Source organism: Amblyomma mixtum, chromosome 1 (genome assembly GCF_055824585.1).
Source record: "Amblyomma mixtum isolate Tamu chromosome 1, ASM5582458v1, whole genome shotgun sequence".
Taxonomy (NCBI): domain Eukaryota; kingdom Metazoa; phylum Arthropoda; class Arachnida; order Ixodida; family Ixodidae; genus Amblyomma; species Amblyomma mixtum.
In genome coordinates this window covers 95399207-95687564 of record NC_143012.1, presented here as the reverse complement: position 1 = coordinate 95687564, position 288358 = coordinate 95399207, and the positions used below count along the sequence as shown (strand labels likewise).

Here is a 288358-nt window from a genome sequence, read left to right as displayed (position 1 = left end):
GCCAAAGAAGTCCTCCTTCAAATCTACAATGAGGTCTGGAACAGCGGCTGCCTGCCGAGCTCCTGGACCTCCTCCCTCATTTCTATGATTCCAAAGTCTGGCAAACCTCCCTCTCTCTCTAATCTCCACCCAATCTCCCTGACATCGTGTGTTGGTAAGACCCTTGAGCGAATGGCCCTGACTCGCCTCTATAATTTTCTCGAAGCGAGGGAGTTCTCCCCCATTCGCACATCGGCTTCCGACGTCGCGTCGGTGCACAGGACATGTTTGGCAGCAGTGCGTGCGGATTTCACAACGTTCATTCAAGTTCTTTTTCGTACAGGTGCGGAGCGCATACTTTTTTCGGCACGATCCGTTGGATTCTGCGTGGGTACAAGCTGCGCTGGGAAAGAAGGTGTTTGACAAGCTAAGGCATCGATTGCGGCGAACATCGCTGCGCTGTTATCCTCTGGGATAAGCTGGTGAACATCGACGTTGCCGCGTGCGCCGTGTCCTACCAAAGCCACAGACTACGCCTACATATACGGGCCGCTTTCGCGTGCTCTCCTCAGTTTGGCAGCAGTGCGTGCGGATTTCACAACGCTCATTCAAGTTCTTTCTCGTACAGGTGAGGACCGTTTTCCTCATTTTTATTACTTTGCTGTTGTTGCGCGCACTGCTGCCAAAAAACAGTCCTTGTGTTTTCAATCAGTTATCTGTCATGTCAAACACGAAGGAGCTTAGTAAGACGCTTGAGGATTTCAAGCGGGAAATTCGTGCCGAACTTCGCTCCTTCAAACAGAGTGTAGAATATTGTAGTAAATCTTGTGACAGTGTCAACGCACTCTCCGCGGAAATAAAGGCTCTACGTGATGAACTGGCCGCAACGCGCAACTGCAACCAAGAACTCGCTGCAGAAAATCAGAAACTGCACATGCGAATCACAGAATTGGAACAGTACTCACGGGCCAATAACCTTGAAATGAAGGGTGTGCCTGATAGTGGAGATGTTTTTGACACTGTGCAGAAGATTTGTGAAAAGGTAGGGGAGCCGGTAGCTCAGGACGATGTTGACATTTGCCACAGAGTGCCATCCAGCAAGCCTGATGTAAAGAACATTGTCGTACTCTTTGTGCGCCCTGACAAGCGAAACGCTGTTTTCGCTAAAGCCAGGAAGGCACGTATTTCCACTAACGACATTGGTTTCAAAACAGATGCTTCGGTATTTGTCAATGAACATCTGACTAGGCAGGTCAAACAGCTTTTGGGAGCCGCAGTAGCACAGAAACGAAAGGTCGGATGGAAATTTGTTTGGACACAGGGTGGAAAATTTTGTGCTAGGAGGACAGATTCATCAGATATGGTAAGAATCACCTGCCAAGAAGACTTGAACAAAATGCAATAGTAGGACTTGCAATGCTTTTGCAAACTAACTTTCGAACTGACAGCGATATGGCTGCCACACCGGAGTGTAAATATTATGAACCTGACAATTTCAACACAGCATTTAAAGCGCCGTCTCATTACTTCAGGGCATTTCACCTAAATGCTCGTAGCATTAAAAATAAAATGCACGATTTGCGCATGTTCTTCGATGACTTACGGGATAAATTTGATGCTATATTATTCACAGAATCCTGGCTTTCTGTAACTGATAGTCCACCGACAATACCAGATTATATTTATCACGGCATCGTGCGGCCCGCAAACCGAGGCGGCGGAATTGCTATGTTCTTCAAAGCCTCAATTACCTGTGAAGTTGTAAACGAATTAAAATGCATAACACCCAGTGTTGAGTGCCTTGTGGTACGGCTGAAAAATATTCTTATAGCAGCTGTCTATAGGCCACCATTAGGATACAAGTCCCAATTTTTTTAATTCATCGAAACCTTACTGTCAAGCCTTCATTCAATGCAAGGAGCCTTCTTAGTTATGGGTGATATGAACATCAATATGCTCGGCGAAGATTCATCTTCTGAGCACCTAGAAATTATACTTCGAACTTTCGCTTGTTCAAATATAATTTCCTTGCCCACCCGTGTTACCGATACCAGTGCCACACTTCTAGATATCTGCATTGCCAATGTACTTTGTGACCAGTGCTTATCAGGTGTGCTTTCCCTTGATATCAGTGACCACCTCCCGGTTTTACATGTTTGCCGACGGCGATTGCCAAACAGAAAGTCACTTTCAGCTCTTCTTATCGTGACATAAGCTCTGCTTCGCTCGAGAAATTTTACGCCGCGATGGAAAATATTCACTGGGATAGTATCTACGCCGAATGCGATCCTACTCAAGCGTATTCTCTTTTCCTCAGCAAATTTAAGACCTGCTATGAGAAACACATTCCCTTGGTGCACAATTCTAACCGAAAAAAAAATACGCAAGCCTTGGATTACGACCACTTTGCACAAGAGAATAAAAGTAAAAAACAAAATGTACCACACTTTCATCCAATCACGTGATACTATTCTACTAAAGCAATTCAAGGCATTTCGCCATAAATTAAACGCCGATTTAAGGAAGGCAAAAATGTGCTACTATCAATGTCTATTTGCTGAAATATACAACACCCCAAGAAAGCTATGGCAAGAAATTAATAATTTATCCGGTAACCTTAAAGCTAAGTGTCCTCTTAATATTGCAGCTTTTGCTGATGGAAAGGCTGATATAGAGGCGTTAGATGCAATGAATGAGTTCTTTTCTAACGTTGGCGAATACATTCCTCCAAACAGAGACTGTGCTAATTCGTTTTCTGTACTTCGCCCAAGGCTTGGAAATTCAGTTATATTCTCCCCAGTTACTTCCGAAGAAGTCATCAGCCTCATTGCCAGAATTCGAAAGAATGTCGCCACTGGACTAGATGGTCTCAGCAGTGTCCCTATTAAATATGTAGCACCGATTATAGCCATCCCACTCGCATTTATAATCAATCAAATGATTGCAACTGGTATCTTTCCTTCTGACCTTAAACAAGCGCGTATAACCCCGGTCCACAAAGGTGGAAGTATTAGTGATATATCCAACTATCGCCCGATATCCGTTTTGCCCATATTCTCCAAGGTTTTAGAGCGCAGCTCTTTGGCGTCCGTTCCTGGGTTTCGCGTCGGCGTCGGCGTCGGCGTCGGCCTCGTAACCAGCTCCGCCCCCAATGTCATGCTTTTCAATTGGTCGAAATGCTCGTGACGTCACAGTGCGCGAATTTCAAATGGGGCCAACTGTACTTTGGCTAGTAACCATGCAACCAATCAAAGGGATCGTATAGTGATGCTGCAACTAAGTTGGAATGAGTTTAGTTAATTGCTTAATTAATCAATTAGCCTAATTAATATAGAGGAGAATGAAGAGGTCAGAAGAAAAGAAAAGAAAAGAAAGACGCGCGCCGCAGCGACAACAGCGTCAGCGGAAGGAGACGCTGCTGAAAAAAAAAAAAACAGATAAGTACGAAGCCGCGTTCCCACCACCACCACGCACTTCCCCACTCAGTAAGACGTTGCTCGTTTCATATACGTTGTGTCGAACATCCTAGACAGTTCCAACAATTGACAGGTTAATGACAGAACACGATGGATAGAAATGCAATAATGTAAATATGAAATAGCCTAATTAACCTTTCTAGTTAGACCGCATAAATCTATAAAACCGAGAACGAAATTGGTCGAGTTGGGGAATCGAACCAGGGTCTCCGGAGTGCGATACGAGCACGCTAGCCACTCCGTAATGCCAGCTGAATGGCTTGGAATGAACAAAGGCGCGTCTAGCTAATACGGCGTCTTCGTTCACTCCCATCTTCCCCCTTCCCCTTACGGCGAGGTGCAGGTGTCCACCCAGATATGCGAGAGAGATACATTTCCTTTCCTTAAAAAATAAATTTACCGTCCAGCAAGGCGTACAGCCGAATTGGCGATGGCGTTCTGTGGACTCCCTGGCAGCGTTGCAAGACGCTGTCGCGTTCCACTCTTACAGGCGAAGCTTAACATGTTAACCACACATCAGTAACACACGCAGACAGCCAATGGACGCGTCATTCGCTGACAGCACTTGATTCATCATTCACAACCACATTCTTAACGTACGCTCCCTTGCCGCACATGCCAAGGACGTACACCACGATCAAATTCTGCGCCATTCCTCTGTACTTTGCTTTGCTGAAACCTGGATGGATCCCGAAGAGCCTCTCGAAATCATAGATGTCCTATACTGCTGTGGTGCTCGCAGAGACCACAACAGAGCGGCGGGAGTCGCTATCTACTTGCGCACAGGTCTCTCTGCAATACCAGTCGAAATGTTTGGCACGTCACATGAACTTGGCGAACTGTGCGCCGCAAAGTTGCCCAACGGCTTGCTGGTAGTAGCTGCCTACTTCGCCCCTACCGCACTCACGAAAGACGTCGTGCACTTCCTGCAACTCGCATTAACCGTCCATCGATCCACACCGATGTTAGTAGTGGGGGACTTTAATGTTGACATAAAGACAAACAGCAATTTCCTAACACTTATGCGGGAGAACATCCCGTTCCTCTCGCTCGTAACGCGTCCCACGGCTGTGACAACCTCGCGAGTCACTTGTATAGATCTCGTCTTTGAGAATCAAGCATTGGTGTACCAAGTCGAACATATATCAGTCTATTTCTCCGACCACAAAGCTTCATTCATGACTGTCAAGAACTGTTAGTGGAATCTTTGTTAAAGGAATACGTGTGAAAAATAAAAAAAAACTCTGTGATAGCGCATACATGTGTTGCTCGATTTCTTTGGCTCAATCTATCGAAAAGGTGAAACAGCTTTTTGCTGCGCTCAAATTTCGCATTAGGAAGTAACGTAATCGTCGGTAATTTTTTTGAGAACGTTATTAATGCCCAACTTACAAATTTTCTTACTAAATACCGTGTTATCAGCGATTCGCAGTACGGCTTCCAGAAAGGAAAATCAGTATAAATGGCTTTACTACAAATCAAGGCTGAAATACTTAAAACATGGATAACAAACAATTAACTGTAGGCTTATTCATTGACCTGAGGAAAGCATTTGACTGTGTAAACCATAATATATTACTCTCAAAGTTGCAAGATTATGGCATACGTGGCGTTCTCCTTGACCTTATCAAAAGTTATCTTTCAGACAGAAAACAGTGTAAAAGTTGGTGACCTGACGTCTCGATTGCAACTGTAAAGCATGGTGTACCTCAGGGGTCGATCCTGGGGCCTTTCTTGTTTGTATATTAATAACATGTGCAATTTGCCTCTTTCACCGAAAGTGGGCATGTACGCTGATGACACAAATATTTTTTTCTCCGCAAAAACCGTAACCCAATTGAACACTGTCATAAATAGTTATTTGGTCAAACTTGAAGAGTGGTTATATAAAAACAGATTAACCTTGAACGTTAAAAAGACTAAGTGTATTATTTTTAAGCCACATAAAGCCTGTGACACTGAGCTAGTCCTAAATTTTCAAGATACAACTTTGCAGCGCGTGACATCAGAAAAATTTTTAGGTGTATGGTTCGAAGAAACCATGTCGTGGAACACGCATGTTAGCAAACTGGTGATAGAACTAAGCAAAACAGTTGGCTGTCTCTATAAGCTGAGAGAACTACTTCCACTGAGGCTCAAAAAAGCAATATATTTTGCTAACTTCTACTCTCGTCTTTCATATTGCATCTTAGTTTCGGGAGTTACAACCATCCATAATTACAATAAACTGGAGCGACTACAAAAAAAGGTGCTACGAATTCTTGAGGACTTTTATGGAAACCCTAGCAAGCTATCTACTGATCCCTTGTTTATTAAACATAATATGCTTAAAGCAGCTAAGTTATATGACTACAAACTGTCTCTGTATATGCATAAGCATAACCTTCCAAACGATGCACAACGTCCCATGCATGCTTACAGCTTACGTAGGGAACTAAACCTAGTGCCGCGTACACGAACGAATTATGGCCGGTCCACACTTGACTTCCGCATACCATCACTTTATAATAAACTTAAAACCCACATTGATTTTACTGCCCCACTTAGCTCATTTAGATACGAATTAAAAAATTTTCTGATGAGGCAATGAATATTAGTGCAATCCAAATAAATGACACTGACCAATAAAACTGACACCACTACTCGACCGGCGGAAAACTGATTGGTTATTGATCGATTAACTTTTGTTTGCATCATAATGTGCTAGCATGTATTGGTTTGTTTCTTTTTAAACGTATTGAAATCAAATATATTATATCGAAATATTATTGTATACCTCTTCAGGAAGCGTAAACACTGCATTTGCTGTTTGTAAGTTTCATGGTCATATTCATCTTGATATCTGTTGTGTGTGTGTACTTCTTTAGGAAGTGTAAGCACTGCATTTTCATGTTCATGTTCATTTTTATAGTGCTGTGAGGTCCACTGCGTGATGCTGCCTGTAGGCCCCCAGGGCCCAGTCAAGCTGTCTGTGACAGCTTTTTGCCTGGGGGACCCCCAACTTGTAGGCTGGAAATAAAGTGGATTTGGATTGAATTTGGTTTCTGATTCTCCAGCACACCTTTCTGTCACCCACTCAAATTCACGCACTTGTGACCGTCGATATTCGCAAGGCCTTCGACAGTGTTTGCCGCGACCACATCCTTTCCCAACTCTACTCCCTAGACTGTGGCCCCCGCATGTACTCTTATATCCGCTCATTCCTTTCTAAACGTGTGGCTCGCTTTCGAGTAGACACTCATCTGTACGACCCCCACCACCTCACCCATGGCACTCCTCAAGGTGCTGTTCTCTCTCCTACCCTTTTCAATCTTACTAAGGCCCCTCTCGCCTCCCAGCTAGCTGAAATGCCTAACCTGCATCATATATTTTGCGCCGATGACATCACTCTGTGGTGTTCGTCGGGCTCTCCCGGTCATGTACAGGACACCCTGCAACGTGGCCTAGATCTCATTCACTCGTTTCTCACCACCGCTGGCCTCTCACCTGCTCCTGAAAAATCCGAGCTTCATCTTCTCAACCATTCCTCGTACCAGCGCTCACACAACCACTTCGTGTCTCTCCACACTTTCTGGCTCTCCCATTCCTGTCTCCACGCAGTGTCTTGACTTCCCTTTGCATGCGACCAAGAACATGCAAGCTCTCCACCACGCTGTCACCACCTGCCACTCGGTAACTCACCTCCTGCGGCGCGTGGTCACTCGTCGCTCAGGTCTCCACGAGGCTCATGCGTGCCGAGTTGCCCAAGCGCTGGCCCTCAGCAAGGTCTTGTACTTTGCACCCTGCATTTCCTTCAATCAGACTCAACTTAACACTCTTGAGACTGCCCATGTGGGCCTCTACAAGGCAGCTCTCAACCTCCCTATCACTACCTCTGCCGCTAAGATCTTTGCCACAGGTCTCTTTCATCCTCTCTGTTCTCTTCTCTCTCTCCATCGTGACTCGCAGCTTGCCCGGTTTTCTCTTACCCGTCAGAGTCAGTGGTTACTGACTTAAGCGGGTATCTCGCCCATTCCCATCGCCCCTTTTACCTCCCCTATTCCAACCCCGGCTCCCAATCTTCGTATCCTCCCCCTCCCGACCAACCTGTCCTCTGTCCTGCACGCCGGCCATCGTCATGCGGCCGCGCAGCACCATTCCCCTCTCTTTGATACCCAGGGTGTAGCCTACACGGATGCCTCCTTCGTGGCTCCTCGAGGTTCCTGCGGCTACGCCCTATACCATCCCCACCTCCCCACTCCTGATACCCACAACAACGGGCCGTATCTACTCCCTCCGGATGCATTGTCCCTCGAGGTCCTCGCCATTGCGCATGCCATCCAGTCATTTTCTCTCCTTCCCTCTCTTCAAGAGTACACAGTCTATTCAGACTCACAAGCCGCTATACACCACATACAGAAGCGCTCCCTAACCCCTTCTCTCCAACTAGCGGTCTCCGCATTGCAGCCTTCCATCGTTTTCCTCCGCTGGGTCCCTGGGCATTCAGGGATTGACGGCAATGAGCTAGCCCATCAGCTCGCCCGCGACACACTTTTCCGGGCAGCGTTGATCCTTTCGCCCAAGCCCTCGGAGGACGGTGGATGACTCACCCTTCGCCGCACTATAAAAGAGATCTACCTCGAGCTCCGTCTAGACAAACGCCTTTACCTTCCCCCTCATTCATCACTCACGGTGCCGGAGGCTCGCCTTCTTCAGCACATCCAAATGAATGCAGTTATCACCCCGTCTCGCCTCTTTCTCTATCGCTATCGATCGGACCCTTCCTGTCCCAACTGCCCCTGTATCTATGCGGACGTGGCCCGTTGCCTCTTCTATTGCCTGGCTGCTCAGCAGTCGGGTTCCTACCCGTCACCTTCTTTATCCCTCACCACTTGGCTCGACTGGCTTGGCGCTTAAGGGGAGGAAGAACAGCGTCTTCTGGTCGCCCAGGCTGTCGACATGCTCGGCCTGTAAATTATGGCCGAATAAAGGTCTTGTATGACTACTACTGTTCCTGATCGGAGCTCGGACCGCGATTGCTAATAGCTGTCCTTAGGCTGTTTTTCCTGTAAATGCTGTTAAAGTTTTGGCTCGGCTCCGGGCGATAGGCGTCGAACATGCTTCAGCTTCAGTGCCTTTCAGGACGTGCTTTCTCCGGAACGCCTGGAGCTTAGAGGAGTCAGTCTTTGTACAGAGACTGATGACATCTTGAATGTAGCCGGAGGAGGATTCACCCTGCAACTGGGCTTTCACTTGCAGGCGCTATTTGGCGCGCCATCATAAGATATAAAACGCGCGCTTAAAAGCCGACTGGCCACATCTGACAGGTAAATCAACAGGTTGTTTAGCTTCGTGGCCTCACCCCACCGGCTATGGCTGCTTACCTGCTCGTAAGAGGCAAGCCAATCCTCTACGTCTGGGTCATCAAACCGGCTAAAGTTCCTGAGTCCCGCTTTCGGAGAGCGCGAGGGCAAACGATGGCGGTAGGGGAAGGGGCACGTCGGTGCTTGCGTCGGTGGACGTAGTTGACGCAGAGGTTCTGTGTAAACACTATATCGCGCAGGTATTAACAAAAGCTATAAAAAGTTCTTGTATCTTTATGAAGACCCGGTAGCCCAAAGCAGACAGCACGGAGAAAGCTCTTGAGGGACATGCTGTCGGAGTAACGACTGGCAGAGTTGGTGCGGACAGATGGGACCACCGAGGCTTGAGAAATATTTTTCAGTTATCGCTCCCCGCCCGAAATTTTTCTAACCCACGGCAGGTGGTGAATGTCGCCCTGAAGTTTTCGATTTTTTTCAGACCGGACACCCGGGGCGGGGATATAAACCTTCGAACTGCCGCCACTTGTGTGACAAGGCTGGAGTTAGGGCGACCCCGAGCGCGATCCTCCGAGCCGCAACCTCCTCTGCACGGGCAAGACCACGGGGGAAGGTTGCCGCATGCGGCGCTTGAAGTGTCCCTTTTTGTTAAAAGGAGCGTGATGTCATCCAGAGTGAAAACTCGAGGCAAAGATGAGGCGGGGGCAGCAAAGCAGGTCGCAGAATTGTTCATCGCGCCTCATTCTTCCCCTGGCCGCCACGTAACATTTTGTGAAGCTTGCGCGGTACTACCGAACTGTCGTGCTCCTCATCATGGTTCTGCGGAGCCCTGCGTCTCCATCTTTTGGACGGCGGCGGGTTCCAGGTACACGTCGTCCAGCTGTGGCCCAGCCTGCCAGACCCGAATCGACCTGGCCATTGCTCCCGCGCCCCGACCACCCGACACGACGAACTGGAACCGATGCCATGACCGACCAAACCTACCGACCCCGCCAACCCGAAACGCTGCTAACATGTGAATACGCTGTGTCTCTGTCCATGACGTTAGGGACCTCCAAGGACCCAGGCCGTCGGCTCATAGCAACCAGCGGCTCGGGAGCTACGTAGACCAGAGCTCACTCTCTCATCTCTTTCATCGTGGCGGCTAGCACCTCACCAATTCCTTCTTGCAGTCCGACCCTCCCATCGGGACGATCGCCTGGTGGCCATGGGTTGTGTGAACAAGAAGACCAAGCTGGCAATGCGAAGGATGAAGCACTCGCTCTAGGCCAGCGGCCATTAAACCGTCTCTCGTACATTATAATGATCCGCACCTTGCCTAAAACACCCATCAACATAACACAAGACGGTAAACCCATGCCGGAGGTAAACACCATATGGATACTTCTGTTGCACTTGCAAAACGACGTACGCAACAGTTTTCCTACAATAAAAATTAGGTTCTGTTCAACTACTGTTGAACCTAGTTAGTATGCGAAAGCTATGACGTACCGGGACTTATACATGGCAAGGCGTCTGTACATTGTAGTGTGTTCCGGAAAGTGGATACGCAGCTCGCCCACCCGGCCACCTTGGCAGGCTACAGCTAATGGTTGATGGTTGTGAATAACTTTTATTTGAAGGCCTAACAAAACAAAAGTATGCAGCAGCACAGTGGGCGGCCTTCAGGCTGCCGGTTGTGGCGTCCAGGCCGTGCTTAGTCGCGACGTCCTCTGCCCAGGTCACCAGCCGAAGTTGGAGATTCGGCTCGCTGCTGGACAAAGCAGCCTCCCACGGCAACCCACGGTTTAGGTGCCAAGTGTGCTGTGCAGGAAAATAGGATATGATCGTAGCCGGCTCTTGGGCTCTCACATAAGCGGAAGGGCGGCGAGTATGCTCCGGGGTGGAGGAGGGCAAGACGTGGGGGGGTGAGAAAGGTGGGGGCCTGAAGGTGGCGCCACAAGCTTTGGTTGTACTGGGAAAGGGATCTGTGCGGAGGGGGCAAAGTGAGACGGGAGAGGCGGTATTTTAAAGTAATATTGTTACGGGGATGTTACGGCGGTAAGTCTATATTGGCGGCTGCTCTGAGATGGCCTGCACTCAGCTCAGACTCCGAGGGCCCAGCTACCCACTGCCAACGTCGTCGTAGTCCAGCGCACCGCCACTTCTTCGTTCACGATTCGTTCACGTATTTGGTAACCAGTTCACCGGTAACACTATCCCCCTCGGCTGAAGGCAACGTCCCGGTGCGTGTTAGGCGTGCGATGTCGAGGGTGGGTGATAGGGCTCGAGGCGAGCCACATTAACGACTTCGGATGTCAGTGGAGCGGATGTCGACTTTGGGTGCAGCGGCGTGATTTCTTACGTTACGTCGGTCACTGCCCGTAATACACGATAAGGACCTGTGTAGCGCGGCAGAAGTTTTTCACATAACCCCACACGACGGGATGGGAGCCACAGCAAGACGAGAGATCCGGCAGGGTAGCGCACATCACGGCGCAGGCCATCGTAGCGGTGTTTTTGAGCCTCTTGGGAGGCGGAGAGCTTGTGACGAGCAACCTGGCGGGCGGCGTCTGCTCGGGCGATAGCGTCACGCGCATATGTAGTGACAGAGCCGGCTGTGGGCAGCAGAGTGTCGAAGGGCAGTAAGGGGTCTCGTCCAAAGAGAAGATAGAAGGGCGAGTAACCAGCGGTATCATGGCGCGAAGAGTTGTAGGCGAAGGTGACAAAAGGCAAGCTGATGTCCCAGTCCCGGTGGTCTTCGGATACGTACATGGCGAGCATGTCTGTCGGCGTGCGGTTGAGACGCTCCGTAAGGCCGTTCGTCTGAGGATGATAAGCAGTGGTGAACTTGTGACGAACGGAGCACGAACGAACGATTTCGTCAACAACTCGGGAGAGGAAGCAGCGGCCACGGTCGGTAAGGAGTTGACGGGGATCGCAATGGTGTAATATGACGTCGTGCAGAAGTAAATCAGCGACGTCAGTGGCGCAGCTGGTTGGAATGGCGCACCGCGTGGCATAATCGGTGGCGACGGCAATCAAATTGTTCCCTGAGGAGGACTCCGAGAAGGGCCCAAGTAAATCTAGCCCAACACGGGAAAACGGGTCGGTCGGGATGGGAATCGGCTGCAGGTGTCCAGACGGCAGGACAGCGGGCTTCTTTCGGCGCTGACAGAGGTCGCAAGCGACCACGTTGCGTTGGACGGAGCGGTACAGACCTGGTCAGAAGAAACGCCGGCGCACGCGGTCATACGTACTGGAGACACCAAGATGACCAGCCGTAGGTGCGTCATGCAGTTGTTAGAGGATAGTGGAGCGTAGGTGTCGGGTAACAACTAGCAAGCGTTCAACGCCATCAGGTCGCATGTTGCGGCGGTACAGCGTGTTTTTGTCCAGCAAAAACCGGGCCAGAGAAGTGTCGCGCCGGTCGGTGCTGAGGCGGTCGATGAGAGAGGTGAGTGTGGGATCCAAGCGCTGTTCGTCGGCAATGTGGGAGAGGTCGGAGATGGAGAGGACACAGGCATCCGACTCACAGTCTGTAGAAGAAGGATGATCGACGGGATAGCGTGACAGGCAGTCTGCATCTTGATGGAGGTGACCGGACTTGTGAACCACGGAAAAGGTGTATTCTTGCAAACGCAATGCCCACCGGCCAAGACGGCCAGTAGTGTCCTTGAGAGAGGAGAGCCAACACAGGGCGTGGTGGTCGGTTATAACAGTGAATGGTCGGCCGAACAAGTATGGCACAATGGCACTCGCGTTCTGTGATGGAGCAATTCTTTTCGACGGAAGAAAGACGGCTGGCGTACGCAATCACGCAGTGCTGGCCGCGTTGTCACTGAGCAAGGATGGCGCCAATTGCGTGACCACTTTCATCGGTGCAAAGTTCAGTCGGCAGACGGGTTGAAATGGGCCAATACAGGAGGGTTGGTGAGGACAACGATAAGGTTGGAGAATGCAGTAGCCTGCTCTGGTTCCCAGGAAAAAGGAACGCCTTTCTGCAACAGATTGGTGAGAGGGCGAGCGACGGCTGCGAAGTTCGGGACGAACCGGCGAAAGTAGGAACAGCGACCGATGAAGCTGCGGACATCGCTGGGCGAGCGGGGATAGGGAAAAGCACTGACGGTACGAACTTTATCAGGGTCAGGTTGTATGCCACTCGCATTCACCAAATGGCCGAGGACTTTAAGTTCGCGGCGGCCGAAAGTACATTTTTTTCAGTGGAGTTGAAGACCTGCGCGGCGGAAAAGTGCCAAGATGGACGAAGCAGGTGGGTTTCAAAAGAAGGCGAGAAAACAATTACATCATCTAAGTAACAAAGACAGGTCGTCCACCTGAAGCCCCGGAGTAACGAGTCCATCATCCGTTCAAATGTGTCAGGGGCGTTACAAAGGCCGAAGGGCATGACCTTAAATTGGTAAAGGCCATCAGGGGTGACGAAAGCCGTTTTCTCGCGGTCTCTTGCGTCAACAGAGAATTGTCAATACCCGCTACGAAGGTCGATAGAAGAAAAGTAGCGGGCGCCATGTAAATAGTCCAGGGCATCATTTATGCGCGGAAGGGGATACACGTCTTCGTGACCTTGTTGAGATGAAGATAGTCGACGCAAAACCGCCAACATTCGTCTTTCTTTTTCACGAGCACGACAGGAGATTCCCAAGGGCTGTTGGAAGGCTCGATGATATTGTTGGCCAACCTCTTGTCGACCTCCCGCTGGATCACCTGGCGCTCTGCTAGCGACACACGATGAGGCCTCCGGTGTATAGGTCTTGCATCGCCGGTGTCAATGCGGTGAGTCACTACCGATGTTTGACCCAGAGGAGCAGAAGCGAAGTCAAAAATGTCGGTGTAGGACACCAAAAGGTTGTGAAGATTCTGGGCATGCTCGAGGCTCAGGTCAGAAGCAATCGTCGCAGAAATGGATTGCGGAACGTTGGCCGGGATGTCGGGCGCTTTAGAGACAGTAGATGGCGGTCCAGGTGAGAGAGCAGTGACGGTACAGTCGGTGAGAGAAGACAAAGTAGCAAGCGATATGCCTGCAGGAAGAACTTGTGGTGACAAGCTGAAGTTGAGGACAGGAAGGTAGGTGCTATTCTTGGTGACGCTCACGATGAGGTGCGGAAGAACAACATTGCGGGAGAGAACGACATCGGCAAGTGGGCAGGCAAGATAATCCCCATCAGGAACCGCAGGAAATGGTGACATAGGCAGATAAACGGCAGAGTCGGAGGGCAGGCGAGCGTACTCGCTGTAGCGAAGGCGGGGCGTGGAGCTTGAGGGTGTGTCGGCTGAGCTGAGAGGCAGGTCCAACGTAGAAGGCCGCTGGAGCAGTCGATAAGGGCAGAGTGAGCGGTTTGAAAGTCAAGACCAAGGATCACATTGTGAGGGCAGTGTTCAAGGACGGTGAACAAAACTGGGATGTGATGATCGGCAACAGTGACGCGGGCAGTGCACAGGCCAGTGACGGCAGCAGTGCTGCCATCGGGAACGCGAACGGTGGGCGAAGCGGCAGGGGTCTGAACTTTTTTTGAGGCGACGGCAAAAGGATGAGCTAAGAACCGAGGCTTGGGCACCAATGTCAATGAGGGCAGAAACAGTGACACCGTCTACAAAAACATCGAGCAGATTACAGGGCGAAGGCTGGGTCAGTAGAGGATTTCAGGTCGGGGTACCAATCTAGCATCACCTCCGGGAGCTGCATTGGCTAGTTTCCCGCGAGGCGGCCCGCAGAGGACGGTGAGTAACTGCGGTGCGGAAGAGGTGAGCGAGAACGGTGGGCTGTCGGGGAGGGAGAGCGGCTGGTTCTACGAGGAGGCGGTGGGTACTCGGCGCTGGGTGGGTCATTCCGAGGCGTGAAGCGACGGGGTCCATAGTCATAACGGCGGTCAACGTAGGGCAAAGGTCGGGGAGGTGCGGACCAACGGCTGCTGCAGTGGCGAGAGATGTGACCTGCGCGCGAGCACGTAAAGCAGATCGGCCGTTCGTCAGGGGTTCGCCACTCATTCGGATTGCGATATCTTGGGTAACTTGGGACGAAGGTGTTGCGGGCCGTAGCGGTAGCGACCACGGGAGAGATGGGGCTCGCACTCCGAGGTTCGACGGGACGATGGCTGGAGGGCATCCCCAAGTTGGCGACCTCCTGGCTGACGACAACTTGAAGAAGGGATATTGTGGCCAGGGTGTTGTCCGACAAGGGCGCGTTGGTCGTAACAGGATCCAGGGCCTCCAGTTCACGGCGCACGATGCGAGTCATGTTGTCGGGGTTTGAAGGCTGCCTCAATGCCGGCAGATCCTCGCACGTGGAACTGGCAGCTGTGTTAGGCAGGCGGTCAAAGCGGTGTGCAATGCGCCGGTGCTTGGCCTGCTCGAAGCGTCGACACACCTGCAGAAGGGAGTCAACCGTAGAGCAGTCCCGGCATCGAAGAAGGGGGAAGGCATCGCCGGCAATGCCTTTAAGAATGTGGCCTACCTTATCGTCTTCGGTCATGTTGGGATCGACCTTTCGGCACAGTGCCAAGACGTCTTGAATGCATGTAATATATGATTCAGCGGCCGTATGGGCGCGATCTGCAAGTTCTTTTTTGACAGCAAGCTGACGGCCAGCTGGTTTCCCAAACAGGTCGCGGAGCTTCTGCTTGCAGACATCCCACATGGCAATCTCTTCTTCGTGGGTTTCGAACCAGACGCGCGCGGTGCCGGCACGATAAAATATCACATCGGCCAGCATCAGCGTGGCGTCCCACCTGTTGTGCTATAAAGCGAGCGCCAGTCCTCGACGTCCACGCCATCTGTACCGCAGAATGTGCCCGGGTCGCGAGGGTGGGCTACGACGACAGTTGGCGTGGCAGGTGCGGACGTAGGGGCCGGGTCGGTAGTCATCTCGACGGTTCGGCCCGTCGTCTCGTCGGCTCGTCGGGTCGTCGGCATGTCGGCTCGAACCCGCGACCTCCACCAAAAAGTGTTACGGGGATGTTACGGCGGTAAGTCTATATTGGCGGCTGCTCTGAGACGGCCAGCACTCAGCTCAGACTCCGAGGGCCCAGCTACCCACTGTCAACGTCGTCGTCATCCAGCGCACCGCCACTTCGTTCACAATTCTTTCACGTATTTAGTAACCAGTTAAACGGCAACAATATCATCGTATGTGAGGAACGTGTGGCGCGTATCCATTCCTTGCGGGGGCGGGCTTGCTCGGTCGGTCGAATCGCGAGCGATATAATTAGCCGCCTCGTAGCCAGGATGGGCCGCGTGAGCGGCACCCAGATGATTTGGATGGCGCGAGAGGTAATGATGTCTGAGCGTATGATGCCGATAGCCGAGGTTGCCACCCGTCCAACCACGTAGTTGTAGGCCGCAGGCAGGGAGTCACTGAAAATGTATTCCGTATTCCGCGGAGGTTGGCGCGATGGCAAGGGCAATAGCTGCCTCCTCGGCGTCTACAGAGATCGAAGTTTAGACTGAGGCAGTAAGAGTGGGTTGGAGAGAGATGACAGTGACTGCAAGGGTGTAGGCTGGGTAGCGGATATACGAGGCGGCATCCACATAACCCAAGGCAGGTTTCCGTCCGTATTCAAGTCAGAGCGCGGAGGCTAGCGCTGCTCTGCGGGAGGTGTGGTGTTCAGGATACATATTCTTAGGGAGGGGATGAACGGTTAGGAGGGAGGAGACGTGGGACCGGATGGGCAGTGAGGTAGGGAGGGGGATAAGAGGGGAGACTTTAAGGGTAGAAAGAAGTGAGTGATCCGGGCGGGTGCGGGAGAAACGGAGGAGCTGCGCCGTACGATGGGCATCCGCCAGCTCCGTAAAGAAGTTCTGGACGCCCATGGACAATAGCCTAACCGTCGAGTTAGATGTGGGGAGATAGGGCCGACTTGTATTCCTAGCGAATGAGGCTGTTGACTTTGTCCTCCTCGGTGCGAGAAAGGAAGAGATAAGGAAGTAAATAGATGAAGCGGCTTATAACAAATGCCTGGACCAAGCAGCAGAGGTCGTGTTCGCGCATGCCATAGTGGCGGTTGGAAATGCGGCTTATGAGGGGGATGGTCGGGTGTGCAGCGTTTGTGAGTCGAGTGATGAAGATGATGTGCTTGGCATTAGACTAAAGAAATAGTCCTAGAATGCGGAGGGTAGAGACAAGAGCAATGGGTATGGCGTCCAGGTACAGCGAGAGAAGAAGGCGACATGGGGGCCACTCCCCGAGACACAAGGACCAAAAGCTCCGATTTGGATGGGGAGCACCTCAACCCGATTACCCGAGCGTGAGCAATCACCTCACCCACGCCCGTCTAGAGAGTGGCGCCCATACCGCCAAGGTTGCCGGTGGTCACCCAGAGGGGGATGTAATCGGCGTAGAAAGTATGTGTTAGAGCTGGAATAGTACCCAGAGCACGTGCCAGCGGGAAGTGGGCTATGTCGAAAAGAAGCGGGGACAAGACATAACCTTGGGGGTACCTTTGTTGCCAATAGAGAAAGGAGAAACAGTAGGCCGCATAAGATTTGGGCTGTCCAATGGGCGAGAAAAGCGGTGATGCAAGCATGGACATGGCGTCCGACATGGAGGGAGGAGAGAGCGTCGAAAATGGCAGTGTGATGTACACTGTAGAACGCTTTGGTAAGGTGCAGCGCCAGGACAGCTGGAGTGCGCTTGTGGTGGGAGGGCTGTAGGACATCCTCGGAAAGCTGGAGCATGACATCCTGGGTGGACAGCTGGGGACGAAAGCCGTAGATGGAGTCCGGATTGGTGTAGTGGTCATCCAGATAAGTCTGCACGTGGGCCAGGATGACGTGCTCAAACAGCTTGCCGAGACAGGAAGTGCGAGAGAAGGGGCGGAGGTCTTCTCGGGAAATAGGTTTGACGGGTTTGGGGATGAAAGAGACACGTGCATGGGCCCTCGAAGAGGGAAGAGTGCCAGACTCCCAATCTGTATTGACAAGGTTTGTTAGGGCTTCGAGGGAGATGGGTATCTAGATTTCGGAGCGCGTAGTTAGAGAGGCGGTCAGCCCCCCGGGCAGAGGTGGTGCGGAGCTTGAGTAGAGCCGCACGAACCTCGCCCAGGGAGATGTCCGCATCAAGGCCGGGTTTGGCGGAGCCAGAGTAGGTGGGATGAGGAGCAGGGGGGGTTGGTACACAGATAGCGGTTGAAAAGGGCACCAGAAAGTGACCATCGGAGAGGGGGGAGGAGTGAAGAATGTAGGAGATGTCTTTCCGCTGGGAGGTTTTGGTGTGCGTGGGGTCTAGCAGCATGCTGAGACGCGACCACGTGTCGCGGAGGCCCAGGTTGTCGGCCATGCGATCGCAGCTCTGGCCCAACTGTTGCCGAAGAAGAGAGCAGCAGTGCTCTCCATGTCCGACACCAGCTGAGCCAAACGGAGGCGCAGGCGACGATTGCGCTTCTGGGCCTGCCAGCGGCGGTAGACAACGTGATACGCTCCCCAAGGTGCAGCAGACCGCTGTGTGCCGTAGTGGAGTGTGGCGCTGCAGGGAGTGTAGATGTGGCAGTGCGGATGTCCGCCATTACGGTCTCAGTCCAGGCTGAGAGATCGATGATAGGAGCAGAAGAGGAAGTAGAGACGCGAGTAGAGCTCGCCCCCAGTCAAGTATCTGGGTAAGAGGAGCAGAGGCACGACCAAAAGAGGGGAGAAATAAAGTGGTGCAGAGGATGTAGTGATCCCTACCGAGGGAGACCCCTGTATTAATTCATGTGGGATAGCCAACATTTTTGCCGAGGGCAAAAATCCCCCGATCCTGGTGGGGCAAGCAAAGCCATTGAGCACAGAAAAGCATTCGCTCTGGACGAAAGTCAACAGTGAGTGACCCTTGCGGGTGTTCTGGGTGTAGCCCCAGCTGCTAAGGGGTGCATTGAAGTCTCCAAGAATGACCAGGGCGTTGCGGCCAGAGCAAGCGAGCGCTTTGAGGATGACGAGAAGGAGAGGAGTTTAGGGGCCTTTGGGAGGGCTGTAAATATTGAGAACGAAGAAGCGTGCTTTGGCCGTCGTGGGAAGGACTTCAAGAAGGAGATGGGCACATTCCGAAACGTCCAGCTAGTGCAGCACGGCAGTAATGTCGCGGTGCACCAGCGTTGTAACGCTTCGTTGGGCCTCGGAAGGAAGACGGAAGGAGGCGTAGTCGCGCAGCTTCACAGGGGTTAGGTGTTCCTGGAGTGCTACGACGCAGCGGAGAGTGTCAGGAGGGATGTTCAGGAGGTGGAGTTGCAGGGTACTCTGTTTGCCGCGGACCTACCGACAGTTCCACTGGCAGAGATGAAGATGCGGGGGGTGCCTGGCCATGATGGATGGTGAGGTCCTCAGAGGGAGGTAGAATAAGCGCACGGATTGGTGGGGCGGCTAATGAGAGGTGCGCGAGGGTGACCTCAGACGCGCTCTGGCGGGTCTCTAGCGTCGCAACCCTGGTGTCTGAGGCGGCGACGTGAGATTAAATGGCGGCCACGCGGGTGTCGATACTGGCGACGCACTTCTCATGTTGCGCGAAGTAGGCCATGATGCACTGCTCAAACGCTTCCAAGAAGGAGGCTGTTTGGCGAATGACGCCACGCTTGGGCGCTAGGGCGTCTGAGGAGGGGTCCGACGTTTGTGCGTGGTGCAGTGGGTGGGAAGGAGACACGCGATGACACAGCCGAGGGTGCCGTGTTCAGGAGCTCCTCAGCTGTTACCGGCGGAGGCGGCGTTTGGAGAGTGGCGGGACCTGGTGTAGAAGTAGGAGGAACAGGAGCGTTGCAGGACAGACGCGCTAGCGTGGCCTGCACCTGACGCGACAGCTCCCGAATTTCAAGCTGCTGGGTAGCGATAGCGGCCTCGAGGGCCGTGACTTTGGGGTCCGGCATGTGGGACTGAGATTTTCAGCTTACCAGTGATCTTCTGCTGGTGGCGGGTTAGGTGGATGCCTCGGACTTGGGTAGAGGCGGGAAGGAGACGGTGCAGTGGCGGCTGGCAGATCGGGCACCACGGGAGGCAGAGCGTTGGAGGGGTGGGTAGGCCTGGAAGTCTTGATGATGGGCCCGGTGGGAGGCATTGTTGGTCTTGGAGGTAGCTGGAGAATCCGTTGGTGGCAGTGTGGAGGTCAACCCCTGTCCCGGTCTGAAGACGATTTTGAAGTCCTCCGCCGGCAGGCGAGGAAGGGCAGCGTGGCAACGCAGAGTGGCATTACTGGAGGTGGTGTTAGACGGTGGAGGAGAGGTCATGGATGCGTTGGAGGCAGGCGGTGGCGAGATGCTGGGCTAATGTGCAGCGGCTCCACGGTGTGCCCTCACGGCACGCACCCAGTGTGAGTCGGCTGCAAATTCGGCAGGTGTGATTGACACGCCTCCAACTTGGTAGGCCATATTGTGCGTATAGAACGGCAGCGGCGCAGGCGGCGAAGCCGGGCCGCGATGGCCGCGGGTGTGGCGAGGAGCGCAGCAATGCGTCGCGCACTACGCTTAGCGCATCCGCGGCGTGGAGCAGCAGCAAATTGGACTCAAATGCTCGAAAGCGGACGGAATCGGACTCGGAAGGTGTCAAACGGACCCTCTCATCATCAGGAATGCGTTGGTAAAGTTTCGCAAAGAAAGGGTGAAGAAGTCCGGTGAAATGGAGCCATAGAGAACAGAGCCCATGTAAGGTACGTCCGTTCAGCTCCGCGTCAGAGCAACCTCGATCCAATGGTTGATCGCGAGAGTTTGCTCGCCCAGTGAACGCTGCGGCCTATTGCTGCAGTTCCGAGTGTCTGCCACCCCGCTGTCAGCGGTAACGCATGTAGCCCACATCTCTCTCTCACTACTCCACGTACCTCAATGCGCGATTCAGGCGTCCACTGATCCACGGAGCCAGCTTTGCGCACTTCCTTTCAATAAAACTATAAAGAATGTTTATTACATTCGAATCGGAGTGAAAGCACGGATTTCTGCTGCGTAAAAGACGACGGTGAGCAGGTAATGCCGCGGGACGGACCAGATGGAAGTTGACGAAGATGACGTTCTCCAATGCACTGCGCGAGAATGTGGTGCAGCTTGACACGAGGCCTGTTGGCTGCGGCGATAGCCTAGTAGAAGAAACACAAAGACATCGTTCCTAAAGATGGCGTTTTTATGTTCTCCGTTGGAATTGACAAATCGGTCCCTTGCCGAGGTACTGTTGCGGCGTCTTCCGCCAGTAATTCTTCTTTTCATACAGTTCTGCCATGTCACCCTGCTAGTAAGCTACTTTTCAATTCTGTTTTTCCGCTTGTTGACCTTGCTGGCCCTCCCTATTATGCGCAGGACTTTTAAGAGGCCTTACGCTGTTCTTAAGTTCTTGAAGTACAAGAACATATACTCGAAAACATTGAAAGGAAAATATTTACCCTCGAATATTTCTGGATTTTAGAAAGGCTTCCGACTGTGTCCAACACGACGTGCTTTTAAGGAAGTTGCCATTGCATGGATTTCGTGGCAATGCATGCTCTTTAATAAAAGCTACTTAACATCTAGAGCCCAGTTCACATGTATAAATGGCGCAAAATCCGACAGCAGGCTTGTAAAACAGGGCGTACCTAAAGGGTCATTACTTGGTCCGACATTATATTTACTATATATTAACGAGATTGTAAACATAATAAATAACACTAAGTTAATTTTATATGCAGATGACACGAATGTGTTCTTCTCGGGCGCTGACGTTGTGGACGTGTTTCATCAGGCCAATGAATGGTTAACTGGACTGAACTTATGGCTTCATTCGAACAGACTTCAATTAAACACAAGTAAAACTAAATACATACTGTTTAGACCGAGGGGAACCCATCCGCCCACGAACTTGCATTTAAAATTTCACAACATTACTATCGAACAATCGACTACAGTTAGATTTTTGGGGGTAATATTCCAGGAGAACCTTTCATGGACGCCTCACGTTGACGCACTGCGTAGGGACCTTGGGCGAGACGTGGGAATTTTAAACAAGATAAGATACCATGTTCCGTCTGCTGTAAAAAAGCAAATCTACTATGCGCGTTTACATTCACGTTTCTGTTACTGTTTCCTAGTATGGGCTACAACGACTAAGACAAATTTGGATTGTCTTTTCTCTTTGCAAAAGCGAGCAGTGAGAGCAATAGGCAATTTAGACCTTTCGGAGGACACTGCACCTCATTCTAAAGGTAATAAAATAATGCCCATTCACAAATTCCATAAACACAAACTGGCCCTGGAAATTTCGCGTCTTCACCAAACAGATATAACATTTCAAACGAAATATCATGCGCGACCTGGTCCATATTATCTACGACAAAACTCAATACCAAGGCCCCGTTCGCGTACAACATACAGCGATCAAAAACTAAGTAATTTGATTCCGGATTTCCTCAGTGCGCATCCTGAAATAGCTGAGATACTGTTTACTGCCACCAAGGTGCAACGACTGAGAAGAACACTTAGAGACTTTTTCTTAAATGAAAACTAAAGACCATGCTGTGCTGATAACTTCGTTCGCCTTCACTCCGGATCTTTACCTTCACTGTGATTATCGAAGACGTGCGCACATAGATCACTGTTTTTCATAACACTGCACAACTGATCCAACTTATTGTTTTTATGTACCTGTATTTTTTTGTTTTTTTCATGCCCTTTCATATCATGCAGTACTGATGTTTCTTTTGCTTTGTAATGATTGTGCTTATGTTATGTTGTTTCCGCCGCAGCCAAGGGGGGAGTGGCCCCGTCAGGCATGTCTATTGCCTTTTGTCGCGTCCCCCAAGGCATTTCTGTAACGGAATGTCTTGAATAAAGAAAGATGGAAAGAAAGAAAGAAAGGAAAAGAAAGGAAGGAAAGAAAGAAATAGAGAAGGAAAGAAATAAAGAAAGATGGAAAGAAAGAAAGAAGGAAAGAAAGAAAGAAAGAAAGAAAGGAAGAAAGAAAGAAAGAAAGAAAGAAAGAAAGAAAGAGAGAAAGAGAGAAAGAAAGAAAGAAAGAAAGAAAGAGAGAAAGAAAGAAAGAAAGAAAGAAAGAAAGAAAGAAAGAAAGAAAGAAAGAAAGAAAGAAAGAAAGAAAGAAAGAAAGAAAGAAAGAAAGAAAGAAAGAAAGAAAGAAAGAAAGAAAGAAAGAAAGAAAGAAAGAAAGAAAGAAAGAAAGAAAGAAAGAAGAAAGGAAGAAAGGAAGAAAGAAAGAAAGAAAGAAAGAAAGAAAGAAAGAAAGAAAGAAAGAAAGAAAGAAAGAAAGAAAGAAAGAAAGAAAGAAAGAAAGAAAGAAAGAAAGAAAGAAAGAAAGGAAGAAAGAAAGAAAGTGTAGTCAGTTCCGTCGGACAGCTCCAGATATCACACTTGTAGATGGTAACTTGCAAGAAAGCCTTACTGCCTAACTAAGCATGCGAAATCCGGAGAGTTACCAGAGAAAAACCGACGTTGTCTGCTCATTGACCCAGAGCATCAGACCGTTAAGCTAAACCTTCTTTGGCTCCCAGAACATCTATCAGATGTCTGCATTAAGTGACGAACTCCCAGCTTGCGAAAAAGTTACATCCATCACTGTGGACCACTGTAGAGTGTCGGAAATGGACGCGATGCGTAGTTTGAATACAGACAGCGCACTAACTTTTGCTCATGGCGTCACTGTCAACGACGTACCACATCTCTTGACAGTTTGCGGTCTACAGAGCCTTGTTTTAATTCCAGGCAGATTTCCTTTGCGTCTCCGTTGCCACATGGTTGGGCAAATACGCCGCCACTGTCGTACTCTCCGGTGTAATTAAGCAAACAAGGCAAGGGGAATGAGGGGCTCGTTATAAATATGAGAGAAGCCAACAGCCACAGAAACCAAGGGGCACAGGGGATTTTTTAATTAATTTCTTTATTTTGTGGTCTTGATCAATTTATAATATTACTGAATATGTTATCGCCTAAAGCTAATTGATTAGAAAAGCAGAAGAAAAAACAACCACATGCCGCCGGTGGAATCCGAACCCACGCCCTCCGAATTACGCGTCCGGTGCTCTACCGCTGAGCTACGGCGACGGCTGTCAAATCTTCTGCTTTTCGGGGGTATTTATGTTTACAAATAACCTAACCTTGGGAGTGTTCACCAGCGCCACTCACGTTCTTAAGCGGCGGACGTAGCACATGCTGAGTTACCGCTGATGTGACGTAGAACGCCATCGAACGGCGAGGGTGGAAGCTGTGTGAGAACCCTCTTATGCTCCCTACGGTGTCAAGGCTGCCAGAACCGAGGCCCTCGCTAAGCAATTAAGCAAACAAGGCAAGGGGAATGAGGGGCTCGTTATAAATATGAGAGAAGCCAACAGTCACAGAAACCAAGGGGCACAGGGGATTTTTTGATTAATTTCTTTATTTTGTGTTAGTTACTGCGACATTGCAACTAGCGTGAAAAGCACAAGGACAGCGACAAAAGAAACCGAGGTCGGTTCCTTTGGTCGCTGTCCTTGTGCTTTCCATGCTAGTTGCAATGTCGCAGTCACTAACGAATTCACACCAACTAGCCCAACTGTCTTCCATGATCATACTCCTTTATTTTGTGGTGTTGATCAATTATAATATTACTGAATATGTTATCGCTTAAAGCTAATTGATTAGAAAAACAGAAGAAAAAACAACCACATGCCGCCGGTGGGATCCGAACCCACGACCTCCGAATTACGCGTCCGCTGCGCTACCGCCGAGCTACGGCGACGGCTGTCAAATCTTCTCCTTTTCGGGGGTTTTTATGTTTACAAATAACCTAACCTTGGGAGTGTTCACCAGCGCCACCCACGTTCTTAAGCGGCGGACGTAGCACGTCCTGAGTTACCGCTGATGTGACCTAGAATGCCATCGAACGGCGAGGGGCGAAGCTGTGTGAGAACCCTCTTATGGTTCCTCTTATGCTTGTCGCCGATTTGGCCATACTTCACAGGCCATATTTGTGTCGTAACCCGATAAACTCCGCAATGGTACCCGTGCATTGGACGACACTCTCCAGGAGCATTTGATGGAAGCGACAGAAGTTTTGGATTCTGCTGCTTGAATCTCAGCCGTTACACGTGCTTAATCACCGTCACTTTTTCTAATTCCTTCTTTCCTCGTGCAGCCGCAGACTGAAACGGCCTTCCGAACAACGTTGCCATCATCACTTGCGCAAGTCTTTTCACTGATAACGTAGAAACTTTCCTGTCATTGTGAATTTGTCCTTTTACTCTTGCCACCCCTTATGTAACACCCCTTTTAAGGGGCCTTTAAGGTAATAAAATGAAATGAAATGAAAACGTATCGCTTGGTGTCTGATGGAGGTCCTGATATGCTGCATGAGCCTTCCACGCCTCCTTCGGCGGTGCAACTCTCTAGAGATGTAGATCGAAAGTGCCTGGCTGAGTACTCACCGGAAATGCACTCCGTTAGTGATGAAGCTCTTAGTGCGCGTTCCTGCACTGTACATGAGTCGCGGAAAGAAAAGGCTGTTGGTGTGGCTGCGGCGCCAAGCACCTGCGCTGATGGGATTCCTGATGCCTCTGTTGGGTGTGGCATCACACACTCTAGGGTAATTGCCAGTCTGTCAGCTCACTCCCTGACTGCAAGTGTGGGGCGGGTGTGCCAAGTTAAACTGTGTCCTCGAATCGTGGCGTGTCACCGAGTTCTGCCTCCTCCCAGGAGGACGCCGCCCCTGCATGGAAGCACATGTCCCACCGTCGAAAGTCAAAGACCAAGAAATATCGGCGCTCCAGATCGAGGAGAAAGGGTGCCAGCTCTAGGGAGGTCTCACTTTCCGGATTGGCGCCAGACATCGCGGATGTTTACCTTATGTGCACCTTTGTCACCATGGTGAACATCCAGCAGTTGATCGTAGGCACGCTCAGCATCTGTGGGCTCCGGTCTAGGCAGAAACAGGCACAGTTGCTCAGATTATTTACGTGCACTCGGCTAGACATTGTTGCTCTTCAAGAGACTAAGAAAGTGAAATGGATGCAGAGGTGGCCCTGCGGCATTTTTTAACAAAGTACAATGTACGTGTGTCGCACTCCGAACGCCTTTCGACAGGCTGCTTTCTGTTCTTCAAAAAAGTCTCTCTTTTGTTGCGAAAGCAACACTACGCTAGTCGCCGGGCCATTTCGCGGAGCTCTGGAAAGGCGAGGTGCGCATGCACGAGGAGCGAGTGACGTCACACGGCGCACAGCTGGCGCGCCGGAGCCGCCGCCGCCGCCGCGCGCTCTCCATCGCTTCGCCAACAGTCTCCCCCTCTCTCTCTCTGTCTCTCTCTCTCTCTGATGCGCATTAGTGATGGTGGTGAAAAACATTTATAATGCAATAAATATTTACAGAGAGGTGATTGGGGTAGGCCCTATTGGCCCTTTCCCCTAACAATACTAGGTGGAGCCCCTATTCCGGGGCCCCATTGGCAAGCAACGCCGCCCGCGTCCGGTGAACCAAGGCCTTTTGGGTCTTTAGGCCCTGACAGCCGAGCAGGGCCGCCTCCCAGTCCTCTCTGGTGGGGTTGGGGTTGGGGGGGATAGATGGGTTTGACTGACACGCCCAAACCATGTGGAAGGTGTCAGCCACCTCCCCACAGAACTGGCACGCGTCATCAAAGGATGTATTGAAATGTTTAAGCACCGCCGGGCACAGTACAGTGTTAGTAAGAATTTTGATGAGGAGGCGCTCGTCAGCGCGATCCAGACCCTTACAAGGGGCCGGGTAGCGCCGGTGCTCCTCCTTGTAGTAATCGGTGATTTGTTTGAATGTAATGGCCAGATTGTCTGATTGGGAGTACCCTTGCAAGGACAGGGAGATAGCCCGGGGAGAGAGTGCGCGGGCGGCCTGATCGGCCTGTTCGTTTCCCTGGAGTCCCTGGTGACCGTGGGCCCAAATCAGGTTGCGTGGAGTTGGATCTTTGAGCATCGCCATTTGCGTGGTTTGTCGCGTATACAAAATTGGCAGTGGCTTAGATCCGCTATGCCAGGATATACGTTCCCTGAGATGAGGGCGAGGTGTCCACATTTCGGTGGACACGTGAACCAGAGGGAAGGCCCATAACTGCCCTATTGAAACTGTGGACACCTCAACCATGCTTTAAACTAAGTGACGGTAGTAACATTGTGCCAGAATCGCGACGCTAAAGCAATAGGCCGCCGGCGTTCGTCATTGGCGTTGTCGTTAACCACGTTTTACACTCCGATCATTTTAATTAAAGAAAGTGCGCATTGGCTTGGGTCAGTACATGCAGTGATGAGAGAGAGATGTAAGCTTCAGGCATTGACAAGATTGTGCCAGAAACGCGGCGCTAAAGATATAGGCCATCGCCGTTCATTGTGTTATTGGTGTTGGCGTTGTCAACGTATCTTTTAAGGAAACTCCGATCTTTTTAAGGAAAGGAAGGCGAGCGTGCGCGGCGAGGCACGCCAGCTGTGCGTATTGACGTTACTTGCTGACGGCGAGACTGTGGGCAATGTAGCTCACGGAACAATATATGGCTTCACGCAACGATGTATGGCTACGGGTCGATGTTGCTTTCGTCATTCTCCAGGTTTAACCAGAGCTAAACTACAGCCAATTTTTTCTGACTTTATGTACCAGGTTGACACAGAAGGACAGGTGATATGTAGTGACTTTCGGCTGCATGGTGAATCGTGAAGGTACGTCAACGTGTATACTTCAAAAAATCGGGCGGAAAGAGCAGTTTTCTTTGAGGGTATGGCAACTCTTCTATACGGTGACCGGCATGTTGTACTCATGGGTGATTTTAATTGCCTCTGCGCACCAAGTGACCCTAACAACACTGCAACTTTATAGGCTACCACAGAAAATCGGCTACCACAGAAAGTCGTGCAAAAGCACTCGAAACGGCGAGACTGTGGACAATGTAGCTCCCACAACAATATACAGCGTCATGCAACAATATATGGCTACGGGCACATGTTTCTTTCGCAATCATCCAGAATTAACCAGAGCTAAACCACAGCCAATTTTTTCTGACTCGATGTACCAGGTTGAGACAGCAGGACAAGTGATATGTTGTGACTTTCGGCTGCATGGTGAATCGTGGAGGTTCGTCAACGTGTATGCTTCAAATAATCGCGTGCAGCGCGCAGCTTTCTTTGAGGGTATGGCAACTCTTCTATACGGTGACCGGCATGTTGTACTCATGGGTGATTTTACTTGCGTCTGCTCCCTAAGTGACCATAAGAGCGCTGCAATTGTATCGGATATCACAGAAAACGCAGGATTGGTTGATTTCGGATTGTCATCCGCCTTCACATTTATTACAGGAGCCCCGCATTCACGCCTAGATCGGATTTACGTTTCTGCAGATCTCCTTAAAAGGTGTATTTCATTTGAAGTCACGACTGATTCTTTCTCTAATCATACCGCCGTCACTGCGCGGATTAGAGAATGTGCCCGCCCTAAATTTAAGCCACAGTGGTCCCTGTGGAAGTTCAGCTCTTCGTTGTTAAATGAGGACTTCAAGCGGCGAGTGAGGACCGCTTTGGAGCATTGGAATCTTGCTTGACCATGAGAGACCCATTATTTCCAGCTTGGGAGGTGGTTAAGCAGGAGGTTCCTGGAATAGCTATTGAGATCGGCTTCATGAGGTCCTACTTTAAGCATGTTAACGAGAAACGGCCTCTCCAACGCCTTCATAATTTGCGCGAACTTGAATGCGAGGCTCAAGGGTTGTACACAGCAGAAATTGCAACAGTAAAGTGCCACCTTTAAAGATTCGATGCAGAACGCTTTCGAGCGGCCCGTGTACGATTCCGCAGTAATCGTGCTTTGCACTGTTTAGCCAACTAAGCAGGCCTTGCTTGATGAGTGTATCAGATGTGGCTATCAAGCAAGCGGCCTGATAACATGTCAACGCCCCTTCTTCCTTTCCCTTTCCCTCGCTGCAGCCGCAGCTATAAATCTATGCGCAATAAAGGACCAGGCGTCTTTTCTGGCCTAGCTACTGATGTGTCGCGTCTCTGCATGAAGCGATCAATACATGGTGTTAAAAGTGGCCCGGTGTGCCCAGCTGGATTATTCAAGCAGCCGAAGCAATGGACATCGTGAAACCGCCGGGACCACTTCAGTTGACTGGGAATGTCAGAAGAAACTGGCTAATATTCAAGCAGAAGCTGCAACTGTTCCTGACAGCGACGTCGACCACCACCCCAAAGTCAGCAGCAGTCAAAGCAGCGATCCTTCTAAGCGCTGCCGGCGACGAGGCACTGGACATCTACAACAACTTCAGCTATGCGAAAGATGAGTCCAAAGATGATTATGACACGCTGCTCAAGAAATTTAACAGTTACTTCGACGGAAAAGAAAACGAAGTCTACGAGAGGCATGTATTTCGTATGTGGGTACAAGGTGAGTCCGAGCCATTTGAGCCCTTTGCACGAGACCTCAGAACGCAAGCTAAGCTCTGCAATTTTGGTGGCCTTGAAGAATCCATGGTACGAGACCAGATTGTTTTCGGCACTAATAGTACCCCGCTCAGAGACAAAATGCTACGAGATAAGAGTCTCACATTGCAGAAAGCAGAAGAGATGTGTAAGGCAGCGGAGACTGCCGCGCAGCAAAATGCTACCTGGTCCAAAGGCGACGTCCACGTTGACTACGCCATAAGAAACCAGCCTGGTAAAGAAAGGCGGATTCGATGCAAGCAGTGCAACCAGGCGCACGCGCCGCGACAGTATCCAGCTTACGGGAAGCGCTGCTACACTTGCAAAAGAATTAATCATTTCTCGTTGTGCTGCAGAAGTCGCCAAGTCAACCAAGTACAGGAAGAGGTGGAAAGCGATGAAAACTTCCAAGTTTTGGACGTCAGCATATGTGGTGTCAACAGGCAAGCAGGGCTAGATTGGACAATGCAAGGCCAGATTGCCGGATGCGTCATCAGTTTCAAAGTTGACACGGGCTCCCAGGCAAACCTTCTTCCCCTCAGCATCTTTCGACGCATCTGCAGTACAACGCCCCTGCGCAAGAGTACAGCGGTTCTTACTGCCTACAATGGCAGCGTTATCAAGCACCTGGGTGTCGCCACAGCATCACTGCTCCTGAACAAAGCGAAGCACGAGACGAATTTTTTTATCGTGAAAAAAGGCCGACAAGCAATCCTTGGCTTTAACACATGCCTGCAATTTGGCCTCATTCCATCAGTTGTCGATGCGGTTAACATGCAGGATGGGCATGAAACACCAGAGCAAACGGCCCCGCACCTTTTCAGTGGAACCGGCTGCGTGAAACGACACTACAAGATGGTCCTGCGGCCCGGTGCGGTTCCAGTGGTACAACCAGCTAGAAGGGTACCCTTCTCCCTAAGGGAACCACTAAGTGAAGAGCTCAACCGCATGGAGAAGGCGTCCATCATCAAAAGGGTAGACGAGCCCACCGAATGGGTGAGTCCCTTGGTCATAGTTCGCAAAAAGAATGGAAGCCTCCGGGTGTGCATGGACCCAAGAGAAATTAACAAGCACATCATGCGTGAGCACTACCCTATGCCCGGACGTGAAGACATTGAGTGCGAATTGTCAGGGGCGCGACTGTTTTCCCGCCTTGACACGAACTCCGGCTTCCACCAAATACCGTTAGATGAGGCCACGTCGCGAATATGCACGTTTGCGACTCCGTTCGGCCGCTACAGATTCCTTCGGCTCCCTTTCGGTATTTCGTCTGCTAGTGAGGTCTTCCAGAAGACGCTCGCAGAGATCTTTGACGGCCTGCCAGGGGTTCATGTATATGTTGACGACGTGCTAATCTGTGGCAACAGCAAACAGCAGCATGATGAGCGCTTGCGAGCAGCACTGAGAAGGGCAGAGGAAGCTGGTCTTACGTTCAACCGTGAGAAGTGTGCCTTCGGTGTGAAGGAAATAACATTTCTTGGCGACGTCATCAGTGAACATGGCATACTGCCGAGTTCTGATCTAATTTCAAGCATTCAAGCTATGCCACACCCGAATGACAAAAATTCAGTACGCAGAATGCTTGGAGTCGTTAACTATTTCCGCAAGTACGTGCCTCGACTGAGCGATAAAGCGTCCCTACTTCGCAGCTTGGTGAAGGAGAACGTCGTTTTTGACTGGAGTTCGGCTCATGAGCGTGAGTGGAAAGAGGTCTGCGAAGCATTAACAACGCCTCCTGTGCTGGCCTTCTTCGACGCGAAGAAAGAAACCAAAATTTCGGCTGACGCATCTGGGCTAGGGTTAGGCGCAGCATTGTTGCAGAAGCATGGCAGTGAGCGGCGCCCAGTCATGTACGCTTCGCGAGCGCTCACCGATAGCGAAACACGGTACTCGCAAATCGAGAAAGAAACCCTGGGCATTGTTTTCGCATGCGAAAAGTTTCACCAGCTGGTATATGGCCGCAAGATTGTCATTGAAACGGATCACAGACCTTTGCTGGCAATCGCGAAAAAGGCAATCGGAGATATGCCACCAAGGCTGCAGCGTTTCTTTATTCGTCTTCTTCGTTATGACTACGAACTGCAGTTTGTTCCTGGCAAGGACCTGCTGTTGGCGGACATGCTGTCCCGTGCTCCTGCCGTCCGTGCCGTCCTGGAGTCAACCGAAGACGTCGACGTTCATGCTGTACAGGTCCTCTCAAGCATAGTAAGCACACCAACAAAACTGCGCCTGCAAAGTGAGACATTAGCGGATCCATACTTGAGCAAAGTCTTGGAGCAGGTGGCACAAGGAACTAAGATTGAAGGAGAGTTAAAGCCATTTGCAGCAGAACTATCGGAAATTGATGGAATACTGCTGAAAGGATGCAAAATTGTCGTACTGAAGACAATGAGAGTGGAGATGCTGCAGAAGTTGCACGCGGGACATCTTGGGCTGAATAAAAGTAAAGCCAGAGCTCGGGGCCTGATCTTCTGGCCAGGAATGGGCAGTGCCATTGAAACGCTCATTCGCAAATGCAGCGCATGCCAAAAGTACGCCTACAAGCAAGCTTCTGAGCCTTTTATTTTGTGGCCAACACCCAAGGTGCCATGGCACCGGGTGGGAATCGACCTTTTTCATTTCGCTGGTGACATGTACGTAGTGGTGTTTGATGCGCATTCAAACTTTCCAGACGTTGAGAAACTCGCCGTCACCACTGCGCGCGAAGTCGTTACAAAGGTTGCGTCTATTTTTGCGCGGTACGGAATTCCTGCCGAAGTGTGTACCGACAACGGACCTCAGTTTGCTTCCCAAGAGTTCGCGGAGTTTGCACGGCGCTATGACTTTGTCCATATTACTTCGAGCCCTGAATTTCCGCGGTCGAATGGTTTGGCCGAGAAAGGAGTACAAATAGTGAAGCGCATTATGAAGAAAACTGCAGAGTCTCGTGACGACTTCTGGATGGGTCTTTTATCATATCGCGCGTCCCCATTAGAGGACGGACAATCACCGGGAGAATTGTTGCAGGGTCGTCGGCTGCGCACTACTCTGCCTGAATGCAGCGTCGAACAGGAGCGCCCGGTAGTCAAGCACCGCCAGTCGTCCAAGGGCAAACTACTGCCTCCACTGCAGCAAGGAGACACGGTGCGGGTTCGTGACGACCGCCAATGGTCGCGCAAAGCGATGGTTCTCCAGAAGGTGGCTCCACGATCCCACATCGTGAGAATGGACAACGACCGTCTTCTAAGACGTAATAGGCAACATCTGCTGCGAACCCAAGAGCACTACAACGTCATCGATGACAGCGACGACGACGCGGACATCCGCTCCGAGGCTAGAAGAACTTCAAGTCCTGGTACCGCCGATGGCCAGGGTGAGCCACGTGATGGACTTGCCACAAGCACTCGGCTCACAGCATCAGGTGCAGCTGGTGGATCAAGCATGGACTTGCCACGTGATGGACTTGCCACAAGCACGCAGCTCACAGCATCAGGTGCAGCTGCTGGATCAACCATGCCAGCCATTCCACGCAGGACAACCCGGCCACGCATGGAACCTAAACGGCTGACTTATGATCACACGTTTCGGCAAATTTCTTAGAGCATTGTCAAACTGATCTTTTCACAGAGGAAAGAAGATGTATCAGATGTGGCTATCAAGCAAGCGGCCTGATAACATGTCAACGCCCCTTCTTCCTTTCCCTTTCCCTCGCTGCAGCCGCAGCTATAAATCTATGCGCAATAAAGGACCAGGCGTCTTTTCTGGCCTAGCTACTGATGTGTCGCATCTCTGCATGAAGCGATCGATACAATGAGCATGGGCACGTGAGTGACAGGCGCGTCTCTGTGGCTCTACTGTGGGCGCTCCTGGTCACAAGTACATTGAATAGGTTGGGGCAACCGAAAAGGAAATAAAAATAATAGGCCCCTGCCCAGATGGAATAGTAACCGAGTTTTCGAAACACTACACCTCCGTTTTGGCAACCGCTTCAAGCACTGCTCACGATGTACATGTAGCGCGCTGGGTGTCTATGGTTTCCCCACTTTCTGAGGATGAGTGCGAGGTAATAAGTGGCCCTATAACCTTGGGGAAATTCAAGATGCAATTGATAGATTACCGCTTCCGCAAACCCTACGGCCTCATGGCCTTTGAGGGAACTCTTATAAGACCTCTAAATCTCTGTTATCCCTTGTCCTACTACAAAATCTTTGAGCAGAGTATTGATGCCTTCCTTTCAGTGCCTATAAGCGCAGTGCACATTACTGCAAAGACCACGTGCTTAATCTTCAGCGCTATGCTGAGACTTTTGTGCCCCATGGTCTCTCGATTTTTGATAGGGCGACCGCATGCAGTCTGTTCCTAGCCAATAAAATGTTTATGTACTACAAAATTTTTCATTGCACAAGACTTTACATCCAACGTTTCAACAAAGTTTTCGCAGCTTTTGAGTGGCGTTCGTTTTTTTAATCGACGAGGCGTGACAACCTTTTCCGGTCTTTTGCGGCCTCGGCTTAGTCCACCTGCATGTCTGACAGGTGGTCGCACGTTTCATGTTTTTCCGGGGCCCTACACACCAAGTAATGCGAGCATTCCTGCAAGTAAATTTAGTTCATGCTTTAAGAGCATCGGTGTGTCTTCTAAAGCTTCAGATGTTGGGATTAATGCATGGCGTGTATTTTTCTGTTCGTTTCCTACTTGTTGGTTTTTCCCCCGAGTTCATTTTTTTGGTGTCGAGGAAACGGTTGTACAACGACTTAATCTGTATGCTCTTTCCTCCGCCACTATATCGCTCTGTGTATTTTGATTCACCGGGGCTTGACGTATTCAAGAGAGTACGTAAAATGCCCCTGTCGACATGTACAAAAACATTTTTCTTTAAGCTACACACTGAGACATTACCAGTTAAAACATGCCTATAGACTAAGAGTATTTTCGTGTCTATGGTGAACTGTCTGTCGCCATTGTGACGCACCTGAAACGATTGAGCGTTGTTTCATTCATTGTACAAATGCAATACCCTTCTGGGACGTCATGCAACAGCCATTGAATAAAAGACTTAATTTATTGCCGCGTTTTGTAAAATTTCTCATTGCACTACATTTTTGTTAATGAGTCCTTAGATATGTTATTTTTAATTGGATTACACAGCCTGTCGAAAACACGCATGATGTAACGACATTGTCAATCGGTTGTTTCTGCCAAAGACCATTTCTGTAGAATTACTGTACACCTAGAAGAATTGTACGCCCAGACCGAGTATGAACCGGAGTGACACTCACTCTTATACCCTTGTCACACGGGTGCTGTTAACCGCCGTTAAGGTAACCGCGGCTTTCACTAACGAGAGTTACAGATGTTCACACGGCAAGCCAAATCACGGTTACGCCCCTAGCCACGGTTATCGTGAACTGATCATGGCGACCTCGGCGGCCTCTGTTCCGAAAAGCGTACGAGCTGGTGTGAGCATACACCTCTTACCTTGGTGTATTTTAACAGTGGTGTGCATCTACAGTGTGCGCGATGACGATCCAAATTTCCGGATTTTGCAAGTTGTATGCGTGATCTTTCGTTTCCTCTACAGCGTTCACAGCATTCCGCTCAGTTGCCAATGAACCTGCGTAGGGCAAACGAGCAGGTGCCTTAACAAGAGGCTTAGAGAACACGAAAGCTCATACATACAACTTGCAAAATCCGGGAATTTGGCACCTCATTGCTCGTGCTGTAAATGCACAACACTGCTAGAAAAAAAGCCAAGGTAATAGGTCGGGCAAGAAACAGACGGGAACGACAACTTATCGAAGCTTTGCAATGCACGTTCCTCCAAATAAGCAATGCGTGAGCTCGCCTTCGGTGATGTTAGGGAGAACTGAGTTAACCTACTTGAACAATAGTAATCTTCGGCTGTTGTAAGCAAGCGCTTTGTCCTGTGTGTTCGTCCCTTTTCCGTATTTTGATAGCGCTCATCGATACCTTCAAGAAATCTGAGCGCAACTCATCAGCTGTTTCAGCTTTTCAATACATTGAGCCAAAGAATTCGAGCAAGACATGTATGTACAATTACAGACAACTTGTTATTTTTCACACATATTCCTTCTTCAAGAAACACTCCAGTAACAGTTCTTGATTGTCATGAAGGGGAAGCTTTGTGGACGGACAAATAGATAGCTATGCGGTCGACTTGCCGCACCAATGCCTGGTTCTTAAAGACGAGGTGTGCGCAAGTATTTCGCGAGGTTGTCACACCTGTGGGAGCCGTTATGAGCGAGAGGAACGGTATGTTCTCCCGCATAAGTGTTGAGAAATTCCCGCTTCTTTTATATCTACATTAAAGTCACCACCCGCCCTGCCACCCTGGCAGGTGGCAGCGTTTCTGGCCCAAAGTTGTCAATGCCAAAGCATGCAGCACGCATCTGTCACTACTGCCACGTAGCTTAAAGCACGATTGAGGTGTCCACTGTTCCAAGAGGGCAGTTATGCCCTTTCCCTCTGGTTAAGTGTCCACCGAGATGTGTGAGACCGATACTGCGTATCTCCTTTCCCCAAAGTCCAATTTACAAATTTTACCCTCTACTTTCCAAGCCCCGCTCCTCTGGTTTCGCAGTAGGGAGATAGATACTGCGCATTTATTTTCTTCAAAAAAATACCAAAGTGGCATTATTAGAACTGGTACCATATGTGCGCAGGGTCGCGCAGAATGTGAAAAAGGTGGCAAAGCGGCATGGCGTGGCGGTCGTGCGCGCGAATTGCGAGCGACAAAAAGCATGGCAAGCAGTACGTGAAGTGCTGCACAGGTGTGGTATACGAGATACCACTGGCCTGCGGAAAAGCCTATGTGGGCCAAATCGGGTGGTGCTTTGATGACCGCGCTGCTTAGCATGCACGATCATGAAAAAATCTAGGAGGAGCACATCTTTCGCAGCACTGTGCTCAATGCTTCGCGTGTAATCGTGCGGCGGAACATAGGCCGGGGGAAAAAATATGCAAGGAATGCAAGTGTGGACCACGACTTCAGCAGATAAAGATTCTGGGCTGCAGTGGAGATATGAAGGCACCGGAGGTTTCGGAAGCGTTCCAATTCACGTCTAAAATCCTTGTACTTAGATCTGAAGCTCCGGCTTCCATCTGGTCTACCATGACTTGAAGAAACTTTGCTGTGTCGCCTGTGGCTTGGTGTAGCTTTCACCAACCATTAATCTTGATCGGTATGGCTGATAGCCCTGCCTGTGCCATCTGCGGGCATGGCGAGACTATATCCCACATTATTTGTGACTTCCGTGCCTACAGCGTCGAAAGGCAGTCTCTCAGCCGTGCGCTGGAGCGTCTAGATCCACACCCACAGACGGAAATTAAGATTCTCGGCCACTGGCAGCGGCGATCGTCGGTTCAAAGGTTCAAAGGCACTGGCAAAGGCGAAGGTTCAAAGGCACTGCTCCACTTCTTGCGGACTTCTGGCCTGCGTGATGGACTTTGACTTCACGAATGCTAACTTTCAGGTGACTTCAGTTTTCTGTAATTCTCCCTTCTCTTTCAATTTTTTATGCGAAGCATATTACTAGAGGTACACTACAGCCCTTCGCCGTGGTTACGCGCCGTGCACACCACGTGGTACAGTGACGTCACACCACGTGACATACCACGTGACACATGACGTCACGACAGAGGAAGACCGGGGTCCACCTCGCGCCATCGCTCTGGTTGCACGCCGTGCAGACCACGTGGTACAGTGACGTCACACCACGTGACATACCCCGTGACACATGACGTCACGACAGAGGAAGACGGGGTTCCACCTCGCGCCGTCGCTGTGGTTTCACGCCATGCACACCACGTGGTACAGTGACGTCACACCACGTGACACATGACGTCACGACAGAGGAAGACGGGGGTCCACCTCGCGCCGTCGCTGTGGTTGCACGCCGTGGAGACCACGTGGTACAGTGACGTCACACCACGCGACATACCACGTGACACATGACGTCACGACAGATCGCCAACACGCGCTGGGAGAGGGAGAACGATGCCATCGCACAGACGCCGGAATGTCCTCGAGCGGCATTCCCGCGCATTTCGAACGCGCGTTCACACTCGGTGTAGGTGAAACGCTCGCTCCACCAGGCAGGCAGACGCGGCTTCCGTGGCAATCCAGGCGCTCACCCAACGCGCGTCTCGGGGTTAGTCGGCGTTCCGCTGTAGCCATGCCGTTGTCTTCCCCCACGACGAAGGCTTCTAGTGGTTGTATTAAAATGACCAAGTATTCAACCAAGGAAAGCCATGTATTACCAAGCCTAGCCACCAATATGATTCGCATCTGACTAGGCTTAACCTTTGCTAAGCCTCAGCCATTTTTTATCCCCTCATCCCCTTCCCCCCGTGTAGGGTAGCCAACCGTTTATTCTTCCGGCTAACCTCCCTGCCTTTCCTCTTATTCTTCTTCCTCCTCCAGCCTCCACATAAAAAAGAGGGGAATAGATTGTGTAAGCGATACGTCTGTCCACCTTTTCAAGACTGAGATATTGCCGCGTCTACAACAATAGCGGCTCGGCGGCGGTGGTGGTGGTGAAAACATTTATTCAGAATGGACAGGAGGTGTTTAGATCAGCCCGTAAGGGACCGATCCTTACAAACAGTAGGTGGACGTCCCTAGTTTGAGACCCCAGTGCCGGTAGCCGCCGCCCGGGCGCGCACGACTAAGGCTTGTTGGGCCTGTAAGTCGTGGCAGCCGAGCAGGGTCGCCTCCCAGTCCTCCCGGGTTGGGTTGGGGATAGGGGGAATGGCTGGGTTGGAGGGGCAGGCCCACACCATGTGATAGGTGTCCGAAGACACCACACTACAGTGCGGGCAGTTGCCGCTAAAGGAGGGGTGAAAATGTTTTAGTACTGCCGGGTGAAAATGTTTTAGTACTGCCGCAGCGGCGGGCGTAGCGGTCTACTATCGTCGCCGCTGTTTGCAGGCTGGTTTCAATGTCCCCTGTGCTGCCCTGCGTGGCCCACAGAGTGATGTCATCGGCGTACAGGGCGTGCTGCACGCCGGCGACACCACTCAGCTGGGCCGGCAGGTGCATCATGGCCAGACTGAAGAGCAGCGGGGAAAGTACCGCACCTTGAGGGGATCCCCGCGTGCCGAGTAGGTAAGGACCATAATCTCTATCTTGAATTCGAATGTAGGATTGACGATCCATTAAAAATTGGCTTATGTATCGGAATGTGTTGAGGCCACAGTCGGTGTGACTTAGGTTAGTGAGTATGATCTCATGTGTTACCGCGTCAAATGCCCCTTTAAGATCCAAGGCGAGTACTACCCGGTCATTATCGGGGCATTCGAGGGGGTCAAGGACTTCCCGACTGAGTTGCAGGAGGACATCCTGTGCGGATCTGTATGGGCGGAATCCGAACATGGTGCTCGCAAAGACATGTTTGTGTTCAAGATATGTAGATAACCGATCCCGCACCATTGTCTCCATTAGTTTGCCCACACATGAGGTGAGAGAGATGGCGCGGAGGTTATCTGTGTCAACTGGTTTGCCAACTTTAGGAATAAAAGTGACCAAAGCCGTTTTCCATTCGATTAGCAGGGGGGTGTCCCCGCGCCAAATCGCATTGACGTATTCCAGGAGGTACTGGTATGCCAAGTCGGGCAGGTTCGTCAAAAGCTTGACGGTGACCTTATCCCGTCCTGGCGCAGTGCCCCGTTTCATTTTGGCGAGAGCCGCCCGCAGATCATGGAGCTGGAAAGGTTGATCCAGCTCCGTGTTCTCTCTGCCTGCATAAGAGTACGCAGATCCACGGAGGTCTTTGGCTGTACACAGATACTGGTCCCGAAGTTTCTGTGCCAGTTGAGTCGTGTTGCCAGGAACAGCGTGCATGGCTCTCTGCAAATGTTTTTGTGTTTCGGTTTGTGATTGGGTTGGGTCGATTAGGGCTCGAAAGAGACGCCACGTGTTTCGGCTGGACATTTGTCGCGCGGCCGTGTTGCATCTATCTACCCAGTTGGAGTCGGCGAGTTGGGCCGCATACTCTGCCGCTTTCTGGGTAAGCTCGGCAATTCGAGCTTTAAGCTTTCTATTGTGTTTCTGGCATCGCCAACGGCGGACGAGGCTGCGACGGGCTTCCCAGAGGTGTAGAAGGTGGTTATCCACGTCCGTGACCGCCTCTCAGAGCTGGATGTGTGTTTCATGCGAGGAAAGGTGTGCCAGCAGCTGTTGGGACCATGCTGTGTAGCCTTGCGCGGAAATGGGTGTATTATCAAGTGTGTTAAAATTTTGCCTGAATTTCGTCCAATCTGGGATACGGGCTTGTGTTCTGGGACGCTTGAGGGGGCGTGTGCGTGGTGTAGTGTTAATGATGCAGTGGTCGCTACCGAGGGTCTCCTCGGTGTTGAGCCAGTCTGCGTGTCGTATGTTGCGAGTGAAGGTTAAGTCCGGGCGCGTATCCCGTGTCACGGAGTTTCCTAGCCGTGTTGGGTGGACGGGGTCCGTGTGGAGGGTGAGGCCCAACGTGGACGCAAGCTCCGCCAGCCTACGTCCGCGCGACTCCTCCTTGCGATACCCCCACAGCTGTCTGGGAGCGTTAAAATCGCCCACAATCAGCAGGGGATCGCGGCCCGCTACTCTTAGCGCGCGGCTAAAGATGTCCGCAAAAGTCACTCGCTTGAGTTTGGGAGAGCAGTACACGTTGAGTATATGCAACGGTGGGTCCCTGCGGCGGAGTGGTAGGATAGTCACCATTACATAGGAATACTCGAGCTTGAGGTCGAGATCCACTAAGTTGACTGTGTAGGCTTTGTGAACGAGAAGACATGACGCGGGATCCTGTTGGAACGTCGTGCAATTTGAAAGTGTGGCGCCCAGGCCTGGCTCCTGGAGGGCAACCACGGCTGGTAGGTACTCGAAGGTTTCAAGGTAGAGGCGGAAATTAGCCCGCTTAATGCGGTTTTTAAAGCCTCTACAGTTACATTGTTTTATGGAAGTTGATATAGCCGAATTGGAGATGGCGGAACTCCTTTGATTAAGGTGTCTCGCCATGATTTAAAGTTCTTGGGGGGGAGGAGGAGGGATTGGCTGCCCCAGAGCCAGCTACTTGCGCCATCAAGGGGGTGATGATGGTAGGAGCGGGGCAGCTGTCCTCATTGTCCGAATCAATAATCAGACGGTTGAATTTTGAAGGACGGGATACGTCCCTAATGGGCCCCGTCCGACGGAGGAGGCGGGGGTTGTCCAAGATGTGTTTTGATACTACCGCGGGGACGGCAGATTTGACCTTGGTCAAGATTTTGTCCATGGCGGTCTCGATCATAGATCGTAATTTAGAGGTTAAGCGCTCCTCCATCGCGGAGATGGCTGTCACGAGGGCAGGCGAGATCTCCGCGTCGTTCTCTATTGCGTCCGAGTTCTGCGGGCTCGGAGCGGCGGACGCCAATTTTGATTCTAAATTTTGAATTTTGTTGAGCAAAAGCTCATTCTGTGCCCGGAGCACGTCGATCTGTTTTTTGTATTCCGCGTCGAGTGCGGAGACGGTAACTGGGGAGGAGGGGGAATGGGAGGAGGAGGAGGCGATCTCAGCTCAGCTGCTCACCTGTTGTTTGCCGTGTTGAGACGCTGATGCCCGGGCGCCGGCAGCGCCATTTGTCTTGAGCGCCGGGAAGTGGCCAGCGTCCCTGCCGCTGGGCGGTGGCGGTGGGGCGTGGTCTTGTTCCCGTGTGGTGACTTCACCGAGGATGATGATGATGACGTTTTATTGTCAATGCCGTCAGCTCCACGCGGCGTTCCGCCACCGGCACCTGAATCGGGATGACTTGCCTGCCGGCCAGGTCGCTGTTTTCCAGGTAGCTCTGGGCGCCTAGCCTTGCGGCCGGGCACCTTGAGCTGCCTGAATTTCCCCGTGCAGTCCCGGGAGTTGGTGGCGTGGGCTTGCCCACAGACTGCACAGGATGGTGTGCACTCATGCGGTGTCTTCACCCCGTCGACGGTCGACACCGCACAGCCACAGAGGCCACACTTTTGATTCGGGCAGGGGCATGTGTCCGCTCGGTGTCCCACGGTACCGCACCGCACGCAGGCCGGGATCGTTTTCTTATATACACGCACAAGGGTGACTTCTGAGTTGTAATGAACGTATCGCGGCACCACTTTGCCCACGAAGGTGTGCGCCGCGACGTCTGATTTTCCAAGCTTGCGGATATCGGCAAGCTCTCCAGCACGCCACTGGATCTTGTTTTGCAGGGACTCACTGGTCTCGTGCTTGGCCACGGTGATGACGCCGCGGCACACGTCACCAGTGAGCTTCAACTGGCCGTACATAGAGAGCTGGCCTTTCGGTGTTGTTAGTTCGAAGTCCCGCAATAGCTTGTCTGCGACGTGCGGCTCTCGGGTGCCTGCCACGATCAGGTTTTGCTCCCATGTGGGGAGCAGGCTGAGCGATGCTGCGGCCTTGGCTCCCAGGTAGGCCGCGAACGCTGCTCCCAGCTCACCATGTTGAAAGACATCCTTCAGAGCGACGGTCACCCGGGGCTTCAGGATGATAACGATGTCTTCGGGATGAAGCCGCGGAAGCGGCTTTGGTTTCCAAGCAGGTCCCTGGGGCCCACCGTGAAGCGCTGCAGCGCGCGCAGCAGCGTTGTGCCGTGTTGAGCGGCCTGGTGACGTGGCGTCCGCTTTCTTGGAAGCGCTCCGCTTGCGGGAGCGGCGTTCCACTAGCTTGAATAACTTCAAGTTCTCGATGGGCGCAGAGGCCGGGCTATCAGGCACTGGATTTGCTGGAACCTCGGACCAGGCCATGGCGTCCGGGTCGTAGCCACGTTGCAGGTTTGGCGAAGCCATCTTGCCGCGGGTGGGCGACTCACTCACGGCCGAGCGCCGCCGTAGGCGTTAGGCCTAGCGCCGCCGCCACGATACCCAAGTGAAGATCGGCCCTAAAAGGCCTAAATTTTGCCCCACCTGTGTGCGAGAGGTATGCACAGGTAGCTGTCGGCTTCGGGAAGCCAGACGCGGCTGTGTTGACGGGGTTGCGGTCGAAGATACGTGGCTCCAGCCGAAACTTGGCGGAGCCGATGCACTGACGTCCTCTCGCTCCGCGCGCTCACAGCGCCCCCCCCCCTCGGCGGTGCAGATCGTGCGCCACGCTGTTCGCTTGTGAAGGAGACGAGATTGGAAGTTCTGCCCTGCACGTTTCGGTGTGCTGTCGCATGTTCTCGGTTTTGGCATTCTTCTGCCGTGTAGACGCGGCGCTTCCTGTACCAACTGCTACGTGACACTGGTGGAGGTTGCGGGCTCGACGTCCCATGTCCAGGACCCCACCAGACAGCCGCTCATCGAGACCCGACCACATCCCGCTTGTCTACACGCCCGTTCACCCCAGCAGCCCCCGCCTCCTGGGACTGGTCCCAGAGTTTGGTCTCCTCCACAAGTAGTAGTAGTAGTAGAAAACTTTTATTGAGATCTTTTAAGAGATTCGCGGATTCGAAGCCTCCGTCGTCTTTCGTGGCGCCGGCGACTTGAGGCTTCTCTTCAGCAAGGTTGGGCCCCTAGTCCAGGGCTCCACTGAGTCGCGCTGCATCAGTAGCGTGCCGCACTAAGGCCCTTTGGGCCGCGAGCTCGCTGCTGGTGAGCCGGCTCTCCCATTGCTCCACACTCGGGAATTCGTGTTGGTGGAATGCTTTATTTCGTTCGCACTCCCATGTGATGTGGTATAGTGTGGGTGTGTCGCCGCACCAGGGGCAGTTTGCTCTGTATTGTGTTGGTGACATCTTGTTATAGATGTACAAGTTGGGGAAGGAGTTTGTTTGTAGCCTACGCCAGCCGACTGCTTCCTCCCTCGTGAGGGGGCTTTGTGTGGTGGTGGGTACTTGAATCTAGTCCCCCTGTATAGTTGTAATGTCTCTGTGTATCCCCCCTCGCATGCTAGTAGCTGAAGCTCCAGAACATCTGACATGCCTGCTCGGTATGTAAGCCCTCGAGCTAGGCTGTCTGCTCTTTCGTTCCCCGCTACGCCTGCGTGGCCTGGGACCCAGATTATGTGTTAAAAGAGGCACGCACTCATCGACCTGTTGAGCATACCACCATGGCGCAGGCTATAACAACCCCGCGTGCCAGCCAGCTTTCATGGCGTCACTTTCGACGTTGAAGACTGGCTTGACCAGTTGGATCGCGTCGCCGATTTCAACCAGTGGAGCCCTGCGCAGAAGCTGCGTAACGTGTATATCGCCCTCGAAGACCGATCCAGGACTTGGTTCGAGAACTGGGAGGCTGATATCCAAATCTGGGATAACTTCCGCCAGCAGGTCCGGGACACCTTTGCTAGCACGGACCGCCGGGATCGTGCGCGGCGTCTCCTGGATGCCCGCGCACAAAAGCTTAATGAGAGCATTGCCATGTTCGCCGAGGACGTGACCCGTCTTTGTCGGCGCGCTGACCCCGATATGGCAGAATCCACAAAGCTCCGCTAACTGATGCAAGGTGCGAAGGACCAACTCTTCGCTGGTTTGGTCCGAAATCCTCCGCAGACTGTAGCCGACTTCATCAAAGAGGCGGCCGCTATTGAGCGGGCCTTGCCGCCAAAATGACTCCTTGCGCGGTGAGCCAAGCGCCAGTGCGGCTTCTTTGGGAGTGTCCAGCGACAATTCGTCGTGTCATGAGGTCATACGCGCGGTGGTCCATGAAGAGCTCCAGCAATCGACCCTTGCCTCGTCTAAGCTGACGGCTGCGGCTTTTACCGAAGTTGTGCGCGGCGAGATTCGCCAAGCATTTCGACCGCCTCCCCAAGTCATGCCGGAGCCACGCCCCATCAGCTAGCCGCGGCTCTCCGTTCCGAGTTGCCACCTGTGCAACGCTTGCCATACCACCCATTGCCGCCAACCGCTCCGCCACCGTCATTATACCAGCGGCCCCAGCCAGGACCTGCCATGCATCCACCGGCTCGGTAGGCGGCTGTTTGGCGTACTGCTGACCAGCAGCCGCTCTACTACCATTTCGGGAAAGCCGGCCACCTGTATCGCCGTTGCCCCTGCCGTGAAATCGGCCTCCGGAGTTTCCCACGTGGCGCTCCCTGTCCCCGTTTTGGTGAGCGACCCCACGAAATAGAGGAATACCTTACTGCCCATGACACTACCTCTACCCGCCGACCCCGATCTCAGTCTCTCGCACGCATCACACTGCCCAGCCGCCAGGCTTTCGCAGATGGACTGCGGGGCCCGTCTCCAAGCCCGCGACGAGGAAACTGAAAGCAGCGACCTCAGGGTGGAAGATTGCTGACAGCAGATTAACGAAGACCCCCGAATGCCGCCGGAGGTGGTGGTGGTGAAAAACATTTATGGGCAATTAGATTTTTTACAGAAAGGTGATTGGGGTAGGACCCTATTGGCCCTTTCCCCTCACAGTACTAGGTGGAGCCCCTATTCCGGGGCCCCATTGGCAAGCAACGCCGCCCGCGTCCGTTGAACCAAGGCCTTTTGGCTCTTTAGATCTTGACAGCCGAGCAGGGCCGCCTCCCAGTCCTCTCTGGTGGGGTTGGGGTTGGGGGGGATAGATGGGTTGGATTGACAAGCCCAAACCATGTGGAAGGTGTCAGACACCTCCCCACAGAACTGGCACGTGCCATCAAAGGATGTATTGAAATGTTTAAGCACCGCCGGGCACAGTACAGTGTTAGTGAGAATTTTGATGAGGAGGCGCTCGTCAGCGCGATCCAGACCCTTACAAGGGGCCGGGTAGCGCCGGTGCTCCTCCTTGTAGTAATCGGTGATTTGTTTGAATGTAATGGCCAGATTGTCTGATTGGGAGTGCCCTTCCAAGGACAGGGAGATAGCCCGGGGAGAGAGTGCGCGGGCGGCCTGATCGGCCTGTTCGTTTCCCTGGAGTCCCTGGTGACCGGGGGCCCAAATCAGGTTGCGTGGAGTTGGATCTTCAGATCGACATGCCGCCGGAGCGCGATCTCGAGATCCCGATGACGCCGCAGCCAGATTCTGAGATACGGAGTTTCCCTGACGCCGATGCAGTTGTTAGCGCCGACCTCCGTATTCACGTTGACGGGCACCCAGTGACTGCTTTAGTCTGTACAGGCGCGGACTTTTCGATAATAAGCAAGCACCTCGCGGATCGCCTCAGCAAGATAAAGACAGCACGGGATGGACCTCAAATTCGTACTGCTGGCGGTCACATCATGACGCCTGTCGGAAGGTGCATTGCTCGAGTCACCATTGCAACTCTGTTTTTGTTGGCACTTTTATTGTTCTGCCGCACTGTTGCAAAGACCTGATCCTTGGAATGGACTTCTTGCGCGAGCATGGTGCCATCATAAACCTTCCTGGTCGTCTGGTAACATTTTCGTCCCCTAGAACGATTTCAGCCGCCACCGAACCACGCAGAGCGGCCCTACGCGTAATTGATGCCGATGTGACCGTGCCTCCGCAATCCTGTGCCCTCGTTACCGTCATTTGTTACGACCAGTGCCGTGGTGACGGCGTAACAGAACAGAACACTGCGCGTTTGCTCTCTCATGGGGTCTGCATCGCGAGAGATATCGTCACGCTACGAAACGGCCTGGCAGATGTCCTTCTAACGAATATCGGGATTGAACGGCAACACATCGCCAAGGGCACCGTGGTCGTATACTTCGAGGGCATTGCCGAAAATCGCGCCTGTCTTGTCCTCGAGAGCGAAACGTCCACTTGTCGCACACCTCAGTGGATCCTCGACGTGAACCCAGGCTTATCCCTAACCGATAGGGAATGCCTAGTCGGCCTTCTGCATCAGTTCCAAGACTGTTTCTCGTCTACGTCGGCAGTCAAACAGACGCCTCTCGCTAAGCACCGCATCATAACGGACAACAGTACCCGACCAATTCGACAAATCCCATACCGTGCATCTTTGCGGGAGTGTGAAGACATAGCTGAACAAGTCCAAGAGATCCTGCAGGATGGTGTTATTCAGCCATCGAGGAACCTGTGGGCTTCGCCTGTGGTTTTGGTTAAGAAGAAGGATGGTATTCTGCGCTTTTGCGTTGACTACCGGAAGCTTAACCAGGTTACAAAGAAAAATGTCTACCCTTTACCCTTTACCTTTTACACTTTCTACGCAGGATGTAATGCTTCAGCTCAAACATCAGATTATTGAGGCAAAAACGCGGGACACCAGAATAATTCTTGGACTCGACCTGGAAAAGGCCTTTGAAAATGTCAGACATGATGCGATCTTGGAGAACCTTCATGAACTCGGGGTGGGAGCCCGCACCTTCAACTATATCCGCGACTTTCTCTCAGGTAGAAAGGCGCATTTTCAAGTAGGAGGTCTCCACTCGCGTGACTTCCCCCTCGGCAACAAGGGCACCCCGCAGGGATCGGTCCTGTCACCCTTTCTCTTCAACGTTGCAATGTTGAAACTTCCACACCAATTAGCGCAGATCCCGCAACTCCACCACAGCCTCTATGCTGACGATATCACCTTGTGGACCGCCGAGGGCAGTGATGCCGAAATCGAAGAGAGACTCCAGCGTGCCATCGATATCGTGGGGAGCTATGTAGACCCCAGGGGGCTGCGGTGCTCTCCAGCCAAATCTGAATTTCTCATATACCGCAAAATCAGATCCCTTGCGCAACCCCCACCGGCCATCGAACTCAGTATTCGTGGAGTCCCCATTCCTCGAGTACCCAAAATTAAAATCTTGGGCCTAATTCTACAAGAACACGGCTTCAATGGTGACGTAATTCAGAAGCTTCAGGGAACCTCGCAGCAAATTATGCGACTCATTCGCCGCATTAGTAACCGCCACTCGGGCTTGAAGGAAAGCAATACTCTCCGTTTAGTACAAGCCTTTGTGATCAGCCCCATCGCTTACGTATGCCCTTACCTACATATCAAGTCAGCTGAAAAAGAGAAAGTGGAAGCCATAATCAGAAAATGCGTCAAACAGGCAGTTGGACTACCCATGCACACAGCGACTGAGAAAGTCTTAGGTCTCGGTCTTCATAACACCCTAAGTGAGATTATTGAAGCGGTAACCGTCTCGCAGTACGAACGACTAACGGCCACCCCAACTGGCAGACACATTCTGTCCACACTCGGCATAACATACGAACGACAAGGCGGACCAACAACTGACCTTCCCAAACATATACGCCAGCTTCTGGTCATTCCTCCACTACCTCGGAACATGCACCCCGATTTCCACGCTGAACGTCGTGCAGAGAGAGCCAAATCATTAGGCAAACGGTTCCTTAATGATACCTCTGTGGTATATGTTGATGCAGCAGATTCTTCGGCTGACAAGATGGTAGCTGTGGTCACCACGGAATGTGGTACACTCATAACGGGGGGCACTATACGCACTCAGCACACACATGTTGGAGAAGAAACAGCCATTGCTCTAGCCATTGCGGGATCCTCGGCAGAAACCATTGTCAGCGACTCAAAATTGGCAATACGTAACTACACGTTTGGAAGAATCTCTCCACAAGCAGCACGGATTCTGCTAAATTATCAGCCCACGCGGCGCATTCGCCTAATCTGGACGCCTGCTCATGCCTCCCTTGCTGGTAATGAGGCGGCTCATAACCTAGCTCGAGAACTATCCCGCCGAGCTGGGTCGTGCAGTACACCCCCCCTATACTCCGGCAAGGACAGGTTGTTTTCTTACAGAGAAATCCTGCAGCACTACAGGCTTGCAAGACTCAGATTTCCCCCAGCAGATAAAACGCTTTCCAAGCAACAGGCGAAAGCCTGGCGTAAACTTCAAACTAAAACCTATCCAAATCCCCAATTGTGTAGCTTCTATTCGGATGGACTGTACTCAGACAAATGCAAAAATTGTGATGCCAAAGCCGATCTAAATCATATGATCTGGAACTGCCCGCAGTCCCTACCCGCGAGTCGCTTCATTACCGACTCTGATCATTGGGAGGCTCTATTGCTCAGCCCTGACCCGGGGACACAGATCAAGCTCCTCCAGCTGGCTGAAGACGCCGCCGCTGCTCAAGGGATAGCGGCCGCCGTTTAAGCGGGGGGCGACTTCGGGTCGCTCCTCTATATCCGCTGGAAATAAAGTTCCACCACCACCACCACCCTTTACCATGCATTGACTACTCTTTTGACCGGCTGCGGCACGCGCGCTACTTTTCTTCTCTGTACTTAAAAAGTGGTTACTGGCAGATCGAAGTTGACGAGAGGGATCGCGAGAAGACAGCATTCGTGACGCCGGAGGGCCTTTATGAGTTCAAGGTATTTCCTTTCGGTTTGTGTTCGGCTCCGGCAACATTTCAGAGAGTGATGGATGCTGTTTGGTCAGGCCTGAAATGGCAGACGTGCTTGGTATATCTGGATGACGTTGCTATATTTTCGCCAACGTTCGAAGAACACCTCCAGCGCCGCTTGACCGTGCTACAGGCTATAAGATCTGCTGGCCTGATGTTGAAGCCCGAGAAATGCCACTTTCGCTCTGAGGAGCTCCTTTTCCTGGGCCATGTCGTCGGCCATCGTGGAGTCCGGCCGCATTCTGCTGAAACAGCTGCCGTCGCCAACTTTCCCACTCCTTCGGACCAGAAAACGGTCCGGCGTTTTTTTGGGCCTTTCCGCGTATTAGCGGCGGTTCATTGCCAACTTTTCCCGACTTGCAGCACCCTTGATGCATCTTACAAGAGAGGACGTCCCATTCGCGTGGACAGAGCAGCAGCAGGCATTTGATGAATTACGGCGACACTTGCAAACCACGCCAGTTCTTGGTCATTTCGATTCTCGTGCGGAGACTCTGGTCTACACAGGTGCCAGCAACGTGGGCCTCGGTGCTGTACTCGTCCAGCGGCAGGACGGCGCTGAGCGCGTGATAGCATACATCTGCCGCACTATGTCTCGTGCTGAAACTAATTATTCCACGACCGAAGAAGAATGCCTTGCCGTGGTATGGGCTGCAACGAAATTTCGACCTTACCTGTTCGCCCGGCGTTTTCAAGTCGTGACCGACCACCACTCTCTCTGCTGGTTGACGAACTTACGGGATCCCTCTGGCCGCCTTGCGCGTTGGAGCTTACGTCTTCAGGAGTTCGACATGTCCATCGTGTATAAGTCAGGGCGCCAGAATAACTATGCCCACTGCTTGTCCAAATATCCAGTCGGGGCTGCACGTGACGACGACGAACCGGACTTTCCTCTCATGGCAGCCGTAGACGCAGCGACTATTTCCAGTCAGCACCGTGAAGACCCGGCGCTGAAACCTCTCATCGACTTCCTGGAAGCACGTACCACGGAGGTTCCCCAGCCCTTCGCAAGAACCCAGTCCTCCTTTTGTCTGCGCAACAACGTGCTGTTCAAAGCCAACATTTCTCCAACCGGAAGCGACCACCTCCTTGTCGTTCCAGCGAATCTCCGTGAAGAACTTTTGCGGGCGTGTCATGACGAGCCCACCGCCGGTCACCTCGGCTACGCCCGCACTCTGTCTCGGATCAAAAAGAGCTATTACTAGCCTAAGCTTGCGTCGATTGTGCGACACTATGTGCGCACGTGCCGCAGTTGTCAACGGCGAAAAACACCCCCTGTAAAGCCAGCTGGTCTTTACAACATCCCGTTCAAGTGCCCAGAGTCCCGTTTGAGCAAGTTGGCATGGTCCTTCTCGGCCCTTTTCCAAGTTCATCTTCGGGGAACCGGTGGATTATCGTCGCCACTGATTACATTATACGCTACGCTGAAACCAAGGCCCTCCCGCGCGGCAAAGCAGCCAAGGTTGCGAAATTTTTCGAGGAACACATCGTCCTCAGGCATGGTGCTCCAGCACTACTTATCACGGATAGAGGCACCGCTTTTACTGCCAAACTCTTAGAATGCCTCATGCGGCTGAGTGGCACTACTCACAGGAAAACAACCGCCTACCATCCACAGACGAATGGCCTGACCGAGCGCCTCAACAAAACTATGTTGACGTTGAGCATCGATCTTGGGACGATATCCTGCCATATATTACTTTCGCGTATAACACGGCTCAACAAGAAACCACGCGGAGGACGCCCTTCTGTCTGTTCTACGGCTGCGAAGTGTTCACAACGTTGGAAGCAATGTTGCCTCATGATGGCCGCGACCCCGACGTTGGGGCCGAGGATTTCTCACTTCGCGCAGAAGCTCGACAACTTGCGAGAGTGTGCATCCTGAACCAACAAGACCGTGACACTCCACGTTACAACCGCCGCCACAGATTGATGACGTTCGCCCTGGTCGACAAAGTGTGGGTATGGTCCCCCATTCCACGCCGCGGTCTTTCCGAAAAACTCAAGCAGTATGTCGGCCCCTACAGAGTTCTCCGTCATCTAAGCGAAGTAACCTATGAAGTTCTCCCGGATGGGGCTTCCCGGACTACTCGCCGTCAGCAGAGACCAGAGATTGTTCATGTAGTGCGGATGAAGCCCTATTTTTCGCGAGACATTCAGTGACTAAGTGCTGTGTGTTACTCTGTTTTTTTTTGTTTCTTTCTCCCTATTTTCTTGTTAAAGCATCGGGCCGATGCTCTTTCCGAGAGGGAGGGTAATGCCGCGTCTACAACAATAGCCGCTCGGCGGCTGTTCGGCACGCAGCTCGTGCGCCAACGTATCGGTGTTCTGTCGCATCTTCTCGGTGTTGGCGTTCCTCTGCCATCTAGACGCGGCGCTACTTGTACCAACTGCTACGTGACAATATCATACCTTGAACGGTTTTGTTGATGTCTTGTTGTTCCTGTTTTTTTTTTAACTTGCCTTAAATTTTCAATATATTTTTTAGCTTTGAAGTAAATAAACGCAGATGAATTTATTGCATGTCGTGCGTCAGTATTTCTTGTGTATGTCTCGCTGTAGCGCTATTGCCACTTCAGACACAAATAGAATAACGGTGTCATAGTAGTCATCGAGGGCAGATACAAGAGCTATTGCGCCCTCCTCTCAATAGGCGTCATGATCGCGGAGTACGTACTGTGGATAACAGTTAATTGTTTCTCCTCCAATGAATAAGGCATCGGGCAGTGACAATCACTGTATTAGTCGCATTACCTTTCAAAGTTCCAGGCAATACTGCAGTATTTTGTTTACTAACAGCTTACGATTAACGGAAGGTCCCAGATATAGAAGAGCCATTGCGAGCCGCCACCCGACTACCGTGCGATTTCTTGCAATTTGGAAAATGATTCACAACGAGTTAATGAAAACGGTGCAGCGCACGTTTTTGTTTCTCCAGTAAAGGGAACTAACGCAAGCAGTTCAGTAATTAAAACAACGTTTCAAGTGACCGTATATTTGCCCATTGCTCTATAACTTTTCTCGCGCCGTTCCATCCACTCTTGGTATTCGAAGGAATACTATGGAATAAGTACTATCCGCTAATCTCGTGACTGCTCCTGCTATTGTCCCTTAATGCTGGTCTTCGCAGCACCACCGTGCAAAATATCATCGTCATCAGAATGACTACGATCACTGCAGGGAAAAGACCTGTCCCAGGCCTCTCCAATTAGCGCTGTCCATTCTCAGTTGCGGCCATCGTATCCCCGCAAACTTCTTGATCTCATGCGCCCACCTAACTTTCGCAAAATATGGGCGTGCACAAAACCGTTAGTTTATTCCGTCAACTATACGGCTCCGGAAGGGCATCGCTCACATTCCGTGTACTGAGTGGCGGCCACCAGAAAAGTGACCACCGGCACGCTTCCACAGCCAACAAATACGGGTAGTATACCGCGTGATGGACTTCTGCCGAGGACTATGAACGATTCTGCCACGCTTATTTTGTAGCGAGAAGCCACCGCGGTGGCTCAGTGTTTATGGTGCTCGGCTGCTGACCCGAACAACGTGGGTTCGATCCCGGCCGCGGCGGTCGAATTTCGATTGAGGCGAAATTCTAGAGGCCCGTGTACTGTACGATGCCAGTGCCCGTTAAAGAACTCCAGGTGATTGAAATTTCCGGAGCCCTTCACTGCGGCGTCTCTCATAGTCTAAGTCGCTTTGGCACGTTAAACCCCTTAAACCAACCATATTTTGTAGCGAGAGCTACACTATGCCATCCGCTTCGCGAGGTCACCGTGGCTGCGCGCTGAGCCGTGGCACCACGCTCCGCCAGCTGTGTGCATGCGTGGAGTGACGTCAGAGCACGCAGCAGGTGTGCGCGCCTCGCCGCGTTGGAAGAGGTCAGTTCCGAGGGTGATATATCTTCTCCCGAGGGTGATATACGGCGGCATGGAATTAGATTCCATGCCGCCGTCCAGGCGCCGACGCGCAGGTGGTCCGAGCGCGAAGCTGCGTCTCTAGCGGCGTTCGGCATCGGTGTCTGCTGCGTCGCGAGGCTTATAGTCTCTCAGCGCTGCGCTGAGAGGAAAATATATGGATTGCCTCTTGATGTGGTAGTCTAAACTGGGAAAGGTTGGTGTCGGCAGGTTGCTGGCGAGTAGTGGAGGCTAGTAACACTAGCTTCAGACGGATGGGATTACGTAATCCGGTCGTAAAAGATAAAGTTTGCGGAGCGCATTGTGAAGCGCTTCCGCTCACACGGCTTCCGAACGCTGTGTCGTGTGTCTTACTGTCAATCGGAACCTAAGCGTAGCCAGGGGTATATACACCTCTCGCTGCTCTAGCAGGTTTGACCAGAGCTAAACCAGAGCCATATTTTTATCCTCGTTTTCGCTTGTCTATGAACACCCAGTGATTCCCCACAATGTGAAGCGCTGCAGAGCCCAGAAAGTTTTTCTTTTCATTTTTATCGGAAAAAGCGGCATGAGTTAGTGAGTGCATACGGCGCTTAATGAAAAACAGTCTCCAGGAGCAGGGGAAATAATTCATAAACAGCATATAGCATACGTGTTGCAAATGGACTCATTTACTAAATTTACTTTCAGCGACAAAACAAGAAATGCATTTTCGGCTGTGCGCAGAGTCACATCCAAACACATTTTATCTCGTAACACACAAAAAAGTAGAAAAATAATTAAATTCTCATTGACATACTTTTGGGAGGGACAAGCTGTTAAAACGGACACATAATGCATGGCAACGCTTCAGTGGTTACGACACCACTCATACCGTCATCACAAAGCAAAAACTTCCACGATAGGACGTCGATATCTTTTACGAATGTACTCACACAGGCTAATTCTACACAGGCAAGCAATACTTCTCTTCGTCCAGCTCATGAAGCTGGTAACACGGAGCAATGGGATCCTACTACCATAGGTTTCATATTCCAATAGGCGGCAGAGAAACTGTTCTCGACAGTCATATTCGCGTTTGTAGTTCTTTAAATTAAATGCACCAATGAACAGGAGCACCATTACGCATTTCGGTGGCAGAAGGGACGCTATGTATGAACCTACTTTGGAATGAATAAAGTACAGTGAATGTACTTTGGAAATTAATGGAACTAAGAGAAAATATAATGCAACCAATACTTACGAAGATTTTAATGCCTCCTCGAAGTGCTCTGACTTTACTCAGCTGCTGCTTACGCCTTCCAGTGATCTCGAAAGATGGCTCGGGATCTGCTCAGCTGCACTTCCTGCGGGACAATACAGTCGTTTTTCTTCCGATGAATTCAGCCCTCCCGGCGAGCAATAATTCACCTTCAGATAATGCTATGACGATATCAAAGAATGAATCAAAAAGGCTTCGCTCAGCTTCTCGGCTGCTCCTGTATTCCTACAGTGGTAAATGAAGACATAAAATACAGGCCTGGCGCATGCTCGCGACCTGAACATCGTTCAGGTTTTGGACACCTGCACGAAATCATCTTCCCGTGGCTAGTAAAGAGAAAAAACATAGGTGGAGCTACAGGTCAGGATTCCTGACTGTTCGAGAAGAAAGGTAATGAAAAAGGCATGATCGTAAATTGTAAATCTCCGTTTTCAAAACTTCCGGCCGCTGAAATTCAACTATAAACATTGTAATTGAAAAGACAGCCATGAGCCACAGATGGATCGGAATGGTGGACAAACCAATCTCTGCTCGTTTCCTGGCTGTAAGAACAATGCTTTTTTCAGCAGAATCACAAAACCGCCAAGACAGGAACTTGTCCATGATTGTCAGTGCAGAAGCCTGCACTGAAAAAATTAAAAGTTAAACACACTCGAGGTAGATAATGTTCTCCCGTAGAATTCTGAGCTCCCCACTAACCATGAATCTAATCAAGCTGCACTTCTGTTAAAGCTCGTTATTGGTGCCTCCGCAAGTGTCTGGTTCTGAGTCTGGTGCACGTCTTGGGCTGCATGGAACTGAAGGGTGCACCCTTCCGCCACCACTCTCTGCGCCTCGCTTAAGTGGACCGGCAGCTTTTATTGAAGCAAACGAATAATGTGGTTCGTGAGGCACTAAATCTGGAATTCTTGTTGTCCACGGTAGAGAGTCGGAAAAAACCATACGACCTAATCGCCAAAGAAATGAAGATGCGGAATTTTAAAAATAAAATTTCTCCACAAGTGACTTCGAACCCAGGGCTGCCGCGAATAGATCAGCTTCACAGGCTACTTCTCCAAAGCTCTGATCCACCACCGAAACATTACGTCACCATCATCATCAGCAGCAGCTTTACTACGTCCAATGCAGAGCAAAGGCCTCTTCTATGCGTTTCCAATTAATACAGTCCTTTCCCAGCTGCGGTCCCCGAATCCAATCAAATTTCTCCATCTCATCCGACCACCTAACTTTCTGCCGGCCCCTGCTACGCTTGCCTTCCCTTGGAATCCACTCCGTTACCCTTAAAGACATGCGGTTGTCTTTCCTTCGCATTACAAGCCCTTTCCCAGCCAACTTCTTCCTCTTGATTTCGACTAAGATATCATTAGCTCAAGTTAGCTCTCTCACCCATCCTGCCCGCGTCCGGTCTCTTCGCGTTACACCTATCATTTCTCTTTCCATAGCGCGTTGCGTTGTCCTTAACTTAAGCTGTACCATTTTCGATCGCTTCTACGTTTCTGCCCCGTAGGTGAGTACCGATAATACAACAGAGAGAGAGAAAAACTTTATTGAGTCAAGTGTGTTGACGGTCCCACTCTTCGTCGAAACGTTCATTTGGCGTTTTGTCATGACGTCGGCACCCCCAATTACCGTAGCGCGCTGCGATGTCGGTTCCAGAAACAACCTGCCAGTCAAAAAAGCTACTACTGGGGCTAGTTGGAAATACATACTTGAAGGAATTGGTGAGCGCTATAAAAGCACGGAAAAGGGACGAACACCAAGGACACAGTGCTCTCAACTTGAGGGATATTCTTAAACTACCATTCATGATCTCAGAGAACCTTACATACGCGCTCTACCCTAATCTTATTCATAGTTATTTCCGTCTCGTGATCCGGATCAGCGACTACTACCTGCCCTAAGTAGACATATTCCCTTACCACTTCAGCACCTCGCTTACGATGATGAACTCCGGTTCCTTTGCGAGCCTGTTGAACATTAGTCTGTTGAACCTGCCGCTTTGCTCTGCCTGTCCAACTCATTGATCATGTTTTGCAGCACATCTGCAGAGTGACTTGCACACGCGGAGAAATTCTAGAGGCCCGTGTACTGTGCGATGCCAGTGCACGGTTAAAGAACCCCAGGTGGTCGAAACTTCCGGAGCCCTCCACTACGGCGTCTCGCATAGCCTTAGTCGCTTTGGGACGTTACACCCCATAAACCAACCAACCAACGCGCTCTAAAACGTCAGTCTCTCGAGCTGTATGGGTACCGTCGTCTTCAACCACTACCATTCAGGTGGAGCGAACAGATCAGCTTCGCCGGCCACTGCATTAGAGCAGTTCACTATTGGTGGTGATCAGAAAACGTGACATAAGCACTGGCAGCCACACAAAAATCAACGTCGGATCTAGAAGCAGTAACCCCCCCCCCCCCCCCCTCAAAAATGAAAGGGTCAATGTAAAATAGAAACGAAAACATCATTGGAGGCGATGCAAGCTTCGTTTGAAGGCAATTGATTTCATTTGTGTGTTGCTTCGGGTAAAAAAAGTTTATCTAACACCTCATGAAAAGCTTGGCGAAGGAGTTACTTCTGGTATTCTGGTCGGTGCGCGAACGCAATATGCTGAAAAAAATACTAGGTTGTCTTCGTGAGCCATCGGTGAGTGGATCCTGCACGCTTCACCTAAGGCGTCCTCCCAGTCGGAGTCCACGCATCCACGCTAAAAGAAAGCGGCAGGGGAAACAAATACCTGCCTGGCTTTGGTTAAAAATGTCCACTAAGAATGATGGTCGATTAGTTTAGCTACGCTAAATTCGAATCCAGCAGTTCGGTTTTCATTTCGGTTCCGATGTTCAGATATATTGTTCACCGATGGCAGTTGTACGGATAGCGATAAATGGTTGATGTCCTTAAAGGTGCAGTTGGTCTCTATCCATTACATTCCTAGATAACTGGGAGTCATCATAGCTTTCCAGGAGGAGTGGTGCGAAAATCAAGCAATACGCCACTGCTATGCTAGGGCAGTCGGTGCTATCAGAGTTCTTTGGAGTGCGCTGCCATTCAGGTTGCCCTTACCGAACAGCTTCCGGCGAATAATTGAGCTGCCGCCGTCTATGGTGGTACATTGCTAGGTACACATATCCGTGTCAGGCACCGCGTACATTCCAATGCGCAGTTCTTTCTCGTGGAATTCTTAAATGCACTTTACTTCTGTCAAGAAAGTTTCAAAAAAAGTCAAACGCCACTCACTAGGCCCCCGCACAGTCAGCATTTCATGAAGTGTAAAATAAAGGGGACGCTCTCAGCAGCCTCCCAAGTTCATTTTCTAAATCAGATTTCTTCTTTCAGTAGCCGAACAGCTCTCAAGCCTCCGGTGTCTTTGACGTTTCTTGTAACATTGGAGTCGATACGCATTTCATCTTATAGGTGCTCAGTAAACATACGCTATAAAAAGTTGTTACATCTTTATGAGGGCCAGGAGGCCCGTAGCAGATACCCTGCTTTATCACGTCTCCTGTTTTAGTGTTAGCGCAATGAACCAGGTACAGTGGCCAAGTCAGCTGCCCTTAGGAAGCACTACACACCAGGGACCTTATTAAACCGCTCCCCTAATTAGGTGGCTACTAGGGGCCCGACCACCTCTGTTCACCCATGTAGTACACCGCTAATCATCGTTTACCCACCTACCCACCATCATACTTCAGAAGAATGTTGGTTTGTGAGCCCTCGGCAAGCTGCAAAAGCACTCAGTAGAATAGCGAAGTCAAAGTAATCATCAAGCGCAGAAGCGAGAGCTATCGCAGCTTCCTCGCAATATGCCTCATGACCACGGTGTAGATATTCTGGATCATAGATCATCATTTCTCTTTCTCTGAATGAGGCATTGGGCTCAATAAATCACTTTATTAGTCATATTGCCGCTCGAATCTCCACAAATTGTTCGATTATTTGGTTTCCTGTGAGGTCAGGATCAGCGGAAGGTCCCAGGCATAGAAGAGTGCTTGCGGCCCTCGGCCCGGCTGCTATGCGATTTCTCCCCCATCGAAGGGTCATTCGGAACGAGTAATTAAATATGGTGCAGTTTTGTTTTATTACTCCAGCCAAAGGAAGTGACGCAAGCAGTTCTCTACCTGCTCTATAATTTCTTGCAACGTTTCATACACTTCGCATTGGAAGTAATGCCATGCAACCAGAAGCACCCTCTGATCTCGTGAGAGCTCCCGCCACTGTCATTTAATGGGAGCCTTCGCAGGACGCATGCGCAAAATGGGTGTGTTTACAAAAAGGGTTAATTTATTCCGTCAACTATACGGCGTCTTAAAGGCATTGCTCATATTCAGAGCAGTGAGCGGCGCCCGCTTGCCAGGCCACCATCGGCCCCCTTTTCACAGCCAACAGGTGCCGCCACTCTACCGCGCGGTGGACTTCTACCGAGCGTAATGAACTACTGCCCACAGTTTACAATAAATATTATGGACGATGACTTTTGACACCGAATTATGCTCTTCACAGTAAGAATCTGTGTCCAGTGCAGAATGTTAAACCTAAATTTTCATCTGAAAAAACAGCATGAATAATTGGAGGTGAAACAGCCCCTTATGAATAAGAGTCCCCATCAGCAAAAACAAAAAGACTGAGCAAGAGCAGTCAAAGACTGACCAGGAAAAAATTGTTGGGTCTTCGGATCAGTCACGGCCAACTACTTTTCATCTCAACTCATACAATAAACAATAAAATATACAAACTATCATTGCCATACTTTCGGTATCACTGGCTCGTAAAATAAGAACGTATAGAGCACGCGTCATATAGAACAAGATATCGTCATATATAACCAAAATTCATACGATAGGTTTTCAATTTGCTATATAAATTCACGCATGCAGGGTAATGCTTTAATGCATGACAATATTTTTTTTTCAGGTCACAAAAGAGATGAGCTGGTAACACAGGACGACAGGCTCCTGTTACCAGTACGTTTCTTATTACGGCAGGCAGCAGAGGAACTGCCGGCAAGATTCTTGTTCGACTGCAGCTCTCTAAACATAGCAGAGCAATGAACAAGTCCAAGATTTAGCATTTTGGGTAGCATATGTGGCGGTCTTTCAAGAATACAAATAATTAATAACTGAACCTTATTCTGTAATTTATAAACTGAAGAAAAGAATAATATATCCACTATTTACGAATGTTTCGATGTCTCTTCGAAACACTGTGCCTTTGAGGCAGCTGCTGCTTACAGCTTCCAGTATTCTCAAAGAATGCATCTAGCTCTCTTCGGGTGCAGTGCCTGTGGTACAGCAGTATAAATTTAATCCTCCCGGCAAGCAATAATATATTTACCTTCATAGAAGGCTAAGGAAAAGCTAAAGGGTGAATGGGGCAGACTTCGCTTACTTTCTGGGCAGCTGTTGAAATATTATTCTATTGGTAAATGTGACATAAAATACTGGCCTGGCGTAAGTCGCCGCCTGCTCCTCTGTTAGGTTTGTGTCACCTGCAAAATATCATCTTTTCTTGGCTAGTAATGAGAAAGACACAGGGAGAGCCCTGGTTCATGATTACTGATCGTACGAGTAGAAACGTATAGAAAAAATATATAATTGTAAGTGAGACAATGCCATCTTAAAACATTTAGGCGCTGAAATTCAGTCATATAATCAAATTGAAGAGGCAGGTGTGATCTGTGCTTGCAAAAGAATGATGAATTAGTCCATCTCCTCTGATCCTGACCGCGAGAACAAAGTTTTTTGACCAGAATATAAAGGCCAGGAAGGCCGATTTGTACACAGGATCACGCATTGGAAGGAATTGATAGTGTTTTCCTGATGCTGGCTTCCTCTCCAACAACCACCATTTTCGACATCTACCAGGGCGCGGTAATACTTCTGATCATTTGTTACAAATTTGCACAAACGCTCTGCCATCTGGACACATCGGTGAACACCTCAACTGAGCCCTGAAGCAGACATCTGAAGGAGTACATGTCATCGGTTCGAACCCTTGTCGCAAGCTAGCCTCTAATTTTACTGAAACATGCAAACTATGTGAAAAGAGAAATGCTATGTGGACAGAAATGTCTCCACAGCACCACCGCGAACGCTATACGGCGAACGGTTGCTCAAATTTTTGATGCGGATGCAGTCGTCAATGCTGCCACCACATTCAGGTCAGCCATTGATTCTCTCCCGGGGATGTCATCTTCATCATCTTGGATTAGTGGGTGGGTGGCGGCCTTGGTACGACGAGACATTATGTCTTTCTCACGTGACTATCTATGACGACACATTATGTCGTTGTCACGTGACTTGCTGTGATGTCACTACACCGTTTTCGCGTGACTTGTTTCGACTTCGCGCTCACATGATATCATTAATCACAGTGCTAGTCTTCGCGCTACCTCAAGAAATCTATTAGTATTTTAATTAGCATTATAACTGTGCAGCATCATAAACTCTATCACTTGACTCGTGTACCTGCGACGTCACATGCTGCCTTTTTTGCATACATGACCATGAATGTCAACCATCTAAAGCTCTCGCATTAATAACCCATTTTAAGTTAAGCCCTACCGCCTTTAAAAATTGTCCTTCTATTGCTTGAAGAAAATATTGAGAAAATAAAACACTTGCCAATCTATCGTCCTAATCACAATCAATGGTATGAACGGCGTGATTTGAGCAGAACGTTGCAAATATACAGCATGTGACTGCTACTTTAAAGTTTTTTCACTTACTTTTTCACTGAAAGAAGAGACAAAATTTGCTAGAAGTCATATTGCATTCAATTTTATTTTTTATTTTTTTGTAGCCAGACGTCATTTCAAAGGAAAGCAAGAAGAGATAAAGAAGTTACCAGTTCCGGAGAGAAACTATACGGCCCCAGTGCCGCCGCTATTAAAAAGTGTACGGCTCAGTCACATGGACCATACTTCCCAAGTCTTGGCACATCCAAACAAGCTTTCTGCTGAAACAGCTTTCGAACAGGTAAACCTCCCTACGCTGGTCATTTTGCTCTGCTGTGTCATTTATCGGCCTTACAATCTATGTACTTGCGCGACGTGCCGAAGACGCGGTCATGGACCGAAGTTGCATCACGTTGGTAATTCGACAACGACCATGATGACGTATTCTGTACCAGCTTACGTCACTGCGAGCAGCATAGCGCAGTCTTAAGACCAAAGCAGTGAAAACATAAAATTCAGGGGGGCACTTCGTTCACCTAAAGTGCGGAGAGGCGAAAGCCTTAAACGCGGTGTTGCTGCTTGTGTCACTGATGTGTGGTTACGATGTTAAGCTTCGCCTCTGAGTGGAACACGACAGCGTCTTGCAACGCTGCCAGACAGCCCACAGAACGCCATCGCCCGTTCGGCTCTACGTAGTAGTAGTAAAAGACTTTTAATCAACCATAATTTACAGGCCGAGCATTTCGACCGCCTGGGCGACCAGAAGCCGCTGTTCTTCTTCCCCTTCAGCGCCAAGCCAGTCGAGCCAGGTGGTGATGGATAGAGAGGGTGGGGGGAAGGAACCCGACTGCTGAGCAGCCGGGCAATAGAATAGGCAATGGGCCAGGTCCGCATAGATACAGGGGCAGTTGGGACAGGAAGGGTCCGATCGATAGCGATAGAGGAAGAGGCGGGACGGGGTGATAACTGCATTCATCTGAATGTGCCGAAGAAGGCGAGACTCCGGCACCGTGAGTGATGGATGAGGGGGAGGGTAAAGGCGTTTGTCGAGGCGGAGCTCAAGGTAGACCTCTTTTATGGTGCGGCGAAGGGTGAGTCTCCCACCGTCCTCCGAGGGCTTGGGCCAGGGGATCAACGGTGCCCGGAAAAGTGTGTCGCGGGCGAGCTGATGGGCCAGCTCATTGCCGTCAATCCCTGAATGCCCAGGGACCCAGCGGAGGAAAACGATGGAAGGCTGCAGTGCGGAGACCGCTCGTTCGACCTCCTGTTGGAGAGAAGGGGTCAGGGTGCGTTTCTGTATGTGGTGTATAGCGGCTTGTGAGTCCGAATAGACTGTGTACTCTTGGAGAGGGGTGGGTGTTCACCTTGCAATGAACGCACCAGGGCTGGGCACACACATGAGCGGAAGGGTCAGCGGGTAGAGGAGCAGCACAGCGACGGCACTTGGCCGGAACGCTGTGCTGGGGGCACTGGTGGGCGCGATGGCCTAGAGTGAGACAACGGGTGCAGGTGGGAGGCTTAGGTTTATGAGGACGGCACCGGAAGGCAACGCGTTTGAAATAAACAAAGTGGGGGATGACGGTGCCAGCGAACGTTATGAGCACTGATTGAGTGGATCCCATCATGCGAGCAGCGAGAATATCTGTTTTGAAAGATTCCAGGTCATGCATGAGGTCATCAGGAGTGAAGTGGCCCCCGACGTTATGGATGACGCCGAGGCATGAGATGGGAGGATGGGGGGTGTAAGTTTTGATGGTGACAGGCTTACCATGAATCTGAAGATGCGTGACAGAGAGTAGGAGGTGGGCGGTGAGAGGAGAATGAGTCTTTAGAAACACAAGGCTTTGGGCTGGCTTGGCCTGAAGGGTGATGTCGGCACTGGTCTTCGAGGAAAGTTGAGCAGCGGAGGCGACTGCGGCGAGTACGTCGTAGAGAGGTAGCTTGGGGGTGAGGGTTCCAGGGGGAAGCTGGATGGCAACTGTGATGAGCTCGGCGCGGGGTCGGGCTGCGGTGGCAGGCTTACGGTTTGCACCGATGGTGGTCCAGCCGATTTCCTGGGAAGGAGTGTCGTCTGCCGGGGACGTCGTAAGGTCCATGTCTGAGTCCTCAGCCGGAGTCTCAGTGTGCGACGCGGGTGTCGGGCTTGAGGTCTTGGTGTCAGTGGGACCTTTGGCTGGAGTAGGTGCAGCGGCTCCAGCGGCGGCGACGAACGCAGCCGGCTGCGACGCGTCTATGGCCCCGAAGCCCTTGGCGTCCCTTGTAGCGTGGAGTTGGCTAGGTGTGGACGCTGCGCCGCCGACGAACGCTGCCGGCTGCGCCGCGGCCGTCGATCCGGTGCTCCCAGCGTCGCTCAAGGCGTGCAGTGCGGCAGGAATGTGATCGGTTGCGTGGGCGGCGTTGAACGTACCCGTTTGAGAGACGGCTGTCGACGTGGTTGGAACAGGACCCGCGGTGGCGGCATCGGTGGGTCTGGGCTGCAGGGGCTTGGTCAGACGCTGCATTGCGGCGGTGGAGGCGCGGCGCGTTAGGTTTAGCGAGGCGCCGCGCCGCTTCACAGTTTTGGAGACGCTTGGAGGGCCAGTTCGGCAGCGGGCCGTGATGCCGATGGTTTTCACGTGCTCCGGGAGCCTTCCTGAAGCGATGGAGTGTAAATCCAGGGGCGGGCGAGGCCCTGGACCAGGCCAGGGGCAGGTTAAAGCAGAGCGCGGTAGGCAGCCAGCTAACCAGGGCGGCGCCACCTAGCGGAAATCTGCTCTACGTCTTGCTTGTCGGTAAATTGGTTTCTGAGAAAAGGAAATGTATCGGTCTCGCATATCTCGGTGGACACCTGAACCTCGCCCTAAGGGAAGGATGGAAGATGGGAGTGAACGAAGACACCATATTCACTAGACGCGCCTTTGTTCATTACAAACCATCGAGCTGGCATGGCGGAGGCAATAAAGACAAAAAAAAAAGCTGGCATGGTGGAGTGGCTACCGTGCTCGTCTCGCACTCCGGACACCCGGGTTCGATTCCCGAATTCGACCAAATTTCTTCCCGGTTTTATCTATGTATGTAGTCTAACTAAAAGTTTAATTAGGCTAATTGTTTAATTAATAAATTAACTTAACTCAGTCCCACTTATTTGAAGCATCACTATAGGACCCCTTTAATTGGTTGCATGGTTACTAGCCAAAGTACAATTGGCCGCATTTGAAATTCGCGCACTGTGACGTCACGACCATTTCGACCAATTCAAAAGCGTGACAGTTCTGTCGATAACTCCTGCTTACAACGATGAGGCATTAAAGGCTTCCGCCTTAAAAATTGGTTCCAAATATTTCTTGGAAGACCGACAATCCCTGGGTCCAGTCAGTCACCCACTACACAGATCTTCAGACTAGGCAGTGTGCTGCTCTGCTGTTAAGCAACCCGGTGTCAAACACCAGGCAGCGCTATTTCGTTTGCTTGTAGATACAGAAGAGGGACACGGGATTGGCTGGAAGCGCCAACACGTCATGTCGGGCGCTTTGTCAAGTTTGTCAAAAAAACTTGGGAATGTAGCGGTCTGTTTTTACAAGTTTTTTACATGATAAAAATATTTTATATGCAGTAGAAGTTGGAACACAGCCCTCGTTGTCACGACAACTGTGGATCACCACCGCGGGTGCCGCGGGCGCCTGCTTGAAAATGGCGCCGCTCTGCCTCGAGTTGAAGCGCGCCGCTCGGTTGCTTCCTTCCTTGTACTTGGTCTTTTTAATTCGCAAGCTCGCAGTCATAAACGGTAAGTGGAGTTCCATTCTATACTCGCTCCTTTTCTTTCGCGAGGAGGAAACGGGGCATTGCAAAGGTAATCAGTGAGATGTGCACGACTGAACGGGCCGTTTCCAACCCGCCGCGGTGGCTCAGTGGTTACGGCGCTCGGCTGCTGTCCCGAAAGACGCGGGTTCGATCCCGGCCGCGGCGGTCGAATTTCGATGAAGGCGAAATTCTAGAGACACGTGCGCTGCGCGATGCCAGTGTACTTTAAAGAACCCCAGGTGGTCGAAATTTCCGGAGCCCTTCACTACGGCGGCCCTCATAGCCTGAGTTGCTTCCGGACGTTAAACCCCAACAAACCAAACCAAACCGTGCCGTTTCGCAGGTTGCTGCCACCACGAGAGGCCACAAGGAGATAGATTCGAGAACCCAACCCAGCCTGCAGGCAGCATGGTTGCTCAGTGCGCCGAGAGAAGTTTTCAGCTGAGAGCAACAGGCCCGATTCTAAGATTAGGTAAAGCGCGCAATACAGCAGCATGGTAATAAGGTGAGTTAATTTATTTTATACACTTTGTGTCATGCATATATATATGCATCGTAAGCTGGTTTTGGATCCACGCTCGCTTCGGCAGTGCGATCACTATGGGGCACGGCATAACCTTCATGATTGTGCTAAGCAAAATTTAGCGCAGTGTAACAAAATGCTGTAGCAGGTCTGAACATAGCTAGAACAAATTATGTATGAAGGGAGGATATGCTAGACATGTATGGCAGTAAACGTGTATATATATTGTGTGGCATCTTCCTTGCGGTGCTGTGTGTGGCGTTGTAGGAAGTTGCGGCTTAGTCAGCCATGTTATTGTATTTTCGTCAACTTCCTTGACAACTGTTTTCTTGTGCAAATAAAAACTCAACTTCGGCTTGGCGTACGACTTCTTCACGCGACACTACTGTTGTATAGTGAAGCCACCCAACCAGGCTATACAGCCATCATGTTGCAGCGGTCAGAAAATGACTGAAAATCGAAGAGGTCTCAAGTGCCCATTTTTTGTCTCGATCGCATGCGGGGTATGGGTGCGCAAGACCGACGACTACCACTGTCCACACCGGTTCGTAAACATAAGCCCTGAAGTTCAGTTTCATAACACAGATGAGCATAGCTGCAAAAACACAAATTTGGAAGCTGCATACTACGTTCGCACATTCTATGCTGCCAATGCTTTCTTTGGCACAAAAATGAGTGGCAAAATTCTGTGAGGATTTACAATATGCATTTCTGGACAAGGGGAAGTCAGGCATAGAGCTGAAATTTCTGTGGGAGATTCCTCTGAAGCATTTTTGTGACACAATTCAAGTGGGTTTCAATTTGGGGATGTTGAGCTGCAGTGTTTAATTGCATTCCAGAGGATAATTTTTTTCCAGTGATCGCTAGTTACCATTGTCTGGCACTTCTAATGAACAGGCTGTTCCAGAAAATTTCTTAACCTTATCATTCCACGCATCCTTAGGTAACGTTGACTGCATTCTTCCCATGCCTTGCCTCTTACTTAGTCACTCTAATAAAGTACTGGCGAACTAGGATATCATCTGCGAGGTATTTTGATTGCCTAGAAGAGCTTGTGATAAGCAAATGGCATGAAAAAGCGAAAAATATATAAATAGAAAGAACACATAACTAGCACTGACACACAGCTTTAGAACTTTATTGCAGAAGAGAGGTGTCTATACACAGGAATCGTATGATATATAACACCAAACTAAAAATGGTGACTAAAACAGAGCCCAAATCTGGCTAATGGACAGTGCCTAGTCTCACCTCATACAGTGAAAGAGAAACACAGACATGAAAACTGATGTTGGAGGCAGCTTCCATATCTTGTCTAAGAAGAGGACTTTCTATCTGTCAGTGATAAAGATAGCCGGCTAATGCACATGGGCTCCTACTTAAGGAAATACGTCTAAAATATATGTGTGGTCACATGAAAATTGCAAATGATAGACTACAGCGCAAGTACAAATAGCCATTCTAGCTGTCTTGGATCCCTATCTAAGAGCTATCTGTCTCATCTTGCTTGTTCCTTCTGTTTCAGCCTTTAGCTTTTCCAACCTTCTTAGCCCTGCAAGAAGACACATCAAGCTAGCACTCGGATATGGTGCTGATATCGGATAGCTAGGTTACTTCAGCACACGTGTATTCTCGGATACTTGCTGCGATCTATCTCTGAATGTTTCCTTTTAAGCATGAAATGCTTTTAGCCCCCGTTGTCGGCAGTGTGGTGACGTCACGCCGAGACCGAGAGCCATCATCCGGGCACTGAAATCCACTCATCCGGGCACTGAAATCGAGTCATCCGGGCACTGAATTCCAGTCATCCGGGCTCTGAAACGAGAACATCCGGGCACCGTACGAGACTTAACGAGATTTAACGAGACTCTCTAAGCCCTCCTACGCGACCGGCATGCAAGCAACGGTTGGTCTCCAAACGAGTCACAAAAAATAACTGCTTCCAGTGCCTTCTCAATGTTTATCAAGATATCAGTCGCGCTGTGCGTTTGATAATGCACGGAATTATAATTTCCGATTTCTAATAACGCCTGCAAAAAGCACATAAATGCCACGTACACTTCGTTGTCGTACGTGATCTCTTAGGGGCTTCGCGCATCGAAGCAAAGCTGCGCAGGTGCACAGGGGCCCGGGGGAGAAGCGCTGCGTTCAAAGGGCAAGGCATCGCGCCGAACGGGTGGTGGCGTTCCTCCCTTGCTTTACGGTGCGGTTCGGGTGTCCACCGAGATGGCAGAGAATTACTGCGCCATTTCCTTTCCTCAAAAAACCAAATGGCAAGGCATCGCGCTGAACGGGTGGTGGCGTTCCTCCCTTCCTGTACGGTGCGGTTCGGGTGTCCACCGAGATGACATTAGGCCCGTAAACATTTCATGCTTACTCTACTCTCGGTTACGGGAGAGGCACAGATTTTTATTTCTCGCTGTGCTGCCCACAGTCAAGTTTAAAATTGTACTATTAGCATCCAAGTTCCAGCGCTATAGGTAAGTGCGGCATAAAGATGCTGTATATTTTTCCTAGGTTAACCAGTGTGAAAAAAACAGAGATGAAGAAGAGGAAATAAGCAAGGTGAGACAAGCATTGACTTCAAGATGAATTTTGCAAGCAACACAATCATTTATATAGACAGCTGCAACATCATCATACAAAGCCAGGAGAACATGGCAAAATGAAGTAACAAAATAGAGGGGAACAAGCAGACCACAAAGAATGAAAGGTACCATCAGTACATGAACAAAAGTGAGAACAGCCAAACAATGAATTGCCAGACTTACAGGTATATTTTTATAAAAAGCTGAGAACTTTGCTTGTGAAATCTATGGACTGTGCACTAAAGCAGCTTTGTCTAGCTTCCTTTACCAGGCAGGTCTTAGTGATTTCTTTAATAATTTAGTTGTGTCTTTCCTGATAAGTTTCGTCTATTCAAGGTCGGGTTAAAACACATGACTGGCAGCGATGCAGCAGGTACAGCTGCAACGGAAAAAGATTAGCACAAGTGACTCATGACCGGAGCGGAAAAATTGCGAGACGCGGCGCTGTTGTAGCCGTACGCGCAGATAGCGAGAGTGCCTATCACATTCCACTTTCCATATTGGGGGTGGCCGATAGAAAGCAGCTCATCCGAAAGCCACACATTAATTTTGACAGCGCATCCCCACTTTTGACAGTGCATCCCCAGCACATTTTTAAAGGAAAACGGTGATAAAGATAACAATGATCGCCACGCCAGCGCAAAAAAATAAATAAAACGAGATTATGTGCTAAGCCACCTTAAACATGGTTTGGCTGATAAGAGATCTACAGGCGTTCGTTTAAGATGTTACTTTTCAGATGGGCGAATGTCTAAGTGGGCTGCTTTCTGCCGGCCACCCCCGCTTTAGGAAATGGAATGTTCCTGACACTCTCGCTATCGTTGCACTCGGCAACAATAACGCCGCGTGTCGCGATTTTTTCTCTCCGGTCATGATTCACTTGTGCCATTCTTTTTCCTTTGCAGCTGTACCTTCTCAATCATTCTGTTATGAGGTTATGTACTTACGCACTGTGTGATCTTGTTCATTTCTGAGACGCATCACGATAATGCATCGTTTTACTCTTTATCATGCACCATGTGACCCTTCAAGGGGTGCTGCTGTAGCATTTTGTTAACCAGGTAGGGAGAAAGACAGAGCTGCCATGGATGCACTGTGCATGATAATTTCAGAAAAGTCTGTGAGGATAACCAAGGAAATTGGGGAGGAGAGGTTGCTGTCACATTTGATCTACCATAGTTTGCCTCTGGGTTTTGCCTCCAGTTCCCTCATCACATTTGAGAAAGCCATCAGGAACAGCAAATATATGGAAAAACACTTGACGCATACAACAAAAATAATCCTTATGGGAGATTTTAACCTTGCTAGCATAGCTTGGGACTCCCCTGATAATGAAATTGCTGGTACCGCTCATGCAGATACGCTGCTTGACCTAAGTTTTAATTTCGGCCTTAGACAGCTCATTCGGGAGCCAACACGTGTTACTGCAAAAAGCAGGAGTGTACTGGACTTGGTGTTTGTGAGTGATAATATCCCAGAGGGCAGTGTTTCCTGGGAAGTTGTCGACGGCATATCAGACCACAGAGCGACTAAATGTTCATTACTGTTGGGCGCGCCAACGCCCACCGAAAAACAGAGTGTACGAATTTTAGACTGGGAAAACGCCGACGATGTCAGCGTTCTCGATTAGCTGGACGAATCTTATTCCACATTTAGTTGTAACGCCAATGATTTTACAGTTTCAGTAGATAGATTATGGTCAACCTTTGAAAGAATCATCAAGCACTGCTTATCAAAATATATCCCCACAAAGATCAAGCCAGTACACAAGAAAAATCCATGGATAACAAGAAAAATAATACATTTAAAACGGAAAACTGCAAGACTTAAGAAACTGAGAAATAAAATGTCGCTACCTGGCTACATTGTTAAAATGCGCGAACTCTCCCATGCGCTAAAGTCAGCTGCAAAAAAGGCCAAAGACGAATACATGAATGTTACCTTAAGCAAATTTATCAAAGAATTTCCTTCTAAGTTCTGGCGATACCTTAATTCTAAGCCCCAGTCAAACCAGTAATCCACCCCCGACTGAAGCTATCGCTAAGGCTACAGCATTCAATGATTACTTTATCTCGGTATTTACACACGACAACGGAAAAAAACCGCACCTGAAATCTTTTCTGTGCAACTCACCAAAACTGGACGATTTAATCTTAACGGAATCGGGCATTTTTTCCCTCATACTTGAATTAGATCTTAAAAAATCTAGTGGCCCTGACAACATACCAAATGCGTTTTTCAGGCGTTACGCGGAATGGATGTCAATGTTCTTGCTCCTAATTTTTGCAAAATCATTTCTAACAGGCGAAGTTCCGGAGAAATGGAAAATTGCTAAAGTTATTCCTATACATAAATCAGGTGACCCCAACAATGCACAAATTACCGACCAATCTTCCTTACTTGTACGGCCTGCAAAATCCTCGAGCATCTAATTCTCAAGCACATTGTATCATTTGTTGAAGAAAATAACTTAATTGTTCCTAACCAGCATGGATTTAGAAAAGGTTTGTCTACGATCACTCAACTGATTGAGACAGTCCACGACCTAGCACTAACAATGGATAAAAATGGCCAGGCCGATATCATATTTTTAACCTGTCCAAAGCCTTCGATCGAGTTTCCCATCCTAAGCTCCTCCAGAAACTTATCCATTACCTCGGGGACAACATGATCATCAAATGGTTGAAAAGTTATCTTACAAGTAGACGGCAATATGTACAGGCGCGGACAAAAGTAAACGGAGCACGCAACTGTCTTCGAATATTTTTCACGCGTCACTTAATTGAAATTTCCAGCAGTGGTACGCGCATGCTGGTAGCGGAGGTTGGTGCGCTTTCTCGTAGACAAACAATGCTTCTTTATTACCAATGCAGAAAGCGTGATTGCACTTTGAACGCAATAGCGTGCTCCGTTTACTTATGGCCGCGCCTGTACATTACAAAGAACATTCTTCGAACTGCGGCGATGTGTTGTCTGGCGTCCCACAGGGTGCCGTTCTAGCACCAATCCTATTCCTTCTTTTGATCAATGATCTGCACGATAGCACTGACGTAACAATAAGAATGTTTGCAGACGACTGCATCATCTACAAAGAAATAACCTGCCGTGACGACCAGACAAATTTAAACAGTGCGCTTGATAATATAACACAATGGTGTCAAACATGGCAGATGGGAATTAACCTAGAAAAACGGTTTGTATGACAGTGACGAATAAGAAAGTACCCATGAACTTCCCATATTATCTACAAGGACAGATGCTAAGGAACGTGCAAGAGTATAAATACCTAGGTATCATAATTTCATCAGACTTAAAATGGAACAAACAGGTAACATATATCGCTAATAAAGCAATGGCAGCTCTCTACTCGCTCAAGCGCTCGCTTAGATCTGCATCAGTCGATACTAAGCGCCTAGCATACACGTCACTTGCCCGCTCTATACTGGAGTATGGAATATGTTGGTTCCCGTTCCGCAAAGAGAACATAATAAAACTGGAGCGTGTTCAAAGGAAAGCGGTTAGATTCATTTTTAACAAGTATCGCCGTCATGACTAACCTACAGAACTATTAAGGCAAGCCAACCTTCCTACCATACAAAGTCGAGCCAGACTACTGCGCCTCAAGTTTCTTTTCCTTCTTTTTAATGCCTGCATGAAAATCGATACAAGTAAGTACTTACTGGAATCAAATACACGTAGCACCAGAACAAACCATGCTAAGCATTTAACTGAACACAGATTCCAAAACGACATATTCCGATACTCATTTTTCCCACAAGCGATCCGTGAGTGGAACAGCTTGGCTAGCGATGCTGTCAACTGCGCATCACTCGAAACTTTCATCGCTTACATATCAAGCAATGCTGTATAGTAGACGCATGCGCGCTATGTTGCTTCTTGATTTCGTTGTCTGTTTGTTTATTTGATATTTGTCAAAAGATGATGCGTCTTATCATTTGCTTCTTTAATATGTACTCACTTTTTAGCTTTTTGTTTCTGTTTTCGTGTGCTAAATATTCTAACCTATCATTTACTCCTCTGATTGCAATTTTTAGCGTTTGTATAAACCAAGATAGAATGCATATCTACTGCCTCATCAATTCAAATTGCTTATGACCGTGCCTACTTCAAGTTTGTTGCTTTCAATGTGTAATGCGTCCCTTTCCTGCAACGGCCTCAAATGTGAGGCTAGCAGTATGTTCAAATAAAATAAATAAATAAATAAATATAAACAATTGCGCAGTGAAACATTTCCAACAGTTTGATTGGCATGTGTCGCATCAAGCAAATGATTGATCATGATATAGGTGACGCGAGCCTGAGGTCACCTTAGAAAGATGCACAAGAGTATAGTGCATCATGAGTAGGATACAGGGATGATTAATACTGCAGAAGCAGTTCCGGACAATGCCAATATGAACAGGGCACAATATAGCACCCACAAAGAAACCACTTGAAGCCTAGATGGGAAAGCACTGCAACAACAGTACAAGCAACGCCTGAACCACTTTCAGTGAGTGGCACTGAAAACTGTGGACAACAGGAGGCAGCACCGAACTGCACTGATTTGACTACATTGCTAATGTCTGTACTCGGCTGAAAGCAACCCAGCTGCGGATTTCGTGCAGTTGCTCCTGCATGAAGTGTACACTGTTGTATTCAACTGAAAAACTCGGAAACTTGCCCCTTAGATGTGTGTACTTTAAGACAGGTCCTTAGAGGGAATGCTGTAGCCATTATGTTGAGCCACTTTGAGTTTTGAAGCAAGGAACCTACATCTGGGAAGCTAGGCATATATGAACTGTTGTGAGGGTGTTGGATGCTATGTGTCACACTGATACATTGCGAAATCTTCCTTGCTAAGTTAAGCTGCTGTCTGCAAGATGACGTGCCTGTTGTAACATAAAGAGGGTTTCAAATTGGGCTAGTTGGTAGTTAACATGGTCGCGCATAATTGCGCTTTTGAAAAAGACTTGGGACTACAAAGGGCAACCCACCAGAGTTGTGCACCAGAGATTGTGTTGTCCCTGTTTTTTCCCAAGTTTTTTTCAAGAGCTCAATTGTATGTGGCCATGTTGCAGCATACTTATGTGAGAAATGCGTTAGGGTATATCGACGCCTTTTTTTAGGTGTAGCACTGCCTCTTAGTCTTACTGTTTGAACTCCTGCAGTGGTTATATTCTGGGCTTATAGTGGCAGTGCCACTTCCATCAGCTTTACAGTAGAAGTGCCCAATGATCAGCCCATCTTGTTCCTTAAGCTTGTGGTTGTTTCCAACCGTAATGAGCATGTTTTTGTCTCTGGTGGTAGCATCCATAAAGACATTCTGCCCTCTGACCTTTCTCTTGCAAAGCTATTAAAATGTGGCATAGCTTACTCTGGATTTAACTCGGCTGTGACTCAAAATCTATTCTGCATGTGATTGAAGAAGCCTTTGACCTTCAGACCAAGATGCCTCTGGTGTCTGGTTTTCCACCTGCATTATGCAAGGCTGTCGCTGACTCACAGGTAAAGAAATTGCGGCGCTACATGTGCGACCACTATATACAGCGACAGGGTGGAAACGAAACTTTCAGAGTTACGCCTTGTGAACATAAATTTTCTCACAGCATAGAGAAAGTTTCATTGTTGATGGACGTCAACCTTGTCCTAGCAGAGTCCTAAAATTTCAAAAGTAAATGGGTGCTGAAATGGGTACAAAAGACTTTATGTGCACTGGTGCGGTGATCTACACGCTTCAGCTGTGCCCGACACAACCTGGCACAAACAGCGCATTATGCATGCATAACTGGCGCTGGTTTTTTGCGGTCTTCAGAATAGCCGCGAGTGCCTTCGCAACACCACAAAAACCTGGGAAAACGTCTTTCCGTTCCTCTAGTAAGGATGCCAGAATTGCTGTAGCTTCGATGACTAAATTCCGTTGCTGTTGTGCGCGTTACTAAAGAAATTTTATATTATGAATATCGGATATAGTAAACTATTTTATGATTTTTAAGTGTTTTTACTTGTTCGCTATAAGGAGTTTTCAGAGTATTGAGTTGCTCACTGGGAACAGGAGTGCTCCTGTAGCTCGCTGAGGGAGATCGCCATGCTCCCTTACTAAAGAGCTCTCTTTAGCGACGCGTCCTTTAACTTTCCATGGTGACACCTCACGTGACTCATTTCATATAAAGAAACATTATCTTAAAGGGATTTAATTTGTCAATGTGACAGGAGTATTATTCTGTGTTTTAATTTTTGAGTACAGTAGTAATTTGGGCCTGTTGGTAGTTCATGATGAGGAAATTAGAGCGCAAAAAAAACAAATTGATCAGACAGCGAGCAATTCCACATGATTCTGCATGTATATTAAAGTCTTTCCCACCATATTAAAGAAAAAAGATTAAAGCGAAAATTGGTTTCATACTCATGGAATATGGTTTCTGTATTAATGTTTCGGTAGCGTTTAATGCGTAATCCGTTTAGCGTTTAATCCGTAGCGTTTAATGCTTCGTGTTACACAGTGCTGTAGAAGCTTCAGGCGCAAAGAAAAATGCTTAGTTCAACAATGTGTAGGTAAATGTTATGCCTGGTCTGGCCTCTTCTTGAAGGGTGCCTTTTTGAAAAGTGTAGAAATTTTTGTGGGCAGTACAATGAGTATTGTAGTGTATGATAGCCATGTGTGCATGTAGAGTATCTTTTATGGAATTTCCCAAAAGTTTCTCTGACTGAAGTTGTCTGTTACTCTTGTGAAAGCCTGCGTAATGCCATCAGATATCTCTGCTCTTATGGACCCCATTTTTCTTTACGAAAAACGTAGGCATGGTTCAAATGGGCCCGCCTCCTCGAAGAGTGACCTATAAATCTGTCCCTGGGCACAGTTCATAATTCAAATGCCCAAATGCTATCAAGACTGGCATAAATTCAGACTGTGTGCTACAAGAAGGTAGTGTGATTTGAGTCTCAAAGTGAGGTGCTGAAAGGAAATCAGGGGTTGTGGCCCAAATGGGTTTAGGTGCTTGGAGAGCCAGAATAATCCTTTGAACACAATGGTTCGACAGAAAAGAGTTTAGAACTGGTAAAGGGTGCAATGTATCAACTGGCCAAGTGCAAAAAGGGGCATGGTTGTATCATTCCGAGTGTCAAATGCTATTCTCGCCTGATAGCAGTGTCCTTGAAAATCCAAATAAATGTTGCACTAAGTATGTACCTATAGAGCCTTTCCGAAACAGGATTTTGGCAAACTGTTAGCCAGTGTGCATTGCATACGAGAGTCACTAAGTGATCAAGACAGTTTCTGTAGGCATGGGTCAAAAGACCAAGCATAGTGCATTACTGTCGGCTAATAATGTACCATTACCAGTGAACTGTTCAAATTGTGCTATGAATTTTTTTTTCCTAAGGGCTTTTGTCAAATATTTGAGTCTTGACCCTTGAGATGTTTATTTCATTCATTCATCCAAAGTTTGCTGGATTCACCACAGCACATTCATCTTTCCCAGTCACCACGTATTTTGGAACAGCATCTGCAAGAATAAAGGGCAAGGCTATTTTGAAAGAAAATAAGGATGGAGCTGACTAACCAATATTTATTTCACTACAGCAGCATTTGGACAAGGCCAGAACACTGACAAGTTATCAGGCTCAGTGAAGTCAAGCAGATGTTTAGCATATATTCCAAGCGATACTAAAATATGTTCATCAACACACATTCAGAGCAGTTTCCCTATGCATGTAATGTATTGTTAGTAAAGGACCATTTTGTACTTTGATAATACTACCATTTAAAAACTAAGCATACCAGGCAATGCTTGGCCCTGTGTTGCAGCTAATCCTCTTGTAGGTCAGCATGATGGCAATCTTCTTTTGGTGCACTAAGTGACCCCATTGCTTGAAGGCAGGATGGAGACCTCGCAGCCTCTTGTGGCGAGCACTCTGCTAGGGTGTTAGTGCAGCTATCGGTTATCCAAATATCGGTTAACCAGATATCGGTTAACCAGATATCGGTTAGCCAAACTCAACGTTATATTTGTACTGCACCTGCTAGTACAGAACTCATCTCTGTAAGCCAAGTTCAGACCTCGCCACAAAGAGTCATCATGACGTGAAGGAATATCAACAATTTTTGCACTCGACTGATGCCACTTGCGAAAAGCTGGTTTTACCTGCGCAGTCTGCCAATGCGGAAGCAACAATGGTATGGTTATTCTTTTTTCCTTCTTTGCATCTTGAATTGTAAGAAGTATGCAGACTTGGCTCAAAGCAAATAAGTAGCACCAAAATTTCTGAGCAAAACTGGCTTGTAGCAAAATTATTCACACACATGCTTGTATGCATAAAAATGCAGGAAGGTAAATTCATTCCCTTTTTGTTTTCTTAAATTCATTCCCTTTTCATTTAAAAACGGTGCTGTTCCCAAGTGACATCACTCCAGAGCAAAATTGATGAGATTCCTTCAAGTCATGATGACTCTTTGTGGCGGGGTCTTAACTTGGCTTACATTGATGAATTCTGTGCTAGCAGGTGCAGCCCGAATAAAACATTGAGTTTGGCTAACAGATATCAACAAAAGGAGGGGGAGGGGGGGGCTCAAGGTCTTGCAATATAGCAGGTAAATAAAGTAACGCAACCAGGCTTACTAAAAAAACTCTTTGGGTAACAATGCATGCAAGGGGAGTGTCGCAGTGATGAAAAACAAAAACGGCCTAGTGGGTCAGTCTAATGTGCCAGAAGTGATCAATGAGGTGCGTGATTTATCTACAGTCGATTTTGGGTAGCATAATCTGTCAATTACAATAACTGAGTGCATCAGATGGCCCGTTTTCAATGGATTCTTTTGAAACGTTATTGGTATAGGTGAGGAGGCGTTACTGATTTGTTAGCTGTTACCACACAATTGCTAGCTGGACTTGTTGGATCATTTTGTAATGCCATATTGTAAGCACTCGTGGTGGCGAGGGCTTTAGTGCAGATATAAATATTACGCGAATTCATGGCCAGTCATAGAATTAGCGTACGTGCACCCCCTCATCTCAGTGTTCTTTATTACTGCAGCTGTTTTACACAAGTTAATACAGGCATCCCATATATTGCCTGAAATCTGTCAGATAGGATGCTATGACAATAATCAACCTCAATAATGCCGCGCACGGCAGCAGTGGACTCGTTTAAATGCCGAGTGCACAAACCTGCAATGCTCTCTTCTGTTATGCTTTTCTGCTTTTGGTTTATTTTTCTTCCCATTCTGGGCGATACCCCGCCACGAAGACGCTGCCACGCTGCGTTGTGAAGGGCACACCTATCATCAATGTGCAGCACAAAACAACACATTTGGCAGTAGCGCGCTTCTGCATAGTGCTGAGGAGGGACGAGGTCCGATTTTTTTTCTTTAGCATTCTTTAGCACTAGCTGCCGCTCCCAATCGCATCTCGTTTTTCTGCGCCTGCCGTCCACTGTGCGGCCGAACGTATCCAGCTACGCCTATGACAGCGCCCCTTTTCCTTGCTGTGCGTGGCTAATAGACACACTCCAAGGCGCACTGGACACAGCAAACAGAACGTGCGTATTGAATGGAACTCCACTTACCGTTTGTGTCTGCAGAGCTTGCGAAGTAAAAAGACCGAGGTGTACATGGATGAAAGCATTCCTTTCTCCATTGATGGGAGCAACCGAGCAGCGCCATTTGCAAGCAGACGACAGCGGTGGCGTCCCACTGTTGTCATGACAACGAGGGCTGTGTTCCAACATTTACTGCTTAAAATATATTTTTATCATGTAAGAAACGTAACTTGTAAAAACAATCCGCAACATTCCCAAGTTTTCTTGACAAACGCAATAAAGCGCCGGACATGACGTGTTGGTGCTCCCAGCCAGTCCCGTGTTTCTCTTCTGTATCTACAAGCAAATAGAATAGCGCAGCCGGGCGGCAAACAACATTCCCACCGCCTACCTTGGCCCACGTGCACATCCCACTTTCAACATCTCATACCACACTCATCACTCTTCACACACCCAGCGACCTTGAAACTTCCGAAGAATGACACCTATGTAAAGTATCGGCACGGAGCGTAAGCACTCACTAGAATAGCGGTGTCAAAGTAGTCATCGAGGGCAGATACAAGAGCTAGTGCACCTTCCTCACATGAGGTGATTTGATCACGGAGTACGTATTTTAGATGACAGATCATCTCTTCTCCTCCCACTCCTCCCATTATTGAGGCATTGTGCAGTGTCAATCATTGTATTAGTCGTATAGCCATTAAAAGTTCCAGAAAGTACTGGAGTATTTGTCTCCTGACAGATTAGGATTAGCGGAAGGTTCCAGGCATAGAACAGCCCTTGCGAGCCTCCACCCGGCTGCCATGTGATGTCTCCTCCATTACCAAGTGATTCACAACGAGTTATTGAAAACTGTGCAGAAGGCTTTTATTCCTCCAATAAAGGGAATTAACGCAAGCAGTTCGGTAATTAAAACACCGTTTCAAGTGACCGTATATTTCACTACCTGCTTTATAATTTTTCTAGCGCCGTTCCATCCACTCATGGTATTCGAAGACCGTGGACCGAGAACCACCCGCTGATCTCGTGAGTGCTCCTGTCATTGTCCCTTAATGCTGTTCTTCGCAGCACGACGGCGCAAAATATGGGCGTGCACAAACCCGTTAGTTTATTCCGTCAACTATACGGCTCCCGAAAGACATCGCTCACATTCCGAGCACTGAGTGGCGGCCACCTGAAAGGTGACCACCGACACCCTTGGACAGCCAACAAGTAGCGGTACTCTACCGAGTGATGAACTTCTACCGAGGATTATGAACTACTGCCACTCTTATTTTCTAGCGAGAGCTACACTACGCCATCCGCTTCGCGAGGTCAGCGTGGCTGCGCACTGAGCCGTGGCGCCACGCTCCGCCAGCTGTGTGCATGCGTGGAGTGACGTCAGAGCACGCAGCTGGTGTGCACCCGTGCGCCTTGCCGCGTTGATAAAGGTCAGCTCCGAGGGTGATATGTCTTCTCCCTGTAATACAATGGGTTCCATGCCGCCGTCGAGGCGCCGACGCGCCGGTAGTCCGAGGGCGAAGCTGCGTCTATAGCTTTTTTTTTAGCTTTTTTTAGGCTTAGCCTCTTAGCGCAGCGCAGCGAGGAAAAAATATGGACTTGCCTTTTGCTGTGGTAGTCCAAACCGGGAAAGGTTGCTATCGGCAGGTTCCTGACGAGAAGCGGAGGCTGATAATACTAGCTTCAGACCGCTTGGATGAGGTAATCCTGTCGTAAAAGATAAAGTTTGCGGAGCGCATGTGAAACGCGTCCGCTCACACGGCCTCCGAACGCTGCATCCTGTGTCTTATTTTCAAGCGAAAACTAAGCGTAGCCAGAGGTATATACCTCTCACTATTCTTCTAGGTTTAACCAACGCTAAACCAAAGCCAAATTTATTCGCGTTTTCGCTCCTCTATAAGAACCGAGTGATCCTCAATTTCCATAAGAAATTTTTATCAACGTTAACTTTTGTACTATATTCACCATAGTATGAAACGCTGCACAGCGCAGAAAGTTTTACATTAATTTTTATCAGGATAAACGGCATGAATTAGCGAGTGGATATAGCGCTTTATGAAAAACAGTCCCCAGAAGCAAGGGAAATAATTCATAAACAAGAAGTAGCATACGTGTTGCTAATGGACGAATTTACTAAATTTACTTTCAGCGACAAAACAAGAAATGCATTTTGAGCTTTCTGCATAGTTACGACAAAAGACATTTCAGCTCGTCTCCCACAAAAAGATAACAAAATATTTAAATTCTTATTGACATAGTTTTCGGAGGCAGGGGCTGTTAAAAGGAACACCTAATCCACGGCAACGCTTCAATGGTTACGATACCAATTATATAATCATTATTGAAGAAAAAACTTCGACGATAGGTTGTCGATTTTTTTTTTACAAATGTGCGCATACCGGCTAATTCCATAGTAGGATCCGATACCTCCCTTACTCCAGGTCATACAACAGATGAAGCTGGTAACACAGGGCAATAGGGTCCTGCTACCAACAGGTTTCTTATTGAAATAGGTGGCAGAGCGACTGTTCGCAAAAGCCACATTCGCGTGTGCAGTTCTTTAAATTTAATGCAGCATTGAACAGGAGCAACATTACGCATTTCGTTATTAAAACTGACACTATAATCAGAATACAAATATTAACTGAACGTACTTCTGAACGTACTTCTGAAATTAAAGATAATGCAGCCAGTACTTACGAAGATGTTAGTGCCTCCTCGAAGTGCTGTGGCTTCACTCACCTGCTGCTTACGCCTTCCAGTATTCTAAGAAAATGGCTCAGGATCTGCTCAGGTGCACTTCGTGTGGAACAATAGAGGCGTTTTTCTTCCCGTCAATTCAGCCCTCCCGGCGAGCAATAACTTACCTGAGTGAATAAGCAGGGTTTCGCTAAGCTTCTCGGCAGTTACTGTATTATTCCAACAGTGGCTAGGCATAATAAAATAATAATAATAATAATAATAAAGATGGCTATTTTCATAAGGCATACGGTGTGATCAAAGCGGGTATAACGTTTTTCCACAAACAAGCGGAGACAACCTATTTTATTAATTGTTGCACATTTGATGCGCGCAAAGGTCGAGAGCTGCCTGCGACACTGAGAACAGTCTGAGAACGGAAAAAACAATGCCTTAGATAAACAACAATAAAAATTCTTGATCCCCGTTCTCAACCCGCGAAGCTAATTTGACCAGCTTTTTCTGAAGAATGAAGATTAAGGGCCATTAAGCACTGCTGTAACTTGAAGAAGAGAATTAGTTGGGCGAAAACGAAGGCACGCTAACATGGGCTCCGCGTTTACATAAATACCACAGTAGCGCATCGTATCTGCTCGGTGCGGGGCTAGCTGGTGATGCATTTTCTTTTCTTGACATTTCCTAGTGTATCTCGCGGAGGGGACACGCCATGCTTGCATTCACGCATGTAAGCATACGGCACACGGTGAGGGGGCGGGGGGGGGGGGGGGGGAGGTGGTGGAGCTGCTGACATCTTGACCGCAACCTGCTTTGTTATCCGTCTGAGGGGGTGTTGTGTAGGCACTGAGGGAGGAGGAGGGGGTCCCCTAAATCCAGGGTGCACGGTTTGGGGACGGGGGGAGGGGTGGGGGGGAGCGCACATCTAGGCGCCCTGCCGACACCGTTTGCTACACACTAGGGGTGTGCGAATATTCGAAATTTTCGAATATAATTCGAATAACCTATTTTTAGTATTCGTATTCGATTCGAAAACCAAGTATTCGTGTTGTGTCGAATATTCGATCCGACGCGAATATTCCTTTTTGGCCGAATATTCGTTTGTGAGCACAGGAGTTCATTTCAGTCCGCAAGTCCTATCGACATAGACATAGCAACATGGCGGCGCCCAGAGCCTTGACGTTAGGCCATGTCGTAGCTGTAGCTGACTGTGCTGGTGAGCTCCTTTGTGGCTATACCTGCTGTTGTGTTTCTACCCCCCCCCCCCTTTAACTCCCTTTGTGTTATTTATTCACAAAGGAAAATTGGGTCACTGACCAAGTCAAGAAATGAAAAATGACGGTTCTCTTTGTGTGTTCCCGTCACACCTGTGTCCACTTCGGACCACGTGGGCCCGATCAAGCCGCTACCGTGAACAATCGCCAAGGTCGACAACCTCGCGACGACCATGGGAAGTGAGAAGCTTGGAATGCCCCTCCGAGCCTCAGCGGATTAGTGTGGCAGGGATGTCAAAGGCCATTGTCAGCCAAAACCCCAGCGAAATTCCTTGAACGGAGTGCAGCGGCGACGAAGGCAGGCGAGGCCCAGGAGCTATTGTCCGAGCAACCACCGTGAATGCGGAGGCGACCTGGCGGCGCCGTCACGCTGGCGGATAATTGAAGAATTCTGTGTCCCCGACTCGCGTTCTGGGCAATCGGCGGGGAGGCAAGTTCATTCCCCTGCTGAAAGACTTCAGGAGATTCCTTTCCCCGCGGGGCTGGATGAGTCAGCAATCTTCCCCTCTCTTCGACCCAGCTGCGACAGAGTGGACAAGCTCGCACCTGCCCAGCCGTGGGCGGTAACAAGGAGGTCCCCTTCGGTCCATCCGATTGGACAGTGCTCGTCGACCATTTTTCCCCAGCCAGGGATCTGGGGAAACCGGACGATATTTAACTCGGCCGTGAGTGTGGCCGAGAGAAGCCTGCTAGCTCCAGTCGACTACGGTTGACGAAGACGTTCCTCTTCCACTGAGAGCCATTCTCAGCCCCGCTCTATGTAAATAATGTAATTATGTGAATACAGTTTTTTCCTTCACTTCCCCTACTCCCCGTCTCCGGCCCACGTTTCCTTCCTCCTTCGGCACTGCGGCGGTGCTCCTGGACCCGATGCCTGGTGGGACACGCTTCTAGCATCGACAAATATATCAACTGGTTGGCAGCGGCGGGATCTTCCACGCTTGGTCCTGGCTTCAGCAGTGGTGAGCGCTTGACTTTCTTTAAGAATCTGCCAGGCTTGATAACTCTGGAAATTTATCACTACCTGTAGATTGTTTTTCTGCACGTGCTCGCTTAAGCATTTCACGTAGCAGCTTATTTTATGAAAGTCCTCGTTCGGAAGTTGCCATGGATTTGAGCAGGCTAAAGAAGCCAGAGTTGATGTTGCTGTGTGAAAACTGGGTATTGAGGCCAGGAAGAGTCACAGAAAGCCGCAGCTGATTGAGGCTATTAAGGAATGTGGTGCTAAGGAGGGAGACAAAATTTTGGAGACCTGGGAGGTCATTCAGGAGGGAATCAGGAACGCTAAGGAGGAGGCCGACAGGGTTGAAAAGGAACGTAAGGAGAAGTTCGTCAGGATTGAAAAAGAACGCCTTTACCGCAGGGAAGCCGCTAAAAAGGAGGCTGACAGGATAGAAAAAGAACGCCTTTACCGCAAGGAAGCCGCTAAGGAAGAGGCTGACAGGATAGAAAAAGAATATCTTCGTCTCAAGGAAGCCGATGAAAGGCAACTTGCTTTAATGCGTTTGGAGTTGCAAAATTTACTGGCGAAGCGCGCCGAGAGGAATTCGACATTAAATCAGGAGGTTTCGGCGCGAAGTGAAATTAAAATCGTGAATGAAAACTGCGTGTCTTTGCCCATTGCCCGCGTCGCGATCGAGAGCCCGCTCGTGGTGCGTCTGACCGAGGCAGCCATCTCCCAAAACCTGCCTAAGCAGCATCACTCGATTTCCTCAAATCGCTCGGATATGCTGCCCAAAGAAAAGGGCCTTTGTTTTAGAGATAACGCTGCGCAGGTCCTTACCACTTCGAAGGCTCGTGAATTCGCAGCGCCAGCAGAGCACGTAGTTGAAGAGGGCAAACCTGACAGCGACTGTGGAGCTCCAAGCCAGAGCGCGGCGTTAGCTGAAAAGCGCGATGCCGCACAGATTTTCCTTGCAACCCAGATAGGCGTAGGCGCAGCGCAAAAAGGCAGTCCTCCAGAAAGCAGTCGCGCGCTGAAAGTGGCAACTGCAAGTTCTATTGTAAGCGAGGAATGCGCCTCAGCGCTGCCTCGAAACAATGATCAGTTCAACGATCAGGGAACGACAGCCGCTCGCGACCAAACACCCGAAAATGAGTTATGCTCCACTGAAACCAGCGTGTCTTTGCCCATTGCCAGCGTCGCGATCGAGAGCCCGCTCGAGGTGCGTCTGACCGGTGCAGCCGTCTCCCAGAACCTGCCTAAGCAGCATCCCTCGATGTTCTCTAATCGCTTGGATATGCTGCCCCAAGAAAAAGGCCTTTGTTTTGGAGATAACGCTGCGAAGGTCCTTACCATTTCGAAGGCTCGTGAGGTCGCGGCGCCAGCAGAGCACGTGGTTGAAGAGGGCAAACCTGAACCTGTAAGCCCGAAGCCTGTAAATTCTCACGGTGATGAGCTAGAGCAGGCTTTATTGCAAACTGGCGATGAGGCGAACGCCGGCGACTTTACCCGTGACGGCTCCGCGCTACCTAATGACGAGTCAGCCCAGGACTTACTCACTTCTAGCACAGGGGTTAAGAACACCGATAGTAGTGCAAGCTATAGTGAGTCTTCCGAATCGGGCGCCAGTGATGAGCTGGGGCTAGGTGAGGAACTGATTACGAATCTAGTGTTGCCCCACTCAGATGGCTTTCTCGAACTCCTTCGTGTGGACAGGGAAACGTTCACCGCTGAGCAAGAGAAAGACCAATCTCTACGCAACTTGAGTCACCAAAGTGACATAGGTGTGTCACGGAAAAACATACCTTTCCAGCTCCGTTCTGGCCTGCTGTACCGCCAGTATAAGGATAGGAAAGGTATCCTACACGACCAACTTACTGCCCGCGTCGCGATCGAGAGCCCGCTCGAGCTGCGTCTGACCAAGGCAGCCGTCTCCCAAGACCTGCCTATGCAGCATCCCTCGATTTTCCCAAATCGCTTGGATAGGCTGCCCAAAGAAAAGGGCCTTAGTCTTGGAGATAACGCTGCGCAGGTCCTCACCAGTTCGAAGGCTCCAGAATTCGCAGCGCCAGCAGAGCACGAAGTTAACGAGGGCAAACATGACCCAGTAAGCGTGATAAACTCTCACGGTAGTGAGCCAGAGCAGGCTGGATCACAAACTGACAATGAGGCGAACGCCGACGACTTAACCTGTGACGGTTCCGCGATGGCTAGTGACGCGCCCCGCAAACCAACAGCGAGGGTTTCCACGGAGCGGAAGCGTATAGAGGTGGCCAAACGGGAAGAGGTAATAAAAGGGAAAGTGCGGCTCTTGTTGTCTGCTCGACTGAAATCCAAACCGCGTAGCCGCCCCAATTTGGCACCTCGGTCCTCAAGAGTTCGCACCCGCCCCGTGGGAACACAAGCCAAGAGAACGCAACGCGCGAACCCAATCCGAGAGAGACGGATACGCTGGCACGGCATTCGCACTCGTTCGTTCCCTTCTCGCATTCTGCTTTCTGAGCGTCAGCTAAACTTCAGAACCGCGAGACTTGGACGAAGAACAGTGCAGGGTCCCAAGCTGAAGTTCCTAGCTTTGTGTCATTTTGCACCTGCTAGAGTAGCTATCGGACCGCGGCCGCGCAGGGGGCGGCTGAAGAATGGGAAGCAGTAAATTCCTCTGATCGCAACGCTGTTTGCAGACGGATTCGAGGAATAATCCCGTCTTGAGTTGAATGCTTGTTTCTTTTTGTTCATTTAACTCTCCTGTACAGAAATGCAAGCTGAACTTCCTAGCATTATGCAATGTCTCATCTGCTAAAGCAGCTGTCGGACCGCGGCCGCGCAAGGGGCAGATATGACGCATAATCTCATATTGAGTTTAATGCTTGTTTTTTGTCTTTTGTTCATATCACTCTCCTATGCGAAATGAGAGCGAAAATTTGGAGATTGGCATTGCCGGACTCAGTTTACATGCGTTGCAGTAAAGTGCGAGGTAATGGAAACGCTGATGGCCTCAGCCGAAGCTTTCCCGTGTAATGCCCTTTCCTGACTCCCCAGACGTTATTCCGCTATGCAAATTTGTATTTTTTTTTTTTTTTTGCTTTAGCGGGAATCATTTTTGTCTGTTTTGTATGTGTGTTCAGCAGCTCCACCTTCCCTTTGTGCTCTCACGGGCGGTGGCTTTCTGTGACATAAACCGTGCTACGGCACCCCCCCAAAATTTTAGAAAATTTTCCTCCCTTTTGGCTAAACAAGCTCTGTGTATTCTGGTTTGGTCAAACATGTCAACTTTCGGAGGAGGACGTAAATTTCACGCTACAGCTCATTTTCTCTAAAGAGATTTTGTTGACCGAAAACAGCTTGGCAGTTCTTGAAGTCAGTTTGGCGCTTTCTGCTTGTTGGGCTTTGGACTTTGCTGGTTGAGCTCGTTACAGCTGTCAACGAAGCAAGAAGAACCTTTGGGCCCAGCTGTGACCAAAGGCCGAACGGACACAACTCCAGGTCTCTGCGCGCAGCAGCGTTGGCTGCAACCACTACGAGACCTCTTCGGGCGGCGGACGTGCTGTTGTGTTTCTACCCCCCCCCCCCCCCCTTTAACTCCCTTTGTGTTATTTATTCACAAAGGAAAATTGGGTCACTGACCAAGTCAAGAAATGAAAAATGACGGTTCTCTTTGTGTGTTCCCGTCACACCTGTGTCCACTTCGGACCACGTGGGCCCGATCAAGCCGCTACCGTGAACAATCGCCAAGGTCGACAACCTCGCGACGACCATGGGAAGTGAGAAGCTTGGAATGCCCCTCCGAGCCTCAGCGGATTAGTGTGGCAGGGATGTCAAAGGCCATTGTCAGCCAAAACCCCAGCGAAATTCCTTGAACGGAGTGCAGCGGCGACGAAGGCAGGCGAGGCCCAGGAGCTATTGTCCGAGCAACCACCGTGAATGCGGAGGCGACCTGGCGGCGCCGTCACGCTGGCGGATAATTGAAGAATTCTGTGTCCCCGACTCGCGTTCTGGGCAATCGGCGGGGAGGCAAGTTCATTCCCCTGCTGAAAGACTTCAGGAGATTCCTTTCCCCGCGGGGCTGGATGAGTCAGCAATCTTCCCCTCTCTTCGACCCAGCTGCGACAGAGTGGACAAGCTCGCACCTGCCCAGCCGTGGGCGGTAACAAGGAGGTCCCCTTCGGTCCATCCGATTGGACAGTGCTCGTCGACCATTTTTCCCCAGCCAGGGATCTGGGGAAACCGGACGATATTTAACTCGGCCGTGAGTGTGGCCGAGAGAAGCCTGCTAGCTCCAGTCGACTACGGTTGACGAAGACGTTCCTCTTCCACTGAGAGCCATTCTCAGCCCCGCTCTATGTAAATAATGTAATTATGTGAATACAGTTTTTTCCTTCACTTCCCCTACTCCCCGTCTCCGGCCCACGTTTCCTTCCTCCTTCGGCACTGCGGCGGTGCTCCTGGACCCGATGCCTGGTGGGACACGCTTCTAGCATCGACAAATATATCACTGCCAATGCGCGTCCGACTCTAATTCGTGCCATGGCGAACCAAGGCTGTGGAAAGCCATGCGCGAAGCTGCTGCATCCCAGCAACGCGCTTTTGTGCTTATGGCATGCTAGCCTTAATCAATGCTGTGTACTAGTCATTTTCTGTGATATTTCCACTCCTCTAAGAATAATGTTCTAGACTTTGATACTTTTTGTGCAGCCACACACACCTTTTGTGTACTTTTACTCATTGATAGTTGAACTGTGATGTTCTTGGGTGCTGAAATAAATGTTTTGTAGTGGTTAAATGCGTCTGCCCTTCATTATTCGATATTCGATTCGATATTCGGAGCTGAGTATTCGTATTCGATTCGTATTCGAAAAATTTGATATTCGCACACCCCTACTACACACCTCAACAGCCGACTTGTACTTCTCGACCTGCCCACTGCATGAGAGATTGGGCATTTTCCTGTTGCATCTTCCCTGTTTAAATGACTGCGATACGCCACAATGTTTATATGGTGCGCTGCTCTCGCATTTAGCTACCTGCGGCTTATCAGCCACCCTTGTGCGATGCTCTTTTCTTTCGGTTTATTTAATGATTCTATCAACTAACTGTTACAATTAAAGGCCTACTTGACCGAAATTTTGCAAACTGTAAAAAGGTTGTTTTTTCATAGTACACCCCCGTATTATGCTACCCACAAAACATTACGTTCCGGTTTCAAGCAGTTAAGGTGCCCACGGCACGCAAAAATCAGTTTTCAATACCGAAACTGGAAAAACGGGTGCCATTGCCGCCCGCCGGAAGTGACGCACGTTTGAGACTGAAGTCCGGACAGGTTCGGAGCGTCTGCTCGTTGCGGCTCGTGCAAAGCGCTGGAACCGGTAGCGCGTGCGGCACTTTGCGCAGTAAATACTGGTTATATATGAAAACACACATTTTAAATCGTATAAAACACCCCAGAAAAGGTTTTAAGCGTGTTTTACTTGCTGTAGTTAAGTAAAAAACTCTTCGCTCAACCTCAGCGAAGATGATCGCGCCGCAATTCGAGTGAGCGTTGTTTGCCTGGCAGTATTCGATTACAGCTTGTGCAAAGTTCGGACATCTCGAAGGAAGGACGCATATTCAAATGGAGGCCAAGTAGGAGAAATTCTTGTATTATCAAGTCGGTTTTTTGAGCGCGCACGCGCGTGCCAACAGCACATGTGCGCTCTGCTGTGCGTGCAATATGGTTATTGTCTTGATAAAAAAACAATGACCTGCCGCCTCCTTTTAATTTTCTTTTTCCTTCTTATTTTTCTCTCCCGTCGAAATGTATTTCTGCCTGTGCATAGGAATTTGGAACAGGTGCTGTGAACGCGAGGTGAATTAATAAAAACAGCTGGATGTCTAAAAAATTCGCTGTGGCTTAGCTTGGTTAAGCCCGGTAATTGCGAAAGCAATATCCGTACCTACGCCATGGTACAGCTGGTAGTGTAGCTGGTGGTGGTGCTTGTGGTTAGACTTGTGGTGATGCATTGGTTATACAATTCAATCCCAACCAACCCAATTCAATCCCATCCAATCCATTCCAATCCAATGCAATCCAATTCATTCTATTCCATTCCAATCCACTCCTATCCAATCCAATGTAATCTAATCTAATCCATTCCAATCCAGTCCAGTCCAGTCCAATCCAATCTGATCTAACCCAATCTAATGAAATCAAGGTCAATGAAGGTCAATGGTGGTCACCGCCGCGGCACGGCACAGGCGTGAAAGTGCAAGTAGTATTGCTTTCGCAATAAAAGGGAGCTCTAGCGAATTAAGCGCTGTGTTAAGCGAAAGAATATGCCAGAAGCAAAATTTTTGTGCAAAATAATTGTATATTTTTCTCTTCGAGGACCATGGCATTAATGCGGTGCCGATGGTGGGCTAGCTGGTTCACCTTTGCGCGCCTCTGTCGGGCAAGCCCCCGCGCATTGCAAAATACATGCCGGTTCAAATGAACAAAGACTTATGCACTGCGTTCATTAGTGTATTTACCTGGAATCACTTCAAGCCCGTGTACTGCAGGGACAAAAAAGTTTTTCTAATCTTTTCAAACCACACAGCTGGGCAGAACGATGTGGTTGCCGGACCCCAGTCGACCATATACACCCACCACGCAAACTGCTGGTAGGCAGTGTATCTGTATCGACTCAGTAATAATGCAGAACATATAATCAAAATTACATGTTGTCTAGCTTTAAAAAATGGCTGAGGCTTAACTTGGTTAAGCCTGGAGAATGCGAAGCATCATCGTGTCGCGTAATTTGGAGGCGCACAACCACAGCGACGGCGCGAGGTGGGCCCCCGTTTCTCCACTGTCGTGACGTCATCGTGTCACGTGGTGTGACGTCATGTATCACGTGATTTGGAGGCGCACAACCACAGCGACGGCGCGAGGTGGGCCCCCGTTTTTCCACTGTCATGACGTCATCGTGTCACGTGGTGTGACGTCATGTATCACGTGATTTGGAGGCGCACAACCACAGCGACGGCGCGAGGTGAGCCCCCGTTTCTCCACTGCCGTGACGTCATCGTGTCACGTGGTGTGGCATCATCGTGTCACGTGATTCGGAGGCGCACAACCACAGCGACGGCGCGAGGTGGGCCCTCGTTTCTCCACTGTCGTGACGTCATCGTGTCACGTGGTGTGACGTCATGTATCACGTGATTTGGAGGCGCATAACCACGGTGAAGGGCTGAAGTGGTAGCTAAAGTAGTATGCTTCGCATAAAATATTATCTTTCAATAAAATGCGTTCAAGCCTCCTAGGTCTTGGAGACGCGCCTCGAATGGTAATGGCTTCCTGTTATCGACCTCAAGTATGAGCGGCGTGGGGCAGTAAAAAATTTGATGTTTTCCGTAACGCTCGTGTGGCCTTCCAGGATTCTCAGCCCGGCCTGCGAATCTTCGAGGCAGCAGATACACTTGCAGCACGAAGGCATCATTGCGTATTGGGCAAAGCTGTTGTACCTGCAATAAACGCGTGCATGTTGATTCCTTTTCAGACGAAGCAGACCTCTCTTCAGACCTCTGCCTGGTGTAAACAACGTGCCGTCAAAAGGGCGTTGCTCGATGAACAAAGCCGTCCACTTCAGCTTCTGAACCGGCTAAGCTAGCTTGTGACGAGAGGTCCCTCGTCCTCTTTGTTCTCCTGACTAGAGACGCCTCGAAGCCTTTCTTCTCCCCATTATAACCCTCTCGGTTCATGGCATGCTTTGCCGATCGGGCCAGAAACACGTGCTCTTGTGCATGATGTAGACCAGGAGAGGTCTATTGACAAAGCCCAACCCACAAAAGGGATAAGCTAGAGGCAGAAGCGTCAGTCACCCACCATTACCTGCTTTGAAGAAGAGAGGGGAATTCACGCTGAAACCTGAGCTCCAGACAGTTGACACAAGCTTTCGAGATCGGGGGTGAAGGGCAGTGGCCGAGAAGTGTACATGGTGCTTTCCGGATTCTTCGTATTCCTTTCCTCGGCCACGCACTTCGTCGACATGATGCCAGCAGTTTATTTTTCTCGGAGACCATCGAGCTTCGGGGTGAAAGCAGCCAGAAACGCGGCAAAAGAAGGGCTTACATGGGGCTCTCACTCACTTCAGAACGCCTGAAACTGGTGAGCCCGACATGCCGGTGTCTCAAGGGTGCGTCATTTCCGGTCAGGTCTGTTAGTTGTCCAGCGCATCGCTAGGGGACTGCGTCGTCTGCTACAGAGGTTTTTGAACGCTTCTAATTAAAATTCTAGACGTTTCACAGCCCTAATATTAAAAATAAACGTTGTTCATAACATGCACACTATATCGAGCGCAAAATTAGCCGAAGTAAACTTTCGGTCAAGTAGGCCTTTAAGACGTCATCCATTCATAAACTGGGAAGCGATAAGTGCGTCAGTTACACATCGGTGGTTTTGCTACGAAAAGAATTATGCTGCCAAATGCTGAGTAATCTCTTCGGAGTTGCTGTTCGAAGGTCGAGGAAATGCTTCCTGTTTTTTCTATGCTTCTTTGATCGTCTTTTAAACCCCATATTGTATTCGTTCAGTTTACCTTGTGATCTAGCCGCCTGGTAAAATCAATGGATAGCTGGGGCGTGACGTTTCATTTCTCGAGCACGTCATTCTTTCAGTTACAAGTTAACCCTCGTCCTGTGTCCCTCTCGTGTCCTTGTTTCACTCGCAATAAGCCGACCTCCAAAATAATGCTTGGCTTAACACCGTTGATAGAAGGGGGTGCCAGCAGAAATTGTGGACCGGAACTGTAGACTCAAAGGAGCGAATGTCGGAAATGTAGGCTGTCGGCCTCAGAGGTGACAAGCGGAAGCCCTTCAGCTACCATATGCCTTCCTGTAACACAGCGATGGACTCTGTTCGGGTGGCCTTGATGCCAAAGGTAGCATCACACAGTTGCTGCTGGCCACGATCGTTAACAACAAAAGGTAATTACAATAAGCTCATAATACTGCAAAAAAAGAAATTACGTTGTTATGAAAATTATTATGGACGTTACCAGCTCCTACGCATTTTACGTTTGTTCTTAAAATATAAAATGCTGAGGGCCAACCAGCTATACTACTATAAACTACTTCAGTTCGTACAACTCCGGAAGCTGCACATTTGCGACAGGGAAGAAAATTCTACTTATCCTTTTCAACACAATAAAAGACGCATGACAAAAACCAGAACCAATTATGGTAAACAAACAGTTCCTTACCAAATGGCTCCGATTCTTAATAAACTTGAAGGTACCTTGAATTTCACATCCAGTATTAGCACATTCAAAAAGCACATTAAAGATGTCGAAATAATACTTTACTACGAGCACGAGTACTTTTGACATGCATACACAGGATATATCCGTCTCTTGTACCATGGTTTTTTGTTTTATTTCAGTTATAAGTGTCGTCTAATGTATTGTATACTGAGCAAAATCTCTGTGTAATATCCTTCCACATTATTATACATATTTATATCATTCCGTATTTTGTGTTAATGTTGTGATTATATTGGTATAATTCATACATATGTTTTAATTATGGGCCTTACCTTCTTGTTATGCGCAAACTACATTGCACTTCCGTCGACTGCAGAGGGACAGAGGCCTCGTCAGGCGCCACAGCCTTTAGCCTCTGCCCCTGCAGCAGATGCTGTAACTGCTCTGCTCAAATAAATCTTTCCCATTCAATTCAATATCCCTTGTGTCACTTGCCACTTAGCAGGACGTTCGACATCCACCGCTATGACTCGGAGCGGCGCTGTTGAACACTATTAAGATGAGGCTCAACCTAACAGAAACACCTACGAAGGCAGAAGGCGAGAAATCCACCGACGAATCTTAAATGGCAGATCACCGTACGCGACATGCGGATGTCGTGGGTCCAGATTACACTGGCGGCATGTGGCAGACATTTCTTCTACTTCATTCTAAATTGTCGTATCCAAACCAATTCGTCCGTTTATTATCCACCGACAAATTGGCAGATCACTGTACGCGACATGTGCCGCCGCGGTGGCTCACTGGTTACGGCGCTAGGCTGCTGACCCGAAAGACGCGGGTTCGATCCCAGCCGCGGCAGTCGAATTTCTATGGAGGCAAGATTCTAGAGACCCGTGTAGTGTGCGATGTCATTGCCCGTTAAAGAACTCCAGGTGGCCGAAATCTCCGGAGCCCTTCACTACGGCGTCCCTCATAGCCTGAATCACTTTGGGACGTTAAACCCCAATAAACCATAAACTGTACGCGACATGCTGATGTCGTGGGTTCGGAATCCGCTGCCGGCATGAGGAAAAGATTTTTTCATCCTAAATTATCTCATATCTAAACTAATCGGCCCGTTTATTTCCACTATCACCGAAAGCAGCAAAAAAAGTAACATTCCCCCATGCCAGCCGCGGTCTTAACACTTCGCTCCTTTCTAAGCTTCCATGGGTTATTAAGAAATTACACTTACCGAGCGGCAGTGAGAAACCCTGCGAAGAATCCTGTTGTGCCGGCGTGGGAGTGACCACTGTTCGACGAAAAATTGCTCGTAGACATCTCCCGCATTGCCCCGCCGCGGTGGCTCAGTGGTTACGGCGCTCGGCTGCTGACCCGAAAGACGCGGGTTCGATCCCGGTCGCGGCGGTTGAATTTCTTTGGAGGAGAAATTCTAGAGGCCCGTGTACTGTGCGATGTCAGTGCACGTTAAAGAACCCCAGGTGGTCGAAATTTCCGGAGCCCTCCACTACGGCGTCCCTCATAGCCTGAGTCACTTTGGGACGTTAAACTCCAATTAACCAAACCAAACCAATCTCCCGCATTGTGCGAGATTGCACCGTCACAATCGCGAAACAAAAACAAAACTGCCCTTCTGTTTTATTAAGCGAACGCTGGTACACATCGGCTTGTTTGGAAACATTGGTTTCAGAAAAGGAGGTCTCCAAGCGCGTCACAGCGGTGTCAGCGCTGTTTCAACAGGGCGGCCCTGAGCGTTGATGTAGAACGAGCGACTTCCGCGAAGAGAGTGGGCTTTCTCGTTCAGCCGGGCGTCCACGGCACCCGCGGCTTGTCCCGGAGGCAACACTGCGACGGACAGTGCGAAACGTAGTTCTATATTGAAACTCGGAACGCTGATGTATCTGAAATACCGCATTTCAGAACAAACTATAAGCTACAATCAACGGCTCATAATCTACCATATGTACTCAAAAAATATAAACAAACATCTGATCTTAGTTCTAAGAAGCCCAGGACTCATTTTGTGCATATATAAACGAAAACTGCTAATCCATATGTAACATTGTAAATTGCACTTTTCTATTTTGTCTTATGTGTTGTTTTTATGTCTCGTGCTGCTGTGCTGATTGTCTTAATTATTTGTCTATGTATGATAGTGTAATATGTAATGTCAAAGTGTTGTTTCTATCCCTTTTTTTACTGTAAGGATTGTAATGGGTATCTCTTATGTTGTTTGGTGTACCTATCATGCGTTAAAGTATCAACTTGCTTTTTTTTTCTCACGTTCACTACTGCAATGTAATAGTCCCCTGGGCCTTTGTCAAGCTGTGTGTGCACAGCTTTTAGCCCAAGGTGACCAGTCAAATTTTTCTGGTGAATAAATTGCTTTGATTGATTGATTGATTGATTGATTGATTGATTGATTGATTGATTGATTGATTGATTGATTGATTGATTGATTGATTGATTGATTGATTGATTGACTGACTGACTGACTGACTGACTGATTGATTGATTGATTGATTGATTGATTGATTGATTGATTGATTGATTGATTGATTGATTGATTGATTGATTGATTGATTGATTGATTGGGCCCATGAGAGCGATCAAGAGCCAAACATTCACCACGTGGGCCTGTCTGTGGCCACATCATGTGCTAATTTGTGAAACTGATGCTGGAGGTAGAGATGCAGGCGGCATTGCCATGGATTCCAGCTGCCGCAATGCCCTTTTTGGCTCGCTCGAATTGTAGACGTCAGCTCTTTAGATATGAAGAACAGGGTTGGAACGAAGCGAAAACCTGCTGGTCATCATCTCTTTCACGAATTTTTTTTTTTTTTGCACAAATAGTTTACACAGGGCTCAAGTAAAAAACTGCCTAGTTTCCAACGGAAAACTCCAAATGTAAAATTGTCTTCAGGAAATTTAAAAAAGGTCTACACAAAGTGTCGCAACGGTTCCAAATAGTAACAGCGAAAGGCCTACATTTGACCTGAGTACTCGAGGCATTAGGGGATTAATATGGCTTTCTTGGTACTTGGTACCAATAGTTATCTACCTGACTGCAGCTGCAGTGTTCCGTCCTCGTTTTCCACGAGCATGGTATTGTTTTGTTTTTTTTGCACGGACTCCTTATAATAGTAAAAGTCCCTCGCCGAGTACAGATACTTGACTTCCTCAAGAACGTCTTCACCAATGAGACCGTCCGGAGCAGCGCCAAGGAGCCGGATTTCTTACTCTACTAACAGGCCGCGCTCTCTTAATGTCGCGATCGTTTTCAAGCCAAAGTAGCGCAATACAACTTTGGTCCTTTTCGTACCTGAGAGCTTCGGCAGCCATTTCCTTGCACATCACCATCATCAGCCTGAATACACCCTCTGCAGGGCAAAGTTCTCTCCCATGTCTCTCTAATTAACCCTGTCCTTCGCCAGTTGCGGCCACTGTATCCCCGCAAGCTTCTTAATCTCGTCCGCCCGCCTAACTTTCTGCCTCCCCCTGCTACGCTTGCCTTCTGTTGGAATCCACTCCGTTACCCTTAAGGACCAGCGGTTATCTTGCCTTCGCATTACATGCCCTGTCCAAGCCCATTTCTTCCTCTTGATTTCAACTAGGATGTCATTAACCCGCGTTTCTTCTCTCACCCACTCCGCCCGCTTCCGATCTCTTAATGTCACACCTATCAGTTTCCTTTCCATAGCTCACTGCGTTGTCCTTAACTTAAGCTGAACCGTCTTTGTTAGCCTCCACGTTTCCGCCCTGTAGGTGAGTACCGGTAAGACAAAGCTGTTGTATACTTTTCTTTTGAGGGATATTAGTAAACTGCCATTCATGTCTTCGAAAACATAGCGCAACTAGCCCAAACCAAGCTACTGCCATTCATGGTCTGAGAGAACCTGCCATATGCGCTCCACTCCATTCTTATTATTCTAGTTATTTCCCCGCCATGATCCCAATCAGCGGTCACTACCTGCCCTAAGTAGAGACATTCTCTAACTACTTCCAGCACCTCGCTACCAATTGTCAATTTATGTTCTCTTGCTAGGCTGTTGAACATTACTTTGGTTTTCTGCATGTTAATTTTTAGCCCCACCGTTCTGCTCTGCCTGTCTAACTCATTGATCATGCTTTGCAGTTCATGTCCTGAGTGGCTTAGTAAGGCAATGTAATCAGCGAATCGCAAATTACTCAGCTATTCTCCATTAACTCTTATCCCCAACTCCTCCTATTTCAGGCCCCGAAATACCTCCTTTAAGCAGGCGGTGAATAGCATTGGCGATATCATGTATGTCTCCTTGTCTGACAGCTTTCCTTACTGGAATTTTAATGCTGACTTTATGGAAGACTATAGCAGCTGTGCAATTGTTATAAATACCTTCCAATATTTTCACATAACACTCTTCCACACCCTGATTCTGCAATGCCTGCATGACAGCTGTGGTTTCCACTGAGTCAAATGCTTTCTCGTAATCAATGAAGGCTATATATAGGGGTTGGTTATATTCTGCGCATTTCTCTATCGCCTGATTGATAGTATGAATATGGTCTATTGTCGAGTATCCTTTACGAAAGCCTGCCTGATCATTTGGTTGATTGAAGTCTAAGGTTGTCCTGACTCTATTAGCGATTACCTTAGTGAATACCTTGTAGGCAACGAACAGTAAGCTGATCGGTCTGTTATTCTTCAAGTCTTTAGCGTCTCCTTTCTTGTGAATTAAGATAATGTTATCGTTCTTCCAAGCTCCTGGTACTCTCAAGGTCAGAAGACATTGCGTATACAGGGTGGCTAGTTTTTGTAGCACAATCTCTCCTCCACCTTCAACAAATCTGCTGTTGCCTGATCCTCACCAGCTACTTTCCCCCTTTGCATTGCTCCTAATTATTTCTTTACTTCCTCTTTTGTTACTCGCGGGATGTCCCATTGCTGGGAGCTACTTCCTTAAGGATTTAACTGCGCGAAAGGGTTACGACACCAGGGAGACACATTCACGACACCTAGAAGCGCAGACTGGGCTTCTAAGTATTGTGAATGTGTCTCCCTGGTGTCCTAACCTTTTCGCGCAGTTAAATCCTTAATTCACCCCGCCGCGGTGGCTCAGTGGTTACGGCGCTCGGCTGCTGACCCGAAAGACGCGGGTTCGATCCCGGCTGCGGCGGCTGAATTTCTTGAAGGCGAAATTCTAGAGGCATGTGTGCTGTGCGATGTTAGTGCACGTAAAAGAACCCCAGGTGGTCGAAATTTCCGGAGCCCTTCACTACGGCGTCTCTCATAGCCTCAGTCGCTTTGGGACGTTAAACCCCAATAAACCAAACCAAATCTTTAATTCAGAAATGAACCAACTAGCCCAGCAAATCCTTTTGCTACTGTCTCTCTCATTGATGTTCTGATTGCATTGGGTACTGTATAGATGTGTGTAGAACTGTACGGCTATTTTAACGATCTTGTCCATATTGCTAATGACAATGCCCTCTTTATCTCTTAACGCATACATCCGGTTTTTACCTACGCCTAGTTTCCACTTCACCGCTTTTAGGCTACCTCTGTTCTTTAGAGCAGGCTCTATTCTCTCCATATTACACTTGCTTATGTCAACTACCTTGTGCTTATTTATTAACTTTGATAGTTCTGCTAGTTTTATTCTGTCTCTGGAGTTAGACGCCCACTTCATTTGCCGTTTCTTAATCAGATCTTTTGTCTCCTGAAATAGCTTGCCTGTATCCTGTCGAACCATCCTACCACCTTCTACGGCGCACTTCACAACGATAACTGTGAGATTATCGTTCATTGTTTCAACATTACGGTCGTCTTCCTCAGTTAAAGCGGAATATCTGTTCTGCAGCGAAATCCTGAATTCCTCTACTTTCCCTCTTACCGCTAAGTCGTTAAGGGACAACCACTTCAATAGTTTCCATTGTTCTCTCTTCAAACCTAAGCTAATACAAGACCTCATCATTCTGTGGTCGCTACAACTGACCTTTTTGGAGGCATCCACATCTTCTACAATGCCAGGATGGGCGCACAGTATGAAGTCTATTTCATGTTTAGACTCACCATTGGGCTCTTCCACGCCCACTACCTGTTTTCTCGTTCGCGGAAGAAGGTATTCATGATCCGTAAATTACTTCTAACTGCGGACTCTACTCATAACTCTCCCCTCCTATTCCTAGACCCTATGCCACAGCCACCTACCACCTGGTCTCCAGCCTGTTTCTTGCCTACCTTCGCATTGAAGTCGCCCATCAGTAAAGTGTACTGTGATTTTACTCTGTTCATTGCCGACTCTAGTCTTCATACAAGCTTTCATAGATCTGGTCATCATGACTTGATGTAGGCACGTAGGCCTGCCCCACCTTCAGCTTGTATTCCTCATTAAGACTAATTACGATAGCTGCCACCCTCTAGTTAATACTATAAAACTCCTCTATGTTTCCAGCTATATCCTTATTGATGAGTTCTACCCCCTACCACACCTAGTTCTCGTCTGTCCGCTAATCTACGATATAGCACAGTACGTGCCCATCCTTTAATACTGTATACGCCTCATCTGTCCTCCTAACCTCACTAAGCCCTATGACATCCCATTCAATACCTGCTGATTCCTAGAGTAGCACTGTTAAGCTATCCTCACTGGATAAGGTGCTAGCATTAAACGTAGCCAGGCTCAGTTTCTAATGGCGGTCTGTCCTGCCCAGAGGTTCTTGGCACCCTCCGCTGCGTAGCAGGCCTGACCGCCGCCTTGGTCAGTTGCTCTGCAGCGGCTGTGGACTGAGGGCCGAGGGTTAATTGGTTTGTTCATAGAAGGTTGCGGCCAAGTACTACACCAGGGCAGCCAAATCCTCCTCTGGTGAGGGAGTGCGTTGTCGGTTCTGGACACCGAGATCAGGCCGTACCCCAGGCCTGGTGATGCAATTCCATCGACACACGGAGTTCTTTTTTGTTTGTTTTTTAACCCGGTGGAGAATTGCACGGCAGCGGGATTCGAACTTCGGTCCTCTTGCGCGCGAGGCGGATGCTCTACGTCTACGCCATCGCAGCCATCGCTGTTATATTCGCGCAAAGAAATTTGAAGGAGCTGGCTCAATGCGTGTGCATGAACCCGGCTTTGTGATCTGATGGGCTTAAACTGTAACTTCAGAACTGATCAGGAGTCTTCGACTTCGGTGCCACCCATAGCCCATGCGAAGCTTCGGAACATTAAATCCCGCAATTCTGTGCATACCCTTGGAAAACTAACGGCGGGCGTTTCTAATTTGCCCGCCGCGGTGGCTCAGTGGTTACGGCGCTCGGCTGCTGGCCCGAAACACGTGGGTTCGATCCCGGCCACGGCGGCCGAATTTTGATGGAGGCGAAATTCTAGAGGTCTGCGTACTGTGCGATGTCAATGCACGCTAAAGAACCCCAGGTGGTCAGAATTTCCGGAGCCCTTCACTACGGCGTCCCTCATAGCCTGAGTTGCTTTGGGACGTTAAACCCCAATAAACCAAACAAAACCGACTTTGTAAATTAATTTCCCGTCTTGTGTCTTTATATGTAATATTTACGGAGAAAAAACTGTTTGAACGGAGATAGTGGGTAGCGCTAAAAGGACTAAGTCACTAGGTGCATTTTCTGTTTAATATGTCGGCACCATAGTGATTTCGTATAAATGGCCGAAACAAGAATTCCAGCCTCACCTTCACGCCACTTGCAGATACAGACGTCATCCTTGCAGTACACTTCGAATATGTCTTTTTCCGGATGCCGTTCAGCGCACAAAGGGCCACAATCGGACTCCACACAATCTGCAAGAATCAACGAAAATATGAAAAAATGAGACATAATTTCACTGAATTAAGCAATAACCTTTGCAGAAAACGAGAGGAAATAAAATATCTCTGGCTTTCTTGACCCCAGAAAAAAGAAGGTGCTCTCTCGTGCACTTATGTATACTCTGGACTAAGGGCCGCACTATTTTTTCGCGATTTTTGCGGGGTGCGCCCCTGACACGAAAGCGGCAGTTTTTGTTGCGAAAGCAACACTACTCTAGTCGCCGAGCCATTTCACGGAGCCGAGGAACGGCCATACTGCGCATGCGTGAGGAGCAGTGACGTCACACGGCGCACAGCTGGTGCGCCGCCCCGTCGCTGTGCGGGTGACTCAGAGGTGACGCTGCCGGGCTCGCCTGTTGCGCATGCGCAGTAGAGGCGCATAGCTAGCGTGCCGGGACCGCCGCCGCAGACGCGCGCTCTCCATCGCCTGCCTCTCTCTCTCCTCGTTGCTTTCGCGATCCTCCAGGTTTAACCAGTGCTAAACCGCTGACAGTTTTTTCCATTTTCAGCTTTGCATCTATATTTTCCGGGAAAACTATTTTAGTGCGGCATATAATCTGACGCTATGCCCGCCACCAAGCTGCAAGTACCTCTAGGTTTTAGAGCGCAGCTCTTTAGCGCCCGTTTCTGCGTTTCGCGGCGTCGCCGTCGCCATTGTCCGTTGTAACATGCTGCCCGCCTTTTTCGCTGAAATGCGTGTCACATTTATCAATTTTAGCAGTCAAGCTCTTGTTTACATGTGAAAGAGCAGCTGCAAAAGTTTGGTGCAGTATCCCTTTAACCTGCGAAAGCAATGGAGCGGAAGCTTAGAGAGGAGCGGATAAAGGCGCGACCTCCTCCCCTCCTTAGCAACCGGCGCGCCAGTGGGGGGCGCAGCTGTGCATAGCAACCGTGACGTCACAGAGCAGCAGTAGAACGAGCGCACGCGCGTCGGCGGTGGCAGCTGCCCCGTCGCTCCTTCGCCAGATGTCTCGTTGCAGTCGAGTGAGTGAGACGCACGGCTCCGAAGCGGCCCAGTGATTCCGCGTCAAGTGGTTCGGGGAAGCGGCAGTGGGTTGACCACGAGGATTTCGCCAAGCACGCTTTAGAATTTCCCGAGTGTCTTCGGTATTTTTTTTTTTTTTTGACGAAAGGAAATGCGCAGTATCTGCCTCCCACAGCCGCGAAACCAATAGAGCGGGGGCTTGGAAAGCAAAAGGCAAAATTTATAAATCTGGTTTTTGAGGAAAGGAAATGTGCAGTATCTGTCTCACACATCTCGGTGGACACCTGAACCAGAGGGAAGGCGCATAATTGCCCTCTTGGGACAGTGCACATCTCACTCGTGCTTTAGAATAGGATAGGAAAACTTTTCCAACAGAATGTCCAACAGAAAGAGGGTAGCCAGAGGGTTACCCGCCTAGACGACGGCCGAAAGGTCTTGACTCTCGGCGGCGGCTTCGGCCAGTCGGACGAGTTGTAACTGAGTCGCCGGGTCGGAGCTCAGTAGTAAGGTCTCCCATTGATCTTTTGTGTTTTTACCTCGTCCTTCCCGGGGGGCATGAGGACATTCCCATAGTATGTGGTCCAAGGTGGCCCTAAGTTCGCAGTTTGCCCATTTGTCTGAAAATTGCCCTGGGTACAATAAGACTCCAGAGGGCTGGGTTTGGAAAGGTGTATGTTTGTAACCGGCGCCAGTTGATGGCTTGGTATCTGGACAAGGATCTATCCGCTGTAGGAAGTCTAGCTCGTTGCAAACGATAGTGCTGTGTAATTTCTATATAGGTCACCATGCGATCCCTGTCTGTAAAGACCACCTCGCTCGGGTCCGCCCGGAAAGAAAAGCCTCGGGCGAACTCGTGGGCCGTATCATTACCAGGCAGGGATGCGTGTGCTGGTGTCTATGCTAGTGTAATTTTCCGGTCTATTATATGACGGCTTAGTAAGCTATGTGGCGGTAGTGACAGATGTGCGCTGCATGCTTTGGCGTTGACAACGTTGTGCCAGAAACGCTGCCACCTGCCACTGTGGCAGGGTGGGTGGGGACTTTAATGTAGATATAAAGACAAGCGGGAATTTCTTACCACTTATGCAAAAGAACATCCCGTTCCTCTCACTCGTAACGGCTCCCACAGCTGTGACAACCTTGCGAAATACTTGCGCTGACCTCGACTTTGAGAACCAGGCATTGGTGCAGCAAGTCGAACTCATTGCTCGGCTTACGTAACCTCGAGCCATACTGTGCGCCAACTCGTTTCCCCTGTTCCCCGAGTGTGCCAGCATCCATATTAGTTCCACCTCCCTTTGGTTCCAGTCCGATGTCTTAGGATTCGTTCTGTCCCCGTGGGGGACATTGTTAATAGCTGCCATGGAGCAGCTAATTATGGTGACTAGCAGAGTGGTTTGTTGGGCGAGTTGGTTTGCCATATTGAAATATACCTGCGCTTAAAAGACACGGACTGAAAGATAGAGACACACACACATAGCGCTGGACTTACAACTGAATCTTTATTCGGGAAACACTGCTCTTTATGCACACCAGCAGCTGATAAAAATGGAAGATGGTAACACCCGGATGATAAAAAATCGACAAACTGTCTCGTCACATGTCCAGTCCTACCTTCCCTTTTGCACGTGCATGCGTGAGTAGCACGTCCCTTTCACTACTATCAAAGGAAAGGGCATTTTTGCAAAAGGGAAGGTAGGACTGGACATGTGACGAGACAGTTTGTCGATTTTTTATCATCCGGGTGTTACCATCTTCCATTTTTATCAGCTGCTGGTGTGCATAAAGAGCAGTGTTTCCCGAATAAAGATTCAGTTGTAAGTCCAGCGCTATGTGTGTGTGTCTCTATCTTTCAGTCCGTGTCTTTTAAGCGCAGGTATATTTCAATATGGTGACTACTTTGGTGCTGACCATTGCCATGGCGATAACCGCCTCCTGCGTTTGGGGATGAGCACGTCAGCAAAGCTGTTTTGCATACCTACCGTGACTAGACGCCTCTCGGCCCGCCGGAGCATTGCGTCAGCATAAGATCTCGTGGAAAAATGTCTAAACTTCTTTCGAGCTGCTGCGCCCCGCCGCGGTGGCTCAGAGTGGTAGCGGCGCTCGGCTGCTGACCCGAAAGACGCGGGTTCGATCCCGGCGGCGGCGGCCGAATTTCGATGGAGGCGAAATTCTAGAGGCCCGTGTGGTGTGCGTTTTCAGTGCACGTTAAAGGACCCCAGGTGGTCTAAATTTCCGGAGCCTTTCACTATGGCGTCCCTCATGCCTGAGTCGCTTTGGGACGTTAAAGCGCCATAAACCTAAACCTTTCGAGCTGCGAAAGCATTATTTTAGATAACTTTAGTTAGATTATGTTACTCTTTTTTTTAAGTTTCACATGTCGCCTGCGTGTGGTCAATAGCAGCTTGGACATTCCAGTTCAGTCATATTATAGTCTTCAGTGTAGTGCTCATATCTTCCGCACTTTGCACACGTAAGTTTTCCACGGCACGTTTGGGATCCATGTCAAATTTTTTAGCATTTGGAACACCTTGGGAGTTGGGGACGTGAGTTAACTTTACAATAGATTAACTCTGCGTTTACTGAATCTGGTAGTCGTATCCGGTTAAATGTGAGGACAATGTGGGCATTTTCACCTGTCCGCCGTTCCGCCTTATGGTTATGCTGCGAAGAGCGATGACACCTTGACTACGAAAGCTTTCCAGAAGGTCTGACTCGGTTTTATGCGAAGCATATTACTAGAGCTACACTACAGCCCGTCGAGCGCGGCGGTGGAGCTACCATTGACCTTTAGCGTGACACCACGTGACACCACGTGACAACATGACGTCACAGCAGAGGAGAGATGGGCTGCCGGCTCGCGCGGTCGGCCGCGGCGGTGGAGGCTCCACATCAGAGGCGCTGCAGCTGACCACGTGACGCTACAGCAGCGGTATAAAGCTGAGCTTGCCTCGCTCTCCGGGCACTTACGAGGCGGCCAGGTGTTGGGATGCCGCCTAGAAGCAGGGCTGATTTGAACGAGAAGCGAAAGCTTCAGCGTGCCACAGAGACCGATGAAGAGCGGGATGAACGTCTGGCTAAGCGGCGTGCTCAATATGCGGCTCGGCGACAACGTTCTACAGCAACTGAAGAACAAAGCGAGGAACTTTACCAAGCCTAGCCATCAGTACGCTTCGCATCTGACTAGGCTTAACCTTAGCTAAGCCTCAGCCATTTTTTTCTTATTACGTTGCTTTGGGAGATCAGGCCTTGGATGCTGCTCAAACTGCGCTGTGGGGTTATCGAGATATTTAGGTCGGCAAAGTGTTGCTGTTAATGGAGTGCTTCCCACTGATCTGTCCATGACACTTCTACTAGAATGTCTGCGGAAGTGAGATTTTTTGCCCTTTATTACTTGCCAATTAATTTTTCAAGACTCCTTGTGACTTGAAACAGGGACATTGCAGCAACAGTGCAGTTATCGTTAAGAAAATTGATTACTTGGAAATGGAAAAAATGTCACTCACAGGTAGAATATTGAGGTGATTTGCTTTGGTGCGGGCCCTTTTCAGAGACCGATAAAATATTTTTGTGAAGATTTTTCATACGTTATGTATGACGGTTGACGCTTCTAGCATGCCACCTGTGCTTCGTCGTCTTTGCACAGGGAGGTCCCGGAGCCGCCCACCGGAGGTCCCGGAGCCGCCCACCGGAGGTCCCGGAGCCGCTCTCCGGCCTGTCGGCCGGAGCCACTACCGCCGCCGTTCATTGTTTCTACTCTTCACCTTAATACCTATAGCCACGGTGCGAATGACAGCTTCGATATGAAGGCTAACGGTCAATGGTGACGTCAAGCGCCGTCACCTTGAGACTCAAAGTGTTACCTCTCTTTTTTCACTCATTAAAATTTTCTTCGAAACCAATCGCCTTCCTGTCTTCCGGCTTTGTTGCTTGCCTGCCTGTCGCTATATCCCGGTAAAAATGCACTTGAAAACAGATAGTGCACCTCTCTAAAATAACAAAATTAATCAGGTATTCAAAATGCGTGGTATTGGCATTAACCTTGCGCCACACAAAACAGGCAAGAAATGAACCCACTAATTAATGGCTTACGTTTGTGCCAGCTGCAGTAACAGATGTTACCCCTGCAGGAAGACGTCAGGTTCTTCTTATCACCGTAGTCCTCGCGACAGAGGCCCGCGCACGCTTCTTCTTCGCAGTCTGCGCACAGACAAGGGACCACCGATCAGCAACGCCTGCTTGCGGTTTTTGTCTCCGGCGTATTCATCTTTTAGCTAAAATGGAGTGTAAAGTTGACATTGGAACAAAAGAACAGAACTACTGCATTTGAAGCTATATGTGCAAGCAGTACGAAAGGAAAATCTTGAGAGAGAAAATAAGGAATGCTTTGACTTTGACTCAGCGCTGGCGGAGCAAGTTACCTTTAAAAATCCGGCCCTAGAAGCACTTGTAACTGGCCCAATATTGCAAATGGATGGTTTTACTCTGGCCCTTTGTAGGGCCGGCATTTGCCGATACGTTTGCAATATTGAGCCGATTAGCGGTGCTGCTTGGGCGGGCGTGCCATTTTGCTCCTGCTTGTTGTATGCTTTAGAAGACGCGATGGCTGTACACAACACGACGGTCGCTAGGCGGCATGTTCTTGGCTTTGAAGCCAGAAGTGTCATTCCAAAAGCTGTTACTGATCGCGTGTACAAAAGCTGATTGCGTGTACATCGATCATTTGATATCAGAAAGTTGTGCTCTTTCAACGAGATGGCAACGGAAGGAGTGCTGATACAATTCGCACCCAGCTTCATGATCTCAGATGCCTCGATAATCTCTCGAGTAAGCTTATCCTTGTGTTTAGTAACTACTTGGCTGTTTTTGAATACTGGGTAACATGAACACTCACGACAGTGAATACGTATGTGGCGGGCCGCGTTCTTAATGTTGTTTCCATGTTCCCTAACTGTCTAAATGAAAGACTTAGGGAGCATGGAAACAACGTTAAGAACGCGGCCCGCCACATACGTATTCACTGTCGTGAGTGTTCATGTTACCCAGTATTCAAAAACAGCCAAGTAGTTACTAAACACAAGGATAAGCTTACTAGAGAGATTATCGAGGCATCTCAAATCATGAAGCTGGGTGCGAATTGTATCAGCACTCCTTCCGTTGCCATCTCGTTGAAAGAGCACAACTTTCTGATATCAAATGATCGATGTACACGCGATACAGCTGCATGCGCATAGTGACTGGGTTTGATACTTTCCCCTCTTCTCTGTTTCTTTGTTTTTTCTAAGGTGCAAAAATGCATTTATATGCTGTTAGCATCCCGAATAAACATTTGTTGTCAGTTCAGCGCTGTGTTCGTCCCTTTCTTCCCTTTGGCCCCGTGCCGTTGCGCTGCTTCACTATATATGTCAGACCAACTCGCCCACTACTTCATGCTGTTACTATGGTCAAAGTTTGAGACTGATCACGTAACAAGAGCGACAGGATGTACAACCTAGCTCAAAAATGTCCAGTCACATAAGCATGCAGCCCGAGGCCTTTTCAGCTGCAGAAGTGAACAACTTGTGGCATCACAGAAGCTCTGAATATGTCAGAGGTTAGGAGAACCGTAGTCCTCACATTTCAAGACCTTTTGGTCATCAGGGGTCGCGTGAGTATCCTACCATATTGCTGAAAAGCGAAGGACCTTGACCACGGCCGTTCCTCCTTTCAGAACCTGGCGGGGACGGCCCACGTGGTTTCGTAAAATACCTTCAGCGCTCTGGAAGCCGTAGTTTGCGCCGTCCAGTCTGGAGCCGAATTCTCGCGACGTGTACAGTTCGGCCGATCCGCGACCTCGGTATACGACAGACCAGGCACCACCTAATCACTGACCAGTTTAAAGGACCAATCTGTTCCTGGTTAGAAATCAACAACTCTGCCGCTTACACCTAGCTATCCGGCGTTGTCGTCTCTTGGTGTCATTCTCACGACAAGCATGAAAGAGGGAATGCAGACTTCTTTGAGAGTATACCGGCTTGTGTGCCTGCCTACACTTGGTAAACAAAAAGGGACAAAAATACACGGACAAGAAGGTAACACAACAAGCGCTTGTCGTGTTGTTGTGTTGTGCGCTTGTTGTGCGCTTGTTGTGTTACCTTCTTGTCCGTGTCTTTTTGTGCGCAGTAGCCCCTTTTATTTACTATGATTGACCGACTAGCCCAACGTACGCTCTTGCCTACACTTATTCGCTCGTTACTACACACGCCTATGCAAATGGTGATGCAGGAAATCTGGTCAACACTAGTTCGGAAAACAAGAGCTTGCGTACAGGCAAAAAGGACGTTTTAAGGCGAAAGCCTTTAATGGCTCATACTGTCGTCGGTTAGCAGAGGGTGTCACACTTTTGGCAGCGTTTAACTCTTGTTAGCTCTTGAACTAAAAAAGGTAGGAGAAAACGAATGGTTGCTTCATATAGAGGTGGAAAAAATGAACTTAGAAGCCATGTTTGATGACAGTACGTTAATTAGTTAATTAGTTATAGGCAGAAATGTCAAAATTGAGTCGAAATAGCGCGGACGTCGATATTTCCACGGGAACAGTGTGACGTCATATCCGCAGGAAGTCGTCACGGCATAGTGAAAATTGCCGCAGAATTATCGGAAAAACGTCGTATTTGTGTCAAATTATATGGAAAAATGTGTAATCAAGCGTAATTAACACTTAAGGTACCCGAGAGATGTAGAATTTGGGGATCGATATAGCCACGGGAACGGTGTGGAGTCACATCCACCGGAAGTCGTCACGGCATAGTGAAAATTGCCACAGAGTGGTCGGAAAAACGTCGTATTTGTGTCGTATTTGCGTCAAATCAGATGTAAAAATGTGTAATTAAGCGCAATTAACACTTACGGTAACCAAAAGATGTATAATTTGGGTATTGATATAGCCACGGGAACGGTGTGACGTCATATCCACCGGAAGTCGTCCCAGCATAGTGAAAATTGCCACAGAATGGTCGGAAAAACGTCGTATTTGTGTCAAATTTGATGTAAAAATGTGTAATTAAGCGTAAATAACACTTAAGGCACCCAAAAGATGTATAACTTGGGCATCGATATAGCCACGGGAAACATGTGACGTCACATCCACATGAAGTCGTCACGGCATAGTGTCCTCGGCTTCCGCCTCTCAACACTTTAGTTGCCAAAGTATCCTCGCAGTTTTGCCTCGGCGATAAGCGATGACTTGGAGAGAGAGAGCTTACAATTGTGCCGGTAGCACTTGCACTTGTTGTCCTCGCACTGTCCCACCACAGCGAGGCCCCTCTGGGGTCCGTAACTTATTATGCAGGTTTGGTTGCAGGATGCTTCTTCGCAAGGACCTGGACTACTGGAATAAGGAAGGGAAAGAAGAAAAACAAAAGGAAGAAAACTTTGCCCCTTGGTCCGGCGTTATTCGTTGCAGATCCTAACTGTGCACATAAACTGACTTTCATGAGAGCTAGTATATCATAAGCCACACTCGCTGCATTTACTCTGAACCGGTTTCGAGATTATCTCAACGCTTATACCGAATAGCATTCCTATGGTGACGCTTACACGCAGCCAGTCAGAATAATGCAGTAGAAAGCGAACGTCTTCGACCGCACGTCGATATCTAAGTTCAGCAACCGTATATGCACTCTAAACAGAAAGGAATAAAAGGGAGTGAAGTTGTCCTCTAGCGCACACCGTTTTAAAGTGGGTGCGCCCTAGACGACAGCTCACACCCTTTTTACTCCCATATGGGTGTATTTATGTTTAGAGTGTATACGGAAAGCGGCGCTATCTGCCGATGCATGTCATCATCATCATCATCAGCCTGACTACGCCCACTGCAGGGCAAAGGCCTCTCCCATGTCTCTCCAGTTAACTCTGTCCTTCGCCAGCCGCGGCCCCCGTATTCCCGCAAACTTCTTAATCTCATCCGTCCACTTAACTTTCTGCCGCCACCTGCTACGCTTGCCTTCTCTTGGAATCCACTCCGTTACCCTTAAGGACCAGCGGTTATCTTGCCTTCGCATTACATGCCCTGCCCAAGCCCACTTCTTCCTCTTGATTTCGACTAGGATGTCATTAACCCGCGTTTGTTCCATCACCCACTCCGCCCGCTTCCGATCTCTTAACGTTACACCTATCATTTTTCTTTCCATATATCTCGCTGCGTTGTCCTTAACGTCACGTTTCTGCCCCATAGGTTAGTACCGTTAAGATACAGCTGTTGTACGCTGCATGTACGGGACACAATTTCATGCAGCTCACCGTTTAAACGCACCAGTATACTATACTGCTGGCGTCCATTCCGCGAGTTCAACCGAAGCTGTATTGTTTCAAATTTTATTTAATTAGCTGCCGCCTAAACCGTGTCGTGGTAGGCTCTAAAGCGGAAGCTAACTGCCAACGCCAGAATAATTTACGTCTAAGTCAAAATACACACAGGTGCAATGCGAAATTCCCAAATGCCTCTGACTTTCAACATGACAAAGAACCGGAATGTTTAGAAGCTTCTCTTGTGCAGAACACAGAAAACTACACAGAATGATTACTGCATTCGAATCGGAGCGAAAGCACGGATTTGTGCTGCGCAGAAGATGACGGCGAGCAGGCAGTGCCGCGGGACGGAGCAGATGGAAGTTGATGAAGACGACGCTCGCCAATTCACAGCGCGAGAGTGAGGTGCAGTTTAGCATGAGGCGTGTTGGCTAATGGTCTTGCTGAGCGGCCCTTAAAGGCGATCTATTCGGGCAGCCACGGGTTCGACTCCCAGTCATGGATATTGATTCGATTTTTCCCCCCTTTTACATGGTTTGACTTCTACTTCAGCTGAAGGTCAAAACTAGGCACCCGGCGATCGAAGCACGAGGTCCCCTAGTGAAACTTTCATTTCAGTACGATGGGAATTGTTACATCAGTTGCGAAGCTGCTCCTGGCTGTAAATGGCAATGCGCAGGCCGTGGGCAAAAAAAATGTGTTCAGAAGAATGCTGCGCAGCATCTTAAATCTGAGGCAGTGGCGCAGTGGCGTACGGCAAACTGGTCAAGTCTATCTTATAACAATAGAAGCTGCATCGTTTCATTCAAGATGCGCGTTGCTTACGTTTTGGCACATTGGACTGTAGTAAAGCAAAGGAGAGCGAGGGTTGACACTGACACGAAGCGAAGCATGGTCACGTTGTCACGGACTGTACTCCTTCAGTGGAAAAAGTGGCGCTGCAAAAAAGGAAGGTGATAAAGCGCCACAGCCGGCACTGGTTTTTCAAGATGCAAAACGCGGGTTCGCCTCCCAGCCAAGGATATCGATTCAATTTATTCACGGTTTGACCTCTAACTCAGCTGAAGGTCAAATTTACACGGTGCGCGATTGAAGACCAAGGTCCCACTCCCATAGTGAAGCATTCGCTTCAACAATTATTATTACGGTGACAAGCAAATAAATTATGTAAGAAGGATGTGAAGTGTGCACGTCTTGACACTGTGTGGCCCAAGTGTCGCCCAACAGCGCCGTCGTATAATATTAAGAAAAGGTCCGTCGGTGTTTACAAGCACGCAGCGGTGGTGGCAAGAAAGGAAGCAGGGGTGAGGTTAATTTAGCAGTTTACTGCTAAGTTAGGCCTCTTCGGCCACTGCGTCTCTCAAGCTGCGTCTCGAAAAAGGATCAGCATTATATTCCGTGGGCTACGGTAACACAGCGTACGCCTCCTAATTAGTTTCCACGGCAACGTACTAAAAGAACGTCGCCATGAAACATAACTGCCGAGAGAAAAACGTTCTTCGCCTGAAAGAGTCCCTCAAATCGCTGACCGTCTCACCTCTTCTTTTTTTTTTTTTGAGCGGAAGCTCTACTCCCGTGCAAAACCTCAAGGTCATGTGGCTCCGAAGGATGACCTTCAAGCGGCGGAGCGGGGGTGCGGCTGTGACGTCACACCATGTGACTCGCCGCGCCTCGGCGCAGCTGCGGCGCGTGCAGCCGGCGGCGTCCACTCGCCTTCGCAACCGTGTTGAACAACGTGATTCAACGCTTACCTCGCAGTTGCTCTGAACCACGTGACTCGCCGATCATCTGATACGATAATCAAAATCGCCAAGCGTTGCTTGACGTTCGCAAGTAGCCACGGAGGATTCGCGCGCTGGAACCAGTGCTTTGGCTGTGTATCGTAGACGGCTGATTGATTCTTATGATCGAGAACGTCGACAGGGTGCGCTGGCGAAGGATAGAGCGACGAAACGTGCTAACACTGAAGCAGGAACCGAAGGAGAACGAGACGCTCGTCTAGAGGAGCAGAGGCGTGAACAACGACACAGGAAGCTGGTAGCGGACGCTGCCATTGCGTCCGCTTCTTTTCCGACCGCTGCGTCGACCATTGGTGAAGACGAAACCGATTCGCCGATGATTAGTGAAGAGTTGATCAAACGTTCACGGGAATCCCCCAAGGTGGAGTAGATTTGTAATAAGGAAGCAGTTACTCACTGACATCTATCCAAGCGCAGCTATACGGCTACAAAAGAAAGCCATACAGCTTTCTCAAAAACTTCGCAGTTAAAGAAAAATTCGTCCTGGTCCGGGGCTCGAACCCGGGACCACTGCTTCACCGGAGCAGTCGCTCTACCAACTGAGCTAACCGGGACGGCAAGCTTATGGTAGGGCGAGAGTGAATTGATCAATAACTCGAAGTGGGAACTGTGTTGGTCAAATTTTTAGGGGAATCCCCCAAGGTGGAGTAGATTTGTAATAAGGGAGTAATTACTCATTGGTTAAAACATTGATTAAAACAGATTGGCATCTATCCAAGCGCAGCCATACGGCTACAAAGGAAAGCTATACAAGTCAAGTCAAGCCGGCGCCTAACCGGTCATACGATCCGCCTGGCCTAGTGTGTGTGACCGCGACTAACAGATTGTGCAGAGACTTTAAGGGAGAATCCGTTTGGCCACTTTTGTCTCAGTGCGTGATCGGCTGGGGTAGCCAATAATATAAAACCGCAGCAAACCGTGTCTGACCATGTTTAATTGAGCTTCCGCTCTGTAAACTAGGTTTAGCCGGGCTGAACCCCAGCCAGTTTTTCTTCCTTTTCTAAGCGGCGCACCTAGTCTTCGTTTGCCGTGTTTTGAGATTGAGAAACCATTCGAGGTGCCCATCGATCAGCAGGCCTTCTCAGCTCACCTTTGGAGTCTGAGCTTAAGCAAAACAAATAAAAATAATGCTTGCGCATCTTAAGCGCTACCCAAGCCCATTTCTTTCTGGTCGAAATCGAGAGGGAAAAATGGGCTTGGTCAGGGCTTAAGATGCACAAGCATTATGTTTATCTGTTTCGCTTAAGCTCAGACTCTGAAGGTGAGCTGGGAAGGCACGCTGATGGCTGGGCGCCTTGAATGGTAACCCAGCACCTCAATTTAGTTCAAACGAGGCACGCTCACATCAGCGCAGGCGCCTGTTCGAGGCTTATCGCGCATATTTTGAAAACTGTAAAGGACAAAGGACTCACGTTACAGCGAAGCTCCAAGCGCTGTTCCACGAACACGGTAACCGACTGCCGAAGGAGGCAAGATGATGATGATCCCTGTCATCTGACGTCGCGCGCGCCTGCTCCATGCTCTGGTTAAGATTGAGTAGATTTAAATTAATGTCCTCGCTAAGAAAAACTAAAATGAAAAACAAACTATTCCTTAGCATTTATTATCTCTTCTTGCTTAATAAGTAGTGGCTGGCTTGTTGGTTCAACATACTGAGGACGGCAGCCCAGTAGCAAACACGGACAAAATGAAGACGGACGCAAACACTTCTTCTTCTTCTTCTCAACATGAAAATGGCATATACCCACGCGGGGGGATTGGCCAAGGTACGATGGTGAATGATTCCAAGGAGGTATATGTTGTTGTTGTTGTCCTCTAAATAATGGCGCGTACCCACTGCGGGGGATTGGCGAAGACACAGGCGGCAACTGATAGGTGTTAAACAAGAAAATAAATGGTGGGGGAAAAAATCAAAATAATACTGTTAATAATTAGGAAAGAAATGAAAGAAATTCAGATGTGTAATTGAAATAATCAAAACAAATACTGTGAGATTGGTGACTGAAATAGAGAACGGGGCTAAATATTCCATGTTCCGGAAAGCTTTCGTTGGAGATAAATAACGATCATGAGAAAGAGCAGAGTTTAAGATGGCAGCCGTTTAGTGCCGTCACCGCAGCGGCTTTACAACCCTTGCCGCACATCGGATAACCGTCCCATCTGTTACTCCTGTGGGTACCCGGGACATGTCGCCCGCCAATGTCGCCGTCGCATGCTGGCATCGCCAACCATCTCGACCCCTGTGCATCCATCTCAGATGTTTTATTCGGCTTCTCCATCCTCGCCGCTAGACGCGTACGCCCCCGACCGTCGTGCTTACGAGACCCGACGTTCTCCATCACCTCGCCGCCGCTCACTGTCACCAATGCACCGTCGCCCTCTGTTCGAAAAGCTCAAGGCGTCCGTTTTCCCCACGCAACGTTCTTCAGGTCATCGTCGACGGACTGCCGGTACATGCGCTTATCGACACGGGTGCCTCAGTATCAGTGATTCACGAAAAACTCTGCCGCCGCTTGCGCAAAGTCACGACGCCATTTACGGGTCTCTCGCTCCGCACCGCTAGTGAACAGTGCATTGCCCCTCTCGCCTCGTGCACAGCGCGAGTCATCATTGACGATATATTGTATCCAGTCGAATTGTTGGTGCTGTCCTCATGCTCACATGACATAATTCTCGGGTGGGACTTTCTGTCACACAACAACGCCGTCATCGATTGCGCCCGCGCTGAAGTTGAATTTTCTCCTTTGTTTGACGAGCTTACTACTGAAACCTCTGCCCCCTTGCCACTCAAAGTCACCATCGCTGAAGATGTTGAAGTAGCGCCGGGAGCATCTGCCCTTGTTTCCCTGTCGTGCCGTGCCGCGTCTGATGACACCGTTTTATTTACGCCGTCTGCTTCCTTTGTACGCCGGAAGAACCTGCCGCTACCTTCTGCTGTCCTCGATGTCCAGCGGGGTGTCACGAGGATGCTGCTCTACAATCCATCCCCGTGTGTCCTTACCCTGCTACCTGGTGAGTCCCCTGGCTGCATTCAACCTGTCTGCCTTCTCTCTGCCCTTAATGTCCACGAGGCAGCCAGCGGTCCCTCACTAAACGCCATGCATTCCGAGCTCGCTACTGAACCTGAGCCTGACGAACTTTTCCGCGCCGCCATCGACGATACTCTTTCGTCTACCTACCGTCAGCAGCTTTCAGCCCTTCTCCACACTTTCCGCTTCGCTTTCGATGCAGCCCATCAGCCTTTAGGCCGTACATCAACCGTGGCTCATCGCATTGAGACCGGCTCCCACCCGCCTTTTCGGCAGCGCCCCTATCGCGTGTCTGCGGCTGAGCGTGAAGTGATAAGTGAGCACGTTGAAGACATGCTGCACCGTGGCGTCATCCGTCCCTCTCACAGCCCTTGGTCTTCTCCGGTGGTGCTGGTCAAGAAGAAAGACGGGTCTATCAGATTTTGTATCGATTACCGGCGACTGAACAAAATTACCCACAAAGACAATTATCCGCTTCCCCGCATCGATGACGCTGTCTCCAAGGTGCCGAATACTCCTCCTCTCTTGACTTGCGTTCGGGCTACTGGCAGGTCCCGATGGCTGCCGCTGACCGTGAGAAGACCGCATTCGTTACCCCTCACTGCCATTACAAGTTCACCGTTATGCCATTCGGCCTGTGCAACGCGCCAGCTACATTCGAAAGAATGATGGATAACGTCTTACGCAAGCTGAAGTGGCACACGTGCCTCTGTTACTTGGACGATATCGTTGTCTTTTCGGCAGATTTTTCCACTCACCTCACGCGCCTGCAGCAGGTTCTGACTTGCCTCACCGACGCCGGCCTACAGCTTAATCTGAAGAAGTGCCACTTCGGCGCCCGGCAGCTAACCATGCATCTTGGGTCACATTGTATCTAGGGAAGGCGTTCTCCCCGACCCGGCCAAACTTCGCGCTGTTGCGGAGTTTCCCAAGCCGACAACAATGAAGCAGCTTCGGAGCTTTATCGGTTTGTGCTCCTATTTTCGGCGCTTCGTCCGCAATTTTGCGTCGATCATTGCGCCACTCACGAAACTGCTCGGAACCGACAACCACCTGTCCACTTGGTCACCCGAATGCGAAGACGCGTTCACCACACTGCGCCGTCTTCTTACCTCGCCGCCCATACTTCGCCACTACGATCCGAGAGCCCCTACCGAGGTGCATACTGATGCAAGTGGCGTCGGCCTCGGAGCTGTCCTGACTCAGCGGAAAGATGGTTATGAGGAATACGTCGTGGCGTATGCGAGTCGGGTGCTCAGCAAGGCTGAATGCAATTATTCCGTTACGGAGAAGGAATGTTTAGCGATCGTCTGGGCACTCATGAAATTTCGACCCTATCTGTACGGCCGCCAGTTTGATGTCGTCACGGACCATCACGCGCTTTGCTGGTTGTCGTCTCTTAAAGACCCGGCCGGCCGCCTCGCCAGATGGGCTCTCCGCCTTCAGGAGTTCGACATCCGCGTTGTATATCGCTCTGGCCGCAAGCACATGGACGCCGACGCTCTATCTCGATCTCCTCTGCCCACCGCCGCTGCATGCTCATCCGTGCCAGAACCCGTCCTCTCGCCTCTTACCACCTCTGATATGCTTGCGGAACAGCGCAAAGACCCGTGGCTTGCGTCGATCATCGACGTCGTGATCAACGCTCACACTGCTGTGCCTTCGCGCACTCTCCGCCGCCAGGCACCCCATTTTGCTTTCCGTGATGGCCTGCTCTACCGCCGTAACTACACGCAAGATGGTCGACGGTGGCTCCTCGCGATACCTCGCCATTTACGTTCTCAGATCTGTGCCTCGTTTCACGCTGACCCACAATGTGCCCACGGCGGTGTGTTGAAGACGTTCCAAAGAATATCTCAACGTTATTATTGGCGGGGCACGTACGGGTACATTCGCCAATACGTCCGCTCCTGCATCGCCTGTCAGCAACACAAGTCTCCCGCGCCCCGTACGAGCGGCCCCTTGCAGCCATTGCCGTGCCCGGCTCGCCCATTCGATCGTGTTGGCGTCGACCTCTACGGCCCGCTGCCCTACACGTTATCTGGGAACCGCTGGATAATTGTTGGCGTCGACCACCTAACCCGATATGCAGAGACCGCCGCACTACCCGCTGCCACTGCTCGTGACGTTGCCCACTTCTTGCTGCACAATTTTGTTCTTCGCCATGGTGCGCCGCGCGAGTTGCTCAGTGATCGAGGCCGTGTCTTTCTTTCGGACGTGGTGGAAGCCTTCCTCAGAGAGTGTCGCATCATTCATCGGACCACCACTGCCGACCACCCTCAAACTAACGGGCTGACTGAGCGCTTTAATCGCACTCTCGGCGATGTGCTCACCATGTACGTCTCGTCAGATCAGTCTAACTGGGACGCTGTCCTGCCTTTTGTGATGTACGCATACAATACCGCCACCCAGTCAACCACCGGATTTTCCCCTTTCTACCTGTTGTATGGCCGTGAGCCGTCCTCCACAATGAACACGGTTTTGCCGTACGCTCCGGACGCCTCCGAATGCACGCCCCTTTCCGAACTCGCCAAGCACGCCGAGGAATGTCGCCAACTGGCCCGTTCTTTCACCTCGGACTCCCAAGGTCGCCGAAAGCATGAACACGATGCCCATCAAACCGCGCACGCTTTCTCTCCAGGTTCATTAGTTTGGCTTTGGGTCCCCTCCACTACACCAGGACAGTCTTCGAAATTTCGCAGAGAACATCATGGCCCTTACCGCGTCGTCGAATCAACATCCCCTGTTAATTATATTGTAGAGCCGCTTACACCCTCTTCGGAATTACGTCGTCGCGGCCGTGAGCTTGTCCATGTCAGTCGCCTCAAGACTTATTACGACCCGCTCCTCTTGCCATCACCCTAGGTCGCCAGGATGGCTCCTCTTCCATCCCGGGGCCATTGTAGTGAATACAATGAACGCGCCTGAACTATTATGAATGCGCCTCAGGTAGCCTCGATGGCAGACGAAGAAGTTGACGACGAAGTGTGCCGGCGCGCGGCTCCAGCTCTCTGGCTGTGTAGACTGACTGTGATTTTGCTGCCGTTCGCTCAGCTGTTTGGTGAACTGTATCGCTGAGTTCACTAGTACGCGAGCCCCCTTTCAATAGCAATATTCTACTGTAATAAATACCATGTTTAAAAAGGTTTATGGGAGTTTAACTTCCCAAAGCGACTCAGGCTATGAGGGACGCCGTAGTGAAGGGCTCCGGAAATTTTCGACCACCTGGGGTTCCTTAACGTGCACTGACATCGCACAGCACACGGGCCTCTAGAATTTCGCCTCCATCGAAATTCGACCGCCGCGGCTGGGGTCCAACCCGCGTCATTTAAATAAGCAGCCAAATGCCATAACCACTGAGGCACCGAAGAGGCTTCCATGATTTTTTTTTAAAATGGCGACGATGGAGCAGCAGGGCAAGAAGGAAACTTGGCCATCCTAGCTGGCAAAGAAACTTGTGTTATCAAACGAATAACAAGAACAACAGATCAAAGACAAATTTATATAACAATCTTGACATACGCATAATGAATGAAAAAAAAAGTACGAAAGGAAAAAGAAAACTGGAAGAACAACCGTCATGAGAGCAAGAAACACTACACACAGATTTCTTTCTGAACAAGTGAGCACATTGATATTACATCTGGAAATATCATTCAGTAAGCAGGGCAGCCGGTAGCACATTGATATTACATCTGGAAATATCATTCAGTAAGCAGGGCAGCCGGTGGCAGAGCATTTGCTTGCCATAATTAGTATGTAGGTGATGGACACACCAAGTCTCTGGAGCTCGAGTTGTGGCTGTGGCTGTGTGTTTTGTGAGATTAACGAGAAAGCTGAGAACGCGAATACTTTTTACACCTCTTCTGAAAGTTGACAATAAGTGATTTATCAAGGCAGGCAGTGTTACGGTTCTAAGCGCACTGAAAAGAGCACAATGAAAGTCGGGAGGCTTATTGCCTTTCACACGAAGAACTTTCTTTTGAAAAACAAACAGTTTATGAACGTTTGTGTTTGAAGTTGTCCCCAATACGAATGACAGCAGTAATTAAGGTGACTGTGAAAAAGCACTCTCGATATACACATGTACTAATGAGAAAAAAAGCTGTTGGGCCTCGCGGGCGAAAAATTTTTTTTTTCCTTGAAACCTAGCATATGGCAGTAAAACATCATAATGTCGATAGATTTCTGCTTTTTTCGCGACCGCGCTTGCTGCACTTTTAACTTTTTCGGCAGCATTAGTTAAACTGTTCTCCAATAAAACCTTGTCAAGCGTGCAAGTCGCAACTAGTTAGCAGGCTGCAAATACCGAAAACAAAAAGCGCCGCGAGAAAGACGAGGATGAGAACACCTGCAAAACCAGGATGTGTGAGGCATAAATGACGCGGTTGCGGTGCAGGATTCCCAGTTTAAATTTATATACCTATGCAGATGTGGGTGGTCACCGACAAACCTATGTGACTCATGCGGGGACGTTGAATCTGTGGACCATTTCCTTCTCTACTGTCCAAAGTTCGCACTTCAGAGAAAGATTTACCTGCAGATCCCTCTCTCCAGGTTAGGGCTCCCGTTATCTCTGCCAGTGTTATCATCGTTCGTTGCGAGCGCCACAATTTGCGGGATTCTCCATGATAACATAACTGCAACTGGTAGGTTGATTTGCTAACTCTTCTAAAATTCTTCGAGCTCTTTTTTCACCAAAATGCCGTTTGTTATTTTACTTTAAATATTCTTCTGTCATTTTTCATCGACACATGCTTCGAAATTCACGCTTGACTGCGATATTTTGTCGTAATCGCCTATGGAAATTTCCATGTTTATGCCACTGCACCTTGACCAATCCCCCATGTGGGTATGTGCCATGTTTTAAGAGGAAGAAGAAGAAGAGCGCTGTGTGTGTTCCTGCTGGCGATCAGTCTGCTGGCGATCTCCAGGTTTCAGCGGTTCCAACACATATCAGCCAGGTTACGCGATCCCTTACTAAATACTACTGATTACCAGCACTTAGCGTATAAATGGAACGTCCGTTCGTGTAAAACCAGGCAGTGTGAGGTAGCAATGACGCGGCTGCGGTGCAGGATTCCCAGTTTAAATTTATACCTATGCAGATGTGGGTGGTCTCCGACAAACCTATGTGACTCATGCGGGGACGTTGAATCTGTGGACCATTTCCTGCTCTACTGTCCAAAGTTCGCACTTCAGAGAAAGAATTACCTGGAGGTCCCTCTCTTCAGGTTAGGGCTCCCGTTATCTCTGCCAGTGTTGTTATCGTTCGGAGCGAGCGCCAAATGATTTGCATTGGGTTCAATTTGTGGGAATCTCCATGATTACATAATTGCAACTGGTAGGTTGATTTGCTAACTCCTTTAAAAGTCTCGGAGTTTTTTTTTTAATTATTATTATCGGCAAAATGTTCTTTGTTATTTCACTTCAAATATTCTTCTGTCGTTTTTCATGAATACATTTTTCAAAATTCACGTTTGGCTCCGATATTTTCTCGTAATCTTATGAAAATTTCCTTATGTATACCACTATACCTTGGCCAATCCCCCAACGTGGGTATGTGCATTATAAAGATGTGAAGAAGAAGAAGAAGTGTGCTCCTGTTGCCGTCTTTCTTGCGCTATTTTTTTTTTTTGTTCAGAGAAGACACCATGCAGCGTGGTTTTTCTAGGCGACAACAAATAATGGCACAACGGTAATGCCGGTTTCTGCAAAGTCCTTGCGTTGCGCGCCTTTTAGAACTCTATTCCCGCCTTCTTCCCGACTTGCGTGGAAGCCGCCGTCTGCACTCCAAACACGAATAGGCCTTTATGGGAGTAAAAAAATCAGTAATCTGTCCTCTAGCGCATTCCCTCTTATAAAAGCATGTGCGCTAAAGGACAACTCCCTTTTTACTCCTTTCTGGTAAGAGTGTACGTAGACTGGCGGTCCCCGCTGAGTACAGTCGGGCGATGTTTCTCGGTACGCGCGCTGCCATAGGGGACGTCTGAATGAGCAGGTCGCCCTCAATAAAGCCGGTCGTGGCTATACGACATCGCGCTTGCTCGCCAGTTCATGAGAGGCCTAAACGACTGTGGTATAAGTCATGGCCTGCTGTATTCTCGCAATGTGCCTTTTGCTCTCCATTCTAAGCGAGCTGGAGCCAGGGCGACATCGGAAATGTCGCGCGGTTCTGTTCTGCCTGAGAACAGCGGTGAAAATTTTATAGCTGGCTTTTAAATGAGCTGCTGGTCCCTGCGCCACCGCTTATCTACGCATAAACTAATTGCTTCCTCAAAAAAAAAAGCAGCCCTTTTGTGTCTAGAATTTTTTTTTCATTTTTATAAATATTCACAGCCGCTAACTGTTAAGTTGTGATGATATAGACAAAGAAAAGTGATTCATTAGCTTCATTGCTTCAGACAAAAGCAAGTTTGTGAGTGAGCGCAGGAAGTGAACGCTTTGACACGCGGGAAGATGCATAGCTTATGTTCGCCCATATGCTACTTGAAAGTTGCTTGCATGTGTCGAATATATGCCAACCTCTTTCTCAGAAACAAGTAGCCGAATATCTTTCGAAACCTCTACAGCATAAACTGTCCTGTTTGCCTGTGACTGTCAGTTTGTACTATAGTGCAGAAGATAACTCCCAAAAGCCAAAAGATTGTGTTCTCTCTGTGTACGTTGGTCCAGCAGCAGGTGTCCAGGAAGCGGAGATTCCCGAAACGAAAGGCTTTCTTCTGCTGGCCTCATCACCTTGTAATATTCAACCTCCAGGAGTCTCCCGCCTTGGCGCCACGATTGTAGGTTGAAGGTTTATTTCCGTAACTAGGTGTTGCGAGGATAGCCAGGGAAAAAGCTGTCCGGACGTTCTCCTGCGTACGGCTCAACACGCGTTCCCAGAGAAGTATAATGACAGGCTCGTTTGTCAGCTTCCGTCTTATCTTCCGTGCTATCAGCTTTCGGCGGAATCTCTCGTATCTCCCCGCTTCAACGAATGCCCCCCTCCGGGAGCGAGTGTGACCGGACGAAATCCTTGAAATGCCGTCTTCTACAGACTAAGCAGATGAACTAATGTCCGGTGGGCCTTTCTCGCACCTTGCAGTGTAGCTCCTCATGCAGGCGCATTCCTTGCACCACTACGGTTGACAAGGCTCCCTGGACGTCGCCATATTGGTCGCTGGGCTGTTGGGTGCACTGACGTCAGCAAAATGGAACAGAAAGCGGAACCGGTTTGCAACAGCCCAGGCATATTTTTCGATTTTATGGAGCTCAACGACCCAAAGCAACTCAGGCTATGATGGGCGAGAGATGTTTCGGCATATCCCTCGCCCAGTGGAAAGGTCGGAAGGGCTTGCTGTCGAGTAACTTCGCAGATAACGTGAACAAACATTCAGAATAAAGAGGAAACAATAATTTTTTGTAACTCGTTGAAGCAACATCTTCCGCATGCATGCTGGTCCTAGAGGAAAGCCCCAAGGCTTTGGAATCCCGCCACTCTGTGGAAAGTAGCTGCAAATGTGGGTGTTTTTGATTTTCTCAACACTGAGCCGCGGCAGCCCCATCTCTTTCCTCCAAGCCTGGCGGCGCGGGAAAAAGGAACGCGGCACTGTGATACCTTAATTATCCAGCGACTAGCAGCGCCAGGCGTCGAAAAGGGGCATGCTTTCCCCCTTTGCCTGCTCCTGGTGCCCTGGTACCTCCACTTCTCGTGGCGACTGAAAGATTTGCAAGCCACAGAGAAAGGGTCAGGGAGAGCTCCGCGGTCATCCGATCATTGTAAACTGGAGACCTCCATTTCCATGACTTATACGGACCCCGCTTACGATGCGCCGAGGCACGTATAGCGCGAGCGCGAATCTGAAAAGTACAGATTGGAGCTCGCGCCTAGCGCCGCGAACATGTGCAGACTGGCTCTGGCGTATGCCCCAGCGCGCAGTGGAAGTGCCTATCGAGTCGGGGCTATGATGTACGCGCCGGAGGGAAGTGCGCCACTTGGAAGTTACGCGAAGCCCTGCGCTTCGCTGTTTGCGCTCCGAGGAGGCAAAGCCCAAGCTCACCAAACAAGACATTCCTTTGTGCCGTCGTGGTCAAATGCGAACCACGACGCTGTCAAATGCAGGCCTCTTTCAGACTTTCATAGGCATCCACGAGCGCGCGGCTTGTCCGCAGCTCGAATGTTCTCGCTCTAACGGGCGGGAATTCCGTGATATGTGTTTTCCACTGAGTTCAGGCTCTAGAAGTTATACTATTGGGTACAACTTGCGTTTGGAAAAAAAAGGCAGCAGATTACTAGTAATCAATTACCTACTTGAAATCAAGAGGAAGAAGTGGGTTTGGGCAGGGCATGTCATGCAAAGGCAAGTGCGAAGGCTGGTCCTCAAGGGCAACGGAGTGGATTCCAAGAGAAGGCAAGCATAGCAGGGGGTGGCAGAAAGTTAGGTGGGCGGACAAGATTAAGAAATTTGCGGGGATACGGTGGCCGCAACTGGCGAGGAACAGGGTTGACTGGAGAGACATGGGAGAGGCCTTTGTCCTGCAGTGAACTAGTCAGGCTAATGATGATGACGATGAATTGCAGAAAAAGAATGATCGGATTACCTAGAACTTTACGCCTTGCAAAATGCATTGGGTACATCACAAAATTTGAAAATTCAATTTATTGCATGCAACTAATTACATAATGCGTTACGTGTAAGTCTGCTTGGCAATGGCTGCTTCAAAAATGAATGCTCAAGTGCAGGCCTGCATCTGCTCACCTTGGCTAACGTTCTGGAAGGCTACTGAAACATTAACAAACACTGTACATTGGCATCGCCATCCAATTACAGCTGTAACAAGGGAGTAATTAGTACTCATCAACATTCACCCAAACGCAACCAACATTTGACATATTACAGCTACTTACGTGCCATCCACATCCAACGTCCACGAGCAGACCGAACCAAGTAAAGAATTGTCGAACAGCAAATCACAATGGTTTTCTGCCATGAACGAGCCCCAGGAAATTTGTTTTCCTCAAGAGAGCTGATGCATGTATTATACAGGCAGTCGCCTCTGTGAAGGACCTTAACAAAGCGGTACAGGTACCCAGGTCTGAAATAACTTTCTTGCCAACATGCCCTTCCATGGCGATTCACAAAAATATTACGAAAGTGTACGTTTGCCGGACACTTGAGATCATTTTTCCAGTCGCCAATTGATTGCTCATGAGGCCACGTACTGGAAAGGGTGCTTTCGCAAGCCAGCTTTCTTTTGATACACCTAATTATCCATGTGCTCACCTGACGTCATACTGTTTGCAAACAGGGAGAGGTTTATTTCCAACACTGAGGAATTCAAGTCTGCAGGCGTCAATACAACCAAGAAGGGCTCAGAGGTTCCAGACATGGCACAAAATCAAGATGCTCTCTGTCTCCTTGGCAATGGCAGTGGCACATAGGCATTTATTAAGTTCCTTTCCACAGAACATTCAATGTCTGCTGACATTTGTTTGCTGCAAGGAATCTGTGAGACACCGGAAATCCTTCAACGAACACACAACTCCAGATGGCCTCTCACTCTCTCTATGAATGCATCCAATCGTTCAGTGGGTTTCAGTTCCCAGCGCCTGAAATCAATATGCTTGACAAGTTTCCTCCTTTCAGTGATAACAAAACTCTGATTTCTTAGTGAGCAAGTTCCAATGTCGTTTTTGAAGGAATTAAAAGGGAAACCACACTTTCTCAGATTTTGATAATTTTCATTGCCTTTACTTTTTAGACTTCTTTTTATGTTTCGTTTTCGGCGGGCTCTTCTCCGCGCCATCGCCCGCATCTTCGGGTTCATCGGCATTGGCAGGCATTTCTTCGGGTCGCACCAAGCTCCCAAACTGCTCCTCTTCCTCCTCCATGGCTTCTTTGAGGAACTGCACGTTTTCTTTGTGTTTCTTCGACTTCTCGTGGTTGGCAAATCTGCACAAATGGAGACAGACAATTCTATTCACTGACATGGCATTTCACACCAGACAGGGCCCGCCCGCATGCTTTTCCAGTCAGTAAGCCTGATGCAAGACATGTTCATGTTAATGCAAGTTCATGCTAAAGATGCATGTCAGTGCATGTTAAGGTGGTTGAAATTATTCAGGTGACCTCCACTAGAGGTCTCTGGCACCTCTTTCTCTCTTTCTTATTTCACTTCCACCTTCCTCCCTTCCCTTAAAGCCCAGTACAGGTGTCCGCCGAGATGCCAGACAATTACTACTCCATTTCCTATCTCAAAAACCAATTTTCAACCATAGTTTGAATTATCATGAGTCTGCTGTATATACTATGCAGGGCTGCACAGCTGATCCATTAGGTTGTAATACCGTATAAACGCGTGTAAAGGCCGCACCCGTGTATGGGCCACACCCCATTTTCCCGAAGGAAATGTTTAAAAAAAAATCAATCTGTGTAAAGGCTGCACCCGAACTTTCCACGACCCAGGTGGGAATAGCCTCCTAAATGCACGCGCCGTGGCCTCCGCGATAAGCTCTGCCGCGACCTCCCACCATCCACATCGACATCAGCATCGCCAGCTCCAGCCTTTTGTTGTTTTTGTGGCGTGTAAGCGTGCTCGCCGTAGTTGTGGTGGTTGTAGCTTTCGCGTGCTGCCGCCGAGCTTTGAAGGTTTAGCACAGTGGGCAAGTACCTTAATAGCTACACAACTGGGTGTTTTTCTACAAATTTTTTTTTTTTTTTCGCAAATCGCGTGTATGGGCTGCACCCCGAAAATTGCCCCCGAATCTGGAAAAAAAAGTGGGGCCCTCACACGCGTTTATACGGTTTGGTTTGGTTTATTAGCGTTTAATGTCCCGAAGCAACTAAAGCTATGAGGGACGCCGTAGTGAAGGTCTCCGGAAATTCCGACCACCTGGGGTTTCTTTAACGTGCACTGACATCGCACAGCACACGGGCCTCTAGAATTTCGCCTCCATCGAAATTCAGCCGCCGCGGCCGGGATCGAACCCGCGTCTTTCGGGTCAGCAGCCGAGCGCCATAACCACTGAGCCACCGCGGCGGGCGTGTGTTTATATGGTATTATGAAGTTGACGATTAATATTATGACGAAAATGATGATGATGATTTTTTCTGAGGGCCCTTTTGCATGCTTTCCTTTGCATAATGGCAGGCAGGAGAGGGGCTTCCTCAGTGTCTTTTGAAGGCGATCAGGGATTCCCCGAGGTTTTAATAAATTTTAGCCCCTCTGACCAAGCCAGCAGTTCTCAGTACCGCAAATGCCCCTCATTAAATCCTTAGCATACTCAAACGAAAAACGACACAAAGCAGGCACTCACGCTTTGTCCGACTTGAAGCACTTGTCACAGGCCACACAGTAGAGCTCATCTGGGTCCTCCTCTTCCTCCGAGTCACCAGAACCAGACTCCGCCCCATTCTCTGCACAAGGTGGGAATGGATGGCACAAACAACGGGAACGACAACCAAATTTGAAAACAGATGCTGGATTACGACAGGAGTGTAATAGACTGCAAGGAGAGAAAAAGAAAAGTGAAAGGACATAGATATCTGAGACAAATGCCACTGGGGCACGCGCGCACGCATGCACGCACACACACATACAGGGTCTGTTCTGAAAGTAGTAGGACTGGTTTTTTCCTGGGCGAACGGGCGGACGAGAGGTGGTCTGCGCGTGCAGGATCATTGAAGGGGGATATTGGGAATGCTGGGGAAAATCGGCAGTAGGCTCTCGGCTGTTGAAGAGAGGAGGTCGCTTGTACTGTGAACCCCTGTCGAAACGTCTCGTCACGCAGAATCGTCGAGCGTTTACTGAATCAGCGATACGCGATCAAATTTTCAGTAAATCTTGGTAAAACGGGCAAAGAGACTCAAAACATGATTAAGGAGGCCTACGGTGACGCTTCCATGGGTAGATCAGGTGTTTTTTGAGTGGCACAAGCTTTTCCGAGAAGGTAAAGAAAGAGTGGAGGAAGACGACCACTCCAGACGCCCTTCGACCAGCGAGACCAACGAAAATGTGTAGCCAGTGAAACATTTACTTGACAGTGATCGTAGAATGAGTATCAGAATGATTGCTGATGACTTGACCATTCCTCAAACCCAAGTTTTTGAGATCGTGACAGAAATCTTATCCGTGAGGAAAGCGTGCGTGAAGTTGGTGCCGGGAGTGTTGTCAGAGGAGAAAAAGGCCAACCGGTAGGATCTTCTTCATCATGTAAATGAGGACGCCGATTTTTTGCCCAGCACAAGGTGGCAACGCTGCCTCAGCCCCCTACTGCCTCGACTGGGCCGCGCCAGACTTTTTTCTACTCCCGAGAATAAAACCGACGCTCAAGGGGAAACATCACGTATCGGTAGAGGTGGTTCAACAGGCCGTCACCAGGGAGCTAAACAGCATTCCGGTCCAGACGTTCCTGGAGGCGTACGAAAACTGTAAAACTGGTTGGCAGCAGCGTGTAGGTGCGGAAGGGTGCTACCTTGACAAATTGTGATCGTTTGTACTATTCTCTTGAATAAATTTTGTTTAAAAAAATGAGTCCTACTACTTTCAGAACAGACCATGTACATGCACGCACACATACGCGCACGCACACACACACGACAAAGCGCTAACAACTGCTTGTTCTTCCGAACAGATATGAGTATAAAAACACGCCACTATGTCATACCATGTGCAACAAGATGTGCAGTAGCCCTAGATCCGTTGGGCAGACGGGGATGTGCCTAAACAAGAGACTAAGAGAGCACAGACAGCCTGTGAACAAGTTGCAAAATCAGGAAATCTAGCACCCCACGGAGGGCAATGCAGAAAAGAACGAGAAATCACTGAATCTTCTGCCATGAAGGCTGCGCCAGATAAACAATGCGTCAGTGTACCTTCGGTCATTTCAGGAACGACCGCATTTAACTATCCGAAGTGCTGTACTCTTAGCCTTTCATAATGCCCACGTGCTGAGTGACATTTTTTTCGTGTTTCCTTTCTCTTTCTGTTTTCATAGAGGAAGGTGTGAGTCTCGGGCTACTGCACATCTTGTTGCGCATGGCATGATGTCGTGGCGTGTTTTTATACTGTCTCCTCCGAAAAATTGGAGGACACACTTAAGCTCTGTATTAAAGGGACACTGAGGAGAAATCGAAGTTGGCTTGTATCGACAGAATACCAGCTCCTGATTACAAAAACGCCACTCATACTGACAGCAAAGCTCTTGTAACGTAGAAAAGAGCAAGAACCAAAATACAGGTATCGCCGCCACAGGCCAAACTCGCAAGTACAAGCGTGATGACTTCATAGGACAAAACAGTGTTGCTAGAACCAATAGTTCTAGCAACACTAAGACCAGAGAAGCCACAAATCACTGAGGAGCAGCCAATGCATGCGCAAATCTCCTTGACGTCACCAGGTGGCGCCACGTGCCCGGCAGCTACGCGCGCGCCTGCAGAATCGGGACCAATCAGCGCCTGCTCACCGGCGGGCTTCCGGTATTCCGCTAGCGGTAACAAGGTACACGCTATGCTAAAGGTGTCTATTTGCGAGAACTTCGTTGACGACTTCGAGAACGGGATCCATCGTAACGCTGGCAAAACGCCAGTGCAAACGTAAGCGAAGCGACGGTAGCAACAGCCGCAATAGCCGATAGATGCTTTCAACGCGCGGCCGGCGGTAGCTTTCTTTTCGGCTGCTGCTGGGCCGCTCTGCTGGATGCTAGAAATCACGGAGTCTGCGTTACATCATGTGCACGTCATGTTTCACGTCACTTACTCCTGTGTCGTCATAAGAGAATCCCAAGTTTGAATCAGGGAGGCGGGAAAAACTTTTTCAACTTCGAATCCAAATTTCTTGGAAATAAATGCATCTTTCGCTGCCGGCCAAGTGGCAACCAAGCCATGACATGCCGAACTATCGGATTACGCTGTAAAAAAAATATTAATAGTGCTCTCCTCACTGTCCCTTTAAAGGTATGACGGAACAGCGTAGTGGGTTACTGCCCCTATATGCAGAACTGTTCATTCTGTGCTTTACATTAATTAATCTCTGGGAGTCCTCATACCACTCCTGGCGCAGTGGTGCAGCGGTTAGGCGATGCGCCACTGCCCTGCGATGGCAGGTACTCCCAGTGGTGGGATTTCCATCCATCAAATCATTAGCATACATAATTTTTGTCCCTCCTAAACCAGAATATGCTTCAGCAATACGGGGTCCTCACCAGTCTAACCTCTCTTTAACCTTAGGAAAAATACAAAATCAAGCTGTCCGCTTTATATATATTCTGATTATTCGTACTACACTAGTATGTCTGCTTTAAAATCTAGAGCTAACTTACCCAGCCTTGAAACGCAACGAAAAATTTCTCGATTGTGCCTCTTTCATATGTTTTATCATTCACCTTTAGGAGCATCGGTCATATCGCCTGCTTATCGCCTCTCAAGCCGTATTAACCACCATAAGGCCGTCTACGCCCCCACCGCAAGAACTGCCGCTCATTCCCGATCTCTTTTCGCCACGACATCCCGGGACTGGAATGATCTACCACGGGACGCCGTGCATCACATCAACGCCATCCATTTTAAGGACGCTATCAAGACCATAGTTGTTTAACTACCATGCCCATCCCTCATGTAATGCCCCATACCAGGGGCCTTTGAGGTATCAAATAAATAAATAAAAAATTGTGTGAGCCATGTTGCTCTTCCCAAGTGACCAATCACTAATTTAACTGCGACCCGCCACAGTGAGCAGTTTGCTCGCTATCCGGTCGGCAGGTTTTTATGGACGCCACAAGGTCACATGAGCTAGATATTCCACCTGCCTCCTAGGTTGCTTCTCTGGGCACCACCTTCCAGAATCATGCTCGCAATTTTGCACTCACAACATCGACATCAAATTTTCTGGGCAAAGAGGCCTTTCACGCTGTTGTGTTAAAGGTGCACTGAAGAGGATTCTGAACTCGCCTTTTTACCCTGGGAACTCGATCTACACATTCCGAGCATTCTTGGAAACTTCGACTTATTGCCCTGTGTGGCTGATTTCCCTAATTAAATCGGAATAACGTTTGGCTTCCGCCTTTCTTTTTTTTTAATTCTCCCCGTACGGTGGGCGGAGTCAACCAACGCGTGGAGTGCCTTTCAGCCAGCTCCGTGGAGGCTTTGATTTCGCTTTATTTTGTTTTTTAGGTTTCCGTGAATAAATAATTTCATTCGCAGATAATATAGCCGCAAAATAAGCCCGCAGAAATAAAAATACACGCGGACTACTTGCTACTACGGATTACTACGCATTACCCCGGCAATGGCAGAGCGGCAAGCCGCCACGGGACTGGGTGAAAGGCACTCCACGCGTTAGTCGACATCGCCCACCGTACGAGGAGAGTTAAAAAAAAAAAGGGCGAGAGTCGGACGTTAATTCAATTTAATAAGGGAAATCGGCCACACAGAGCAATAAATCGAAGTTTCTAAGAATACTCGGAACGTGTAGATTGAGTTCCTGCAGCAAAAAGACGAGTTCAGATTCCTCTTCACTACACCTTTAAAAATGAGCAGTTGTTAGTAGCACTTTGTCGCGTGTGTGTTCGTTCCTGTGCCAGTAAGCACTTTCCAAAACCACATGAGACAAATGCATGGAGCTCCAATTTTCCACACTTTCGTTCCCAGGTCATTTGCTCGTACCGTGCGCCTAATCAGGACCTTTGGGAATAGAAACACCGCGCAAACCTCCTCACATCTTAATTTCACACTTGAAATTACAAAAGAAAAAACTCCACATCACATGCACTGCACACTACCCAAAAGCTAAGAACAACCCCTGAGACGTAACATTCCAGGAGACTTTTCTATAAGATTTATGAGAAGCATTGCTTTTCATCGAAGGACGCACCATGAAGAAAAAAGCACCACACACTTAAAACAACAAATGTGTAACATTTTACCGAGATGTGGTCACATGAAGGTCACATGGTTACATGGTCACCCACAAAAGCAAGGTTCTACCATAATGTCCACTTCAGTTTGTTTGATGCGATATTCAATGGCAAACAAATTATAAATCCTAGTAGTTTCGATACAGCAGAGCTCAATTCTTACGATGAGAGGTAAGAACTTCTCGTTTCTGCTATAATCTGATGACATATTTTGTTCAGTGGTCAGTCACTTTAAATGTTCCACATTCAAAGAGCCTAGCTAAACAGATTTATGTTTGTTTCAGTAGTACTCCTTTTTGCTCGATAGTACAATGAACCACTGTTACTACCACTACTACTAGTCTTCTCAGAACAAATGTCCCAAACGAAAGCTATACTTCACTACAGTCAATGAGTTCAGCTATCCCATAATGATCACAGGGCACAAGAGTCTCTAACGTAAGCATGGATCAAAATGAAATCCAGTCTGCCGACAGCTAAAATGAGCAGCAGCTGAGAACATTAACATGCCTTATCCACATTAATCTAACTTTACCATCCACCAAACGCTCACTCGGCCTACTAAAGCGCATCCTCAGACTGGCTTCCCCGCACCTCAAGAAACTTGCGTTCATCAGCCTCATTCGTCCAAAGATTGAATATGAATCAGCCATCTGGGATCCTGACCAAGCCTATCTCATAGCTAACACTGAGTCCTTGCAGAACCGCACTGCGCGTTTTATTTTTTCAGACTACTCGCATACTGCCAGCGTCACTGCCTTAAAAAATCGCGCCAAATTAGAAGACTAGTCTTGCCACCGCAAACTATCACAACAAGCACTTTTCCATAAAATGTATCACCAACCATCGCTTCGCCACGATTCTTTCCAATCACCATCAGCCTTCTTTCTGCGGCTCGACCAGCAGCACAAACTTAAACACATTGCGTGTCACTCACCTGCATTTGTGAAGTCATTCATACCATGCACTATCATAGAGTGGAACATTTTACCAGCGCACATGGCCATTGAATCTAACGCCTCCACATTTCTTTATCTCATCCGCAGCAACATTGGCATTTTAATTTTTTTTCCAGTTTCTGTACTTTTGCGACTACTTCTGTTCTTTTCATGCCTAGTACATACACTGTAATAGTTTTCATTTCCATTATGCCTTATCGTTTTCTTTCAACCTATAACTTCTATTATATTGTTTTCTATCACCTGTGTCTTGATTTACTCAGTAGTGCTTAATTATTAGTATTATGATGTTCCTTATACGTGTCTTTTTTTACACTGACCCCCCCATCAGGTAATACCCTCGAAGGAGGACCTTTAGGGATATGTTGAATAAATAAATAAATAAATATCAAGCTATGCATTCCTGACAGGCATCACTGATGGTGTGCAGTCGTCCACAGACCAGCCTAGAGCGCTGGAACTCTGTACCGTCTGTGCTCCGCAGTACACAGAGCTACGTCTAGTGGCGCCACCTGGTTCGAGATAGTGCATCTCTGAGCATGGTCTGAGCATCAGACATGCGCTATCTCGAACTAGGTGCTGGATGTCGCTCTGCGCATTGCGAAGCGCAGACGGCACAGAGTTCCAGCGCTATAGGCTGGTCTACGGACGACTGCACACAGCTAACAATGGGCACACAACACTCGCGGCCATGACTCTGTTCCGTCCGTCCGCGTTACATCTGAAGTGAAAGTCATAACTAGTCATTACTAGTCACACGTCATGACTAACTAGTCATTAAGCAGTCATCACTAGTTAGTCACAACTGATTAGTCATGACGTCATGGATGGTTAGTCATTAAGCAATCATGACTATATAGTCATCAACTAATTAGTCATGACTAATCGGTCATTAACCAGTCATGACTGGTTAGTCGTCAACTAATTAGTCATGACTTGTAATTTATTAACCAATCATGACTAGTCAGTCATGGGTCATGACTAATTAGTCAAAGTTGCAGGGCAAGGCCTCGAGCACTTTAGATCGTCAAAGTGCCCCCTGAATTTGGCACCTTCTGCAGACTGCTAATGAGGTGCCCTGTATCCACGGAGCACATCCATCCACCCAGACTGCCGTTGCTCTACGCGCAGTGCTTACCGGCTGGCTGTTCGGCACCAGACTGTGCGTTGTTCTCCTGGCCAAACTGCGAGTCCAGCTGAGCCTCGATGTCCTTCAGCTGCACTTCGAGCTGTGCCATGGAGCACCACTCGGACTCCTCATAGTTCTCCATGGCCCTGCGACGACACCACAGGAGAGAGGAGGCGTCAGAGATGGGAGGAATGCACAGCGCGAAAAGCAGAGACGCACCAGGAAGAAACACCCACAGACACGGACAACTGTGCTTGTGGTTCTCGCGCTGCAGTTATGTCCCCGGAAAGTAACCAACTTGCCTAAAACCTCATTTGCGGAAGTGTACTTCTATTGTATTATTGTTTTCTCTGGACTTCTGGACAAAACTTTCATTTGACAGTCAGCGTTTGTGTTGTCTCATCTCTTCGTCACTGTCTTTTTCCGCTGCATGGACACGAACATGCATAGTCTTTGCCAAAAGTAACCAGGCTGCTATTACTGATTTTCACACCATCAGAAGACTCATTATCCATCAGAAGAGGACTGTTGATTGTGCAGGTTCACGTCATGCAGCTTACCCTCGTAGCCGACGAGGGCTGGCTGCTGTTCTGCCGCCTGCCTGCCCTTTCCAGTGACAACAGCCTGGTTACTTTTCACACAGACAGTACCAACTCACCCAGTTTTCTTTTCTTCCTCTCAGCACAGTGTAGTGCAACAATTCTACCATTGCTTCTCCAAAAAATTAGCAGTGGTTTAACATGGCTGAACATAATAAGACGAATGAAAGCTCCGTTATGATAAGCACACGAAGGTAAGCACACGCCACATACTTGTATATAGCAGATAGCGCATCATGTGATTTCCGGCAGTAGCGAGAGTGCCGCATATGCAGCTGTGGCGAGGCACAGCGAGTCACATGATTTGATAGTCGCAAGGCGAGCGTCGGCTCAGCGCGCGCAGCTGTGGCGAGTCACATGGCATGATGTCAGAGCCAAGCCTCCGCTCCCCTGGTTTGAAGGTCAAATTTCATAGCCACATGACCTTCAGCTTTGTATGGCAGAAGTAGAACTTAAGCTCCAAACTCGTGCTCTTCCAAGTGATTCTGTGGGGAAACCAAAGGATCCAACTCACTTCTTCTGCTCCAGAATCCTCTGCACCCGCTTGGCCTCAGACTTCCGGGCACTCTCAGCTGCCTTCTCTTCCAGCTCCCTCTGCAATGCGCAGCAAAATGCTTGTAGCACCAAGAAATACTTTGAGAAGTGAACCAGGCAACCTTAATAGAACTACAGCAGACTCCCTTTAAAATGGATGCTGCTAAGCTGTATAGTTCAGATGCCTTTGTTTATAACACGTCATGACACCATTTTTCAGACTCAAGCTGTTTATTGCAAGTTGTTCCAAGATGCAGTTGTTCCAAGATGGATTTGGAACAACTGGACAAAATAAGAAGCGAGCCAGGCGATCTTGACAGAACTACAGACTGCCTTTAAAATGAACACTGTTTAGCTGAACAGCTCGGATAAGATCATGACGTCATTTTTCAGACTCAAGCTGTTTACTGCATGTTGTTCGCTATCCATCTTGGAACAACTGGACAAAATATGAGCTCATTTGGAGCAATGAGTAATCTGTAATTGAATTTTTAAAAGGTGTGCTGAACCATGTGGAGGTCAGGCAACACTGGCACGCTCGCGGTTCGTGACGACATAGACTGACAGTCACGTGCTTGTTCACAACTGAACAACTGAACTACGGGTAATGAGTGTAGGGAAGTGGGTTGTTCTTCGTTCAGGCTTGGGGTGCAGTGGGGTGAAGGGGGGAGTTGGAGGGGGACAAAGGCAACAAAGACCTGGGGTGGTATTCTCCCGGTGTCGCCTTTTGCGACATGTCGCATTAGGGCGGGGCCTAAAAAACTGCGTACAGTTACTCGAAGAAACGGAAAACGCCACCGGCAGTTTCGTCGGCGGTGCTTTTATTCACTCCGAGAAGCGACAATTTACCACTGCTGATTCACTAGCAGCAGTAGTTTCGTATCTTTCATAGCAAGAATATTTGCCATCACATGACGCCTAATGTTCAAAAAACATTTGCAAATTTAATATAAACTCGCTTTACTTCATTTAAGTCTATAAAACACCGCGAAAAAGCTCCAAATCTATTTTTGTTTCGTTCCGGACGGTTGTGCTAGGTTTCAGCTGCGTTTCGGCAGTTGCAGACGGTAGTAGTGTAGCTGGAGGTCCCTTTAGGCTTGCGCACTCCAGAATTGAGAGCGTATCTCAAAAACTAGGCTGAATTGCAGCTTAAACTTTATCGTCGAAGCAAGGTAAGTCATAGCAAAAAGCAACAACACCAGTAGTTGCCGGTAAACATGCCGACCGGAATCGCAAGGACTGCTGAAATGGCTGAAGCGGGCGGCTCTCACTGAAGGACGCGGCCATGTTTTAACGCTAAGGGCACAATAGCCGCAACTGCCGCAACGCTAACTTTGAAGATTGCGTTCGTACGCTAACGCTATTTTCCCCATTAGCATTCTGCGCATGCGCCTTCTGGACCCGCTATTCCGCTATGCACGCAATTACGCAACGCCCGCAATACTAAAACTCTCTACTAAAACTCAATGTTCAGTTGTATGTTTGTAAAAGTCGTCACATTGCTTTAAATCCTCTTTGGCTCGTGCAGACACTGTGTTGTTGAACTAACGTGCATTAAAACGCCTTGAAGGGTCATGTAGCCGCGAGCGCAAGCGCTGCCAAGGCCATCTCGTCGCAGCGGACAATGTCTGCTTCGTCGTCTGTTTACGACGGTGCAAAGTAAGTTCGCATGGCGAGTGGCAGTCCGGCTCAGCAGACGGTAGCCACAGTGCTGTGCTCTTCGACAGCCGGTAATGTCGCCGACAAGATTCGTCGGCCAAGGCAAACTGGTCGCGATGTCAGCGGACACGCCACTCTTCTTTGCAGCTCAAAAACCAGTCAAGGAGAGTGGGATCCATGGCGTCTAGTATCAATTTCGTAGCCCGTCGCACGCGCGAATCGCTTCAGCGCATTCCGTTGTTCGACTAAGCGTAGTAAATTAGGGCAACGTCACGATGACGTAGTAGGAAGGCGGATCCGTGTCGTCACACCGCCGTCACCGCGGCTCGAGCCAATCAGCGAAGAGCGAATGCGACATGTCGCGAAAGGCAACACCGGGAGAATACCACCCCTGTGTCCTTCCCTTTTCTGTGCAGCCTCTGCCCGGCCTCAGCGACTTCATCACAGTGTACCACGGTCGGACTTGAGTAGGCACGTGCATTCAGTTTTGTAGCAGAAGATGCTGCCAGTCTATGACGTCACTCAGGCTTCTTCAAAATGGCTGTCGTTGCCAGAGGGAGGGGCTCAGAGCCGATAACTTCAAATTACAATTGCTAGCTCAAATGCGCGCGTAGAGCCCTACTTTATTTAAATACGCATAATAACGTGATGACCAGTAGCTTCGATGTAAAAGCACGATTTGTTTGTACACCATGTCATGACCCCTTTAAGTTCTCATAACGAACTCTCTGCATTAAAAAGAAAAGCAGAAGTGGTGCAAGTAACAAATACACTCTGCACGGGCTGAGATCGCGTCTCTTCCCGTAGGCTGGTTCAGGTGCAATAAGATCTCGTTTTATGACCCGTCACAAACAAAATTCACAGGGTCCCATGTTTGAAGGGGAAGACAGGTGCCACTGACAATCCATGTGAGTACCACTCCTTCTTTGCAACGAGGGTCGTCTCTCAAAGTGGGCAAGTCCCACATCTAGGTGCCCGGAAGCAAGACGTGATACTGCGCACAGCGGCAGACTTTCTTTTCATATAACCTGCACCGTTTCCATGGTGTTTGTGTGAAAAGCAAAAGCAGCATTGATATTCGTGTAGGACTGCGATGAAGACAACCCAAGTTCCTGCCACCTGTGGGTTCGCTGTAACCGAATTTTGTGTTAGCGGATGTTAGTGTAAATTGTGACAGTAGGGCCGTCTTTGTTCACACTAAGTGAGTGTTCGTCATAAGTGGGCTTGACTGTAGTATGCTGGCTCTAGCTTTGAGAGCCCAGCTGTAACGCATGTACTGGGGCTTCTGGTCATCTTGGGTCTCGTGTTAGTGTATATGTGGATGCAATCCTTTAACATGGGCAAGATGTCTGCCCAAGGCTCTCATCAGGACACACAAGAGGTCGCTAAGCCTGGCAAGACTCTTCGATCACCTAACATTTTTGTAAGCACTCCATCTGCCAAGTTCACTGCCAAAAATGTACGTCATACATTTTTTTTTTTTTTTTGAAGAGAGAGGTTGTTCCGGTTCCTTTTTTGTCACCTCGTGCTTGATGCAACTTGGTTACATTTTTCTTCAAGTTCACACAGCTTTTCGAATGCTAATATGCGTGCTCGTCGTGAAAGCTACAAAAGCTGGAAAAAGAACCGCTGTCTCCTGCGCTGACTTTCTTTGCTGCTCCCTAATCTGTGCTCCTGTATATTATGGATCATATCATATGAATCATATGGATCATACTGGGTCCGGGTCCAAGCCTCCATCGAAATCTGCCTCATTCCCCCCCCCCCCCCCCTGTTCTGTGCTTTGGGAATGTACCTCAAGCAGCCCTCACTAATTACCTTGGGCCCCTCCCAAAAAACATTCCTGGCTAGCTACGTGCCTATATCACACACACACTACTACCCTGCTAAAACATTACCATATCTACCTGGCTGATGACTCTCAGAGCTCACGTTATTGGATTATTACCTGACATTAAGGAAAGTGCTGATGCTTATCAGTGGACAAAAATATGCCACACCATGCTTTATTAATACGCTACACAAGAGAAATATAACTCCACTGTACTCCTCAAAAGCTGTTAGGCAACCCTTAAGCTCATGTTGTGTGCTTTAAGTTCCATGTTTTATGCTAAATAAAACAAAAAAAAACAGGCCTTTACTAAATGCTAAGGGCCGAAAGATCTAGCTTGGAAAGTTACCCTGACATACATAAGTATCACCACAAAAAAGCTTTTCTTATTTCATTAACCAATTTTGTTACAGCACATGAAAAACAAGGTTCTGCTGAATTCCACTGAATTTTATCTAACGGAATCCCTACATGTTAGAACCAAAGATATAAAAGCTCACAAAAGATTCGGCAACAAAGGAAGCTGAGCATCTTCACATTGCTAGCTTCACCTAGCATCTAGTGGTGCCCAATAAGCAGTAAAATTGTGCAACACTGTAAGTACGAAACAAAAAGTACCCATATACTAATCATGAAATGCTCAGTGCACCTTCAGCCATAAGAGCAAAGAAGTAATGCACATTCACACAAATATGTGAGCTCACCTTTCTCCTTTGCACCCTCCGGTCTCGTTTCCGCACAAACTGGACCAATTGCTGCACATTTGGAAAAGAAGGGAGAAGCCAAGTTAAAGCAAACTCCGCGTTAAACCTTGACAGTTTCAAAATCGGCAAATTTGAAAGTACCAGATACTTTGCAAAATTTCTGCACTCCAGTAAGTTCTAACATAAATTTTACCAACTAATTTGAGCCAAATCGGCTCGGTTAATTCAAAGATTTGAGGAACCATGCAGGAAAGCCAAAGTTTGCTGAAAACTCGGTAAAGCCGTAGTTTGGCTCACAAGGCAGCACTGCACTGCTTTTACCTAGCAAGTGAGCCTGCATTACACAACATGATGCCCACTGGATTCTTAAACGGTACACGCACAGTCGTGCAGAGAGTAGTGACATTCCGATTTAGTGTGCTGCACGGTGATGTCATGTTGGCCCAAGTGACCCTCTGCAGTTCACCACTACTCGACCGCCGACGTGGCTGACAATGTCATACCTTGCCAACACTTACTTGGACTATGGTTTATATTTCGTGTTCGACATGCATCATACCGGTCCTGAGTTAACCCTTTCAGGTGCTTTGTACACAACTGCGTAAGCGGCAAACTTGCAGCTTTTTCTGAGAAACTGGAGCACTTAACAGTGATTTCATTATTGCAGTCAAATTGAGCACCCTTCTTGTTGCAAATAGCTGCTTTTTTTTTTTTGTACCATGTAGCGAACGCAGTAAATAATATTTCCCAAAAGAGTGAGCTAGGCAGCACTTTGTCCGCCGTTTTTGTGCAGGCAGATTTATGCCGCGAGTGAAAATGTCGATGGTTTTTGCTCAGCTTCGAACGTATGTGAATCTTCGAAACACAAAGCGATTCCACGATTCCTAGGGTGCTTACCTGACACACGAGCACATTTATTATTTCTAACAATCTGACAATTTGTATGGAATTCTCCACATCGTTGTAAAACCTTACCTGCTGGTCTCTCACTTTCGAAAACTAACGAATTCCCTTTCATGAGGCCTGAATATACTACTTAGGTGAAAAAATAATTGATTTCAGTCAAAATAAAAAAAGGCGCCAGAAAGGTTTAAGGACATGAACCATACACTCTTCGCCGCTCTTTTTTGACCACAGCTGCTCCTATAGCAAGCCATTTTACACATGCACCTTAGAGCTGCACCAAGCCGCTAGCCCAACTTATCCAACCTTGACTGCCATCCCTGCTGGTGGTAAAAACAACAAAGTATAAAAATGCCAGTCCATGGTGAAGAACTTTGCCAGTAACAGAGTTGCACAGAGACTAAAGATAGATGCGCGACCGTGTTCTACAAACATCAAAACCAGTATGGTCGTAATTTTGGCGATTGTCAATGACGCTGCAACCATGACGAATTCACGTGAGCACCTGCTGTAGGTGGAGTTATTCATTTAACATAGAACAAAGCTTTGTTGAGTGCAGTAGCAGTGACTGAAGTCCTGCACATTGTTCAACAATGTTCCGCGCTGCCTTTCTCATTTTGCTTTGATTTCAGATGATACGAATATTTTATGAAATGTACCGGGCTTCGAATTGATGAGGTTCAACAGTACTACGCAATTGATCAAACTGGCTAAAAAGCGGTTTTAGTCGGCAAGGACTTTCACCACAAGTAGTGTGAAACCTCGACACAATTTTACAAACACCCACTACAACAGACTTCACTGACGGCAAGCATTAAAGGGTCACAATTGACAAACTGAAGTTGGCCTTTATCAACAGACTAATGCGTTCTAATGACAAAAGAGGTTACTTTAATACAGATAGAGCCCTTAAAAGCGAGAAAAGGCCAAAAAAATGAAATGCTGCAGTCAGCGTCACCGATCATTTTCAGAAACTAACTGCTGTTATGTCCACTACTTTTTCTGACCACACTGATCCCCAGGGCCAGACTATACTGCAGTCAGTTTTGGTTTGGTTTGGTTTATTGGGGTTTCACATCCCGAAGCAACTCAGGCTATGAGAGACGCCATAGTGGAGGGCTCCGGAAATGTCGACCACCTGGGGTTCTTTAATTAACGTGCACTGATATCGCACAGTGCACGGGCCTCTGGAATTTCGCCTCCATCGAAATTCAGCCGCCGGGGCCGGGATCGAACCCGCGTCTTTCGGGCCAGCAGCCGAGCACCATAACCACTGAGCCACCGCGGCGGGGCAACAGTCAGTTTTGGTATTGACATGATGAGTTTCGATTCAGTGGTGGCCAAAAAAAAAAAAAAGCTGCACCTTTAAATCTAATTTTGTCGACAATAAATGCACTTTCAGCTGCTGAACAAATACTGTAGACTCTTCCTGTTACGTTTTTCATGGCACCACGGAAAAAAAAACGCACCAGCTGAGAAACGTAGCATAGCTGTGAAGTGCACATGAAAAAAAAAAACGTACTTCATTGTCTGTTTCTTTTCCTTTCCTTTTCCACTTTTTATCATTTACTTATCTTTTACTTCAAATAAAAACAATTCTGATTCTGATTCTAATAAGGGAAGCACACTTCTGTGGGATCTGCAAAGCTTTGTGGTTCTCGTGATCATATGCATGCCGAGAAAGTCCTAAATGCCCCCCCGAGCAGCTGCTGGTGAAGGGGGGAGAGATGTGAGGGGAAAGGGGAAACAACAAAGATGGAGGGCGCACAGAGTGGCCAAAGTTTGGGCACATGTGAGCGCTTCTGCACACTTTTCGTGGCAACCGCTTTAAACCTATACACTCCCTGTCTGTTGAAACGTAAAAAGTGCGTTTTTAAACTGCGTGCGATGTTGCACGCAGGGATGTTGCCACAGTTGCAACGTGAATAACACCATCTGTCGGGCTAGTTGGTTGCGATCCATATATGTATCGGCAGCCCGAACACAACACAGGAAGAAGGTAAACAGTGCTCGGTACTATCTTCTCCTTCTTCTTACTGTGTTGTGTTCGCGCGCTGCTGATACATATGAGTTGCAACGTACCAGCAGAGTCTGTACTGCATGGGTTTCTATGGGAGCATGGACGGGACTGGTTTGCAAAAACGTAGCAGCTGGGAAAGCACAGCAACTGGTAACGCAACAGCAGGGTTCAACAGTACCGGCAGAGTCACAAAGACCTGAGCAATCAATTTTCACTAAGAACAATAATAGACAGAAATGTCATCAGTGCATATTTAAATAACACAGCGGGGCCAGATTGCACAGCACAGAGCAAGTGAAGCAAGAGTGCAGATGGTAGACTCAATATTTTCCCTCTCTAGCCACAAATGTTTTGCCATCGGTCCCTTGACCTCAAAAATCTATTCAAGCAATCCCGACTGCCAACTTCTCACGACATCACGTTTGTTTCGCAGGATAACTGTCAGCACTGGTCATGAGCTTGAGAGTAGCAAGTGAAGGCAGCCCTAATGACATGCTCCCTCGAGTGTCTGGAGTAGCATGCTAGGCTCATAACCAGGCAGACCTCTCCTTTATTCATTAAAGTCTCTCTCTCTCTCTCGATTGCAACGATTTCTCCCTGTCCACTCTGAAGCCATGCAGACCTCAGAGGTTGGAAGTACACTGCTCCATCTCTGAAATGCTAAAATGTGGTTCGAATCTGGATGTGTTCAAGACAGGCAAGAGAATGCATGACCAGGATGACATCTAGGCCGGCATCCATCGACAGGTACCTTCCTATTCTGCATGTTTGCAAAATGTTTTGGTCTGGGGCTCAAGTGAAAGCAAAACAAGCTGTGGTAGCTGAACGCTTTGAGTCATCCTCAGTTGTCAGCAAGCGCCAAGGTACAGAGAAATTCACCAGTTCTATTTACGCAAGCACTGCTTCCATTACAAGTGAGCTATTAATTCCCAAGCAAATTTGTCATTTCTGGCTCCTAAGAAGTTCAGCTTGCTGTGTATTTTTTGACACACTTCGTCCAGTTTAAGGTGAGTAAGGTTCGTCGAAAGCATTATCGTGGTCTGCTGATGGATGGCCACAGGAGCACTAAATGACCATTTTAGTACCAATTTCTAAAAAAAAATATGTCCGTTAAGGGGTTAAAAATGGGTCATTCACTTTTAGTATCCACAATTAATTTTCTGAGGCACCATATATGCAATTGTGTACCCAAAAAACTTGCACCTTTTTTTGGTAGTGAGCTTTGTTTCAGGCCAATATGCAGCCTTTTTATGCGAACTTGCAAAAGGACTAAATAACATTTCTCTAAACAGCTCTCCAGCATTTTCAGACAGACATAATTTGCCACCAATAATGATATTTTTATTTATGAATTTCTAGCGTATGTCCATCTTTGAAACAAAACGTGATTCCATGAGCCCTTGGCCGTTTCCTTGACAAATCCCGGTAATTCAACGTCCCAATTTGAAACAATTCAGCCACTTTGAACTAAATTCTGTATATACCCCCAAAAAATTCATTCTTGGAGTTTTTTTGTGTTGCATAATAAGCCATTTGGTCTTCTTGAGGTCCAAATATGCTATTTAGAAGAAAAAATCTTCCGTTTGTTGAATGTAAGTAACGAGCGTTATCTGAAATTCAAATTAAATTAAATTAGGTTAAACTCAAAACGCTCACACAAGAGCCAGCTGTAACAGAAATAAGACAAGTCACTATCAGCAGCCCTTTTACAAGCATCGCTGTCTTCCTACTCAATGCCTTCACCTGTATGCACAGTCTGAATGTGGGACCTCACAGAACTAGCCAAGTTTTACATTGTGCTACATTCCTGAGGACAACCACATGGACGCATGTAAGGCCACATCTGCAAGAATGCCTGACAACCATCAAACCAGGAGGAAGCTCCCCGATACTAGTTAAATTCATGCACATCTCTTGCCCTAAATCTGACACTGAGTGTTTGGCACCATCTACGTACAAAAGTTAGCGCAACACACGAGACAATCACAAGAAAGGTGGACAGGACAACACGCCTGTTCACCTTTCTTGTGATTGTCTCGTGTGTTGCACTAACTTTTGTACGTAGAACTATGCACCGAGTAGCCCAGCAACAAGTGTTACCTGTTGCTTGGAAAAAACAGCGCTAAGACGAAGGACAAAGAAAAGAGGACTACAGGACCGGCGCTGACTATCAAGTGAAAGTTTTATTAGAAACAGCACGCAATATATACTCCATCAACAACCAAGAGCACATGGCAACACCAAAAACTACAATGATACATCAATCACCTGGATCAAGATACTTTAGTTCACAGTCCCCTGGATCAAGATACTTTAGTTCACCTGTAGTGTTACCTGTGTTTGACACCATCATTGAGAAAAACAATAAAGACAGGGATCATGCACTAAACAGCAACTAAAATCACTCCGACAACACTCACCCGGACTTCTTCATTGCGCTGCCTGCGGGCTGCGTCCCGCACCTTGCGGTTCTCACGTTCCATGAGCCGTGCCACTCTCCGGTTCGGAGCTGTCCGCACGTCATACGTGTCGAGCCACGTAAACGTCCGTGCCGTGCAGTAGCTCTGCCAGAAGCCGTAGAACGGCCCCACAACCTGCAGAAAAACAAATTAGGAAGCAGGGTAAAAATAGGCACACCCAACGGTCAGTTATCCATGTACTAAATGGCGCGGAGTCAAAATGATCATCAGCCTGACTACGCCCAATTGCAGACGATTTCAGGAAACTGCTTACCTCATCGTAGGAGCTATTGCTCTCGCCGAATCCTGGCACCTCCACTGGTTCATCTTGGTAGGGCTCATCTTCGGCGGCGAGTCTTTGGAAGACCTCCCGAAACACTGCATAAAATCCCTGGTCCCCAATGAAACAACCAAGTCAGAAATTGATTTAGCCGATTTATCATCATCATCATCATCATCAGCCTGACTACACTTACTGCGGGGCAAAGGCCTCTCCTATGTGTCTCTTCGATTAACCCCGTCCTTTGCCAGTTGCGGCCACCGTGTTCCCGCAAACTTCTCAATCTCATTCGCCCATCTAACTTTCTGCAGCCCCCTGCTACGCTTGCCTTCTCTTGGAATCCACACCGCTACCCTTATGGACCATGGGTTGTCTTGCCTTCGCATTACATGCCCTGCCCAAGCCGATTTCTCCCTCTTGATTTCGACTAAGATATCATTAACCTGCGTTTGTTCCCTCACCTACTCCGCCCGCCTCCAATCACTTCGTTGTCCTTAACTTAACCTGAACCCCCTTTGTTAGCCTCCACGTTTCTGCCCCATAGGTGAGTACCGGTAAGATACGATTGTTGTATCCTTTTCCCTTTAGGGATATTGGTAAACTGCCATTCATGATCTGAGAGAACCTGCCATATGCGCTCCACCCCATTCTTATTCTTCTAGTCATTTCCCTCTCATGATCCGGATCAGCGGTCACTACCTGCCCTAAATAGACATAATCTCTTACTAATTCCGGCACCTCGCTATTTATCACCTGATTATTATTATTATTATTCTTACTTATGACCTGATTTATGACCTGAAGTAATTCAAACTTAAAACTAGTGAATCCTTCCTGAGAAAAATTTCACTTAATACTGGTATGTTTTTGGACAAAGGGCTACTCCTAGGCATCAATGCATGATCCAGGAAGCATGTCACAATGCAACACTTCCATTCATAATTAACAGCTGATATAAAAAGATGAGTATACTCAAAAGCCTATGCATAACAATGCTGCAAAAATCGCACAAATGAGAGGACACAACGAATAACATAACCCATTGCACGATATGGATGCACACAAAGGTTCTAAGAGATAGCTATTAGTGGTACCTCTCACTGGATCATAAGCAGTGCTGCAACGTCCCAGGTCATATGGTTAATGTTTATGACAAATATGTGGTCTTTACAGATAAATTCTTATGCACCTATTCATTTTGCGAGGAAATTTTCATCAAGAGTATAACTAGGACACCATAAAATATTCACAGGAATAGAGAAATAGATCCAAAACACTATTCGTATGCATAGGTATCGATTAAAGCAAACTGCATTTAGTCTTGCATCATATTAAGGTGCACTTGTGATGATTCAAACAAAAATCTCTGTTCCCTTGAAATTTGAATCAATGAGAGTTTACCATAGCTCTGCATCCCTGGCACAATTATGGTAAACTCTCGTTGATTCAAACTTCAAGGCAGCAGAGATTTTTGTTTGAATTATCACAACTGCACCTTAATATGATGCAAGACTAAATGCAATTTGCTTTAATCGATATCTTGTGTACAAATAGTATTTTGGGTCTATTTCTCTATTATTGCTTTGAATATTTTATGGTGTCCTAGTTAAATTCTTGATGAAAATTTGCTCGCAAAATGAATAGGTGCATAAGAATTTATCTTTAAAAATATTTACTTTAAACGTCAACCATAAGACCTGGGACGCTGCAGCACTGATACAGATCCTGTAATAGGTACCACTAATAGCTACATCTAAAACATTTGTGTGCAAGTACTCTGCATACAAAAGCCACATCCTGCAATACAGGTTATCTTATTCATTGTAGCATGATTATGCATAAGCTTTTGATTATGCTCATCTTTTTATACCTTTTTTCATCTTTTCTGCATCCCTGGCACAATTAATCACAGGCTATGTCCATAAGAGACTAACAAAGGCAGCAGAAGAACCGGTGGGTATTAATGGTAGCACTGGAAACCCAACGCACTAGTCCATAATAATGTAGAGGCCAGTGCAAAAGTAAACCAAAACTTCGAAAGCACCTTTTCATCATCCCCATAGCCACTGAAACAGGAGGAGTTGAAGTAGCAGTACACGTCCAAGCTGTCATCTTTGTAGTCGCTCCCCAGCCCTGAAATGCAAACGCATGACTGCCTGATGAAATGAATCACAGGCACAAAAAAAATTATGAATTCTGTACTTATAGACCGTGCACTTTTGCGACTGTCAAACAAAAATAGCGCAGGAACAGAACAGGGACAAGCAAGGACACACACGAGCGCTAACTTCCAACAGTTTACTGTGAATCGTAGGGCAGTAAATATACACGACGTGGCGATACATTGCGCAGGCACAGGAGGACAAACAATTTCAAAAGTTTCTCAGATAATCTAGTTCCTTTCGAGATAGTCCAACAGGCGGTTTCGCGATGCACAAGTCACCTAGGCTGTCTATGGCTTCCGCTTCAACGATTTCACGGGTAAGTTTGCTAGGGTTCTTGGGGATGACATTGCATGCTTCGTGGTTTGTTTGACATGTGTTACCAACAAGCCCAAACTGCCACCTTCCAACAAGCCCAAACTGCGACACGTCAATAGATTTTTTTCAATGTTTTTGGCGCATTTTACCAGTTTGCCGCCTTCGCGCATCTTGCCTTATGTATATATACATGTATTTTCCATGAATAAATTTAGTTGTAAGTCAGCGCTGTGTGTGTCTTTTCTATCTGTGTCCCTGTCTTTTGCGCTGTTTTAAAGAATCATGGTTCACCAACTAGCCTGCACGTTTACCCTTGTATGCCACCTTAATATACTTCTGAAACTCCAAAAGCTTATTTTCATGCAACACAGCTAGTTGCTGGACTAGATTTGCTGATGGCATCTGAAAAGGCACCAAATGCAGGAAACAGTCAGGATAGAGAGCGAGAGAGAGAGGTTTGTTCGAGGGAAAGACACAGGTCGGCTTGAGGGATCATCTGGTCTGCTACTCTGCACTACACAAAGAGGAATAGGAGAAGGTCAAATGTTTAGGGGAATCCCCCAAGGTGGAGCAGATTTGCAATAAGGGAGCAATTACTCACTGGCATCCGCCTGAGCGCAGCCATACGGCTACAAAGGAAAGCTATACAGCTTTCTCAGAAACTTCGCAGCTAGAGAAAAATTCGTCCTAGTCCGGAGTTCGAACCCGGGACCACCGCTAGTACCACCGGGACCACCGGAAGTAGATTTGTAAATCTACTCCACTTTGGGGGACTCCCCTAAACATTTGACCAACCCTCTCTTCCCACTTCGAGTTATTTGATCAATTTGCTCTCGCCCTACCATAAGCTTACCGTCCCGGTTATCTCAATTGGTAGAGCGACTGCTCCGGTGAAGCGGTGGTCCCGGGTTCGAACCCCGGACCAGGACGAATTTTTCTTGTAACTGCGAAGTTTCTGAGAAAGCTGTATAGCTTTCCTTTGTAGCTGGGTGGACGTCAAGAAATAGGAGAAGAGGCTTAAGAAGGGTGGCGATGTACGAATAAACGGAACCACATCAGGAGAGTGCCCAATCACGACAGCAAGTCGAGACCCACGCTGCGCAGGTAATGTAGAAGTGCTCGCATTGCCTGGAGAGCTTTCTATTTCTTCAGCTAAGAACCCAGCGCAAGGTCCTCCAATGGTGGCACGCTCTCGAAGCATGTCAAATAAGCAGCCAACGGCAATCTCTCATGCAGAGTACAGCCAATACTGAGTAGTGCACATGCTGTACCTATAAATTTGTGATGTCTGCTTTGCACAACTGATGATTAACATTCAACCAGTATACACCTTTCTGTCAAACCTAGTCAGCCCTTGATGAAGTCACAGAATTCAAAAATACCCTTTCCGGCCTGTATAGCACACGATAACAAATTTTACCTTCCTAATTTGTGGGCAGCTAAATCAAGTGGATCTCCTTCTTTCTTGTCAGATAACTTCCAAAGCACGGTTTATAACGAGCAGCCATAGGCAACTATGTATGTGTGTGTGTTTGCATTCAGTTAATTATAACTACATTTAACAATCATGCTTGCTCTCTAGGAACTTACAAGACATTCAAGGCATGGAAAAAGGTATCGCTGTTAATAATGGAAACGACTTCGGACAGCAGACTGTTCCATTTGCGGGCTGTCCGTACAAAAAAGGAATAACGAAACAGGTTACTGTGCACGTGCCGCATAGCGCTAAACAGACACGGACACAGGGAGACAAACAGAACGGGCGCTAACTTACAACTTTAACTTACTGTGTCCGTGTCTACTTAGCGCTATGTGGCAAGTGAACAGTCACCAACTCGCCCAAGCTTCCATTCACTGGCAGGTTACTGTGGAAACGACGTCTTATGTACACATATGGAGACACCGTGAATGAAAGGGCTAAAGAGCTCTCACTCTCCACTGGGCCAACAATTACTTCCTGGTAAGAAGGCAATGACTCTGGTCTCACCTCCGTTCAGTATGGCATCGCGATGCTTGTCGTACCAGGCCCGCTCCTGGGGATCGCTCAGGACGTCGTAGGCCTGCTGGATGAGCTTGAACTGCTCCGTTGCCTCCTGAAGGTTGTCCGGGTTCTTGTCTAAATGCCAGAGCAGAAAAGCATCATTGGCAAGCAGTTCTACCAACTTAACACATCACAGCAAAGGTGGTGTCAATGTGATTTACTGTTAATTTACCATCATACTGCCAGGATCAAAGGCACTTTTTCTCCTCAACACAGGACGCATGCTATGCTGACGGCGATTAGATTGAATGGAGCTATATAACATTTTCGCTAGGTTATCCACAGAGGTGATGGTTCAATCTGCATGTTTCTGTGAATGCCGCTTGTGAGTGTGCAATCATTGCTACCATAGATGGTGTCACAGGGCTTGAAAGGCTCTCTTGAATTACACCTTCTTTCACGTGCACCAAACATTCCTTTCAAGATTTATTTATTCATAGATACAGATTTAACTGCAGTGATTCTGTGTATGAATTATTACACTGATTTGACTGTCAAGAGCTCGGGTAATATGTTCACCATGTGACTGAAATAATGGATCGACCTAGAAATTAGGTAGCATTGCACACAAAGTACAGCTAGCAAGGGCAATATATAAAGACTGTGCCTGAAGAGTAACAGAAAAAGATTAAGGAAGAAAATTCAGGCTTAGTTTGAAGCAGCCATGCACTAAAAAATTGAGTAATAACAGGTTACAGAGGAGAAGATTTGAAATCTAGGTCAGCTGGTACATGGCTTTGAATAAATGAACCTGTCAAATATCACGAAGAACAGATAAGAGACCAGATATACACTGTGACTGGCACACGCTGTGACTGGCACGCACTGTGACTGGAACTAACAACTGCGCTTTATTATTGGGAGATGCACTTGTTTCAATAAAGCCCAGTTGTTAGTTCCTGTCGCAGTGTTTACCTGGTCTCTTCCGTCGTTCGTCGTCTGACTGGATTATTTATTCAAGGGTACAGTGCATTGGACCATGAGACCCAGACTTTGAAGGTACAGTGATTGCTCCAGAAGAATCTTAAGTGTCTGCGTAATGCCCTGAGATGAAGAGACACATTGCTGAATATCCGACAGCTACATCGCCTCACCCAAAGATTGGTAGCTATAAACTACAGACAGAATCAATGCTTGTGGTTACTTCTGAACCTAAAGAAACTGTTGAAAACTGCCACAAAAGGTCAAAATCTTTATCTGATACTGCCTGAATGTGTACAGTCGAGCCCACTTATAATGGCCGCAGTTGTTACAAACGCTCGCTTATTACGAACTCAGGTGGTGCTACTGTCAAAATATGTGCTAAAGCAATGGCACTTCATTTCAGATGCAATGAACACGTATGGCTGCACAACTTGGCTACAGCGAATGAGGAGGCGCTTAAAACTCGCACCCACAGACGAAAAACACTGCTTCTTATAGGAGTGGAGGGTGACAAGCGTCTCCTAGCCTTCGTGTCACCCCCTCCCCCATTCCTATGGAAATAACGCAGCGAGCCAAGAAAGCAAAAATAAAAATGGTTTTATGGTTTATGGGGTTTAACGTCCCAAAGCGACTGAGGCTATGAGAGACGCCGTAGTGGAGGGCTCCGGAAATTTCGACTACCTGGGGTTCTTTAACGTGCACTGACATCGCACAGTATACGGGCCTCTACAATTTCTCCTGCAAAGAAATTCAACCGCCGCGGCCGGGATCGAACCCGCGTCTTTTGGGTCAGTAAATAGCAAATAAGAACTATGGGACGTATGGAATGCCAACAAAACTTTTTGCCAGATGCGGCCGTCAGAAACTCATGCCTTGAAAGCTGACAGCCAAGCTTCGCATTAGCGACTGTCTGCGCACGAGCATGAACAGCAGGAACCAATGCTCACCGCTTGCCGTCGGGAAGACTAGCAAGGCGCAGTGCTTTGAAAGCTACGTTCTCGTACGCTACACGCACGACACAAAGGCCTGAATGATGCCTTACTTGTTCACCGAGTGGCTTGTTGAGTTTGACACAGATATGGCGAAAATGAAGGTCCTTCTCGTGCTCAATACCTGTGCGGCGCACCCCGTGCTGCCTTCCCTCACTGCGGTGACCACACTGGGTCTGCCCCCAAATGCGATGAGTGAGACAAGCCACTTGATATGGGCATGATTCACATGCTCAAGAAGTCCTTTTGGCGGCCCATCACTAGCACATACTGACAGCAGTTGACCTACCAGGTGCCACGGCGTCCCCGTTAGAATATCTCTGCTCCCTGCTGTAGAATGATAAGGTCCCATGCATAGAACTGACCGTGGAGTGCATCCAGAATTGCTTTCCACAGGGTAGCGTTTAGGGGCCCAGGAAAAATGGAATATGCCGTAGAACACCATGTTTATTGGGCACATATGCAGCTAGCCCGACCTGATGTCACCTGGAATGACTTCATTGGTGTGGATAACGACACTGACATCACCTGACCTACCAGGTGCCACGGCGTCCCGGTTAGAATATCTCTGCTCCCCGCTGTGGAATGATAAGGCCTCGTGCATAGAACTGACTGCGGAGTGCATCAAGAATTACTTTCCACAAGGTAGCATTTAGGGACCCAGGAAAAATGGCATATGCTGTCGAACACCACTTTTATTGGACACATGACAGTGCCTTGTTGATGTGCAGCTAGCCCGACCTGATGTCGCCTGGAATGACTTCATTGGTGTGGATAACGACACTGACATCGGAAAGCCACACCCTGATGAAAATAATAGTATGCAAAGTACAAGAACTCTAGCACTTCCAGGCATCTGATGAGGATGATGATGAGGAGACCGACCAGCCGCTCCCACCGCTATTAGTCATATAGCATTCCTAAACCAGCTAGTTGGTAGCAGGGGTTATCAGCAAGGAGCATTTCACTGTGTTGGAGAGCTTGGAAAGTGCCCCAACAGGGTTTAGTTCAAATAAGCAGAGCCGCAAAAAGGATTTACGCAGTCCGACTGTCTTTTTGGCTGCAACATGGGAAGTCCACTAACTACGAACCTCGGATAGAACGAACGAAATTAGTGCAACCGTGAAATTCATTATAAGTGAGTAATAAGGGAGTAGCTCGACTGTATCACGAAGAAAGATCAATGCCCGCTGGACGAGATCACTTTGTTGATCCTTCGTCATGATATTGTACAGATTCTTCCTTCACCGGTTGTCAAAGAGTGTTAAGTGTAGAAAACCAATTCAAGGTCTCCTCGAAATGGCTGTACTTTCTGCACTAGATCACAAAAGTGTCATGCCAGTGCAGTGCGAGTGTACCCCAACACTAGTGCTCTCAGTACAGTGGCCAAATCGAGTGCAGAAGTACAAAAACGTTCGTCTACTGTGGACGCATGTTAGTGCTCGTCACATGGTTTGATATAGCACGGGATTGTGCTAGTAGCGCTCAACGCTGTGCATTTATTCGAAGTGGTACCTCTCGTCGAAGGGCCACGAAAACTTAATTCTCAATGTGATGAAGAATTTGACACTACCCTTTCCTTTGTGCTGTGCAAAGTGGCACGGATTGACTGACACCGAGTCAATGGGTACTTCGAAGAGGCAACAAACTGAATTCAAGGGGTTATTCAGACTGTAGCTCGAGACAACTTTTGATTGCTTATACGCGTGGCGCAGGCTGTTGCTATTCTATCCGAAAAGTGTCTGTGGTTGTCCGCCAATTGCAGCATAAAATAGTTGCCTGATAACTTGGACTTATTTGAAATCAACAACTCGCGTGCACTGCCGGAGAACTGTGGTAGCGGAGTAGCTATCAGAGACTGACTGGCAGGCGAAGGCGTGGGCTGTCTGCTACGGAGCGTGCCAAGCACCTTGGTCTACTTGGAGGCTAGTGCAGAAGAGTGGAACTCGTATAGCACGAAGTCAAATCGGGCGCCGAAGTGCAGGTTTTAGAAATCTGCGTACTCTATCCCATCAACGAAACTGCCGAGAATTCAATGTATTTATGTTACTTAAAATGTCACATAACAGAGTGAAATAACTTGGCAGTGCGTGAGACACTTGATTTTTTTTTTATTCTCTCGACACTCTAACTGAAATAAGAAATATGCGCACGTATGCTTGAGCAAACGCGCCAGATGGCCGAATGCCAGGCCTTGAAAGTCCGCCGTCAGAGATTCCTGTTCGAGTCCTTGCGCTACCCTCACACCTGTACACGAACACATGGCTACAAAAGGTACTGAACGGTAATGACACACACATATGCACAAAGAAAAACGTAGACAAGTATGTACTTCATGTCTGCTTACGTGCTCTGGCCGCCCAACAAGTTACTTTCAATAACATACGTGCCTATATCATGTTTCTACTAGGTTCCAGGATAAATCGTCCGTGATTCTTTCACGCGTACCGAGCAGAAGTGCAGTGTATAATCAGTTTGGCACACCGACAATGTCGTGTCCGTCTCTTGCAACGTTCAGCCTTGAATTGCCAAACACGAAACAATACGCCACACACGGACGGACGGGGGACGTCGCGGCCTTCCGGTACCGGGCCACCGCATGGCCCTCATTGCCACGCGTATGGTGAGTGGCCCATCGTCCCAACGCACACGCTTACCTGGATGCCACAGCAGCGCGAGCTTTCTGTAGGACAGTTTCAGTTCATCTGGGGTGACGCTCTTTGAGACACCGAGAACTTCGTAATGACACTTCATGTTGGCCGCCACACGTGATACGAAAGTGAAATAAATAAAAGCGGTGTTAGAAAAACAATTTTCTTCAGCGCACAAGACAGTCACCGCACAGAACAATTCATGATTTGGCGAAAAACGACACTGCGTTGATTTCGAGAACTGGCCAGCGCGACGACCTCAGCACCACGATGCCATGCAACACTCAACAGCTTGGATTGTCTTGGATCAGCTTTGGCTTGTTATTAAAACTGGTGGGACGACATTGTAATGATTGTAAGTTTTTATTTCTAGGCAGACTCCTTAAATTATGCACAAAAACAAAAATTTTTTATTCGAAGCAAATTTGTATAACAAAATTTTTTTTGTGCTTGAGAATTTGTTGGCTACGATTGGCTGTGTGTTCAGGCGGAATAGCCAGTTGGCTTCAATCCAGTACTTCAATCAGCTGGGAAACAGGCGGAAGGTGGAGTGATTTAAACGCGCAACACTTCTCGTTGCGCGAGGCAGTAAAAGAAGCAAGGGTGAAGGTTGACCGCAGCAGCAAACAGCTGCGCCTACAGCTCGTAGCACTCCCGGTGTAAAAGCGTAACAGGGTGACCTATCGCAGCCGGTCATAATCTACAAAACGAAGATCATGGCTTGGCTCAGGAAACCCATACGCGGTATCCTGATGGACATCACCGGCGTCCTCTACGAGAGCGGCGAACGCAAGGCCATCGAGGGGTCGACCGAAGCCGTCAAAATGTAGGCCACTGGCGGTGACATGTGCGACTATTGTTCACCTAGCCGACGTGTTCTTGATGAGTTGACGACTTTGGAGGGTCTTCGATCACGTTCTGTTTTCATGTTCGCGTTTGATGCTTCGCCCGTGCTAAAGGTGGTTGGATCGTGGATCTAACTTGTTCTGGCTGCGATTAATGCACGTTCTAAAGGCAGGTTATGTAATGGCGGTCGCAGGTTTGTACTGAAAACTGGTGGCATGGCTGCATGCATATGCGTGCCATTAATACCCCGCTAACATAAAAAGTGGGCTTAGGCAGGGCTGTCCACTGTCACCGCTGCTTTTCATGATATAAATGAATCGAATGGAAAAGAGGCTAGAACAGAGTAAGGTAGGAGTCGACGTGAGTTATGTGTGCTGGAAGGGCAGAAATTAAATCAGTTGCTAGCAGGACTGATGTATGCGGACGACATTGGTAGCTGACAAGCGGGTTAGGTTGTAGGAATTAATTAGGATCTGTGGAGGGGAGGGCAAAACGTTAAGCCACACTTCAGTAGAGAAAAGTCTGGGATAATGGTTTATAATGATGAAGTGGAAGATGCATTAGACATACTAGACACTGAGATTGACCAGCAAAGCTAAAACCGGGGCCAGTTGGTCGATCATTAAAAGACACACGACACAAGCGCGAACTAACAGCAGTTTATTCCTTGTGGAGATGACAGAAGACAAAGAAAACTGTGGGTGGAAAAAAATGCAAGAAAAATTTGTGCAAAGTATGTATAGGGCATAAAAACAGGATATAAAAAAAAGAGTATTTATTGTGCTTGTGTCGTGTGTGTGTGTGTGTCTTTTTGTGTCGCTGATAGCGCATACGTTTGCATAAGATTGACCATCTGTAGAACTTATAAGTATCTGGGCATATGGCTAACTGAGGGAAAAAAAGTACCTGGAAAAGCATGAAAGCATTGTGATAGACAAAGAGAAAAAGGAATTTAGATATTATAAAGCACCGGGCACTATGGAACTATAATAGGTATGAGGTTGGTAGAGATGTATGGAAAAGAATCGCGGTACCAGGCCTCACATTCAGTAATGCAGCCCTGGGCATGAAATCAGAAGTGCAATCAAGTCTAGAAATCAGACGAAGTGTAGGCAGGTTATCATGGGAACACCCTGAATAAGGGATTCCAGGGAGACGTAGGCTAGGTGTCATTCGAAGCAAGAGAGGCAATTAGCATACTAAGATATGATCAGAGGCTAACCGAAATGGAGGAAACAAGGTGGTCAGGAAAAGAGTGCATGAAAAAGCTTGAACACAAAATGGACAAACAGAACCCAAAGCTAGGATTTAAGTACCTACAGTTAAGGGGCGGGGCTCAGCAAAATACTAGTGTGGAAAAGGAGGTAAGGAAGACAGAAAGAAAACTGTGGGTGGAAAAAATGCAAGAAAATTTGTGCAAGGTATGTGCTGAGTACAAAAACAGGATATGAAGAAAGAGCATTTATTTGATAACTTGCAGAGCAACTCATTGGTTTTTGAAGCTTGGACAGGGATTTTGAGAACGGAAACGTAGAGGGCTAAATTTTAAGAAGTAGATATATGCTGCCTGCAGAACTGAAATCGAGACCACAGGGCACATAATTTTGAAGAGCTTAAAACTTTTTGTTGCCCTTCCCGAGAGAATAGCGGCAGATATAGAGGGGTGCTGGAATTTGCTGGGAAGGATAGATGAATCGATTAGAAAAGAATGGCTTTAACAAAGGGGAGGTTAGAAGATTGGTGGAAGAAGTCAAGGGAGGTGTGAACTTGCAAAAGAGATTATCAAATTACATATTTTAACTGGGAAAGACGAAAAATTTAATGAGGCAAAAGTCATAGGCTAGGGTAAATCCATTACCATCCATCCATCCATCCGGATCTTTTTTGTTTTGTTTTGTTTCACTATGTGTGTCCACCTGGAAGAACAATGATATGCGGAACAAATTCTTAGCTCTAGCCACTCAAACCATGCATGCAGTAATGGTGTCTTTGATGAGATTCTGTTTAATGCGGTAATAATGTGCAGAGCAAGCTCAGTTTGCTCTTTGGCTCATTTGGAGGCATAGCTAGCATCTTCAATCACACATGCTTTGGACTTATTGGGGATGTGTTGAAAAGTAAACAGAAGGGCAGATTAACTATCTCCAATTGTATATATCATTGCAGTTGAAGTGTTTGCTATATATCTACACTTGACTGAACAGAATTCAATAATTAGCTTCCACCCCACCGTGGTGGCTCAGTGGTTATGGCGCTCGGCTGCTGCCCCAAAGACACGGGTTCGATCCCGGCCGCGGTGGTCGAATTTCGATGAAGGCGAAATTCTAGAGGCCCGTGTACTGTGCGATGTCAGTGCACGTTAGAGAACCCCAGGTGGTCGAAATTTCCGGAGCCCTTCCCTACGGCGTCCCTCATAGCCTGAGTCGCTTTGGGATATTAAACCCCAATAAACCAAACCAATAATTAGCTTCCAGTTAACTTGAGGTATGCCAGCTTTTGCACGCCAAATGCGTGATCATAAATGCATAGTTAGGTTAAAGAATGCCAGGTGATAAAAATTGCTGTGTTCAAGAATGTTTCTATTGCTGCAATTATGGACAGAACAAAAAATGTCCTGGCCAGGTGGGAAGATAATGCAACCAGGACACATGGGGCTGTTTTCATGAAAATTTGTGAGGCCAGTGCTAAGCACTCTACTTGTAATGCTTAGTTGAGGGAGACCTTGCTAAGTCTGTGGCAGATCCTTAAGGTAGATGTACAAGCACTTGACTTAAATTGTCCGTTACTGTAGCTTTAACAATAAAAATAAAAATGAATGGTTTTCGTGAAAGTTTTAGCTGCTTTGTTTTAAGCATCACTAGAGCCAAAAACGACTTTTATATTTTCTAATTCAAGCACAACTGAATTGTGGTAGATAGAATAGGGACTCACTGAAGTGTTGCTCATGGGAAAGAGCCAAACACTGCCTTGGAAGCTGTCATTATGGTATTTAAATCCTGCATATCTGATTATTGATGTGTTGATTTGAGGAACTATCTGCCTTCATTGCTTTTTAGAACTCAGTGCTGCAAACCTACCGGAACTGCAGCTAAGAATGGTCTGGGCACGGTAGTTTGTGAACGTACATGATGTCCCTGCAGGCTCCGTGCTGCCAACATACCGTTCCGCTTCATCACAAACGAGACGCAGAAGACAAGGGAGCAGCTGGACTCTCTTCTGCACCGGCTGGGCTTTGACATCTACGAGAAGGAGATCTTCATGTGCGTGCCTGCGGCCAAGAAGTTCCTCCACGACCTCAACTACCGGCCGTTCCTGCTCGTCCACCCCAGTAAGCCAGATGACAATACGCGTGTATGGCATTGTGCAGATTATGGCTTGCACACTGCAGCGTATATAGCTTCTTAGTGATAATAAGTGGTGATAAGAAAACATCATCATCATCAGCCTGACTACACCCACTGCAGGGCAAAGGCCTCTCCCATGTCTCTCTCTCCAATTAACCCTGTCCTTCGCCAGTTGCGGCCACTGTATCCCAGCAAATTTCTTAATCTCATCCGCCCACCTAACTTTCTGCCGTCCCCTGCTACACTTGCCTTCTCTTGGAATCCACTCCTGGAAAAACTAGCCACCCTGTATACGCAATGCCTTGTGACCTCGAGAGTACCAGCAGCTTGGAAGAACACTAACATTATCTTAATTCCTCAAGGACTTGAAGAACTACAGACTGAACAGCTTACTGTCTGTTGCCTGCAAGGTATTTACTAAGGTAATCTCTAATAGAGTCAGGACAACCTTAGACCTCAATCGACCAAATGATCAGGCAGGCTTTCGTAAAGGATACTCGACAACAGACCATATTCACACTATCAATCAGGTGATAGAGAAATGTGCAGAATATAACCACCCCCTATATATAGCCTTCATTGATTACGAGAAAGCATTTGACTCAGTGGAAACCACAGCTGTCATGCAAGCATTGCGGAATCAGGGTGTGGAAGAGTGTTATGTGAAAATATTGGAAGATATTTATAACGATTGCACAGCTACTATAGTTCTCCATAAAGTCAGCAATAAAATTTCAATCCGGAAAGGTGTCAGGCAGGGAGACACGATCTCGAAAATGCTATTCACCGCCTGCTTACAGGAGGTATTCCGCAGACTGGAATGGGAAGAGTTGGGGATAAGAGTTAATGGAGAATACCTAAGTAATTTGCGATTCGCTGATGACATTGCCTTGCTAAGTCACTCAGGAGATGAGCTGCAAAGCATGATCAATCAGTTAGACAGGCAGAGAAGAAAATATCACCTTTCAATTTATCTTTTTATCATTTATTTTTATTTATCTTTCATTTATATTTCCAGTACTCACCTATGGGGCAGAAACTTCGAGTCCAATGAAAAGGCTTGAGCTTGAAGGAAAACTGGCAACTTTTTGATGCTCGCAGATGTCAGTGAAATTTGTATTGCAAGTTCTTCTCGAAGTAAAGATTCTGTGTGCCAGATGACACGCTGGAGAACAATTTAGTTTTCCCGAAAAAGAATTTTAAAGATAGCCTCCCACTCTTTACTGTCAAACAGGCAATTTTTACAGCCGTTCAGCCAATTGAAAGGCAAACAGCGCAAAGACAAAGACCGCAGCAGAAGAAACACGGGACGAGCGCCGACTCACAACTGAAAGTTTCTTTGAAGACAGCAACAGAATATATGGAAAAAAGCGGCCAACCTATCGACAAGCACACGAACACAAACCTGTGTTGCTACGTGGCATCAAGGCATGCAACCTCACTATCATGTAATAAAATAGATAGCTTACTAACGCACAACTTTGTTTATTCGTCATGTGGTAGGCTTCCATAATCTCGCATGTCAAGCTGGGCGGGTGCCTGTACAGGATATCACAATAGTGCTAGAAAGAAAAACAAGATTTGCAGTCACGGACACGGTCAACGAGATTGGTAGAGTTGTTAGCTTCCAAGTTATTTGCATGCTCTTTCAAACGTGTATTAATGTGTCGCCCAGTCTACCTGATATACACTTATAGCAGCACGGGTTTGTGTTGGTATGCTTGTTGATAGGTTGGTTGCTTTTTCCATATATTATGTTGCTGTCTTCGAATAAACTTTCAGTTGTGACTCAGTGCTCATCCTGTGTTTCTTCTGCTGCGGTCTTCGTCTTTGCGCTGTTTGCCTGTCAATATGTACCACCAACTTGTTCGTTTAGCTGTTTTGCATACAGCCAACCCTACGCATGATGGTGTCAGGCTTGGAACAGCCTGGCATGGAGCAGATGGTGGTGCCCCGGCTAACATAGCAGGAAGCCATGTTTTATGGGTTCGGCCGTAGTGTTCGCTCGCAGTTTGTGTTCACTCAGATGGTTGTGATGATTGGTATTGTGTTACAGGACACACGTACAATACACTTGGAGACGACAATCACAGTGCCTTACCACATATTTCCGAGTGACAAGACACTTAGTGAAAAACGTACTTATTCTGTCCAATGCGTGAACTGGTCCCAGACCCAGAGGGTGCCTTTACTCTGAAGATTTCTTGCGGGAATGCTAGACAAAGGAAGCATATTTCTCAAGGAAGAGATTGGTTTTGCAGTACTGGCATAAAATGTCTAGGCATCAGATATCTAGGTGGGAGCGAATGAAAATGTTGAGTGGCATGTATGATGGAGAGGAGAGGACATCGAGCGAGAGAACGTCAGGCGAGTGTAGGAATGGGCCGTTAGCTTGAGTGACAGGGGTAGAAAGAAGAGGACGAAAGAGGATTTGGCTGGTGGAGCCGTGAGGAGCCACGCACGAGGCATCCGTATACACCACTCCATGAGTATTGAAGGGGGCTGTGATAGGCAGCAGCATGTCGGCGGCCAGCGTGCAGGACTGGTGACATATTAGAGGGAAGAGGGAGTATACGGAGGTTAGAAGCCTCTGGAAGGGAGGGAATAGGTGAAGGGACCATCTGGAGAGGTGGGCCACTTATCAATTGCAGTGAAAAGAAAGGGGATTGCAGAGAGGATAGAAAAGACCAGTGGCATAAAGTTTATCGACGGAGGTGGTTATGGGGAGGCAGATAGCAGCCTGTTAGATATGAGGCCATGGTGAGCAGTGTGTTCATCTGGGTCTGGATGAAGGAGACGTATGGTACGAAGTAAAGAAATTTGTTAAGAGCCAGCGCATGAGCCAGTCGGCATGCATGCGCTTCCCGCAGGCCAAAAAACCGGTTCAAAACTCGGCAAAGTAGGTGAGTGACAGAGAGACAGGTAGAGACAGCCGTATGGAGAGCCTGGACATTCTTGGCGGCATGCAGAGGCATGCCAAGAACATGGCACTGAGAAACTTTGGGGACTGGGGAATGGGCCAGGGCAAGGAAGATCAGTGAGTTGTGAGCTCGTTGGTAGACAGAATGACTTAGAAGTAGTTCGGACTTGTCGGGTGCGGGTGAAAGGCCTGCCTGGTCAAGGAAGGAGAAGATGAGATTCAGGCCTTGCTGAAGGGTCTTGCACATGACCACGAGATCCGCACAAGCACAGTGTGATGTCATCAGCATAAAAGAAGTGATGAAGATTGGGAGTGGATGACAACAGAACACCGAGAGAAGCCATGGCAATATTAAAAACTGCTGGTGAAAGAATGACACCTTGAAGGGTACCCTGGGTGAGATGATGAGGCAAAGAAGTGAGGTCAAGCACCTGGAAGCGTGCTTTGCAGTTAAAAAAATGGCTGAGGCTTAGCTAAGGTTAAGCCTAGTCAGATGCGAAGCATATTGATGGCTAGGCTTGGTAATACATGGCTTTCCTTGGTTGACGTTCATCCCGCTCTTCATCGGTCTCTGTGGCACGCTGAAGCTTTCGCTTCTCGTTCAAATCAGCCCTGCTTCTAGGCGGCATCCCAACACCTGGCCGCCTCGTATGTGCCCGGAGAGCGAGGCAAGCTCAGCTTTATACCGCTGCTGTAGCGTCACGTGGTCAGCTGCAGCACCTCTGATGTGGAGTCTCCACCGCCGCGGCCGACCGCGCGAGCCGGCAGCCCATCTCTCTTTTTGCTGTGATGTCATGTTGTCACGTGGTCACGCCAAAGGTCAATGGTAGCTCCACTGCCGCGCTCGACGGGCTGTAGTGTAGCTCTAGTAATATGCTTCGCATAAAAGGAAAGCACGAATGTAGCTATACATGCGGGAGTCATAGTGGGTGTTAGAGAGATAATAAAGGATGTAGTCATTCGAGACATTCGAGCCTTGCAGACATCAACTGTGACAAGGGCATGAAGTTGAGGGCTGTCAGAGGTGAAAAAAGTATGCTGAAGTGTGAGAAAGAGGTCCTGTGGGGAAGAAAGCTGATGAGAGTGTGAGGAAACAAGTTAGAAGCCTCCAAATACGGCCAAGCCGAGCGAGCGCCTTATGCTTCATTGTCTTGCCAACACAGGAAGTCAGAGAAATGGGGCGGAGATTGGTAAGGGCGGGTGGCTTGCCAGGTTTAGGAATGATGGAGATGATCACTCATCTCCCTCGTTCCTAAACCTGGCTGGCCGCCCAGGGTGAAGGGGCAAGGAAGTCCAGGGTGAGGGTAGGGAACCCTCTTCCCAAGTGGTGTTACAGAGGGAGATAAGGTGCTCATTGGCGCTGTCAGGAAGGTTGCGGAGAATGGATTAAGTCTTCACCGGGAGCAGATTGAGTGGCATTAGCATGGGGTGCAGCCTTAATTGTGGAGTAACCAATAAATGAATGCTCAAACCTTGTTCCCTCTCATTTTGCTCCTGGCTGTACTTGCTAGGGGCGTCTTACTCAAAGATTTGCTCGTAAGTTCACTGCAGATCTAACGCTGGCCTGTTGCATAGACATTGATGTAAATCCTCTCTGGGGCACTCGGTCACTAAGAGCCCCCTCCCCCCCCTGCACCTTGTCTGTGACTTGTTTGCATGTGGGACAAAAAGATGTTGAGGCCGAGTTCTACGAATGCGATCAGACCCAGCCCAACTGCGTCGTCATGGGTGACGCGGCGAGCAACTTCACGTACGAGAACCTGAACCAGGCGTTCCACGTTCTCATCGAGAATAACGACTCGGTCCTCATCTGCCTCGGCAAGGGGTGCGTGCTTCCTCAACGCTCTGGACAAATGGAACAGAAGGGAAAATGCATTATTAATACGCTGACATTTATGCAAGCAGGTGTAATTGCTGAAGCTCTGTAGCATGAATGCAGATTCTGGCGAACGCCTGTGATGCAACAAGTGTAGACAAGCTGCATTGTAAGAGCTGTTGATCACTAAATGTCTAACGCATCTTTAATGAGGGATATGATTGCGACCACATTGCTAGAGCTGCTTCTAGCAGCGTGGTCATGACTCAAAAGTCCTGGAGGCAGTTGAACAACGTTTTGTGCTTACCTTTTTCATTTTACTTCAGTTTCGGATAATTCGAAAACCCATTTAATTCGGAACTTCCAATTTGAAACTTGCAGTCCAATGGGCTTCGAATTAAAGAGGTTGTGCTGAAATTTAATATAGTATTCTGTAGGGCCAATTGGTCAGACGTTCTTAATAAAAACATAGCGTAAAGACGAGACGAAGAAAGACGGAGACAGGACGGTGCCAGAGGACAGGACGGTAGCACCATCCTGTCCTCGTCTTTCGTCATCCCGTACCTGTATGCTATGTATTTGCTAGGAAGGTTCTACTGTGCTTTTTGAGCTGCAGAGAGTCCATCTCCCCCCTTTTCACTGCCTTTTTCTTCCAGTCCATCATGTTACAAGCTGAAACCATAACTAGAGCAGTGGAATCCATGGCTTTATTTGGCGCTTAGCTGTGCTGCGTGCAACTTGTCTGCCATCACATATTGTAGTCACTTGCTCCTACATTGACAGTTCTTTTTGTCTGTTTTGCAGAAAGTATTACCGGGAACACGGCGAACTGGTCATGGATGTTGGGCCTTTTGCAGCTGCTCTCGAGGCAAGCATAATCTGCTGCATAATTCTTTTTTTTTGTTTTTTAGCCCAAAAAACTTTGGTAAGACTTTAGCTCAGCCACTGTACAATATTCCAGGCAACAGAGCTGACCTAAGGCAATCGAGTGTTTGGTGAGATGAGAGAAGTTCAGTGCTAGTTATTTGTTTAGTTGTTAAGTGCATTATGTGTTTAATAAGCTTCTCATTGTAGCTGAAACTTTGTGCATGAAACTGTACCACACTGGTTACGAAAAAGCGAGGACCTGTTGGCTCGAGCTTAACATGATGTGTGCTACAGTGGAACTTGTGGCTGATACTACTGTATTTACTACTGTAGTTACTACTGTGTGGCTTACTACGCTGTTAGCCTCCTTTGAGGCTTAGGCCACGAACTCTGAGCTGCCAATACCGCACACCATGTGTTACCGTCTTCATGGCGACATCACGGGAATGTGAAGAAGGACACAACGCAAAACAGGACACTTTGCCTATGGGCAAACGCTTATTGGGCTTTCCCATAAGACCGCTGGCTGACGAGATGGTCTGCGGGCCGTGACGTTTGGCTTGGTCTGGCAGCTGACGGGGCAAGATGGCGACAACAAAGAAATTAAGCAGAGGTGTTTACCTTGCATCTCTCGACGTTGTGACTCGGTGTCATCTCTCTCCAACTACGGCCGGTCCTCACCGATTTCAGTGCATTTGCCGGTCATCACTTTCGACCAATCAGCATCCGCTTCTGCGGTGCTGGCGATGCGCACTCATGATCAGTATGGGGAAGGGGGGGGGGGGGGGGGGGCAGTGCTCCAGAGCTGGCGCTGTGTCGTCCGTTTTCTTGTCTTTTGTGCTTGTCTTCGTTCGCGCTGTTTATTCAAGAGCTGGCCATTGGCTGCTTGTCATTGAAGATGCAGGAGAGTGTTTTCTCCATTCCTTCTCCACAGCATGCTTTGCCAGCAAGGCATTCTATAATTGCTGGCAGTCCATAAAACACGGCATTCCATAACTGCCACAAACTCGCATACACATCTTCAGTTGACTATCACTACTAAGTTGCTATGCCAAAAAACACCTCTGCACTGAGATTTCAGTGCATGTTGAAAGAGCCCCGGTGTTTGAAAGTAATCCACAGCTGTCCACTATGGCACCCCTCATAGTTAACAACTATAAATCATTAAAATCATGAATCATTGACCAAAAATTTCGACTAGGTAGCAGCTGGTAGAAACTCTTCCTCATTTAGTTGCACCTAATCCATTCCTTGGTGTCTTCGGGTCTGATTACTGCTAGAATTTTGTGCTGAAAACAGCGTTAAGTGCTGCTAAACAGACAAGACGCTTATTTAGTAGAAATAGAACACTGGAGCCGACTATAACCAGGTATTAACAAAGCAGTAAGCACATATCAAAATTACATTCATGCATTCATGCCTGAGCGGGGTTGGAAATGACACATCTACCAAGAGCCCCGACAGAATTCTAGGAGCTAACATATGTGCTTCGCTTGGTGTTCAGTGTCATGTGCACTGAACTGCCAAGATGTGTGATCTTCGGCTGATGAACGTGTTGTAAATTGGGGAAGTTTTTCCACAAGGAGAGCATTCATTAGATACTAGTACTGCTTCTTGTACGCACACTGAAGTGTTGCTTTAATGCTGAGCAGATGAAGGGATCACTAAAGCATCTAAAATGCTTTATGCTCCAAAGAGACACTTTCTCATCTGTTAGGCAGGTTCCGTTCTGGTCTCAAGGAAGCGGTCAAAAACAAATGCTACATTTTCAAACCTGCAAATGGTAAATGGGTACAAACTTAAGCTGCCCTATATCAGCTGAGTATTGTGTCCGAATGGAAGAGGGGCTGCTTTCACCACAGATGGCTCTCATATATGCTGGAGCAGACCGACACATGAATTCCAGTTATTGCCACGAGACCACAGGCTGTTTTCACCAGCGAATTGCCTCTTGGACAGGCAAAACTGAATGGTGGGTCTAAAAATTATTGTACAGAAAACTGAATGCTCAACAGTCTTGAAAGGAAACAGCAGATTACAGTTGGTATTGAGGCACTGAAAGTGGTAAGGGAATACATCTACTTATGGAAGGTAGTGGCCGCAGATACGGACCACAAGAGTAAAATAACTAAAAGAATTAGAATGGGGTGGAGCACATATGGCAGGTTCTCTCAGATCATGAATGTCAGCTTACCAATATCCCCGAAGAGAAAAGTATACAACAGCTGTATCCTACCGCTACTCACCTATGGGGCAGAAACGTGGATGCTAACAAAAAGGGTTCAGCTTAAGTTAAGGACAATGCAGCGAGCTATGGAAAGGAAAATGATAGGTGTAACGTTAATAGATTGTAAGCGGGCGGAGTGGGCGAGGGAACAAACACGGGTTAATGACATCGTAGTTGAAATCAAGAGGAAGAAATGTGCTTGAGCAGGGCATGTAATGCAAAGGCAAGATAACCGCTGGTCCTTAAGGGTGGATTCCAAGAGAAGGCAAGCGTAGCAGGGGGCGGCAGAAAGTTAGGTGAGCGGATGAGATGATGAAGTTTACGGGGATAGGGTGGCCTCGGCTGGCTAAGGACAGGGTTAAAGGGACACTGAGGAGAAATTGAAGTTGACTTGCATGGACAGAATACCAGCTCCTGATTACAAAAACGCCATTCATACTGACAACAAAGCTGTTGTAACGTAGAAAAGAGCAAGAACCAAAATACAGGTATCGCCGCCACAGGCCAAACTCGCAAGTACAAGCGTGATGACGTCATAGGACAAAACAGTGTTGCTAGAACCAATGGTTCTAGCAACACTAGGACACGAGAAGTCATGAATCACTGAGGCGCAGCAAATGCATGCGCAAATCTTCTTGACGTCGCCAGATGGTGCCACGTACCCGAAAGCTACGCGCGCTCCTGCAGCGCCGGGACCAATCAGCGCCTGATCACAGCGGTATGCGGGCTCCCGGTATTCCGCTAACGGTAAACAAGGTACACGGTATGCTAAAGGTGTCTATTTGCTAGAACTTCGTTGACGACTTCGAGAACGGGATCCATTTTAACGCTGGCAAAACGCCGGTGCAAACGTAAACGAAGCAACGGCCGCAATAGCCGATAGATGCCTTCAACGTGCGGCCAGCGGTAGCTTTCTTTTCGGCTGCTGCTGGGCCGCACTGCTGGCCGCCAGAAATCACGGAGTCTGCGTTACGTCGTGTTCACGTCATGTTTCTCGTCACTTAGTCCTGTGTCATCACAGGAGAATCCCAAGTTTGAATCAGAGCGGCGGGAAAAACTTTTTCAACTTCGAATCCAAATTTCTTAGAAAAAAATGCATCTTGCGCTGCCGGCCAAGCGGCAACAAAGTCATGACATGCCGAACTATCGGATTTTGCTATAAAAAAAATATTAATAGAGCTCTCCTCAGTGTCCCTTTAATTGGAGAGACAGAAGCCTTTGTCCTGCAATGGGCATAGTCAGGCTCATGATGATGATTTATTTTTTTTTCCCATATGGATCTCCGAGGTCAGATTGCACAACCATCCAGCTGCAGAAAGTAATGCTGAAGTCTCCCTGATGCTCTTGAAGTATGTTCCGTTTCAAACTTCAAATTTATCAGCAATAAACGCATCTTCCACTGCAGCATAAACATCAACCGAGCTATTAAAGGCCAAACATAATTGAATTCTACTGAGAAAGACAATAGCTGGAAGTTGTCCTTGACTACTAAGCGCTTGAAGACTTTCGCTCAGTCATGTGCAGCACAAGTATCCTGCAGCAATGCCTGTCGTGCAGCGCGAACAGGTGAAATGCATCATGCGTCGTGAGGTCTGTCCCCAGACGTCCCCCCTGTGCCTTTTTTCCCGCAGTTTGCTGCCGAGAGGCAAGCCATCGTGATTGGCAAGCCGGGGGAGGAGTTCTTCCGGCTGGCCCTGGAGGACATGAAGTTGCGGGCCGATGAGGTCGTCATGGTGGGTGATGACATTGTCAGCGATGTCGGCGGCGCCCAGAGTGTCGGGATGCGTGGCATACTGGTGCGCACCGGCAAATATCGGTGAGTGCTCTAGGATAATTGACAATGGCAGAACGCCAGAAGCACTGTTCAAAAATTAAAAATAAGTTGGTAAATTGGTTTCTGAGGAAAGGAAATGGCGCAGTATCTGTCTCACATATCTCGGCGGACACCTGAACCGCGCCGTGAGGGAAGGGAGGAAGGTGGGAGTCAAAGAAGAAAGAGAGAAAGAGGTGCCGTAGTGGAGGCCTCCAGAATAATTTCGACCACCTGGGGATCTTTAATGTGCACTGACATCGCACAGCACAGGGGCGCCTCTTGCGTTTCGCCTCCATCGAAACACGGCCGCCGCGGTCGGGTTCGAACCCGAGTACTCCGGTTCAAAAATTACACTGCAGTTAGAATTTGTTTTCTGAGGCCGCTACAGGGAAGGGAATCCACAATCAATAAAGCAAAGTTTCGCATCTTTTTCAAAGCTTTCTAGCGGAAGTGAATTAGTCATCAAATGAGTGTGGGTCAAGGTTTTCCACGAAATATGGAAACAGTACTATGCTAAGTGTAGGACACAGCTGTACGGGTATGATCTGTACGAAAAATAGTTTTCCAAGTGGCCGCAATGCCACTTGTTTTACAGAATTCTTTCTGAATTGAAAATGGCTTTATATACTCTAATAATTGAATCCACACGAGGGCTTCATTTTATCGCCTTTGTCCGCTGGCTTTGCGATTGTACCATTGCATGGTTATTGCTTTGAGCTGTGCACGTGCTGTCATGCCATCCTGCGGGGAACTACGCAACGTGGGGCAGGGTGGGAGCAGGTGTGCACCTTATATTTGTAGTCGACCAGTGAGGGTGCGAGATGGGGATCTATGTATAGGATATACAGTATATATTGCGCATTATGACTTTGTGGAGTTTTTTTGAGGACGTGTTCAGAAAATTTTCGCATAACTTTTGCACCCTCTTTTTGAAGCCCTAATTTAAATAAAAACCACAAATTACGCAAGTGAATACGGAATGTGTCACTGCCAGAAGTTGATTCTTTGTGAAGTGAAAATATCCAAGCAAGAACCTTTGTGGAAAGTGACTTAAAAAAAAAAGCACCATCACTGCAAAGCAATAATTTATTGTACCGGTAGTATTAATACTGGTGTAGAAAAAAAATTCTTTTTTCATAAGATTTTTTTTTTTTTGCAGTATTAGGGGAGAGCGTCACGTTAGCTAGCGTCATTTGCAAATACCATAGCTGTAGACTTGCAGTTAAGAGGATAAAATGGCTGCGATACACCTCTTGACCTTTTGTGGCAATAGTGCAGCTACCATGTGCACTGCCACATTTGAATGAGTGAAAGAAGGTCTTCCACTCTTTATTGTAAAACCCCCATGGAGACCTCTTCGTAGGGGCTTTACTATAAAGCAAAAATTAGGGGAGCACTTTGACAATCTAAAGAGCGCGAGGCCAAAGCCTTTTTGCACTGATTTGTCTATCTGTGTTGCTGATTGCACGCTGTTTGCGAATGAAAGACTATGCTTTTGTTGCCAATTTTTCTAGTGACTTTATTGGCTGAAAACGTCTAGGAACATCTTGGAATGACTAATTACTGATTAATTGTTACGTTATATTATGCCACGATGAATTCAGTGATTTTTGGTTACGGCGTATTACACCACTGATGATGTCATCAGGATGATTGACAGCTATTCTGTGACAGTTTTCACATACGGACGGATGGACAACGATGAGCCATTAAAGGTCTTCGCCTTAATAGTGCACAGTAATACAGTCAAGCCCACTTATAACAATATTCAAGTGCCATGGAAATACCATTGTTATAACCAATAATTGTTATAACAGGGTTGTGCCGAAAAAAAAGAAAGGATGACAAACTTCAGAGCATTTATTGACAGTAAATACCCAGAGGGGTTTGATTGTTCTAATGCCTGTAAAAGCTCGTTAAATCGAACTTCAGGGAACCGGAACAATGTTCACTGTTCACCGATGACCAAAGCACCGCCATCACTGCGCCACCAGGAGCTTTGCGCACCTCCACGTCACAGGAATCAAGCCGGCTTTTTGGAAGCTATTCTTATGGGAAATTCAAGAAGCATGCAGAACCAAGGGTGCGGTGACAGCTGACAAGAGAAAAACCGCGCTGGCTGCATGCACGCGCGCTGCACTGACTGATTGGGGGTACGCATGGCGTGCGTAGCCAATGCAGCAATGCAGCAGCTCTCCTGACGCGATGACGCCTGCCTCTTTTGCTTTCGTGGCGTTGCTGCGCCAGCTTAGTCCATTTGTCAGCCCCACACATGCACGCTTTTGTGTTGTAAGCATGGTTTTGCTGGTGTGGTTGTAGCATTTCTTTTCTTTTTCTGTAATGGTTGACACTCAATTACCAGATTTAATTGTTATAACCAATAATGTGCCTTGACAGCATTGCTATAAGCAGTTTATTTTACCATAGAACACATGGCAAAGCTGATGGTGCCATGACCGACCATTGTTATATCCGATATATTGTTATAACCAGTATTGTTATAAGTGGACTTGACTGTACTGCATCAGTATTGCGAGACTGGAGACCACCAGAGTGGGCTTTATTGCCGCAAGCAGGAAAAGGTGACCTGGAGAGAGAAGAGACACCATTACTCAGGCTGCTTCGTTTTGTCTCCGTTGCAGGAGTTCCGACGAAAGCCACCCGAGTGTCAAGCCGGACGGCATTGTGCGCAACCTAAAGGAAGCCATCGAGCGGATCGTCACGATGGAGCGACCATACAAACCAGTTCTTCCTCAGTGACTGTGAATGTACTTAGTGTATGCATTATAATTTACAGCTTGCCGTCCTGGTTAGCTCAATTGGTAGAGTGACTGCTCCGGTGAAGCGGTGGTCCCAGGTTTGAACCCTGGACGAGGATGAATTTTTCTTTAACTACGAAGTTTCTGGGAAAGCTGTATAGCTTTCCTTTGTAGCCGTATGGGTGCACTCGGGTGGATGTCAATGAGTAATTACTCCCTTATTACAAATTTACTCCACCTCAGGGGATTCCCCTAAACATTTGACCAGCTGTCCTCTAGTATGTGAGTCTCCACCGCGGTGGCTCAGTGGTTACGGCGCTCGGCTGCTGGCCCGAAAGACGCGGGTTCGATCCCGGCCGCGGCGGAATTTCGGAGAAGATGAAATTCTAGAGGCCCGTGTACTGTGCAATGTCAGTGCCCGTTAAAGGACCCCAGGTGGTCGAAATTTCCGGAGCCCTTCGCTACGGCGCCCCTCATAGCCTGAGTTGCTTCGGGACATTAAACCTCAATAAACCAAACCAATAAACCAATCTAATATGTGAGGCACATGTGGAAACATGCCTTATTTTCGATATACTGAGGAAGCAGTCAAGGGCACAGCTAAGCCAGATTGGAGCAATGCACTCCGTCTTTTGGCCTTTGCGTTAAATTGGGGAATTCTCCTGCGTGCGTCACGTCACCATTTGCCAGCTCAGGGCACGGTCTTGTCGCCTGGCCCATTCCCTGCCTTAATAGTGCTGGCGACGCACTAAAGTCACCTGCATTTGGGACCCCTGTGCGTTCGCGATGTGTGGACAAGGTGGAAGCTTGGGCATGTTGTTGTGTCATTATAGTTACAACACAAAAGACAAGTACACGTTGCTGAACACACGACAGCAGTTTCTTTTGGGGAAGGGATTAATATAGATCCTTTATGTTGACGGAGCAAGCTGAGTAGCCTTTTTCTGGGTTTTCTGCAAGAACTTGATTACCTGGTTAGAACTTTTCACCTGATAACGATCATCAGTTGGTAAGAGTTTAAGCTTGTCCTGCTGGAATAATGCGAGAGACTTCAGCCAAGTGCCATCCTCGATAACTAGGCTCACAGAGGACAATACAGTTTGATGCGTTTTAGCCGTGAAAAAAAATTCAGGCTTAACCCACTGCTTTACTCTGTAGACTTGGCTAACTTTTCCAGGTTCATTCGTTCACAGAGTTTCCGCGCTGGTGAAAACCCGAGTGCAGAAACTCTGTGAACGAATGAACCTCGAAAAGTTTGCCAAGTCTATAGATTAAAGCAATGGGTTAAGCCTGAAAAAAATTTTTTTTCTCAGCCAGAAACCATAAACTGGATTGTCCTCTTTAAGACTAAGACTAAGTGACTCCAGCTAGGAGTTGGGCTACTTGATGCAAGATCATGTTGAAGAGACAGTGTGGTCACAGGTAGTAGAAAGAGATTGATGCAACACAAGCTTTTAAAAACATTAGTGTGTGTGAAATAGATTGGCATCTGTTTCACATGCTGCAAAATATGGTGTAATGCGTTCTAATCTGGAAGTGCCAGTCTGGGAGGACTCCCAGAGTTGCTTTGCACCAACTTTCTAATGACAAAGGACTGTGCTCAAACTGTTTGAAGGATGTTTGTAGCCAAAAATTCGGGGGCCAGTTTCAGGATCTAAAGTACATGAGGCGAAAGCCTTGCCACGCAACTTTAGCTGCACAGCCGTTGGTCCACACGAGGCGGCTATGGGGCGATTAGGATTGGCTAGTCATGACTGATTAGTCAGGACCCATGACTAACTAATCATGATTGGTTAAGGACTAACTAGTCATGACTAACAGGTGATATCATTGCTAACTAGTCATGACTGATTAATGACTAGTTAGTCATTACTTATGACTGCCGCCGCGGTGGCTCAGTGGTTATGGTGCTCGGCTGCTGACCCGAAAGACGCGGGTTCTATCCCGGCCGCGGCAGCGGAATTGCTTTGGAGGAGAAATTCTAGAGGCCCATGCAGGGTTGCCGTTGGTGGCTACTTTGCGCCAAATTGGCTACTTTTCGACCCCGTCTGGCGATGAAAATTTCACGCTGGCTCCTTGGCTACTTTCTGGCTACTTTGAACTTCTATTTTGGCGCATTTACTAGCCATTTTTTTTGCAATTGCATATACAATAGCAAGCAAGAACAGAAAAGAACAATTATTTCCAAGCTTTGCTGTCCTCATTGCTGTCCTGGTCGCCTTGATGCGCGCGCGCGTCCTCGACGCATATATTCCTCCAACGAACTGGAGTCTGAAATACGCCAGCAGCAGAAAATTAGCGGTGCACTTGATCGCGCATCACGTTTGACTTTCTGGCACGCAGCGGCATCTTACAAGGACACTTGCGGCGAATGCCCTTTTCAACACCTGGCGCAAGGAGCACTGAAAATTTTGACCCTTCCAATTTCTAATGCTGATGCAGAGCGCGTGTTCTCTTGCGTGAACTTGACGAAAACAGAGATTCGTAACAAAATGAAGCTCGACTTGCTTATGGCGATTCTGCAAATCAAATTTGGGCTACAACTCCAAGAAAAAACAGCATCGTCGTTTAAAGTTCCTGCTGAGGGATTGAATAGAATGTGCCAAAATTACCCCGGCGAGAACACTATTTATATCTACTCTAGATAAACTACGCGGACTGAACTTTTATTTATTTGCAACATACCTGATACTTGAAGGCCGAGCAAGAGGCCCAAAAATTACGAGGAACTTTAGCGGCTAAAGTGCTGAAAGGCGAAAGCCTGAGTGCTGCATTCTGCTACACGATTGTTCACTTCACATTTTGTTGGTGCATTAATTAACTGCCAATTAATGACGCTTAAGCTTCGCCTTTAGGAGTGGAACGCGACAGCGTGTTGTAGCGCTGCCACAGAGTCCATTGAACGCCACCACCCGTTCAGCGCGATGCCTTGCCCTTTGAACGCAACGCTTTTTAAGGAAAGTAAATGGCGCAGTAATTCTCTGTCGTCTCGGTGGACACCTGAGCCGCACTGTACAGGAAGGGAGGAAGTGGAGTGAAAGAAGAAAGAGGGGCCGTAATGAAGAAAATGAAAATTGTATTTGAGGAAAGGAAATTACGCATTAACTGTCTCGCATATATCAGTAGCACTAGTCGAAAATTGTATTTGACGAAAGAAAGTTGCGCAGTAACTGTCTCACATATTTCGGTGGACACCCGTCAAAATTCGCAATTTGGGCCAATCCGAAACGCGGACAAATACACCTTGCTCGTCGGTAAATTGTTTTTTGAGGAAAGGAAATGTATCTGTCTCTCATATCTCGGTGCACACCTGAACCTCGCCGTAACGGGAAGGGAGGAAGATGGGAGTGAACGAAGACACCGTATCCACTAGACGCACCTTTGTTCATTCCAAACCATCGAGCTGGCATAGCCGAGTGGTAGTGTGCTCGACTCGCACTCCAGAGACCGGGGTTCGATTCCCAAGCTCGGCCAATTTCTTACTCGGTTTTATTTATTTATCTGGCCTGACTAGAAAGGTTAATTGGACTAATTGGTTAAGTAAGCAATTAACTAAACTCAAACTTACTTGGAGCATCACTATACGATCCCTTTAATTGGTTGCATGGTTAGTAGCCAAAGTACAATTGGCCCCGTTTGAAATTCGCGCACTGTGACGTCACGACCGTTTCGACCAACTGAAAAGCGTGACATTTCTTGTCGACAGCTCCTGCTTACAACGATGAGGCATTAAAGGCTTCCGCCTTAAAATTCCGTGCTCTTTATTTACTCTGTGTTTTTGTGTTGATTCAAAATGATATTATTTATTGTTCATTAATAAAAGTTGCTTATAATAATGGTTCTTTTCTACTTGGCTACAAATTTGGCGCCAAGATCAGGTGGCGTGGCTACTTTTGGCTACTTTTAGCTTCAGTTCTGGCTCTTTTTGAAAAATTCCCAACGGCAACCCTGGGCCCATGTACTGTGCGACGTCAGTGCACGTTAAAGAACCCCAGGTGGTCGAAATTTCCGGAGCCCTCCACTACGGCGTCTCTCATAGACTGAGTCACTTCAGGGACGTTAAACCCCATAAACCAAACCAAACCATCATTACTTATGACTAGTAATGACTAGTTACAACTTTCACTTCAGATGTAACAGACAGAGTCATGGCCGCGATGACCTTAAAGAATCTCACCATGAAGGGTAAGTCTGCGTCTACTGTAGTGCCTGCATAGCAAGCATTTTCATGACGACTACGTTGCTGGCAGGTGCGTGCCAAAGATACTGCTTCCCGATGCTATGCCAACCATATTTGAAGGGCATCCATCTTGCCCGGCACTGTGCAAGAATCCCCAAAACAGTCCTGCCATTTAAGACCCTGTGCTGCCTCAGAAAACAAGCCAGGTAAAGCTGTATTCAGTGGAATGTGTGCGCGAGCGAAGTTTAGTCTGTAGCCACAAGAGCATGATTTCTGCACGCACACAACAAATTGCAATCACAATGGTTGGAAGACGTCATTCACATATTGGACACCACTGTTACGGGCGTAGTCAGGCTGATAATGATGTTACGGGAAGTTCTGCAAGACCTTGAAGCAGAAAGGAAAGTGGTTGAGTACTGTCATAGCAGCAGAAACCGTTGTTCACTCAGTTACTGCACATCCTCAAGACTGAACCGAAATTGCAGTATTGCTTCTCCTTCAGATAGAAAGGCATGAAATGCAATGAACGTGCTATCCAGAGATGATCATCTGTATGACACTTTCTGTCGCCAAAAGGCTACAGATACACTTGTGCATGTGACCTTGTAACTCTGTCACTAAATGCACTCTTCTTTCAAAGATACATGGACCTAATCCCAGTGTAATTGGAGAAGAGCTGTGCTGAGCAAGAGTGACTAAGTCAGTTCATGAAGCTTCAATGCTCAGCAACAAGCAATGCATCATTTAATGGCAGACAATGCAGCTGTGAAGAAAAATTCCATTGCAACAAAGCAAGAAAGCTGATGCAGTGTTCGACAAGACAAACCCAATGTTGTCCAGCTTAAAGGAAACCCTCGCAAACACGGGTTGTGGTTGATCATCAGCTCTGCAAAATACTGTTATTTCGTCAATCAGCTGAGTGCAAGAGGTGCCTCTACTGTGCGAATATCAAATTTTTGGTTGCGAAGTGAATTATAAAAATTGATTGCGAATCGAATATTTTCAAATAATTTCGAATATCAGCATGGAGAGTTCAAACTTGGGACAAACTGTTTTCCACTAAACATAGCTATGAAGAGAAACGGATATTGCAAACAAATATCTTTTTTTCACCAATCTTCAGCACAAATTGATATACCTGTAAGGCCCAGCAGGCATTGAACAAGGGAGGGGGAATTGTAGTCATAAACTATTTTTGAGACCAATACCTCGTTTACAATTCTTTGAACAAAAATTGCATTCGGGGAAAAAAAAATCTCCGCAGTTTCACTTAATGTTCTCATGACAAAGGAGTTGATCGAGTGCTGTCATGAAGCATTGTAAGGAGGCCGGATATGTAAGAGTGACGACAGCGATCAATGATCAGAGGGTCTAGGCACTCCTGTCAAAATGCCACAGCAAGACACTCACGAAACTGACCCAAGAGCAGCTATAGTAACCTGAGCTACAACGCGAGCGAGACCACCCCTTCCGCGATCATCCGCGATGCCTGAACAAAGCGTCAGTTGTGGATTCCACCCCAAACGCAGCGTTCACAACAACACATAACCTGCTTCCCCCTCATGTATCTGCTTTGCTAAACTGCAGACCTTGTGATGGGCCCAAACGATGTTGCAAACCAGAGGCTCGAAAATAAAACCACGCTGTGAAATGGCCCAGCGTGCGAGCCACTAGTACACAGTGCGGTTGCGCGGGCTGGCTTCGGGCCATTTTTTTCTGTTGTATACACATTCTATCTCTCATTAGCACAAAAGTCAGAACGCTGGTGTATGATCGTAATGTTCATCATTGTAATGATGAAACGCAGCGTACTGTGACCTGTGAAAGTCATGACTCATATTCATAGTCATCACTCAGTTATTCTGTAGTGTTTTATGACTCAACACTTTACAAGTAACATAATGTAAGGTGTATAGAGTTCGTACAAAGAATGCATCGTCATCCTTTGTAGTCATTGTAATGACTCAGTAATTTTGCAATATAGCACGACTCACATGTAAGCTGTCTCAAGTGTCTCTGCTGAAATTTTCTTATCCTCTGTGAAACACAGTTTCTATATCCTAACTGGCAAATATTGAAACGATATCCAAGCGATCGCTGCACGATCCAAGCAACGCACGCACGGGCTGCCGCTTCGCCCCTTCCACAGCTGTCCACATTAGGCGAGGCTGCTTCCCTGTGCGCTGTGTCTCTCGCAGTAGTGATCTAATATGAGGGAATAACTGCCAGTCAGGTTCACAGGCAGTTGTGGACTGCATCGTGACCGGACGCAATGTCACCTCACGTCGTGCTGCACATCGTTTCCCGAGCCGTGAGCACACAGCAGATTTCAATGGCCGTCAGCACATTGATTTTGTGCAAGGCCAAGCATTAGTGCGCGTGGGTTTTCACCATGTGCTGGCTGTGGATGCTGAGAGGAAAGAGCAAATTAACGCATGTGACAAGTGCAAGATGCCGCCGTTTGGAAATGTGTTTCGCCACGGGCTGACATTAAATAGACGCTAGAGGGAAATATCAAACAAAGCTAGACAGATTACTCCTCGAGAACGCTATATACACCGACGTTTTTCTGCGCGGAAAGTTGGCTGCATTGAGAAAACCGCAAATGAAATTGCCGAAACTCTTCCGCACTCATAGCGTCCGCGAAAAATGAACTGCCGTGCGTCGTTTCTACGACGTCTTTGCCATGTAGCTCTCTCGGCAATCACAGGCACCACTTCCCAAGACTGGAAACGCGGCCAGAACCAAAACTACCCCGCTGGTCTTGTGACCGGTCGAGTTGGATGCCGCAGTTCCTCAGTATTACCGGAAGGGAAAGCTGGCACCACTGTCTATGTAACTTTTTTAAAGCATTTCATTCACTGTGGGAATGCCGGGAAGATGGTTTGGTATTTGGCTTTGGTTTGGTTTTTGAGGAAAGGAAATGGCGCAGTATCTCGCATATCTTGGTGGACACCTGAACCGCACCATAAGGGAAGGGAGGAAGGTGGGAGTGAAAGAAGAGGTCCCTCTCAACTTTTGTGGGGCCTAAACAGAGGTACAATGACTAACAGAAGCAAAAAAACACTACTACACAGCGCCATAGCTTGATCATTCCTTTGAAAGGGCAGTAAAGCATTTGCCACAGACAAATGTCCTTGAAGCACAGCTTACGACTATCAAACCACATCTCGAGAATTCACCCTCGCTGCGATGCCCACAAACTGTGGACAACAGTTGCGCTAAGCGATCAACTAATTTGACAGCTGAGAAGCTGATGAGAGTATACTTTACTCATTGACTATGAGTGAAAAATCACTGGCCTGAAAGACAAGTTACCTGCATGTGTGAACGAACCATCAAGAACAAACTTCAGGTTTTTGTCTTTTGCGCTATGTTCTGAATTTTTTTAAAATTGATGCGATTAAAACATGCTTCCTTTTTGTCGCGTTCGTCGACCAAGCGACGCAAGGCTGCTCCAGCAGCCCTTGCCTCCTCCGCGCATACTCGCCGGCCGCTCCCACAAAAGCTAGCAGGCGTCTTCCCCGACGACATCTGATCCTTGCAGCCCCGTTGGCTAACACATTCCCCCGTTCCCCCTGACTGGCACCATGCCGTGACCATCCGCGCTCCCACAGCAGCGGAAGTGCTTTCTTTCACACTCTCTGCCCCTCACTGAAATAAACCCTCCAGTCTCCACCCAGCAACTGTGTTGAGAGGTTCCTCGCATGCGGGGCTCCCACGCCCCGAACTAACACAACCATTAACACTTTTTGTACTGCAATGCATTTCATTTCTCCAAGCATGTTCACAGCAGTGCTTTGCATTCCACTGAAATATTGTGCCATTTTTTTTTTAGAAGACTAATTTAAATACACTGCACGACTCTTATCATTGTGGCACACACTGATGGACAAGGTACTGTGCTTTTGATTAAGCAAAGTGCAGTGATGTTACCATAAGGTGCTAACTAGACACTTCCTGCATGTGTGCATTACATAGTACCATTTAAGCCGCCACGGTGGCTCAGTGGTTATGGCACTCCGCTGCTGACCCGAATGACGCGGGTTCGATCCCAGCTGCAGTGGTCGAATTCCTATGGAGGCGAAATGCTAGAGGCCCGTGCACTGTGCGATGTCAGTGCACGTTAAAGAACCCCAGGTGGTCGAAATTATCCGGAGCCCTTCACTACGGCGTCCCTCATAGCCTGAGTCACTTTGGACGTCAGACCCCAATAAACCAAACATACCATCTAATGGTAAGGGTGGGGTAAGCTTTGACATTCACTGTTTTTACACCATCTGCGTACGTAGTCATGGTGACCGGCTGTTTTTGTAACAGATTTCATGAACAACTTTTTTATTATTATTATTAGACAAGTCTGCCCCAAGGCACAGGTTTAGAAAGGGGTACGAGGATCTAGAAGAAAGGAGACGGAGTGCAGATGCTGCAAAGTTTGTCGACACAGTGACCATCCATTGTTAACTCATTGAAAATGTGCTGCATGCAAGCACTTGCTTTGTCCCGCAAGAAAAGTCCAAGCACAAACACAATTTCAAACACATGTACATACTTTTATTTACAGCTGCTCCTCACTTCTCCACACTATAAATGACAACAAACCTATCTCGCATATTTACAAATGCAGCCTCGTGCAGCTGACTCTGAGTCCATTGTGACAAACAAAATGCATTGAAAAGGGACAGCGTCTTCACAGTTGCTCATCGTATCCTAAACACGCACACTTCCATGATCCCACCTTTTCACAATCAAGCAACAAGGAACACAAATGGGTCATAAGTCGCAGGATGCGCTGTCAAAAAAATACAGATATAAATCTGACAGTGAGCACACTGGCTGTGCCCCTCCCAATGAGCACTGGAATTCTTTCGGACATCCTAAACATCCACAGGACGTCCAAGGGATGTTCAGTGCCCATTGGGCTAATACAGCTAGAGTGAAATCTTATCTACACGGTCTCCCCCACTCGCTGCATATCTCGTCCAGCATGAAACTCCCTTGAACGTCCTGTAAACGTTCAGGACATCTGTGGGACGTCCTCTGGACGTCCAAGGGATGTTCAGTGCCCACTGGGCTAATACAGCTAGAGTGAAATCATATATACACGATCACTCGATTTTATTGGCATCTGCTGTCTCTAGCACAGCTTTCTTGCCTCTTTAGAGAGTTCATCAAAGGTAATAATTACAGCCAACCCCTTCCTGCTACACTGTATGACAGCACGCAGCGAGTGGAAACTTGCTTCTCTCACAAACTTTGGGCCTGTACAAAGGGCCTCTTGATGCACAAAATGGAAAAGTTTGTGTAAAATGTTTCTGAAGCTGCAACCACACGAAATCACACGGCACATCACAGGTAGATCCTCCGAAGGTCGCCTGCGCCCGTGATAGAGTTGCACTGCGGGCACAACTTCTTCGCACCCTGCAATAGAAGAAAGATGTGCATTTATGAAGATCGCTTACAGGCACCTGAGAGGATCACTCCAGGAACCAAGATGCCCATAGGTCGAATTTTTATCACTAGTAGTGCTTGGACTGACAGTATAGCAGTGTTTACAAGGCTCATCATCATCATCGTCAGCCTGACTACGCCCACTGCAGGGCAAAGGCCTCTCCCATGTCTCTCCAATTAACCCTGTCCTTTGCCAGCCGCGGCCACCGTATCCCCTCAAATTTCTTAATCTCATCCGCCCATTTCACTTTCTGCCACCCCCTGCTACGTTTGCCTTCTCATGGAATCCACTCTGTTACCCTTAAGGACCAGTGGTTATCTTGCCTTCGCATTACATGCCCTGCCCAAGCATATTTCTTCCTCCTGATTTCAACTAGAATGTCATTAACCCGCGTCTGTTCCCTCACCCACTCCGCCCTCTTCCGATCTCTTAACGTTAAACCTATCATTCTTCTTTCCATAGCTCGCTGCGTTGTCCTTAACTTAAGCTGAACCCTCTTTGTTAGCCTCCACGTTTCTGCCCCATAGGTGAGTGCCGGTGAGATACAGCTGTTGTATACTTTTCTCTTGATAGATATTGGTAAACTGCCATTCATTATCTGAGAGAACCTACAAGGCTATGAAGAGAAAAAGATGTTAGAAATTGGCTTTCTAGTCTATTTAAATGAAAAGTACCATCATGAGTCCAGGTTTTTTTTTTTCATTGAAAGATTGGATATTGCCAAAATGAATATAGTGAAACCTTCCTGAGGTGTATTCACTTATGCGGTACTAGTTCCATTTAGTACGTAGATCCATGAAATCCATGATTCTGCTTCCATTAAACCCAATGCACTTGGTGTCTACTTATGGCATAACATTTTGTCACTAATGTCTAGGTAAGCCTAACGGCTGCGAGACTGAGCAGAGTCGCCACCTTGTGGCGCAGCCGCAAACCCTCTTTCGTGTGGACGCCCGCTCATGTCATCTCCTAGCCAGCAGTGTTTACGTGCATGCGTATGGCACACATTCCTGGTGACCGCTGTTTGTTTCGTGGTTTCAGTGCACTCCTATTTACCTGTCTGCCTCTTATCCAATAAATGAAGGGCTCCGGAAATTTCGACTGCCTGGCATTAAAGAACCCCAGGTGGTGGAAATTTCCGGAGCCCTCCACTACGGCGTCCCTCATAGCCTGAGTCACTTTGGTAAGTTAAACCCTCATAAACCTAAAATAAATGTGAACATGCTATCATCCTATGCTGCAAAGAAGACAATAATTGTCTATATCGAATACGTCATGCAGGATCTTGCCACACTCCGCTGGTCTTCGGTACATCAAGTTCTTTGTCGTGCGGCAACTGTGTTAGCTGCCATCAAAGCAAAACGAATAGGTCGCTGCCGTCCATAACTGAATGCAGCTGTCCAGCGATTGTATATTGCTATGCTCAGCACTCCTTGTGATCAGCACGATGAATGCAGGAAGAGTTATACACCAGTCACACTGTTCATAACTAGTCGGTCATGGCTTTCCATTATATATGCACTATATAAAGTGCATATATATATATATATATATACAGTAGCCGACCGATATTTTGGACTCCAATAATTCGGACTAGCGCGATATTTCAGACTTCGCTGAGGAACCGTCGTGCACCTCATAGGAAGGAGTACATTTTCACAACCTTTGCGGACTTTGCGGAATCTAAAAGTTCGAATTTTCGGACTAAAATAGACACCAACAATATTGTGATTTTTTTCAACCGAAAGTTCATTATTTTGGCCAAATATAGATGCGAGCAGGCATCGCTGTCGCTACCAACCCATTTCCGCCACCGTGAAGGGCGCGATCTTGGATTTAAACGGAATCGGCTCGGCAGACACAATCAGACTGGCTTGGATAGGCTTTGGGATTATAATGAGATGCTCTCCATTGGCATCAAGATGGATGGCCTACAAAGGGCGCGATCGCACTGAAAACGGCGCAGCGAGACAGCTGCAGCGTCTGCCACGGCTTGGACGACACATCCCGTGGTTTGGGACAGCAAACATGGTAGAGGGGGGGACTGCATTCGGAGACGCTTGCTTCCGCTCGCGTCTTCCCGTGGGTTACCCATGGGTTACCTCTCAGTCTTCGCGAACGTCACTGCCCCATGCAAACTGACTGTTCTTGCTTCGCGCAGCGAGTGCATTCATTCGTGGCATGACTGTGGCCGCGTCGCACTGTCTGGTATCATGATGTGATAGGGTGAGGGCATGAAGAAGGCACGGCTATGACTCGTATAGAGGCTAATATTATCGCTTGTAGGTGGAATCTGGGGAGCGGCGATTTTCGCAGTGTTTAAAGCCAGAAAAGTTTTTTTTTTTTGTTACGTTCATGAATTTTTCAGACTGTTCGATTATTCAGACCATTTTTCGGGTCCCGCCGAGCCCGAAAAATCGGTCGGCGACTGTATATATATGTGTGTGTGTGTAAACTTCGTGGCTTACCAGAGTCTTGAGCCAGCATTCTTGGCAGTGAACGTGCCAGCAGCAGACCGACACCACGGGCTTGGTATAAGGCTCCTGGGATAGTTTCAAAATAAGAAAAATTAAACTGGGCATGCGTTGCAGTCGCAATAAGCAATCTCTGCAGCAGACAAAATAATAGTTCGCAGCAGCCTCATTATGCTTGAAAACTGGAACCTTATGGTGCGAACTCGAGAATAATGCGGAAACTTAAATTTACACTGTTCAGAATAAATATGCTCCTCCACTAGAAGCAGAAAGGCCAGGGTTAACTTCAGAATACACAGCATGCAAGACAGGGAGCCTACATGCATGGATAAGAACCATCACGAACAGAATACTTTGATAAAAAAAACACGCATTCAGCGCTACAATTTTCCCCCCTATTTTTCACAGCCCAGCAGGCAAATGCAGCCACTGAGTGTCCACCTTAAGCTAATACTATTTGGCTGTTGTTAAGTTCACTCTGATTTTTCAGTTTCACGTCTTCTAATCACTCAACCACCGTACATCACTGGACAATTTTTTAACAAGTGGCGTCATTTATAACATGCTTACTGCATAAGTGAAAAATTTTGCATGCATTCGGCTTTTGACACACTTCCGTTCAACACCCGGGACAACCTAAAGCAAACCTGTCGATTAAGGGGGCAGCCTGGCCTTGAAAAGAAAATTTTTATTGATCTAGTCATAGTTATGAAATTTTCAGGATACATGTGCGCAGATTCTAGATACATCATTTAATTTCATGTAAAACAATTCCTTGAGCATTTATGTAATTTTCATGCATGTATTTTGTGAAGAGCTTTGAAAAACATTTCTCGCTGGAAACTCGCTGAAATGCATGCCATTGGGTTCTCTTGATACCAAGGAATGCAATAAGAGAAAAATTATCATCCCGGCTCTCACAGAACTTGAGTTATAGGGTACTGAAGCTGCCACTTCACACACAGGAATGCACACTTTCCTTCTCATTTCTGAAGTGACAACTTCAAAACCCTATAACTTAAGGTCTGTGATAGCCAGGGTGATAATTTTTACCCTTATTGCATTCCTTGGTGTCAAAAGAACCCAATGGCATACATTTCAGCAAGTTTCCCGGAAGAAATTTTTTTCAAAGCTCTTCACAAAATACATGCATAAGAATTACATAAGTGCTCAAGGAATTGTTTTACATGAAATTAAATGACATATTTAGAATCAGCGCACAAAAATACATATTCCCTGAAGATTACTTAACTGTGACTTCATTACGAAATCTTTTTTTTTGCGTAAGTCCAGGCTCCCCCGTTAACACACGTTCACAAGTTTGGTCGACTCCGCAGTATAAAACAAAAAACAAATAAATAAATAATTAAACCAAACCACTGCACTAGAGTGGCTCCACCCCTTCCCTCACTGTGCAAATCAGAGATCACCATCATGAGTGAGCCAACTGCTGCGCCTTTCCTTTCAAGACATCAAATGACGAAAACATGGGGCTTGGAAAGAGCAGAAAAAAAAGGGTAGGGTAGCTAAGAACAAAGCACACTGGCAGCAGTAAGAAGTGCAGTGAAACTTGACAGCCACACATCTATAGTCGGTACAACTCAAGTCTTCAGCAAAGCTCCGCCAACACTTAAAACCTCCATACAGAATTCCTCCATGACCAGAAGTAGACTGTTGTTAAAGCTTTTCTTGTTTAACTAAACAAGCAGCTAATCATGGGACGAATTTATAAGCTCAAGAGTTTTGATGCCTCTGGCTTGTTTGATAGAGTCAACCGTTAAAAAGCTGATTTTGTTCACTGTTGTAATTGGTCAGCGAAATAATACAGGAAAGTGTGGACTGCGGCCATTGTTACCAAATGCTGGTTCTTTTTTAGTTGTTTACTGGTATAGATATTGATCAAAGGGAGTCTGAGGCCTCTGAGAAAAGCAGAGTGAACAAATGAGTTGTCAAAGATGAAAGAAAGCAAGACAAACCAGCAATGACAAGAGACAGGGCCGGAAATCCGCTATGCCCTAGAGTATGATGGCAACTGGCCGGTGCAACACTCTCCCTTTGGAAGCAACAAGAGAAATGGTATTCTGTTGTCCACCATCAGTAACCCTTTGTGTTAAAAGTGACTTGAAGGGACACTCGGACAACTCCACCCAATTTTTGTAATTTTTGTTTGTATGCTTAATTTAAAAGCGCAGTATTTATTTTTTTCTCTTTCTCTCATTCTCTCTCCTTTTTCTTCCTACCTATTCCTTAGTTTCACTCTACTTGCTTTGCGATGTAAAATGAAAGTGCCGTATGCACTGATTTCACCCATGCTGCCGGCCACTGCCCCACAAGCCCTCTTTGGCAGGCCTGTATACGCACCATGACATTGCACCAATAAAGAATTTATTATTATTATTATTGCTACAGTACATAGGGTGAGACTGGGCGTGTCTTACACAGGGTGTTACTGCCTTTAAACCAGGACATGCTTGCTGTCCACACTGTGCCACTTGTCACATCGATGAAATTGTGGAGCACGTCTGCCCCATTTATGCATGAGACAGACAAGCGTTGCCCACTCCACTAGTGTGTTCTGACGTAAGGGCTGAGTCAGAGGACGTCATATTCAGCACGTGGCCAGAGGCTCCTTGGAAAGCTCTCCAAGCAGGTCAGGCGCTCCTGCACTTCCTAAGAAGTGCACACCTCGACTTGCCGCTGTGACCGGACATCATCAACCTAACTACGCCACTGCAGGGCAAAGGCCTCTCCCATGTACCTCCAATTAACCCTGTCCTTCGCCAGTTGCGGCCACCGTATCCCCGCAAACTTCTCAATATCATCCGCCCACCTAACTTTCTGCCGTCCCCTGCTACGTTTGCTTTCTCTTGGAATCCACTCCGTTACCCTTAAGGACCAGCGGTTATCTTGCCTTCGCATTACATGCCTTGCCCAAGCCCACTTTTTCCTCCTGATTTCAACTAAGATGTCATTAACCCGCGTTTGTTCCCTCACCCACTCCGCCCTCTTCCGATCTCTTAACGTTACACCTATCATTTTCCTTTCCATAGCTCGCTGCGTTGTTCTTAACTTAAGCTGAACCCTCTTTGTTAGCCTCCACGTTTCTGCCCCATAAGTGAGTACCGGTAGGATACAGCTGTTGTATCCTTGAAAGATATGGGCAAACTGCCATTCATGATCTGAGAGAACCTGCCATATGCGCTCCACCCCATTCTTATTCTTCTAGTTATTTCCCCCTCATGACTGGACATATCAGTGTTGTTTTTGCACGCCTTTTCATCTCTCATGTATTCTTACTCTCACCCGCCTTACCCCTAACCTCTCTCCCCTCCCCCACTGCACAACAGGAGAGAGGATTACAGCTGGGGCTGACTTCTCTGCCTTTCTTTGTAAATAAACCTCGCTCTCACACTATCTATCAAGAAGTGCAGAAGGATGCAAGTGTGGGCAGACTGCCAACAATAACAAATCCACATCGACCTTGCTGCCTCCCTGGCAACGCTGTCCACGGTACATAGCTACACTGCAAGCAAAGCAGGGATAGCCAAGAATAAAAACATTTTAGGCGGCAAAGCAAACCTGACTCCTAAACGAAAAACACGGAATACCCGCCGTACTGAACTGTGGGAAATACCTCGAATACGCACTAACTATGGTTACCAGATGCTACGTACTATGCTCCCGTCGCTTCTAAACAAACGAGTTGTTTCATAGCCGCAATACTGTTTTTTTTTTTTTGTAAATATCATAGTCACAATACTTGCACTTTCTACCTTTTTCTGCATTGCACCGTACATTGTACACTTCATTAAAGACTCTCCTAATCTTGTAACTGTCTTTGCTTATCTCTTGATTTCGTACCAGATCCTCCCATGTCTGATGCGTTTTATTGCCTCCTAGTTTTCTTGCCAATGCCCTGTTTTAGGGGCCGTGAACCCCGTCAAGCCCAGTTAGAGGCTTTTTGTTCACGATCCTCAGCATCTGTAATGTTGATGTTGGAATAAAAAATTATGATGATGATGATGATGATGTCTTTACAGGTGAACCTGTTGGTGAACAAGTAATTGGCCCTTCCAATTTCACTCGCTGTTGGTGCGCACGTGATTGGCTCTTCCACGTGATTGGCTAGCATCGTCTCGATGAGCAACAAGGCGTCCCTGGCAGCACCCACCATGCAGATGAGGCACTTCGTGGCGGCCGAGTTCTGCTCCTCCAACTGCCGAAGCCGCTCTCGTAGCGCGTTCAGCACGTGGGAAACGGCGCCCTTCGGCATGTTCAGGTCGGCAGTAACGGCCTCAGCACCTCCTGCATCACTGTGTCAAGCATGAAGTTTCTGATTTACTGCATTCCTTCTGAACCACTGTGGGGAAGTGCATAAGTACGGATTGGAGTTTTCGGTTTTTATTTCAGGTTGCTACTTTCGTTTTTTTTTTCCCGCCGAATATTATTTCCAAAGAATGAAATACCGACTTTTTTCGGTGACTTAATGTAGCAATTCTGTGTGGTCAAGAGGCATTTAACCCTTTCAGGCACTTTGTACACAACTGCGTAAGCGGCAAACTTAGAGCTTTTTTTTGAGAAACTGGTGCACTTAGCAGTGATTTCATTGTTTCATTCGAACTGAGCACCCTTCTTGCTGCAAGTAAGTTGCTTTTTTTTTGTACCATGCAGCGAATGCAGTAAATAATATTTCACATAAGAGTGAGCTAGGCAGCACTTTGTCCGCCGTTTCTGTGCAGACAGATTTTGCCACAAGTGAAAACATCGATTGTTTTTGCTCAATTTCGAGCGTAATGTTAATCTCCAAAACACAAAGTGATTCCACGATCCCTAGGGTGTTTACCTGACACACGAGAACATTTGGATGGTACTATTTCTAACAAATCTGACACTCTGTACGCAATTCTCCACACCGTTGTAAAAACTTACCTGCTGGTCTTTCACGCACTTGAAAACTAACAAATTTCCTTTCTTGAGGCCTGAATATACTACTTAGGTGAAAAAATAATTGTTTTCAGTCAAAACAAAAAATTGCGCCTGAAAGGGTTAAAGTCTACCGGTATTTCTGTCATCCTGAACAGTTTATTTAGTAGAAATTAATGTGCAAATGGTAGTACTTGGAGCTGTGCTAGTAGAAAAAAACTGCCTCCCTCAAAAGAGTAACTAAAGTTAAATGAAATAGCTGGCAGATAAAAACAGAAATGGAAGTTTACTTCTAAGAACTTCGTTGACATGTCATCATTGGGTTGTCAATTCAATTTAATTCAATTCGCCTTTATTTTCAACATTACACAATGTTCACGGTCTCCCAGGCAAAAAGCTGTAGCAACAGCTTGACGAGGCCTGGAAGTCGGAGGCAGGCAATAGTGACAGCAGTACGAAAAAAATTCTATGCAAGATATCAATTGCTATACTTTAAGAAACAGTCAAATTTTATCATAAATTACAAAAATATGAGGTGAAGTAAATGAATCAAAAAAGATGGAGATGTTACACAAAGACTAGGGTTAACAAGCACACGATACTGCAAAAAAAACAATAATTGCACGTATGAGAGGTTAAACAACTACCATATGTATGTTTTATTGTACGCATTACCATTTTACACCAGAAACAGCAAACACGGGTCACTCCAGAAAGAGTGAATGCAAAATTTTACGTGTTATTTGAGCGTTAAGACTAAATAGACTGATCTCATTTAGTAACACTGGCACTGTATAGCTTAACGACTGGAGAAGGTAATTAGTTCGGTGGTGTGGAATCAAACATTTTTCAGGGGCACGTATTTTAGAAATATTGCAGCGTAACATTGCACATGAGAGGGTCATTAGGAATTCTTTATACATTTCATTAGCAAAATAAAAGTGGTAGAGGAGGCGCATAAAGAGACTCGATATTGCTGTGTTAACCAAATTAACCGACTATCTCGCTGAAGAAAACGTTTCAGTCAGCTGTTTTTCAAAGTGATCTGCAACTTTCCCATTGACACTTTGTTCCTCCAGTCAATAATTAAGAAGTAAGCTAATAAGGTTTAACTAATTAATTAACTTTGAAGAACAACAGAAAATATTGCAGAGTAGGTCACGCGGCTCTAAAAACCCTCAGTTCACTTCACGCGGCTAGGACATTGTCTTTTTTAAAAGCAGGCTAGTTGGTTCATAGTTCCAGAAAGGTTAAAGCTGCGCAAAAGATGAGGACGTAGGCAACGAAGAACACACGCAAAACACCATTGCACCCGTGGTGTTTTGTGTGTTATCATCATCATTTATTGACCCTTAAAGGCCCCAGGGTGGTGGGGCGGGGGGGTTACATCACAATAATACACCAGGTCACAATCGATGCCATATACATGTACTGGCAGGGTATAAAGAAAAAAATGTACATGAACCCATCAAAGACAGTGGCCAAACATATATGAAACGGTAGTTTCCTCTGTCTTCGTCTTTTGCGCAGTTTTAAACTTTTTGAAATAGCCATTTTTGTATGCCTCATGTGCCCTCAACAGTCTCTCCAATAAGTCTGTGAAGTCAGAGCCACCAGTTGGCTGTTAGAATCAAAGCTGTAGTAATACGAGAGAAAACTATTTAATTAGATGCTATACAAAAGTGTACCAGCTGCCTACTTTTTAAAAAAGCTGCACTGTCCTAGGTAAGTGAAACTAACTCAGTGCTGCTGAGTGTCATGTGGCCTAGTCTGCAATGTTCTTTTTGTTCTGCAAAGTTAATTAGTGAAGCCTCACTAACTAGCTTTTTAAATACCAGCTCCGAGAAAATGTCTCGATACCAAGTTGTAGATCACCTTGAAAATCGACCAGATGAAATGTTTGCAACAAGGTATCCTTTACGTAGCTTTTTTTATTAATAGCCCTAAAGGAAAGCACATGCAATTTAAAATCTACTACTTTGCAGTGGCTCTACGAAAAATTCACATATCATATCTCATGCCCAGTGGAAACTCAAAGCCCTATCAATGACAGTGTTTTGGAGATTTGGAGGTAAGTGGTTTTTACTCTGACAGCACGTCTCGGTGGTGCTCGAGTAGCACCACTGCAAAGTGGTAGACTTTTATATCATGCGCTTTCTTTTAGGGCCGGTAATAAAAAAGCTGTGTAAACGGTACATTGTTGCAAACATTTCAGCCAGTCATTTCTACAGCAACCGCTGTAGTTCTGACGTTTCGGCTCTCACATGGAAGCCTAGTTCGAACGTCAGAAATATTTCTTCAGTGGTCGGTGTTTTGCCTTCATCTTCACAACGAGATATGATAGTTGTGAAACTTGTGCAGCCTGCTCTGACCCGTCTCATGTGGTAGCACAATGTGCAAGCCAGACAAATCTTGTGGATTAAAGACCTTTGAGATTCACAACGCTAGACTGCACCATTGCACATTTCTTTTTTTTAAAGACCATGCACTGTATTTTTCCATTTTATCACCCAAGGTCCAATGTGTGCACCACGAAGCTGCAAATAAAAATGAGTGAAAAATACAGTATTGAGTATGTGGATTTCCCGTAATGCTGCCTGAGCGGAGTGCCTCGGACAATTGGTTGTGATTGGGTGCGCCAATCGCATGGCTAGCTTTAGATAGTTTTATACTCTAAAGCTGTGCCTTGGGTATGAGAATGCAATGGCAGAGGACTCTGGATTGATTTCAGCCACAAGCCAGAAGACATCAGCCAGCACACACGCATTTTTGTCATTTTGCCATGGCTGGGAGTGTACTTACCCCGCAGCCCAGTGCTCAGTGGCGAAATTTCATATTTACTGTGCCAGCATGTGGGGCATTCCATCATCATCATCATCAGCCTGACTACACCCACTGCAGGGCAAGGGCCTCTCCCATGTCTCTCCAATTAACCCTGTCCTTTGTCAGCGGCGGCCACCGCATCCCCGCAAACTTCTTAATCTCATCCGCCCACCCAACTTTCTGCCACACCCTCCTACACTTGCCTTCTCGTGCAATCCACTCCGTTACCCTTGAGGAGCAGCGGTTATCTTGCCTTCGCATTACATGCCCTGCCCAAGCCCATTTCTTCCTCTTGATTTCGACCAGGATGTCATTAAGCTGCGTTCGTTCCCTCACCCACTCCGCCCGCTTCCAATCTCTTAACGTTACACCTATCATTTTTCTTTCCATAGCTCGCTGCGTTGTCCTTAACTTAAGCTGAACCCTCTTTGTTAGCCTCCACGTTTCTGCCCCATAGGTGAATACCGGTAGGATACAGCTGTTGTATACTTTTTTTCTTGTGGGATAAAATATCAGGAAAGGAGCATACAATTTCCTTTGCTCAACTGTCAGCATTTACATTTAGGCAACCTGCCCAATTCGAAAACACACGTGCCAGGACGATTTCCGACACTGACCATCACATTGGTGTTCTTCAAGCACTTTCATTGTCCTCCCGAAGTGCAACGCTGAAGTTATCAGTGATTCTGACACGCCCCGAAAAAACAAAAAAACAAAAACCCTCGATCTGTTAACACTGAGTCAGAAAGCCCATTACTAGGCGACTGCTATGAAGTTATCATCGCAGTGCGATCATCTAGCTGTCCGCCATAATAGACACCTTCAGCATACCATGTACCGTGTTACCGGTACCAGAGTACTGGGAGCCCGAGCGCAGCCAGTGCGCACGCGCAAATTGCCTTGACGGTTCCAGATGGCGCCACGTACCCGGTAGCTACGCGCGCGCCTGGGACCAATCAGCGCGTGCTCAGCGGCGGTGGGCGGGCTCCCGGTACTCCGGTAACGGTAGCGGTAACACGGTACACGGTATGCTAAAGGTGTCTAATGTACAGCTGGTGGCACCATCTCTAGGTCTTGAAACACGCGTATAGCGTACGGCTGCAGAAAGCTAAGTTCACGAAGTTCGCGGGAGCAGAGTCTGCAGCTTTCACGACAATTAACAAAGACAGAAAAGTGGCAGATAAGGATCACACAGCACTGTGCAAGCAATTTCATTAATTTCATTATCTTAGAGAACTTTACGGAGATATTTCCCAAGTCTGAAGCTCTGTTAGATTCACCTAAAAAATTAAATTGCAGGTATTATTCTAGAAACTACAACACCAAACAGATAATGACACTCACCTGTCCAATGACGGCTTTTCCACTGCAGGCCACCAATGTGAGCAGGAGCAAAAGAGAAAATTTTTTTTCAAGCTGTTTAACTTTGTCACTTGGCAAAAACCACCAACAAACAAAACAGATTTTCGCTGGTGTGGCATCCAATCGAAACTGGGCCACACACGTCAAAAATGAAAAGCATTGCATGCGTTTTCTCCACCAACATGCAGGACATGCTGAGCTGTTCAGGCAGCAACACGTCACGTGATAGCATCAAAATAAACCTGTGGGTCCTATCAAAATGCTGTAAACAATAATAATTACGATATAGGTAGCTTTACTAGCAATGTGAAACCGCGAAAACCAGAAGCGTGAAAAGGCGACACAAGCACTGACACCACCGCAGCACCGCTTGTTTCGAACAGTGTCGCCGCGCCAGTGTTCAAGTCTGAAACATGCCCACAAAGGAACGGCAGACCGAGGAAGTCGTGATCGAGTACTTTCCTTTTATCGTGTCGTTATTTCAGGGCGGTACAACATATCGAGCCGAACGGAATCACACAATTCGAACACTCGAACCTGTGCGGGCAGACGCACGGAGCAGTCGCGAAGAGCCCCGCCGAAGCTTGCTTTCCCGCACGTCGACTTAGTGTGTGGCAAAGCTTCCCTGATTCTCGCAGGATGACCGATGTATACCCTTTCCTTCACAATTACACGTGAACTGAATGCGGCGTCTTCGGTCCGTGACGATATGAGAAAGCACAAAAACTCGAGGGAAGAGACCAAGAGCCAACGTAATAAATTCAGCAATAAAAATAGCGTGAGTGACGTTGGCATAAGGAGCAAAAACCAGCAGGCAGATTTGTGTGACGAAGTTAAATCCGGGTCACGAAAAACGTCATTTAGTGTTTTTAGTGCTGCGTTTTTTAGTGTTTTTAGCGCCCCTTGTGCAGTGCAGAATAGGCAACCTGCAGTGCTTAGAGGGCGCTTAAAACACCCTACTGAACCCCTGCAAAACTGCTGGTGATAAAGAGCACATATTCGTGCCCGAAATAGCTAAATTGTGCTATACTTAAAAGGCCGCTGATCAAATACAATTCAACGAACGGACATTCCGAGACCATTTGATACTAAATAAACATCTATTCCATATGTCGGCCAAACAAAACTGCCCTGGGTGAAGTTGTTTTTTCAGAATAGTTTTCCGAAGTAGGTCATATCAACGAAACTACCCAATTCTTCACCTGCGCTACCATCTCTTGCGCAGTTGATAATGCAGCTACAAATACCCCGCCGCGGTGGCTCAGTGGTTACGGCGCCCGGCTGCTGACTCGAAAGACGCGGGTCCGATCCCGGCCGCGGCGGCTGAATTTCGATAGAGGCGAAATTCCAGAGGCCCGTGTACTGTGCGATGTCAGTGCACGTTAAAGAACCCCAGGTGGTCGAAATTTCCGGAGCTCTTCACTACGGCGTCCCTCATAGCCTGAGTCACTTTGGGACGATAAACGCCAACAAATCAGCAGCTACACATAACGGCGTGCATCAACTGACAGAGTGTGCATTAAGCTTTCCAACGATGTCCATATTGGGCTGTTTGAACAAGGACAACGCGCAGAATGCTCGCGCGAACGTAGCCCAAAATGAAGCATTCGCGCTGCCGGAGTGGAATCCCCGCCTATTAAGAGCTGCGCTCTAAAACTTGCAGCGGTTCTAACCTTACTCGAAGCTTTGCTCAGCTCCTGTCGCGGCTCTGCTGAAGCCCCTCTACTCTTCCGAATGCAGCGACAGGCTTAAACCCAGCCGCCGAGGTCATCGATAGAACCGCGAGAGTCGCACGACCATCCTACCGTTGCTCCGCCCTCCTTTCCACAGTTCAGGGGCTCGCGACTACGACGTGCGTATGATGTTAGCTGTCACGCTGCATGCCGATAATACGCACGGTAGCGCCGACCTACGCGTCTCGACGCCGCAGTTTCTCTGGCGGCGTTAGTTAAATTTTTTTTTTACCCTCAAGGTTAGGCCAGCGAATGTTTCGCTAGTAGCTTTTGCCGGTCAAATGCTGTACGGGTGAGTTCCAAGTAGCAGAGGCTCAAAATCGAGCAAAATATGGATTTAAGAAGAAAATAAAACTTCACTTAATTCGCACTAGCGCGAAGACCTTACGAGGAGAAAACGGCAGGCACATCAATTTTAAAAGAGTATTCTTGTTGATGTTACCGACCGCTGTATTATGAAACGACCGCTCCCCCCCCCCCCCCCCCCCCCTTACGTAATGCCCTAAGCCAAGGGCCCTTAAGGGTAAATAAATGATGACGATGATTATGAAACGCCAAATTTTCAACTGCCAGTTTCTTATTTTTTCTAATGACGCGTAAGACATCAGTATACATAGTTATCGCGTGGTATTCAGCTACAGCTGCAAAATAATTAATAATCGAATTTTTTCTAGACGACGGCTGTCACGTCAAAGGTGGCCTTACGTGACGCAAAAAAAAACTGCAATATCACCGCTGATAAGACGTTTGTTGTGCCAGCTCTTGAAGCAGACTGGCTTAAGCGTTGTAGTGAACTAAAACGACGTGTCAGCGATTATATTAGTTTGTTTTTGTTTTTTCATTCCTCACGTGACCTAAATCCACCTTTGACACCACAGCCACCGTTCGGTAGATGAAACCGAAACAGCACGAAAGAATAAATTCGATGATAAATTATTTAGCGGTCGCAGCTTAATACCACGCGGTGATCCATGTATTCTAATGCTTTTTGCGCCATCACAGAGAAGAGTACACGCAACCAAAATAAGGCGTCACGCTCCTTTAAAGAAAAGAGGCCAGTTACATACACACGCCTGTGAAGCAGGCTTTCCGTGCGGACCCCACACGAGTCTGAAAAGGCCAAAGATGCTTACCCGGGGAGTCCGGTTTTTCTTCAGAGGTGCTGTCTTCGTCCCGCCGTGGCGACACACTGGACCTGCCGACGCCATCTTGATTTCTGCGAGAGCGACAGAAGGGCCGTTTGGCCGCGCGCCGAACTTTACTTGGGTCTTCCTACAACTTTTCTTTGCTGTTGTGGCATGATAAAATTGGTTGCGCTGTTGGTCAACAATGGTAACTGCAGCGCCGGGCCAATGTATGGAGAACAGATAAGTTTTTCATGACTTCATTGACACATATATCCTTCCCGTTACTTTCAGTCTAAAAAAAGATATTTCTCAAAGAGCCCCAAGCCGCCGCGCTGGCTCAGTGGTTATGGTGCTCGGCTGCTGACCCGAAAGACGCGGGTTCGATCCCGGCCGCGGAGGTTGAATTTCTTTGGAGGAGAAATTCTAGAGGCCCGTGTACTGTGCGATGTCAGTACACGTTAAAGAACCCCAGGTGGTTGAAATTTCCGGAGCCCTTCACTACGGCGTCTCTCATAGGCTGAGTCGCTTTGGGACGTTAAACCCCATAAACCATAAACTACTATGTGTCTACGTTACAGCATTTTGTACACAGATAATGTGTGTCGACGCACCAGCAGTGTCGAGTTTACCTCAAATGACGCAGCTGACATTTTCAATAAATCATTTCGTGCATCATTCGCGCAATACATGTGCGATCATTCCTGCATAATATTCACGCAATACAAAAAGATCAGGCTGCGCACAGTGAGTGCAGGCAATTCAATGCATGAAAGATGCAGTTTAAAATTGCAGACAGTTGCAAAATAAAATAATATTTATATAAACACGTGAAACCAAACCACTTTCACGCAATGACTGTAACTGTCCATGCTGATATACGCGACGTGAATAAAATTCAGTTCACATACAGTTCTATAATCAGTTCCCACGATGTGCCGTTTCTTCTGCGCACCAAACACGATGACTGCTTCGTCAACAGCAGTTAATAAATCATAGTTCATGATCCACGGTGGCTCCGAAAGCGAGCGTGGGTAACAGTTCCCGTCGTATCTGTGCGGGTCTCGCTTCATTCTACGCTGTTTCGAAGGTCACGAGCACAAAACCAAATCACCGTAGTTGCCACAGCGCTGACATCACTAACACACGAAGGAACGTGATTCTAAAGCGTCTGTGACCGGTGCCGCAAAGCAGGCGACAGCGCCCGAGATAACGCGGCTGACGGGGTTCGCTAAACACGCAAACGATACTCGACGCGCGGCTGTTGCAACGGCCGTGCGGGTCAGAAATTCAAAAGGGAAGAGCCAGAGACATTTTATCTTTTAAAAAGCTCCGTTCGGTTAGCTCTCGTTCTTTACGACAGACGCTAGCGCCAATTCCGCCTTCAGTTACGTTCACAACGGATGGTGTACGGAGTTACGGCTTCAGCGGAGGTTTCTCCAATGAGCCGGGACGGAAGTGGCTCGCACTTTCATTCACCTGTCCGTCGAGTGATTCGGCCTTAAATAGTTGAGGCCACCGGGAGTAAACAAACCGGGCATCGCACTCAAGATGGAAGATAAATCCGATCGTCCACTTTTTGTGACCTCGGTGAAAATCTTTTCGTAGTCCCATTGCTTCCCGTTGCAGCACATGGCTACGATCTGGAGGACATTAGTTTGGTTTGGTTTATGGGGTTTAACGTCCCAAAGCGACTGAGGCTATGAGAGACGCCGTAGTGAAGGGCTCCGGAAATTTCGACCTCCTGGGGTTCTTTAACGTGCACTGACATCGCACAGTACACGGGCCTCTAGAATTTCTCCTCCAAAGAAATTCCAGCCGCCGCGGCCGGGATCGAACCCGCGTCTTTCGGGTCAGCAGCCGAGCACCATAGCCACTTAGCCACCGCGGCGGCTGGAGGACATTAATTGCAATGATTATTTGCTTTGTTTGAAACCAGAACATAGTTTGCGAGAAGAGCGACGAAAAAGAGCGCAGAACGGCCGAAGTGTCGGGGTTACGTCCCCAGTCGCAACAGCTCCAAGTGTGTTGGCCGGCAGACACGCGCTAACGACACATGTTCTGAGCAAACACGGTGTCAGGGGACAAGGACATCGCCAGGCGAAGCAGCGGGTCCTCCCGAGCTAACGGCCCAACTGCCAGAGACAGGCGCGAGTTGTGCGCACAGTGAAGAGGCTGCGCGAATTGCGTCCCATAGGATAACGCGTGCAGTGTCCCCCCAAGAAGTGTCTGTTAACCGGCGTCCGCCGGGGGATAAAAGCCCATGCAGCATGTTACGTCTAATACGGCCGCCTAGATCAGAACACGACGAAAAAATGGACAACTCTAAAAACACAGTACACGGGTCAGCAAAATGCAAGAGATACTAGACAGAAGGGCCAGAACGGCGCACAAACGAAATCAAACTGAAATGACACGCCACATCGTCACAAAACAGCCACAACTGCCGACACCAGTCAGTCGAGCATGAAGCGACAATACAAAAATTACTACGCCAGAAACACCCGCGCCTGCACACACTACGTAGGAGGAGCTTCGGCGCCGGAAGTTCTCAACGCCGCGACCCACCACTTCTGGTCTCGGCTCCTCTTTACCCAATCTTGAGAATGAGAGAGGAAGTTAAACACCGCTCCCTACAAGCACGTGTTCAAGCGTTTTTCTTTTGTTTTTTTTTTTAGTGAAAAGTTGTAGCGCAAATGTAGACGACCACAGGAAGACGACGCACATACACAAGCGCTAACTTACAACTGATTCTACTGCCGGAAGGTGACACCTTATACAAGGCGAAATAATGCGTGAAAATGATGAAAAAAAATACATAACAAGGATTCATCACACAGCCAACATAGCAGAACGCATATAAGGCGGAAAGCTGGGCAAGTTCGTGATCTTCAGATTCAAGGCACATGATAACTAGCGCTAAAGACAAGGACAGAAGACGGACGGAAGTCTCTCTTTTGTCCTTGTCTTTAGCGCTAGTTATCATGCGCCTAGAACGCATGCGCAGGCAAGCAGAAGCATGGCACACCAAATCAAGTTTGTTTAGTTTTTTTTCTTTCGTCAACAGTTAGTCGCTTCTAGAAAGTCAAACTGAGCGGTAAACGAGAGAGCTGAAGCACTCACTGCCAAGTTTCCTTAAGTGATAGGCCTCTAAACTAATCCGCGCATGTCACGCACAAACGCGTGACCCGTGCGCCTCCCGACTGCACACACCCGAGAGATACGGCCCCTTTTCTGACAAGGCCAAACCTTAACGGCGTATTGGTTTGGTTTGGTTTGGTTTATGGGGTTTAACGTCCCAAAGCGACTAAGGCTATGAGAGACGCCGTAGTGAAGGGCTCCGGAAATTTCGACCACCTGGGGTTCTTTAACGTGCACTGGCATCGCACAGTACACGGGTCTCTAGAATTTCTCCTCCAAAGAAATTCCAGCCGTCACGGCCGGGATCGAACCCGCGTCTTTTGGGTCAGTAGCCGAGCACCATAGCCACTGAGCCACCGCGGCGGCTCTTAACGGCGTATTAAGGCGAAAGCCTTTAATGGCTCATACTGTCGTCCGTTAGCAGAGGGTGTTACATCTTTGACAGCCTTTAAATCGGGAACTAAAAAAAGATAGGAGAAAACCCATGGTTGCTTCAGATAGAGGCGGAAAAAATGAACCCGGAAGCCGATATTAATGGCTGTAGATTAATTAGTTAATTAATTATAGTCAAAAATGTCGAAATTGCGTCGAAATAGCGCGGACGTCGACATAACCCCGGGAACGGTGTGACGTCACATCCACCGGAAGTCGTCACGGCATAGTGTCACAGAATGGTCGGGACAACGTCGCATTTGTGTCAAAAAAATGTGCAATTAAGCGTAATTAGCACTTAAGATCCCCGAAAGATGTATAACTTGGGTATCGATATAGTCGCGGGAACGGTGTGGCGTCACATCCACAGGAAGTCGTCACGGCATAGTGTCCTCTGCTTTCGCCTCTCAACACTTTAGTTGCCAAAGTGTGCGCGCAATTTTTTTCAGCGCAGCGTACACGACGGAATTCCCAACGCGAGGAGCGGTAACTTTGCCCTTCGCGTTTTCAGGGGCCAGCTTTACGCCGTATGCAAACGCTAGCTTAACCGGAGAAGCATCGAGCTATTCGGCAGGGTTAGAAACTTCCCTCTCAAAAAAAAAAGTCGAAAACAACGCCGGGCGCAATGTCTGGGTGCTTCTGTCCTTTCTTCTGAGCGGCACCGCTGCAGCAGCCGACACGACAGCCCGCACGATGACGTCACGACCCGGCCGACCAGCCACGGGCCCCAACGGCACCACAAAGCAGCCACTGCGGTTTTATAGCCTCTTTTAGAGTACAAAGGAGGCTATAAAACCGCAGTGGCTGCTTTGTGGTGTCTTTGGGGCCCGTGTGGCTGGTCGGCCGGGTCGTGACGTCATCGTGCGGGCTCCTTTAGAGCCTCCTTTAGAGTACGACCCGCCGCGGTGGCTCAGTAGTTACGGTGATGGTGGTGAAAAATTTATTTAAGAATACCTAAAAAAAAACGAAAATTATGCAGCAGCATTGCGGGCGGCCTTCAGGCTGCCGGTTGTGGCACGGCGCTCGGCTGCTGGCCCGAAAGACGTGGGTTCGATCCCGACCGCGACGACCGAATTTCGATGGAGGCGAAATTATAGAGGACGTGTGCTGTGCGATGTCAGTGCACGTTAAAGAACCCCAGGTGGTCGAAATTTCCGGAGCCCTTCACTACGGCGTCCCTCATAGCCTGAGTCGCCTTGGGACGTTAAACCCCAGTAAATCAAATCAAATCTTTTAGAGTACCTGTGCCTAGGCTGAACGACGTTTCGGGCAGTACCATAGGTAAAAAAAAAATTCCCACGACGCGATCCAAACCATGATTTGAAGCACATTCCTTCAGTCTTCGCATCGATGCACCATAAAAACGCAGTAGCTAAGCTTCAGAAGCCTTAATGCTAGATAAACATTATTATCACCATCATCATCAGCCCAGCTCGCCCACTGACTTCAAATTAACCGTGTCCTGTTTGCGCAGCCGCGGCCATATGCTAGTCTCGTTTGCCCCTCTAGCTCTCACTAAATAAGCTACGGATACGATTGCCCTTAAACCTAAGAACTTTGCGGGAAAGTAATCGGTGACAAAGGTAGTTTCTCGTGAAAAGACAACAAATATGTTAGCTATGTTACGAGACAACTATCTACGAGCTTATGCAGCGACAGCACCGACACCCAAGCTCCTCACAGGAAACCCCGGGGGAAGCCAGCTACAAAGCCATCAAAAAGCTCCGGTAAGCAGCCATAAAATGACAGCGCGAAAAGTCCGTCAGCGACAGGGCTGCGGCCAGCACTGGATGTCTTGCGAGCGCCAAGGAAGAGCACCAATGCGGCCTGCATTTGCTGCGGGCGAAACAACGCCTTCCAAGCGAAAGAATTTGGCCAGAATTCAATAACTGTTCATAGTTCCTAGCAGACTTTGCTCTCATTCTTGAACCAATGTGCTCAAGAGAGAGAAGTAACGTGGCAGTTGTTACATATCGTGTTTCTAAGCGCCGTTGAAAAGGTCCCGCAAACGACGAAACGTGTCTCGCTTACAGCTAAAAAAAATAGCTACGGTTCAACTCAGCTGAAGCAAGTAAGACCAGTGAAAGCTCTGTTAAGCATGGTTATCCAATCGGACACCTTTCCATATCGTAAAGATCATCAGATTCCGCTTGACGGCGACGATAAAACGCCGAAGCGTTCGTTCCGGCACGTTGCTCATTCATGGCTTTGTGTGAAGATAAGCACACGCCGTGACGCGATTTCCGGCAGCTGCGAGTGTGCCCATGGAGGAAAAAAAACTGAGGAGGGAGCGTCCGGCGACAACCTTGAAGCCTACTCTTAACAAGTAAAGATATAGCAAAAAAAAAAAAGAGAGTGTGTCCCCCCGTGATCGCAGCACGTGATAGCGTGCGGTAAAGTCTAGCCCCGCTGCGCGCGCGCATGCGCCGATTAGCACGGTAGACTAACTGTAGATCAACTTCCTTGCTGTAGACGCCCGCGCCGCGCATACACGCGCACTAAAATATACCGGAATCAAAACATAAAGGACCGGCTCGGAGAGCGAAAAACTGAGGGAGAAAACGACTTCAAAACACTCGGCTTGCGAACGCTGGCCGCGTGACGTCATGCTCCCTCCTTAGTTTTTTTTCCTCCATGAGTGTGCCGCATAATCGGCGATGGCGAGGCGCAGCGAGTCACATGATTCGATAGTTGCGAGGCGAGCGAGCGCCGTCGGCTCAACGCGCGCAGCTGTGGGGAGTCACGTGGCAAGACGTCAGAGCCAATCCTCCGCTCCCCCTGGCTCGAAGGTCAAATTTCATAGCCACATGACCTTCAACTTAGTCAGAGAGGAGTAGATCTTACGCTCTAAAGCTTTCCATTCGAATGACCCTGACGACAAAAAACAATACGTCTACAACAAGACGAAGTGTTCAAAATGTGATATTTCTTCCCTGACCGCATTATCAAGCGCGGAAGGTTATAAGCGCTGCTATAGAGCATTCACGAAAATTGGTTTAAGCACTCCACTGCAAGCAAACCTGAATGTTGATATTTTTTTTTAAGGGCAATGTGGCACGCGGTACGTAGCGCACATTACGGCGCATCCAGGGCAACCATGGAAACGGCTCCGAACAACGCGGCCCGCGCCTTGACAATAATTCAACGTTATTTTACTACCACACAATATACACCAAACGGTCCCTCAATAATAATATTCGCAAGGGCCAGCACATGCAGTCGTTATAAATATAAAAGGGAACATTTATTTATTAATTACTCCATAATTATGCGTAACAACCACAGCTTTTTTGCGTTTTCTCACACCCTATCCTCTTCGCATAAAATATCCAAAAGGCCTTCCCAAATTCAGTACAGGAATGACCGAGAAATCCGCAATTTTGTGCATAAAGTTTGTTCCCTTTCATATTTCTCACGACTGTACACGCGGGCGTATTTAGTTACGACATTTTACAGCACTTATTCCGGACAAAGCACCAGGCACAAAAATCGCTGTAAGCACATTAGAGCCGTTTTTAAAAACAAGGTCATAGGGCCATCCTTAAAGGCAATAAGAAAAGGCCCGTGGTAACGCCAGCATCGACTACTGCGAGGTTAGAGAGTAGAACGAAGATGCCCGTACAACAGTACAACAGTACAAGTAGAGATTAAGAAAAAAAAATTAGCCGGACAACCGTAATATTTTCAACCCGCCGATGACGCGAGACTGTGCAAGTCCTCAAGCCGTGAAATGGAGGTGCGACCGAGAGGAGGTTCAAGTAGGAGATCTCGACCACGCTCGTAGTTGTGTGTGTGCACAGGTGGCATGTTGGAAGCGTTTAAATCCCACCGGGTCCTTCCACATTCTTCCCCGCAGACTGAGCGCGCTACCTCCGGGGAGAACCGTCAGATTAGCGCTGAAAGCAAGCGAAGACAGTCCCACCGCCTCTCCTCCTTGCTTCTGCCACCCGTACCTTTGTTCTGGGGGGCTGTCGTCCACGGCTGCTCGTTCTCCCCCGTCCATTTGGTGGCGCCGCCCTCCGATGTCTTGCTTACACAACAGGGGAGCAAACGTACGAGGTCCTCTGTGCATGTCGTCTTGGGGAACAGGAGCGAACAGCTACTCCAAATATTTGCCCGGACTCGGCGAACCGCGGCGGCGCAGCGGACGACGCGCGCGTCCCCTGGTGGCGTGAAGTGGCCCTTCACAGCCCCGTCTTCCTTCCGGCCTTATTCCGGCCGTACTCGACGCGCCACCCATCGGGCGAGCGCCGCACGCGTACTGCGCAACAGCAGCACCAAACCGCGAAGCTCTAGCAGCGCTAAGCTTTGCCCCAGTGCGAACGCAACTCCGACTCGGTGCTTCTTTCCTTACTGTTCGAGAGAGATATCCGAAGAAGCGCGCGTTTCTCCGACGTTTCCAAGTGCTGTTTATACGCGCGCGTACCGCCGATGTTCCGCTCCCCGAGGACGAGCCCAAGGCAGGTGACAGAACAGCCAAGGTCTATGCACAGTCCCGGCCATAATATTACGGAGTACGCTTCGCCGATCAAACTCCGAAGAGAATACCGAATAAAAAAGATCAAAGAAAAAGAGAATACCAAATTGCATTCATGTATGGGCATGATCCTAATAATTTACTTTTTAAATTTAATTAGAGGCTTTTAGCATACTGGAGAGCCGGACGCCTACGGACGCGCAGTAGCTGGGTGGGCACGGAAAGGCGAGGGGGGGGGGGGGAGAGAGACTGTGCGTGTGCAAGAGGAGTACGGTTGACCGGTATACGTCTACTCGACTACAATCCCGGTATACGTCCCCGGTGGTTTACACCCATTATTGCATACAGTAAACAAGTGGATAACTTATGCTTATACCTACTAATATGCATCAACCAGAATCTAAGTCAAAAAATTTTACTGAAACTGAGTAAGTGGTTAAATTTTTGCCTTTCCCGCAGCATCTATGCATCAACCAGAATCGCAGAATCTAAGTCAAAAAATTTTACTGAAACTGAGTAAGTGGTTAAAGTTTTGCCTTTCCCGCAGCATCTATGCATCAACCAGAATCGGAGTCAAAAAAATTTACTGAAACTGAGTAAGTGGTTAAATTTTTGCCTTTTTCGCAGCATCCCCCTTAATAGAAAGTGGCAGCGCATTGAAAAAATTGGCAGTGGCTTAGCTCTGGTTAAGCCTGGATATACAAGCGAAAAGCTGCAGTTATGCTTTGTTTGACGTCACGGTTGTCGCAGTTCGCGCACCATGCACTGGGAGCACAACGGTAGCGGTGTAGATTTTGAGCCAACTCCCTCGCTACCACTTCTGGGTCTTCTTTCTTCCTTCCGTGGCGAATGTCTGCGCCTCTTCTATGGCCGCCGCCGTCGCTCACGCGTGCGTTTTCGCAACGCCTTGCGAAAGAACCTTCTCTTGGGACGGAGACCGCCGTCCCAACCGTCCCAAGCGGTTAACCGATGGCGAGGAGGAGAAGTAACGACGGAGCGCGCGCCGCGTAGTCCGCCGCCGCCACCGCCGCTCGGGCGTTATCACGCGATAAGAACCGCTAGCAGCGGCGAAGGGTAAACAGGTGGCGAGAAGGAGAACGGAGGGGGTGGCGAGGAGGAGGAAGGGCGCGCCGCGGCGGCGCCCAGCGGTGGACCACGCGAAGCGCGTTGTTGACGGGCCTAGTGAAGCTTTTCGCTTCAAAATAGGTCACATCTTATACACTTGGGAGCATCACATGTTTGGTTATCAATGGAAGCCTAAATGTGCATCCAGCACTAATACAACACTCATTCTCATTATCACTGGAGATCAGGTCCAGGTGCCCACAAAAGTTTTCGGCACGGCAGAATCATGAAAAAAGTCTATTTTCTCGCTGACAAAAAGCACAGCCAGGCAATGAAGGCGGCACTGAGCAGGTCACACTGTGAACTACAAAGCATACCCTTCAGATATGGCTGGATGCTTAGGCTGCCAGGTAATTAGGCTTTGTTGCAATTTTTGTGTTCTGAAAACTTCTGTGGGCACCTGTACAGGCAACCACGTGAGTGACGTGCCTTCAAAAATGGAGGAAATGGCCAAAGTACGACCAGCACACGCTTTGGTGGCCGTAAAAACATTTAGTTCCTCTGAAAAGAGGGAGTTACATGGAGGTTGCTCTGGAGTCAGGCTTAGTGCCCTTCCCCTCTTACGTCAGGGCAAAAGCAGGGTCATGAAATCGTAGCAAAAGCAGAGTCAGATAAAACAGAAAGCCCCCCTTCCATACGATAGCACTCATTCCAAGCTCGTGAAACGAGGAATAGTTTCACATGGCCTTCAAGTGGCCTCAACAAAAAGCTATGAGCATTGCATCAATAACAGCTTTGAGGCCCAGGTGAGGCGATATAAGGGGGCAGACTATCCAACAAATGTTATCGCCAGTGTTTCAGAGGGCTCAGTAGAGCATGCTGCCGGGCGAGTTGGTGCTGCATCTTGAAAAAAATCAGCACGAACGACAGACGGGACGTAGGAAAGCAGAACATACGTGACGACAGATGACAGGCATACACAACGACGACAGGCGCCTGTATGCCTGTCGTCGTTGCGTATGCTGTGCTTTCCTACATCCCTTGTGCCGTTTGCACTGATTTTTTCACAAGTTTCAGAGAGCAGTCTACAAAAACTGGAAGGGATAAAACAGCTCAAATACGACGAAGAAAGGCGATGAATGCATGTGACCCTATACCACCAAAAGCTTTTGCACAATTTAAAGGAAGTTGCTAAGCACTACAAAAGTGAATTTGCTGTTTTCTGTACCACGAAAGTTGTCAAAAGTGCGCAATACCTTGTCAAAGAAAAGGCATGAAGAACGCAAAAAAAAAGCACGTAGTGCAAACCCCAAGGTGTGCAACTCATGTGGTGTATGAGATTCCCTTGCTATGTGCCAGTTCCTATACTGGGCAGACTGGCCGATGAGTGAACAAGAGAGTAAGGGAGCACAGACTATGTGCTCGCAATAAAGCGGGCGACCATCGTGCAGACCACTGCAAGTAATGCAAGAAATGCGACTGCGAATACGCTTGCGGGTCAGAATGCGATTTATAATGCGAGCCATTGCTCCAAGAGCCAAAGCTAAGGGCACGCGCAAAAGACAAACGTCAGAGGGAGGTGATCAAAGCGTGGCTCAATTCTAAAGATGATGAATGGCGCATCAGTATGCCATCCATTACTTTATCCAAGAAAGAAATCGCCTTTCTGGATGGCAGCATCCAATAATTACATTTGTTTTGAGGTTTTACTAAATTCCTTTTACACCTAATACTGTTTTTGCATAACTAAATGACTAGACCTTTGCTTGTTGGTTTATTTGTTGTTGATTTTTTAGTCTCGTTTTTTGCCACCGGTTTTATTTTATCTAACTCTGCTTTTGCTACGATTTCCTGACTCTGCTTTTGCTATGACGTAAAAGTGCGTTTTGGCCATACTTCAACCGTTTCTTCCATTTTTGGAGGCCCGCCCTCACGTGGTTGCCTGTATCTGGCCTCCAATGAAATGAGACTGAGCATTGCGTTGGTGCTGGATGAGCATTCATGCTTATATCGATAACCGGACTTGTGATGCTCTTGAGTGTATAAGATGTTTTTCAATAAAATTCAGTTGGTAGTTGAGTGCTTGTCCTGTCGTCCATGTTTCGACATCTTCGTCCTCGTTTCTTTTGCGCTGGCACTTTCCATTATGAATCATCGACTAGTCCGCACCAAGATATTAATCCCCCTTAAAGGTGCACTGAAGAGGAATCTGAACTTGCCTTTTTGCCGCAGGAAATCAATCTGCACGTTCCGAGCATTCTTAGAAACAGCGACTTATTGCCCTGTGTGGCCGATTTCCCCAATTAAATCGAATTAACGCCCGGCTCCCGCCTTTATTTTTTTAATTCTCCCTCGTACGGTGGGCGGAGTCGACCAACGCGTGGAGTGCCTTGCAGCCAGCTCCGTGGAGGCTTTGCTTTCGCTTAATTTTGTTTTTTAGCTTTCCGTGAATAAATAGTTTCATTCGCAGATAATATAGCCGCAAAATAAGCCCGCAGAAATAAAAATACGCGCGGACCATTTGCTTCTGCGGATTACTACGTATTACTCCGCCGATGGCAGAGCGGCAAGCCGCCACGGGACTGGGTGAGAGGCACTCCACGCGGTGGTCGACTCTGCCCACCATACGAGGGAGAATTAAAAAAAAAAAGGCAGGAGCCGGACATTAATTCGATTTAATTAGGGAAATGGGCCACACAGGGCAATAAATCGAAGTTTCTAAGAATGCTCGGAACGTGTAGATTGAGTTCCCGCAGCAAAAAGACGAGTTCAGATTCCTCTTCAGTGCACCTTTGATGGCTTAGGAAGCATAATGCAAAAAAAAAAAAAATTTAACTGAACTAAGCAAACTTGCTTTTTACAATACGTTCTGCTGGGCAAGTTGGAAATAATTCATATTGTGGATCAGCGCAAAACAGACAATGGACCAAAGAAAGAGAAGACGACACGGGCGATGTCTAGCAACTGAACTTTATTGAAAACTTTATTGCTTTTTACATTGCTCGCATCTGTATTTGCCATACCGATCGTACTGGTCACTGACTAAAGAGTCATGACTAGACAAGCGCCTGAAGAGATTACGAAAAAGCAGAATAGGAGCTTCGGGGCTCCACTGTATTTTGAAGTAACAAACGTGATGAAAATAAATAGCAGAGCGCTCAGCAAGGGTAAGCATGGAATATCGTTAAGTAGCCCTACTTTCGGTGGGTACTTAAGGTCCTTACGTATTAAAGGAATTTAATCAAAAGTAATCGAAAGACCTTTACCGTAAGGTCTTTTAGTTGAAAGGCATTTACCATGAATGTCTTTTATGCTAAAGGCCTGTGACCTAATGGCCTTTTTACCTGAAGGTACCTTGAACTCCTTCAGCGAGGTGCACCTTTCACACAGGTGAAGGCCTGTCAGGTGTTCACACCTGGCAGGTTGCTGCCACTTGGTCGGCAGGTGGGCCGCCTGCCGCAAAGCAGGCTTCAGGGACTTACGTACATATGCCCGAAACCAGAAAATGTGCCTACAGTCGGATACAACTTAAGAACGCAGCAGCTTTTCCCATCATCATCAGCCTGACTACACCCACTGCAGGGCAAAGGCCTCTCCCCTGTCTCTCTCCAATTAACCCCGTCCTTCGCCAGTTGCAGCCACCGTATCCCCGAAAACTTCTTAATCTCATCCGCCTAACTTTCTGCTACCCCTTACTACGCTTGCCTTCTCTTGGAATCCATTCTGCTACTCTTAACTCTTTCGCTACCGCAGAAAAATGCACGATTTGGAGCGTACTGAAAGAAAAATTTTTTTCTCAAGAACTAATACACCCAGCACATATTGCAATGCATGAAATTGTAGCTTATTAGTTACACTCCTGAAGGAAACAAACAGAAGAGTTGTGTGTGCAAAAGTAAATGAACATTTATTTGTGAAATTTGCTAAAAACACAAAAAAAAGTGTATAGCAAAAACAAAAATTACCGGCTGCACTAAGCCCGAATTTGATTAGAGGAAAATTGGAATATACACACTGTTGCACATGTTTATAGCTGTCAATATTCACAGTTTCAGCTATGAGAAAAATTTACTGCACTTTCCATGGCATGTCAAGTCAGGGGTCATGACTGTGGTGCCACCGTGAAGAGCAATCAGGGGTGAAAATGTGAAGCAGAGATAGACTGACAAGTGCTTCACATAAGGTTTTATCTTTGTTCCTCCCTTGTTCTCTGATAGCCGAGCTTGCAGTTTCTTCTTTTTTTCATTCTTTTCTGTTGGTATTGAATGGATTCTATGAGAAGATTGGGGGCGTGGACTTCTTTTCCCTCATCATACCCGAAGATTTCTTGAATGAGCTGCTCCCTGAAAGCCAGCTGATAAAATTTGGCATTTTAGGAAAGTTCTAAAACATCAGGATCGATGAAATAAGTTTTATCGATGTGGTTCAAAAGCCAGGACACTTTGCAAGTGTTGCCAATAGAAGCTGCCGGCACTGAATCATCCGGGTCCGTTACGTGCAAAAAAACAAACAAACAAAGAAAGCGAAAAACCAATTTTGAGAAATGATTTTTGATGGCAGAGGGCCAGAATAGATTATTCTGGTATTTCAGTAGAGATACAGTCGTGGCAGGTCAACAATTCCAATGTATATGATGATTCCAATGAACATCAGAATCTCCAACAGATTCACGTCTTCCCATGAGCCGTCACGCCGAATTAGCTAAAAATCTTCATCCTTGCATACTTATTAGTGTTTCCGCACACGGTCTTCATCATTTCTGCCGTGAAGAGCATCAAAAAAAAGTCGAGAAGTCGAGCGAATCTCCGAACGCCGCTCCGCAGCGATGTGCCGATATTGACACCTAGCTGTCGTCTTGGTTGAAAAACGCGACGCGAACTCGAGCATTTGGCAAACTGTCTTCGCCATACGTTGTCAAGACCCTGAAGCACAAAAATAAACCACTGTCATCAATTACAAACCGTATGCACCGCAGAAAACACACAGCGAACGAAAACAGAACTTACATGCAAGTACGCGCTGACGTTCCAGGCTCCCGAGGTGAAATCTCGCTGTCGAAACCGAAATCCGACGGTTGTACATTGTTGCCAGACTAATAACCGCTGCTTTCGTCGCAAAAAACGGAACCGAAACCGGCCGACATGCTCGGTGTAAGCTTTCGCTTTCGAGGAGCGCGCGGCGACGCGGACGCCATTTTCTCCGGCTGACGCTGCTGCGGCTGTTCAAAGTTTTATTTTTCACGGCGCCCCCTCAAGTCAAAACACTGAAACCAAGGCTGCAATCGAAAGAGCAGTTGTTGAGCTCGCTAACTAGATGGCGGAGCACGTCCACGACGCTCCAAAATCAGCTTTTTTTGCGTGGGCGATTTGGATCGATCATATGCGAACGATGGCCTATGGCGCGGTAGCGAAAGAGTTAAGGACCAGCAGTTATCTTGCATTCGTATTACATGCCCTGCCCAAGCCCACTTCTTCCTCTTGATTTCGACCAGGATGCCATTAAGCCGCATTTGTTCCCTCACCCACTCCGCCCACTTCCGATCTCTTAACGTTACAGCTATCATTTTTCTTTCCATAGCTTGCTCAGTTGTCCTTAACTTAAGCTGAACCCTCTTTGTTAGCCTCCACATTTCTGCCCCATAGGTGAGTGCCGGTAAGATACAGCTTTGCTATACTTTTCTTTTGAGGAATATCGGTAAACTGCCATTCATGATTCCCATCAAAGGATCCACTTCCCATCAATGGCATTGGCCGATTCTCATGACCCTGAGTGACAAAACAGGGAGTGTAGATGAAAGGGGATAATTCCTTCCCTCTATGGTCGGGGTTAGACCCCTCTCTCCATTGTGGCGCTGCTTTCTGCATTGTCAAGCTAGCAGGGTCACGAGAATCAGCTGACGCCATTGGCTCGAAGGCAGTCCTTTGACAGGGAAAAGCCACGGAGTTCTTGAGTTGTACCCGACTACAGCAATACTACTGCACTAAAAAACTGCTAGCCCCGATGCCACCGTCATCCGTGCAGCCAATGACCTCGAACGATCAGTACCGTCTGTGTGTCACCACCACGCGCCAGAAGATGACTCCGCTTGTCCAGGGAATAAACATGAAAGCAAGGTGCTGTCATGCGCTAAGTGTGGTGCAACGTACCACAAAACCACCGAACGGTGCTGCCAGAACAGGATTCACATGAAAAAGAGCGAATACTCACGAGAGCACGGCCTGCCGCAGTAGCCTCCTCTCTCGCTCCTCAAGGGGCACGCCGCTGTCCAGTGGAATGAGATCTGCCTCCGAGAACCTTGGGGAAACGCTAGAGTCAAAGGTAATGCAGCTAGCGCCTTGGCACACAAGGCGGCAGGACTCACAGGAAGAGACATAAGTGCTGTTTAACAGGTACAATATGCCTATTAAACAGCTAGTTTAGTTAGTTTAGTTTATGGGGTTTAACGTCCCAAAGCGACTCAGGCTATGAGAGACGCCGTAGTGGAGGGCTCCAGAAATTTCAACCACCTGGGGTTCTTTAATGTGCACTGACATCGCACAGTACACGGGCCTCTACAATTTCTCCTCCAAAGAAATTCTAGCCGCCGCGGCTGGGATCAAACCCGCATCTTTAGGGTCAGCAGCCGAGCACCATAACCACTGAGCCACCGCAGCAGCCTATTAAACAGCATTCTGTACAGAACTGCCAAGTACCCAAAGAGAAATTGCAAGCAAGACAGCATCTGCCTCCACCTTTGTGGTGATTATGCGAGGAGCTTTTCCCAGGCCCAAGTTCACCCATCTTATCACCCCAAGAAACAAACAGTAGCCAACAAAACAGAGTTTTATCAGAGCACATACCGTCTACTATAATTTCTTATTAAGATTGCCAGCTGTCAATGCACATGCCCAGATAGCTCGGGGCTCAAGGCATGCATGTGGCTGCACTTTTGCAGATGACACCCCGGCCTGACAGCGGCATCTATGCACGCTCACTGGTGACAGTAGATGGTATATGGTATATTATTAAGGCAAGAGAATAAATCTGGAAAACGATCATTACGAAACATGACTCTGAGCAGGTTCTGCCCAGGAGCTCCGCAATCGGTGAAGGATACTGGGGCCTTCCAAACGTATCCGCGTCGTCCCCATCCACATCCAGGTCAGCGTCGTCATCAGCATCGTTAGATGAGCGGCAGGCAATGCTGCTGCTGCCCGCGGTGACCCAGCCAGCCGCCCGGTAGCCGCCCTCGAGCAGCGCCGTGGCGCGAAGCCGGCTCTGGCCAGCCCACTCGTACTCGTCGAAGGTCTCGGCACCGCCTTCGCCATCGCCGGTACCATCCACATCTACGTCCACCTCCTCGTCCATGGAGTCATCGTTCTGGAGACCGCAATGCACGCGTCGTGAGACAAAAGAAGGTGAAAAAAAAAAACACTCAGGCAGGTGAAACACTGGGTCACCCTGCAGCCATTAACCCCGAAAAGCGTTACTTCATTCAACGAGTATGTGCTGTGATAGTAGATGGTATGTGCTGTGATAAAACTCTGTTTTGTTGGCTACTGTTTGTTTCTTGGGGGTGATAAGATTGGTGAACTTGGGCCTGGGAAAAGCTCCTCGCATAATCACCTACCTACCTAAACTAATCAACTAGGTATCGATGTACTGACACTAAATAATCGTCGCCTAACAGAATTATTCTTGTAGGCAATATGCATCACATCTCACTAGACAGGAATGAAAAAAATCAATTCTGAGCGCAATCATGTTTTTCTGTGTCTCTTGTGTATGACATGCATCTGCCTTTTAAGATTTTCATCTTTGATAGCCATGTCCTATTTCTACACAGTTTTCTGTTAAAACATATATGTTATCATAAATGACAAATCTGAGTAATATTACTGTCTTTATCACCCTTGACCAGCATCGATTACATGTTTTTTCTTTTCTTATCAGTGTACGTATCTTTTTGATTTTTTACATGTACTATAGCCTGTCACTGCCCGAGGGGCGGACGGGGCTTTTGTCAAGCTGTAAAACTTGCAGCTTTTTCTCCGCCGCCCTTTTTCACCACCTGTATACTCTGTTGGTGAAAGAAATGCTCATTGATTGATTGATTGATTGAGTCTATCTTTCCCATCTTCGTCTATTGCTACTTCGGCAAATTTTTCCAAGTACGCCTGGATGACATGAACAACTTGTGCTCCTACTTACACAGCCATGCATGCAGTGGACTATATGCTACACATGGACAAGTATACACAGGACGTGCGTTAAGCAGATGGGAGGTCTGCACTGTTATTCATGTGAGCATGGGACTGAATCGTCATCATCTATGTTGCGGAGCAGCAGGCCAGGGCCATGTTACCACCGGCCCTCTCCTCCTTCTCCGCTCATTAAAATCCCTTTCTTTCTCTATCATCTGAGTCAGATCTGCAGTGCGGACACAAAAGTGGAAGAAAAATTCACGGGGGCGCTTTGTTGACCTAAAGTGCGGTGAGGCGAAAGCCTTAAACGCGGTGTTGCTACCTGTGTCACTGATGTGCGGTTAAGATGTTAAACTTCGCCTCTGAGTGTGGAACGCTACAGTGTCTTGCAATGCTGCCAGGAGTCCACAGAACGCCATCCCCATTCGGCACTACGCACGGTAAATTGGTTTTTGAGGAAAGGAAATGTATCTGTCTCCATATCTCAATGAATCTCTCTCTCTCTCTCTTTCTCGTATCTTGGTGGACACGTGAACCTCGCCATAAGGGAAGGGAGGAAGATGGGAGATCCACTAGACGCGCCTTTGTTCATTCCAAACCATCGAGCTGGCATGGCGCATTGGTTAGCGTGCTTGTCTCGCACTCTGGAGGCCCTGGTTCGATTCCCCAACAGGACCAATTTCCTACTCGGTTTTATTTATTTATGTGGTCTGACTAGAAAGGTTAATTAGGCTAAATGGTTAATTAAGCAATTAACTAAACTCAGTACCACTTACTTGGAGCATCACTATATGATCCCTTTAATTGGTTGCATGGTTACTAGGCAAAGTACAATTGGCCCTGTTTTAAATTCGCGCACTGTGATGTCACGACCATTTCGACCAATTGAAAAGCATGAAATTTCTGTCGACAACGTCTGCTTACAGCGATGAGGTACTAAAGGCTGCCGCCATAAAATATAGACTACATTCCTGAACTAAAAACAATTTGCCACAGCCAGTTCTGCTTTAGACTACGTTTCTACCACTCCTCAAGATATACACAAGACAAACAGAAGAAACTATGGAAAAAAAAGCTGCCACAGAGGTGTGGCAGGCAGAGACCTAAAGCTGTAACAATTTAGACCTCGTTACGCTGGTCGTGCATAAGCTGTCTCGTTCAAGTTCCACTTTCTCCATATTAGTACGTTAAAGCTACTCCTGTAGTCTTCAAAAAAAATAAAAAATGCCTAACAAATTAAGACTGGCCACAAGCCACCTCTCACTGTAAACTTTTTTGGCGGCTATGACGTGGCGATGAGTTCCTAATTTAACATGGAGCTCGATCCTCTCGGGCAGTTCAACCAAGCCAGCCATGCCGTCGTGAAAAAAAAAGGGGGGGCGTACCGGAGCCCGGGCGAGGCAGCGGTCCACGTGCTCGGCCAGCTCATCGGGCGACCCCTCCAGGGCCCGGTGGCAGACGGGGCAGCTGATGCACGATGAGGGGCCGCGACGCCGTCGCTGGCGGTTGCTGCGCACCTGGCTCAGGGACTGCTAAGAGGAAGCACACACGCACACAGGCGATGGAGGGTCACGGACATAGCAGAGGAGGCGTAGGAACATCACAGAGCACGCCCTTCAAAGAGCCAACAAAACGAATTTCCTGCGAAGAAGCGGCGAACTTCGTCGAACAGTCAGCGTAAAATAATACGTCGCCCGCCGCCATTCTGGAGCGGCTGACCGACACCCGTCACCCATAATACCTGAAGTGGCTATGGATGTGAGCCTATTGCAACGCATAATGCTGAGGCGCTGTCAACCGCGGGAATTTCACCATAGAAGTTCATTTCAGTCAGCCTGCATTGGATAATTTGAAACACCCTCTATATGTACACTTGGGTAGGTTGCCCACAACCAGGTGGGAAGGTTCCTCCGGAGGCTTCAGAACGCATCCCGAGTTTTCCGCTGAATGCAGGCTTAAATGCTATCGCACTAAAAGAAACCAGATGAGAAATAAATTGGCCAGTAGCCCTCATCACATAAGCTGACTTATTCCGTCCGTTTCTTTTTATTTTTATATGAATATGGTTTTGTCCGCTTCTTACACCCACACTCTCTAGTTTTCCTTCAGATTTCCTTTCTGCCATTCCTTCTCTCCCAGGTGACCCATGGGAATCAAAAGTCTGTCAATGAGGCCCCCATAGTGAAGCGAGTTTCAAACTCCCGCTCTAAGTGACAGATGCAGCACAACTGAACAGGGACACAGCATAGCACTCTTACCTCTCGCCGTCGACTGATTCCGTTGACGCAGCCACCGGAAGATGAGTCGGAGCGGTGCCTCCTGGCCACATTTCTGTGCGAATGCAATGAAACAAAAGTAATGCAACTAAAGTGTCGTAACTGGAACTTGGGCGCACAGTGCGCAAACACTCAGTGCGTACCTGGCGATTCCGTGCAGCCTGCTCACTTCAAGTTGCCAGTGCTGATCGAGCTCGTGCGGTCGGAGAGTCACTCCGCACACGGGGCAGCCGAAGGTGGTAGATGAGGCGTTGCGCCGCTTGGGCCCTGTGCAAGAGGTGGTCAGACCCACCCATGGTGAACACTACTGCGAAATAACCATGCACACAATTCGATAGTTCTTATTATGTTTCGACATGAACGTGTCACCTAGGCGTATCGTGTTATATATAGCAGGGGTCTCAAACATGTAGCCCGTGGGAATGGGGGCATGCGGCCCAACGGCCCCAAAAATTTTAACCTTTGTTCCAAAACCACATGACAGCTTCACTCATATTCGATCTTCGCCATTAGACTTAATTTTCAACTGAAATCAACTGAAAGGTGTCGCTTTCGGACAGTACTCATTCTAGGCAGAAACAAAAAGTGGGAGCCCTCTCTCCTTAAGGATGAACCACATGGAGCAATTTTTCTGCGAAAAACTGGCGAACAGCCGTGTGTTTGCATCTACCCGGCAGCCTGGCTATAGTCGGATACAACTTAAGTCTGCAGTGAAGCTCCGCCCACGTTCAGCCTCCCAGCATAGAGTTCCTTCACGACGAAAAAGTAGTCCGTTGTTAAGACTTTCCTTGTTACCTAACAAGAAGAAGGTGATCATGAGAAGAAAAAAATAAAGCTCTAGAATTCTGATATCTGGCTTGTTTACTGAAGTCAAACATTAAAAAGCTGATTTCGTTTACTGTTGTGATTGGCCAGCGGAGTAATACAGGACAGCTCGGATCGTGACCCAGTGTTAACAACAGCTGTTTGTTTTTTAAGTTTTATCCTACCATAGACATGTTCGCCACGGCCGGGCGAACAGCTGGTCGCCAGAAGTGGCCAATGTGAGCAGTCAGCGCGGACCAATCAGGGCCCGACTGCGTCTGACTTCTGCTCACCGGGCAACGTGGCGGCGACCACCAATTCATCGTGCCGCTACACTGTGCCTCACGTTCACGGCAAATGAAAGGCGCACGAAGCTTTTGCTTCGTCTGATGATGCCCGCACCACAAATCTGTAGCAATGAAACGGGCCAACTTTTTAGGTTGCTGCTGGATTTTCATAACTGCTAAGCATAGCCAGTACGTGTTGTTTGACGTCAGAAAGCGCGGCAGCTAGGTTCAAACAGGTTATCGATTTTGGTTAAGAAAAGTGTCACAAGGATTAATTCACCCTCTCAGTCACCAATGAATAAATAATGGTGTAATTGTAAATGCACAGCTGTTCTTAGCCTCACGCCGCTTCTAGCATCACAGAAACCGCGGCGGCAGCGGTTTGGCGGCAGCTGCCCGTTTTTCGCCGCATGTGGTGCAGCAGCGCGGCGGGACGTCGACGTCCCGCCGCGCTGCTGCTTGCTGCGCGAAATTCGCCGTGGAAGTTCGCTCCATGTGGGTCATCGCCCTTTAACCTGCCCGAACTTCGGACAGACGTCGGCTGACACCGCAACCGGTCTGCGCATGCGCACGGCAGGAGGCCCATCTGCATGGACACATCCGAGGCGCACGAGCGAAGCCAGAGCGCAGCGCCTACGCGCCCAGCGCCGCGCCGCAACAAGCGTCGGAAAACATATGCGACTTGATGGCCTGTCGCCTCCTGTCGCTGGTACTCGCGCCCAGCTCAGCGAAGAAAACGGCGCGAAGGGCCGTACCGGATGCCGAGAGAAGTTTGTTCTCTGATTGGTTGCACCGACCACAGACCAGCGAGCCACTTCCGGCGCCGGCGCGAGCAAGGCGCAAATATCTGACATGGAGAGATATTTGCCAAGCGCCAGCGCCAGCTCGCGTCTGCGCCTCGCGCATGCGCAGAGAGGCTCCAGCGTACGCTGGTACGCGTAGGCGCTGCGCTCGTGCGCCTCGGATGGGCCCATGGAGATGGGCCTTTAAGTGAACTAGAAAACGGAGTAACCGGAGAGCGAACGAGGAGCACAGCGGAGGGTGAAAGAGAGCGAACGCGAAGCATAAAGAAGATTGGTTATCATTACATGAAAGGCGCGGTAACTGCCTCACTTCTTGCTGGACATCTCAACTGCGCCATTGAGAGAGGGGAGGGAGGCGGGAGTGAAAGGAGAGAGGCAGACATGCCGCAGTGGAGAGGACTCCGGAATAATTTCGACTACCTGGAGGTCTTTGACTCCTCAAAGTTATTCCGTCGCACAGTGTACAGGCGCCTAGACTTCCTGGGGATCTTTAACTCCTCAAAGTTATAGGTAGTCGAAATTATTCCGGAGTGCTCCACTACGGCACATAGCAGAGATGAACGTGCAGCGAAAGCGAAGGGAGAGTGAGGGGGAACTATTCAATATTATTAAACCAGTCTGCACGTCTTAGTAGTATATTGATGCACTACGCCGCTGACAATGCTACGCCAAAAAAGAAAGCGCTCTTCTAATTAAAAAAAAAACTATTTTTAAAAAGTGCTGACAGTTTTATATGAAACACCCTGTATATCCCAACGATTCAATCTCTTTCCAGGCACAGTTTCGGTTTCGCTTAGCACCGAACAATAGTTATAGCCTTTTATAGCCCACAAAATAACTTGGTAATACTGAAGACGAGTACCTCTAGGAGTATCTGTCAGAAAAAAAGAACTGTGCAACAACTCTTCCCCTCGATCCGCATAATCCGAAGACGATGGTTTGGTTTGGTTTATGGGGGTTAAACGTCCCAAAGCGACTCAGGCTGTGAGGGACGCCGTAGTGAAGGGCTCCGGAAATTTCGACCACCTGGGGTTCTTTAACGTGCGCTGACATCGCACAGTACACGGGCCTCCAGAATTTCGCCTCCATCGAAATTCGGCCGCCGCGGCCGGGATCGAACCCGCGTCCGTCGAGTCAGCAGCCGAGCGCCGTAACCACTGAGCCACCGCGGTGTCTGCATATTCCGTTTGTTCCCCCGGGTTGCGAAAATTTAGGCCGCCACACACGACGATCCGCTCGCCTGCGGCCCGCGCATCACGTGTTCATGCGTCAACACATTGAGAGGCGTGCTGTCGGCCCGCGGACTGCTCAAGCAAGAAGGCTCAGGTGCCCCTCCCCTCGCGGGAATTAGCGGCGGCCCGCGAAGATGCGTGCGCTAGCAAGACGGGCCAGGCCATTGAGGAATAGGAAAAAGGGCCGCACCCGCCCATAGCGGCCGGGCGCCCCACCCCGGCCGCTAGTGCAGTGTGCCGCGCGCGCGATTAGTCCGAGACAGGACGCTACGTGCGCGCGGCTATGTAGTACATACAGTTTACTTCTTTTATGCGTAGCATATTGCAATCACTCAGTTCAGCCCTTGGGCGCGGCCGGGCAGCCACCAAACCACGTGACGTGACGTCACGACAGCCGGAGGAAAAGCTGGGCCCCAACTCGCGCGCGGCCGCAGCCACCACCTGACTCCCGCTAAAACAAAAAAAGAAGAAAAAAAGAAAAGAAAAAACAAAAAACAAAAAAAAGAACGGCTGAGCATGGTGGCGGTTGCCACCGCCCCGTTTCAAAGGGGGCGCTCCTATCCATCCATCCATGCATCCATACGTCACGGCGGAAAAGCTGCTGAGGAAATCGACTGCCGCCAAGCAATACCTCGCGCAAAAAGACCGCGCAATATGCAACGCATTCTTGGCTTAACCAAGCTAAGCCTGGGCATCTTTTTTTGTAAGTGATTGTGCGCAGTGGCCGCTCGCGCGCACTTATTTTCGGACAATGCTCGGACATAAGCGCGCGAGCGGCGCGAACTTGATTACTTTTGTATTTTGTAAATAATGTACAAAGGTCTCCCCTGTCCTTTCTTGCTGTCGCTCCCCCTCTATACTTCTCCCTCCTCACTATCCTCTCCCTTTCCCTTTCATTTCGGCCGGCTGCAGCTCGGGTGCTTAAAGATATTAGATAGGAATTGCCGCGGCCGGCAACACTCTTTTGCTTCTTTTGATTTTATTTTATATATTTTTCTTTTTTTTTTAAATAAACTACTACCACCACACCCGACCCGCAGGACTGCCTCTGCAGTTCACTAAGTTTTTTTTCTTTCATTCAATCGCACAGTCCTGGGTCGGGACGAAAAACCAGTTCGACCAGCCTTGCCAAACACTTTAAAATAATCTGGCAAACATGGTACACCAAGCGCGTCGTCTGCTCTTTTGGTCCGTCGCGTCCGTTTGGCATCATCGGATCGCAGACCAGTTTTTAGTGGCGCATGAACACGTAATGAGCGGGCCGCGGGCGAACGGACCATCGTGTGAATCGGCCTTTTGGAGTCCACGGAACGCAACGCCCGTTCCGCGTGACGCCTTGCCCGTTGGACAAGACGAATTTTTTTTTTTTTTTTTGAGAAAAGGAAATGACGCAGTAAGTCTCACTTGGTGGACACCCGAACCGCACCTGATAATTATAGGTCGCCGGTTCGAACACCTGCCGCGAGCTAGTTTAACTTTTCAAACATCTAATCCATTCGGGGTATTTCAAGCATGCTACCATTCCTTCATTTTCGGTTTCAAGCGCCTAACTGCGATTTGTGCACAAGTTTACCGCCCTGCACACATGGCGAAGACACTCGATCAGAAGCGAATTTGGTTTCACCGCCCGCTCGCACTTATTCTGATGCCGCTTCGCGTTTCTGCTCATTTGTTTGGTGAAAGCAGCAGAACTTACGCCCATAAGTTCTGTGCGACTCGGCAAAACAAGCGTCGGAAGTGGTCCAGTGCGCCGCCTAGTCACAACAATTGGTCCGTTAAACAAGGCACTGACGAACTCAGTCTAAGGCAATTGCATTTAGAAGCTCAACCATAGTTGAAACTGCTAGTTTGATGGCGCGTGCCAGTTCTGTGGGGAGGTGGCTGACACCTTCCACATGGTTTGGGCGTGTCAATCAAACCCATCTATCCCCCTCGACCTCACCAGAGAGGACTGGGAGGCGGCCCTGCTCGGCTGTCAGGACCTAAAGAGCCAAAAGGCCTTGGTTCAACGGACGCGGGCGGCGTTGCTTCCCAATGGGGCACCGGAATAGGGGCTCCACCTAGTATTGTTAGGGGAAAGGGCCAATAGGGCCTACCCCAATCACCTCTCTGTAATAATTTAATAGACAATAAATGTTTTTCACCACCACCGCCACCTAGTGCAACAGAGGATTATCAGTGTCCGCGCGACAATGCATTCAAGTAAAGGCGTGACGACTCACTCAGGTGGCGGGCATGTCCGTTATCCCCGTCGACGTCGACGTCGGCGCTTTCGTCCACACCCGGAGACATGCTCTGCGATAAAGGGGAAAAGAAAAAAAAGTTGTTGTTTCTGCCGACCTCCCATGTCCACGAAAACCCCGGAGGTGTGCTGATTATTTTGGCAAGTAAGAACGTGTCCTGATTGGTTAGCAGCCACCTCGTGGGCAGTCGAGGGGCTGCCCGTACTACCAGAGCAAAGAGCGCCGGCCAATGAGCCACCGTTCTAAAATGCGAACATTCTACCGCGACGAAGAAATTCTTTGCTGGTGCCAGCTCTGGATTTCACACACAGAACAGGCCACACAGGCTAAGCGCTAAAGGAACAGCTTACAAGTGCTAGCGGCATAAACGCGCGAGCGAGCGCGCGCGCGCGCGCGCGCGCGCACGCACGCACGCACGCACGCACGCACGCACGCACACACAAAGTACAAAGTGGCAAGGAGACCCGACCAACGGGTAAGCACACTACAGTACCGCAACACCAACAGTAGAAAAATTTGGCGTCGTGTATATACTGCATGCGCATGGCGACCACGGAAAGCATCGACAACGACATTTCACAGAATTCCACCAATAAGCTACTGTTGTAAAAGAACGCAGCTTTACAAAGTAGACGGCCACGCTGGGAAAGCGGAAAACACAACCAAGACACAACAGACTTACGGCGACGCTGCCCGAAGATAACACAAGCGGCAAAGACACGGGCGCTCTGACACAATGTATGCGGGATTCTACATGAGGATAGCAGTTCCGACAAAAGGGTAACACACGGTTTACGATCTGTATACAAAGCCGGCCACTAAACGGAGACCGACGACACGGTGGAAACACCAGCTGTCCCCACAAACATCTCTCCCGACCAACCTCCCCTAAAGCTCCCCAAACTCGAGAGAATCCCCCATACCCCAGCAGTTCTTGAAAGACAGCCCTCAACGACATTTGACGGCACAAGTCGTATTCACCGCGCAACGAGCTCGCGTCAGCGGCATCCGATCGTCATGCAAAACGCGTAGCGAACGGCCTCGACGCTTTCGCGGTGCGGTTTCTCGTCGAGCATCTCCGACGGTGAAAGCCATAGATAGGCCGTAGAGCACTCGTGCTTGCCATAAAGGACGAGGAGTGCGTGTGCTTGAGCCCCGGACGCACACGCTTCTCCCGAACCATAGTTGGGTGCAGCGCAAGGGCAGCTGTGGACGGGTCATACAGGCACGCAAGGTCTTGCTCCATACGCTCAATGTGGTACCCTAAAGAAACTAGAATGGGCAAGAAAAAGAACTAAAAAAAATTGGCAGTAGTTTAGCCCTGGTTAAGCCTGGAGGATTGCGAAAGCAACGAGAAGAGAGAGAGAGAGAGGCGACGGAGAGCGCGCGTCAGCGGCGGGCGCAACTGGCGAGCGCGACAGGCGGCACCCGAGTCACCCGCACTGCCACGGCGGCGGCGTGCCAGCTGTGTGCCGTCCTCGCGCATGCGCAGTATGTCCTTTCCTCGGCTCCGCGAAATGGCTCGGCGACTCGCGTAGTGTTGCTTTCGCAACAAAATGTCAGGCCCGCAGTGTGGTACCCTATAGCCGAATACACCTTTTGAACGAAGCGGCAAATGCCCTTCAAACGAGGCCGCGCCGACCGGTTGTCGTGACGTCATGGTTAATCCACTTCAACCGCGGTTAACCTTTTTGCACCTGAAAGCCCTCGCGGTGTCATGTTAACAGGTGAAAGGGGATTAAGCATGGCGTCACGCCCACCGGTCGACGCAATTGTCTGAAAGGCTTCGTTTCGGGGGCAATCGTCGTTTCGTTTTTAACTTGTCCCCGACTATAGTTTCGAATCAGGACAAAATTTCACAGAAAATGTGCTATCTTTTCAAACTTGACGCTCAGTGTCAAAACAAAAAAGTCAAAGGATTTTTTTTTTTTGCCGATGCTAGCATAAAGACATCGGATTAAAGAAGAAACAAGGCAGTAGCCATTGTTCAGCATCGGTGAGACGAGCAACATCCAAAGATTTCAAGCAAGTTCCACCTCATGCCGATGACGTCAAACCTTGGAACTGTTGCGACAAGTAGCTTTCCGACATCTACTGACCACTAGAAGCGGCGATAAGTTAATCTCCCTGAATGGAGAAACAACATAGGACTGCATAACCTATGCGCGTTAACTGAAGAATCTTTAATAAAAAAGGCGGAGGCAAATATCCCTAATTGCAAAACTGCAGATAGACGAAATTCCCAGTCGAACTAATTAATCAATTTTGACCAAGCTATCTCCCTGAATAGAGAAACAACGTGAGACTGCATAACATATGCGCGTTAACAACTGAAGAATCTTTAATAAAAAAAGGGTAGAGGCAAATATTCCTAAATGCAAAACTGCAGATAGACAAAATTCCTAGTCGAACTAATTAATCAATTTTGACCAAGCTACAAGGAAACGTTGTTAAAAACATTGGAAACAGTCATATCAAAGAGGCAAATGCCGGACAGCTGGTGACAGATTAGAACAAATTTGATCTCAGCACCATTAAACCCAACAGACCAATTACGGTAACTGCAGTTAAATAGAGGCTGGCAATGCAGGCAGAGAAAACAAAAATAAATAAGCGCAGACATGGGCAGAAATCAGTAACATACCGTGAGAACTTCAGAATGGGCTCAGAAGTGGTGACAGGTTAGACGATAGCCTGTTCGTATTAATCCAATGTATAGAAAAAGCTAGGGTGGAAATCGGGCCTCTGTATTAACACAGAGCTTCCCGCATATAAGCTATGCGTACGGTCACGTACAGTGGTGAGCAGCCTTGTCTAGAGCGCTTGAGCAGTGCGCACTTGGTAACAAAAACCGAAATTAGAGAGCAGCCAATCATTACAGGGCAAAGTTTCGTGCCTGCTCTGTTTACGAGGCTATCTGGCGCTACTTCCGTGCAAGCGTTGCAGCTGGACCCTAGAGGCTGCCACAAAATCTGGATTTGTTTGCAAGGAAGTGCACCGCCCGAGCGCTCTAGACAAGGCTGCTCACTACTGTACATAGGGAACTCCTGTGGAGCACACTCAAAGAATTAGATAAGACATCGATCATCCGATAATAAAACTGCTAAAGAAAATATATCGAGATAATAAACTTGAAACTGCGTGGGAGGGGATAAGAAGTACGAAAACTGTCGAAATACACAAAGGATTAACGCAGAGTTGTTCTCTACTACGACTGGTGTTCATAATTTACAGTGTCGCGAATGTTTGTAGAGCTTGTTTGTTCATTTTTTAAAGCTGCCGGCACGCCGCCCCACCTTTACTGCCATTGAGACGATTTGGACCACACTACCAAAAAAATCATTCGGAAAGAGGCGAATAAAGCGAGGCGGGTCCGAGACCCTTTTCCCCAAGCATTTCACCCCAGAAAAATTGGCTGTGGCTTAGCTCGGCTATGCCAGGATATACGTAGCGAAAGCAGGACTCGGGTCTCTCCTCCGGCTGCTAGCGGTCGAGACTACGGACGTTTCCTCTTCATCTCGTTCCGATGTCGACTCCAGGCCTCCTTCTGCTTAGCAGACTTGTCGCCGTCCGTACTGCCGCCTCTACTGTGGTTGCGGCGCACGCGAGTTCTCCTTTTCAATCCTCCGACATGTTACCAGGCATGCGACACATTTCGCGAAGCGAGCGCAGGCGAGCGCAACGACGAGGCAAGCGGCGTGACGTCATACCAAACGGCGGCTCCGCGGTGAGGCGCGCGGTGTGACGTCATGGCAGATGGCGCGGCGAGCGCGCGGCGTCCGCCAGCTGTGGCGGTTGCTAGGCAACGGCTCAAGGTCGCTCTCTGTGCCTCCTCGGAGCACCGCCGCAGCGAAATCGCAAGTTCGTGGTCAATGTAGCTTTCGCTACAAAAGCCGAAAACCAGGCCGAGGGAAATCTTCTACCCATAAACCAATGGGTAATCAGCAACCACAGATGATACGTGTGCTTCAGCCTCCCACTAGTCCACCGCACAAAATTTCCGTTCATCGCACACCAGTGCACGCAATTCGTTCGAAGACAAAGCACTGCAGCCGCTAACGTAGCCGACACGGCGTGGCAGAACACTGGAGGCCGGGTCGAGGTAAGACGACAGCAGACATCATCGGACGGATTTTCTCCGCGAGACTACAAAGCCCTCCGAGACAGTAAAACGCGCTTTGGCATGCACGACATTTCATATCTGTCACTTCCCCACTTCTTCCGCGCCCTGCCAACTGCCCCCTTCCCCCTCACACAGCCACTCCCACTCCTCCTCCTCCCAGCATCACAAAACGCCCTCGCACGTTCCTCGATGGCCTCGATGCGAGCCGGGCGACGCGCGACGTCGTCTACTTATGCAAATGCGGCCAAGGGTGCGCAGCATATCGTACTCAGCTGGGCTGAGTACGATATTCAGACGGAGCACGAGTCGCTGCTGTGCCGCGTATGCGAACGTTAAACGACGCGAGCACATATACATTCGCGAAAGAGACTCAAGCGGGTGCCCGTGCTAGCAATAAACAGAAAACCGTCGACCACAAATTGCCGCGGAAGCAGAGCGACCGCCTATTCGGCTGCATACGCGTCGGTTTCGCGATTTCGTTTATGACACCCAGCTCGGGTCTCTGCATGGGACTCGAAAACAGGCCCTACATCGGCGTTATGTCCTTTCGGATTGTGGCGAGGATTTCCTCAAAGCTTCATCTGCTACGTAAAAACGAGCGTGTGTATATTTGTGCGTGCGTGCGGCGAGCGAGTCCGTATGAAGCACTCATGAAAAGTTAGAACCTTCTTTGATATCGGGGCCGAAGCTGAGGGCTGCGAAGTTTAGTTCGACTACAGGAGAGAACGCAACTTACGGAAACAGCAATTGTTAACAATGGGCCATGGTACGCGGCGTCCTGCATAGCTCCGGTAATCAATCACAACAGTAAACGAAATCAGTGTTTATTATTTGACTGTACCAAACAAGGCAGAAGTGTAAAAATTTTAGAGCATACAATTTTTTCTTGCCATTAGACTAGCTCTTGTTTAACAAGAGACGTTTTGACAATGGACTAGTGTTTTGTCGGAGGAATTCTGCGCGGCGGTCCGAAATGTGGGCTGAGCTTCCCTGCAGACTCAAGTCGCATCCGACTACACGCACGCATCCTCAATCATTTAAAATCATAATTTACTCCGGCAGAGCAGGAGACAGCGTAACAACGAAAGCCAGGTCAAGAGTCGGGGCTCGATCTGCAATGTGGAGGACCTTACTTGATTGTGCGCTAAATACCACATTTACCCGATTTGTAGTGCGGCCACGGCTCACAAGGGTCATTTCCGTCAGCACAGAATATAAAAGCAAATGAACAAAAACGATCGCTGCAACCCCGAGGTCGCCGAGGAACTCAAGGGGGAAGGAGCGGTTGCACGGTTGGTTTAAAAACGCTTTCTCGACTACTTTACCAATATTGGGCGCAGAAAACATTGCACGCGACAGCCACCCCTTCCCCCACCTTGCGTTTCTCCCATGCGTTTCTTCGCAGCCCCCTTCCACGGTAAGAGCACTCGTTCGTCCGGAAGGCGAGCGATGGCGCTACCGGCGTCATTGGTGAAAAAGTTCGCTGTTTTGGTTCACCGTCGGCACAGACGACGGAGATTTCCGACTAAATTTCGCCGGATCAGGCACTCCGCTCAAACATCACATCACCTCACTTTATTACCTTGAAGACCCCCAGTTGGGGGGTATTACATAAGGTGCGGGTACAGATAGAACCATAATTTATGTACAAAGATGTTATTCGTTAAATATGGCAGTTATACAATTCGAAAATGAGGATGGACCGGTGGTTGCAGCGAAGTCGTGTGGAAAGCCGTTCCAGTCTTTGGCTGAGCGAGGAAAGAATGATGCAGCAAACGTTGTGGTATGAGCCTATGGACGGGAAACTTGCAGGGGATGACGCAGTATATATAGGGTGTCCAGGCTAACTTTAGCCAAGGGTTAAAAGATAAAATAGTTGAGGTAGGCCAGGGAAACCACCTGCACACAGCTACTAACCGGCTTGCGCGCGCATCATAGGCAATTTTTGTTTTCCAATTAATTAATTACCAACTAAGATAATTTTTCTCAATGCGTAAATATTGACTTTAGACAGCAGATGTGAATAGCAAAGTTGGAGAGCACCTTCAGAGACCCCCATTCCATTTATTTGCAATAAATAGAGCCTCAGGTGTATCTTTTTTCCGAGCTCCAAAGAAAGCCCGCGAAATAAAATAAAAAAAAACACGTGAATAGCGCATTCGCGCGCCACGATTGTGCTGCTCTCAACCGTGGCTTGAGTGAACGAAATCAGCTGCTGGCAAGGCGCGACGACCTCATTGCTCCGGCAGGCAAGTCTTAAACAGCTCTATATTGTGCACGCGGAAAAACTAATACTTGTTTTCCTATCACGGGCGCATTTACACACCTACAGTGAAATATAATGTACCTGATTTTGCTAGTACGTAAGTGCTGTCGTCTCTGGACCCAAAACAATCAAATCTGAGTTGCCTTGCAGCTGATAGGTCAGTGTCAGAGACAAGGCGAAATACGGTATTTCTCGTCTTAAATTTGGTTATCTCAATAATGATGAGAATGTGAACTTCACTGAAAACAAGACCGATATGTATTCTACAAGGGCTACATGAAACAGCTTCATTTTGGACGTGCACAAGTATAGCTAAATGTTAGTTTATGTGACTACGAAAGAAGGCATGAGCATGTGGCAGAGCTCAGTGTTGTGCATTTTTATCGTAGTGACTTAAAATGTTTCCCACCCTTAACCGCTGGTTCATTTGCGGTGAAACTGCGCACTGGGTTAGCCTCTGCTTCATAGTAAGTTTGTAAACAGTGCTGCAAATCCGTAATCGTCTGCGCCAAGATCGACGAACTGAAACACATCCTAATCTGGACAAAAACACTTTTTAACGGCAGAGTTTATGAGTGCAATTTTTTCGTATATTGTAAGAGGTCACTATAGCAATCAATATATTCGAACATATCCTGTCGGCAGGCTTGAATTTGTTTGATATCGTCAAAAGCGTTCGGCATTAGTCTGCTAGAGCAGTCTTTACTGCTGTTACGTTGCAAGACACTGCTGGTCTGTGGGCCAGAGATCCGGAAACTGTTTGTGCCGCGAGCGTCCGGACCTTTACTCGGCATCGCAGGGTGCCGGCCTATTCACGGACGCGGGGCTCATGTTCGGCGTTCGAAAACGCGAACGTAAATGCCCAGGGACGCGAACGCGTGGACACGGCGTTCGAGAGCGCGACAGTCAGCGCAGAGGGACGCTTCCTCCCGAGAACGCCCAGCTGGGTCACGTGGGCACGGCGTTCGAGGAAGCAGCAGTGAATGCACGGGATTCAACGGGAGTCGTCCTCCAGCAGCGGAAGAGAGCAACTGCTCGGGTAGCCAGCCTGTACCTTCCAAGGGCCTGGGGCCCTCTTTCCTTTTGAGTCAAATTCTTTAATAAAGACCCAATTCCTAGCCTTCACCGAGTCAACAGCCTGCACCTCGCAACAAACTGGTGGCAGCGGTGGGATTCGAACCCACGCCCCCGAAGAGACTGGTGAACGCACGGGAGTCAACGAGGAGAGTCGTCCTCCAGCAGCGGGAGAGAGCAGCTGCTCGGGGAGCCAGTCTGTGCCTTCCAAGGCCCTCTTTTCTTTTGGGTCAAATTCTTTTAACAAAGACCCATTTCCTAGCCTTCACCGAGTCCACAGCCCGTACCTCGCAACGCTGCTCGATGCTAGCGATAGAAAGATTTTGCTACATACCGACAGAATGGCCAGTTACTTCCAATATTTGGTTTGGTTTATGGGGTTTAACGTCCCAAAGCGACTAAGGCTATGAGAGACGCCGTAGTGGATGGCTCCGGAAATTTCGACCACCTGGGGTTCTTTAACGTGCACTGACATCGCACAGTACACGAGCCTCTAGAATTTCTCCTCCAAAGAAATTCAACCGCCGCGGCCGGGATCGAGCCCGCGTCTTTCGGGTCGGCAGCCGAGCACCATAACCACTGAGCCACCGCGGCGCCAATATTTATATACTAGTAGCTTACAGTCTTCCAATATTCAAAATTTTTGTGAAATAATGTTGGACATGACCGCCAACGCCGCGCTGCCGCCGAAGGACGGCGGTGGCGCCATCTGAGGTCCGGCGCAGCTTGCAACACTCGCCTGGCGCCTTTCGCGTTCCGGCGCTTTCTTCTGCAGACTACAGATGGCACCATCGTCGCCCTTAACGGTGCACTTAAGAGGAACCTGAACTCGTATTTTCGCCGCTGGGACTCGATCTACACGTTCCCAGCATTCTTAAAAACTTCGATTTATTGCCCTGTGCGGCTGATCTCTCTAAATCGGATTAACGTCCAGCTCCCGCCTTTTTGCTTTTTTTTTTTTAATTGCCCTCATACGGTGGGAGGAGACGACCAACGCATGGAGTGCCTTTCAGGCAGTCGCGTGGAGGCCTTGCTTTCGCTTTTATTTTGCTTCTAGGTTTCCGTGAATAAATAGGTCCAGTCAGAGACTGCATAGCTGCAAATTAGGCCCACGGAAATAAAAATACGCGTGGACTCTGCTTTCGCCGATCCCTACGTATCACTCCGCCGATGGCAGAGGCGCAAGCCGCCACGGGACTGGGTGAAAGTAGTGAAAGGTTGGTCGACTCCTCCCACCGCAACGTTAATGGAACTAAACTAAGTTACCAAACTCTCCGCCTTCTCCATGCGGCTGAAGCGGCCCGCAAATTTTAGCGCGAGGGGGCGCTGTCGTCGAAACAGGCTCCCGCTGGCTGCCGCTAGCAGACGCCGCAGGCCCGGCCGCCCAGCGTCGTAGCATGCAGCCTTCGGGAATGTTGAGTAAATGGCGTCCCAAATATCGCACTTGCCGATGTTAATCGTAAAGACACCAGTCAGTTCTGAGCCCTGTGCGGCGAGTATGGCACAAATCTTTGCTGCAGCAACTCGAGTGATAGATCATCGCTGCCTAGCCAATGCTACCGTTGGCCGAAATTGCGGGCGGTCGTGTTTTTTGAAAGGAGCGTGGTTATAAGGGTTAATTCACCAAAGTAGCATATTAGACATCTAATTTAAAGGTGGAGATCAAATCATCGCAAGGCTCATCGTAAGTTCACTTACCAGCTTATCCATGAACGTTGTCCCACCGTTTGCGGGAAATTAAAAAAAAAAGGCGGGAGCCCGACGTTATACGATTTAAATTAGGGAAATCGGCCGCACAGGGCAATAATTCGAAGTTTCCAAGAACGTTCGGAACGTGTAGATCGAGTTCCAGCGGCAAAAAGACGAGTTCAGATTCCTCTTCACTGCACCTTTAAGCGGGAACCAGGCACTGGTGGTCTTCACATCCTTGACCTTGGCGAGACAATTACTGGTTTGCATCATGCGTGGCCGAACCAGGTAAGCACCGTTATCAAAGCAACCACAAAGCAAAGGTTATCGAAATGTACAACAAGCCAAGTGCGCAGTTTCACCGCAAACGAGCCACCGGAAAAGGCAGAAAATTTTTTTAAAAAGTAAGATAAAATGCACAACACTCAAGTTGCATGTTTTCAAGACAATCCAAATCCCCTGCAGTCTTTCGTTTTATTAGGCTAAATGAGCAGTGAATCTCAGAAATAAATCAAGCTCTATGCTGAGGAATGTCAATGACAACGATAGATAAGTCATGTTACCTCCATTTTTATCTGACAAGTTAAATCATGCAGTTGGAGTCCCAGGCACTATTATTTTGCTTTTTTTGATATCATGCATCTATGTTGGCTAATCTAAGATTCAGGTCAGTTGCGGTCAGATGTAAAGACAGTTGCGTCATCTGCACACAATGGACAGTGTGGTTATCTACTGCACCTAGCACAAGGGAATGTAAAACTACAGATTCAACACCAAAGGTACGGTCTCCACACCCTCTCACCATCTTATCTGTCTGGTAATCAGCGACAAGCACAATCACTGGTTGGGTTCCATTTTGGTATATGATGTTTAATGTCCGTAAGTGACTCACGCTATCAGGCACGCTGTAGTGGAAGGCTCCGGATAGTTTCAACCACCTGGGATTCTTAAACGTGTACTGACATCGCACAGATATCACAATAGCTGGCCTGTAAGTTTTCAGAGGTCTCCATACATGCCCTTCACCAGACAACAACCAGTGCTGCGCAAAACAGGAGTCCCGACAGGACACAAGATCATCAAGATTTTCCGAACACTGATAGCTGAACAGATGCACAACAAATCAAAAGCTGAGCTTTAACGGTTAAAACAATATGCTGCAATGAGTATGTTTTACACCTTTCCTTTCTTCCTTCTAAATATTTTACAAAAGCCTTATGCCTGGCAAGTGAAATATAATTAAGTACCAACTTCATATGAAGGTCTGAATTGGGTCCTGCCATGCCAAGGGACAAGAGGCAGTTTTCCACATATCCGGTCTAATTTACACTAGGTTACAAATGATTAGAAACAGATCCATGAGTAAGACTAAAGACACCCTTTCATCAAGAAGGAAATTTTTGCCCTCTGTAATGCTTCAAATGCACCGTATAACATATGGCATTATTGCGCACAAACTGAAGATAAAACCGCATAAGCAGCGCTTTCCACAAAAGCATGAGGATGTTTTGGCATAAAATGGGCATGCTAATTTGCATCTGTGCTCACAGGAACCTTAGATATATGCATATTTTTAATCATATTTTTTATATCATTATAGAAAGGGGCATTCAGGGCAACTCCATCTTTTTTTTTAAAAAGTAAAAATAGATTTTAAAGTTTCTTTAACATATGCTGATGCTTGCATTGTAACAAACATATTTTTGCTGAGAAAATTGCAGTAAAGATTTTCCCAGAAGCGACTTTTTAACAGGTTAGTTCGTACAGCATTTCGAAAAAGTGTATGTTCCATTTTTGCCGTGTCATACTAGTTTTAATTCCCATGTCCACTACTATTTTATATTTCATAGTGCCTTTATCAAAGGTTTCCCTTCATATAGGTTTTTTCCAGTTTTTTAAACTGTTAGGACTGTTTCATGTTCATAAATTCTTGTCTGTGTCAGTTTTCACCCTAATAAGTGTTACCTACTCTTGGCATGTACTGTGCGACCTATCTCATAAATGCTGCTCTGCCAAGATAGCATTCTCATGTTCACTCTTCTTCATGCAGCCCAGCGGCTATAAAAGAATGCCTGGATTCACATCCTGTCATTAAGTTGGAAGTTGCGCATCTCTCCTGTTGTGCGTGTTTTTCTGTATTCATCTATTCAGCGCACAACATTTTTTCTAACTGAAGGGACTCCATTATTCCTGTCTTGAAAAAAAGCCTTCGAAAAAAAAAACAAGTGTTGCCACACGCTGCCTGCCTGCGAAACTGGCCTGTGATGGCAACACCTATATTTTATTTTTTGGTCTTTGCTTACTTACATAAGCTCCTTTTCAGTAAAAGCTGCATCCTTAGAATGCCCTAATCTGATAGCAAAGGCCAGCTTCAATAGTCTTCAGTGTCCCTTTAATTTCTAGACAGATCTCTCTAGTCTAGTCTAATCTCTAGTCAGAGGGCAGCGCCTGAAGGTGCCACAGCAGGAGGTTACAACATGCAGAAAAGTAGGCCTCAAGTAACACAGCAAACTTGCATTTCAGTCAGACTATTCAACTGTCTAATTAGTTTGACAAAGAAAGAGTCTGCGTAAGTGTCAGTCCGGGGGTTCATATCCGCAAAATTTAAATCTGTGGCCTGTACGCTTAGAAAAAAACATTGTGAAGCTGTTTGAGACAGGTGCTCCCTCAATTCCATTTTCATAGTGGAATACGGAATATAGAAGTTTAAATTTTACTTTTCGTCGGTGAGAGGACAGCGGTCCCAGCTGAGCTCAACTCTCAGTGCACTTAAAGGAGTGTAGACACCTAATTTTGATGGAATGTTTTCTTTTCTGCAATGGTGCGGAAGGCACTACTATGCATGAATCACCATGTGGTATTCGCCTACAACCGCTGAGTAATTTAAGATTGAATTTTTCTGGCATGCTGTTTCGGTTTCAATTTCAACAGCCGAACAATGGCTATGGTGTCCAAGTTTGGTTATATATCATGTGAGCCATGGAAAAGCTGTGATATAATCGCTGCTTGATCGTTCACTGCAGTGCTGAAGCCAGGCTTCCTCAAGACCTGAATGACAACGAATGTAGAACCACAAGATCATACTGCAGTTTTGCATGCCTCACGTGACCTATAATCTCTCTTTGACGTCACGCTCATTGTTCAGCTGTTGAAACCGAAACTGCACGAGAAAGAAATTTGATTATAAATTATTTAGATGCCATAGGAGAAAAAATTCAGGGGGCACTTTGGCTCTCTAAAGTGCTGCAAGGCGAAAGAAAGCCTTTCCTGGCACACTGTTTGGTGGACGTCTTACGCCACCTGTCGGAGCGGACGACAAGGACAACTATTTTCTATTGGTTGTCCTCTGCTCCAAAAGGGGGTGTCAGGCATCAGTGGGTGACCTTATTACTTCGAATCCACGCACTCTGACGTCATAACCATTTCAATCAACCGAAAAGCGTAACACCTTTGCTGACAACCTTCTGTCAACAACGATGAAGCACCAAAGGCTTTCGCCTGAATACCATGTGGTAATTCATGCATAATAATGCCTGACGCCTCATTACAAAGAAGAACACATGCACCCAAAAGTTAGGTGTCTATACTCCTTTAAGTTGCCCTTTTTCCTGCAATGTGCCTATGAAACCAATTCCCGTACAGTGCAGCACCGCAACAAATGAAAAATTCTTCACCGAAACAATGCCCCTAATTCTAATTTCCAGCACACTTTTGTTGTGATTATTTTTAGGAGCCCTACTGAAACACGAAAAAATTTGCATGTCCCCTTTAGTATGGAATGGGCTTAGTGAAAACTGTCAAAACAAGAAATGAAACATGGTCTTGTTTAGAAGACAACAAAACTAGACAGAAGAATATATATACGTATAAACAAGCCATCGTGACATGGAACGAGTGCAATGTACAAGCTACAAATGATGCAGAGTAAACTACCAAAAATATTCAACGATCTGCACAACTAAAACATCCACTTTTGAGATGTAACATTTAAAAACTTGCAAGGCCTATTCATACAATGCAGCACTTATTTTCATTTTGTAACGCGGTTTCTGTGTTCATGTATAGACCACGCTGTTGCCTTTGCATGCGGTATACATGTGGCATGTAACCCGACTATCAGTATTACATGACCACAGCACAGTGCCTTCAATTCCTTTCCACACTGAAAAACTGGCAACAGTGTCGTACAGTACCTCTGACCTGACTTATCGGTAAAGCTTTTTTTTACAGGCCTTCAACAACAAGCAATGTAGTGGGAATAAAGCTGCATTGTAAGTTTGCATTTTGTTTGTTATCTGCAGGCGCTGATCTTCTGCCAATACAGGACAGCCAGCATTGATGAAACACAAAACATATTCATAATACTAAATAAACTCGGTGTTCAATGTTATGCCAAAATATTTCATACAAACAGAGAGTAGTACACAAGTAACTTATATGGGCACGTGGGCATATAGTAAAGGATAATTCCTGCTGTCAAACTTCCAAATAACTAAAATCAATAATAAAGTTTTAAGAAGCCACTGTAATTAGGATGTATGTTTATACTGATAATTTCGAGGGGGCATTATTCCTCAGATATTCTATTATGAGGAGTATAATTGCGCATGCAAGACATTTTCGACAGTTCGCTAGCCGAAAGTAGTGATTCCGTCAAACGAAAATATGCACGGAAAATATGCAAAAAAAAAATTAACTCATTTCAGTGAGTACAAGGGTGATGTGAATAATCGCATCGACTATGGACTGTTTGCGTTTAAAAGAACATAACAGCCTGTTTGTGTTTAAAAGATCGTGACAGCCCGACCGAAATAAACTGTTCGCTTCGTATTACGATTTCCTTTTTTTTTTTTTCCTTGCCGTCGAAAACGCACTCGCAGAAAACGCGACGCCGCGTTTCATTAGCCAGAAACTTCTGGATCGATGTCCGGCATATTGAAGCGGCACGCCCCCATGGACTGCTGATTTACGTTTGCAGCCGGCATTCAAGCAATAGCCTTTCTTTTTTTTTTTTAACAGAGCTCACCTGTGTCATTTCTGACAGTCGACTTTTTTTTTTTTTTTTTGAATTACAGAAGCTGCACCGAAAGCGTGAGCAGGTAAACATAGCACCGTGTTTTATTTCCGACCTACCGTGAGCTGTTTGTTTACGTACACCGCGCACATGGGGAAGACGAACACTGCGATCGCCATGCGATAAAAGATCACTAATCCAGATAGCAGAACGGCGCGCAAAACAACGCGGAAGCGCTAGTTTCCACTCAAGACGACGAGCGTGCGATCGCGAGATAAAAAATACGAGAAGCTGGGGCGAACGCTTACCGTGCTAGCGGCTTCCGGACTGGCATCGGCAGCCGCTGGTTCATCCGAAGGCGCGGGGCCGTCAACTGCAGTGGTCGCATCGTCTGCACTCATTTTGAAGTCGCTTGCATCCGGTTGTCAGCGCGATCGGGGCACAATAACGCGACGGCACGCCTTGCCGCTACTGTTTCCCGCGCCGCAGTAGAGTCATCGACGGCGCTGAGTCAAAAACCTGCACGATTAGAAGTGATTCTTGTAAACTATCACCGGAGGAGTCGGCCATGGAGGCTGCCATTTGTAAACATGGCAGCTGAGCTCGCAAAGTGTCCTGGGAAGGAAAGGTGTTACGCCTTGTGGCGCCATCTCACAAGTGTTTGCTAAAGCTGTAATGGTTGGCGCGAAATTTGAATTTTTTGTTGCGTACTGGCAAGAGGATTCTGGTGTGGGCTAGTTGGTTCATGCTTAATAAACGATCTTATACCACTTGGCTTAAAATCTGCGGTCTATAACGAAATATAGGCTCAAAATCAAGAATTATTAATTAAAAACTAATATTTTGAAGCTAATCTGGCACCTAAAGGACGAGTATCTGCACGAATTCGGACAAGCTACAACTAGCAAATCTGAACAGTTCTAATCTCTTTGCACATTATAGTGCATGATTCCATTAGTCCCATATCCTGCATTGAAACATAATACGCTCAACACCATCAACGCAGCACCGTAGATCGAAATAACAGCACAAAGTTATTGCTACGTGCACCGCCATACATACGGCCACTATCTCCTAAATCGTAAAGGCTTTCGCTGACATCACAGTTTAGCCAGGAGCGTGATCATGTGCCATTGTCACATCATACCTGGACGAATAAGGTTCCGAATTTAGGACACATTAGAACCCACCTTGCACCTTTTCCTTTGGCCCCACGGTGAGTTACGATTAAAGTTAACTGACAAACAACACCAGCAGCGAGAGCCCACTACTGCCCCCAAATGTTCTGTCCCCCCCTACCCCCCCCCCCCCCCCCCGCCCTCCGAAATGCGTCAGCTATAACTTTCGTATCAGCTATAACTTACTGCTCCCACTCGAAGGATGCAAAAGAGCAGAAGAGAACTTGGTGCCTTCTGTGGTGCTGAGACAGCGTTTGTTTGTTTGTTTGTTTGTTTGTTTGTTTGTTTGTTTGTTTGTTTGTTTGTTTGTTTGTTTGTTTGTTTGTTTGTTTGTTTGTTTGTTTGTTTGTTTGTTTGTTTGTTTGTTTGTACCTCTGTATTAACTTTATTTTAGAGGTTAACGGAACGAGTGGAAAGATGTGTGGAAGAGTGTGATTATACTGAACCGTGCGAAAACGAAACAAGCAAAACTGGAAAGCCACTGGAAATCCGCTGGAAAGCAAAAAGGAAGCCATGAAGCTGACAGAACAATGAAATTAAGGACGGCATTGAACAACGATAAGTGGTTTCAGGAGAACGCAAAGGGGCAAACATAGCATAGCTTTCTCAAGGTGAAACGGACAAAAAATTTACAGGGACTCCTAATTACAATATGCGTTGGTAACGCGATAGCTTGCGAAGCTTTTGATGCCTTTGTCAGTCGTGACTGGCGGGGATTGTGAGACCCAGGTTGCTCTTATAACCGCGCAATGCTCTTCCCGTATGCCACCTGTCACCCAGGAATTATGGAACGCAGGTTCAAAATGATATCCCATTAAAATTGAAATCTTATCGACAAAAGAAACTGGCAGTGCACACCCTCGCCCAGGATAAAATACGCGAACGACTGTATGCTTGTGTAACGTGACGCTGGTGTGTCATGTGATGTGGCAATATGTGTACAGGGTATGACCGGGTTATATGCTAATGAGATGAAGTGGAGTCGCTGACGGAAAACAGTAAAGCTTCCGCGCCATATCCTTAAAGACAGAGCTCAACTGTCCACCATTTTTTTCCTTGTCTCTTTTATGTTCTTAACGTTTTTACTCGCCTATTAGGCTACGTTTTTACAGTTTTTACCTGTTGTCTTTTCATCACGACCTTTACTCGTCGATTTTTATCGCCGTTAGCTCATTTTCTCGCCATCTTTTGTAATCATTTGCCTTTAGACGTGTCTACGCTTATTTCTGGTGACAGCGTAGAAATCCTTGTTTTTCACCAATTCGCGTAGCCTATTTAAACGTATTGTTTTGAAATGAAAATTGCACTTGTTAGTAAATGTTCCTCGAACTTGCTCTTTCGGCACTGCTCTATTACTAGCATAGTCATTTAGGAGCGACGATAGGGTAACCTCCGCTAATACAGCAGCAGCACATGAGAGCATAACGGAAGAGATCTTCGAACTGAACAACATGAACTGGAAAAAGGCGGATGCAAATTTTCCTAGATGCATAACCGCAGGCATAGACGAAATTCCAATCAAGGTAAATATCAACTCGGTCGAAGGAGCAAAAAAAACGTTGCAAAAAGCGTTGTAAACAGTCGTAATAAATAAGCAAACTCAGGACAGCTGGCGAAATAGTTCAGTGAATTTGATCTATGAAGAAAACGCAGATAGGACCAGTATAGAATCATTCAGAGCAATTGCGATAATGTCAGTTACATGTAGGCTCACAATGCAGGCAGTGACAAAAATTTAAAATGTACAGCATGACATTAATAGAAAGCAGTTAGGCACTCAGAGAACATCAGAGTCTGTGTTCAGAAGTGCTACAGCTTAGATGACCGCCTGTCCGCACTTGCCCAATGCATGGAAATAGCTAGGGAAGGAAACAGGCCTCTGTATTTAGCCTTCTTGGACATAATAGGTGCGGACGACAGCGTAAATAGGGAGGTACTGTGGAGTATACTCAAAAATGAAGGCATCGGCCATGATATAATAGAATTGCTAAAAGAGATATCATTATAATCATCGTAAGCCTGACTACACCCACTGTAGGACAAAGTCCTCTCCCATGTCTCTCCCTGTGCCAGCTGCGGCCACTGTATCCCCGCAAACTTCTTAATATCATCCACCCACCTAACTTTCTGCCGCCCCATGCCACGCTTGACTTCTCTTGGTATCCACTCCATTACCCTTAATGACCAGCGGTTATCTTGCTTTCGTATTACATGCCCTGCCCAAGCCCACTTCTTCCTTTCGATTTCAACTAGGATGCCATTAGCCGGTGTTTGTCCCCTCACCCACTCCGCCCGCTTCCGATCTCTTAACGTTACACCTATCATTTTCCTTTCCGTAGCTCGCTGCGTTCTCCTTAACTTAAGCTGAACACTCTTTGTTAGCCTCCACGTCTCTGCCCCATAAGTGAGTACCGGTAAGATACTGCTGTTGTATACACTTCTCTTGGGGGATATTGGTAAACTGTCATTCATGATCTGCGAGAACCTGCTATATGCGCTTCACCCCATTCTTATTCTTCTAGTTATTTCCCTCTCGTGATCCGGATCAGCGGTCACTACCTGCCCTAAGTAGACATATTGTCTTACCACTTCCAGCACCTCGCTACCAAATGCGAAATGCTGTTCCCTTGCTAGACTGTTGAACATTACTTTGGTTTCCTGCATGTTAATTTTTAGCCCCACCACACTGCTCTGCCTGTCTAACCCATTGATCATGCTTTGCAGTGCATGTCCTGAGTGACTTAGCGAGGCAATGTCATAAGAGTGAATCGCAGATTACTTAGGTATTCTCCAATACCTCTTTTCCCCAGCTGCTCCCATTTCAGACCCCGGAACACCTGCTGTAAACAGGCGGTGAATAGCCTTGACAAGATCGTGTCTCCCTGCCCGACACCTTTCCTTATTGGAGAGCATACTCGATTTTCTCCATGTTAAACTTGGGATACAAGTTAAGGATTAAAAAGGAAAGATAATATTAAGTTTGGGAGATTGCTTAGATAATTATAAAGAAAAAGAAATACCTCACATGGTGGCCCTTGCCACCACTTCGATTCAAACGGGTCTGCCCTAATTTCAATCCATCCAGCCATCCTCTACAAATCACGCGTTCTGGACGGGTCAGAAAGCCGGATTCTGACGCATATGGGTCTCATGAAGACTTTCGCTACTTATATGGCCGAAGATCCGTAAAAGCCTCTCCGACACTCTATAGGCACCTCGACACACTTCAGATTGAACCCATGTTATTGCTGTTCATGCTCTGCAGTTTGCTCCGAGCTCTGGAACCCCTGATGTGCGCCACATGCACGAGTTCCTACCGGAAGCCGCGAACAGTCTGCTCTACTATAAAGCGTCGTCAGAGCGTAGCCGGCCGCTTGGTTTTGGAAACGATTCCACGTCACAAGCGTCAGGCACCAAGACGTAAAAGCTTGCGCTAGCGCTCCCAAGCTAATACCTTACCGTTCGTCACTTCCACGTCGATGAGGGCACGCACAAGACAGCTGTCACCTTGACTGTTGCTGCTATCCTCATCGTCGTCGTCTTTGTGTTCTTGGACTCTTCTGAAAGGACTCACACTAACGATGGGAGGTTTCGAAGGGTTTAGTGATGAGAGGCAAAGAAAATGACTGCAGTGATTAAAAAAAAATAGCGGATTCTGAGCGCTGTTCTGCCCATAACTGTAAACAACTATTTTTAAGGACACGTAGGGGATGTAAGGGATCATGATAATGATGATTATGAGGGGATTTTGAATCGATCAGAAGCACCCCGTACAACGCAGCTGTTGCTGTTGTCATTGTTGTTGTTGTTGTTGACCTCTAAATAATGGCCAATTTCAAAACTGTGTCTTTTCACTTCTCGCTCACAGTCTGACAGCGGGATTCCGTTGGTGCACTGAGGTATACTGTAGAGTTGAGCAATACCTCGAAGTATTTCGCGGCTATCCTGCTAAATTTTTTTATGGTCACACTTCGCAAGTAGGTAGGCTGGAATTGACATTCACATTTATTTTCTACACATTGTTTTGCATTTTCTACACATTGTTTTGCTGGGCAAGAAAGAACGTGTTTTTCTTTTTTTTTTCTCTTCCTATATTGTCCGAGGGGCTCTCTTCTAGTGCCTGTAAAATCATAACACTGTTCTCTATCTTTTCCCTCCACCCCCACCGTGGCCCATCTGGTTCGCCTCCCTGGATCTGAAGATGCGACGCGCCCTCGTCACCTTGGCCCAGGACCTACTGAACGCCTAACATAAAGGCTCTTAATAAAAAGTGTCACACCACCACCACCACCACCACCTACGTGCTCTAGCGCCGCCTTCCTAACTAACTGCCATTTTTCGAATTCCACAGGCCTGCCCATAATAATAATGAAAATACTTCCAATGTGGTACCTCCTGAGGCGAGATTCAGCGACAGATGGTCGAAGTGGTGAATATATTTTATACGGCATTATTTGCGTAGTCTGGCAGAGTGTGCGTGACATCCCTATGCTAGCACTCATGACGTCATTGTGTTCGGACCACTAAGCTTGGCGCGTTGCGCGACCCCTCTGCATGGTGACCAATCACTGTGGCGCGTTGTCACTCCGCCGACGTTGCAGAAGCGGGAAACGTGCCCTTGATACCCATCGCTGCAAAAGAAAAAAAATATTTTTTTTTACTGAACTTGAGAAAATTCATTTATTCATAGAAGGTTATGAAAATTATGGAAAGAAAAATGACAAGTGTAACCTTCAGAGTCCAGAGGAGGAGGAGGAGGATATAGAAGAGGAAAGGCAGGGAGGTTAACCGAAATAATAATCGGTTTGCTACCCTACACGGGGGGAAGGGGGTGAGGGGATAAAAAAAGAAAGAGAAGTGTGTGTGGGAACAAATGCGGGTTGATGACATCCTAGTCGAAATCAAGAGGAAGAAATGGGCTTGGGCAGGGCATGTTGTGCGAAGGCAAGATAATCACTGGTCCCTAAGGGTAACGGAGTGGATTCCAAGAGAAGGCAAGCGTAGCAGAGACGGCAGAAAGTTAGGTGGGCGGATGAGATTCAGAAGTTTGCGGGGATACAGTGGCAACAATTGGCAAATGATAGCGGTTAATTGGAGATACATGGGAGAGGCCTTTGCCCTGCAGTGGGCGTAGTAGGCTCATGATCATGTTGATGATGATGATTATGGGTAAGAACGAACAGGCTGTCGTCTAAGCGTTTATCGTTTCTGAACTCGTCCTGGAGTACTTACTCCCAGTATCTCCCTGCCTCCTATCCAAGTCCGCACTTTTAGTTTCACTGCCTGTATTGTCAATTCACCATTTTGCCCTCAGAGACATTTCGTGCTTTTCCGTGTATATCTGCCCTTCGGTTACCAATACCCCGAGGTATTTGTATTCGCCTCCTCTGGGTATTTCATGGCATTGTATTGCAAGCACCTGATCAGTCGTATCGGTGAAAATCATCAAACCTGACCATGCTGCGCTAAAACTGAAACCTAGAGCGCCTTCTTCGTCTACAATTAACCAGAGTTTGCAAATCTTTATGGCTATCTGCTAAAAGTACAATATCGTCCGCATACATTAAACCTGAGAGCCGCAGCTCAGTTGCCGACCTTTCCGCCTCATCTGTAGGACAGATTTTAGCCTAGATTACTTCCTTGTAGCCTTCTTTCCATATTTATGACACAAATTATGAACAACAGCGGTTATAGGGGACAACCTTGCTTTAATCGTTTGTGTACCTCCACTGTTTTACTTTTTATCCCTTCCCATGTGATTTCAACTTTATTATCTCGGTATATTTCCTGCAGAAAATCAGTTGCCTCATGACCGATACCTTCATCTTTTAATATGTTCCACAGGAGTTCCCTGTTCACGTTGACGTATGCACCGCTTATGTCAAGGAAGGCTATACAGAGAGGTCTGTTCTCTGCCTTAGCTATTTCTATGCATTGGGTAAGCCCGAACAGACTATCATCAAAGCGCCTACCCCTTCTGAACCCATTCTGAGGTTCTCCGAGTGCCTTATTACCGTCTACCCATGACTGAATTTTTAATTGCACCGCCTGCATTGCAAGCCTATACATAACAGATGTTATCGTAATCGGACGGAAGGATTTTATGTAACATTGAGCAACATTCAGCAACTAGCGCCATCTGGCGACCGCCAGTGTCGAACATTGGGTAACTTGATGGGGATGTTTAAAACTTGCATTTTTGAGAAAACTAGATAAACCCAAAATGGTTTGCAATGGCTGTTAATGCCATCACAGTGTGGTGACGAGAGTCATGTGGTCTCTGTCTACCTAATCTGAAATGGATTTACCCGAAGCTTTTAGTTTTCCGCACAGTTGACCTTTACAAGCATTTGTATTTCCTTTTGAAGTGTGCTTATTACCTTTTGTTTGTAACCCCCTTCCCCCTTCGCGCTCTAATGCCAAATGGCGCTGTTGGTATCAGATAAATAAATAAATTAATTTATATATTGTGCGCGAACATGGTGGTTATCATGGCCGGCTCTAGCTTCTTGCTGCGAAAACGAGTCTATATATAATGCTTCCTGAGCTCACACAAACTATTTCCGACGCCCATTGAAAATTGATTGATTGTAAAACATTTTATCCGCCGGAAAGAGCTTGGTAAGAGGTCGCGTTAAGTGGTCGAGAGTACGCAGCCCTCGACGAATTTGTCAGCCCACTCCACTGCCAAAACTTGCGTTCTGGGGTCAGAGCTAGCCAGCACGGTCTCCCACCGCTCGAGAGAAGGAGCTGTAACTAGATCACCCGGAGGTGGCTCTATTTTGCAGTCCCACAGGATGTGATCGTAGGTAGCACGTCGGCCACAGTGTTTACAGTTTGGGTTGTAAAGACCTGGATAAATGTGCGCGAGGAGCGATGGGGTACGTATCGATTTCGTTTGTAGACGACGCCACATAACCTCTTATTCTTTAGTCAGGCTTTTGTCCGGAGGGGAGAGAATTCTCCTCTCTAGTTTAAAATGATTGGCGAGATCATGATATGTGATCATGGAGTCCTTCGTGAAATTCAGGGAGCCAGACTCATCCACTGCCCGGTCGACGAAACCTCGGGCTTTATTGCGGGCTGCCTCGTTCCCCGGATTCCCCGAATGGGCTGGGACCCATATCAATTCGGAATAATTTGGTGAGAATTTGGTGAGTCTGCAATCTGCTCCTCCTTCTCAACTGGCACCACAACGCTAGTGGAGCTGACATCCTCATTCAGGGATATAACCCAGTCGCTAAGGTTAGAGATCTCCTTTGCAGCTGTTTTGTTGCGAAGTGTCCTGAACTTGTCGCAATCCGTGGTTAGTATTTTTTTTGCTTTGTTTTTGAGTTTTGTCGTGGGGAAGGTGATGCTAAGGATGAAGTGATCACTACCAAGATTTTGCCCGGTGTTGACCCACTTTGCGTCCTTGACGTTTTTAGAGAGGGATAAGTCTGGAGATGTGTCTACACATACACTGTTACCCATGCGAGTGTGGTCGCTCGGGTTGTTCAGCGCTGTGAGCCCTAGTGACTGTATGATTTGCCAGAGCAGGTTCCCTTTCGGAGTTGCTTTGGTATATCCCCATGCGGGGTGTTGAGAGTTGAAGTCTCCCACGATTATTTCCTGAGCTCTAGCAGCCAGCTTCATTGTGTTTATCAACAAGTGTGGGAGTCCATTGCCTTTGTTTCTGGGCGGGTTGTATACATTAAGGATGAAGAGATCTGAGTCTCCTTTTTGCCTTGGTACTATTTCAAGTAGGGTGTAATCTTCTTCCGAATCATTTATAAAATGTTGAATCACGGTGATATTTCTATGTACCAGCGTGGCTGTGAAGGAGCCGGCGGCGCTACTAATGTCATAATGGGGTGGCAGATACGAGGGGGTACCCAAAAGAAACCGGACTAAATTTTTTGGTCGGCAAAGCTTCTGTGGTACCGCGTTTTGCCACTAGGAGCGCATAGAACGAACATTCCAGAGTCAGTAAGCCGAGTGCCGTCGTTGAAGGAGGTCAGACTAGTTTAGGCAGAGTTTTAGAGTGACGACTGTTTTGTGTGAATGTCGTTTTTGCAATGGCTGATTTTCGTGAACAGCGTGCGCCGGTGAAATTCTGATTTTTGCTCGGAAAAAGGTGAATGGAAACTGTTGAAATATTAAGAAAGATGCACAAGGAAGATGCTATCGGGACAACTCAAGTGTTCGTGAATCGAATCCTGAATCAAAGCAACATTCATGCCAAAGGAAAACTTCAAATTCATCTCGCCTCAAGAAAGATCGTCAGGTGAAACCAAACCTCAAGACAATGCTGATCTGTTTTTTCGACGTGAGAGGAGTCGTCCATTGAGAATTTGTTCCGCAGGGTCAGACAGTCAGCCAGGCTTTCTACTTGGATGTTTTGAAAAGACTGGGCAACAGTGTGCGGTGGAAGCGGCCAGATTTGTGGCGGTAGGGTGACTGGTTTTTCCATCATGGCAATGCCCCTGCTCACACAGCCCTGTCTCTACGACAATTTTAGACAAAAAATGGCATGTCCACTGTTCCTCAACCCTCATACTCTCCCGACCTTGCCCCGTGCTACTTTCTTTGTTTCCTAGAATGAAAAAATAGGTGAATGGAAAGCGTTTCGCTGATGTTGCTGAGGTGAAGAAAAAAACGACGGAGGCACTGTCAAGCATCACAAAAGATGAATTTAAACAATGTTTTGAAAAATGTAATGAAAGATTCGACAAGCGTATCATTGCAAGTGGGGAATACTTTGAAGGAGATTGAAGTTCTGTGCTTAAAATGTGAACAAATAAGTTCGAACAAAAATAGGTCCGGTTTCTTTTGGGTACCCCCTCGTATGCTTTATAGCCTGGCAGTGTAGCCCTGCAGCTAGCTTCTTGCAGTGCAATCACGTCTGGGGATGTAACAGACGGTGCTTGTTGGATATGGAGCTGCAAGTGGGCCCGCTTGCGGCGGAAGCCTCTGCAGTTCCATTGCCAAATTTCAGATTTTTGGCGTGGTGTCATATTGGGCTATAGATGGTTGTGGCGTCGTGGACAGATCTCAGTGAGATGAACTGAACATTCAAAATTCGCGCGGTGATTTTGAGTTAGCGCTACGCGACTCACGGTAGCAGCCGTGCAAACTAGAAGAGTTTATCTAGATTTCATGGGCTTCAGTCTTCCACTTATATTATTGACCAGATGAACCTCTCTGTGTGGACAGAATAGTCAATGAAGATTTGGCGAGCAAGTCCCAGGATATATTACTACTTAAAAAAATAATATTATAGACCTACACCACAGCCGGAAGCAGAATGGGGCACGATGTGGTAAAAAGCGTAAGAATTCACTAATGTAACAACAGTGAGCTCACTGAAGTCGATTGACCATTGAATCGTTTCCCTCACAGCGATGTTATTTGTCCTTCATCATGGATACTATATGCTGCATATATATTTCGAACGCATGCTCCCACAGGCGACATGAGACATCAACTCATCAGGATCATACCCAACAATTCTGGACAAAATCACTTTTTAATGGAAAAGATTTTATGAACGCAACTTTTTCATATATTGGTTTCACTATAACAATCATTATATCCGCAGATCTCCCGTCGGCAGGCTTGAATTTTTTAAGCATGAAATGCTTTTAGCTCCCGTAGTCGGCAGTGTGGTGACGTCACGCCGAGACCAAGAGCCAACATCCGGGCACTAAATTCCACACAGCCGGGCACTGAAACGAGAGCATCCGGGCACCGTACTAGATTTAACGAGACTCTCTAATCCCTTTCTGGTTAACATCCCTGCCTTTCCCTCTCTCTCTCTCTCTAAGCCCTCCTACAGGACCGGCATACAAGCGCCGGTAGCTTCGCGCCGAACGGGTGGTGGCGTTCCTCCCTTCGTGTACGGTGCGGTTCGGGTGTCCACCGAGGAGACAGAGAATTACTGCGGCATTTCCTTCCCTCAAAAAGCGTTGCGTTCAAAGGGCAAGGCATCGCTCCGAACGGGTGGTGGCGTTCCGTGGACTGCCTGGCAGCGCTACAACACGCTGTCGCGTTCCACTCCTAAAGGCGAAGCTTAAGCGTAATTAATTAGCAGTTAATTAGTATTTATTCATTAATCAGTAATTAGCCATTAACTAGTAATTTGTCATTGCTTCGTCATCAATTATGTGTGACGTCATCAAGTGGTGACGTCACCAGTGTCACATAGGCAGAGTGATGCGGAAAACGCTTTCGCCTCTACGCACTTTAGACTGTTTCGAACGCGCTGCATATACATTCTTGTCAGGCCTGCCGCGTGTCCACGTACGCTTCTGCATCGTTCTGCATTTCATGCTTACTCTACTGTCGGTTACGGTAGAGGCAGAGATTTTCGAGGAAAGGAAATGGCGCAGTAACTGTCTCTCATATGTCGGCGGACACCTGAACCGCGCCGTAAGGGAAGGGAGGAAGGTGGGAGCGAAAGGAGGAAGAGAGACAGAGGTGCCGTAGTGGAGGGCTCCGGAATAATGTCGACCACCTGGGGATCTTTAAGGTGCACTGACATCGCACAGCAAACGTGCGCCTCTTGCGTTTCGCCTCCATCGAAACGCGGCCACCGCGGTCGGGTTCGAACCCGGGTACTCCGGCTCGGTGGACGAGCTCCTTACCACTGAGCCATAGCGGCGGTTAGCTGCCGGGACGCACTCAACGTCACAGACCTGAAGCCGCTTATGGTTGCCCGATACGTCATAGCTTTCGCTCTCTAACCAGGTTCTTGAGTAGTTGAACCGCAGCTAATTTTTAATCTTCTTGTAATAAAAACAGCGCAAGGACACAGGACGAGAACGGAGAGTAGACACACACGGCGCTGAACTTGCAACTACGTTTATTGGAAAAACACGCTGCTTTTCGAGGCAGGGCGTCAAGAAAGCGCGCGCATGCGCTTTGTCAAAAATACACTTATCGGGTAATAAAATGTCTCCTAAAGGCACGTGTGATTATCGGTGCTAACCACTGTTTAGCAACTTCATTTCCTTAGAGGACAATGCTACTGAAGGCTGGCTGACACATCTGTTTCCTTTCCTCAAGATATGAAATGCCTCTGCTACTTCCCTTGTGCTACGATCGTTATGTATGAACAAGATTTCGGTGTCAACGAAAAACGGGGTGCACTTACACTCGAGACAATGCTTGGCCAAGTTTGTTGAACACTTTCCCAAAGAATTTTGGTGCTCCAAAAGCCGTACATTAATGCAGCGACCTGTCTGGCCAATATAAGTACGGCCACAGGACAGAGGAATCTGGTAGACCACAGCAACCAGTGGTTAGCACCGATACCACAGTGGTTAGCACAGATACCACAGTGGTTAGCACCGATAATCACACGTGCCTTTAGGAGACATTTTATTACCCGATAAGTGTATTTTTGACAAAGCGCATGCGCGCGCTTTCTTGACGCCCTGCCTCGAAAAGCAGCGTGTTTTTCCAATAAACGTAGTTGCAAGTTCAGCGCCGTGTGTGTCTACTCTCCGTTCTCGTCCTGTGTCCTTGCGCTGTTTTTATTACAAGATGCTTAACCAACTCGCCCAAACTGCCATTTTACTAATTTTTAATGCTTTGAGAGAGCAGCGCGCTTCCTTTTACGTTTGCAGTCGCGGTTCATTAAGTCTTCCATATATCTCGTCGGTGTAAAATATCCAAGCCGAACCTCTAGCACCTAGCATAGGTACGTAGGTCGGTAAACATCGTGAAACTTTATGGAACTTGTCCTTTCTTCTCGGTTAGCATCTTACAAAATTGGAATCTAGCTCTTCACTCAACTTCGCGGATTTTTTCCTTTCTTTCTGTTCGCCGTGTGTTTTTTAGAAAAAAAAACTTTATGCGCAAAGGATGCGGCATTTTTTTATTAACGTTTTTGCTATCGTCAAAACTATCCCCCTTGGGTTTTCATTGGCAGTCTTAACTGCTCGATGCGAGAGATGTAAACACTGAAAAAGAAACTTATTGCCACACGTCGGAAGAATAGACCTTTATCTTCAATCTTTCCATATCAGTACCTTACAGTTCTCCAATGTGCCAAAATTTTTTCCAAGAATGTTGAACATGTGGACGCGTTCTCACTTATTGGACTACATATCCTGCGTAAAACGCCTGTGTTGGAATACAACTCTGAAATAATCGTTTCTCCAGCATTGCGTTTCGTTCGCCGCTCAAGCACCGGGGGCCTTAAACTCTTTTTCCCTCCTTCGGGCCGCATTGGCAAGCTTTTGTCTTCCAAGAGCCGAGAAAGAAGCAATGGTCCAAAAGAAATATGGAAAAACGGAGAGCGGCAAAAATAAGCAAAGGCAAATTTCGACAAGAAAGGTCAGAGCGAACAAGTCAGAAGTGCGCGTCTCATAAACTAAAAATTTATCGTACTTTTTCGTTCTTGTTACTTTATTTTTGCTGGCGTTTTCAAAATACCTAAGCTCTTGACGAGAAAGACGTAATCACGTAAGCAGGGGGGATGTGCGAGTGTCGGAGAATTGTCACGAGAGCAAAAAAAAAAGGAGAACGAGTGGCGTTCTTCCCGAGAAAAGGCTGAAATCGTCAGGGCCAGTCCAAAGCGCGACAGTCATGCTCTGCGGGCCTCGTGTTTGAGACCCGCACTCCAACCGAAGGATGTTCGATGCAAAAAAAAAAAATAAAAATATTCCTACATGACTGGCTGTCAATGTTACTTGAATATTTATCATTTCTCTCTTTTGTTGGTCCTGATGAAGGCTGACTATACTATCATAGATGACTAAACTGGACAGGTTGCCATTGTTAATTATTCTTCTTTTATCATTTCCCCCTTTTAGTCATTCTGATCATCGGTATATATAGCCTCAAGCGAATGAGGCAATGGCAGAACAAGTACGCAGCTCAATAAAACTTTTTGCTGGACGAGTTGATTCATTTTGCTTGAGGGGATGTTTGTAGCGCGACAAAAAACAGACAAGGGACAGAAGACGAACGGGACAAGCGCTACTCTCAACTGGTTTATTCAAGTTTCGATCGCATACATTTGTACATTTCCCTTCTCCTTCACGAACCTAATCACGAGAACACTCATGCGAATGACAAGCAAAAAATCCACACGCTTGCATCAGATCAGGCTATCTAAAAAGTTATACTCGGTAGAGTACATCTTCACCGAAGGGCTGCTGACGCATTCCGGCCCTTTCTTTTTGATAGGGAACGCCTCTATCAGTTCTCGCATTAGCGCATCTTTGATTCGGCCAATGACCTCTGTCTTATTTAAAATTGGTGAGCATTTGCATGATTTGCAGTGAACTACCAGATTTGTTCCGCTCCCATTGTCAAGGCATTTTTCATGATCGCGCAGGCGCTTGTTCAAGCATCGTCCGGACTGGCCAATATAGACTTTGCCACATGAAAGTGGAATCTGATAGACAATTCCCACCTTGCAGCCAACATATCGGTGTTCATGCCTCGTTGCGCATTCCTTTTTGGCTTTTTCCTCATTCACCTTTGGACAAAGGCTTTTTAGCTTGCAGGGCGCAGAAAAAACGACAGGAATTTTGTATTTATTTGCCACTTTTTTCAAGTTGTGGGCCACGCGATGCGAATACGGAATGACCTGTGGCCTTATGTTGTTTTCTCTCTCTCTTCTTGCCTTCTTAGTCTTTTGCAGCAATGTTTCTGCAACCATAACCAACAGAGACAAGGGAAAACCTGCTGATAGCAGCCTAGATACTTGCACATCAAAACTTTCCTGGACAGCATGAATACACGACTTTTTGATGGCTTCTTCAATGCACATGGTTGCAACGGCTCTTTTTACTGTCTTGGACTGGGCTGAGTCGAACGGCATTATTTCTTTGTGGGCACGAGGCTTATAGCCCCAGCAAGCGTTCTCGTCATACACAGAAATTTGAAGATCTAAAAACTGCAACTTGCTGTCTTTGGCAACCTCATGAGTAAAGTTCAGCCCCCTTCCACAGTTTCTAAAAGTAGCTAAAATTTCCACCACAGTCTCGTGGTAGGTCACAGTTTCTAGTTTTTCTAAAAACACTAAAAAATCGTCAACGTACCTAAAAACTAATTACTTTTTTCTTGTCTAAGACTTCGTCTAAAACGCGGTCAATGGAAGCGAGAAATATTTTGCACAACACAGGCGCCACACATGACCCAATACATATGCCACTCTTTGGCACAAACGCCCTACCTTCGAAATTAACAACCGTTGCACCCAGATAAAATTCGAGAAGTGACATGAAGCTTTCAACAGTTATGCCAGCTGCATTCTGAAAGGCTATCACGCCATTCTCTTCAATTAAGAACAGAAGTAAACAATTCTTCGTGGGGAAGCGCTTGTCCCGTTCGTCTTCTGTCCCTTGTCTGTTTTTTGTCGCGCTACAAACATCCCCTCAAGCAAGTACGCAGCCTCTCTGATACTTATTTCTTTTTGTAACAAAGAGCGTGGAAGATCACATTTGTGGTCTTCGAAACAGCTCTTTGATATTGCCAATTTCGAAACTTGCCGTATAAAGAGTGACACTTCAATAAAGAACGCAAATAAAGCGGTCAGCATGTCCTGCGCATGGTTGACCAAGGCAAGCCGGTCTTCCAGCTGCGTCAGTGACAGCCAGTCACTTCTGGAGAGGGGGGAAGGGAAGGGGATATGGTGACTAGACTGGGAGCCAGTACAGATGAAGAGGCAGTACTCTAGATTGGCATATAGAGCACGACAGTTGGAACAGGTGTGGTCAGAACGAAGGCAACAAAATATTCTAGAAATAGGGCCTATTATTCATGCCATCATGTTATTCTCTGAGAATCTTCGCAAGTTTACATTTACTAGAGCAGAATGTTGGGCCAGTTGGTGCAGCGACATATTCAAGAAAACTTTGCGCAGAATAACACAAGACGAAAGGGAGAAACACGTACACACACACACTAGCGCTCGTGTGTGTGTGTACGTGTTTCTCCCTTTCGTCTTGTGTTATTCTGCGCAAAGTTTTCTTTAGATTTACACCGACTCCTTATTAGCTTGCTGCAGCGCCGGCTAATTCCCTCATGCACATGTGAACTTTTTCAATAAACAAGTTGAAAGTCAGCGCCGTGTGCGTCCTGTCTTGTCAAAGTCCGCGTCCTTTGCTCGGTTTTAAGATAAGTAGATGACGCCATGCATTCCCTGGCTCCGTGCTCAGTAAGCATGCGGTGGGTCGCCGACCATGCAGGGATCACACGAAATGGGCTGGCTGACCAGCTAGCCAACGATATTGTCACGGGCTAGAAGACGACAAAATTGGCCGAGGCGAGGCACAGAGCGCTCGCGATAGGCCCGCCGCCACTGCCTACTTTGTCGTCTTCCGTGACAATATTCACGGGCTCCTGTGATGCCTTGGTCAAACCCTCCGATGTGGGACGAGACGCTTCCATTAAGGCGAGACGTTGGAATTAAGAAACACTACCAACAGCTGAAAACTTTTAAAAAGGGAAGATGAGGAAATACTTTATTAAAGGAAAAGAAGTTGCTTGAGCGTATGGATGGCGTCCTTATTCCAGAGCCCCACTGGCTTCAGCTTTTTTTCTTCCTCCATGCTTCAGCTGCCCTGCGGGCCTGTTGCATCACTGGTCAGCAGCGCCACCCACCGCTCAAAAGACGTGTTTGCCGTCTGTAGAGTGTTAATTTGGCCCCACATCCCCACGAAATTTGGAAGCGTGCATCCCAGGGACTTGAGTAGGCGTTTATTGTTAGGTATATGAGATGTGGTCTATGGAGGCTCAGAAAAGTTTCTTCTTTACCGTTTACAGAGAGCAGTTTGCTCTGTCCACGACAGATGGCGCCACTAAGAGGTCTGCCACTTCTGGGCTTCGAAGCCGGCGCTAGCAGCATTGCCGCGCAGTGCGAAACGCTGTTGCACAGCTTGTGTGCGAACGTCAACCCAGCTGTGATACGGATGTCATGCGTATTGTTGAATTTATTTAGCGGTGAATGAATTTAGCTGTTTGTTGAATTAATATCTAGATCTCATATCCCTGCGGTGTAGTGTCGGAAAAATAGACGCGCTTGTTACATAAACGAAACCGCGAAACAATTGCCGCCGTTTTTGGAGGAGCTGTCTAGCGAGTTCATGTTGCTTCCAAGCAGAACAGAACGTTAATGTGTTGTTCCACGGAAAAAATAGACATATCACAAACGCCGCGCGCAGTTTAATTCGATCAACGTCAGCAGTCGCTGCGGGAATGGCAGAACGAGCGTACCTGTGCCTGTAACCTTTCTCACCATCGACAAACACTGATCCAATACATCGAATGATTGGTGCTTTTTTATACCTTTGCAATAAGTGCTTCCTTGGCGTCGGCACGGTGCTCACTAAACTGTCGTGCCGTCTTAAAGCTAGCACGTTGGAAGCGGCAACTGAGTGTTTGCAAAAGTCCTCAAAGGAGGAGTTTCGACATGCTATTCTGTCGCCCAGTGCAAAGCTCTACAGAAATGCGCTAATGCACGGGACAGCGGTGAAAGTTATCATTACAGGACTTCGAATATTCCAGCTTATTCCGACTGCTTACATCTGCGGGTGCTGAACTCCGAGCAGTTTTCAGTTTTACTATAGTTTTACTTAGCAAGAGAGCACGGTCGAACGTCGCTGAGCTTCTGAAGGGGTCCTTGAAAAACATCCATACTCTTCCTTTGGAAGCCGGAATGTTAACGGAGGATAAAGTAAATATCTAGACAATCGGCCGGTCATCACACGCACGCGGACGTTCGGCTGTAAGTCGCATGCACAGTGCTGAGCAGCGAACGTTCTTGATAGCTGTGAACACATATTCCTCCATTAGGCAAAAATATCGAGCTCTAAAAAGCACGCTTGCAGGCATTGGCCCGCTTTTAATCTGCAGTTCGACAACAAGTTATGCGGTTCACAAATATTGTTACGTGGTGAATTGATTGAGTAAATATGAACGCGCAGGTAGCTGACCGCGGTCTGTTGACACATTCGAGCCGATGCCGGCAGTCTGAAGGAGACGAGTAAATCAGCTGGTTGAAGCAAACATTTTCCAGTACCAACACGTTCTATGCGCACTCACAAGAAATTTTTGTGGCGTCCGGCAGCTCGTTATCCACAGCGAGAGCCGGAGAAGCGTCTTGCAGCCGGGCACCTGCGCGCCGGCAGCCGTCGAAACGAGAAGGCCCGAAGGCCAGCGATGGCGGAATGGTCATGTGACCAAATATGGCGGCGCCCATGCTCCCGCGATATGCTGCCAAGAGACGGCGTCTGGAGTGTCTAATTCCCTGGGACGTGTGGGGAAGTGTCGGCCATGAAGGCGCTGAAATTCGAGACATTCGTTATACATGTAGGGTAGATGAATTAAAAATGAGAGATAGAGAGAATGAGAGAGAGAGAGACTCTTTAATGAAATACAGAGAATTTAGCCGGCGTTTAAAATCGCTGGCATGCTACTCTGCGTAGGGAGGGGAATTTGGGAGATAAAGACAGAAGGAAAGCAGTGTGGTAGAGGTAAAAAAAAAAAGAAGATAAAATGCGGCCATGAAATGGGTACTAAGGATGCAACGGCGAGTATTGATGTAACCTATGGAATGATGGAGTGCATAGTCCGACAAATGGGCTGACGAAGTTCACTGCATGAAGAAGGCATGAAGGTTACGTGCAAGTAAATTTAAAGCTTATCGAGATGTCCAATGTCTTTTAAATATGTAAATGGGTGCGGTGGGTGGTCCCGCTCGATTGATGATGTCTCGAGCGGGAGCACATGCCCTGTCGTTTCCTTCCACTCCCTCGTGGCTTGGGTTCCAGGTGAGCTAGTGGAAGTTGGTGTGGCCATGAGGCGGGTGGCGTGCTTGGGAACTCGGCCTCGCAAAAGTTTCGACAAACCTGTTGTGAGTCTGTGATCACGAGTGCGCTTTGGCCTTGGGACTCGTAATGCTTAATGGCAATGGCCACGGCGATGGTCTTCTCGGCCGCTGGTGTTTCGGCTCTTACAGGAGCAGTGGATAGAGTGGAGAAGCGGTGGTCCACTGCTTCCACTGCGTACTTGTCTTCCATAGTTACAGCGCGAAATACAGGACAAGAGAGGACGACAGGACACAGCACTGAAAACAAAGAGGATCTATATCACATGCGAAAAAGCCCTTTAGGTGGTTGTGTGTTTATGAATAATATCAGTTTGTCGTTTAGACGCAGTTTACGTTACTGACTACAAGTGTTGCGACAATCTGGAAACGCCCGAGTTTTGGCCGAATCTGACCGCCGTTTTTTTAAATATACAATACACAAGAGCAATTAAAGACGTTAACACAGGCAGACGACGAGCGTGGGTATCCTACCTACGCCGACGCCTAACCAATTAAATTAAATTGGTTTCTGAGGAAAGGAAATGGAGCAATATCTGTCTCACATATATCGGCGGGCACCTGAATCGCGCTGTAATGGAAGGGAGGAAGGTAGGAGTGAAAGAAGAAAGACAGAAAGAGGTGATGTATAGCGGTGGTCTCCGGAATAATTTCGACCACCTGGGGATCTTTAACGTGCACTGACATCGCACAGCACACGGGCGCCTCTTGCGTTTCGCCTCCATCGAAGCGCGGCCGCCGCGGTCGGGTTCGAACCCGGGTACTCCGGCTCGGTAGACGAGCGCCTTACCACTGAGCCACCGCGGCGGGTCCTAACCAACTCCCCGAACGTGGTTTATGTGCAAGCCGCAGGATACCCGAACCATGACAAATACGGGGTGGTTACAGTTGCCACCATGCTCGGCTTTTTTCGCATTTCTTTAATGGTGTTTAATAAACTAGTCTATAAATTCTTTATTACCTTTAAATACATTTTTGATCCTACACTCCTCACCGTATGTCACCTCTCTGCTTTTGAGCCACCAATTTTGCAATCGCTTTTTGCTAACTTCCTCGGCAGATTAATTCCCATGACCATCGTTATGTGTAAACTCTATGGCATCAGGAATAGTGACTGTGCCTGCATCGACATCCTGATAGATACCTCCCCGTTGGAGTATAATATGTTAAACGATTACCTGCGGATTTACCATACTGCACATGAGTCACCGTCTCGGTTAAATTTCTTCGACGCTCCCAGAAGGCGCCACCATCCGTATACCCCTGCCAAGTGACACGCGGGGAAATAGTGGAATTTGAAGAGCACGCGTGGAACTTGGAGCTGTTTCGCAACTCGTAGAGCTTTGGTTTGGCTGCGCATCTCGTAGCCGAGAATAGGTGCAAGCATGAAATAAATTGCAGAAGACGCGTAGTATATTATTGGGCGACTCAAATAGAAAATCTCACTTCAGACGGTTCAGTGCTTGGGATGAGTAAAGGTACTCTAGGCGTTTTCAGTCGACCCCGATGAGCCTTGACGTTCCAGCTTTCCATCTGATCGCTAGTTTCGTTCAGGAGTCAACTGTTTTCACAAAAAGTAGCCCCAATTACCCATATTACCCGTTTATTGGTTCTTAATGTCAACGAACAAATCTGGCAGTGGTATCCTCCCCTCAGCTTTCGAGCATTCCACAGTTTCCGTCATTACAGTCTTAGCATAGTGCGATGAGTGACCCGCGGCAACGACCCGCTTCCGCGGGGGCCAATATACGCATGCGCAGGTGATCCCGACGACGCAGCGCACCTGGCACTGCGCAGGCGCAATTAGCTACCTGCTAAGCCTATCTTGAACTCGCTATGCTAAAAGTGTCTAATGGGACTATCCCCTCTGCATTACTGTTCACCTCAGAGGGTAGGGGATGATCTGAGGATCGTCACCACGCCTCATGCAAACCGCAACGCAGCGCGCATACCACATGTCTAAAAAGACGTGGTTTACGAATTGCCAGCGCCTGCCCGCAACAATCCCTGCCCTCTCAGAACCCTTAAACCTTTATTTCGTTTTTTTTTCTTCCCACCTTTTCCCCTCCCCTCGTCCTCATTTCAATTCGCTCTCGCGTTCTGCTCGGGCGAGCTGGCTTTCTTCCGGGACACGGTTCCTCCGTCGCTTCCGCACTTTTCCGCCGCAGATCCACTGTAGGCTTCTCGCCTCCTTTGTTCGGCAGTGCGTATAGCGTGTCCCACTGAGCTACTGATACCCGAAACGGACTGCCCGAGGACTACGCCCACACATAGCTCCGAAAGGCAGTTCCGATTGTTGCCTTCGCGTTCCTCGCCTCGGCATACGAGCTGAGCCACGGTGTGGCAGCCCTTTCACGCCGCCTTCTCTTGCCCCCCCCCCCCCCCCCCCCCTCCCCCTTGCTCCCCTCCGAGTATCCTTTTCTAAGCGCGGTGCGGAAGTCAAGTCCGCTAACTTGACTCCCTCCCCTTGTTGGGCCAGCGTCTTGCCGCAGCAGGGGGTAGCGAGGAGTCAACGACGGGATTTGTTTGAGGCTGGAAGGGGGTAACGGGGCCTCATGGGAGGAGGGTAGCGGGGTCTTCCTGAGGAACAGCAGGGTCTGTCCCCGGAGAAGTCAACGAGCCATGTCTCCTCTCTCCTCTTTGCCGGTTTGACGCTTGGGCATAGAAAAAGAAGGGTAAACAAACGAAAAAGCGCCACGAACGCTGGTAGTCCCCTTTTTTCGTCTTATTTGTCGTTGCGCATACCTCCGCTTCTTTCCCCCTTGTGCGTGCTCCGTTTCTTCAGATGCCCCATTTCGCCTTCGTTGAACTCCACACGCCAAGTAGGTAACTGGATAAGGCGACCCGCTGCTCTTCCTGCTGTGCCTGGCCTCTTCTGGGAGGGCGCGTCTTCTTGTGGAGTTCGCCTCCTCGATTCTCCTGCAGGTGTTATGGGATAAAAGGGAGAGAAGAGAGGGAAAGGAGGCTGTGTGTGGACCCCCTCTGCAAAAGCATGCAGTGCGCATCGGCGACTGTGTTAACTGCTTTGGCGGTTGAAGTGTTCAAGCTCAACGGGTGCTTGGCACTTTTTTCACATACCGGCTTTACCTAAAATAGACCGCGGTCATTTGCGACCGCTAAGCATGACTGGCAGCCGGAAGGAATTCCTTGTCACGCATTAAATGTGGGTGGCCCGTGCTTCTTTATCTCGAGGTGTTTAATCTTCGGTTAAAATCTGAGTCAGATGATAATGTGCACTGAGTGCAGTCAAGGCGGATATACGGGTCACTCCTGGACACGGTGTAAGATATATAGGTGAGGACACTGCGCGGGTGGCGCACTGGCCGCAAGCGGCCAGATAAAGTAGCCGCGTCATCCGAACCGGGCCGCTGATCGCAGCGCCAGTGTCGATGAACCGGGCAAACTTCTCCGGAAGAAAGAAAACATATATGAACTGTCTCGTTGCGATAGCAACCATGCAGATACCGCACGGTTCGTTTACGTCGCAAAAGCCGTTCGCATGACATGAAATGTTCCTTGAGCTGTCACCAGGAGCATCGTCGTGGCAGCTATGTGCGGTCCACGGCGGTGCTGTTTTACGCCAGTGCTTCCCCAGCGGCACGGTGGTGCTCGGTAAGCTGCAGGCAATGGGCCGGGAGTCCTTTGTTGAAAACTGCAACAGTGGCTTTCAGTAGTGCATCGACATATTTCAGTGCAATCACGGTGTTTTGTTTTCAATGTTTTGCTTAAACTTAATGAAACCGCTACCTATACCGAGCGACAATGAGCAAACGTTTTCGTGAACTATGCAATGTAATCGCATACGTTGTTAGCAATTGCTCCTGATTACGAAGTAGTCTTTCGGGGTTGCCGTTCCCAAGTATCGGCCAGTAAGGTGTGAGCGGTTTTATTGCCTTGTAATTATAAGAAAAAAATACTTAAATGCAGTGCGACGAGTTAGAGGCATGGGTTGGAAAGGCAATACCAGCAAAATTCAGGAACGGAAAATTGACGCGCAATAAAGTATTGTGCGAATGAAAAGCGAAGACCAGAATAATTTGTTATTGGCATGTTAATACTGTTAAGGTTAATCATTCATTACGCCTTACAGAGCAGCGAGGAGAAGTTTAATGTTGCTTCTGATGTTGCAATGTGGTAGAGTGAGGAGCATGTCACCCGACAAGTGATTCATAGTTATTTTATAGTAGGCGCTCCGGAAACATAGTTGCTGCACTTTTAGTTAGCGTAAATTAAGGCAAGGAGACTGCTAAAAACATACAGTAAAACATGTGCGTGCTTGAGTGTGCTATCGGGAGGAAGTCGAACAAAACACATCCAATTGAGGGGACAAATCAGGAGCAAGCAAACGACTGAAGGATATAATGAGCAAGTGCAGTGTTTTCTCATCAGAGCCATGAATTGCTTCAAATTTTTGGCCGACAAATGAGGTTCTGCGTGGTTTTCTTATGCAAAATTTCTCGCCTTGGGGTTCAGGGGCAGGAATGACTCGTAAATCCGCCCCTGAGGGAGCTTTTCTTTTTTTTTTTCCAGCAGGTGTCTTTTGTGCAACTGGTTGTTATTGTATGCTCTATAATGCTCCTGACCTCAGGTGTTTCTTGCGAAAAACGTGCCTAGCAATAAGGCGGTTTCGGTTCGGCAACTGAGCAGCCGTAAAGTGCGGCGGGAAATTGGAATCGTCGATGTCATTTGCAGCATGTGGAGACGGTAACATGGCTTCCTCGGAATTCCTCCTGCTAGTGTTGATTCCATTGATTGATTTTATCATGACCATACTTTTCTAGCTTAAATCACTGGTCGCTTCGAAGAGGAAGTTGTTATGCTGTCTTAGAGTAAGAATAGACAGCATACGATCGCTATGTCAGAAATCTAGAATGGTCATAAAAAAGCACCGCGCAGACATTGCAGCGGCCACATATACTACCATCCTACGGCAAAGAAAACAAACGTCAGCCACGTGAGAACGGAATCGGATCTCCGATGGAATCAATGAATTTTAAGGGAATGCACTACTCTGTGTGCATACACACTTCATTCCGTCGTGTGTTCGCGCTATTCCTTGTAAAGATTACAAACCAAGAAACCAAGCCAGATCAGCTATTCGCATGTATGCATGCCATTTCGTTATGAGCGAGCCACCTCGCAGATGAAACATGTGAAGCAGATCTTAACTATATGACTTAAATGGAAACAATACAGAATGCAATGTGACAGAAATGGTCACCTGAAACTGTTCTTGTGGCGGTAATGACAACATTGACTCTCACTTTGTTCAGCTTTCGCGCCACTAACTTTCCGCACTTTCTCATCATGCTTAGGTGACTATAATCCTAGTCACGAAGCGTTTCGCATGTGGTTATTTTTTAGCTTTTCTTTGTAGAGGGGACGGAACTGTAGACTGCAAGGTTCCCGCACTGTGCGGGACGCCAGCTCCCTAGCAGTATATGGCGCCGCCACCTGAGAGAAATGTGTATTATATTTCTCTTTTTTTTCTTGGCTCGTCTGTTCACCGAAAGCTTTCACTTGGAAAGTTAAATCCCCTTTCCCCGAAAATCCTTTTCACCCAAGAGCAAGGGAAAAGAATAGGGGTCGGGGAATGGCTACAGGACGCTGTTGTGCAGCAGACATTGGATCCCCTTGTCCCTGTGATAATGCATGTGAACACTGCAGGTGCGGAGAATTGGGAAGAATTCCTGCTTTTCTAGCACTTTTCGGTAACTAAAGGCTTAGGCGGAGCCAATGCGGGGCAGGTAAATGAAAAAGAAAAAGCCGCAGCCTGGCAAAATGTACCGTGAAAAGTCGGGATTCGCTCAGGGCGCTTAAGATGCATTTCGTACTTGCTGCCGCACATGTATCTACGTACACGTACATCTACGTACAGTCTTGGTCAAAAGTCTTAAGGCCAAAAGCTTCTCGCTTCAGACCCATAATACAGCCATTACTCCACTGTTAAAAACAGGAGGACCTTGAAATGTTAGCAGAAGGTTTCTTCTGGATGCAGAGAAGCTTGACCTGTGTTTTGAATGATCTGCTACACGAAGCAATTGAGGGACATTAATCTCGCTGCTGGTGAACGCTATGGCCTTAGGACTTTTGACCAACACTGTACATGAACTGAAATAACGAGAAACAGAAGTGCGCCGAACGAACTCTTTTTCTCTTCTGTGAATATCCAAGAGGTGATTCGCATAATTTGATAATTACACCTCGGAACTTTAACAGCAGTAAATGGCGGTGTCCTCTTGTGTCGGGACGACGGTGGTCAGAGGTGCATGATATGTCTCCCTTGCTTACAAGCTGTCCATTGAGAAGATGGGCGTTGCAGAGTGCCTGGAAGTTGATGCACCCTTCGAGCGGGAGTGGGAGAGCTGTCCCTCACACTTCATCGCGTGGGGGAAAGGAAAGAATATTGAGAACAACTTCAGGATAGTAGAGAGTTTTAACACAACCGTACGGTAAATACGGTAACTGCGGTAATTGCTACCGTTCGGCAAGGGTGGCCAGGCGAGCCTGGCAGCAGTAGCAACGGTAACACGTTGCCGTATTAAGGCGAAGGCCTTTAATGGCTCATACTGTCGTCCGTTAACAAAGCGTAGCACACGCGTTTAACTGGGGAACTAAAAAAGATAGTAGAAACCCAATGGTTGCTTCAAATAGAGTAGGAAAAAATGAACCTAGAAGTCAGGTTTGATGCCTGTAGATTAATTAGTTAATTATTTATAGGAAAAAATGTCGAAATTGCGTCGAAATACCGCGGACGTCGATATAGCCACGGGAACGGTATGACGTCACATCCACTGGAAATCGTCACGGCATAGTGAAAATTGTCACAGAACGGTCGAAAAAACGTCGGATTTGTATCAAATTAGATGAAAAATGTGTAATCAAGCGTAATTAACACTTAAGATCCCAGAAAGATGTATAATTTGGGTATCGATATAGCCACGGGAACGGTGTGACGTCACATCCATCGGAAATCGTCGCGCCGTAGTGAAAATTGTCACAGAATGGTCAAAAAACGTCGGATTTGTATCAAATTAGATGAAAAACGTGTAATTAAGCGTAATTAACACTTAAGACCCCCGAAAGATGTATAAATTGGGTATCGGTATAGCCACGAGAATGGTGTGACGTCACATCCATCGGAAATCGTCGCGCCGTAGTGAAAATTGTCACAGAATGGTCGAAAAACGCCGGATTTGTATCAAATTAGATGAAAAATGTGTAATTAAGCGTAATTAACACTTAAGACCCCCGAAAGATGTATAAATTGGGTATCGGTATAGCCACGAGAATGGTGTGACGTCACATCCACCGGAAGTCGTCACGGCATATAGTGTCCTCGGCTTTCGCCCCTCAACACTTTAGTTGCCAAAGTCCTCGCAATTTTTTGCCTTACGTATGTCCAGCTACGCTAAAACTGTCTATTAATTCGGTACCAGGACCCTCACTCAAACCGGACACCGTCCACATTTTTATAATTATTTTATTCATTCAATTTAGGCCAGAATTAGGGCCTCGTAAAAAGGATCACTGGACCCGATAGAGCCGAAGGGTTGTCCGTCGGGTCCTAATGAGGCGCTCAAGATAGAAACGAGAGGGTGCTGGAAATATGACAACGTAGTGATAACTTTGCATGCATTCGGGGACCAAAGTCTGTGGACCACGTGTTCCTCAAACGAAGCCGATAGCGCTGTTCTTTCATCTTCATAAGCGGGGTCTCCAGCCGGCGCGGCTAATAACAGAGCTATCGGCTTCGTTTGAAAAACACGTGGTCCACAGACTTTGGTCCCCGAATGCACGTGCAGTCACAATCATAATTGTGAACAGGCCTAGTCGCATTAAGTGCACTATAAAGGCATACCTCACAGATCTGCCATCACACCTTCCTGCATAAGATGCAGCCATGCTGCTCGAACAAGTTTCCTTATCTCATTTGCACGTCTACCGTCGCCAGTTATGTTTATCTCCCCTTCTAATCCACTCCGCGCTCCTAAGGGACCATCGTCTGTTTACTTCTCAGTGTAACGCCGTTTCCTAAATGAATGCAAACAACCATGGGAAAATCGTCTGCCAGCTACTTCCGGTTCCAAATTTCTCCCACTCACTGCCTTCTGCATAGCCCTGCATTCTTGCATCGTTTATTCGCTAATCTATTTGTGCTGCGACATTGCGTATTGCTCAGCATCACCGTAAGATCAGTGCGTGCTGTGTACGAACTTGTCCTGAGCGCAGAAAATGACAAATACGAAAGGTAAAAGTGTTTTCTCATGGTTATAATATTGCTAGCGTAGACTGGCTGTTCTGCGTATGCACGGCAGTCGGCTGTGTGCGCGATTGAACTAGTTGAAAGCGTTGGTCATTATATATTAGTTTTTTTTTCTTGCTGCACCACGAAGGCAACGAAGGCTGAGCTTGCACAGTTTAGCAAACGATTGCTGTATTTGCCTCAAAGCGTGGAAAAGCTGCCAGTGGGCTAGCAGACTATCCGTACATGCAACCACGCGCACAGCGCGTCTCAACACATCGCACTGCATACGCATAGAAAGCCTCCGACCGTTTACATTATTTTTGTTGTACTTCATGCGAAAACACGCTACGAAGCACAACAGAGTCGACGTCTAGTTGGTCTTGCGATGATGCAATACTATCAGCGGTGTTGCAGTGGAAATAAATTAGTGTAAGAAGCGAATGAACACAGCGACTGCCGTGAAGCAAGCGAGCAGGGGGAGAAATTTGGAACCGGAAGTAACGGTAGCAGACGACTTTCCCATGAGCCTCTGCGCTGAATCCGGAAACGCACCTCACCCATTTACTCTTTGTTTTCTTTAAGATATCATTAACGTGAGTTGGTTCTTTAATCCCGGCTGCTCTATTTCTAGTTGCCACTTTGCGGTGTAAATATATACCATTTTTCCTCCCATACCCCGCTGCTCTGTCATCAGTTTATTTTCAAGCCTTTGGTTAGTATCTAAGTTCGTGCCCCATACGTGGGCACTGGCGAGAGACAACTGTTGTACTTCTTGCGGCGCACTGAAACATGGACAAACAGAAAAAATGACCCGACGCTGAGGCAGCGATCGAATATCGAGAGTTAACACACCTAACATAGGTCTCTGGTTCGAATCCCTGCCACGAGCTAGACTCTAAGTTAACTAGTAAGTTTATGCTGCACAAAACGCTGAATCGCATGACACTATCCGGAAAATTCTGCGGCAAACGGTTGGCCCACAAATTTTACATGAATGTCGGGACTAAGTGTCGCGACCTGGACGCCTTCCAGACAGAGATATATGTACCGGATTGCCACTGGTTACTTTCTGTTTGTGTTGCTCGGGCATCGCAATATTTTGTTCATTATGTAACCACCTCAGTTACCATTACAACCACTTGGAACTATTTGCTTTATAACGCATAACACTCTAATATAATGTCTTTGCTATGGAGACCACCATTTTTTTTTCTACCCGTGGAATCAGCATAACTCGGAGGCTCTAAACGTGACCAGTCCACTAACACTATAAAATAAAAAAAAAAACATTTATCTACGTGCAACTTTACGCCAGCATAGTGTTCGTCTCTCCATTTTCCTCATCTGCTTTGTACGGTGCAGCAGCAACAAACACAACAGTGCGCATCACCAGCAAAGTGCGATTCTCAAAAATACAACGGTTTTATTTTTTTTTTTTTGCTGTCGCTTAGAGCGACATAAGCCAATCTAAGCAACAACCCCAGAACATTTAAAGGGGCACTGTTGCTTGCACCATAGCAAGATAAAGCCTAATGTCGGAAATAAATTTTTTTTCGACATCCTCATGTATGTTTAGTTTCTTCGCGTCAATGATTGCAGTATCGGTGATGGAGAACATAGAACAATCGGAGGAACTGCGGTAAAGTTCGCACACTGTCTACGTGTGCAGCCTTTACCGAGGTTGCAAACACCGAGAGCTTTCATATTAACACGAAGACCAGAATTTTAAGCACTTAAGTCCCAAAACCAAATGCGTGGTTGTGTCCTCTCGGACCACGCTAGTACGGGTAGACTAAAGTGCTTCGAACTCCACCACGCATCGGTGTTGTCCAAATGATACGTCACGTGGCAGCACCGAAAACAGCTGAATATATGTTCGGTTTGCGGGGTACCTTCCAAGCCGCACTGGAAGCTGGGACCGGGTCTGCTGACCGAGTTTGTTTCGTACCTTCTGATGCAAATACGAGCACAGTATATGTTTTTTTTTCTTTAACTACGGAGTTTTTGAGAAAACTGTGTAGCTTTCCTTTGTAGCCGTATGGCTGCGCTCGGGTGGATGCCAATGAGTAATTACTCCCTTATTACAAATCTACTCCAACTTGGGGGACTCCCCTCAACATTTGACCATATGGAAGTTGGCAACGATAACACGATGCATACCGCTCCACCAGTGAGAAATTCGTTCAAGCGGACAAGCCTCCCGGCAGCGCATTGTGAAACTCACTCCAATATATTCTTTGTTCTTACCACAATTCGGCCTGACCTTGTTGTTGTTTTTCCAGCGTGAGAAACCAGAGACGTAAGGCCGACATTTTCTGGACGTGTGATGCTGAGATTTGAAGTGGTGCTCCTCCACCACAGCCAATCCCTTAGGTGCTTGAACCATTGCTGGTTGTAGAGTAGCAGGCAAGGGGGTTAATTTTAGCAACATGTGAGGAGAGGCCTGTATCTTGCTGTGAACAGTTAGGCTGATGGTGAAGTACAGTCGCGTTGTACCATTCTAGAACACAAGGCGCCTTGCTAAATCAGCAGCTGAAAGTGCTGCCGTTTAAACCACCTCGTTAGCAACCATAATCATTTCTGGCACTTTGCACAAACATCGTTCCGCGTAGTCTTTCCGAAACTTTATGTCACCTCTTTTCCTCTTTTCGATTGTCGACACGGCATATCAGTAATGACTTCCCCAAGCTGCGCTTATCCAGAGCCTCGGATGGAAGCGATACAAATTTCCATACTTCGATACCAGCTCTGTCCTGCGTATTTCCTCTTCTTGTGTTCCCGTGTTCGTCGCTCGTTTATGTGCGAAACTTCGGGACCTTGCTCGACTTCGAACCCCGGCCGCGTCCCCTCACCTCTCCAGTCCTCCAGATCACCGATGCTCCCAACGCGAGCCGGTTTCGGGCACACGTGTCCTAAAGAGTCAGAATCGGCATGTATGCGGCAGAGAGTCAAGGGCGGCGAGCATAAAAGCAGTGAGAAAGAGGAGCTGCCGGGAATCCAGTGGATACGGTTCGGGGCGGTAATGTGTTCGGGAGGAGCGGACGGGAGAGGGGGATGTGCGACACTGGAAGTCAATGTTGCCAGCTGTGCGGAAGGCCAAGCTGCGTGACATCCACGGGTGGTTGTAATGGCAGAAACGAGGAGAGTCGTGCACGGGACCTGGTAGTGTGTGCGCGTGCGTGTGTGTGTACGGACACGAGGGGAGAACGGGGGAAAGGAGAGGGGTATGAAAAAGGCGCATGGCTTGAGCCGTAGGGCCATAGGACACCATAGGAGAGTGTTTCGACTCTTCTGGTGTGTAGCCACTGCTGAGAGAGAGAGAAAGAGAGAGCACGAAAGAAAGATGGTGAAAGCTCGGGCTCGTTACACGTGCAATAGCAGAGCTCACCGCTCGAACGCGGTGCTTCTCGAGTGACTCTCGCCCGGCGGGGTGACAAAAGGACCGCCGCGACACCGCATGTGGGAGGGGGGGTGGAGTTCGCTGCAGTTTTCCGCCACGAGTGACTCTGCCCGCTAGCTGAAAGTGCACCCGCGGCTTCGGTCCCACAAAGGACTTGACTCCCCAGCTTGCCCGAAGCCGCCAGCGACACCTCCTCCCCTCTACCGCCTCTCATCCTCACTTCGGTCATACAGCGAACGCTGTGGAAGCGAGATTCCATGCGTTTGAGAGCAAGCTTCGGGGGCGCGGCGGAACCAGAAAGGGGCCCGGTGTTTGGGGATAGGGAAACCAGGGGAAAGTGGGTGAGAGGCGAGAACTAGGCGGCGCAGGTGTCGCGTTCGGGACTCGCGGACACTGCTGCTTATCCGCTTACTCTCTCATACACCCCCTGTCCCCGTCGACAGTGTATCCCCCCCCCCCGCCCCCTCCCTGCCTGCTGCCTGCCCCCTCTTTCCGGGGCTCAATTTTCTACTTGAACAACTCTCCACGCTGCCTTTTCTTCGTCACCAGGCGGACAAGGCTGCGAAAGGGCAGCGGGGCCGACAGCAGAGGGCGCGCGAAGCGGCGGCGAGGACACAACAGCGGTGGCCCCGCGTTGTTTGGCCGAGTGTGCGCGGTGCGATGCCTTGCGCACAAGGGACCGGATGATACGATGAAGAAGAAGAAAACTAAACACATAAGAAACAAAAAAAGAATGCCCGCTAGAGGGGAAAGAGAGCCCGAGAAAAAACGTCACAGCCCGAAGAGAGGTTACACAGGCCACTGCGCGTCAGTGGATGCGTTCTTCGCGGATATGGTGCACTGCCCAGCGCGCAGCCTGAGCGGACGGCGTGCCTTTGTGCTCGGCAGCTGTGGGTTGGTGGAAGGGGATGCTCAATTGCTGATAGCAAGCGCCGAGGAAAACTTATGGTAGGAAAGGGGGGAGGGGGATGGTGTCGGCAACCAAATCTCGTGAGCATGGACACACGAACGCTCGATCGCTTTGCCGAAGCCGAGTGCTTTGATGGAGCCAGCGCTGAGGATAGGGCTGAAGAATTTCTGGCGTTACGCTTTGCTACTGAGCAGCTGCCGTTGGTACTTTGTAGTTGAGAAAGGTACTTTGGTAGTTGGTTGGTAGTTGGAGACTTCGGTAGTTGAGAGAGGTTTGTTTCAACATTGCGGCAAACGCACAGAGCGATATACACGTGAACCGCATGAATTCGACTAGCATGGACAACACCCTTTAAAAACAATAGGTTATTCACTTGGAGGCGTCAATCATCGCGTACATAATTGTACTTATTAGAGCGGTTATCGGGGTCGTAGGGCTTGGCGCGTCTTCTTCTTTTCTTTAAATATATTTCAGTCGTTGTACAGCAATCCAATGTTAAAGGGATACTGAGAACAGCGCCATCCAATCATCAAGTCCAGCTTTCTGGGACATTACTTTTCATTGCGAGGCAACTGAGAAATATTGTTGATACAATTACGAGCGTACCAATCACAATGGGTATATTCCGAAGTGTACCAAAAGCTTGCATTTAAAGTCTATCCTGCCCTCGCGCGGAGTGCTTAAGACAGTCAGAGAAAATCAATGGCTTCCGTTTTAGTACAGCATCCTGAGAATCGTGGGACCTACGGATATATTGATTGTTATGGTGCACTGTAGGAAATGCGAAATTTCGTCCATGTACAAATTCTCGTTAAAAAAAAAAGCGCTTGTCCGAAATTTCTCGGTATATATGTTCACAGTAAAAATTGCTTCCCTGGCTTTTTGCTATTTGTCGTTTGCCCGGCAGGAAAAGACGTATTTATGCGTCGGAAAAACTGGATTTCAAAGTCTTCACGTAAGTCGATTCGGACTCGTGTCGTCATTGCCGAAAAGGTCGGGTTGCCACAGGATTGAAGTAAATGGCGGTGGGGCATAGGCTCTGGGATCCGTGCAAAGAGATAGGTGTTGCATGCATTGTACTTGTGAATGAAACAGCGGTGGTGGCGATTATTGTATGTCGCTTTTTGGCCTAATGTAACTAAAAAAAATTACGCTCGATTTGCGTACTTCAGCCAAATGCGATTTAGGTGCGCTAGCAGTTCGGTTTTCACTTTGATTCCGGTGTACGGATCCATTGGCAACGGACGGAAGTTGCTCGGATAGTGATAACGGGCTGATGCCCTTACATGCAGAATAAGTCATTCTCGACTTCATATTCATAGGTCCCTGGGAGTCCTCACACTCTTTCCCAGCGCAGTGGTGCAGCGGTTAAGCGATGCGCCACTGCCCTGCGATGGCGGGTGCTGCCATCGGTGGGGCTTGTGAGACCTGCGTTGCTGCTCCCGTGAGCAACCTAGAGAAAGAAAGAAGGGAAGAAAGAAAGAAGGGAAGAAAGAAAGAAAGTAAGAAAGAGAGAGAGGAAGAATGATTGAATGAAAGAAAGAATGAAAGACAGGAAGAATGAATGAAAGAAAGAATGAGACAAAGAAAGAAAGAAAGAAAGGAAGAAAGAAAGAAAGAAGGGAAGAAAGAAATAAAGGAAGATTGAATAAATGAAATTAACACACAACGGCATATATATCTGAAAACGTTGGCCCTTCCCCCTTTCTTCCCCCTTGTTTACCTATGCAGGGCTAAAGCCATGTAAATGGATGCTGACATTAAAAAAAAATGCAAATGAGCCATGGGGTGGGGGGAGGGAGGGGGGCTCATAGCAGCGAACTCTGCATCCAGCACTGAAGCGACACTTGCACCGAATACGAGAAGACTTGTGAGGAACCTCACAAGAGAAGCTCCGAAACTTGAGTTAAGAGTTTGGGGCAGCTCCTTGCCCGCCTATACGTTCAGCCGCGCCTGGCGTTTTCAAGTTAACTCTGCCTGTTGTTGCTTCTCACGCTTTCCTTTTTTTTTATAGTTCTTCTCCTTGGCTAAAGATGATGCGGCTTACACCCCTCCAATCTTTCCCCTCTTCAGCTCGCTTTTCGACGCTCACCAGCAATGTGTTTTGCTACTCCGACGGCATCGGACGACGCGAGGATGGGAAAAACGGCGCCTAGAGAGCGCTTCTTCTTCACCCGCCCTCCCTCACGGACCCATCGCCATTCGCCTGTCACCCAAAAAGTAACGAAAGGAATGACGACGGCAAGCGAGCTGCTTCCCCGCAGTTTCCGGATCCGTGTTCGCTACCGGTGCGCCGCCGCCGCAGCGCCACGCTCCGAAACTCACGGCTGCCTTCACCGCCGCCCGTTCCGGAAACAATCGCCCCGGGAGCAACAAGCCCACAACGAGCCCATGATGAAATCGACAAATCACGGGCGACCCCGTCGCCGACCGGCGCGCGCCGAGAGCCATAAAGGTCCGCCCTCCCTCCGTTCTCCCTTCCCGCAGCGCCGAACGCCAGCGACGCGCTCTTTCGGCCGTTTACACTTCCCTCCATGCACTCCCCCCTCACGCTAGCGTCGCCGCTTTGCTTCCTACATCGCGGCAAACGCTGGCTTGGCGCGAAAGCGGCAATTGAAAACGCCCCGTAGTGGGACCCGAGGGAAGGGGAGCGCGAAACACCGTGGCGCGAAAAGATGCCGACAGCTTGTAACGGACGGACGGAACTGCCGCGGACGCTCGATCGTCGCGGCGGCGGAACATAACCGACGAACAGCTGGTGGAGGGAGGAAGGATGGCCGGCGCGGGAGTCGGCGAGAAACAGCCACACATCTTCGGCGGCGTGGCGGTTCGCTCGAGCGCCCCACCTCACTTCTATGCCCGGCCAGCGCTTTCGACGTCGCTCGATTGTGACTCAGCGAGAGCAGAGGTTATTCGCATTGGCGTTTTTATCGCGCGCACCAATCTTTCGCTAGCATCGCTGACGCTCGCAGCGCCACCCTCCCCCATCTCCCTGGCTGCCGCGTCGCTCCCGTGTGGCACCGCGCTACGCGATAGCGAACAATTAGGAAAGCCGCTAATTGCGCCTTTTATTAGCGCGGTGTTTAATTCGGTTAGGAAGGAAGTGTTGCGCGAGCGAGGAGAGATGGTGGGGAAGGACCTATCGCGGCGGTCCCTCTGCGGAAAAACGAGGCCCGTTTTCCCGCCATGGATGCGAAACCGCGGTGCGCCCTGGCCTCGTAAAAGCTAATTAGCCTGGCGGGTCGATTTCGCTAAATGACGGCTGCTTGTTCGACGGGGCTGGCGGATGGTGGGCTCGAGAAGAGAGAGTGTGGGCTGTTATCGGAGGCACTGCTTCAGGGAGGCGCCAACAGCAGTGTGTAGATGCCTTGGGGAAAAAAAAAGATTCGGTTCGGCTGCTTTGCTTTAGACAAGGCAGCAGACGACGCGTGTCCCGGAGCAGACAATAGAAAACGTGCCTCCAGCCTGCCTCTGTCAAAAGCAAAGGTTACTGCTGGGACGTTTCTTGGCTTTGTGCCTCGGTATCTTATTGATTCGTTTCTTCCCGTTTTCGTTGAGTTTTGGGGAGTGCGAGGGAAAGTTAGGGAAAAGGCGAATGGGAACGGGGAAAACCTGGTGCTTCCGCGTCAGCACACCGCTTTCGGGTTCTCTGTTTCGCCGGCGACAGAAGAAATAATGACAAGAGCAGAAGAATGAGCGCGCGAAAGAAATGCCAGCCCACGGCTTCTGCAGGGAGTGCTGCCGCGGCTATGACTAGCGGAGCAACAAGCGGATCGGTCCAGGGTGGAGTGTTTCTTTTCTTGCGGATCTCGCTGTTCTTAATCCGACACGCCTTCTCCTTTCTTTCTTTCGTTTCTCTTCCTTGGTTCCTTCCATTATTTTCTCTCTTTCTTTCGTTTTGCTCACTTTCGTTCCTTCTTTCTCTCTTTCTTTCCTTTGTTCCTCTTTTGCTTTCTTTTCCTTCCTCCTCCTTTCTTTCTCTTTTGCCTTGGTTCGTGGGTTCGATCCCGGCTGCGGCGGCCGAATTTCGATGGAGGCGAAATTCCAGAGGCCCGTGTACTGTACCTTGTCAGAACCCCAGGTGGTCGAAATTTCCGGAGCCCTCACTACGGCTTCCCTCATAGCCTGAGTTGCTTCGGGGCGTTAAACCCCTATAAACCAAACCAACTTTTACCTTTCGTTCTTTCTTTCCTTCTTTCTCTCTTTCCTTCTTTCTTTCCCTCTTTCCTTATTTCTTGCTTGGTTTTTTCCTTTCTTTCTTTCTTTCTTTCTTTCTTTCTTCCTTTCTTCCTTTCTTCCTTCCTTCCTTCCTTTCTTTCTTTCTTTATTCCTTTCTCACTTTCTTTCTTCCGTTCATTCTTTCTTTCTCTCTCTCTCTTTCTTTCTTTTTCTTCATTTCGTTTTCTTCCCTTCTTTCTTTCTTTCTTTCTTTCTTTCTTTCTTTCTTTCTTTCTTCCTTTCTTTCTTCCTTCCTTCCTTTCTTTCTTTCTTTCTTTCTTCCTTTCTTTCTTTCTTCCTTCCTTCCTTCCTTCCTTTCTTCCTTTCTTTCCTTCTTTCTTTCTTTATTCCTTTCTTTCTTTATTCCTTTGTCACTTTCTTTCTTTCTTTTTTTCTTCCTTTCATTCTTTCTCTCTCTCTCTTTCTTTCTCTTTTTCTTCCTTTCGTTCTTTCTTTCTTTCTCGCTTTGTTTCTTTCCTTCTTTCTTTCTTACTTCCTTTCTTTCTTGTCTTCTTCTTTTCTTCCTTTCTTTATCATTCCATCTCCAACTCCCTCTTGGATTTGCGTTCGGCGCAAATCAAGACTGTGAGCGGAGTGCGGAAGGTATTCATTCCGGTCCCCGAAGGGGGAGAGAACTCCTTCAACTGGAACAGCGCTACGGAGGAAAGGAAGAAGCGAAGGAAAGAAAGATAAGCACGCGGGTAATCTCCAGCGAACGCCTTCCGAGCATCCCCCCTTCCCTCCCTCCCCTTTTTTGTCCTTATACACCACTACATGGCAGCCGCAATAGGAGAACAGTTACCGAGAACCCTTTGAAAATCGGCTTTGTCTCGCCTCCTTTACAATAGCGCGAAGGGCGTGAAAAGAGTGGATGGGGGATTTGAACAGCGAACAATAGATACCATGTACGAGGGCTATGCGTATGCTGCAAAGAGCAACTGCGTATACATCAGCAGTCGCCGTGAAACAGCAAGGTTGAGAGTCAGAAGCTTTTCTTAGCTGCAAGCAGCGTGCTTGAATTCCTGCTGGAATATGACGGCTAGACTGCGGAGTGTTCGATTCGTCTTTAGGATTTCCTTTCTTTGTGCTTCTTTTTGTCGTGCTCGAATTTCTAAAAATGAGACTGGTTTCGGATAACCAGTGAAGAATCAAGAGTGGCTCTGGATAGGCTTTCAAAAGGCGCTCTGGGGTAGACGCTCGTCTGTGTCCGCAGTGCTCTCAGCATATGCAGAGATTACGGACATGTCAGCGCATTTTGTTTTTGTTTATGGACGCATTTTTTTCCTTATTGTATGATTACTCCATACAAATGAATATATTCTTCAGATCCTTCTTCGAGAAGCTTGTAGTTATCAGATATTTACTTCAATTGTTTTATATGGCAGCCTTAACTACTTTGTACGAGCGTAGGAAAAACTTTAAAAGGCAATTTTCGTTACGCATCGAATGATTAGACTATTTCCACTAATATGCTCATCATAGTATTTTACAATTTTACACAGTTGCCTGTCAATATCTCTCGAGGTAGCTCGTTAATACAACCAGTCTCGTCTTTGAAATACCTGGGAGTTATTTTTGATTATCATTTACATTGGAAAGAACAATTTAACAACGTATGTAAAAAATTAGCTTTCGGATGCCCATGCTCACAAAGGCAAAACATTATTTTCCATACGATGTATTACGCTCCCTATACTATTCCTTTTGCCATTCACATATCAGTTACTGTTGTGAATCTTGGGGCCGAACATATAAAATCTACCTGTCACCTTTATTTCGTCTGCAGAAAAGGGCACTGAACGCGCTAAGATCTGATTCAGATCACTCTAGGAGCATCATATTTGATGCTAATCAAGTACTATCGTTCCCATCTATGCTTAACTATAAAATCTCGCTCTTGATAAACAGCATAATAAACACTAGCTCTCCCCTTCCGTTAAGCCTTTTTGCCCTACCTTCCCGTAACACGAGACAAGCATCCAATTGTAAATTTAACCTTCCAAAATGTAGCAATGTATGGTAAAAACCCGGGTAGAGTTCAATGGAGCAAAAATATGGAACGGATTGCCCATCGAGGTAAAACTAGCCAGAAAGTATAAAATGACTTGTAAACTGCATTTCAAGTCTAATCAAATTTTGCCTGAAACTCTTGTTTTGTGAATTCTTGACACCTCATTTTTCTGGGTGCTTGGTTTGGCATGTTTTTTCATTGTATTCTGCATAATCTTTTCTTATTTTTGTGTTATTTTTGTATTTTGTGTTCTTGGTATTCTTTTTATTCTTCTTGCAGTCTCCTATCTTATTCTTGTTTTTTGCTGCGTGTTTTTTTTTGTAATTTGCCCTATTGTGTATAACATGATTAACTTTTTAGTCTTCCGCGCTCTGTGGCTGAACTGCAAGTAATTCTTGTATTGGACCGGCCACTAGCTTTGTAGCTATCGGTCCAAGCAGTGGTTGTGTATATCACCTGTTCTCGCAATAAAGTTTCTGTTAGAAAAAAAAAAACGTACCCTATTGGCTTTCTATGGCGGTCTTAGCTGCATGGTGGGAGCGCAAACAAACATTAAAAGCGAGATTTTGTTACGCATCAGGGAGGTTAGACCACTCCCATCGCTATATTTTTCCAGTATACCTTACACTGCGCCATATTTACTTCACAATCAAGATTGATGTCCAAGACAGCTGGACTTGTGAGCGCCGACGGCGTTTTTTTTTCCAAAACTCTGTGGTCTGGATGTGGCAGAAAAATGAGTTTCCAGTGAAGAGAACCACTTGCCCGAACGTTCTTGATGATGGCAGAACCGTTCCTCGACGTCGGACACGCAGGTACTCGTGCAAAGTGTTGTCGCTACCGAAAAGCTTTGTCGTTCACTTATAGGGTGCGTTCCAATTCTCTAGACGTCGGACAAGACGCCTAGTGTGACGTCTAGGAAGCCGTCTACATGTCTACATATTGGAACGTGTCTACTTCACGCGCCACCTTGCGGCAAATAAACTGAACTAACATTTGGGAATAGTTGCACTCCTATGCTCTTAAAAATTCTTAATAAAACAAGTTAAAAACGCGCTGGTAGTAGTTTGCTAGTTCTTATTTTATTTTATTTTTTCTGCAATAATGGTGCGTTCATCGCTACCGCTTCAGCAGACGATCTCACCTGCATAGCAGACGATCTCACCCGCACGATTTCCTCTCGCTCGATTCACAAATATAATCGTAGGTCCACAAAGAAGGCTTTATTTCCCACCAGTTCCTATAAAAAATCAACTTAACGGAATGACTGACACTTGAAAGATGGTGCGTCTCCGGGCTCCAGTGCCCGCCAAGAGCACGGCTCACTCAGCTCTGACTGCATCAACTGCTCCGCCATCTTTAGACAGGAAGTTAGCCTGCATCGATGTGGACTTCGGCGAAGCAGTCTTCTTGGACGGCTTCGTGAAAATTGGAACGAGTCTCAAAATGGCCGCTGTCCGGCAAGACGTCTAAGTAGACGTCTACTTGGGAGTATTGGAACGCACCCATAGTCTTCGCTCTCTTTCATCTGCTGGGATATATTGCCTTCGAGTGTGCGCGTTTCGAAGCTGGGCAATGCCCTCTCGAAGGAGCACGCACACGCACACGCACACGCACACGCACACGCACACACACACACACACACACACACGCACACACACACACACACACACACACACACACACACACACACACACACACACACACACACACGCACACGCACAAATGCGTCACTTAATCGGCTCCTTGGAGAATAACCTTTTTGAGGAATGAATTGAAACAACGAACCATGAGCGTTGGTCCTGTTTCATTTGCATGGCATACGGCCGGCCTGTCAGCTCTAGCAGCATTGAGGCTGCTCACTTGTGGAGGGCTCCCAACCACGGCACCTCCCGCGACCTCGGGATCAGCACTTGAACGCCAGAGCAACTGACCCGCACGATTTATTCTTACATTTTACAAAAAAGTGGAATTTTCTAAGTTCCGATTTTCACATAAGAATCGGCTTGACCCGGCTGACAAACTCTATCGGTGTGCACGAATCGGGTGAAATCGAGTGTTACCCGCCAAAGAGGGCCTTCTGTCTAACTCAGACATCCGTTAATCGGGTAATGACTAGTTTTTAAAGGCATCATATAAATATTACGAACTTCCAAGATTTCCGCCGTTCAGCCTTCTTGGCAGGAATGGAAACGAACTGGGAGATTTATTAAGCAAGACATTATTACAGCATCATCATCATCAACCTGACTACACCCACTGCAGGGCAAAGGCCTCTCCCATGTCTCTCCATTAACCTCGTCCTTTGTCAGTTGCCGCCACTGTATCCCCGCAAACTTCTTAATCTCATCCGCCCACCTAACTTTCTGCCGTACCCTGCTACGTTTGCTTTCTCTTGGAATCACTCCGTTACCGTTAGGGACCAGCGGTTATCTTGCCTTCGCATTACATGCCCTGCCCAAGCCTATTTCTTCGTCTTGATTTCAACTAAGATGTCATTAACCCGCGTTTGTACCCTCACCCACTCCGCCCTCTTCCGATCTCTTAACGTTACACCTATCATTTTCCTTTCCATAGCTCGCTGCGTTGTCGTTAACTTAAGCTGAACCCTCTTTGTTAGCCTACGCGTTTCTGCCCCATAGGTGAGTACCGGTAGGATACAGCGGTTGTATACTTTTCTCTTCAGGGATATTGGTAGGCTACCATTCATGATCTGAGAGAACCTGCCATATGCGCTCCACCCCATTTTTATTCTTCTAGTTATTTCCCTCTCATGATCCGGATCTGCGGTCACTACCTGCCTTAAGTAGGCATATTATCTTACTACTTCCAGCACCTCGCTACCAATGGCGAACTGCTGTTCCCTTGCTAGGCTGTTGAACATTACTTTGGTTTTCTGCATGTTAATTCTTAGCCCCACCGTTCTGCTCTGCCTGTCTAACTGATTGATCATGCTTTGCAGTTCTTGTCCTGAGTGGCTTAGCAAGGCAATGTCATCAGCGAATCGCAAATTACTCAGGTATTCTCCATTAACTCTTATCCCCAACTGTTCCCATTCCAGTCCCCGGAATACCTCCTGTAAGCAGGCAGTGAAGAGCATTGGCGAGATCGTGTCTCCCTGCATGACACCTTTTCGTATTGGAATTTTATTGCTGACTTTATGGAGAACTATAGTAGCTGTGCAATCGTTATAAATATCTTCCAATATTTTCACACAACACTCTTCTACACCCTCATTCCGCAATGCCTGCATGACAGCTGAGGTTTCCACTGAGTCAAATGCTTTCTCGTAATCAATGAAGGCTATATATAGGGGTTGGTTATATTCTGCGCATTTCTCTATCACCTGATTGATAGTGTGAATGTGGTCTATTGTCGAGTATCCTTTACGAAAGCCTGCCTGATCATCTGGTTGACTAAAGTCCAAGGTTGTCCTGACTCTATTGGCGATTACCTTAGTAAATACCTTGTAGGCAACGGACAATAAGCTGATTGGTCGGTAATTCTTCAAGTCCTTGACGTCTCCTTTCTTATGAATAGAGGCCGGATTTTTAGGCACTAAAAGCACGTTTTAGGTGCCTTATATAGGCGGCTAAAATTGCATTTTAGGCACCTAACGGAGAAAAATAGGCACTATAAACATTATCAAAAGTGAAACCAGTTCCGAACTTCAGCGCGCAATATCTGCGTGAAATAAAACAAAAACACAGCAGGAATGGTTTCGTTTGGTTTATTGGGGTTTAGCGTCCCGAAGCAACTCAGGCTATGAAGGACGCCGTAGTGAAGGGCTCCGGAAATTTCGACCACCTGGGGTTCTTTAACGTGCACTGACATCGCACAGCACACGGGCCTCTGGAATTCCGCCTTCATAGAAATTCGGCCGCCGCGGCCGGGATCGAACCCGCGTCTTTCGGGTCAGCAGCCGAGCGCCGTAACCACTTAGCCACCGCGGCGGGGCACAGCAGGAATGATTTGGGACCTTAAGCAAGATGCGAACATTAGAAGCCGTTTTATTTTAAGGCTGTCGCGCAACTTTTCGTACAATACACATGCTTCAGCAGAGCAAAAGGGACGGTTACCAACCCTTTTAAAACACTTTGGTATACCTCTAAACAAACAATTCACTTGTCGTGTACAAAAGCAGAAACAATGAACACCTTAACAGGAGGCCATGTATTTAGAAATTGATAGACACATTGTCAATTCAAAGCATCTGACAAATGAGTTCAGTCTTCGTTCACACAGGAATCGAACTTATTTATTGCAGGCATCACGATGCTTCAACATTAATAAATATGTTGTCATTTGTGTAAATAGTCTGTGGCTTCACGTATCTGGAGCCACGCGACTATCAAATGGTGCTTGCCATTAGAAGGGTCTGGAAACCATAAATGCGAGATGCTAGAAAATGTTACACACAGTGCTGCTTGATGGGGAATATGCCGAAAAGAATCATAGTTCTGCACGGGCCTACGTACATCCACGAAGATCCATGGTAAAATAAACATCATCCACCTAGAAATCACTTTTAAAGCTATGGAAGCAGTTCGAGACAAGCACCATCTGGGGCACAAGAAACGAAAATAAGGCAGGTTAGCCAGGTGAAAATTTTGATCAGTTAAACAGTTTCCACCAGGTTTATGGAACATTTCACATTTAGTTTCAATTGGAACCAACTGGAATTATTTGCACGAACCTATAACTTATTCCGCATACTTTCCCAAATGTGGTGCCATCTGGTCAACTGCCACTTTAACAGCCAAAATAATTAACAAGCTTCCACGATAAAATGGCAGAAAATAGGAAAAAGGTTGCTTCTATATTTTCGGCTGACGTGGTTGGTATTGTGTACACAGCCGGCGAAGGTGCAGTGTTCACTACAGCCAACTGACGAGGTCATCTAATGTTGCCACGTGTGTGTTCTACTCAAAACCGAAATGGATTCGAAAGCAAACAGAATCTGAAAGCAAAACCACAGCTTATTTCAGGCCCCTTTTCTCTAAAATAGTGCATTTTTAGGCACCGACGTCGGAAATATGCATTTATAGGAACTGACACCCAAAATAGGCATTTATAGGCACTATAAAAAGAGTATTAAACATATTGTCAACACCTAATTCGTGCTCATATGTAAAAATGGTGCGCCTACGAAGCGTTGAAAAAAATAGGCATTTGCCTAAAATCCGCTCTCTACTTATGAATTAAGATAACGTTAGCTTTCTTCCAAGCTTCTGGTACTCTCGAGGTCACAAGGCATTGCGTATACAGGGTGGCTAGTTTTTGTAGCACAATCTCTCCTCCGTCCTTCAACAAATCTGCTGTTACCTGATTCTCACCAGCTGGTTTCCCTCTTTGCATTGCTCCTAAGGCTTTATTTACTTCCTCCTTCGTTAATGGCGGGATGTCGCATTGCTGTGCTCGACTGCCTCTCTCAGTAACCTGAGGATTACATTCGCTACTGTATATATTTGTGTAGAACTATTCGGCTAATTGAACTATCTTATCCATGTTGCTGATGACATTGCCCTGTTAGTCTTCTAGCGCATACATCTGGTTTTTACCTCTCGCCAGTTTTCTCCTCACTGATTTTAGGCTACCTTCGTTCCTTAGAGCATGCTCGATTTTCTCCATGTTAAACTTTCTTATGCAAAAGGCGTATTCAGTCAATCATAAAAAAATCTGAAGCTGTTCCATCGCCTAAGGCTGAAACATTGTGGCGCTAGAATTTTAGGCTGTTTCGCCTTTAGCGATTGACACACATTTTCCAACGGCCAGTCTTTATAGTGTAGTAGGTCGCGTTGTCTAATGATTCCAAGTGAGATATGTGAAGTAGTAGCGTGTTTTCTTTCCTAATGCTGAGAAACTAAAATCTCGCAGGAGTGTGTGTTGTTACATATAGTTAACAGGAATAAAATTCAGGGGGGCACTTTGTTGACCAAAAGTGCAGTGAGGCGAGAGCCTTTAGCGCGGTGTTGCTGCCTGTGTCACTGATGTTTGGTTAAGATGTTAATTAAGTACACAATTGTTTGTGAATGTTAAATGCTGGAGACACTGGAGGGCGTTTGGGAGGCATCGGTCTGATTCGACGCCTTTCTGTAAACACTCTCCGGCGTCCTAGACGAGGAGAAGTACATATGCGTTGGCAGGAAGTAGCGTAGCCATTGGCACGCTCGGCTCCGGGAACGGAAGGATGGTGGTTCGAATCCCATCGTGCACAAATATTTTTTTTTAATGTCTGATTAGAAAAAGCGTGACAGCTCTGCTGACGACCTTCTGTCGACAACGATGAGGCATATATGAGACGACGATGAGGCATTAAAATATGGGGCTTTCTGAAGACTTCTGCACTGCAATGAAAAGTGGGTACGTCACTAATGATTCGCAAACTCATCCTTTGCATTCTTCGGAGGCTAGCCGATTCTACGTTGTTCCAGACTATTGCGGTAATTTTGCTCGCCGTATCTCGAAGGTTCGCTATCAGCTTTAAAAAGAGCACGGCCTAGAGCGGCGGGAATTCTGTTCGACGACAGTCGAGCTCGCCTGTTGCTACGCCGCCGCCGAGTAACTCAGTTCTTTGTGGGTGCAAGTCAGCCTAATAAAGAGTTTCGTCTGGAATCCCTTTTCGCTCTCTTCCTGCACGCCAGGCTGCCGTCACCACGACGTGAAAGTATCATTTATGTATAACAGAAAGGGTAAGGGACCAACAATGCCGCCTTGTGGGACGCGTGAGGCTATCGCTTTCTGATTAGATACTAGTTCATTTACTAGATAAAAATGATTGGTTACGAATTAGATACGAATACTTTCCCTTCATGGATCCAGGGCCGGTTTATGGATGTCTCTTGAAGGGAGTCAGGGGGAGGGGGGGTATATTTTGGCAAGGCATTAAAAAAATAACGGTTTTCTCTAGAAAAAAATTCTCACTGAGCGTGAGGGTGTCCCACTGCCCCCTCCCCCCTTCCTTAAATATGTCACTCCCTGGAATCAGCCAAACAAAATAAGTGCCATGTGGCTACATATGTGAACACCTTAAAAGGGAACACTTAGCTCGCACTCAACAAACAACCAATTTTTACTTCTGCATGCAACTTCAAAACACGTTGAAAGAGGCGACTATCGCAAGTGGGCCCATGATAATAGCTTTATCGAGAACTTTTACCACTTTTTAAGCGAGGCTTGTTTACGCTCCTTCTTATAACTTTCCTTCCCTTTTTCATTATGCCTAATGGCAACCATCTCGAATGAAAAAAAAAAAATGTGTCAGAGCAAATGTTTTCGCTTTGTGCTGGTACATTCAGTTCCGTAGATACCCAGCAACACTTACAGGCAGCGAAAGCCCCTCGAGCCGCTCAAATCAGTGCTTCGTGCTCACGCTCTTTCCAACGTTATCCAAATAACGAGAACAGAAGCGCCGTTGTTGAACTGGCCAGCTTCTTCTCTTTCCTCTCCGTTCCCCGTTCCTCAGCTCCCTGCTCTGAGGCTCCCTCGGCCGCGTCTGTCGTCGCGAAAGGTGGTAGGCGCTCATTCCACCCGCCATGAATCAAAGTAAGCGATGCGCAATGTGGCAACGGTGCGGGAGCAGCGATGGAAAAGCACTTGGCGGCGAGTGAGCTCATAGAGCGCGCACCTCGGAGACAACCGGCCGAGGTCTCCCCTGGCGGTCGTAAACAGATATTCGCCGGTAGTTGGGGAAGGAAGAGGGAGTACGCGGCGCGGGAACGGCTTGGGGGAAAAGGAAGAGCGCGGCGATCATTCCGGATGTTAGCGCATCGCCCACCGGAGGATTGGACCTCTGCGGCGCGTTGCTTACCTCCCCGCCAATCTGTCCTCTTCATGTCCTCGTGATGTTTTCTATGTTTGTCCTTGTGCTGGTCAGCGACGCGTCTAGGCATTTCTGTCTTTTCTCGTCTGATCGTGTATGTCTCCTTGTGATACGCGCCCGAGGGCAAGGAGCTTGTGCGATGTGCGGCAATCATTTATTTATTTTATTTAGTGATACTGAGAGCCACATTTGGCTCAAGTAGGAGCGGCATTGAATACAATACAGACATTAAAGCGAGAAAACCAGAAAAAAAAATCAATAAACTTTTAAAAGAGGCGTCTGTTTACCACGACGAATGGCCGAAATGACGTTCCAACGTTTCTACAAAAGGGTCCGACTCAAAAATCTCAATGGGTAGAGAATTCCAGTCTGAAACTGTGCGCGGAAAGAAACTGCATTTACGAGAGTTTGTATTTGCAAAAATGAATGCTGGTGAGCTTGTCTAGTTCTTCTGGCCCTGGTTGCCCTCACGTTACTTGCAACCTGGATATTAATTTTGCAAGGCTGTTGGGGAGTAATGCCAGACGGCTGATTTTTATTCTTACTTCTGATGTTTGGATATCACGTTTTAGCATCAACTTTTTTAGACAGACAGTTATTTTGTTTTTCTTTTCTTACTATACAGTACAAAAAAGGAACCAAGGGAAAAGCCGTTCAGGCACGGCTTGAGTTGTCCTTGGCCCCACAACAAGCACTGGCAGCAGTGAGAACAGCGCAAAAACAAAGCAAAATACGCAACAATAAAAATGGAACCATACCAAGTGTTACAAACATGCAACTTCTTAAAACAAACTACACACACCAATTTAGCGCATATCACATGGTACACAAAATACAGTAAGATTCAGTAGTTTCAACAGGTGAACACGGCAATGAAATCAGAAAGTGTCAGTTTAGTAATGTCGATACCCTGATGGGGTATCGAATTTAGCTGGTGACTCATCCCTTTTGTATTTTGTACCGCCTTCCTTTGAAGTGGCTCGATTTCGCTGCTGTATTTCTTAATACACTACTGCTGCGTATTCCAGTTTGGATCTTATGAGAGAGTTATAGACAATCATCTTACTAATTACTGGGGGCACCTATAAGTTTTAATGAACCAAAGTTTTCGTATCGCCGTATAGAACAGATATCGGAAATATGTGCTGAGCATGTTAGTCTGTTAGAAATCGTTACTCCTAAGTACTTGTATTTTTCGACTAGAAAAATTATACGACACTGGAGCGACTGCTCGGATCCGAGGTTCCTGTGTCTGCGGAGTTTCGTGTGCAAGGAAAGGGCGTCAGGCAATGCGATGGAGGAAAGTGAGAGTAGCGCGGGTACAGACGAAGTAATCCTTCATTCCTCTACATATACGGAGGTAAAAAAAGCTTGTTTTTCTGTTTTATCGGAGCCTCAGCGGTGCTCTCACATTGTTGTAACAGCAAACCGTTTAAAACGGGAGCTTTTTTATGCAGAAGTTATAATCGAGGAAAGGTAAACTATGCGGACTCGTTTCGCAATGGAGAAATGAAAAAAAAAATCACAGGCTAACACCTCGTCAAGAGCAGATGTAAGCGTGAGATCCACTGCAGGAAAGGCGTACCGTATGGCTCGTATGAAGTCTATAGACTCTGTATAGTCAAATCCCAGAGAACAGTCTTAGGCATTACAAATGCTATAGACAGCCTATAGACAATCTATAGATTTATGCCCATGCACTCTTCGTAGAGTTTTGTCTATACACTATGAATATACAAAAAGAAAAATATCTATAGTAAAGCAATATACTGGCAGCCGCACACGAGTTTTGGGGAGCGTCACTCATAAGCAACTTATCTTTCTTTGTCTCCTTTACCAGTGACAATGCGCCCGCTCGCCAAGTGCCGAAGGGGATGACGACACCAAACACAGAACCCTAGGTTATTCGTCGTGGCCCGACGCCGCCGTCACTGCCTCCGCCGGCCATCACTTCGAAGAATATCAAATTAGAGCTGGTTACTGGTCATAAAGACAAAAGTGCACAACAGCTGTATCTTACCGGTACTCACCTATGGGGCAGAAACGTGGAGGCTAACAAAGAGGGTTCAGCTTAGGTTAAGGACAACGCAGCGAGCTATGGAAAGCAAAATGATAGGTGTAACGCTAAGAGATCGGAAGCGGGCGGAGTGGGTGAGGGAACAAACGCGGGTTAATGATATCCTAGTTGAAATCAAGAGGAAGAAATGGGCTTGGGCAGGGCATGTAATGCGAAGGCAAGATAACCGCCGGTCCTCACGGGTAACGGAGTGGATTCCAAGAGAAGGCAAGCGTAGCAGGGGGCGGCAGAAAGTTATGTGGGCGGGTGAGATTAAGAAGTCTGGGGGGTACGGTGGCCGCAGGTGGCGGAGGACAGGGTTAATTGGAGAGCCATGGGAGAGCCATTTGCCCTGCAGTGGGTGTAGTCAGGCTGATGATGATGATGACTGGCCGTCCTAATAGATGGCGACACGGGATCTGTGTTCTTGGGTTCGCAATCATTACTTCGGCAACTCACGCAGCTTTCTCGATCGCCTCGCATCGCAAGTGGCGCCAGTAATGCGCGTGGGACTCTCGGGAGTGCAGCTCCTTCGCGCCGCGCGACAGTTTCGCCCACCACGGGACTATGAAGACGCTGTTCTTGATGCATTCGCTGCTCCGGCGGCAGCGCATGCAGCAGCGACATCAGTGTCTGAACTGTCATCATCATCATCATCATTAGCCTGACTACGCCCACTGTAGGGCAAAGGCCTCTTCCATGTCTCTATCCAATTAACCCTGTCCTTTGCCAGTTGCGGCCACCGTATCCCAGCCAACTTCTTAATCTCATCCGCCCACCTAACTTTCTGCCGTCCCTTGCTACGCTTGCCTTCTCTTGGAATCCACTCAGTTACCCTTAAGGTACAGAGGTTATCTTGCCTTCGCATTACATGCCTTGCCCAAGCCCATTTCTTCCTCTTGATTTCCACTAGAATATCATTAACTCGCGTTTGTTCCCTCACCCACTCCGCCCTCTTCCGATCTCTTAACGTTACACCTATCATTTTTCTTTCCACAGCTCGCTGCGTTGTCCTTAACTTAAGCTGAACCCTGTTTGTTAGCCTCCACGTTTCTGCCCCATAGGTGAGTACTGGTAAGGTACAGCTGTTGTATATTTTTCTCTTGAGGGATATTGGTAAACTACTATTCATGTAACTGTAATGTAACCATTCATGTACCATTCATGTAATGTGTGAACTGTAAGTTTCGCCAAAGTTCGCCAAAGTTCGACAACTTTAGGTAAAAGGTTTTGTTTGGTTTACTTGGGTTTAATGTCCCAAAGCGACTCGGGCTATGAGGGACGCCGTAGTGGAGGGCGCTGGAAATTTCGACCACCTGGGGTTCCATAACGTGCACTGAGATCGCACAGTACACGGGCCTCTAGAATTTAGCCTTCACCGAAATTCGACCCCCGCTGCCGGGATCGAACCCGCGTCTTTCGGGGCAGCAGTAGAGCATCCAACCACTGAGCCACTGCGGCGCCCTGGAGGTAAAAGGCTTTTCTTTTACTCGAGGTGGGGTCCAAGACCCATTTCCGAAGCATTTCACCCTAGAGAAGCCGATCACCAGGCAGGGGTAAGCTTGTACCCATTGCACCACCGGTGGGTAACTGGTGGCACTGGGGATCGAACCTTGTACCTCCCGCATGCGAGGCGGATGCTCAAACCACTAGGCCACCGCTGTGGTCCTGAACACGTTGTAACCGAGGCGGTAAACGTGCAGCGTCACTGCACCGAGCCTCCTCAGCCGTAAGGCTGCATGCTGGAACCTGAAAACTTTCCTTTGCACCAGCATACGGACATAAACACAGACTGAACCAGAAGAATTGTGGACAGGTGAAACCGGCGATAGAGGGTGCTAATGGCTTCGGCAAGTTGATTGGAAGCCATGTTTTGAAGCGTTCGGAGGAGATGAAAAGGCGCCTGTTCCTTGCCCCTCTCTCACACGGGCACGATAGATCGCACTAATGCTTCTTGGTCTCTCGCTCTACCATTATTACCTCAGCGGTAGGCGAAATTTTGCTGAGCGCTTCAATGAGGTTCAGGCTGAAGAACTTTCTGGTGATATGTGGCTAAATTAGGGAAACTGTTCGGGAGATGGGAATGTCGGTGATAACTATGGTTCAATTGTAAAACCGCTGAAGTGCAGGTGCAATGAATACTGCCGCGAATTAGTTGTTTTTGTTTTCCCGTTCTTTGTTCGTCAATGCTCGCATGTGGACCGATAACTGTTTGCCACGAGAGGCGAAATATCGGTTGTGTGCTCGCTAGATGTGACAAGCACGACATTTTCACGATCTAGTTCGTCCATGGGTGCGAGATAAGCCAGAACTGCGCTTTGCCAAAGAGTATAAATGATGACACAAGTGTAGCCTGTTTCAAAGTAAAAAGCCCAGGGGGGTTTGCGCCTATAAGCCATGCATGCATGTAGTGCGGCTCTTGAAGCATCCGTGCAAGCTATAACCTTCGAAGGGAGAAGTGGTGTTATCACCTTCAAGATATCTGTGACAAAATAATGTTCATTCTCGAGTAGCCTTTCCAGCCTAGTCTTTTGGTTGACGGAGGTCTAAGGTCGATCTGATCCTATTAGCGATTACCTTAGTATACCGGATGTTTCACCTAAGATTTTGCACAATTTTTAAAAATAGGCTTTTTCAGTTAGAAAAGCTCTTTTTTTGGCATAGCATTGTCAGCTGTATAGTACATCAGAGTAAAGCTAAGACGTGCTGACTAGCAGGATGGTTAACTAATATTGGTCAGTTAACTTTTTAGATATTGCTGTTACGCTCCTTAATTATTGAGAAGCGTGTAGCCCACCATAAGTAATATACATATAAGTTTTTAGAACTTCGAAAACTGGGTTACCCTCAGCTCTGTAGCCCGGCAAATTGCGGCTACATCGCGGCAAAATGCGGTTTCTGTATCTGCTCTACAATCACCAACTTGGTATCAATCCGCAGTTGTTCAATTATCCACGTGTGGGTCGTCAAACTCGGGACTCCCACCATCACAACCTGGAACCAATCTTTGCACGTACTAACACATTTAAGAATTCTTTTTTGCCACGCACTGTCACCCAGTGGAATGCACTCCAAAGAGATGTTTTTCCGCTGATAATGTAACAGTTTTTGAAGAAAGTGTGCGGAGAGCCCTGGGTTGATTTTTCGCTTCACTGTTCGCTGATTCACTTTCTTTCCGCCGCCGCGGTGGCTGAGTTGTTATGGTGCTCGGCTGCTGTCCCAAAAGACGCGGGTTCGGTGCCGGCCGTGACGGTCGAGTTTCGACGGAGGCGATATGCTAGAGGCCCGTGTACTGTGCGACGTCAGTGCACGTCAAAGAACCCCAGGTGGTCGAAATTTCCGGAGCCCTTCACTACGGCGTCTCTCATAGCCTAGGTCACTATGGGACGTTAAACCCCATAAACCAAACCAAAACCAATCCACAGCCTAGCATCGCAGCGGGAGAGGCCGGGTGGAGGATTGAGTTGAAGTAATGGGTTAAGGTGGTGCAAACACCATGCTGAGTTTCCAGGGGAAGATCATGACGCTAAAATCGCATTTCCGCCAAGCACTCACAGATGACTTGCTGCCTGCATGACCCGAATGACGTGGGTTCGACCCCGGTCGCTGCGGCCGATTTTAGGCGAAATTCTGGAGGCCCGCCCGTGTACTGTGCGATGTCAGCGCACGTTAAAGAACCCCAGGTGGTCGACATTTCCGGAGCCCTCCACTACGGCGTCCCTCATAGCCTGAGTCGCTTTGGGACGTTAACCCCCAATAAACCAAACCAAACCAAAGCAAACCAGATGTCTTGCTGCGTAGGCTCTTGTCAGTGGTATCCGGACAATGTCGGTACTGCCGTGGGCAGATCGAGCTTCAATGTCAGCTGCGGGGGCGCTGTGAGCGCGCGGAGCGAGAGAGCGTCGGTGCATCGGCTCCGCCAATTTTCGGCTGGAGCCACGTATCTTCGACCGCAACCCCGTCAACACAGCCGCGTCTGGCTTCCCGAAGTCGTCAGCTACCTGTGCATACCTCTCGCACACAGGTGGGGCAAAATTTAGGCCTTTTAGGGCCGATCTTCACTTAGGTGTCGTGGCGGCGGCGCTGGGCCTAGCGCCTACGGCGGCGCCCGGCCGTGAGTGAGTCGCCCACCCGCGGCAAGATGGCTTCGCCAAACCTGCAACGTGGCTACGACCCGGACGCCATGGCCTGGTCCGAGGTTCCAGCAAATCCAGCGCCTGATAGCCCGGCCTCTGCGCCCATCGAGAACTTGAAGTTATTCAAGCTAGTGGAACGCCGCTCCCGCAAGCGGAACGCTTCCAAGAAAGCGGACGCCACGTCGCCAGGCCGCTCAACACGGCACAACGCTGCTGCGCGCGCTGCAGCGCTTCACGGTGGGCCCCAGGGACCTGCTTGGAAACCAAAGCCGCTGCCGCGGCTTCATCCCGAAGACATCGTTATCATCCTGAAGCCCCGGGTGACCGTCGCTCTGAAGGATGTCTTTCAACATGGTGAGCTGGGAGCAGCGTTCGCGGCCTACCTGGGCGCCAAGGCCGCAGCATCGCTCAGCCTGCTCCCCACATGGGAGCAAAACCTGATCGTGGCAGGCACCCGAGAGCCGCACGTCGCAGACAAGCTATTGCGGGACTTCGAACTAACAACACCGAAAGGCCAGCTCTCTATGTACGGCCAGTTGAAGCTCACTGGTGACGTGTGCCGCGGCGTCATCACCGTGGCCAAGCACGAGACCAGTGAGTCCCTGCAAAACAAGATCCAGTGGCGTGCTGGAGAGCTTGCCGATATCCGCAAGCTTGGAAAATCAGACGTCGCGGTGCTCACCTTCGTGGGCAAAGTGGTGCCGCGATACGTTCATTACAACTCGGAAGTCACCCTTGTGCGTACATATAAGAAAACCATCCCGGCCTGCGTGCGGTGCGGCACCGTGGGACACCGAGCGGACACATGCCCCTGCCCGGATCAAAAGTGTGGCCTTTGTGGCAGTGCGGTGTCGACCGTCGACGGGGTGAAGACACCGCATGAGTGCACACCGTCCTGTGCAGTCTGTGGGCAAGCCCACGCCACCAACTCCCGGGACTGCACGGGGAAATTCAGGCAGCTCAAGGTGCCCGGCCGCAAGACTAGGCGCCCAGAGCTCCCTGGAAAACAGCGACCTGGCCGGCAGGCAAGTCATCCCAATTCAGGTGCCGGTGGCGGAACGCCGCGTGGAGCTGACGGCATCGACAACAAAACGTCATCATCATCATCCTCGGTGAAGTCACCACCCGGGAACAAGACTACGCCCCCACCGCCACCGCCCAGCGGCAGGGACGCTGGCCACTTCCCGGCGCTCAAGAAAAATGGCGCTGCCGGCGCCCGGGCATCAGCGTCTCAACACGGCAAACAACAGGTGAGCAGCTGGGCGGAGATCGCCTCCTCCTCCTCCCATTTCCCCTCCTCCCCAGTTACCGTCTCCGCACTCGATGCGGAATACAAAAAACAGATCGACGTGCTCCGGGCACAGAATGAGCTTTTGCTCAACAAAATTCAAAATTTAGAATCAAAATTGGCGTCCGCCGCTCCGAGCCCGCAGAACTCGGACGCAATGGAGAGCGACGCGGAGATCTCGCCTGCCCTCGTGACAGCCATCTCCGCGATGGAGGAGCGCTTAACCTCTAAATTACGATCTATGATCGAGACCGCCATGGACCAAATTTTGACCAAGGTCAAATCTGCCATCCCCGCGGTAGTATCAAAACACATATTGGACAACCCCCGCCTCCTCCGTCGGATGGGGCCCATTAGGGACGTATCCCGTCCTTCAAAATTCAACCGTCTGATTATTGATTCGGACAATGAGGACAGCTGCCCCGCTCCTTCCGTCATCACCCCCTTGATGGCGCAAGTAGCTGGCTCTGAGGCAGCCAATCCCTCCTCCTCCCCCCCAAGAATTTTAAATCATGGCGAGACACCTTAATCAAAGGAGTTCCGCCATATCCAATTCGGCCGTGTCAACTTCAATAACACAGTGGAACTGTAGAGGCTTTAAGGACCGCACTAAGCGGGCCAATTTCCGCCTCTACCTTGAAACTTTCGAGTCCTTACCAGCCGTGGTTGCCCTCCAAGAGCCAGGCCTGGGCGCCACAATTTCAAATTACACGACGTTCCAACAGGACCCCGCGTCTTGTCTTCTCGTTCACAAAGACTACACAGCCAACCTAGTGGATCTCGACCTCCAACTAGAGTACTCTTATGTAATGGTGACCCTCCTACCAGTCCGCCGCAGGGACCCACCGTTGCATATACTCAACGTGTACTGCTCTCCCAAACTAAAGCGAGTGACTTTTGCGGACCTCTTTAGCCGCGCGCTAAGAGTAGCGGGCCGCGATCCCCTGCTGATTGTGGGCGACTTTAACGCTCCCAGTCAGCAGTGGGGGTATCGCAAGGAGGAGTCGCGCGGGCGTAAGCTGGCGGAGCTTGCGTCCACGTTGGGCCTCACCCTCCACACGGACCCTGTCCACCCAACCCGGCTAGGAAATTCCGTGACACGGGATACGTGTCCGGACTTAACCTTCACTCGCAACATACGACACGCAGACTGGCTCAACACCGAGGAGACCCTCGGTAGCGACCACTGCATCATTAACACTACACTACGCACACGCCCCCTCAAGCGTCCAAGAACACAAGCCCATATCCCAGATTGGACGAAATTCAGGCAAAATTTTAACTCACTTGATAATACACCCATTTCCGCGCAAGGCTACACAGCATGGTCCCAACAGCTGCTGGCACACCTTTCCTCGCATGAAACACACATCCAGCTCTCAGAGGCGATCACGGACGTGGATAACCACCTTCTACACCTCTGGGAAGCCCGTCGCAGCCTCGTCCGCCGTTGGCGACGGCAGAAACACAACAGAAAGCTTAAAGCTCGAATTGCCGAGCTTACCCAGAAAGCGGCAGAGTACGCGGCCCAACTCGCCGACTCCAACTGGGTAGATAGATGCAACACGGCCGCGCGACAAATGTCCAGCCGAAACACGTGGCGTCTCTTTCGAGCCCTAATCGACCCAACCCAAACACGATCCGAAACACAAAAACATTTGCAGCGAGCACTGCACGCTTTTCCTGGCAACACGACTCAACTGGCACAGAAACTTCGGGACCAGTATCTGTGTACAGCCCAAGACCCCCGTGGATCTGCGTACTCTTATGCAGGCAGAGAGAACACGGAGCTGGATCAACCTTTCCAGCTCCATGATCTGCGGGCGGCTCTCGCCAAAATGAAACGGGGCACTGCGCCAGGACGGGATAAGGTCACCGTCAAGCTTTTGACGAACCTTCCCGACTTGGCATACCAGTCCCTCCTGGAATACGTAAATGCGATTTGGCGCGGGGACACCCCCCTGCCAATCGAATGGAAAACGGCTTTGGTCACATTTATTCCTAAAGCTGGCAAACCAATTGACACAGATAACCTCCGCCCCATCTCTCTCACCTCATGCGTGGGCAAACTAATGGAGACGATGGTGCGGGATCGGTTATCTACATATCTTGAACACAAACAAGTCTTTGCGAGCACCATGTTCGGATTCCGCCCACACAGATCCGCACAGGATGTCCTCTTGCAACTCAATCGGGAAGTCCTTGACCCCCTCGAATGCCCCCATAATGACCGGGTAGTACTCGCCTTGGATCTTAAAGGGGCATTTGACAATGTAACACATGAGATCATACTCACTAACCTAAGTCACACCGACTGTGGCCTCAACACATTCCAATACATAAGCCAATTTTTAATGCATCGTCAATCCTACATTCGAATTCAAGATAGAGACCATGGTCCTTACCTACTCGGCACGCGGGGAACCCCTCAAGGCGCGGTACTTTCCCCGCTGCTCTTCAATCTGGCCATGATGCACCTGCCGGCCCAGCTGAGTGGTGTCGCCGGCGTGCAGCACGCCCTGTACGCTGATGACATCACTCTGTGGGCCACGCAGGGCAGCACAGGAGACATTGAAACCAGCCTGCAAACAGCGGCGACGATAGTAGACCGCTACGCCCGCCGCTGCGGTCTTCAATGTTCCCCTCAAAAATCGGAATTTGTGCACCTCCGCCCCTCACAGAAGTGCACAACTAAAATATCTCTCTCTCTTGAGAGTGGTCCCATACGCGAAAGTGATGAGATACGGGTACTCGGACTCTACATCCACAAACACAGGCGGTCAGACACTACATTGGCCAAACTCCGTAAGGTGGGGGACCAGGTGGGCCGCATGGTCCGCCGGGTTTCCAACAAACGCGGTGGGTTACGAAGTAAGGATGCCTTGCGGCTGGCAAACGCCTTCGTAACTAGTCGAATTCTCTATTCGACTCCTTATCTCCACCTACGGAAACAAGAGGAGGACGCCCTTGAGGTCATCCTTCGCAAAATTGTTAAACGTGCCCTTGACCTCCCTATCACTACTTCAAACAGCCGGCTTATGGCTCTTGGGGTGGTGAATACTTTCCGGGAGCTCCGGGAGGCGCACCTTACAAACCAGTACACGCGCTTGTCGCTAACGGAGTCGGGTCGCCGCCTTCTTGCTCGACTCCATATCCAACACACCCCTCCAATGGAAGACAGGTTTCGCATCCCGGAACTGTGGAGACGTGCCCTCCACGTGCGGCCTCTTCCAGCAAACATGTCACATGAAGACCATAATGGTTGGCGCCTGGCACGAGCGGAAGCGCTAGCCCGATATTATGGCAACAAAACAGGTGTATACTACGTGGACGCCTCCGGCCCTCACCATGGGGGATGGTACACGGCCGCGGTAGTTCACAACAGCAACACAGTTAACGGCCTAACTTTTAGAGCTCGCAGTGCAACACAAGCAGAAGAGGTCGCGATTGCTCTCGCGGCCTCACATTCCAATTCAAAATACATAATCACCGACTCGCGAGGGGCCTGTCGGAACGTCGAACAAGGCTGCACTCCCTTCCTAGCCTATCGAATATATCAAAATTGCATACGGGATACGGACCCCGCACACCGTTACCTCATATGGGCCCCTGCTCATCAGGGGTTGGCAGGAAACGAGGCAGCAGACGCAGCCGCCCGCGCGCTCTCTCACCGGGCTGTTTTCTCCTCCCCATCCGATCAGGAACCCGATTTTAATCCGGTCTATACATTCAAAGATATTACAACATATTATCAAAATTGTCATCGCCTTTACCCTAGCCCATGTAAAGGCCTGAAGAAGGCGGATGAGCGGCTCCTTCTCCGCCTTCTCACCAATACTTTGCTGTGCCCGGCAGCGCTAAAACATTTTGACCCCTCCTTTAGCGGCAGCTGCCCACACTGTAGTGCAGTGTCTTCTGACACCTATCACATGGTGTGGGCCTGCCCCTCCAACCCCGCTATTCCCCCCATCCCCAACCCAACCCGGGAGGACTGGGAGGCGACCCTGCTCGGCTGCCACGACTTACAGGCCCAACAAGCCTTAGTCGGGCGCGCCCGGGCGGCGGCAACCGCCACTGGGGTCCCATACTAGGGACGTCCACCTAGTGTTTGTAAGGATCGGTCCCTTACGGGCTGATCCAAACATACCTCCAGTTCATTCGAAATAAATGTTTTCACCACCACCACCATGTCAGCTGCGCCGTCTCTGACAATGCCACAGTGTCCTGGTACCCACTGGAAGACGATGTCGTGACCCTTATCCTGTGTCTGGCGCTGGAGATGCCTTACTTCGGCTGTTACTTGCTCGTGATCGCCATGGCGTGAAGCAGAATTAAAAAATCAAGGGGCACTTTGACTGTCTAAAGTGCGTAGAGGCGGAAGCGTTTTCCGCACCACTTTGACTGCCTCTGTGGCACTGGTTGCGTCACATATAATTGAGTACTAATTACTAAGTGATGACAAATCACTAATTATTGGTTAATTGCTGATTAATGCCGGAATACTAATTAACTGCTAATTAATGGCGCTTAAGCTTCGCTTTCAGGAGGGGAACGCGACAGCGCGTTGTAGCGCTGCCAGGGAGTCCCCGGAACGCCACCACCCGTTCGGCGCGATGCCTTGCCCTTTGAACGCAACGCTTTTTGAGGAAAGGAAATGGCGCAGTAATTCTCTGTGGACACCTGAACCGCACCGTACAGAAAGGGAGGAAGTGGGAGTGAAAGAAGACAAAGAGGGCCCGTAATGAAGGAAATGAAAATTATATTTGAGGAAAGGAAATTACGCAGTAACTGTCTCACATATCTCGATGGACACCCGTCAAAATTCAGGGGGGCACTTTTTTGAACTAGAGTGT

The 288358-nt window shown here is 48.1% G+C and overlaps 4 protein-coding genes and 1 non-coding gene across 6 annotated transcripts; 1 reads left to right on the top strand and 4 right to left on the bottom strand.

The window, feature by feature from the left end:
- Window positions 1–92383: 92383 nt before the first annotated feature.
- LOC149367263 (uncharacterized) lies at window positions 92384–107784 on the bottom strand. The gene is made up of 5 exons (XM_089573433.1): window positions 107759–107784; window positions 106710–106834; window positions 103559–103666; window positions 98347–98454; window positions 92384–92517 (listed from the first exon to the last, which is right to left on the bottom strand). The coding sequence occupies exons 1-5, from the start codon at window positions 107782–107784 to the stop codon at window positions 92384–92386; spliced, it is 501 nt and encodes a 166-aa protein (XP_089429559.1).
- A 2249-nt stretch (window positions 107785–110033) lies between these two features.
- TRNAT-GGU (transfer RNA threonine (anticodon GGU)) lies at window positions 110034–110107 on the bottom strand. The gene has a single exon. It is a non-coding gene; the product is annotated as a tRNA-Thr (tRNA).
- Window positions 110108–121980: 11873 nt separating this feature from the next.
- Window positions 121981–150936, bottom strand: LOC149367261 (dnaJ homolog subfamily C member 21). The gene is made up of 10 exons (XM_089554849.1): window positions 150646–150936; window positions 146022–146150; window positions 143599–143687; window positions 141549–141665; window positions 141236–141409; window positions 135893–135943; window positions 131679–131758; window positions 130575–130711; window positions 123882–123981; window positions 121981–122517 (listed from the first exon to the last, which is right to left on the bottom strand). Exons 1-10 carry the CDS (start codon window positions 150740–150742, stop codon window positions 122316–122318), a joined length of 1176 nt encoding a protein of 391 aa, XP_089410975.1. The 5' UTR covers window positions 150743–150936; the 3' UTR covers window positions 121981–122315.
- Window positions 150937–151190: 254 nt separating this feature from the next.
- Window positions 151191–167274, top strand: LOC149367260 (phospholysine phosphohistidine inorganic pyrophosphate phosphatase-like). Its single transcript, XM_089554845.1, has 6 exons — window positions 151191–151465; window positions 154626–154813; window positions 159421–159574; window positions 160370–160433; window positions 164291–164475; window positions 167115–167274. Exons 1-6 carry the CDS (start codon window positions 151356–151358, stop codon window positions 167230–167232), a joined length of 819 nt encoding a protein of 272 aa, XP_089410971.1. The 5' UTR covers window positions 151191–151355; the 3' UTR covers window positions 167233–167274.
- An 8662-nt stretch (window positions 167275–175936) lies between these two features.
- LOC149367259 (E3 ubiquitin-protein ligase Rnf220-like) lies at window positions 175937–230989 on the bottom strand. 2 transcript variants are annotated; one of them, XM_089554837.1, is made up of 12 exons: window positions 230723–230989; window positions 216228–216300; window positions 211023–211146; window positions 210862–210934; window positions 209989–210132; window positions 207517–207779; window positions 206628–206714; window positions 191315–191397; window positions 188431–188452; window positions 183512–183653; window positions 179335–179409; window positions 175937–176835 (listed from the first exon to the last, which is right to left on the bottom strand). In XM_089554837.1, the coding sequence occupies exons 1-12, from the start codon at window positions 230813–230815 to the stop codon at window positions 176764–176766; spliced, it is 1251 nt and encodes a 416-aa protein (XP_089410963.1). In that variant the 5' UTR covers window positions 230816–230989; the 3' UTR covers window positions 175937–176763. The 2 variants fall into 2 exon arrangements, with proteins under 2 accessions (XP_089410963.1, XP_089410957.1); XM_089554831.1 differs by having other exon boundaries at window positions 175939–176835; window positions 209989–210135.
- Between the last annotated feature and the right edge of the window lie 57369 nt (window positions 230990–288358).

Bases quoted from the DNA above. Each gene is read 5' to 3' on its own strand.
- LOC149367261 (XM_089554849.1), bottom strand. From the start codon at position 150,742: ATGAAGTGTCATTACGAAGTTCTCGGTGTCTCAAAGAGCGTCACCCCA. The intron at 141,666-143,598 runs GTGCTTTCGAAG...ATTGGGGACCAG, and splicing joins GCTATGGGGATGATGAAAAG to GGATTTTATGCAGTGTTTCG. The intron at 122,518-123,881 runs GTGAGTGCCTGC...CCATTTGTGCAG, and splicing joins TGCTTCAAGTCGGACAAAGC to ATTTGCCAACCACGAGAAGT.
- LOC149367263 (XM_089573433.1), bottom strand. From the start codon at position 107,784: ATGGACGCCAGCAGTATAGTATACTG. The intron at 106,835-107,758 runs GTGCGTTTAAAC...TCCTTATTCCAG, and splicing joins GCCAGCAGTATAGTATACTG to TAGTCCAGGTCCTTGCGAAG. The intron at 92,518-98,346 runs GTGAGGCTGGAA...TGTCCGTCGCAG, and splicing joins TATCTGCAAGTGGCGTGAAG to TGTTGCCTCCGGGACAAGCC.
- LOC149367260 (XM_089554845.1), top strand. From the start codon at position 151,356: ATGGCTTGGCTCAGGAAACCCATACGCGGTATCCTGATGGACATCACC. The intron at 159,575-160,369 runs GTGCGTGCTTCC...TCTGTTTTGCAG, and splicing joins CTCATCTGCCTCGGCAAGGG to AAAGTATTACCGGGAACACG. The intron at 160,434-164,290 runs GCAAGCATAATC...TTTTTCCCGCAG, and splicing joins CTTTTGCAGCTGCTCTCGAG to TTTGCTGCCGAGAGGCAAGC.
- LOC149367259 (XM_089554831.1), bottom strand. From the start codon at position 230,815: ATGAGTGCAGACGATGCGACCACTGCAGTTGACGGCCCCGCGCCTTCG. The intron at 210,136-210,861 runs GTAAGAGTGCTA...GCTTCCTCTTAG, and splicing joins GAATCAGTCGACGGCGAGAG to CAGTCCCTGAGCCAGGTGCG. The intron at 183,654-188,430 runs GTGAGTGTCATT...TGCTTGACACAG, and splicing joins GAAAAGCCGTCATTGGACAG to TGATGCAGGAGGTGCTGAGG.